At 52.1% G+C, this 284,042-nt stretch overlaps 3 protein-coding genes, 2 long non-coding RNA genes and 1 pseudogene across 17 annotated transcripts in view; 3 read left to right on the plus strand and 3 right to left on the minus strand.

Annotated features, from left to right (window-relative positions):
* Positions 1-16,283, minus strand: part of LOC146891062 (uncharacterized) — a 16,428-nt gene extending 145 nt beyond the window's left edge. The window contains exons 1-3 of the long non-coding RNA XR_014997975.2: positions 16,159-16,283; positions 14,219-14,275; positions 1-706 (exon numbers count right to left, since the gene is read on the minus strand). The exon at positions 1-706 is cut by the window's left edge and continues 145 nt beyond it. This is a non-coding gene — a long non-coding RNA (uncharacterized LOC146891062). The remainder of the gene's footprint in view (positions 707-14,218; positions 14,276-16,158) is intronic.
* Positions 16,284-113,056: 96,773 nt separating this feature from the next.
* On the plus strand, positions 113,057-183,609 carry Adgrb1 (adhesion G protein-coupled receptor B1). 4 transcript variants are annotated; one of them, XM_087898842.1, is made up of 32 exons: positions 113,057-113,386; positions 125,390-126,400; positions 135,056-135,217; positions 135,928-136,038; positions 136,431-136,595; positions 136,689-136,853; positions 137,006-137,170; positions 137,731-137,895; positions 138,001-138,102; positions 139,501-139,607; positions 139,757-139,951; positions 140,523-140,591; positions 141,147-141,255; positions 143,730-143,873; positions 144,393-144,468; positions 144,647-144,749; positions 146,056-146,099; positions 158,318-158,459; positions 164,144-164,247; positions 165,857-165,959; positions 166,583-166,733; positions 167,355-167,424; positions 168,682-168,748; positions 170,426-170,511; positions 171,958-172,056; positions 175,181-175,352; positions 176,884-176,979; positions 178,352-178,406; positions 180,767-181,467; positions 182,159-182,194; positions 182,366-182,473; positions 182,833-183,609. In XM_087898842.1, the coding sequence occupies exons 2-32, from the start codon at positions 125,617-125,619 to the stop codon at positions 183,028-183,030; spliced, it is 4,854 nt and encodes a 1,617-aa protein (XP_087754968.1). In that variant the 5' UTR covers positions 113,057-113,386; positions 125,390-125,616; the 3' UTR covers positions 183,031-183,609. The 4 variants fall into 4 exon arrangements, with proteins under 4 accessions (XP_087754968.1, XP_087754969.1, XP_087754970.1 ...); XM_087898843.1 differs by having other exon boundaries at positions 113,058-113,386; positions 178,352-178,391; XM_087898844.1 differs by lacking the exon at positions 171,958-172,056 and having other exon boundaries at positions 113,058-113,386.
* Positions 183,610-192,882: 9,273 nt separating this feature from the next.
* On the minus strand, positions 192,883-229,522 carry LOC125415197 (maestro heat-like repeat family member 5). Of its 9 annotated transcripts, none has more exons than XM_087898849.1 (31): positions 229,409-229,522; positions 228,697-228,787; positions 227,780-228,053; positions 226,112-226,200; positions 224,876-225,016; positions 222,729-222,877; positions 221,535-221,627; positions 221,212-221,328; positions 220,882-221,001; positions 220,146-220,295; positions 219,596-219,718; positions 219,429-219,505; positions 218,619-218,886; positions 214,726-214,821; positions 213,813-213,917; positions 208,728-208,863; positions 208,487-208,581; positions 207,184-207,330; positions 206,585-206,739; positions 205,523-205,670; positions 204,136-204,320; positions 203,792-203,929; positions 203,505-203,616; positions 203,176-203,319; positions 202,430-202,606; positions 201,153-201,308; positions 199,885-200,007; positions 198,434-198,536; positions 198,159-198,233; positions 197,893-197,977; positions 192,883-195,275 (listed from the first exon to the last, which is right to left on the minus strand). In XM_087898849.1, exons 5-31 carry the CDS (start codon positions 224,976-224,978, stop codon positions 195,179-195,181), a joined length of 3,477 nt encoding a protein of 1,158 aa, XP_087754975.1. In that variant the 5' UTR covers positions 224,979-225,016; positions 226,112-226,200; positions 227,780-228,053; positions 228,697-228,787; positions 229,409-229,522; the 3' UTR covers positions 192,883-195,178. The 9 variants fall into 9 exon arrangements, with proteins under 9 accessions (XP_087754975.1, XP_087754973.1, XP_087754976.1 ...); XM_087898847.1 differs by having other exon boundaries at positions 226,090-226,200; XM_087898850.1 differs by lacking the exon at positions 226,112-226,200 and having other exon boundaries at positions 205,523-205,667.
* A 560-nt stretch (positions 229,523-230,082) lies between these two features.
* LOC148118935 (small ribosomal subunit protein uS14 pseudogene) lies at positions 230,083-231,319 on the plus strand (annotated as a pseudogene).
* Positions 231,320-266,203: 34,884 nt separating this feature from the next.
* On the minus strand, positions 266,204-269,692 carry Arc (activity regulated cytoskeleton associated protein). 2 transcript variants are annotated; one of them, XM_048457230.3, is made up of 3 exons: positions 267,701-269,692; positions 267,321-267,457; positions 266,204-267,135 (listed from the first exon to the last, which is right to left on the minus strand). In XM_048457230.3, the coding sequence occupies exon 1, from the start codon at positions 269,472-269,474 to the stop codon at positions 268,284-268,286; it is 1,191 nt and encodes a 396-aa protein (XP_048313187.2). In that variant the 5' UTR covers positions 269,475-269,692; the 3' UTR covers positions 266,204-267,135; positions 267,321-267,457; positions 267,701-268,283. The 2 variants fall into 2 exon arrangements, with proteins under 2 accessions (XP_048313187.2, XP_048313186.2); XM_048457229.3 differs by having other exon boundaries at positions 267,321-267,460; positions 267,701-269,690.
* A 4,028-nt stretch (positions 269,693-273,720) lies between these two features.
* Positions 273,721-277,779, plus strand: LOC146891059 (uncharacterized). The gene is made up of 2 exons (XR_014997974.2): positions 273,721-273,859; positions 277,004-277,779. It is a non-coding gene; the product is annotated as an uncharacterized LOC146891059 (long non-coding RNA).
* The last annotated feature ends 6,263 nt before the right edge of the window (positions 277,780-284,042 follow it).

Genomic DNA, 284,042 nt, shown 5'->3' on the forward strand with positions numbered 1-284,042 from the left:
CCCCACAGTGCTCCGAACAGCAGCGGGTGGCGGCATACCACCCTCTGCACCACCACCTCCATCTCCTGGGGGCTGAAGTGGGGCTTGTGCGTCTGGGTGTGGAAGTGAGTGCTTGGCAGCAGGACTTGGCAGCAAGGCTGCCTCTGAAGCTCTGCTGGCATGTGGGCTTCTTGTTGCTGAACCTGGAATGGCACTAGAAGCTAAGTGGGGTGTGGGGTCCTCTAGTGCACAGGGGAGCCATACCCATTATGTTGGGGCATGGGCCAGCTGCTCTTTTTCTACCTGCCTGGCCTGCCTAACCCTGCAAACAGGTCAGTCCTGCATAACTCTCTCTCCCAGGACAGTTTCCTGCCCTCAGCTGCTGGTATGGATATCCTTACCACTGTTAGGTGGCTCCTTCCACTACAGGGACTGGGAGGCATCTGGGGCAGACAAGCCATTTGGTACCATGCATCGCCCAGGCCTGATGGCAAACTCAAAGGAGCAATGTCTGAAGCTATCACTTTGGAAATCCACGGGGAACACTGGGAAGAGGTCTTGTCCAGGATCTTCCTCGACAGTCAGGAGAAAGGGGGCACTGAGGACTGGCAAGCAGCTCTCTGGCCGGCAGCTGGCTCAAGTAGAATGAGTAGCCACCAATGGCACCTTGTCCTGGTGTTACTGAGGCCAAATCCTTGATGATCTGCTTCAAATCCAGCATGACACTCTGTAGAAATAGGAAGGAGCCCTGTTAGGAGCAGGGAGGCTACAGGAACCGGGGTTGGTAGTACAAACAAGCCCAGAGCTATCAAGCTGCTAGAGTTCAGGAAAAGGTCCCCCTCCTGTTAGGAGTGCCTGAGGGCCAGAAGGGGTGGATAGGACAGGGTCCACTTGCTCAGACCCGGATCCATAGGTATTCACCCGGAACCACAAACTCCCACTATGCATGCAGAGATCCCAGGACCTACACAGCCCAGCTGCAGTCTAGAACAAAAGAGAACGTCTTTAGCACCTTGGTGGTGGCTTGTCAAGAAAGCCAGAGGCTCTCCATGGCACAGCATGCCCTTGTTACCTCTAGAGCCATCCTCTGTAGCTAGGGGCTCCCTGACAGAAGGTTCTGCCTTCTCCCTGTGTATAAATATGGTCTGCACTGGTGCCACCAAGAAAATCTAAGAGGTGGGGAACAGGAAGGTGTATGAGAGACAGAAGGATGAGCAGCCATCAGGTAGAGGTGCACAGGTAGGCAGGGGTAGGAGCAGGTAAGTCTGTGTGGGTGAGTGGGGGTGTCAGTGGGTGGTGTGAGTGGGTGAAGAGTGGGCAGTGGGTGAGTGAGTTGAGGGTAGTAACCCTACTTCTATTCAGGCACAGAGTGGTTCTATAAAGCTAGAGAACTGTGTATGAAAGAGAAACCTGTGCCAGGAGGACTCTGGGCTCCTCATGCCAACTTGTCATCTGGTCTCTCCCATCCTCCACATTGCCAAACTTTATCTTAACTCTTTGTCCACTGAAGTAGCCAAAATATCCATGAGGGATTCGCTCACACTGCCAAGGACCGCACCAGGGACTGTGCTGATGGTCAGGCACACACCGCCACCTCCACTCCTTAAGGGGTAGGAGGGTTCAAGAGGTCCTGTGCCTCTCCAGCCTTTCAGGCAATGGAATAGTGGGGCTCACCCCTGTGTCCATTGCCTGTCTCCCCATCTCTCCTCAGTGCCACACTGGCCACTGTGAGACCTTGGACAAGGAATTGTGTCTGCTCCCTTATCTGGATCATGGCTAGGTTCAAACCAAGGCAGGCAAGGAGGCGTGCAGGTGGCCCCTGCCCCAGCACACCCGTCCACTCACAGCTCATCATGGAGTGAGGATTGATTTCCACAAGGGTCATTTCACCCCACTGCAAATATTACAGGGAAATTCATTTTCTTTTTAAGAGTGTTCTGGGAAATGAAGCAATTAGCATGATCTTAAACCGGCATGTACTATCAATTGCAATTCAATTACTAGGCTTAAATATGGCACAGGGCGGGTGGCTGCTCTCGAGAAGCCAGCCATGGACAGGAAGGTAGTGAGGAGCTTGTGGTGGGGTCTCAGCTCTGGCCAGCTCTGATTGGTCAGTGGTAGCAGACAGGGGCAGCAATAGATCGAACAAGTGGGTGCTGGCTGGTGGGCTTTCAGGCATGCCCTCCACAGCTGCATGTTCTTGTTGAGGTGCCTGTCTCTACAGCACCCATATCCCACCAGTGACCCCCAGCACCACATGCCACATGTGTTTTCTATAGGTGCTGGGACAACACAAGCCCTGGCCCTGGCCCCAGACCCTATTTGTAGGATGGTCCCTCTGCAGGTCTCACTGACTAATAGAGTGATATCCATTTTGGATAAACAGCTTAAATAAAAGCAACCCCTGACCTGATATTGGAGGAAAAGGTGGTTCACTGCAGGTAGCCATCCTCTCCATAGACCCTAAGCTCCGCACGAGTATGGACAGGGCAAATTCAAGCCCACCACAGACCAGGACCCCTTCCTCTCTTGTGATCAAAGGTCCTCCTGGTGCTGTTCAGGGGAAAGGATTTGCTCCATACCAGTCAGTCAATGTCATAGCCCACAGGCTGGGGACTAAGTAAGTACCATTGCTCTGAAGATTGCCTTGGTGAGCATCAAAAGATGGGCCAGTCTGGCAGGCAGCCCCATAGACTCTGCAGGAGTCACTGTGGAAAGAGTGGTAACATTCGCATCTTTGCCCCCTTCTTCGACAACCATCATTGGTCAGAGGGATGCAGAGCAGGAAGTAGACCCATAGTGGCAGAACTGGGCAGGTACAGCAGGGCTGGGACCTTGTGCTGGGCCTATCACTAACAGTGGAAAGGCAAGCCCTGGCAGTGCTCAGGGGCAGGTAGCTGGCATAGACCAACGTCTCTCCTGTCACTGGCCACTGGGCACACCTCAGCTTCCGGTAGGATCCAACTCCCAGGCACACTGGGATATGTGCCAGAGATCTAGACCTCACTCTCCACCCCTCTGCGGGAGCTGGGCGAGAAGCCAATTCCAGACAGAAGTTGACCCACAGTCCTTTGGTGAAAGTAAAGGCCTAGGGGGGATGGGAGTCTGTCCAGATCCCAGCTACCTAGGATAGAGCAGCCCTAGTCAGTGTGCTGAAGGTACAGACAGCACAGCTGCCTGCCCCCACCATGAGCAACAGAGAACAAAAGCAAGGGACACTGGGAAACACCTCAACTTAGTCAGTGTTTAAGTTGAGCAATTACTCCTTCTGATTGCTTCTAAAGCTAGAACTCATTAGAAGCGCTCACACAACTTCTTCCTCTTCGTTCTCTGACACCATGGAACCACTTCACAGAAGACATAATAAAATCCCTTTATCAAGGTGTGTGTGTGCGTGTGTGTGTGTGTTAACTTTAAGAAAAAGAAGGGAAAAATCCTACTACACTTTTCCCTGTCAAGGAACTCCTCTTCTAATTAGGAGCCTGGATAGCAAGGATGTATTAAAGTGTCTGCCTGCAAAGGCAACTGCCCCAGTTCATGGAATAGCCAACTTCTGTTTGGTTATGTGGGTTTTGTTTTTTTTTTTTTAAAATCTGTTTGTTTGTAGCTAGCCCAGGCAGGATCAGCCTCACCCTGTGCAGGGCTGTCTGTGCCTGCCAAGTACAGGGAAAGGTGGTGGATGCTCTATCTGGGGCCTCCAGTCTTTCTCTTCTCATTCAGTCCTCAGCCCTCCCAGGCCTATCATGTAGCCATGGCAACAGAGCAGCTAGTATGCTCGGAGCCTGCACCCAGGTCAGGTGACAACTGTTGGGGACCTCCATGAGGTGAGAGCTTGGTGTGGGGAGCCTGGCGTACACACAGCAGCTGGCAGTAGACAAAGCAGGCCCCTACTCCAGCTGTCCACTGTGCTCTGCACAGCAGCACGCTGGCAGCAGCTCAGGCGTATGCCCATCTTATCTCTCACAAGATCAGGAAGCACCATCGGGAGATGGGAGTGTATAAGGCATCAAGACTCAGTGACTGGATGGTGTGTGCTTGGCTTTGAGGATAGCTATTCGCATTCTGGCTCTGGAGGGATCCTCCTCTGAGACAGGCTAACCAAGAAGCTCTGAGATCTTCACAGGTGGGACAGTCCTGTCCTAGAGTCGGGCAGCCTGGGTTGGATCCACAGCCTCATCATTCAAGAGTTGCGTGACCTGGATCAGGCAACAGAGCATCTCCCTTTCATCGTGATAATTTCAACACCTTGAGTGCTTTCTCTTGAAGTCCTGGTGTGGGCTGAGGTGCATAGAAACACCGGCTGCAAGGTCCTTTACGACAGCAGCTCTTCCAAGAGTCACACCAAATAAAACCACCTTCCTGCCGCCACTCAAGGTCACTAGATAACCACAGGGCCACAATGGCTAGGACAGACCACAACACCGCCTACAGCTGGATGCTTGACACATTCTAGTGGAGGGAAATGAATAGCAAGGATGTATTAAAGTGGGTGCCAGAGAAGGCAGAGGAGGAGCTGTCTGGAGTGCGAGTCTTCAGGCATGCTGCTCCAGGATAGGGTTGCAAGGCCGCAGGCTGAGGGTCAGGTGGCTGAGCAGGTAAACAGGCTGTTTAAGGCACGTACTCAGGCTTGGAGAGAGGGAGAGAGGGACATCAGGATGGAGGGAGGGAGTCAGCATCTCCCAGAGACCAGGCCAGGCCAGTCCACAGGACACTCTTCCTACAGAGTAACATGGACTGCCTCCTGACAAGAACAACACAGCCCCTCCCTTGGGCCTGCACTGACATAATCTGGAAGCAATGCTGTATGGCCTGCAATGCTCGAGCATAGTCTTACCTAGCTCCCTAGTTAGGACCCAGCCTTGAGATGAACCAGCAATGAAGAAGTCAAGTCACAGCATACCTATGGAGTTCAGGCTGAAAGCCCCCAGTTCTGCCCATCTAATAGCCAGCAGAAGCTCAAGAGGCCAGCAGAAGAGGTCAGGGTTCCATAGCACAGGAGGCCACCTCAGATTGGCCCTGCTATATTTTTGACCAACTCAGTAGGCAGACGGAGAGAGGGCCGATGGCCAGGTGATAAAGGTGGAAAACTTCTAAGATAGCTGGCTTCTTCCTCACCCTCCTGATCTAAGGACAACAGCCTGATAGCTGAAAACAGAGACCTGAAGGGCTTTTTTCCTTCCACCAACAGAACCCCCTGCTGATGGCCCACCAAGGAGTTCAAGGTGGATCAGGACATGTTACACAATAATTATAGACCAATTGACCATCCTAACGCCCTTCAGTAACCCTAACCTAGGGAAGGGAGACCCTTCAAAGGTTAAAAATCCTAGTTCTTGAAAAAAGACTAGAGTTTGGCTTCCAAGCCTGAGTTCCCCTCTGCTTTGGGGGAGGGTCTTTCTCTGTGTCTGCTATGTGTGTGTTCCCTCACCCTAACAAATACCTTTCTTCAACTGCTGGTCTCTCTGCTTCTGTTTGCTGGATTCTCCATTTCTCAATGTCACACTCAAGCTTCTTCCTGTCTTTTTAATTCTTTAACTGGCAGAGAAAACAAGCCCCATGAAGACCCCCAGACAGTCATACACCACTGGAGTTCCAGTAAATGATGATGAAGCCATAGCAGGCCACACAGGCACCACTTCAGCCAAGGTTCCCAGGTGCCTCGGCATGCCCTGGGTTCTTTACAGTCTTGCTGCTGGGCCTAGGGCCCTCCCTATGAATCAGGGAAATTTTGGTTGCTGTACCAACAAAGCAGCAGGAAATAGCACTGCGCGCTTTGGAGCCTTGGAGTTCCAAGCAGCCTGCTTAGAAGTGTGAGCAAGCCTGAGCCTTGGGAAATAGCCAATGGGGAGACAAGCAAAGGGGCAGCCCCAGCTCAGCCCAGCCTGTGAGTCCTCCCAGTCCAGGTACCAGATGCAGAGCAAATAAGTCTCAGCATGGTTCCAGCTTCTAGCTGTCCGCATCACTCTTGGCCACACAAGTCTTCCCACCAGAGACCCCAGAGGCCTCAGAGCAGACAGTAACCATCCCTGCAGAGCTCCATCAAAACACCTGCTGTGGAAATCCATGCCATTGAATTTGGGGGGTAGTACACTATGCATGACAGCTCACAGCCTCCAAAGTCCCAAGAGTTTCTCTCTCACTGTACGGGTTGTTACAGGGAATGCTAAACCCAAGCACAGCATGACTGGTCCCATCTCCAAGAAGCACTCTGGACAGAGGCTAGAACTGAGGACAGGGAAGCAGGTGAATTATATAGAGGAGGCAGCAACAGAGGAGAGGGCAGTGGGGCAGGCAAGGGACACACCGATGGTACCTGCTGGAAGATGGATGTAACTGTAAGAGAGAGGGAGATGGGTGCTCAAGGACCTTGACCTAGAAGCTAAGGTCGGAAGGGAAGCTGCAAGGGCAGTGGGGTCTCAGTTCTGGACCTGAGAAGACAAAAGGTGTGGGCTGTCTGGGGTGCTGGGCACCCACATCTGGAGTTCAGGAGAGCCCTGGTTATTAGTGGGCCCTGAGAAGGCCCCTGCATGCATTCAAGAACATGAGGTTGAGCAGACTATCAGGAGTGAAAGGCTCCTGATGACCCAGCCAAGGAGACTCAGACAGGAAATAGCATTGCCTGAACACAACACAAGAGCCTCTGCAGAGAAAGGATAAGCAGCCTCTCACACCCAACAGGCACAGGAACCAAGCATTCATGGCTGCTTGGGGCAGCTCCCAGAAGAGTATTCACAGGGAAGTAAGGGAACACCAGAAAGAGACACTGAGAAATGCATGTCTGCTCGGGGTGCTGGGGAACTTTGGCAAGGGAATTTTCTAGGATGCAAATGGCTGCAATCTGGCCTGAGGGGCAGAAGTGGGGAAGAGGGAGAAAGTGAGAGAGGACGAGGTGGTTGGAGGGAGCACAGCCTGGGACCAGAGCTGCTGGAAAACAGGAAGGCGTGAACAAGGTAACTGGTGGAAAGGGCTGAGTGCTGGGAAGACTAAAAGGAAGAGAGAGAACAGGGGAGACTTTTCTAGCCCGTCTACCACATGGGGTCCTTAACCACCTTAGACCCCTAACACCTGAGCATGGGGTTCACAACCTCGGGGCATCAGACCCAGCAAAAACCCTGCAGGATCCCGCCCAACCAGGCCCATCATGGCACAGAGCGCATGCCCCCATGTTCTCAGAGAAGGTACAGCCATCCCCTTGGGAACCTGGGCTTCCATGGCCACCCACTCCCATGCCCCGTGGGAACTTTGGAACCTTCATGGTTTTGTGTCTTCAGAAGTCACCCAAGAACCTTTTGTGGTCTGTCTTGTGGGTTAGCCTCCCAGCCCTCCCAGCAAGGAAAACAGACAGAACGACACCAGCCTCTTAGCTGCTGAGATGTTCACTCCCAGCCTGTCTGACCATCACTCAGTAGCCAGTCCTGTCTGACCATCACTCAGTAGCCAGTCCTGTCTGACGCAGAAACCTGCAGAGGTCACCCCTACCCTCAAAGGCATGGATCCCTGGTTCCTCCATCACTGATCCTGGAGGGTTGCTAAGACACCGGAACTTACGTGCTACAGGGGAAGAGAAGAAACCTGATGACAATCTGGGTTTTGTTTGTCCCACTCTCAAAGGCCAGGAGCAGTGAGGGATGTGGGCAAGGTGGCACTCACAGTAGATGCCTTCAAGAACGGCAGCTCCTGCTCCCACTGTCCTTCCACCTGGCACCTGGCGAGTGACAGCATGAGGTTCTGTGTCTTAGGCAGGGCCGCCCTAGATAGGGAGCCCATGATAGAAAAGAGAGGCTGCCCACAGTCCACTCTTGGACCCCACCAAGACACAGAACTGGAAAGGCCTGAGTGGGCTGAGCTCAGACAAGCCCAAGCCCAGTTTTCTGGTCTGCAGCCAGATCTACAAGGCTACAAGGCACATTCTATATCAATACAGAGTCTTACCATCTCTCAGTAGAATACTACAGCAATCTCTAGAAAAACCTCCTAGTCTGCCCATATGCGCCATACAGAACTGGAGTGCATTGCACAGCCCCACGCTGCCCATGAAGTAGGAAGCGCTCATGCCAAGGAAAGCCTGGCAATGCAGGTTGTCCAGACTTCTACCTGTGGGACCCCATCCTCAGACCCTTGCTGCATGTCAGGTACTGCTCATCCCAAGCAGCCCCGACCACACTCTCAGGGCTAAAGGCAATTCCATTGGCAGCATGAGCTTCTGTTCCACCCCACCCACCCTGGGACCAGTCTGCACAGCTCTGCTGGGAATACCTTGTTATACCCAACAGACAGGACAAGCGGTGCTTCCCAGGGCTGTTCTCAGAACTTCTTAGGGGATTCTTGTTTGGGAGCTACGGAATCTGCCGATCTGCCTCTCTAGTCTTCTGGGATCCTGGACCCATGCGTGTTTCTCTGGAAAAATGTTCTCTGCGGGGCCAACAGACAGACAGATGGAGACTCTGCATCACCTGCACAGTGCCTCAGCTTCCTCCTGAGGGCACGACTGGGGTCTGGGTGTCAATTCTCGTGGGACCTTTAGTTGGGGAGAGAGACAGCTCTTAAAGGGGTTCAGAGACCACTGAGTGGACACCCCGAGAAATGAGCATTCCTCTACCACGCTGAAGTCAGAGCCATAGCAGAGGCAAAGCAGAGGTAAGTCTAAAGAAGGGGAGGAGATAGAAGGGCTGGAGCCTGGCCTCCCTGGAAAATGGAGATCCAATCGTCCTCAGCTGGGGCCTTAGTAGGCTTGGGGGTGTCTCTGGCCCTGTTTTCTTCAGTGATCGCTCCTGGCAGCCCTTGGGTGTTCTTTAGCAGGTTCTGGCATTCTTGTAGCAGAGAAGGCCCAGAGAGAGGAAAGTCTCAGAGCTAAGGGGCAACAGAGTCAGGTCTCTACCACACCCAGATACTGTTCTATACTTCCTCATAGGAAGGGCATGCTTACACTCACACACCACCACCAGGTGCCTCTCAGGTCACACACTCGGTAGCTGCACAGATTATCTGTGGGTTCTGCAGACACAGACAGCAGGTACCACACATATATAAGCAACCCTTATGAAATTAGAACATGAAACATCCACTCCCACATCCACAACACAGACAGCTCACCTGCCACCTGCTGGCAGCACCATAAAATTGCAGGGTCAGTTCTGAGCTGATTGAGGACCTCTGAAGACCACCCACGGGGAACTTTGTCAGGCATTGAGTCTCCTCCTAAGAGCCAAGCAACACTTGGGCAGAGAATGAATGCTGAGGTATTACTCTATCAGTGACCCAGATTGACCAGAGCACCTCGTCCTACCACAAATGTCAGGGAATCAGACAGATCCCAAGACTCCCCACCAGGTCAGGAGAGTCCATCAGTACTTAGCTGCAACTCTAGTCACCAGGGAATGGATGAGAGCCTACAATAGGTCAACTCCCCGAACCCTGCAGTTCTTGGTAGCCCCATGGTGGAGAGCTGAGAATCGTCACATGCAGGTCTTACCGCCACCTGCAGGATGGCCTCCTTGCACAGTCGGGTAACCCCCAGGCTCTCTTTGTCATGTCTAGAAGCAGAACAAGCTCCCTGGCCCTTCCACATGCTATTATTTCCAGTAAAGGTTCTTCTGGCTATAAGCCAGGCCTGCAAATGGGGCCTCGGGCTATTACCACCCCACATTCTGGAAGAGTCTTCTTCCCCAGTTCCAGTCAGGCTACCTCTGTCCTGGGGTCCTCGCCATGGGACCTTGCCTGGGAGTTGCTCAACTCTTGACCTAGGAGAGCATGCTTCAGGAAGAAGAGGCCAGAGGTCACTGTAAGGTAGACAGGGGTTAGGGTGGATGGTCCCTAGGCAGGGGTTAGGGTGGATGATCCCTAGTCACCTGTCCTGTGGTGTATACATTTCTCCTTCCCATGCATGAGGAGCGTGCAGCAGACTTGTACACTGTGGCCATGTTTGTATACAAAGCTGCCATGTGCAAGCCTAGTGGTATACCCCTGACCTCCCCCCCCCACTTCCCGGGAGCACATACTCTGTGTCCAGGTTTTAGGAGTCATAGGCCTCTTTGTGAGTCTCCAAGGACATGCCTGTGAAAGCAACCAAAGTCCACCTTCTCACTAAAGGCTGCAAACCCACCACAGACCCAGCTACAGGCAGAAGCTGTGATGTCAGACTCTAAGAGAAACAATTAGCCACCTGACACTGTGAAGTCAAGGCACAAACACTACCCCGGGGAACGCAGCCCTGCTGAGTGGACTGGGGATGGGGGACTTGGGGAATTTTCAATTTAATTCTTCCTTGACTTCTTTAATTCACCAAATGTTTTAATACAATAAATGATATTTCTCCAATTAACCCCATTTGATCTCTGATGGGATAATCTGGGCACATTTCCAGATCCTTCTGTGGCAGTGGCTCTGGAGAGACAGTCATCGGGCATCCATCTGGTCCCCAGGTACTGGTCAGGCTGGGAGGAGTTTAAGAACGGGGATCTCCACTTCAGCCCCAAGTAGCAGCCCAGCCCCAGTGCCAGCTGCCCTATCATCCCCAAGAATCTTGGACTTAGTGTGCTTTATGGGAGACATAGCCAAGGTCCTCTCTCCAGCCCTGGAAGCTCCCTCCTCCTTTAAAGCTCAAGGTCCAGGCAGCTCACACTTCTCCCTGGCACCAGGGTCCTCAGGCAGCAGTACGGCTAGAGCATGGCCAGCTTCTCTGGGACCTGGCTTGAGATACGGCTGGTCCTTATCCCCAGTGCCATTCTGGACCAGGGTCTAAGGAGCAGGGGCACAACAATGAATGGGTATGAGCTTGAATAGATGGTTTCCAGCTGCGTCCAGCTCATTTGGGGTAGAATCTACTCCAGGGAAGCACATGAAGCCAGGACAGCTGTGTGCTCCTCCAGCTCCATCCAGGGACAGGCACTGGGGTCCCCGTGGCTCTGCCTGGCAGGGTTGGTGATCACGCAACTAGAATAGCTCCGTCTGAGGGAGAAGGCAAGAGGCCGGGTGTTTTTTCTCAGGACCCACGAAGTAAGCATACCCAGTGCCACTTAGAGTGACGACGAAGTCACCCTCACCCAGGTCTCCTTCCCAAGTCAACGTCCTTCCCACGCATCATGGGAACACAGGAAGTCGGCAGAGGCCTTTAAATAAACAAATATGTGGATAGATGAATGTAAAAGAAAAGATCTAAAAATCTGTTGACAAGTGCTCTCATCCAAGGCAGTAATTATCGCCTCCCTTTCCTGTGGGTGGGAGGAAGTGAGCAGGGCCTGAGGGTGGGGGAGGCTCTGGCCCGGTGCCAGACCTCACTCTGCCCCACCCCCACCCCCACCTACTGCTCTGCAGTCTCCTGAGCTTCCAGGCTCATAGAAAGAACTCTGGCAAGGGTCCTGTCCCAGCACAGTCTCTGCTGTGAGAGGCAAGCATGGCACCCACCTTCTCTGGGTCTCAGTATACTCATCTGTCAACTGGGAATGATGCTGCAGGGTGACGCCCCAGTCTGATGGGAGCTCAGCAAGCACCTCCACTCTGTGGTCTTACCTACCAGGGGACCTGCCTGCCTAAGAAGAGTCGTTCTACTGTGTGCTCAGAGAGCGTTCTAGCATCTGTGGCTGGAGCTGCTACAACTCCCTGCCTCTTGAAAACAGGAAGTATCATCACGGGCCAGTGCAGAGCAAGAACACAGCACTGAGAAATATCACTATCAGCTCTGAGAGAGGACGCTATAAAGACGGGTCCCCTGTAAGCCATAGGACATCGGTAGACTATCAGGCCCTGAAAACAGAGGCAGGGGCCCATCCCATCTGCCTCTGTGTCCCTGGCCTGCCACATCCCGCCAGCACTTGTGGCGCTTCCCCAAGAACCTGTGCATAACCTGCAGCTGTATTAACAGCTGGCCCAGCCCAGAGGAGAGAGCTGGAGGAAAGTGGGTCCAATCTCAACCCCCGATGCCATCAACCAGTTAACAACGAGTCAGGCATGCTGGGAAAAGAATGCCAGAGGACACTCAGTGAGACATAACCAGGAAGTTGAATCTCAAGAGACAGGTCCCTGTTATTAAAGGCAGAGGGGTCCAGACTACCCATGTATGCTGCAAGGAACCTGTGCCTTTGATTGGCTTCCCACTGAGGGCACAGAGAGGGGACATGGGGCTGAGTTTACAAGGGGGACAGTTCAACCATGCCAGGGAAGACCCTGTAGGGTCCTCCTTCACCTCCATACAGGTCCACGTTCCCTAGTACACATGACAAAGGACAGGACTGAAGAAACAGTTTAGCAGATCACCCATCCTCCGGCAACAGAGACAAAGCCCTTCTTTGTGCTGCCTACAAAGGCTCAATTTGGGTCTTTAGCTCTGATGCCCAGATTAAGGATTTGCTTGCCAGGTGCTAGGGTGCAGAGTGGGGCCTGTGATGGCTTTCCAGCTAGACAGGGACTGACAAAGGCAGCTTTCTCACCCCTAGCCACGGCTAGAACACACACAGACTGAGGAATAAACGAATCCTGCCATGGGATCACTGGAGGAAGGGCTTGTTTTCCCATGAGAAGACACCAAGTTGGGACGGGCATCTCTGGGGACAATGATACTGGCTGACCCTGCCTTCCTCCTGCCGAGGGAGAAGGAGCCGGGAGTTTCAGACAGAGGCAGTGTCTGGGGTTCAGGCTCTGGGAAATGGGCCATTTTCTCATGCACTCCAGTCCCAGCTAAGAGCAGGGATCGGGTGTTGCCACTTCCTCACTTGGGAAAGGCAATGTCTGGTCTGCAACCTCTCCAAACGGCACAGGCCAAGAGACAAGGCAAGGCCTAACTCTGCCCTGTGCCCCAAATATGATAGCATGACAAGGGATGTCAAGCTAACCTGTGGAAAATAATATGTATGGCTCTTGTGATCTAGGGAAGCATGCATATGCACACATACACACACACACACATGTAAATAAATAAATATTTTTTTAAAAAGAAAGAGAAAAGAAAAGCAACCTTTCTGCTATGCCAGCCAATGGTGGTACGAAGGCAGACAGCATGATCCCTGAGGCTTGTCCCCAATACCAAACCATCAGCTCTGCCTGGGGCCAGACTGCCCAGAACAACCATGGGGCAGTCCATCAGAGACTGCATGGGGGCCCCAGCAGCCGTGGCTCATCCTCAGGACTGCTATAAACCTTCCTGCTGTCTGAACCCAGCGTGGATGATGTCTCTGTCTCAGTACATGCTAGAAGCCCCCCGCCACATGTGATATCACCATGATCGTACCATGATTTTCAGTAGCTGCACATATACTTTTCCTCAGGGCAGAACTACCGGGCCCCAGTAAGCAGCCCTCAGCCTCAGCTGACCCTCCCAGTACTCCAGATCAGGGTACAAACTCACACCCTGTTCCCACCACCCCTCTCCACAACACTGTCAGAAAGTTCTGGCATTTCTTATTCAAGTAGTTATTTGGGGTATGCGGTAATGTGAAGTGATCAATACTTGACAATCCTCTCATGTTTTAAAAAAAAAATGAGACAAAGCAGCATCCTATAGCCCAGGATAGCCTAAACTATGTAACCTATGCTGGTCTTTAACTCATGGCAACCATCCTGCCTCAGCCCCCTGGGGATTGCAGGTGCATGCTGTAGTAGCCAGCAACCTTTATTTTTCCGAGTAGCCACTTGGGTTGAGTGCATGTTCACTGCTCATTATTCATTTGAAAACCCTCTTTGGGAGCATCTCCACAATAATTTGCAAGAGATCTTCATGAATAGTGGCAGAGTCATTTTCAGACACATACTGTGCAAAACTCTCTAGCGCGGGGCAGCTTCTACTCCCTTGCTGGTGCGTTAGTTTTGATAAAGTCAGCAGGCTTCATACCCATGGTCAGCGCCCTGCTGCTGCAGACTTGGGAAGTACTTGCTGCTTCTAGAAATGTCTCTGTTTGCCTCTCCCATGGCAGCCAGGGTTTTGGAGGGAAGGGTTCTATGCATAAGGATCTTTGTATCTGGTTCAGATTCAACTAAAGTGAATCAAATCCTGAATAAGCATCAAGTTCTTGTAGGGTTAGGACCATCTGAACACTGTAAGTCCTACATAGCACATAGAGCCACCGACGGCCATCGCTTGGATGCTCCTCTATGCACTGCTGTCCAGAGGAGCTGTGGAAGCTTTCAGTCAAGGCTAACCCCCATGGAGCTCCTCCTCAGCCCTCCCTGCCCTCTCCCACAGCAGAAACAACAGCAGGTTCTGGAATGTCCCCCAAAGCTCCAGATACAGTCAGCACTTGGTACTTACCTGCTTGCCACCCCGCTGTACCCTGAGAAGCAACACGCTGAACGTTTCTGCAATCCTCTGTTGGAAAAAGTACAAAGGGGAAAATATAGAAGGAGAGAAAGATGAGCTGGCACCAGGCAGCAACCAATACACACTTAGGCTATCTGCCCCTGAGAACAGGCTGCCTCTGAAGGGATCTCCTAGATAGCCTCCACTAATCCACATCATCTCCCTGGATCCCAGTTTCCCTGCTGTTTATCCCTGATGATCCCTGCTCTTCTAGAAGGTGCCATGAGGTCACCTTTTAGAAGCCCTTCAGAGAACAATTCCTGCAGAGAACACACCCTGAAGCTGTGCCAATGAGCTCGTGATACCTGTACAACATTCCCAAAGAAGACCTATTCTGCTCCGAGGGCGAGGCTATGTCAAACCAACCCAGAACAAGACAGCTAGTGAGGGGTGTTCAAGGACACAATCTGATTTCTGGAAAATTCTATTCACTGGACCAATAGTTGCCATCTCTGCAGCACCTTCTGTTAGTGTAACTCAATACTGGGAGCCAGGATGCTCTCATCCATTGTGGTTCAGTACTGCACAGATGCACTATGGTTGTTACAGCCCTGCTTATAACACCAGCATAGCCTTGGTGTCCTAGTGCCCCATGCAGCTGGTTCCTGCCCACACCAGCCCCTTCAGCCACCAGTCCATGTTCTGTCTCCACAACCCATACTATCTGGGTGAGATTGAGGGAAGAGCATGGGGTCTTGTCTCCTCCCTTGCTATATCATGGGGCTTTGCAACAGGTATGAAGAGGAGACCAAAGGTGGGGCCCCAGGGTAGCATGGTTGTGGCACTGGCACTAAGTGGCACTGCAGGGACGTTAGAACTGATGACATGTCCCAAACAAGGTCACTTATGCCAGGTCAGCATCTAGGAAGGCAGTGAGCTTGGAAATGGCATGTAGTAAGTGATGTCATTCTGAGCTGATGTGGCAGCACGTGCCTATGGTCCCAGTTACAGGAGGGTCATTTGAGTCTAGAAATTGAGGCCAGGCAGGGCAGCATAGAGACACTCTAACCTGAAAAAGAAAAACTCAATTCTCTCACAAGAGCATGCGCGCTTGTGCAGCCTCCATTACGATTCCACACTTGTGCTGACTTTGCCACTCCCACACAGGCAGGTCTCCTTACTTCACCCCCTGCTGCTGATGACAGTCCCCGCAAGTGTGGGCCACACCATTCATCGCTCAACAGTACAGGGTGGCAGACATTTCCTGTCAAGGGCAGATATTCGGTATTCTAGGTTTCGCAGGCAGACAGTCTGCTGCAGCTTTACAGTAGAAGAGGACAGTGGGACAAACCAGCTAGGGGAGCTGGGGCGTGGTAAGCTTCATGGGGCAGGCAGCAGTCTACTGCTCTGCAGATTGTAGGTTTACAGCACTTACTTGTGTGTCGTGGGCGCTCTCCAGTCAATGGGGGCTCAGAAGGGTGTGGCTAACAGATGGAATGAGTGGATGTGCAAGGGTGGATGGTCCTGGGGGGGGGTAGCAGCAGCTGCAATTGTGTGTGACAGTTGTCTGTGAGGACCATCAGAGCAATGATCGGTGACTGAGAAGGTACATATGGAGGCGGAGGAGAGGACGGCTGCAGGTTGAAGGATGGGGGATGGGAGGCAGGGCAGGGTGAGAGCCATAAGCAGCAGAGGCAAGAACCATGAAACTGATGGCAAGGTGCCCAGGGTGTCCCTCTCCAGGAAGACTAGGCCCTCATGCCCGTTGCACCATGTGTCCCAGAAAAGCAGGGCCTCTCAGTAAGTGTGCTAGACTCACAGACGGAGTCCAGACTGAGTCCAGCTGTCCTGAGTGTCCTTCTGCACGTATCCGTCCAGTGGCCTGCCTCTGCCATGTCTATGTCCCGCCACAGGCACCAGGAAACCCCTCTCCTCCTCCTTCCAGCCCCCACCTTTGCCAAGCCTCAGATCTCTGGGAGAAACATAGCAGGCAGAGGCCCTTCAGCTCTACGCCTGCTTCATGGCGCTGGTGCTGGCAACAGTGGTTTTGTTGGTGTCCTGCTGGACTTCACGCCTGGAATAGAGAAGCCAGGTACAGAGGGGTAAGCAGAAAGCCCAGGGATAGCCCAGAGCAGGAGAGAAGAGCAGAGAGGATGAGAAAGGGAAACGGGGCAGAAATGGGCAGACTGGGTGCAGGGAGATGCGTAGACAAAAGGTATGAGGAATCAGGAACAGTCAGGGACAGAAAGGCAAGGCACAGAAGTGAGGGGTGGGACAGAGAGAGTGCCAAGGACACCACTAAAGGACAGTAAGGTAGACAAAGGCAAGGACAGGGACCCAGATGTGTAGGCAGAGGATGCAGGAAGAGACAAGAGAGGGCAGGGGTGTATGGATAAGGGCAGGCAGATGAGATGGAGAGAAACACATGGTTGGCTGTGGGAGGTAGAAGCCACCAATCCATCAAGGTCCCTACTCCCTTCTAGACAAATGACTAAACTTTCTGGCCCCACTAAGGCCAGTGCCTGTCGCATGGAGGGGCCACCCCACTCTCTCCCTGCCTTGAGATAATCTAAATCTGGGCAGAGAAGGGGCCTCTTCCAGGAACAGGACTCAGGTCCTTCCAACACAACAGACCTACCTCCAATGCCACATGACACACACATCGCACTGCCAAACACCATCAGTCTGCTGCTTAGTGATGATCCTATATGTCACACATGCCCACAATGCCACCCAGGGCATTGTCCCCAACGCTTACACAACCTAACAGAAGAGGAGGTCACTGATCTGACAGCAATCACAGAACCCCTCACAATTCAGATGTTTCTCTAAATCCCCACATTATAGGCATGAAGTCAACAGCTGGCTGACAGTGGCCTCCATACTGCAGTGGTCAGCGTGTGTCCTATGCAGCCCTGGGTCCTCAAAGGCCACCGGCCGTCATCCCTGGTACCCTGATAGAGACTACGGGTCACTACAGAGCCAGCTAAGGGGGCCTTGTGTGGGAAGAGGAAACACCAGCAGGAGAGTGCGGGCAAACACGGGATAAAGACTGTGCCATAAGTTATGATGCGGGGAGGGGTGGGACTGGTGGATAGCAGGGCTCTCCTGTCATATGTCACTGGCCCATATTCCAAAGTCATCCACTTACCAGGTCAACCTTAAAACGTCAGAGCACAGAGTTTCCCAGGACCGGGTCACCAGCCAGTCCCTATGAGAGCCTCCTCATGACCTCTCAAGACTGATATCACCTAAATGCCACCAGTAGGCAAAGCGTGCTGCTCAGAGGTCCCTCCAGACTCAGCCCATATCAGTGATTCCATGTTCCATTCCTAACTATGTCCCAGCAGCACCAAGGACACAGCTCCACAGCCTCTGGACTGCCAGGGAAGGTGGCAGCAGCCCCGCTGTAACCTGATGCTCCATGTTTCAGATACAGAGCAGTGGGCAAAGCCCCAGTGCTAGCTGCAGCAACCACAACAGCCTCCTCCTGTCTGAACCTCTGTACTCCCTCGCAGATTCCAACCCAAACAATGACAGAGGAGCTGCTGGTCTGCCTCTCAGCCTCTGGAACCATCAGCACTAGACTGAAAGCAGTCTATTTCTGTGTCCCTTCTAGGATGGGTCTCCTCTCCATCCCTCACAGACTGTGGTCATCTTATGCCAGGAAGACAAGCCAGCCCCCATACCCAGCCTGGCATCCCTTGGGCATTCGGTCATTCAGCCATGACCTTGGCAGACTGCAGATACATAGCTAGTGAGCCCAAGAAACAGTACACACACACACACACACACACACACACACACACACACACACACACACACACAGAGAGAGAGAGAGAGAGAGAGAGAGAGAGAGAGAGAGAGAGAGAGGCACATACCACAGTATTGATAGGCCCAACCCAGAGACTATGCACATCTGGGCATACGTGGCCAAAACCAGCCTGTCTGCTACCCCCTCTACCCTCAGAAGCAGAGAACGGGGTTATAAGAACACATGGCAGAAAGAATCGCAGTGCAGCTGGGATAGCACAGGCCGGAAGTCACCACTTGGAGCCCTGGTATCAGAAAAGATGAAATGAGTCGCCCCTAGAAGTCCACATCAGGGCTGGGTCTCAGGTCTGCCACCTGCAGAGAGCCCTGAGGAAGCCAACGGAAACCTCCAAGAATAAATGAAGGAGTCTTGAGTGCCAAGGGCAGCAGTGTACAAACACCAGCCATGTTTCTGAACTGTGGCCAACACTGGAAAATGAAGTTTAAACAATACCATTTGTGACAGTATAGGAACCATGAAAACATTCAGATGAATTGAACATATGTTACAACATTAACAAGGCGTGTCACTGATAACTACAAGGCATTGCCTAAAGAAAAATAAAACACAAATGGAAGAAAGAGTGGCTTTATGGAATGTAAGACAATATTGCTGAGATGTTAATTCTTCAAAACAATCGCAATCAAAACTGTAAATGTTTTAAAATAGAAATTAACAAGCCGACTGCTGAGTTCAGCTGAAGCACAAAGGGCCTGGGTGTCCAGGAGAGCTTCAGAAAGGCCAGCAGCTAAGGGCTCACACCTGAATCCGGGTCTCACAGGCCTGGCATGCGCCACAGGCTCAAACACCTTTCCAAACACGCGCCAACACAGTCAATAGCAAAAGATGGGCTTTTTTTTTTCAACAGAATAACAGGACACCAGCATTAAAAAAATAAATGAGCTCAGCCTTACCTCACTGCATACACAAAAATAAATTCTAAGTGTGTCAGACCCAAGTGTGAGAACTGAAAATATGAAAACCATAAGACTGCAGATATATGAGCCATTAATACATTAGCACATTACTGTAATGAAGTGCCCGAGGCAGGTTACCTAATAAAGAGAAGACATCTCAACAGCAGGGCATAGGTCTTCATGAGGGCCTGCTGGGCTCCGCAGCACGTGTAGACTTCTGCCGTCTCCTTCCGTAAACCCACCAGTTCCATCACAGGCCTCCGCCCTAGTGACTATATCTGACCACCTCCCAAAAGCCTCACCATGCACCAAGGCTGTACTGACTACCCACCACCCTAAGGTACCTGAGTGAGGGGTAGGGCACACATCATGTTCACACCACACTCTGGAAGCCTCAACCACGTGAGAAATATGATACTCTTAGAAAAGACAAGCCTGTGATAGAAAGTCCCCCTGTAGCATCTGACAGAGGACTTGTGTTAAGAACAAGAGCCCTAATAACTCTACACTCACAAGACAAGAACCAGTAATGACAAGGGCTTGCAGGTGACTGACGTGCACTCAGAGGAGAGAACACATCACATAGTAGCCACTAAAATGCCCACCGAAGCTGTGGAGCTGCCCACACATGTTACAGACTCTGGAGAGGACACGGGGCCCTGTAAATGGCTCAGCTGCTTTGGGAAGCTCAACGAATTCACCCGGAGTTAACACACACCTAGTTATTGTGCCCTACAATTGAGCTTCAGGTAACTCACTCGGAAGTGGAAACACACAAAAAGCTGTGGAGACAGCTTTAGCACTAACCGGGATCAGCCCTGGGTCCTTAGGAAGGAGCTGGGTAAGGAGAATGTGATAAAGTCACACTAAAGAATACTACTTAGCAATAAAAAGGAAAGGACTCAGCATGACCACATGGGTGAAACGTGGTACTAAGTATCCCGTGACTGAGTATGTATGTAGTTCACAACAGACCAGACACTGGTCAGTGGGTATCAGGTGAGAAGAGACCAGAGGGAGTTTAGGAAGGGAATTAAGCACTGGGCATTCACCTAGAGTGACTGCAGGGCACACCAGTATTGGACTTACTGAATGCATGCTAAATGGTAGCATGCTCATCAAAGGAGCAGACTTACACACACACACACGCACATTCATGCATGCTTGTGCCAGGGGCAGGAGGACAGGCTGACAGAGAGAGCTCTGCCTGTCACTGACACCATCCCAGGACTAAAAAAAGACAGGCAGGGTCAGTTGTGCCCTCTGGCACCTCAGCATGGGTGAGGCCCACTGTGGTAAGGCAGTCTCATCTGGAGAGGCCCTCTGACTCCTGTAAGGAAGTCCTGGTACCGTAAGTGCCTGAGGAGGAATGGTGTGACAAGACCCAGGGTGACCCTCCCACCACACCAAACAAGACCTGATGCCCTAGGCTGGCACACCTCTGAAACAGGCTAAGGCACAGGACTACGATCAGAGGGCATGAGGTGGGGATGGTATTCACAGCAGTGGTGGGTTTGTGCACAAGCCCCAGAAAACACACAGACATCACCCCTGCCATGGAGATGTTCTATTACCGGCTCCATTCTCATTCTGTAGCTCCAGGAAAAATCCTCCCTCTGGGCCTCAGCTTTCCTTTGTGGAGTGAAGAGCCCTGCCTTCATCTGTGAACCTCGAGCCTCCAGAGTGCCTCTAAATGTAAGTCTGCATCTTCCCACAGCCACAGCTAAATCAACCCCAGAGCCTCCCGGCAGCACCTGAGAGGAGTGGCTTGCTCTTGAACCTGAACTGGCAGGGCTCTGTGTACAGGTGTGCTCACTCTCGGCAGGCTGGGATAGGATGCACTCGGGCTCTGTGGTCCTGATGCTGGAGCTCGGATGGCAGCATGCTGAGTGCTAAGATAAGCCTCTGAAAGAGATGCTGTGTACCAGCCTATGGTGCAGGATTACCCTGATCCCTCTGCTGCATTTTCATGTGCCAATCCTGGGCCAATGAAAGCTGTACACATGAAGCCAGGAGGCCCTGTCTGCTGGGTTGTGAACACATCCTTAGAGGTCATTTCTAGCTCCACCCCCTTCAGACTTCTGACTTCCCCCACTCTAGGGCCTTTTTATTCCACAGTCTGGGAACTGAGGAGAAAGCACCACACCTTCCTGAGAAGATTAGAAGTGGCCCATAGAACATTCCAGAAATCACAGTGGGCAGAGGGCAATAAAGTCCATCTAGCACATACCAGGATAGGTCATGGGCCCATCTTACACCCTCCATCCTCTGTGATGGCCTCTGGGATGGAACTACCAGAATCAGCAGTACACAGCTCTTCCCATCTCCTCTGGTACCTACGCACGTACCTACGCACATACCCATTTCCAGCAGTAGTGGGCAGATATGACAGAAAGGGCCCAAGGAGGGCAGCTGGGTACAGGCCAAACTTGACTAGGATAACAGAGACTGTGGAGGGAAGGGAGACAGAATGTGAAGGACAACCACGAGGGGACCACCTCCAGCTATGCAATGGCCCTCTGGAAGGATCCAGAGCATCCCCTGAGATCTGCTGCTACTATCCCTGAAGCAACAGATGTCCCTTAAGAGAAAAGTAGCAAGAGTGATCTCATCAGGAAACAAAGTCCAAAGAAAAACCACAACAGATGAACTGGCCCCTGTTTGCGTCCCACAAGAAGTGGCACCTGTCTTCCACTGGGCATGGGGCAATAGAGTCCCAAGTACCAAGAGAGTACTAGGAGAGACAGTAGGTACTGTCCAGTAGAGGTCACAGACTCTGACCTGCATATGAACTCATTACTTACTCAGAGGAACTAAGACCACTCAGGGTATCAGGGCAGGGTGAAGAGACCTGGTGTACTGGCTCTTTTTATGTCAACTCAACACAAGCTAGAGTTATATGAAAAGAGGGTACCTCAATTGAGAAAATGCTTCCATAAGGCTGTAGGACATTTTCTTAATTAGTGATTATGGGAGAAGATCCAGCCCTTTGTGGGTGGTGCCATCCTTGGGTTGGTAGTCCTGGGTTCTATAAGAAAGTAGGCTAAGCAAGCCACAAGGAACAAGTTAGTAAGCAATACGTGCTCCATGGCCTCTGCATCAGCTCCTGACTCCAGGTTTCTACCGTTTGAGTTCCTCCCCTGACTTCTTTCAGGGGTGATCTATGATGTGAAAGTGTAAGCCACATGAACCCTTTCCTCCCCAACTTGCTTTTAGCCGTGGCCTTTTTGTTTATGTTTTTGATTAATTTATTATTTTTATATCCAAACCAAAGCTTCCCCTCCCTCCCCTTTTCTTAGTTCCCCCATCTTTCCTCTCCCCGCATCCACTCCTCCTCCAGTGTTCCTCTTCAGACACAGGAAGATATCCCATGGGTATCAGTGATACAAGACACTCCCCCTCCACCAGGGCTGAATAAGGCAATCAGGCAGGAGGAATGAGACCCAAAATCAGGCAACAGACACCCCTCCCAGACAGCCAGGAGCAGGCCACACCAGCCAGAGTCAGTGAGTGACCTGCTTCCCAATGGAAATGCACCTCTCTCTAGATTCTGTTCCCTAGATCCCTTCCCCAGGCCCATGAACTATTTTTTAATAACACAAATCTTTGTTGATTCTTTGTGAATTTCACATCATGCACCCCAATCCCACACACTGCCCAGACCCTCCATATCTATTCCTCAACCCTGCAGCATCCCCCTAAAAGACCCCCTCCCAATTAATTAAAAAACAAAAAACTTACCTCACTCCTCTCCAATACATCGTCATCTTCCCTAGTGGCCTCTGGAGCTATGGTGTTCTATGCAGAATACCCTTTTGCCCAATCAGCCCTACCCACAAATGCTCATTACAATGAGTCACTGGTCTGGTTCGAGGCCTCTGTCCTCTGGCACACCAATCACTGGACCCCCACTTGAACTCCTCAGATATGAAGATCCTGTGGTGACCATTCCACAGGATCAGTCCCTTCATGCACTCCAGCAGGTCATACGGGGTAGGTGTTAGGGTGGGCCACCTAAACCCCAGGATTGGGGCCTGGGTGGGACTGCTCCCTCAGGCAAGGGGTAGAGCCAGCTCTCCTACACCCATTGTAAGGGGCCATCTACCTCAAGTGTGGGGTGGGGCAGCTCTACCATGAGGTGTAGGACCAGCCAGGGATATCAACACAGACCACAGCACAGACCCCAGCTGCAGCAGGACCACGGACCCAGACATGGCCCTTGGCAACAGCATGGGTCCAGATGTCGACATGGCCCTGATGGCAGCATAAGCCACTCAGATCAGTATGGCCCTGAAAACAGCATGGCCCCGGGACACCAATATGGTCTCAGGTGGCTGTTGGTCATGGTGTTCTAGCACGGCAATAGAAACCCTAACTAAGCTACCTGGCCACCTGCAAACCTGACATAGAAGAATCTTTCCACTGCCCAGAGAGAGAACCCCACATACAGCTTGACCCAGGCTGACCCAGAGCCCGGTATGGATCCAGTCCAGCCAATGCCAGTCACCTGCAGACAGACAACAGTGCTTGCCTCATGACACCAGGCAAACACTGTAAGATGGGGCCCTAAGATCACACCCCATCCAACCAGCCCAGTACCTAGGACTCTCAACAGCATATTGGGCTAACACTAGGTCACCCACAGCCATACATTGTCCCTGATACCACCAAGCCACGAAGTTACTGATACAACTTTTGTGCTCAAGTTTGGGAGGCCTATGACATGGAGGCCTAGGCCTGATTCTGTAGACCGAGTGGCACTGCCTGGTACAGGACAAGGGTGACAGGCTCAGCATATGAGACCCCGGTCAATCTGACCTTCTCAGTATCGGGAACTGTCATGCTCCTCGGGAGTCACTCCTGACATTGCAGAGCTGAAAGGGCATTTGCCCTGGAAGTACACATGGATGGTGTGCTCACCCAGGATACAAAAGGAAGTAGGCAGCCAGGCGGTGCTGGTGCACACCTTTAAGTCCGTGCTCAGAGGCAGAGGCAGGTGGATTCTGTTCAAAGCCAGCCTGGTCTACAGAGTGAGTTCCAGGACAGCCAGGGCTGTAACACAAAGAAACTTGTCTCAAAATAAAATAAAATAAGTAGGCACTGGCCAGCAAAACTGCGTGATGGGTTAAAGGTGCCTGCTTCACAAGCCTGGGGACCTGAGTTCGATCCCCAGAACCCTGTACAGGTAGAGGGACCAACAAGTTGTCCTCTGACCTCCACAAGTATCCTGTGGCATGCACACATGTGCACACACATTCACACACATACACATTGTACACCTATACACATAATAATAATTTTAAAGTAGGTGGTGCTATCGACATGGGAAAAATAAGGATGTGACAATTCTGTGCTAGTCTCAAAATTTTAAACGCTAATGGCATTTGTATGAATTGCATTCATCAGATGGGATCAGAGAAGACCCCAGAAGGCCATGACAGGCAGATTAGGCCTGACACCTGGCCAAGAGCTAATATATAAAGAGTGTTCAGAATCATGAGACAGGGGTAGGTGCTGCTGTTGAGCCCTCAGTCTCAGACCAGAGCTGTGGCCAATGGGCACTGCAGGCCATACCCTATACTCAGGGGCATCTCCTTAACTCTGCTGGGAATGGTCTCCTCCCCAAGACAAGTGGTCAGGGATCTTTAAATGCCCACCAGTGACTGAGCCCCAAAAGAGGAAATGACACCAAGATAAACAATAGACTGTCACTAAACCACACTTAGAGCTCTAAGACACAGCCTACTCGGCACTACCAAGACCACAGGCAGCCAGTAGCATCCTCAGCTGAGAGCCATCTGAGAGCACGCTGATCAGGGTGCCCAGGCACTCTGACTGGGAAAGCAGGTTCTATAATGCTAGTCACTTCAATCTGCACGGAAGAGTTGAAGTTGTGAAGACAGCCCAGAGATGCCACGTGTAAACATGCAAACAGTAGCTTCCAGAAAGTTTATGTGTCCAGACTCCGTACAGTCAGATGGGTGTGTCAGAGTTTCCTGCTCAGAGTCCCAAACAAGAAACAGAACTGACGAGTGCTTGCAATGTGCTCTCTGTGCCAAGACCAGGAACCTGCCAAGGATGCCAAGAACAGGGCTGTGTGAGAATCAGTGGTATAGACAGCAAGGTAGAACATGAGAACCAGGCACCGCGACACTGACCAGCAAGAAGCCCATGGCCTGGAGCTAATGAGTCCTTAGGTCACCAATGCCAGAAGAAGCTAGTCAGGGAGCGGAGCTATGCCTGTCGTACAGCCTAGTTAAGTGAATAAAAGGCTCTATGTGCCCACATCTGATGCCATGCTGGTTAGAGGCAGACCCAGACTCCCCACATGGATCCCCTTTTCCCTTCCAACCCTTAGGGCCTAGCTTCACAGACAGGACCATGGGCACCTCTTTCTTGGGGCCTAGACCTCAACCCAGTCCAGCTCAGAACAGGCCAGTGGGACCATCAGAGAAGATTGGAGTCCCACGGGGCAGCAGGAAAACCCACAAGCTTTCCCTACTCCAGTCTGTGCCCAGTGAAACATTCTTATCTGTGTGGGTCTATCACTGAGTCTGGGGTACAACAGAGACACGGTTGAGCATGTTGGTGGAACGCAATGTAGGGTGGCATGCACCTGCCCTGAGGGCACTCAAGCATGTGTTTCAGCAGGAGGCCACAGATGTACTTGGGCTCCTAAAGTGGGGGGGGGGGGGTTGCCACAGAGAGGTGAGTCACAGGGCTGCGTTAACCTCAGGATCTGAGCTCAGACTGGCTCACCCACAGGTCTGTATGTGCAATCATGGACAGAACGAGTGTGCAAGTGTGCCTGCACCATGTGCAGGTGCAAAGGTATAGTGCCCACACTCACAGGTGTCCCAAAGCTCCTGTATATCACTCAGCATCCCCAAGGACTGGAAGCTCTGCCCAAGAGGAAAGGGTCAGGATAAACAAAAGGACCCTGCCTCCTGTGGGTTCACTCTCAATGTGGAGTCACTACGGCAGAAATGGGGCAAAGGAGAGTGCAGGTCACCTCTGTACCTGAACACTAGGCTCGGTCCACTCCTGCCCAGCATGGGCCTACCTGGACAGGCCACAAACCAATTTATACCACAAGCCTATGGAAAACTTCCCCCTTTCCCTGAGCAAAGGGGTTTGTCTCTCATTCCTTTCCCTACCATCTCTGTACATCTGAGGAAACCTGGGATATACTCCTTCCATAGCCTCATGTAGTCACGCTGAGGATGACAGGAACCTGGAAGAGAGGAGGAGTCTGGGAAGGGCACCCATGATTAGCAGCTAATTGGGCACAGAGCAGCCAAGGCGCCTGCCTCACACTGGGAAAGGGCACCTGCAAAACTGGGGTTGAACTACATGGTGGTGTCAGCAGAGAAAGGCCACATACCAGCAAGGCCTCCAGTGTCACTTCAGTGGCCAGGGCAGCAGGATGGAGAATGGGTCCAAGCCAGGGATTGGATTCCAAATGAGCCAAAGTGTCCTAGCAGAGCTCCCAGATGTCACGAACATCACCCTGGGTGTCTGGAGGAACAAGTGTGAGAGACAGCTGATGGTGCCATCTGTGGGATCACTATTACAGGATGCTTGGGCTGTTCCTACAGTGGGGCCCCAGGAGAGATCTGTGCCCTACCCCTGCCTTCCAGTTTACCACGCAGAGTCAGGCAGAGAGTCAGGGATGGACACCCACACCTGCCCTCCCGCCACGCAGGACGCAAGGGGAGGAAGGCTCTGTCTTAGTTTGTTTTCTGGCATGATGAAATAATCAGACAAAAGCAGTTTAAGGGAGCAAGGGCTCATCAGGCTCACAGCTCCAGGTCACAGTCACCGGCATTTGAGAGAACTGCCATACTCTATCCAGATGTTTACAGGGCAGAGACCACTGGATGGATGCACACACGCCGGTGCTCTGTTCACTTTCTCCACCCTTAGAAGATCTTGGATACCCTGCCTAGGGAATGGTGCCACACATGGTGGGTAGGTATTCCCACCTCGACTTATTCAAGATAATCCTTCTCAGACATTCATTCCCAGAGGCTAACCTTAACCCAAACAATTCCTCAAAGGAACTCCCAGAGGCCTGCCTCATTGGTATCAACTGACAATACTAACCCCACAAAAGCGAGCACTCAGGTCCTGTGCCCTGCAGTCCCATTACAGTGGGCATGCACAGTTCCCCTCCAAGGCACACATACAAAGAGGGTGAGGATTTCCGTCCACACAAAATCAACAGGACACTCAGGCTAGCTCTGTGTCTCGGGGAGAAGCATAGGCCACCCGCATGCCCAACAAGAGACAAGCTATAGCTCAGCCACATAAAGGAACAGAGGGGACGGGGGCAGGCAGTACTGACTGACACATGCTTCTGTGCCATGTGCCCAGTACCTGTGCTCAGCAACAAGCCACGTGACGACCTGTACTACACTCCTAGAAGAGGCAGGTTTGCAGAGCTGGAGCAGATCAGGCTGCAGGCAGGCTGAAGGTGAGAGCGGTGGGCTGGGGACCTCTCTGAGATGACGCAATATTCATTAGTTAGAAAGCCATGAGAGCTGGCCAACCCGCTCGTGCTGGTTGGTTTAAACTGTCAACACGACACCACCTACCATCACCCGAAAGGAGACATCTCAGTGAGGGACTGTCTGGCTCAGGGTTCTGTGGGAATGTCTGTTGGGAATTTTCTTGACTGCTTGACTTGGTGAGAAGACACAGCCTGGGCGTGGGCAGCACTCCTCCAGGTTTCAGACCCTGGCATTGCCAGCAGCCTGGTCTGAGAAAGAAATACATTGTAAGAGTACCCCAGCCCTTGGCACACTAAGAGCAGAAGGAGATGGTCTTTATGACAGGCATTTCTAGCTCAAGGAGTGGAACGTACTTTTCTGAGACGTAAAGGCTTGTTCTTCTCTGGTATATTTCTTGTCTGCACCTCCTTGTCTTTGCTCTCACTGGTGATCTGTTAAGAGAAACCTTCTATTCCTTGTAAAGATGGTTCAATGATTGTAGAGTGTCTGCACATTCTGTCGCTCCTAGTAAAAGCTCAGAACAAGCACAGTCTGGGACCTTAAAGCTTGCTGTGTGCTCCGTGAACCCAGGCTCCCTACTGAAAATTCACATTCTAGATTCCGCAGCCATAGTGCCTAGGAGTAAGAGTAGAGAAAGCTAGCTGGGCGATAAGTATGCATGCGTCCATTCCTTCTCCGGTTCTGAATGTCGTGTCACTGAGAGCTTTGAGTGTCTGCCACCAGGACTTTCCTGCAGCAATGGACTATAACCTGACACTGTGTGTTAAATAAACCCTTTCACCCCTAAGTTGCTTTCTCTTGGCATATTTTATCACAGTAATACAAATTAAACCAGGATGTGGGTAAATACGCTAAAAGCACTGATACTTCATCAACGAGGCTAAGCTGATGATTTTTGTGCTAGGTAAATTCTATCTCAGTTTAATAAGACCTTAAAGAACACTTTGGAAGCATCAAAAAGTACTCTGCTTTGAGTAAAAAGTGGCAAAGTCCGCTGCAATGAAAATATGCAGGCTGGGTATAGGCCTACCATGCCCTGAGTGGCTCAGAGAAAAGAGACTCCCAGTATAAAGAAAGCTTGTACAAAAATGTCACAGTAGCTTTACCAGAGCTGAGAAAATGCTGGCAACAAAGGAATCAGGAGGGTGGACAGGCACAAGTCAACAGTCAGCACCAGGGGACACAGGAGGGTGGATGGACACAGGTGTCAACAGTCAGCACCAGGGGACACAGGAGGGTGGATGGACACAGGTGTCAACAGTCAGCACCAGGTGACACAGGAGGGTGGACGGACACAGGTGTCAACAGTCAGCACCAGGAGACACAGGAGGGTGGATGGACACAGGTGTCAACAGTCAGCACCAGGTGACACAGGAGGGTGGATGGACACAGGTGTCAACAGTCAGCACCAGGGGACACAGGAGGGTGGACAGGTACAGGTGTCAACAGTCGGCACCTGGTGACACAGGAGAGCAAACGGCCTCCAAGTCCACACTGAGCACGTGAGTGCCACCTAGGCAGGATGCTCTCACAAGGACTCGAGCTGAAGGTGGAGGCATGCCACAGCTGCCACAGATGGGGCCGTCTCCTGGAGAGATCAACCCAGTATTAACCTAGAGGAGGCCCAGTGCTGCAGGGAGCAGGCTCACTGCCGGGAGGCGATGCACACGTCTTCACGGTCACCCCATCTCCGGAGCACTCCAGGCCACCTGTCACACTATTGCCAGCCATCTCCCTGCACAGCAACCTCCAGGCCTCAGGCTGTGCCCGTCTCCCTGGCCCTGCACTGCCTATAGACCCAGTGAGGGTATTGCAGTCAAAGACATGTATTTGCTGCTAGAACAGTGCTCTGAGAAAGGAGCTGAGCTGGAAGGGGGATGGAGTTAGAGTGTGAGGGAGAACCAGGGCCAGGGAGGTGTCCCTACCCACAGCAGCCTGCAATGTCACAGCCTAGCTTCACCTCAGAAGGTAAGAAAGGCCCACAGCCTTCAGTGCTCACACTGAAGAGGCTTAGAGTTTGACTTCCTGCGGAGATACTGACTGTTCACAGACAGCATCCTCTGCCTGGTCTACTCCAGTCCATTCTCTCTATAGGCCAGGCCGAGGCCCACCCCACCCTTCCCTGCCTAGTCTATAAAAGCCCTGTGTTCATGGTCCACCTAGACAAAGTAAGGTTTTCTCTGACAAGGAAAGAGGCCACAGGAACTCAGAGAGGCCCTGCCTTCTGCAAGGAGACTTCTCACCACAATGGCCTGGGTCAAACTAGTTCCTCTGTTCCCAGTCTCCAGAAACTGCCAGGGTTTCCTCTTCCAGAGCCTTGAAAATTCCCAGTCCACCTCACTGCTCTGCTCAGGCACACTGCACCGGTTGTCTCCTAACCAGTTTGTGAGGTCCCTACACAGCCAGCACTGCACCAGCATGGGCAAATGGCAGGCCAACGCTGAACTGAAGGGAGGTAAGAGAGTCCCTGCAAGGCCAGGATGCCCCCTACCTGTGAGGCAACAGAGTGCAGAGAGGGGCACCTGGTGCCCTCTGCCGAACACGGGATGCCAGGAAGGCAGAACTGCAGCTGCTGGCCCTTGCCCTTTGTGGCTGTCAGCTGTGACAATAGCTATGTCTGTAATGCAGCCCCCAGAAGCAGAGAGTTCAAGGCCAGCCTGGGCTACACGGAGACTGTGGCAAAACTAAGTAAAATCCCACTGTTCCCATGCGCAGCCTGGAGCTGCGTCTGCCACAAAGGAGCATGGACCAAAGATCCAGCCTATTGCTGGAAACCCATCAAATGCTGGAAAGGACCCTCTGACCAGCGACAGTATTCAGTGCAGTGCGGCAATCCAGAGAGTGAGAGAAAAAAATGAGCTGCTCACACGAGTCTGCCAAGCAGGGAGCGGCCCTCGGAAGACCCAACTGCTTCAAACGTTTACAAAATCAACCCTAGGAAAGGTGAGACACAGCCACTATAGGTGGACCAGCACAGTGGGGTGAGAGTGGGAAAGACAAGGCACTCTGAAGCTCTGCCCAGGGCACCAGGCTCCAGCCAGACGCAGATTTGTGCCTATACAAGACAAAGCACTATGGAGTCAAGGAAAAAAATAATTTCAAGGGAGCAAGGGTTCCAAGAGCTGTAAGCCTACAGAGGGTGGTGTGTGTGTGTGTGTGTGTGTGTGTGTGTACCCATATATACATATCTATATCTCTATCTATCTATCTATATGCATGTATATATATGGAGGGAATGCAGCTTAGTGGTAAATGGCCTGTTGAACATGGGCAAGGCCACGTTCAACCCTCAGCACCAGAGGAATGGGTGGGGCAGCAGGAATACTGGGAGAAACTGTTCACTGCTAAGACAAGTGAAAGGGGTCTAGGATCCCTGGCCAATCCCGAAGTCTGAGGTACACATGGGAAGAGGTGCACACAAGCAGGCAAGCAACCAACAAGGTTTTGAAAAATAATGACCAAAAGCATCTAAATACTATGAAATTATAAACAGCAACAACTAATTGTCAATAAGTCCCACGCAGAGTATTAGACACACTCACACTCCCAGGGCACAGGAAGTGCTGGATGCCACCAGAAAGCAGTTCCGAGAGCAGAGCAGGGCTCACAGCGTCCACGGGGCAGGGCGGAGGACAGTGCAGTGGGGCACATTGAAGTGTAGAAGGAAAAAAGTTCCAACCAAACTCTATACCCGCTGGAAATATATCTCAAAAATAGAAGTGGAGTAGATATTTATTTTCTACAAATAAAAGCCGAGAGCCCGTTCCAACCAGATGTGCACCGCAGAACGTGTTGAAGTAAGTTATTCAGGTCGGAAGCACCAAGCAAAGGAAATCTTGGTCTAAATAAAGAGCTGAAGAAAGCCAGGATGGTGCGGGGCGGGGAGGTAAGTTTAAACAGGCATTTTCTCACTTCTGTGTATCCAAAGGACAACTGAAGGTTAAAGTAAAATTGGCTACAATGTGCCCTTAACGATGGCTGTTAACATACTGGGGACAACACAAAATAACTATGAAGAGATGGGAAGGGAATGAATGAGGGCAGTAAGAACCATGCAAGCAGAAGGGTGCATGTTTGAAAGCAGGCTTAAGAGTTAAAGATATAAGCTGGGTGGTGGTGGCGCACAACTTTAATCCCAGCACTCAGGAGGCAGAGGCAGGTGGATCTCTGTGAGTTCAAAACTAGTCTGGCCTACACGAGCTAGTGCCAGGACAGGCTCCAAAGCTACTGAGAAACCCTGTCTTGAAAAACAAAAAGAGTTAAAGATACATACTGAGAACTAGAAATCTACCACTAAGGTAACACATAGAAATTATTAGTCGGCCCTAACCATGGTAAAAATGGATATTGGGCAATGCTCAATAGATCAACTTCTCCAAGAAAAAAAGGGGGAGGGGGCAGAAAAAGAAAAAGGACACGAGGGAAATACAAAAGCATTTATGAAGAGGGCAGAGTAGAACAAGCGCCCAGCATTGCCAGCACAGATGAATGGCTGGACAGGAGGTGGCCAGGACAGCAGCCCATAGCCATGGCGGAGTCTGATGTAAACTGTAATGAGTTGAAATCAAATAAAATTATGATTCATCTCCTCAGCTTCACAGTCACATCCCAAGTGTTCCTGTGCTACACAGTGGGGAAGGTAGAGCACGGAGCTCTCCGGTTTCCACAAGCTCTATCCGGCAACCCCGACTCCGTCACCAAGCCGAGGCTGCCAAGTGAGACAATGAGAAGCAAGAATCCACACAGAATATGCGCAACGCTTCTATAGAACATATGGCTGCAACATGGACACCGCAACACGGGTGCACCAACACCAGACGACAGAGTTCAGAACCAGTACAACTAGTGACAAGAGAGGACATTTACACAGCTTGGAAATCTGCGAGGACAAACTGGCAAGGCCGAGAAGAGAAACCGCAAAGCCACAACCAGAGCCAAGTCACGGAAGATGACAGAGCAAGTGGGCAGAAATCAGGAGGAGACAGACCCTGGAGCACAGCGCCAGTCAATGCCAAGCAACAGGGCTGAGCATGCTCCCATCGGCGCATGGGCACACTCACAGGATATGTATGTTTAGAACAGCAGTCACCATACAAAAACATGTGATTCCTTTCTCTGAAAGGAAGAGGACGAGGAATCAGCAGTACGACAGCATCTGTGAATACACGTAACTATCTGAAATTAAGTGCAGACTCTCTTTAAAAGGTAAGCAAAGCAGGAAATTACATGGGAAGTCCAAAAAAACATTAACTGAGTAAACCGCAAATGGTGTGTTTAATTTATACAATAAAACAATACACAGAGGGAAATGGATAACAACCAACAAAAATTAGAAAAGAAAAATGGTCTCAATTGGTGACCTAAAAAGAACAGAAGCAAAATTGACCCAAAGGAAGCAGAAGAAAGAGAGCAATGATGGTGAGAGAAAAAAAAAAAAGTCAACCAACATTAGAGAAAAATCGATGCAATCGGAACCTGCGCCTTTGAAAACTGATAACTTCACATTAGCTGCATTGACTTCAATTCTGTCTTAGATTACCTAAAACAATAAAGTTATACCAGAAAATCCAATCAAAAGAGTAAGCCCGGGAGTAGTGGTACACACCTCTAATCCTGTGATCCTAGCACCTGGGAGGCAGGGGACAAGTGTCACCCCGAGTTCCAGTTCAGCATGCTCTACATAGCAAGCTCCATGTCGCCAGGACTATACAGTCAGACCCTGTCTGTACACACACACACACACACACATACACACACACACACACACACACAGAGCAAATAATACAGACCAGCAACACAAGCCATGGAAGAGGACACACCACTGCAGATCCTACAGCTCGGAAGAGGACACACAGAGATCCCACTGTTGTGAGAGTTTCCTTGAAATGGAGAAGGCCTTTAAAACTCACATCACTTGAGAAACAGCAGACGCCATGGGTGGCATTGCAGACAGAAGGAAAATGGACTGAACATACATCATTCTCAATGCAAACTCCAGGCTCAGAAGGCTTCCCTGGTAAATGCCGCCAAATATTTACAGGAAGGATCACAATGATTCTGCACAAACCCTTCAGAAAACGGGAGGAAGCACTTTGCAACTAATTTCAAGACTCACTTTATAGGCTCTGCAATCAAGACAGTATGGTCCTGGAGGGAGAGTTATTCAGACAAACGCCCACCTCAACTGAGAAAGACAAAAGAGCTGAGTGAGCCATGGAGAGAAGAAGAGTCTCTCAAGCAACAAGACCGGAGCCTCAGCTTCCCGAACACAGACAGCATGTGTCACAGGCATTCATGGTGGAGCTTCAGCATCTGAAATAAAGTGGAAGGCAGACTTTGTAACTTTGTGCTGGCCAAAGTCCTCTCAGGCAGGACACGACCAGAAAAGCCTCTGAAGAAGCTACACAACAGCAAGGTGTGTGACCTTCGAAAGACCATATTAAGAAAAGTAAAACAAACGATTGTCTGCAAAACAACAACAAAAAATTCAACTACAGGCACTGACAAAGTCCTTGTGTCCAGAAGAGGCAAATTCATGACAAGACAACAATGACAATGACAATAGAATTTTGACAGTGAAGCCGAGCAGGCGCGTGTGGAGAGAGAGCAAACAGCCAATACCCACGAGGATGCCATACCAGGAAAGAGCAGATCAAAAGCCATGTGCAATAGCTAACCACAGGCATCCAGCACGGCCCTGGGAGGGTGGAGAGCCAATTAGCACCTTGCTGCTCAGGGGCTTTCATAAGAGGACATTTCTTTAAAAGTCACCCTCACTACCTGACCAGCCACCCTTCTAGGTATCAACACCCCTGAAAAAGTGGGAACCTTTGCCATACAAAGACTTCACAGCGATGCCTGTAAGCCTAAGGTGAATGTCCCAGTGTTGCAAAGGAACCTTGGGTGACTGTCCAGGCAGCCAGATATCTGTCACTTCCATAGGTCTGGAAGTGACTTACACTCCATTTCCTGTTTACTGTGAAGAAATGTCACTTGGATTGGTTTAATAAAACGCTAAACAGCCAATTGCCAGGCAGGATTTGGGGGGCAGAGAGAACACGGGGAAGGCAAAGAGAGGAATCATAAGGAGACGCCAAGGATGTACAGCAAGCAGCATGGATGTTACAAAGTAAAAAGCCATGTAAAAGAAGCTGAGGGAAATAAATGGGTTAAGTCACAGAGCTAGATAGAAACAAGCCTAAATTATCAGCCAAGCTTTCAGAATTAAGAAGAAATCTCCACGTGGTTATTTAGGAGCTGGCAGATGGGACAGAAAAATCCACCTAACTAGAGAGGTAGCATAAGTCAGCTTATGCCATAGGAATGCCAGGGCAAGGCCTAGGCTGTGGCCAGGGTAGGACTAAGCCTATGCCCAGACTCAGGGCACAATGCTCCCTAGGAAAAATGTGGGCACAAAGGTCGTAGTGAGTTACAGGAATAACACTAAGATCAAGCAAACCTTATAATCTAGATAGAATGAAGGGGTCAAGTCAGAATGAGGAAGGCATCACCACACAGCATGTGGCTTAGGAACCATGGATGATCCCTAAGACCACAGTAGACTACCCTCATTCCATAGCAGAGCAAGGCTCCATGTTGCAGAGAACACACATGCACACAGCGGGAAGGTACTGTTTAGAGGAACCAGGAAAAGCAAAGCGAAGGCACACAGACCACAGGCTGTCAAGGGCTAGAGCAGAGGAAGAGGCAATCATCAGCTAAAGATGCAGACTGTCACAGGCATGACTGTGATGCTCTGGAGTTAGGTACGGTGACAGATATACAAAGGAGAGAAAACATTTAAAACCATGAAACTTGTCTTTGAAAAGAGTGAAAGGGTTGAGGTAGAAGAAAAGCGTGGGAGGGAGGAAGGGATGAAATAATAAATCTCAATAGACGAATACTATCTCAATAAAGAAATGCTATAAGGGGCTAGAGAGACAGCTCAGTGGGTAAAGCGCTTACCGGACAAGCACAAGGCTCTGAGCTCCATCCCCAAAACCCATGAAAAAAGCCAGGTATTGAGGGGCTCCTGTGTGATCTCAGCACTGCAGAAACAGTAAGGGAAGGAGGGAAGAATGGAGGGATGGAGGGAAGAAGGCAGGGAAGGGGAGAGAAACAACACTATTTCATCTTAGACTGCTACAGTACCTGCAAAGGAATCCAGGCTCAAGATCCGCCCAGACTGTCTTCCAAATACTTCCAGGTTTGCTGCAACCAAAGGCATGGGCTATCTCAGTCCTCTCTGTGCTCTCACTTGGGCGGGGGTGGGAGGGTAAATTTGAACAGGCACCCCAAGCTGGCCCGGTGCTAACTCCAAGTTCAGAACATATCACGCTCCAGACTGTTCTCTGAATCATAGTTCTTCTGAAAGTTGGCCCCATGTTAGACAAAACCTTTAGCTCAAGACCCTCAGGTGTGGTCCAGGGACAAAGCTTTGGACAGCTGTCACCAGTCTGACAAAGCACACACCTGAGAAGTATATCTAATGGCAACCAGCACCACCACAACACCCAAGCACAGACTCACATTCTACAGAATCATACCCCAAACCCCACTTCTCCAACAGCCAGGGTGATGAGTCCCACTGGCAGCTCCCCCAGCTGCAGTCTCGGGAGGCCCAACACAGGTGTGGACCCCACAGAGAATGTATCTTAATTTTCACGTCCTGGAATGCCATTTGTGGACACAGGCACATTTGTGCTCTTGAGTAAGCCTACATTTACCTCCTCTGGACCAGAGACCTGCCTTTCAGTCCATCACAGCCGACAGGAGCGGTGTGTTCTGGGACAAGGCTACTTAGTGGAGACTACAAGCACCTGTCTGCAGCCTGCTGTCTGGGGGAGCTCGGCATAAGAAGCAGGGGCCCTGTGGAGAGAGGACGCTGAGGTGCCACAGAAGAGACTGCATTGTCAGCAGGGACCTAGTGGACGGTGCCGTTCATTCTCCCTTCCAGGGCCATGTGTTCCAGCTGTCCTGCCTGGAAGGTCTCCCCAGATCTAGGGCCAGCCTCTCAGGAGTCTCCAGGTCACCCAGGACAGAAGGCAACACAAGAAGGCAGCCCCAACAACCCCCCATGGAAATGCCAACTCCTCTGCATGGTAGCCCCTGGCTGAAGGAAATACAGTCATGCTAGTTGCTGTAAAATCATTTTTTTTAAAAGGCAGCTGAGAAGACAAGCACTCTTGGAAATGATGAAACCCACTTCAAAATAATTCCTGGGTCAAAGAAAAAAAATCACAATGAGAGTCAGGAAATATTTATTACTGAACAAAGATGTAAAATGCTACATGTTTTCTTGAATGTGTGGTATTCAACTAAAGCAGTGAGTCTTTGGGAATTTATAACTTTAAATGCTTTTATTAACAAGAAATAAAAGCCAAACATTGAATATGCATAAGGGAAACATCCAATCTAGGAGACAGAAGACAAAAAGGTAACAGGCAGCAGAAGGAAAAGCAAGAAACATAAGCAGAGACCAACAAACCTTTAACTCTAATTCAAGAAGAAAGCTGACTCACACACAGTTCCAGCTGCAGGATGGAAGTGATAGGACCATTTTCCAATAAGAACATAATACCAGCAATGTCACCATTCTCCGCAGCCATGGCTGCTGGCACTTGGAGTAGAGCAATTCACCCAACAGGTCCTCAGGGACAGGGTCTATCTGGTCCCCTCTTTAGCTGAAAGCAAGCTGTGAAGAAGTATGGAAGGGTCCGGGACCAGAGCAAGGTGCATCAAGACTGTGCACTTGATCCCCACAGGGCTGACCTCTTGATACTGGCAGGGAGAGCCAATGTGTACAATTTTATTTCAATAAATCTGGATGTCTGGGTGAAAGACACACATTTTGAAACTGCACCATAAAGGTACAAAAAATACCTGCATGGCTTTCCACACCTTAGAAGACTGACGGAAGTTAAAATGTTTCCACGCACAAAACAGTTAATGCAGCAAAATCTCAGAAAGATTCGAGGAGCACACAGCCATCCCTCCATGAATTCAGAGGAGGAACAGTCCCCAACAGGTGTCTCTGCCACCACAGTGACAAGGTGAACATATCTCATGGTGGCCTGGCTTCACAGTCAAAACGCAGATCCACGGTGGGGCTTTACTCACACACTTGGGATTGTGAGTGGTGACCTCTTCTGGGCTGGTGCTCCTGGTGGCACACGCTGGGTGGCTCCCAGCACGCCTCACCAAGGGAACTGGCAGGGCCAGCAGTGTTCTGCACCGGCCACCTCTTCAGACCCTGTCTGTAACCTGGCGTTCCACCATGTCTACAGCAGCTATGTGTGCCGAGGACAGCCAGTGCTGTGTTACACAGCCGACCGCTATCGACTGTCCGGTGAGGACTCGGAACACCTCCAGCTAGGCTGCGAGACTCCGTGAGAGGCACTAATCACTGTCCACTCACGGGGGTTTATTGGCTTATCGAGGAGCACAAGAGGTCTCATGTCTGTCCGGCATCCTAAAACAAGCCCCAGTCGGCTTAGGGAGAAAGGGAAACATTAGCAAGTGAAAACGCTGGAAGAGAAGAGAAACCTGCACTGTTCACAAACATCGACAGAGCACACTCAAAAGATCCCACAGACAAATTACTGCAATTCTTAAAAGAAGACTTCAGCAAAATGGCTGGGTATGAACTCAATTACACTCCACAGGAAAAGCTGGTTCCTTCAACAAACAGACTTCAAGGGCAAAAGGGGAAAAGATGGAGGTGAGCCTGGCGGTGTAGGACTGGGAAGGCTCAAGATGTGTGATCTGCCAGGCCTGCCTCCCACTGCGATCCCGAGAGCCCAGAGCCTGCCTCAGGAAGTGGCTCTGAGCAGCATTGCCTGCACTGCCCTCACAGAGACATGTGGAGATGCTAGCAGATGAGACGAAGGGGAGAAAAGGGCTCAGATGAGACTGACCAACTAACCAGGAGCAGACTGCAGTGACAAGGGACAACGGGGGAACACTCGGGGGCTGCTACATCACTGTATCTCTTTTGTGTATGTAGAAGCTACCATAACTATAAAGCTAAGAAACAAACATTAAATACATTAAATTAAGGAAGACTTTCAGATTTTGATTTACACACAGACACATGCACACACACACACACAAAGAAACTAAACACATGTGCATACCAGCAACTTGGAAAAAAATTAATGTTCAGAAACCTACCACAGGAAAAAAAAAGCTTTTATGCTGTTTTTTTAAATTAAGATATGATGTATAAGATCTTTATGAAAAACTGCAGGGGGCTTTATTGAAAGACAGAAGACTCCACTAACACAAAGGCTGAAGTCAGAATGATAAGAACATTGTTTTCCCCCATGCTCACCCAGTGGATATACAGTCCCTATCAGACCAGCAATGGCCTGAGAAGGAGACTCCAGGAAGCACCCTTCTCCAGGACAAAGTGGCTCTGTGTACCTTTGTGAGGTTTAGCAACAGAAGCTGTAACGGCAGGAAACACAAAGCCACCTAATGTCCCTGGGGTGTGGAGTGAGCAGAGTGGCCCCAGCAAGCTCACAGTAGAACTGAGGACAGGGACAGCCACAGCATGACAGCTGAGCATCACACTAACCAGCATCAGAACAAGCATGGAAGCAGCAAATCAGACCGATGTGGTAGCCGATCCCATTCCATAAAGCCCCAAAGCATGTCAGACCCAGCAGGATGTCATTATGGAAACAAACACAGGAAAATCAAACGAAGAAAAAAGGCAAGCAGGGAGAAAAGGGATTCAGGACCAGAAATGAAAGAACTGGGCTGGAAAAGGCCAAGTGATGACAGGCTGTGCATGTCACCTGTCTTTAAACCAGGAACACGAACTGTGAGCATCTAAAGAGCACACACGGCATACATGTACCATCTATACACTCAGCATCCCCAAAACACAGTAACCTAACACCCCTGAAATCCAGCTCTCTCTGTATCCTGCTTAAGCCTTCACCTGCTGCCTGGCTTCGTGGAAGTAAGCAGGGGACCTGGTGCTGGCCTTGTGCCTTTCCAACCAAGTATCCCCTGGCTGTCCCCTCCAAGTGTCTGCCCCCTTGCACCCAGTCAGCTCAGCCTTTGTCTCTGGTTCTCGACATGCACTGACACGAGGCCATCTCAGAAAGTCTCCCGACCGCAGAGTCCTTAGGTCCAGGGTTCACCTGTTTCCTCTGTTCAGGCCCCAGCACTAGAGCCCTGCCTGGAATACAGAAGGACCCAGCATCTCTTTTTGATAGTAGCAGTATCATGAAGAGGGAGCATGCAGCAACTGATGTCCTCCCTGACACAATGCACACCCCGGCACAGCCAAGGTAGAGCCCAGCCACCCTTAGACAGGGAGGTACAAAGGAAGCAGACTAACCCAGCTGGGGGTCCTCACCTAGCTGCAGAGAGCCTAGGGAAAGCTGAGGAGAGGTGATCCCTCAATCCAGAAGGGCCCAGAGTTCAGTGAAGCCATACCCAACACAGAGGTAGGACCCCTACTTTGCAGCAGCTATTAGGCTGAGTCCAAACAGACTCCAAATTCAATGTCCTCCCTGCTCCAAGACAGGAAGCCTCCTCTAATCAGAGACTGGGCCAGATGGGGGAACTGCAGCTATAACACAGCCTCATATAGGCCCAGATGGAGCAGGGTACCTTCCAGGCCAGCCTTGTAACAGGGGAAGATGGCAGGAAAGTCAGGGAACTCATGGAAGCTCAAACTCAGATACCTACAGGGGGATCCTAGCTCTGCAGATAACGAGATCCCAGAAAGTGGCTCATCACCCAAGAACCGAGGTGTCACCCCTTTATGCTACGCAAATCACAGCTGCTCCAACCAAGATCATCCACCCCTCAGCCACATTCCCAAACACCTAGAACATTCCAGGAGGGTGGCAATGGACACCTGCTCCATGCCCTATAGGAATGACAACTGTCCAGTCCCCCCATACAGAACAGCCCCCCCCCAATCCATCCTCTCCCAGGGTAGCTACCCTGGCCTTAGCAGTCACAGAAGAGCACACACTGCTACCACCTTCCCATTCTGTGGGAATTACCTAGGGTCTAGTAGCCTTTCCTTGAGAGATCTTTAAAAAGGGTCATGGCTCCCCAAGCCTCTGTTAGTGATGGATTTGTAAGACATCTTCTGGTGGGCAGGACAGGCAGGAAGCCTCCTTGGTGAATTGGAAAAACAAAATCCCAGAGGTTCAGGGAGGCAGAAGAGGCAGGAATGGTGTTCAGGTTCAGGGCTCAGAGCACAAGCCCATCCAAGCCCATTTGACTCTCTGCACCCATTCCTAGGACCACCCCAGGCCTCTCACCAACCCCAGACTGGTGGCCTCCACCAAATGGCCACTGTAGGGGGCTATTTGCTCTGCCTGTGAACAAGTGGGAACAGTGAAACAGGACCAAGAAGAGGGTGCCCCATTTTCTCTCTCAAAACCACGCTGGCCTCCTCCAGAAAGAGCACAGAGACGGAAGGACTGGAGAGATGGTTCGCCTGTGAAGGGGGCTTGCTGCTTTTCCAGTACCCAGCACTCACATCAGACAACTCACAACTGCCTATAACTCCAGCTCCAGAGGATCCAACACCCTCTTCTGTCCTTCATGGGTACTGCACTTGCATGTACAAACACATACACACAATAAAAAAATTAAAAAGACCTAAAAAAAAAAGTTTTTAAAAAAGGACACAGAGGAGCCAGTAAGATGGCTAAACAGGTAAAGTTGTTTGTTATATTGAGTTCAATCACTGGCACACATGTGGTAGGAAAAAAACACCAACTCCTGCAAGCTGACCCCCACATGAACTCTGTGGCTCACTCTCAACCCAACATATATACAAGATAAATAAATGTAAAAATAAAACAAAGTACCCACATTGGGAGCCCTGCTCTCCTTGCTCCTTGCCCCTGAAGGCCCTCCCAGCTCACACAGGCTCCCCCAGGTCCCCCCGGGCTCCCCCATTCCATCCACTACACACATGGGCCTGCGCTGATTGCAGGACAGGAGAAGCTCCAAGAATCTCAGTTTCCGGACCCCAGCACACAGCTGCGAATCAGAAACCCTGGAAGCTCCAATTTGTACAATTCTACCAATGGGATTTACTGTTAGGAACTAAAACAGACTTCTTTTCAATTGCATATTAGTTTATTTTGAAGTCAATAACAATAAGCCCATCACTGTTAACATATACAGCATATTCATATGTAAAATAACATCTTCCCAACAAAGCCACTGTGACAATAGTACGACACTGCCCTCCAGGTAGCTTCCCAGTAGGCTGTGCAGGCACGCACACCTGCTTCCAGGGCAGGCTACACGGTTCACAGCTGCAGCCCAGGAAGAAAGCCAGCCCCACAGTGAAGACAGTTGGCAGAGGAAGGCCTTGCGGGGCTCCTGAACACTCAGGAATCCTCTCACTGTGGGCCCCTTGGGCCTTGTATCCTGGGACCTACATGAAGTTGTCATTAGGTGTCCCTTCATTTTCTAGATGCTTCTGGAGAAGGGACAGAAAATAACCTCAACGGAAGAAGGTGATAGAGATCTGTTAGTAGGAACAAGGGACCAGAGGGCCAAACAGCTCTAAGGGTCAGTCAAGAGTAAGAAGCAAGGTCCATGGAGCAGAGCGGTCCCGGTGGAGGACTGCATCGGGAGAGCCCCTGACATGGGAGACCCAGAAGTGGAGCAGAAAGGACCTCACTAGAGAAAGCAGGAATCATGACAGGTAGCAGTCAGCAGTTAGTGCACTTTGCAAGTGCAGGCAACTGAACTGGCCAGGCACAGGCTGGGCCTCTCAGCTCTGACCGGCAGGTATGGACACAGAAGCTCAAAGGAGGGATGGCCTGTCTGTTGTAGAATATTATTTTAAGGTGTGTTGCTTTTGTTTATGCTGTATTTGTCTAACTCTGTGATGCTGTGCTTCTTTGCCTGTCTAAAACACCTGATGGGCTAATAAAGAGTTGGACAGCCAATAGCGAGGCAGGAGTAGGATAGGTGGAGCTGGCAGGCAGAGAGAATAAATAGAAGGAGAAATCTGGACGAGAAGAAGCAATAAGAGAACGGTGTGTTGGGGGGGGGAATAACATCGGGGCCAACTGGCCAGCCACCCAGCCACCCAGCCACCCAGCCACCCAGCCAGCCTTGGAGCAAGAGTGAAGGTAAGACTTAAAGAAAAAAAGGAAAAAGCCCAGAGGCAAAAGATAGTCGGGATAACCAAAGTTAAGAAAAGCTGACTAGAAACAAGGCAAACTAACGCTGAGCATTTATAAGAAAGAATAAGAGTCCATGACTGATTTATTTGGGAACTGGGTGGTGGGCTCCCCCCAAAACACAAAAGAGTAAAACATCGCACAACACCTGTCCATGGCCACGCTGCTGAAAACCAGAAAGAAAGGGTTTGGGCCCAGGCACTCTGGTTCCTGCACCCAGCCCTATTATGTCACACCAGAGGAAGAGACAGGTCTAAGGGTCTGGCTACTGCACTTAGTCCTACTATGTCAGGCCCCAGAAGAATGCACTAGGGCCCTTTAGCCCCATGAGATTAGTGGCAGGCTCCATCCAATGGCTAATGAAAGGCTGGCTCAGACTGCCAGAATCCACATAGAGGTGAAGGAAAACCAGAGCAAACTGTGACTAGGCAGGGTGAACACTTGCTGAGCAGGCCCTGCAGAAGCTTCTGGAGAGAGATTGCGAAGACGAAAGACAACGGAACTCTTGAAAAACTTAAGACAGAGAGGACTCGGGGAGAGCCTCGAGGTGAGGACCTGAGAAGAACATAAAACCTACACACACAGAGGCCATTACAAACTCTGGGGAGGGCCAAAAGTGAGGCAGAAGACGGAGGAGACAGATGCCTGTGCCTCTGCGTGCTGTGTGTTATGTATGCCTTCACCATGTGCGAACATGCTTGCGAGGGAGCGGCGGTGGGAGTGCGCATGCCTGCGAGAGGCACAAAGCCTGGAGTTCTCATCTCGCAAGTCAATAAATAACGTCTAAGTGATTTTTAAAAAACTCAAGTAGCGATGCAGCACATCATTTGGAGAAAAGATAATATCAAAGAGAAAGGAGCTCCTCTGGGGAGGCAGCAGAGGGGCACTGGGGATTACGCGGCTCTTAATTAATCTTGTAGAACTCGTTTACTCCCTAAATTCTCTGCATGTATAACTTTAAAGTATTAAGCTGCTTGTGTAAGATTCCAACAAAACAGCAGCCAGACAAATGTGTCTGGAAAGAGTGGAGGCTGCAGAGACATAAGGAGCCAGGAGCCAGGTGGGGAGCCAGGTGGGAGACCAAGGCCCCTGGTCCTTGAGAAACGTAGTCTGCTCAGGGTAGCTGTGTGGACCCATCCCACAGACTGGCCCAGCACATCTACTGTGCACAGGAACCATGTTGGTAATGTTCCCTGGCCTCAGAGAGAGCTGGGTTGAGGGTTGGAAGAGTACAGGGAATCCGGGAAACTAGCTGTCAGCGGAAGTGTAGGGGATTGGTCAGACTTTCACGGGTGCTGTTACCTCCTCCACCAGAAAGGAAAGAGTCATGCACACAGGGAGGTCAGCTGACTGGACACGGAGTGGAAACAGTCACAGAAATCACCTAAGGGAGAAGCCACGGAAGAGAGTAATGAGCCAACCCAGGTCCAAACAGGAAAGCCAGGAGGGGCAGAAACGGTCGCCATGTAAGACTGCAGAGCACAGAGCAGTTTGGCAGGTTCCTGGGGAGGCACAGCAAGATGACAAAGTTCCACGAGCAGCAGATTGCCCGTTATAGGAGCAGATGAAAAATGAGAAGGTGGTTGAGCCTCAGATGGGCCCTCTAAGTCAAAGTTAGGGCCTCTGTGGCCTGAACCTAGGTGGGATGGCTGGGAGAAGCAAGAGCTGTCCAGGAGGGTGCAGGCTAAGGCACATGCCTGAGCTATGACAGGAAGAGCCCCAGCTCAGATTCGCTGTTTCATTTTGCTGCGTACTGAACTTGTTTGCTCAGAGGCTGAGAGGAAGGCCGGCAGATGACAGGAACACAGTGAGCTGAGGTGCAGAAACAAAAAGCTGGTCTAAGAACTGAAAATACCAGTGTGTGTCCTCTACCTCCTCGTCAGCCATTCTGGGCTTCGAGTGAATCCTAGGACCCAGCAGATGCATGCTGTCTTACTTTCTTTTGCTGTGACAAAACATCCTGACCAAAAAGCAAGCTGGGGAGGAGAGTGTTTATTTGGCTTATACTTCCACATTGCTGTTCATGACTGAAGGACGTCCGGACAGGGACTCAAGCAGGGCAGGAACCTGAAGGCACAAGCTGATGCAGAGGCCATGGAGGAGTGATGCTTACTGGCTTGCTGTCCCTGGCTTGCTCAGCCTGATGTCTTATAGAGCTCATGACCACCAGCTCAGGGATGGCACCACCCACCGTGGGCTGAGCCCTCCCACATTTATTACTAATGAGAAAATGCCTGACAGCTGGATCTCATGGAGGCCTTTCTTTAACTGAGGCTCCTTCCTGTCTGATGACGCAAGCTTGTGTCACAGAACTAATCAGTACAATGCCCATCTCTGGAAGACAGCAAGATGCAGGGGCACTCTCTTGCACCCAGCAAAATCGCAGGCATGCTATAGCTTCCGTACAAAGCATAAGCCCTCTACCGTCCCAAAGTCAACAACATGGTCCAGGTCTATAGTCTGACCGGCCCAGAGCCTCTCACCGAGGTCTGCAGGCACCAGTGTCCTCAACGGCCTCTGGAAGTGGGACCACTGCATCCTGAGTACCTCCTGTACCCTCATCTGCTTTCTGGGGTCCCACCCATAAGCACCCAGACTCTTCCATCCAGTGCCTCTGCCCTCACTGTATCTTCAGCTTCCTCCCTGTCTCTGATCATTACCCTGCAGCCAGCCTGCCCACAGTCCTGCCATGCCTCGCCTCAGAATCCCACGTGAACCCTCATCTATCAGGCTTCTCTGTATTCTAAAATTTGAGTCCTGCTGCTGGGCAGGACACTGCCCTCCTTGGATAAACTGGGTGCCATCTAGAGTCACCCTTCCTAGAGCCAGCCCCATTCCAGTGCCTCAGCCAACCACCCTGTGCAGTGGTCTCGACTGGGGACCACTTCTGCCACAGTTCAAGGATGCACGCACCAATGGTTATCCATCCCAGAGTCATCCCTGATCCTTTCCTGAGGTAAGTAGCAGCATGGGAACAAGGTAAAAGTCATGATCCTAGGGGCTGGGCGCAGTTCATGTCACAAGGTACCCTCAAACTCTACAAGACCAGTGTTCGCATGAGTCCTATTTACAGAGGAACCAGGAAAGTCAAGAGGCAGAGAAAACATGCCTGGATCCACGCCTTGAAAGAGGGGACTGGAGGTCAAACCCATGGGCCTCACCTGCTTCTGCTCTAATAAGTTACCTCACCCGTATTAGTGATCTTAATTCTCACGGCTTCCTTGTCCACAGTCAGCAGGCCAGCCAGTATAGAGCCTAGAACATGACAAAAGGCCACCAGATTCACTGTAGCATGCAGCCTTTGTTCAAGCACACTGCCCTTCACAGACACAGTGACCATCAGGAGGATACATTTGCACCTCCTGATCTTGCAAGCTCCAGCAGGACTTGAGGCATCAGAGACTCTCGAAGCCAAAGGAAGTGAAGAGAAGCGCTGTGGCATAAACAGCAGAAGGCAGAGGCCAATGGGGGAGCATAGCCACCAGGGTACCAGGCACTCAGCTAGGGTGGGGAGGGATCCAGGCTTTAGGACTGATTCTGGGTCTCACTGAGACCTGTCTCTCTCCCCCAAGTGCCTTGATCCATTTGGTGGCTTAGGGTGCTAAATGTTCAGGAACTTGTTGTGTGCCTAAGGCCTCCAGTGGGTGGCGGGCCAGAACTGAGGACTGCCCACAGGCAAGAGATGTGGCAGGAGCCAAGGGTGGAGGACAAAGGGGCTAAGTACCCAGAGGATGGGCAGGAGGGGATGGGCCAGGCATGTGGGCATCCAGGGGCCCCTGGGAGAGTGGTAAGGTCAGAGTGGGCAATGATGACCTGGAATAAAAGCTCAGCAGAGACTGCAGACCCGTTCACAGCCCAGGCAGGCGGAAGTTGGCAGCAGGGCCTGGAAGGCGGGGAGGGAGGAAGTTGCTAGGCTGCTGTGCCCAAGAATGGTCCAAGCCCTGAGGTTGCCCCAGTGATGCTGAAGAGAAACCACGGAGACAATGTTCACTACTCCCTGGGAGGCCTCCTACCATGCCGCTTCTGTGACTGCCACCAAAGCCAGTTACCAGCCCCTTCAGCCTTGGTCCTCCAGGCTGGCGCCACCTCTTCCCAGGGACACCAAACCCCTGCCAGCCTAAAGAGAGCCATCTGTCCTTGCACTGCCCAGATCCTGTTTACTGGGTGCTAGAGGAAGTGGGGGTGCCAGGGAACGCCTACCTCAGACCTGCTGCTGCCCCAGGAGCTCAGCCCTAATCCAAGACAAAGCGCCCAAGCCCAGGGACAGTGAAACACCAACCAACAGACTGCCACCTGCCAGCACTCCCATCCACAGTACCAGGCCAGGGTCCCAGGGTCTGGACCCTAGGCCAGACTCTGACTTCAGTTTCCATGACCTGGCTTCCAGCCCTTCCAGGACCCATTCCCAAGGAGAACCTCCCAAGTTGGGGCTATTCTTCTCAGCAGCTGACGAGGAACATAATCCCTATGCTGGGGCTCCCCGGAATGGACCCTACCTCTTCACTGAGCTGGGAGGCCCCCTAGTACATGGGGTTTGCCACATCCCCAGAAGGGATGTCATATCTCCAGTTCTAGGTTTTGTCACTTGTCAATGAGTAGTGACTTCCATCCTAGGACTGGAGGAAGAAGTCACCCACATTGCACAGGGGCAGGGGGGTCACAGCAGAAAAGGACAACCTGGTTTACCATCCTCTTGGGGGACTTCATCTTCAGCGACAAGCAGAGAATGGCACTACGGTTGTCACACAGGAGGGGAACAAATGGGTTGTTGCTGACTGAAACATCACATAGGGAAGGGAAGCTGAGGACAGACCCTCCTGAGAACTTAAGCCATGGCTCATTAGGTGACCCCTGGAGGACCCACACTAATTCCATATCGGGCCTCTGTGGATATGACTTCTGACTTTGCAAAGGATCTATGTATGCACCCGCCATGGGTCCTGTGCTTCAACACTGTGTCCCTGGCACAGGCCAAGGGTAGTTCACATCTGCGGTCTTCATGGAGCTTGTCTTCCCCTTAAACTTCAGGCACAAACGGAATTCAGTCTCCTGGAAGCTCAGCTTGGACAGCCTGAAGGGACAATACCTCTACCTTTATCCTAACTGCCTCATAAGGAGTTCCAAAGACATTGCCAAGACAAGAGAAGGAAGTGCAAAGAATGGGACCAGGGTGAGCATCAAGGCCAGAATCAGTAGCTGGGTCTGTGCCACCATTCCTGTGGACGGCCTGTACCCCTGGGTTCTGCTGTACACACAGGGGAGACACACACTGTATCCGAGCCCTGGAAACTCTTTCTTTCAAAGTCGATACCGGCAGAGAAAATTTATTTTCTAGACAAAATGAAACTGAAAAGTTGGAGAAGAAAAACTTAATGAGGTTTGTCAGAGCCGCAGCATCTATAGCTCAAAGGCCAGTTATGCAGGGCACCTCCACAGGCAACCATGCCAAGGCTCACTGGCACAGCTCTCCTCTTGCTACCACAGACCATCCCACGCCCTGCCCACGGTCCTGAAGTTCGCTATAGGAGAGAGCTGACAACCACGCAGTGGGGAACCCCACTAGCTCCTCAAGCAAAACTTGCCATTCCCTGACTTCCTGCGGCCTCCATGGAGCCTGCTGATAACACCATGCATCCTGCACTGCCCAAAATGTTTCCTGCCTCTCTGGACTTCTCTGCACAGTGCCTTCCCGGGGCTCAGCTTAAGAAGGAGGAAAACAGTTTCAGCCTAGAAGTAGAAATTTCAGACAAGGTTCCCACTTGGACAATGTCTCAGTCAATTCTACAGCCCCGGAACCTGTTCCCCTTTTGCAAAATGGTAGTCGGAGGGGCTATCACAGTGTAGCCATACATATCAACAAGATAAAGTATGAGATGAAGTCTGTCCCCATAAAGAAGCTCCAGGCATTGACCACCCCCAACTTCATGTTCCAGCCCTTACCCAGTTCTGATCCTTAGAAAGGCTTATGGTCCTAAGCAGTTCACAGTCCAGGCTAACAGAGCAATCTCCCAGCTGCCACCTTGTGACAGTGTTGCTGCCTCCCCTGGGTCTGCTAGAGGTGAAGAGATGGTTGGGGGGGAGCTCTCCTGCACTCTCTTCCTCCCTGGTATGCTATGGTGCAGGCAGGGAGTCATGAGACCCCCAAGCTGCACTGCTTCCCCAGGGAAAGCAGTGCTGGAAGGCCTGGATGCCTGGCTCCTTCCTCCTAGGATGGTCCACATGGATGATGAACTAACTCTCTAGCGGCCTCCCAAGACAGGCAGATGTCATGACTCAGCCCATGCCAGAGCCTCCAAGCTGTGACTAATGCCATCTGGACCCCCACCTCCCTCCACTAGCCAATGTCTCCTCAATGATTGCATTTCTGGGTACACAAAGAGATCTTATAAAAAGACCACAAACCTCACACAGGACTAGGTGACCTGTCATAGTAAGACCCAACTCAACCACAGGCTATAATTTGAATCCACTCATGCTAACGCCTGAGACTGCGTTGTACTGTGGGGAAATGTCTACTCTAGAGTCAAAGGAGTCTTGGAGGAGGATATGCCGCTGAGACAAGTGCAGGGGCAGAGGCACCCATACTATAGATTCTCCAATGCAATGCAAAGCCCAGTGTCTCAGGTGAGGAAAGGGGATCTAGGGAAGAAAAGTGCAGAGTCACAGAGATGGAAGGGACCTGGGACAAGGCCCCAGTATACCACACAATGATGCGGGATGCAGTGTCTCCTCCACTCCCTGCAGCCACAACAGTGTTTTCTACAACAGACTTGAAGGTCTCCAGCGCACCAAACAGTGACCTCCCATCTAGTCCAGAAGCTACACGGAAAGAGAAAGTTCTCTCCCTTACCACATCTAGCCAAGGCCGTGCTCATATCCAAGTGAGGAACTCAGCATCTAGAGGGACTGGCATGTGCTCACTGTGTCTAATAAGCACAGAGAAACACAGGCACTGGCTGTGAGAGTTACATGTGCTCTCCCCACACACGTGGCTGCACACTCACAGATAAAGCTGTGCCAACAGAGCCACTTCCAAAGCTTTAACCAGCACATCCATCTCAACTCCTAAACGCTGTTCTTCAATAAAAGAATAAGAGGAATGGAAACTCCTGAGAGAAGTGACTGATTTCAGGGTTGCAGTGGGAAAGGAAAAAGGAGAAAAAAATCCTATACTTCCCTCATAGCAGCATAAAGAGGCTGACAAGGTCAGGGCATCTCAGGAGGACATGAGGACTCACTCAGGTAGAATAGACAGTGTGAAAAGAAATAATGGCAAAGTTCTGGCTTTCCACAACTGTGACAAAATGCCTGAGTGAAGCAACCTAAAGGATGGATACGGGATTTCTCTCCACTCATGGTTTCAGAGGTGTCAGTACATGGTCACGTGGTGCCGTTATTTCTGGGGAAGAGAGCATACAGGAACAATTCACGGTGGAAGTAGAGAGAATGGTCATGCAGTATGCACTTCCCATGCACCCAGCAACCCTTCCTCCATCTCCTAGTAATGCCATCCACGTCTGAGTCCACCTACAAACTCTTCTACTGGTATAGTGACAGGGCTCAGGGGCCCAGCTGCTTCCCCAAGTGACTCTCCTCTGAGGGCTGCCACACTAGGGACCAACCCATCAACACATGAACACATATGGAAAACATTAGTCCACCAGTGCCAGCAAGAAGTCTAACTTATGAGGTGGGTATGGGCAGGGGGAAAAGAAGTCTAACTCACTGACCAAGACTCACAAAGAAAGAACCAAGATGACCTAAGGAGGAGATCAGCCCACGGCTATGGTGGAAAGCAGAGCTATCGTGATCATGAAGGGATCGGCCTTGGCAGGAGCGTACCTGAACATCCTAAAGCCAAGGAGAGACAAGCTGTACAAACAGGACACTTGCAAGGTTTCAAAGTGCTTTCACCACGTTATCTTTCCTTTAAAGCATCAGGGAGCTACCTGGACATGCACTTGCACTTGAGAGACAGACAGGAAGACTGCTAGGCCTGGCCTTCAGGTCAAGACTCCATCCCAGTTGGCTTGGGGCTTCGAAGAGCCCACCAACCTTAGAAACAGGAGCAAACTGGCAGCGGCACAAGAGTGCACTCAGGTCTTTACTAAACCAAGAAGCCCCTCCCCATAAAACCATCTATTAAACAGTACTGGGAGAAAATAAAAACTACAGAGGGAAGAGAGGTGACCCCTCTCCACAAGGCACTAAGGTCAAACAGGTGGTCTGAGGGCAAGCGCTGGTCCCTGGCCTGGAGCATGCAGGGTACCCACGGGTGCTAGGAAGGAGCAAAGATGGCCCCCTGAGCCCCTGGGAAGGGGGGCAGGAAGTCTTCGTGGGAGGAGGGGCAGGAGATACCACTCCACAACTCAGAAAGGAAGGAACTGCTAAAAATAATGACAATGAAAACACTGCATTTAGAAATCAGTAAGGCAGATTTAAAGAAGGAATCAGAGGAAATGGCCAGCTCTAAGCAACATATAAATGTTGAGAAAAAGTGAGAACAGATGAACTAATTTTTAGCTCAAAAGGTTAGAAAAAGAACAACGAAATAATTCAAAAATAGCCACAAGGAAAGAAATAATGCAAATAAAAGCAAAAACCAATGAGGCAGAAAATAGAAAACATGGAACCTAATTAATAAATCAAAATGTTGTTTTCTAAAAAAAAAATTAACAGATAGACAACCACCAAACTAACTTAATCATGAAAACAGGCAAGGGCTAGGATACGGCTCAGTTGGTAACATGCTTACTTAGTATCACAGGGTCCAGGGTTTGACCCCAGAACTATGTAAAGTTGGGTTCAAAGACCCACATCCGCAGTCCTGGCACTCAGGAGATGAAGGCAGAAGAAGCAGGAGCTCAAGATCCCTCTTAGTTATGTAGCAAGTTCAAGACCAGCTAGGGCTACAAAAGCCCCTGGCACAAAACAAGAAGAAAACTGAGAGAAACATAAGCATTGCCACGTAGAAGCCAAAAGAGAGCACAACACAGACCGCGGGATTGGGGGCCCTGAACTTGAGCAAACGAGTCACAAGGTCCACAAGAAATGGGAGTGCAGTAGGCAAGGCAAAGATGCTTCCCCTGGGACCCACCGAAGAACAAAGTTTTTGCCGGGGAAAGGATAGGAAAATGATCAAGACTTGCCCTGGTAAGGGCTCTGGGGCGATGTTTCTAGGACGCAGACAGCTCCTTACTGCTCATGGCTTCTCACGGCTCCAGACTGCTAGAAACAAAAAGTTCTGATTATGTGGGATTTTATTAACTATTTTTTTAATTCTTTGAAACATTTGCTTGGTTTATGTGTTTGGAAATGGAGAGAGATGGCATACACACAGCAATACACCAAACCACTAGCAAGACTCAGTTCTGTCCCCAGGGACTGAACTCGGGTCATCAGAGTTGGCAGCAAGTTCCTTAACCCACTCAACCATCTCATTGGCCCTGGTTCTAATTGTTTTATGATATAATTATAAAATAAACATGTGATAAACGATCCAAAAATCAAAAGAAAATCACAAATCAGTATAAACATCAATTGGGAAACCATAAGTTAAATACTAAGAAACAAGATTCAAAGTCTTGTTGATTGAAATTTTTTCTAGGAATGCACAGTTGGTTCAGCACTTGGAAATCCATTCAGGTGACATCATCCCTTATTAATGGGCCTACACGAGAGTGCCCATGGGGTTCTCCATGAATGCTACAAATGTACACACAAAACACTCATTCCTAGTAAAGGAACCAAGAAGCCATCTTAAATGATAAATATCTGTCCCCCTTTAAACAAGCACCCCATTTAACAGCAAGATACCAGGCACAGCTCCCAAAGCTTGGGAAGACAAATGGATTGATTCTATAAGGTCCAAGATCCTCTGGGTGGACCAGCCAGGGCCACAGAGGTGAGGAAGAAAGAAGGCTCACATGGCTAAAAGGAAGCTCAGTCTCGGCAAGGAGCAGCACAGTTTGGGTGAAACCCTAGAGACACAAAGTTAACATCTAAACCCCAAGATGTAAAATTAATATACTGAAACCAACAGCCAGGACGGGAGAGATGACTCAACGGCTAAGAATCTTTAACTGCGGTTAATTCAGTTCACAATCCTCACACTACACGTTTCACAACCACCTGAAATCCAGCTCCATGGAATCAAAAACCCACTTCTGGTCCCCACCAGCACCTATCTAGCCTCACACAGACACACAGGCACGCACATAAATAAAATGACAAAAAAAATCTTAAAGAAAAGGAAAACAGCAGCCTTCACACACAAATTGCCAGCTAGAGGAGGGAATGAAGAGATCCCCACTCCAGCAGGAACCCAGCAGTGGACCCGAGAGGAAGTGCAGCAGGAGACAGGAAAGGGGCCTAAGAGGAAGCCCCAAACATAGCTCCATAGAGACACACTCTAGTCTTTGGACGCAACAGCTCTGTTTCTCAAAGACACCGGTTCTCCCACCACATGGAGGGAGTGCGCCAGCAGCATCTTTCTGGAGCTAGACAAATTGACAGGGAAGTTCGTGTGGGAAAACAAATGCATGAGAACATACAGGAAGACACCAAACAAACAGAAAGGCCTAGAACTGGCAGACTTGAGTAGATCCTAGAGCAGAGTGCTGGCACATGCCACCGCGTGGGTGGATCCTGAATGCATTCCACAGCCAGGCACCAACAGCTCTGCGCTGTGCAGTTCTGCCTGCATGAAATGTCCACCCAATGCAAACCCAAGACATGGAGAGGAGCTGGAGGAAGGCGTGGAGAGGCTGCTAACCAGGATGGAGAATGTTCTAGATTTCAGTCGTAGCAATGGGTGCACCGCTCTATGAACAGGACAAACCCACTAAACTGTACATTTGAAAGGGATGAGCATTAGGTATGTGGATGACATGACAATAGTGCTGTTATTAAAAATGCTAGAAAGCCCCTATAATTAAAATGCTGTGCATGAAAACACAAACAGGCCAGGGAATAGGGAGGGTCTAAAAATAGGTCCCTGCAACAGTGGAACTGCAGTGTGAGATAAACGAAGCACCCAGGATCAAAGACGAGCTTTCCCTAAGCGGTTCTGGGACATCTGGCCAGCCATGTGGAAAAATAAAAATTGATTCACGCCTCACATAATAAAAAGGAGTATCTTCCAAATGGATCGCGGTTGTCACGGTGGAAAGCGAAGCCGCGAAAGTGCAAGCGCGAAAAGAAAGTATTCCTGTGGGAAAGGGGAAGTGTCCCAGGAAGAGGCCCCAAGAGGAGAGATGGGACACAGACAGCCACTTAAGGAGCAAGCACAGGCCAGGCACAGGGAGGAGTGCTATGGGCTATGTAAGCCACAGAGAAATGACAATAACAACCCCAATGTGAGAGCGCACAGAGACTGGGCAAGCAGGACGACAAGGTTGTTGGTCTTTTAAAGAATGCTCACAGGTATTACACAAAACTGAGGCTAAAAGACACGACCAAAAGTCCACATTACTGTGAACTGGAGATGTGCAGTTCAGAACAGAACCAAAGAAGGCTCCACCCTTGCTGGTCACACAGGAAGCTCAAGAGTCACCCTAACCCAACAAGATGTAAAGCCACAAAGCCACGCCACTGTCATTTTCTAAGCATTGTCAGAACCTGTAGTCTGTGGAGCAGCCTGGGGACACAGCCACTCCACCCTCCTTTCCATGAGCAGATGGGGCAAAACTCCTAGGGTACAGGGACAAGTTTGCTGTAGCCCTGTTGAGGTGAGGTTCCCTCTCCCCTACAATGCCAAAACTTGGCTAGTGGTCTGAAGGCATCATCCACTGATCACTGGACAAGGAGGACACCCATAGACACCAGACAATAAGAGCAAGGAATGTCCCCCTGCTCTGGAAAGAAAGCAGGAGGCCTTTGGGGGGACAGGGAGGGAAGATCGCCCCACAACACCAACAATAGCCATAGCACAACTGGACGGCCACAGTGAGGGGTCTGAAAAAGTCACTACCAGACCAGGCCTGCCATGTCCAAAGCTGCAATGGGACCACCAGAATCACGATCACAGACAGCCAGGCAAAGCAGAAAGTAGAGAGAGGAGCAAGAAGGTGGAAAGAGAACACCCACCTCTGAGGCTGAGGCCCCCAGAAGAGCTATCACCAATATGCCTGTCCCAAGCACAAGGTGAATTCAAAAGAATATGAATCTGGGGGAAGCTGAGGAGAGCCACTGCAGCAACAAAGCAAGCCACCCTTCCAGCAGGTCTCAGTCCCATACAACAGCCAAGCAAAAAGGATGTGTTCATCTCTGAGCACGAATCTTGCTCACCTCTGTCACCCAGTACACCGTCAAAGTGAACCGAAGCAATCCAGCACCATGAGACAGTCAAGAGCATGGGGCCAACTAGAGCTCGATCTCAGACTAAGAACCTAACATGACCCGGACACATCACAGGCTCTAAGGGAGCAGGACCATGTACTGGAGCCATGGGAAACTGCACAGAGAAGTGAGAACTCTGAGAACCATGAAGGTCAGAAGTAATAAACACCAGCAGCAGAAAGGAAGGAGGCCTTTTGAGGAGCCAGTCAGCAGGTTGACAAAGCTAGGTGACAAGGTGCTAGATCCCCCACAGAGAAGCACACGGACAGAGAGAAGGTGGCCAGGCAGGCAGACAGATGGCCGTTAGAGCTCCCAGACAACAGGGGCCCCAATAATACTCACATGGGTAAAAGAAGTGAGGAAAGAGTAAGAAATAATAATTAGACAGGTATATAAATAATGAAAACATTCAAAAGTTGTAAAGGCCCAGAAGTGGACAGAGAAGAGGTCTTCATGACCCTGTCAATCAGAAACACAAGTGGAAGTGACATCAGACTTGCCTGTTAGCCAGTGGTGGGGGAAGCTCTCTAAGGAGGTGAGACAAGGATGCCAAGCCAGAACCCTATTCCATCCATCGACAACACTCCAAAGAACCCAAAGGGAGAAAAAGTATTGACTAAGCACTTCCAGAAAAGTTTCCTCATTGCCAGTGTCAGGCACAAGATGGAGCCATGGCAGAATGCTGCTCCTAGTAAGCACATAGGAATGTCACTGTCAGAATCTAGGGGTAGCCAAAGGATGAGGTGACATTGTTCCTAGCAATCACAAGCACTGTGAGTCTACCAACTTAGATAAAGTCAACAACAAACCCTCTCGAAGACACCAGGACAAGCTTACCCAAGAATGAAAGGGCAAACAGCGCCATCCTGCCAGGCTACCACAATCACTGGACACTGGAGCAGTGCTTTTGCTGCCTGTTTCATGCCAGCAGCCTTACCTGGGATGGTACATAGGCACCGTAGTCTCCTCACTGGCAGTGCCACCATCAGGGTGACAAGAGTGGGACTGGGGATATAGTTCACTGGTAGAATGCTAGCCCAGTATAAGGTGCTGGGTTCAGTCATGATGTGGGAGAATTGTCTGTATTCTGTCAATCATATTTTAATAAAATGCTGATTGGCCAGGCAGGCAGTATAGGCGGGAAAACCAGACAGGAAGTAGAGGTGATACAATGAGAACAGGAGTATTTCTTCTGGGAAGAAGGAAGCTCTTCCTCCATTCCTGTGCAGACCACTGAAGAGGCAGCATGTAACCTGCCCCGCTGAGAAAGGTACAGAGCCATGTGCTAACATAGATAAGGATAATGGGGTAACATAAGTTATAAGAGCTAATAAGTATCCTGACCTAATGGGCCAATCAGTTTATAACCTTATGGAGTCCTGTGTATGATTTTCTCTTTGGGATTTGCCAGCTGTGGGGTACCAGGCAGGACGGAAACCCCAACAAGCCAGCCCTCATGCTACATATGGCGCCCAGACGTGGATAACTGAATCCACAGAAAGCTTGAGAAAGCTTGGGAAAGAATAGAGTAAAGCATGTTTTGTTGGTAGCAGCAATTTCTCAGGTCTGCTCTGCTTGCTAGAGGCAAGCAAGCACTCTCATCTAAGGGAGGGTTCCTGACTCAGCTTCAGCTGCAAAACCTTGCAGTTTTTTTAAAAGGTCCTGTTACAAAACACTTAAATGGTGTTGACGAAAAGCTAAACGCATGCTTTTCGATTTTCAGTCATAGCAGGAAAAAAGCTGCACTGTTTTAAAATGCCGGCTTTCTGGGCTGTCCTGCCAGGGCAATCTCTGACTCTTTCAGGCAGGCAGTCCGACTGAGTGTGGTCTGTGAGCAGAATGATCCAGCTTGCTTGCTGGTAGGGACCTTGAAATGCCATAGAGTTGTGGCACTGAACACAGCTCTGGCTGGTACCTCTACCATGAGTCTGGAAAGCTAAGGAATGGACTGGATTTAGCAGTCAAAGCCACGGTTTTAGACTCATGAGGTCAGAAAAAGAGAGATATACAGTAAAGAGAGATTCAAAGATGAAGAAAACCTCTAAATGGTTTACTGTGTGTTAAAAATATATGCAGGATAAAGGTTAAAGTCATTAAAAATAAAAAATAAAGAAAGGGAGAAATAGGGTGTGGTGGTACACACCTTTAATCCCAATGCCTGGGAGGCAGAGACAGATCTCTGTGAATTCAAGGTGTGGTAGCATACACCTTTAATCCCAATGCCTGGGAGGCAAAGGTATATTGACCTTTGTGACTTCAAGGGGCAGAGGTAGATTGACCTCCGTGACTTCAAGGTGTGGTAGTGCACACCTTTAATCCCAATGCCTGGGAGGCAGGGACAGACAGATCTCTGTGAGTTCAAGGTGTGGTAGCATACACCTTTAATCCCAGCACTGGGGAGGCAGAGACAGGAGGATCTCTGTGAGTTCAAGGACAGCCTGGTCTACAGAGTTATTCCAGGACAAAGATATATACAGAGAACCTGTCTCAAAAAGCCAAAAGTTAAAAGTAAAAATAAAAGAAATAGAGGTTGAAATAAAGCTGCATAAAGATGGAAAATACACAGAGAATCTTGATACCGTATGCTATTATTCTCTCTTTGAATTGTTTGAACGCTGAGGAAGGAATAAGAGTTGCTAAAAGATTTTTGTTTATAAATGCTGCTGAACTAACCCAAGATAGGTATTTTGAAAATACCTTGGCTTCAAAACTGAAGTCAAAAGGTGTGTTACTTTCGAGAAGAGATTTTGCTTTTGTTTCCATAGGAAATGAGAGGTTGTGGATTCATTCTGAGTTAAGAAAAATCCAGTATGATCAAGGAAGGCCACCTGAGAAATCTCCGACAGGAACAGATGGCCCAGATGTCTGAGTTCTTCATCCAGAACAGGTTCAAGACTGCTGCCTGAGATGATCAAGACTTACAGGATACTCCAGTCAGGACTTGATGATAATTCTAAATTTTCTTTAGGTCCCCATAAGATTATCAGCGCCCCCAACCAGCAGGAAGTAGCCTGAAATACTATGCCCACATTCACAACAAATGGACTATGGGTATTTTCCTTTGTTTAAAAAAAAAGAGGGAAATGATGTGGGAGAATTGTCTGTATTCTGTCAATCATATTTTAATAAAACGTTGATTGGCCAGGCAGGCAGTATAGGCGGGAAAACCAGACAGGAAGTAGAGGTGATGCAATGAGAACAGGAGAATTCTGGGAAGCAGGGGTTCCTCTGCCACTCCTGCGCAGATCACCGAAGAGGCAACATGTAAGCTGTCACACTGAGAAAGGTACTGAGCCCGTGTGGCTAACATAGATCAGAATAATGGGTTAAGATAAGTCATAAGAACTAATACGTAGCCTGACCTAATGGGCCAATCAGCTTTATAACTTATAGAGTTCTCTGTGTGGTTGATTTACTTTGGGGCATGCCGGATGTGGGGTACCAGGCAGGACAGATACCCCAACAAGCCGGCCCTCATACCACACAGTCACAGTGCTGAAGGGGGAAGGGAGTGGGCAGGAGGAAGGGACACGTTCAGGACTGGGCAGCTGTGAGTGCCGAGAATCCACCTCAGTGGAAATGCAGAACTGGAGCCCAGGGATAGGTCCACACTGATGGACACTCAGGAGGATAGGTGTCAGCAGGGCCTCTGGAGCCCTCTAGAGCAGATGCTGGGCAGGCAGGGCAGCAGTGGCCAGGGAGGGAGCTCGGCAGTGGCTCACTGCAGCCTTAGCTGCCGGCACTGGGCACCTGGCTCCAGAGCTGGGGGTTCCTCTGTGACTGTCTTTAGAGTGGATAGAAAAAACAGAAGTGAGTGAGTATCAGGAGGGAGAAGAGGAAAACTGGGAGGGCAGTGGGACACCTCCAACTGGCAGGAGGTGAGCCACTCCACGGGCTCCATTCTGGTCCTGTCTGTATCTCGCTTTCCTTCTGAACCCTCTCTCCACTCTTCCCCCCTCCCCGCCACACCCCATCAGGCAGCCTCTGCATCCTGCTCCCAAATCCCTCTTGGACTTGGAAAAACAGGGCAGTGGGACAGTTCCCAGGACTGGCCAATGAGCACATGACCCTAGTCCAGTGCTGAGCCCAAATCCCTTGGGAAGCAAACCAGCTGGTCTTTGAAGACGCCATAGGGCACAGACCTGGCCTGAGGCCATGGGAGCTGGCTCGGGCCTGGCCACCTTCAAAGGACAGCTGGGATGGTCTTAAAGGCGCATGAGGTCACAACCTATGCCAGCTGGGACACATCCACGAGGGCGGAAGTGGTGGAATAGACTCCATCTACCTCCACCTGGCTCAGGAAACCAGGACCCAGGCTCTAAAACAAAGGTTCTCAGGTGTCACATACCACACACTTACATTACAATTCCTAACAGTAGAAAAATTACAGAAGCAATGATAGTAATTTTATTGTTGGGGACCACACAACATGAGGAACTGTATTAAAGGGTCACAGCATAGGAAGGCTGAGAACCACTGATCTAAAAACTACTGGGCAGAACACTGGGAGGGGCTAGCTGCTCTCTTCCAGGGACTCCTGCGTACTACTCCACAGCCCTCCCTGGTCTCCTGAATGAAGTCCCCCACATATACCCAGACACAGCACTAATACAGTCTGAATTGGTGGGCACCCGGAGAACCCTCCAAACAGTGGCCTATCGTATGGGGTCCAAGACTACCACACATTGTCCCAACAGCAAAGGAACCCTAGCCCTGCTCTCTAGAGTGACCATCCCACCAGACCCCACCATAGCCCCAGATGGATGAAGACTGGGCAGGAGGCAATAGTAAGTCCAACAAGGAACTTGGCACCAAAACCTGGCCCAGAATCACCCAGGCATCTGTGAATCCAGGGGCTGGAAGATAAAAACCTGGGAGAAGGTAGGAGTTGGCTCAGCACACAGTACCTGAAGTGGAGCAATGACAGACCTTACCATCCAACGTTAGGAAAGGAAAAAGGGGGTACACCCACAAGATCAAAACAGAGACGAGGTGCCTGGTCTGCAGTCAGTGCTGCAGCACTGGGGAGGCTGGTCTCCAGCAGTTCCTGCTTTCCCTCAGAGGAAGCCCAGGACCTGAGAGCAACTCCAGCACTCAAAGACTGTCCCCAAAGTCACATGCTGAAACTCTTGTTAAAGTCAGGGGTGAATCCAAAGACTAAAGACTCACAGAAGTCCTGACTTACAGATAAACTGCTTCAGAAGTGGGGGGATCCATGAACCAGAGATTCCTGCAGAGTTCTCTTGCATGTGAACAGATTGTGATGGGAACAGAGGGACCTAAGAAGTCAGGAACTGGAAGGTGGCAGGGCCAGGACAGAAGGAATCCCTGGGCACGAAGGCCTAAGGATGTGTCCTGTGACCTCTATATTTATATGCACATGTGCGTGCACATGCCGCGCACGCACGCATACACACACACACATACACACACACCAATGCTACTGCTGGGCTAATCTATATTTGGCAAAATACAGTGGACCTCGGGCAAGGTTACTGAACCTTGTACTGAACCAATAGTTCCTGTACTTTTTCCTCTGATGGGGCTGTAAGCTGGTTGGAGAGAGGAAGCCCATATTTAGAGAGCCACACCTCACAGTTACAGCAGAGGGGTAGCTCTAGCCCACCAAAGGTGGCTTGTGAACATCTGAACATTCATATCCTCACAGATAAGGACAGGAGAGTATCCAAGAGCAGGAGAGCAAATGGGGACACCGCGGCAGCCTGTGGGTGACAGAAAGGGGCGTGCCCCTAACCTTACACAGGCAAAAGTGAGACTGGCAGAGGACAAGACAGGTCCAGGGCACACAGGGTTCAGCCCACTGAGCCATCTTCAAGGCACTGCCCGGTTAAGTTACAGTGTGCGTGGACCGTTCTCTCAAGCCTTTGACTGTAAATTGGCAAATCAAGTCACTCAACAGAAACACAGAGCTTACAATCCAACCAGCACCCACTAGCACCCACCAGCACCCACCTCACATACAGAGACACCCAGGCAAAGCAGCCAAAGTCCCACAGAAGCCTGCTTCCTGCCCATGCCACTGGTTCCTCATCCAGTCCTAGCCGGCATCCCAGAGCCGGCTGCAATGCTGAAGAGCTGTGGAGGCAGAAACGGAAGCAGGGAAGAGGAAATGAATGGCTGGGATAGAGAATCTAATATTAAGAGGTGGGCAACAACAGGAGGGCGGGTCTGCCATGGTTTACCCCACCCCGGGTCACAGTCTTCTCTGAATAACCTACCTATCCATTGTGACCCATGTGGAAATCGCTGGTCCCAATGGAGGTGGCAGAAGTTGAGGCTGCAGAGGCAAGCAGGTCTGAACCCACAGTCTGTCTTGACTAACAGTCAACCTGAAGAAGTTCCCTCGCCTCTCCTAGTCACCCCATCCCACCAACCCACACCCTATGGAGTTCTTGGAAGAAGGCAGGACATGCCTCCCACAGAGGGACATAGGCACCTTGTCTCCTTGTCTTCTATTCCTCTCAAGGGGAACCAGAACCCAGAGGGCAACATAGTGCCCAGTAGCTCTGGCCCCAGACTGACAGTGAAATCAACTCCCAGGACAATGGTCTAAGGAGCGGGAGCCCTGAGAAGTGACTAGATCTAGAAAATGGTGTCAGGATGGGATTAGTTCTCTCTGGGACACAGCTGTCACTGCAGCCATGGGTGGAGCACCCGATCCTGAAGGCGCCTGACTTAGACACCAACCTGGCCACACTTCTGGCAGATTTCCACACAGCCTCAAGCAAACGGCAACAGTGACCCAGGGTGCTGAGGGAAACACACGGACACCAGACAACCGTTACTGCTGGCAGAGCATAGGGCCCTACACACCGGCAGCAATGCACAGGCCTGCCCTCCCCACTCTTCTGCTGCCTTCCCACCCCAGCTCCGCTCCTGGCCAAAGGAGAAAAAGCAGCCCAACCTCCAAGTCCACATCTCCACTGCATCTCCATCCACCCCTCATCACTCCTCATTCAGATTCAAAGCCCGGAGACTCCAGTGAGTAGACTGGAGAAATGGCAGCCCATTCTCCATCTCATAATTTACATCCAGGTGAGTTCCAGATGGATGAAATGGTGAAATACTTGAAAGGTAATTGTAAAATAAATCATTAAGAACCCAAAGAAACTACTCAAGTGTGAAAATAATGTTGTGTGTGTGCGCGCGTGCACATACACACAGAGGGGGAGAGGAGGGAGGGAGATATTTGATTTAATTCTGTAAATCAAAATACAATCTATAAAAAGGCAAAAGATGCAGTAAAAGTATTTGCAATGATATGATGATTACACACACTGGAGCAAGGAAGAGAGCAGGCATGGCCAGGGGGTCCACAGGCCAGCAGGAAGGGACAAGTCACAGCCATCTCTGCCCATCTGACCAGGGCAGTGGACGGCCCCAGCAGACCATCAGCTGAGGGACTCACTCCTCTTGCTGCCCTCCTACCTCACTCAAGACCTTTGCACCGAGAAATCCTAGAGGGCATCAACAGAAGCCAGAGCACTGAAAAAAGTGAGGAGCAGTCAGGCAGGGTGGTGTGCACCTGCAATCCCAGCACGTGGACTGAGGAGGGGGATCAAGACTTTAGGACCAGCCTTGCATGACATAGAGTTCCATGTCAGCCTAGGCAACATAGTTAACAGGAGAAAGTGAAAAGCTGGTAATAACCCACAGAAATCCACATTAAGCCACATACCCGCATTAAACTCGGGAACCTCACATAGTGAGAGATTCACTTAGTGAGGGGAGATCTGCTCAGAGGACATCAGAGTGAGATCATGGCCAGAGGAACATCAGTCACCCCAAAAGAAACCCAAGGAACTTGTGTCTGGCCTGCGGGTACATGATGGGGTCAGTATGCCACAGAATCATCTAGTAGCCTCTAATAAAGATCACCTGCACTGCCAGGCACAGTGGCAATCACCAAGAGAGTTGGAAACATGCTTCTTATGTTGAGAACAGCCTTGACATGACCACTCAGCCCAAACATCTATGGGAGAAGAGACAGATTGGAGAAGGAGTGCGTTGGCCCCAGAGCCACAGGCAGGTCTCATGAGTGTCCTGAAGCAACAGCGCAGAACCAAAAACACTTACCATGCTAGACAGAGAAAGAAACTGATGGACTCTGTGATGTGAATTGCAGGAAAAGGTCAAAGCAGGTCAGCTCCACATGGGGAAAGGCCAGGAGGGGCACAGAGGTGCTCTAGGCATCAGCTCATGTTCGCAGGTGCACCAAGACCACACAGTTGCCGCAACTCAGCACGGTGAGCACCAGAAAGCACAGTGTCTTCTCGATGCACTGGCACTGCCAAAACTGCCCTGTCCAAGACAACCAGAAGGAAATGGGTTCCAGTGCCAACAAGGAGCTGACAGACACCATCATGGGGCAAGCCTTACATCTCCCAGTTCTGTTTATAAATGTTCAGTTAGAATGGTCAAGTCCACAGAGCTGACCGGCTGCCAGGCTGATTAGGGAGTATGATTAGAGTGCATGCCTGTGGACAAAAGGCTTCACTCTGGGATGCTGGGACTGTTCCGGAGTTAGAAGGTACTGACAGCCACCATCTTAGAGTACTAAAAACACAGAAGCAGGTGCCCTAAGAGGGATATCATGAGTGTGTAAATCAGATCTCAGAGCTCTGACACGCCATCCAGAGTGGCTGTGATGTAGGACAGGCAGGGGAAGGGCACAGACTACAGGAGGATGCTTCATTGGAACACTGCCTCTCATTCAGGACCCTGACTTCAAGAGGTACCCAGATGTTGCTCCAGAGATGCTCCAAACTCTCTACAGCTGCAGGTATCACTGTCTACAATCAGGAATGGGGTGAGGAAAACAGGCTAGGCTGTTACTGTGTGTGCCCAGGGCCTGCAATAACAACACACAGCACTTGGCAGTGCCCATGTACTGGTAGATGGTCCCAAGTCATCCTGATTCTGCAAACAGGCTACTAGGTTTCCAAACCTGGGAGGGCAGCTACTAAGAACAACTGTCTCACGCGTGCGCGCGCGCACACACACACACACACACACACACACACACACACACACACCGTGCTCTTTCTACCTTCCTCCTCCATCCTTGCCTCAGCAGACACACTCGGAGCTCACCAGTTGACTATTCATTTCTACTACCCAGAGCATGGGCTGTCAGGGCTCACGCATGCAGGTGAGGCTTCATCTGAAGGAAAGTTTCCACCTATCCCTAGACAGCTGGCAAAGCCCTGTAGCCACAGGCCCTGGTATCAAGTCACAACTGAGTCAGTCAGGAGGCAGCCTGAGGCACTGGAAAACCCTGACTCCTTGACTCCTAGACTCCAAGACCCTTGGCCTTGCCCCTTCCTTCATCCGGAACAAGCAAAGAGTAGTCTCTGATTCCAGGGTGGCTACGGAGTCGATCACTTCATCTTACACCTCATTTTCTATAGCTCTGTGGAAGTGTTAGTGTGTCTCATTTTCTCATCTGCAGACCTGTGAGAGTATGTTGGTGTGGGCAAGTGTGTTCGTGCTTCTGAGTACTAGGAAGAACACTTTGCATCAGGTAAGTGTGCCACCAAGGCTAGAAAGTGGAGTATCCTCTTTTGTCATCTTCAGCGTGTTCTGCATCATTGTCCCTGTGATCTAGAAGCTCCCAGTGAGAGTGGGTAGGAGTAGGTGCATGGAGCACTGAGTTTCCTCCCTACTAGGCAGTGGTACAGGAGTCGCCCAAACCTGGGAGGGCAGGAGTGAGCAGCCCGTCCTCCCCCAGGGACCACAGGAATCTGCTTGGGCCTCATGCACCTACAGAGGCTCTTTTCTAGTAGATCTTGTTGGGTCAAAGTAGCTATCACCAGAGGCTGACTGCAGCCATCAACCTGCAGCTGGGACCATCCTACCATGGGAAGCAGGTAGCTGGATGTGGTCCATGGGGATTGTGGCACTGGGGATCTGCTGCCAGTCTCTGTCCACTCTTCTCTCTGGCCAGGGATAGCTGCAGGCATGTCCCTCCTGCTGGAGAAAGGGGCTTTCAAGGGTTTGGAGGTACCTGACTCATGCTGGGCACAGAGTGCAAGTTTGAGTGGGCCTCCCTGCCTTGGAAATTCTGGAGGGGGTTATGCGGATGCATTCATTTAGGAGCTATGAGCCATTTTTCTTTTGCTTGTCTTCCTGACCCACACGCTCCATGGCAAGCTATCCCCTTGACACCTGTCTCCCTAGACAGTAGCTTCAAACACGAATTAGTCACATCTGGATTGTGTTCCTAGCTTTAAAAAGCAGGGTGGGACCTTCAAGGCTGGGAGGAGAGGTTGAAGACAACGGAATCGACCTGTCATAGCCATGGAGACACTTACTCTATAGCACGATGCTTTCTCTGAGCTTGATGTGCCCTTAAGTCCATTGCACAGATAGCAGGAAGTTCTTGGGATGAAGTCCTGCCTCTGCCCATGTCTAAGGCCACATTCTGGGGCAGGAGGACCTTGTTCCTCTCTGAGGCTCTACCCCTGCAATTGAAAAGCTACACAGACCACTGCAAAGCTAATGTTGGCACTTTGCTGGCAGCTCAGGGATAACACCACGGTGGACCAGGCTAGGTATTGATGTAGAGAGGCTGTGACCACCTTGGGCTGTGAACAGCTCAGGCTTGGACACTGTCAGGGGATGGACCTGAGGAGACAGCACCAGCTGAACAATAGGCCCAAGGCCTCAGGGTATCAGCAGTGTGGTCCAGCCTGGCTCTTAGACAGACTAACCAGAAAGGGGAAACTGAAGCCACAGATGTCACACCATGGAGTGTGAGGGTAGAGGTGAAACTCTGGGGAATGCTTATGTGTCTGGGCTTCATATGATGAATCATAGAGACTCTGCTGCCAGGAAATGTTCCAGAAGCTGTTAAGAAGACAATCCTAAGGGTAGAAGGATAGGGGGGAGGAAGGGAGGAGAGCAGAGAAAAATATATAGCTCAATAAAAACAATAAAAAAGAAGACAACCCTAGGCCATGTGTTCCCTCCCTTCATCAATACAAACCACAAGTCCAGACCCTGCTCTATATGCCTACAGCCTAACCCCTTCCAGCTCCCCAACCTGGGCTAGCTCCACTTCAGAAAGTAGTCACCAGGTGACGGCCCCTGCTCAGGGCCGTCTCTGCAAGCCACCCACACATGGGAAGGTCCTGCCTATCTTGCACATAAATAGCGATGCGGCAACAAGCTGCATGGCAAATACCCACAGGAGGGGGAAGAAAAGAAAGACTGGGAAGAAAGTTCTAGAAGAAAGTGTGAATGATTGCCTCCAGGAGATAAGGACATGGACTTCCTTCATTCACTAATGAGCATTCTATAAGGAAAAGTTCTACTTTGAAGGAATTGAGATGAAATCCTCCCTTTTTAGTATATGGGGTTTGCACAAATGCATGTGGGTACAATCCGTACGTGGGTGAGCACGCATGCATGTGTGCATGCACTTAGAGTCCAGATGTTCCTCAGAATTCATCATCTATCTTGTGTTGTTTGTTGTTGTTGTTGTTGTTGTTGTTGTTGTTGTTGTTGTTGTTGTTGTTGTTGAGGCAGGGTCTTTCTGGTCTGGAGCTCATCAGGAAGACTACAATGCTAACTAGAAAACCCCAAGGTTCCTCCCATCTCTACCTCCCCAGCACTTGAATTACAGACACCTACTGCATTCCCCAGTATGTTTTAAATGGATTCTGGGGACCCAATTCAGGCCCTCATGTTTGCATAGCAAGCACTTTACCAATTTAGCTCTCTTTCCAGCCTCCTCATTTAAAAATAAAGGGTAAAAATGTGTCAACCCTTTCCAGTGTGCTTCCTTCCCACATTCACACCCATACACATGTGTACGTACACACACCAGCCCAGCCAGCACCTAGGACCTGGCTCTGCCTCACATCCAAGCATTGCAATCTTGAAAGCCCTAATGCACCCAGGCTCAGCCTGTTCGGGCTCAGGCTGAGCATCTGCCAACACCCCAGTGCCTATTGCTCATGTTGCACACGGGAGACGCTGAGTCAGAGCACAGCTCACTCTAGCCCCAAATCTTGGATGTGGAGTCCTCCAGTTGGGGAGCAGACCATTTCCCACTCCTCTGGTACCCGATACTCCTCAAACAAAGGTCTCATGCCCTGAGGTGCAGTGCCATGGTAGAACAGGAGGCATACCCACACCCAGCTCCTGGCCCTCTGCAGTCTCCTGATCATGTTCATGCACAAGCATGTGTGCCTGTATGTGCAACGGAGAGCCAGAGAAGGGCCCTGATGGGGGAGCTACAATTACATGAATCAGTGTTGTTATAGCAACTTCAACCCTGCGTCAAACAGAATGCAGCCAGGCACCCAGGCACCTTGCAATGATGCCTCGAATCAGAGGCAGAGAAGCTGGATCACCACCATTGTGAAAGGGTGGTAAAAATGCCAGCAGTGTGCACCCCTTTCCCTCCACCTCCACCTGCCAAGACTGTCGTCATCACAGCTCCCTCCCTCCTACCCTGAGGAGTACCACAAGAGACCAAGCATCTATCTGTTCCAGCTCTGCCCACAGCCCAGCTGCCTGCCACAGCTACCCAGTCCCTTCTCACTAGGATGGCAGCTGCAGAGAAGTGACAGTGCCTACATCACAAACGCACAGGCGGAGAGCCCCACTAACACCGCTGGCAAGCAAGAGGGTCGGGATGGGGTGAAAGGACCATGGAGGAAGAGGGGAGTGTGTCCCTCATTCCATTGGGCACATACCACTCATGGGGACAACCTATTCCTTCAACCAGGCAGCCCAGCCTGCCAGGAGAGAACTCAGTCAGTGGGCTATAAGCCTATAGCCACCATGTAAACCTCAGCCCTGAGCAGATGGAGAAACCATGTCACCATATCCCAGCCTACAAGCCTGACCTAGGCCATCTAGCTGGAAAAGAGGCCAAGATGGAAACCAGATCCGGGCCCCTCTCCCGCCAAGCTGCACTGGCACTGCACAGGCTTTGGCTAAGTCTAGGAGCAGCCTCTGCCATGGAGCTTGAAGCCTGCAAGGCTAGAACAAGTGTCTGAGTGTGCCAGATCCAGATTCCCATGAGGTCAGCAAAGCTGGGCACAAGACCAGCTTGGTAAGCTATGGCCTGATGGGAAGGCTGCTGTGCACCTGCCATGCCCAAAACCACTCTCAAGGTCTAGAGTGGGACTCCTGAGAGAGGCAGTGTGCCATCTGCATGAGGCTCAGAGGAGGTTCCAACCAACTGCCCATAGCGACATTGGCTCAGGACCAGAACCTTCTCGGTAGACTTGGCCATCTCCTGAAGCTTCACAAGGAAAATGCTAGGACAGGGAGACACTGGGATAGGAGGCCAGCCTGAGAGTCCACGGGAGGCTCACAGAGGGTACCAGAGCATTGGTGCCACACTCCACCAGGAGTTCAGAGAAATCCAGACAAAAGACGTGAAAAATAAGGACAATTTGGAGAATTTTAGAGACTCTCAACTTGAGGAGACACTGGTTGAAGGACACACTCCTAGGAAGACAGGACAGCTCATGCACTAGGCAAGCATTTGGAGAAAGGTGCTAGGGGCAGGCTCGGTACCAACAGCATGCCACAGAAGCACACACACCAGCAGCACGTCAGCAGCACGTCAAGTCATGCACCTTCTGCCCGAGAGAAAAGCTCCCTTAACTTCCAGAGCCTATGTCCCCTTCCATAAAAGGCAAACAGCAGAACTGCTCTGTTCCCTCCAGATGAGGCAACAATACTGGAGAGCCTGCTACATCATCATCCATATGACAGCCGCCCCTCACACAGCCCGACTCTCTCCTCTCTTCTTCTCTCCTCTCCCATCTTCTACAACCTATCAATAATTCCCGAGACTTTCCAGATCCCGAAAGCATGCCTCAGCCAGCAAATACCAAACAGTAGGACAGAGCAGGGGAAGAGACATCAGGACAGCTCTGTCCCTACATCATTCACCCAATGGCCTTAAGGAAGGAGGCCTCAGACCAGTGGCAGCCAACTGCAGGCACCCTCGCCAGCCGCTATCCAAGGTTCTGAAAACATCAGGCCTTGAACAGCATGCTGGCCTGTCCCACAACGGCCTTGTGGCTCTAGCAGCCTGACTGGTACCACCTCCACCTCAGGTTCAAGCTCAACTACTTCCCTCCCCACAACCATCACATGGGGACAAGAGTGTCGGTGAGCCTTTGCTAAGCACTTCCAGGGCAGCCTTCAGGACAAGTATGTGAATTCTAAAAGTCAGTAATTCAGATCATTACAGAGACACTGATGAGAAGTATAAGACCCTCTGTACAGTGGCACGTCTTGCCCCAGGTCCCTCTCGGAAACCAAGTGAAAACAATGAGAAAGCCCATGAACTAATAAAGAAAAACTTTATAAATCCAAACGTGTTTATAGGAAACAGGAAGGAAAATCTGCAGGCCCCAAGTCAGATGAGAACTCCTACCAGAATGTGGAGAGGGTAAAGTCCTAACGTTGTGTAGAGAGGAGCATGCCCGTGGGGCTTCCAGGGTGGAGTTTGGGGGTGACCCGGAGGCAGCAGGACCACAGAGGCATGGAGCAGCTAGAGAACCTCAGGGCTGAAACAAGGTAGAGGAACATGGCAGGGTCACAGAGACACAGTGGGAAGCTTTGGGGCTAGAGGAGGGGGCATCAGGACTGCAGGAGCAACCCTGGTAGGAGTACAGCTTGACCCTCCACCCCTCACCCTGCATCACCCCTCACTCTGCACCCCTGCGCCATCTCTAAGACACCGGCCGAACAGCAACTGGGCAGCTATGTAGCAGCAAAGCCTCCTGAGAAGTTGTTGGGCCTGAGCAGCGCCCAGAAGGGCCCTGTCAGAGCTTCCTGCCATGTCCCCACTGCTCTGGAAGGAGGCTTACAAAGAACTGACCCAGAACAGAAACGATTCTTTCCAAAATAAATGGAAAATCAAACAGAGTGACTAACAAGACTTTGGATTTCTGGATTTTAAAACTTTCCCAAAGCTTTGGTCATCAAAACAGTGTGGCACTGACCTAAAAGCTGACACACAGACCCAGAAAACTTAAAACAGGGAGCCCAAGAGTGAACTCCCACGTGGATGGCTGTGTGATCCTCAGCAAGCATGTCAAAGGCATCCCACAGGAAGGGACAGATGGTGCTGGAAAAGCACACATCCACACACAGAACGCCACTGGGCTCTTACACCTTAAACCACTGCACAAGCTAGCCCAAAATGTGTCATGGAACTAAATGTACACGCTAAAATTATAAGACAACACTGGGGGGGACTTCATGACATTGGATTTGGCAATGGTTTCCTAACGATGACACCAAAAGCACAGAAAACAAAAGGAAAACATAGACAGATGGAACTCTATCAAAACTAAGAATGTGTGCTTCAAAGCGCATCACCAACAGGGAAGAGGCAACTCCCCACGCAGGAGGAAACGTCGGCAAAGATGTACCCTTGAGGGCTGACTACACAGAATACACTGTTTTAAACTCAACCAAAAAATAAGCCCTATTTTTAAAAGTATTACAAATATAATGACTAGAAAAGTGAAGAAAATGAGGTGAAAAGGAGGAAATCAAACCATTTCTATAGGGAAGAGAATGAGGCGGACATCTCAGAGTAACCTCTAAAGTCAGGCAGCAGCGAGCGACACCCCCACAACAAGCAGTAACTGGGGACTCCAACCCAGCTACACTGTCCCTCTGCTGCCACTGGAACCTGCAGTATTTGGGGACCCTGGTTCCCATGAGCCTTCTTAAGAAATGCTCTTAAAAAGATGTCCCCATTACTCATCTGTCTAGTGGCAACATGAGCAGAAGAGACACACCCCGCAACTGTCACCATTTATTAATGTCTGAGGCAGATGGGAGAGCTGTCCCCGTGACTTATCTGTCCCTCCCACCTCAGAGGTGGGAGAGCTGGCCTTGAGGTCACAAGAAAAGGTCCCTGCCCCCATCAGCTACAGCACTCAGGAGAGTGTCCCCTACACCTCAACTGGGCAACACAGTAGTGCTGGCCCTGAAGGCATAGGTGTGGGAGAACTGCCCCTGCCCCTTGCTCATCTCTACAAGGGTGAACTAGCTAGGGCAATGCTGGAGAGCTTACCCTAGGGTGAAGACAGGGGAGAGCTGGTGGGCTGACCAACCCTGCAATTAACCAGGCTCAGAACCAGGGTCATATGTTAGCTCACCCCATCTATAATCGGCTAGAGAAGAGGTGGTCAGGGTGGCGGCAGGCTGGGTCGAGGGGGTTGGTGAACCTGCGGACCCAAAGTTACAGGATCTCCATGACACAGGGCAGCAACAGGATGTCCAGAAGAGTCCCAGGGAGGGCCCAGTGTTGATAGTGTAGCAGAGACCGGGGGCTTCAAAGCAAAACTTAAATTTTATTTTGTTTTATTTAAGGGGAGAGGGGAGGTTGCAGAGGCAGAGGGCAGATGTGAGGGGATAGCGGATAGGAGATGGGTAGGATCGAGATGTATGATATGAAATACACAAAGAATAAATTAAAAAGAAAGTTAAAATGCTCTAAAGGGATAGGGGATAATCGAGGAGTGCTAGGCTCGGTCACCTGGAGATGTGAGCATAGCATGCAGGCTGGGTTACAGTGACAGAGCAGGACACACACAAGGCAGTGCCTCGTTTAGGAGTAGCTAGGGATAAAAGCCAAGAGGACATGAGCAAAGAAGAGAGGAAGAGCCATTAGCTCACTGGCTCATCACCAAGGACGGAGTCAAAGGATGTATTTAAAGCTGACAGTTCACTAGCAGAAATACAAGGCGATTTCACAGTACAAAGGCAGACAGACAAAATACTACTGTTGACTAGAACCAAGTGCTGGGAGGAAAAGGAGAAAGCAGGCTAATGTGATAATCACCCACGGAAGGTGTGCTGGCTCCCCGCTGCTGCCTTCCCACAATTATCACAAACTCAGCTGCTTAAAACACCAAATCAGCTAGGTCACTGGGCTACACTCCTCCCGAAAGTTCTGGGAAAGGAGCCAGAGCTTCTCCAGCCCTGCGGCTGGGGGATAGCCGGCAGGGGCCAGAGTGTTCCCACCACACTTCACCCAGGCAATGACAGTCGTGGCCTCTCAGCCAGACATACAGACAGACAGAGGCTGTGAGGACCTGCCCAGCCTTAAACAGCTGCTCACAGTTAACACTGAAGGCCTCTCTCAGAGATCAGAAAGCAAGACAGACAGTGCAGACAGACAACCCCTCTTCTTCAGGAACAGAGGCAGAAGGGCACACACAGCTTACAGATAAGGGAGGGAACTAAGTGGCTGTGCACATCCAGCCTCTGTAAGCTGGAATCTAACCTTTCTTCCACGCCCTGGCAGGATCTCAAAGAAACAGACACTACAATGTGCCACAAGGGAACCTCCTGAGAACCAAACATGAAGTGAACAGCCAACAGGCTCAGCTGTGTGCTATTAAATCCAGAACAAGGGTGCAAGCTGGAAACCAAACCCTGGACTCAGGCACCTCCACAACCCATGGACCAAAAGGGGAAAAACTCAAAACGCAGAGTGCTAGGCAGTTGCTGAGAGAAACCACGCCTACGGGAACTCCTTATAATAAGAAATCAGGCTAAATACAGAATGTTTCCAACCACTTAGAAAAGGGGACTGTGACAAGCTGGGCACTGTGGTGTGAGTGTGAAATGTCCCCCATTGTTCTGAACACTCGGCATCCAGCTGGTGGCACAGTCTGGGAGGCTGTGGAACCTTTCAGAGGTATAGCCTTGAAGGGTGGAGACAGGACTTCAAGATCATCCTCAGTTACATAGCAAATTTGACACCAGTCTAGGCTGCAGGAGACCCTGACCCAGAAAAAAAAAAGTAACAAAAAGGCAAAGATTTTTGACTTTTTCTTTAATAAAAAGAAACATACACACATAAAGCAAAAATTATGAACTCTATCTTAATATACCTACCTCAATTTAAAGCCATGATTTACTTAGTGGGGCAATAGCAGTGGCATTACCAAAGGATACTAACACAGTGTTGCAGGTCCCTGTTGAAGGTCTCTGACCATAAGAACTGCAGTTAGAGAGGGATTCAAACACCACTCTCTGCCACTGGTAGGACTCCATGCCAAGAAAACAGACGAGACAAGACTAGTATCTAGAAACCAAGCATAATCACACTAATAAATACAAAAGAAAATGCAACAAAAAATCCTCCTAACAACCATAAAATAACAAAACCTTGAGACTAAAGAAAATGTGATTCAAAAAGCTAGAGAAACTACTGCATCCAAAACAGGTCAGTGCCTGCAGAAAAATACACAGACCAGGGAAGAGAATACAGACCAGAACTAAATGTGTTTCCAGTATCATGACTTCAGACAGATTGTTATGATCCCTGATGGGAAGGGACAGTCTCTCCAAAAGTACTGCTGGGGATACTAACCATTCAAAAGAGACTGAGCCCTGATTTCATGCCACATTCAAAAATCAGCACAGACGCAGGAAAGGCTAGAAAAACAGAAGTGAAACTGTAAAACCACTGGAAGAAAACACAGTGGAAGACGACGGAAGCAAGGTCCTGTCAAAATAAAATGGCATGCACAGTGAAGTAGACAAGGCATAGAGTGAGGGAGAATAGGAAGAAAACCCTATATACCACATAAGTTTAAAACACACACACACACACACACATCCATAGGAAACTCGACCACTCAATAGCAGAAACATTATTGTAACATGAGCAAAGAACTCAGGCATTTCTCAAAACCAATGCTAATGGCCAGCACATGAGCATGCCCAACCTCCCTGTCACCAGGAAAATACAAATACAAGTCACAATGAGCTATCCCCCACGACTTCAAGATCAGCTACCACCAAGATGAAGAGAGAAAACCAGGGCTGGCAAGGGAATAAACTAAAGGAATTTTTGTACAAATGAAGACATGTTGTGAAATATTTGTGAAGATTTATTGTTGTTATTGATGTAATAAGAAGCTGAATGGCCAATAGCTAGGCAGGAGGTATAGGTGGGACTTCCGGGCAGAGAGAAGAAGTAGATGAGTAGAGATGCTTAGGTGTACAAGAGATGCCAGCAAACATGGAAGAAGCAGGGTGATCTATACATGACAGAACACAGATTAACAGAAATTCCCATTTATATTTATATAATTTTATATAAATTTATATTTAAATTTAAATACATTTAAATTATAAGAACTAGCTAAAAACAAGCCTAGGATACAGACAATCTTCCATAAGTCTCTGTGTCATTTGGGAAGTGGCTGGTGGAAGAGAAAGACTCATTATAAGGACATGGAAATCTTGTATAGCCATTTTTGGGAAATAGTATAGTGATTCCCCCACAATTAAACACAGGACACCATCACCATAAGATCAGCAATCCCCAGTGCTGAGCATACAGCCAAGGAAAGCTAAAGGAATGTAGAGACATCGATTTTCCATGTTCAGAGCTGCACTGATCCCAGCATCCCAGAAAAAGATGGACAAGCTGTGCCCATCTAGAGTTGAACAAATAAAGAAAAGGTGGCATAGAAACACCACTCAGATTTCAAAAACAAAGGACTCTTGTCATGTGTGACAACACGGATGACCCCAGAAGGCATTAAGTGCAATGAGGCAGGCACACACAGAAAGGCAAACACGGCATGACCTCACTATATGGAATTCTAAGTCACAGAAGCAGAGTGGAACTACAGCGTGGTGAGCTGGGAGTGGAGGGCAAATGCCAGTCCCGAGAGGAGGTAAGGGAGGGGCTCAAGGCATCCGTGTGACTGCAGCTCATGTGTAATCAGTAAGAGCTAGGCTTGCAATGCTCTCCCCATAAAAACATGTCAGTCTGTAAGGTATCCCCACTGTATAGCTCTTTCCAGCCAGCCCCCAACACACGATGCATGCCATCAGGTTCCGCAACTTGTCAGCTCAAACAGAGTTAAGGAAATGAGGCACAGTTCAGTGACGTGTGTTTGCCTAGCATGGGCAAGGTCCTAGTACCCAGTACCCGAAAAAGAGGAAATGTAAATCTGGCAAGGTGACATGACTGTAATCCCGACATCCAAAGAACAGGAGGATGGTAAGCTCTGGGGAACAACTCAAGTCCACTTTCTACCTAAAGTAACTTCTTTTTTAACTTTTATTGATTTTTATTGAGCTCTACATTTTTCTCTGCTCCCCTTCCTGCCTCTCCCCTCCCCTTCAACCCTCCCACAACGTCCCTATGCTCCCAATTTACTCAGATCTGGTCTTTTTCTACTTTCCATGTATACTAGATCCATGTATGTCTCTCTTAGGGTCCTCATTGTTGTCTAGGTTCTCTGGGATTGTGATATGTAGGCTGGTTTTCTTTGCTTTTAAAAACCACTTATGTTTAAAAACCACTTATGAGTGAGTACATGTGATAATTGTCTTTCTGGGTCTGGGTTACCTCACTCAAAATGATGTTTTCTAGTTCCATCCATTTGCCTGCAAAATTCAATATATCATTACTCAATGGAGTACTACACAGCAGAAAAATAACAACATCTAAAAGTAACTTCTAATCTAGGGCTCTAACTCGGCGGGGGGTGGGGGCAGTTCGGAAAAACAGACCGTTGATATGATGGCTGGACCGAACCGGATTCCACCCCCAGCTCTGTACTTCACCCGTTCTGGAGACTTAGAACACACAGCCTCTTGCTTCTTAAAGAAAACAACCCCCAGTGCCATGCTTTCCTCTGGCACCATCTTGAGCCATGTCATTCTCCCCTGGACACTACATCACTGCCCACACCTCACCTACTAGTATGGCCTGTCTGCATCTCCTGCCCAGTGGCCATGGTGTCCAAGCTGTGTTCTTAGCTTCTTAAAGAGCATCAGTCAGGAGCCTGAAAATGAGCCTCCTCACTCAGATATTCCTGCAGGTCCCTGCTCTCAGCAAGTCACAGCCTCTCTTCTGGAAGGTGTGGATAAGCGATAGTTTTGGCCTGCTTTGCCCAGTTCCTGTCTTTGGTGTGTCTGCTGTCACTGTCCCCCCCCCACTACCTCCTGCCACACAGAGGGGTGGGTGTCCTGGGGGGGCATCAGAAGCTGAACAGCAAAGGTACATCCTCCCACTAATGGTCAACTCTTGTCACAAACCAGTGCCACCGGGTGCCTAACTGTGCTTTATTAGGCCAAGACCACGAAAACCCTGCAAAGTCCTAGAGGAGGGCAACACAGAACAACACAAAAACAAATAACAGAAACCAATGAGGAAGCAAACTGACATCTTATTGGACTTTGGGAATAGCTATCTATATCTATATCGCCGCCCCCCCCCCCCAGCCTCAACACACACACTCAGAGTCAAGTGGCAGAAGCGAGCTGAGGGATCTGCTCACAGCAGCACTGTGCCATGCTTAGGAAGGCAAGGAGGGGTCTCCAGATGGGGACACTGAAAACGAAGGGGTATCCTGAGGAAAGACACCTGGGAACAGGTCGGGACAGTCATCAGAAGTGGGTCCAGGCTGGAAGGACATAAAGAAGCTGCAATGTCAAGTGAAAACCCATCTTTCTGTCGCGAGGACAAGGGACCTACAGTGGCTCCCAGCTACAACCAACATACCAGAGCCACACTGGCCAGATAAGCCAGGTGAGGCCAAGCTGGAGATCACAGACCGGCTAGAAGAGGCTGGCGCCAGTCTAGACCCCAGACCAGAAAAACCAGAATCACCATCCTCTGCAGCCACCACCCCACCTCAGTCCCAGACTCTCTCATTAGCACCCTGGCTGTGGCAGGAGGGGAGGCAGCCCAGGGAAGGGAGCCAGACTCAGAAATGAACTGAACTCCTCATTAGTTGGTGCCTCTAACAGTCCGTGCTAAAAGGATAGCCAAGCCAGGAAGGGGCTGCTGGGCTGTGTGTTTATTAATGTTGGGAGACAAATTCTGGACTTCCGACTTAAAAAATGTGTCCCTTTTCAAAGAATAGCTTAGAATGGACGATGAAGCAGAGCACAGTCAAAGCAAGCTGGGGCAGGCGAGGCACCGCACCCTTCACCTGCTCACCAGTTTTCCAGCACGATTCCCTGTAGCCCTCGATGCCAGCAAGTCCCTAAGCATAGCCCTGAAACCCCCAACTCTCCCAGGATACCTTCATACTATACCCCGTCAACATCCCATATTCCACTGGTACAGGCTCTCCTGAACCCCTCCGACTGTGCCCAGGATCTTGCACAGGTACAGGATAAACACACAGGCACACACAGACAGACCATATGCCCTAAGCATGGCATTAGTCCCACGACCTCTGTGATGAATGACCCTGAAACCACACCTCCTCAGCACTAGTTACCATGCCAGAAGGCTTATTCATGGAAACAAGAATCCTGAGATGGGCCCTAGCCTCCCCTCTCCATCAGATATGCAGCACACATACCTCCTTGTGGCCCCTAAACTTTTACTACACTCATTCTGAGAATGTCCTCACAGGGCAGAAGGCCAGCACAAAGTCACTATATATATACATACACATACAGTCACTATATATAACCATTGCCATTATCAACACCATCTCTAGTTCATGGGCCTCTTCCAGCCTTCCAGTATGTCGTTTCTTCCTATTTGGACTCCCCAAAATACAGAGGCGAGTACTAGGGTACATGCAGAGGGGCAGAACAATTAGCAGACTTGTCCTCAGAGTCAGAACGCTGAGGCTCAGGAAGAGCCAGGAGTGTGGTAACTTACTCAAACACAGGAAGTGTGCAGACCTGCAGTGTTTAAGGGAGCTAACAGATCCAGGCAGATGCCCAGTAGTCAACAGACAAGAGACAACAGACCATGTAGGGACAAAAGACAGTGATGATGACCACTTAATGACCACAGTGATGATGTAATCCACTTAAAGGCAGGCCATGCCTCTAACTAGCTGGACAGAAGACAGAGCAGGTTGTCTGAAGCCGGAACTGGAAAATGGGGCAACACAGCAGATGGATCGGAAGAGGGCTGCCCCACTGCCTGAGGACTGCAGTCCTCTGCTGCCAACGTCCCTTTTTCACCCTTCAGAACTGTCCTCTGACCCTCGAGTGTTGTCTCAAAAGGCTAGATGTTCTCCATCTCTGGGATGGGCATGTTGAACCTCTGGAAGCTGTGATCAGGTCAACAGTACGAGAGGGCAAGGTTGGGAGCTCTGGAAAGTGACATGGTTAACATCTCACAGCAAAGGAGCCGCAATGTTGGGCTCACACCAAGATGTGGAATAAATGAGGCCTGGGGTCCATCCTTGTCTCAGGGGAAATCAGAGGCAGAAAACAAGACAATCTGCCATCGATCCAGTGGAAGAAAATCATAAAGGTTTATTGGGCCAGAGCACTTGGCCAGGGTCTCTCAGGGCCAGCGTGACTGCTTGGCCCTGCTTGCTCATTTCCAGTCAGGAAGTACCGCTGTTTCCAGGAGCCAGCGCACAGCCCAGGGTTGCCAGGATAATGAGCAGCCCCTGCCACGAGTCCAGGAAGGACCCAGCTGCCCCAGATCCACTAAAGGATGCACAGGGCTTCTGCACCAAGTGGAGTCTGGCCACACAGCATGGAGCCCTGGAACAGACCAACCTGGATCTTTCAGCTCCAGCCACGAGACCCTGTGCTCAGTCCCCTCCAGCAAATCTCAGCAAGATGCAACAGGGCCTTTCTTGATAAGCACTGACAGCGACTGCCAAGTCCAGGCCTCCCTTCCTGCCCAAGCTTCCCGGGTCACTCCCCATGTACTCTGTGAGGAACACAGACTGCAAGCAGCCCCTCTCTCTTGAACACCAGGTCTGGGCCTCCCGCAAGGGCCTGACCATTGCATAGCTGCACATAAAACTATTCTTCTGTGGCATGGCCCCTGTAGTTGAGGTTCTGTTGGACCCCTGTCCAGGTGGGCAGTCTGTGCCAGGAAACCATCTACCTGCCTACCTGCAGCAGCCACCAACTCGACTCAAGTCTTAACAGGTTGCTCCCATGCCCCCGAGGTGTGCTCTGGGGATGAAACCAAGCGAAGCATTATCTCCACCCACCCTGAACTCAGAATGCCTGGGGCTGATGGGAAAATCTGAGAGCTGGGACAAAGTAAGGCAGTCTGAAGTGACAGGCACCAGAGGGCAGCCCTATCTGACAGGGCACCTTGAGCGATGGCCTCAGCTACTCAGGTGAGGTACTCTAGACATGGAAAGTCTCTGGAAAACTCAAGATGCCTGACTTGTTATCAGGTACCACCTGCTATGCCAGAGGACCTGGTCAAGGCAATTCTGCAGAAGGGAGTTCGGCATGGCACTCACAGAAAGCATGGAGAAGTAAGAACAGTTCAAGTTCATGGTCACCTCTGTTACAACCTCTGTTTCTTCAGCAAACACTGCCCAGGAACCCATAGATTCCCTGCCCAAAGGCCACAGCTGGCTGCAGGGGGGCGGGGGTGGCAAGCAGGGAGACACAGAAATGACTGCAGTTGGATGTTGGCGACTTGAGTTAGGACGCGAGTGTTCCTCTCCTAAGAATGTAAACAATATCTCCTCCCTGCCTGCCTTGGCACCCCGAAGGAGGCAGGAGCAGAATATTCCATGTAGAGAGTGCAAACCCAAGAGAGTAAACAGCGAACGAGTGAAGGCGGTGTGTCCTGGAGAAGACAGCAGTGGCCACGCCTCCAGCCCTTCTGTTCTCCAGTCTTTCTGCCACCCAGTCCCCCATTCACAGATCCTGCGACCGCCTAGGCGCCAAGCAGTGCTGAGCATGTCCACACACAGATGAATCTGGTGTCTACCTTCAGACTAAGAAGCTGTTACTGGTGGGCACAAAGTCAGAACTTGAGGGGCATAAGGAACCACAGCTGGACTGAGCCACAGGCGCTAATTAACTCACAAGACCAAAATAGACCCCCTAGCCCCAAGCCCACCCAACACATGTGCCCTGGAAAGAGAAGCAACAGACGCCTACACATAACACAGCAATGCCCTCTTCCCCAACAATGCAGAAGGACAAACTCCCCCAACAACCTCAGGACTCTGTGCGTCTGGGGTCCAGTGGGAGGCACCTCAGAACTTCACAATAGGAGACTAACCCAGTTCCTCTTTCTGGGACCCAGGCTCTTCACTTCTGAGATGAAATCACAACAGACCCTCTCCCCAGAATACCCTTATTTAGCAGCACTTGGTCCCCAGCTACTGGGTAAGTGTGGCTGGTATGACCAGTGTTGCTCCTGCAGGATGCTCTCATCCCTATAATAACCAGATTGTGCCCTATACCTTGACCTAACTCAAATCCCACAGTGTGGGAAGGTCCCTCTTGAGGGCTCCCAACACATTCCCTGTGAATGGCTGGCTACACCTGAAATCATAGGTCAGTTCTCAACTCCCTGCTTGGATATATGTATGCTTCAACATCTATACTTCCCCTCCACGCCTTCTCCTCCTACGGCCTACTCCTTTATCCAAACTTGCCATTTGCCCACTCCACTTTAGGTGCTGCACTGGGTGCTGAAGGACAAGTAAGGCAAGGGTGCCTACACCATAGACTCTCAAGAGCATGAGGTAGTGAAGGACATTGCAAACGAGAGGCATAATACATACATATAGCTGAGCAAAGACACAGGGTGTGCAGGAAACAAGGACCTATGCACATGAAACAAAAACCAAAATTACCCTTGCTTCAAGCCAGATGTAGAGCTTTAACTACAGGGATCTATGGAAGGGGCATAGTGGCATCTGTCTGCCCCCAGACACAGAGAGAGGGTCTAGACTGTTGTCCCAGCATCTGCATGTAGCCACACAGGAAATACCCAAGGAAACTCGACTGGGCAAAGTCAGAGGAGCCACAGGCTGTTGTATGTGAATGCCAACTAGCATTAGTCAGGGACACAAGTGACCCAGCTAAAACTCAACCTCCTGCAGGAAATCTCCTGACCTTTAATGGGCCTCCCCCAGTCACCTGGAGTCACAACATGCTCCTGACCTCCCAGATCCTGAGTCCCAGTACCTGGTGCATGAGATTCCCACCACAAGCTTACAGTGGATGAAGCTGTATGACTGGAAAGTACAATGTTGCCCCTGGACCTTCACCACTAACAGTTTTTTACCTCCACCTCCACCCTGTGAGTGCAGCCACCATGCAGGTACATGCCATGCAGCAGTCCCAATCCCTGCCTCACAGACACAAAAGGTAACACAGAAAGCAAGCAATGGCAGCATGCAAATATCAGGTGCCGGGAAGAAAAGGGGGGGCAGGAAATTCCCAGAGAGGGGTCAGTAAGTGACTGTGAGCCACTTGGCATCAGGCCAGGGCCTAAAAGAAAGGCAGGCACGCACGCAGGGGTAGAAAGAAGGGGTGCCAGGGTGTGAGTGGAACAGTGTATGGCAGGATGATGGATAGGGGAGCTGGGGCCCAGGGATCTTCCTAGGAAGACTGCAAAGGTCCCCCTACCTGTACTGTCCAACCCACCTGTGTGGCTCCGAGGCTATTTTAGTTACAGGTGACTAGTGACCGCCACCCTGGACATCTAAGACAAAGCTTCCCGGTGGAGAGAAAGGTGGAACAGGAGTCTACAAACAACAGGTGGCCCCGGGCGGGGGATTCCGCGGGGATACTGCGGATCCAGACCACCTGGAAGCCCCAGAAGGATACCGCTGAGGTACCGTATTCAATTTGAAGAACGGAATAAAGAGAGGCACACAGGATCGAGCTCTCCAGCAAAAGCTCAAGAGCTGATCTCAGAATCTCAGGGAACACCTCTTGCAGCTAACAAGTGAGTTCGCGGACGCTCCAGAAGCAGTGTAGTCCTCTAGTGTGGGTAGCGAGGACTTCAGCCAGACTTGGAGAGACTCTGCCGCCAGGACCGCCTTCGCCCACGCGGTGCCCAAGGCAAGCACCCTAGCCCTGCATCCGGAATGCAGAGTCTCCCATCTCGTGCCGAGCACCAGGGTTCCAAAGTCGGGCACTCTGGTCCTGCACCCGGCCCCGCCCACTCGGGAACTCCAGGCTCCGCCCCGCCCTCTCCCAAGGCCTCCGCCTCACCTGAGTCACCTGCCACCACCTCTGGGGCGCACTCCCTTTCGCGGCAGGAGGGAGGCGAACCTCAGGCTGGCACCCAAACATCACGTGACAAAGAAACCGGCCAATGGTGCGCGGTCCTCTGCACGCCGATTTGGCGGACTGCGAGTCCCAGTGTGCCCTGCGCGGGGGTTGGAGGGGCGGGGGGACGGTGCGACGGCGACTGGTCTGGCCAAAAGATGCCGGCGGGGAATTTATTATGCCTCAGAGCCAACAAAATTGAGGGTGAAGCGAGAGAAGGAAGCTGGACCCAGCCTCAGGCGCGCCTAGTCGGGAAGACCCGGTTACCGGGTGCCTGGGCGTGAACTTCCCGCGGGGATACAGACCAGGAATTGGAGGATGAGTGCAGTTGAAGAACCTCTGGCAAGGACTGTGCATGGGAGCTGCGGATTGACTCGGAATGGCCCTTTGGGGACCCTACCTGGATGTTCAGTTTCGGCCTGGCACTGGGCTTCCTGAAGGTTCCCCTCTATTCTCCAGTGGATACACAGGAGGGTACACATAGACCTGGGAAGAGCGTGGGCCAGGGTGTGTCACCAGCTGATCACCTCTGATGAGTCCCACACATGAGCCCAGATCATGTGGAGGCAACAGAAGAGCATGATTTGCCCTGGCCCTTGCTAATCACGTGGTCCTACCTAGTGGCTGCTTCTTTGAGCCCCTTTCCCAGCAAGGTCAAATGCCTGCCGGCACCACCTGCATAGACTGCTGAGCTCCCAGGCACTGAGCACGCCCCCTGCAACTTCAGATGACAGGGGAGATCCCTGGACAAGTAGAATCGGGATTATTCCACACACCAAAATTTCTTGTGAAGGGTCTGTGTGTAGCTGGGCACCAGTCTGCAAATCTCAGCGTCTGCTGACATTTCTAGCTAAAGTTAGTAATGTGTGTGCAGGGGGTTAAGCATGTGAACATGGCATGCTTGTGAACACCAGGTTGTTTGTGAAACCCAACTGTGTACCTGTGAAGTGTGTGAGCCAGTGTTTCATGTAGGAACCCAAACACCAGCGTGTGTTCCGAACACTGAAGTTCTAGTGTGTATGTACACCACGATCAGGTGTGCAAGCAAACAGTGCATATGTGAGGTAGCACGAATCTGCTCACCAGAAATGGGTGTTCCTGCTGTGATGGGGGTGAGCATGGATTCTAAATTACACCGGGATAAGTTTGTGTCAAGGTGCATGTGTGGAAAGGGTTGTTCATGGTACTGTCATGCATGCAGAGGGCAGAGGAGACCGGGTGGGCCAGAGTGTGCACATGCCCAGCTTTGCCTGGGCTACACTAAGGCACTTGGGAGGAAGGGTCACCAAGGGTCAAGACCTGTGTAAGGGCTGGCTGGCCACCCTAGTCCTGCCTCTCTTGTCTCTTTCGGAATGGGGAAGAGGAAGGAGAGGGTTGGTTGTGTGGTTCAGTGGTTCAAGCCTGGGTTCCATCCCCAATAACACAGAAAAGGAGGAAAATGAAGTATGCTTTTCACAGGGTGACCCCTCCAGAATGGCTTCCTCCCTTACACCATAGGCTATGTAGTTTCTGAAGGCTGTGGAAGAGTCCCCCTTGGCCAGGCACTACCAGAAGAAGGACTCAATGCTTCCTCTCAAGTCTGGGATAAGGCTATCTTGCCTCCTACAGGGAGGCAGGGTGCTAACTCCTATAGACTGAGCATAGCAGAGAAGGGAACAGGAGGGAGGGAAGCAGCCTGGGGAGTAGGCTCAGGATCAGAGCTTGCTTGGACAGAGTTTGCACATGGTCTCCAGAAGGTCTGGATTTCATTCTCCTAAACACAGACACTACGGAGTGAGTGGCTGAGACTGGACTCTACTACTTGGGAGTCAAGGGTGACTTCTGGCACCCCATATTTAGGATGACAGGTTGGGATAGATCCAAGACCTGTGGAGGAACCCCGGGCTCAGCAATTTCAGTTGCCTGAGAAGCTCGTGAAGACTCCACCAAACACCTAGAAGCCACATGGATGGCCCTGGTCTAGACCGCATTTCCAAACCCAGCAGAATTGGCTGCCCAGTAAGGGTCTCATCTCCTGTTGTCCCTTCAGTGTGCACCCCCCCCCCAACAACACAAGGTGTCTGAGCCTTTGACTCTGTCCCCTCAACAGCCTCCATTCTCTTATTAAATCATCTCAGACCCCCCCCCTTAGCCTCCTACCAATAGAACCCCAATTTTTCTCAGATCAGAGAGGTGCCCAGCTCAGCTGGCCGTGTGACACAGTCATGGCTAGGAGTGACAGCAGAGCAGAGAGTCTCCAAGCCCTTCTAAAGGCCAGGTGGCTGGCTAGCCCACCTCCCTGCCTCTTTCTCTCCTCCAACCTGCAATGTGGGCATAGCAATCATGCTGCCAAGCACTGAACAGTCACAGGTTAGGGCCGTAGAGTAAGGCCATCACCTTGTCAGACTCAGCCACCACCTTTGTCCCAACTCCTAACCTGAACCTGACAGTGCCTCCCACCCAACATTCTGTCTCCACGCCCACTTGGGCACCAGCCCAGGCAGCCTTTATTGTGTCCCACCAAGTTGTATAAGTGCGCCTTACCCTCCTCTAGCATATAACTGACCCTATGGCCTCCCGACCCCGAAGTGAAGCTCCTAGGTGGTGACCCCTAACATGTGAGTATCTTTTTCGTAATGTGTTTGCTGAATGAATATATAATAGATCAAAGTAACTGAGCAAGAAGGTTGGAGATTATCTAGAATAGTCTCGAGAAAACAGACCAGAAACAGGGAAAGGGCTGCAAGACCCCAGAACTCCACCCCACCCCACCCGCAGCAGAAGTAGAAGACCCCCAGGACTGAATGTCTCCTGGATGGCCAGCCACTTCCCTGCCCCAGGGTCCCTCTGCCCTCAGCAGCTGCACTGTTTGTCTGAACAGGAGCCCAGCTACTCTTCTGTGTTTCTGAATGAAGAGCAGATAGGCAAGGGCTGAGAGCACTGGGGGCATGGCCCTGGGACCCAAACGCCCTCATCCTGCCAGTTCCATGACTCCTGTGCAGGGACCAGGATGTATACAAAAACAGAACCATCAAGTATCTTGGGCTCCTCGAGTGCTGTAGGAAGAATATAACCCAGGCTAGACCTCAATTAGATGTGCCCCTGTACCCTTTATGGGAAGCTCCCGGGATCTCAAAGGCCCATAGTAGCAGGTATTCTAGGAGAGACTGTCCTGGTGTCAGTGGCACCACTGATCATGGAACTCTGCTCTCTGTCCACCAAGAAAACACGGGAATTACACAGAAAAGAAGTCACTGGTTGGCACAGGGTGGACCCAGGACAGATAGGACAGTAATGGGCAGATAGATCCTAGACTGGGCCTCACAGTCACTCTGTGACTCTTCTGTTCCCTACCCTAGACAGTCAGGCCCGGCTGATGTTTGGTAACAAGTCAGAAGGTCGGAAGCTTAGCCTAGAGCACCAAGCAGTCCAGAGTCTTAGGCAAGGACACTCCTCGCATCCTTATCCTTGAAGGAGGTCTTTATTCTGCTCCTCAGTGGGAAAGGTAGAGGAGGCTATCCTGACTGGGCCCTGGTCCCCTTGCTGAGTGTCCCACATAGCCTTGAGACGTAGAGTCATTGCTCATCCCTGCAGAACCAACTCCAGGTTCCCAAGACAAGTCCGTACATTGTACTTCTAGGGTCTGGTGGCTTCTGCCATCTGTGATCCTGTCTCTGTGAAGGCAGAACGCCCCTGAATAAGCCCACACTCATAATATCTGTGCTGTAGGCAAAATAGGCAGAATCTTCAGGCAAAAGGCCATGAACGAGGGTAGTGTTAAGGAGCTCCCAGCACCAACCTGGCAAGGCTGTAGGGATTCTCAGCCTGTCTCTGTTCAGTGAGCCCATGCAGGAGGACTGAGTTTTCACTTCCCTCAGACCACAATGCTGGGGCCCAGCCTTGACATCTCCACCTTACCCTCCGCTGCCTCTCCTTGACCCAGAGCATCTCTTCGGTGTTTGCAAAAATCTAATGTATCATTGAACCTTGCTGGCATTCCCTGACCGATCCTCGCACAGATGCATGGCCACAGTAGGATCACACATTTGCAGAGAAGAGGGAAGTTGCTTGCATGGTCCTTCATTGGAATCGAAGAAGAACCTGCTACTGCTGGCTTTTTCCTAGAGGTCAGAACTCAGATCTTGGGTGTGCTGCAGAGTGGCTACCCTGCTAGAACTTCAGGAGACTGGTAGCCTTCTGAACAAGAGTAGTTAGAAACCTTAGAAGCCCTCCCTTTGGCATTGAAGTCCTCCAATTAGAGCCCTGTATCTCCAGCTCCCCACCCAACAGTGTGAAGAAAGCCTGGGGTGGCAGGAAGGAGGCTGAGAAGCCTCGTGGATAGAGGCTTGAAGTGGACTCCAGTCACAGCATCGTCATGACAAATAAGTGGCCTAGTAAGTCTTAGCTCTGATGTGACCAGTTGGTCCCACTGCCCAGCCCAGCCTGGCCTGAGGAGAGCAGTGGCCACTCTGGTTTTGCCCTGCTGTGCAGCTGTGGGCACTTCTCGCTTGTGGGTTCCTCTCGCTTGGCCTCAGCTCCATGTAGGAGAAGCACATACTTGAGAGCAGCATGGACAGATGCATCCAAGGAGCCTGGGACAGTGGGGAGTGCCACATAGGGTTGGCTCTTAGCTTTCGTGACTCCTGTCTCATCCCACACCCCCCAACAGGCCTTTGGGTTTGCCCGAGGGACCATTTTCTATCCATGACATGGTGGCAGTGTAGGGTCTTTCCATCTACAAGGTAGGCTAAGGTCCTTTTCCAGGTAGCCTGATGGTGTCACCTCCTCATTCCTTTGCATTTTGACTGTGACTTCAGATTCCAGTCTAGCTGCCCATTCACTTACTTGGCAGGTGTCTGTCTGCAAGCTGCAAGCCATCATCAAAGCCCTAACCTGACCTCAAGCAGGCACTGCAATGAGGGCTGTGCTGCATACACCCAGACATGTACCTTCCATGTCTCAGTCAGAAGAGCCAGGACCCTGAATCTCCAGCACAGAAAAGCGGGCTCCTGTGTGTTTTGCTCCATAATAGATGGCAAGGAAGAGGTGGAGACTGCCCGCCAGGGAAAGCACAAGAATCAGGGCTGAGGACCTAACACCCCCATGATGTCTGCTTCAGGTCTGCTCAGCAGCCTCCCCCGACACCACCCCCACAACAGTGGGCCAGCACCAGGGCGGGAGGCGTTGGGAGTATTGACGGTATCGGGCGATCGTCGCTGTATTTATAGGGTTTGGAGGAGATAAAAATAAAGTGAGGAGGAGCCCGCTGAGTCACAGCAGCCTGTGCAGTGTGGTCTCTGCTTCTCGCCTGATGCTGAGCCTTGGCCAGGATGTGCGAGAGCACAGGAAAATGAGACCGGCTGGTGCCTCTCGGTAGTGACGGGTTCCGTGGGTGCCTGTAGCGAGCACCCCACCAAGCCCAGAGCCAGGTCTCCGCAACCACTTCTACTTCTTAGTTTTAGGGTCCGGGTCAGTGGGAAGCCCTATGAGGCAGTGTTTTAGTAAGTGAGCAGTCGGTGTTCAGTGTGATCAGGGGTAGGGCTCAGGGTCTGGCTAGGATAGAGCTCAATGAGTGGCCAAAGATAAGACTTCACTTGGCCCACGAGTAGGAGACACGGCTACAGCACTGAGCCCCATGTGGGGGTCACGCTTCAGGTTCTGTTCCTGTAGCCTGTCTAGCCTTGAAGTGTCCCCCTAAACACTCGCACAGTGTGCATGGGTTTGTCACCCGTGCCACCAGGTCGACAGGAGGGCTTGGTGCACTGCCAGGGAGCTGTGCCATCATGAGATGTGTCTTAACCTGCCAGGCCTACCCTGCTGTGTTCCCCATGGGGCCTAGCTCTCTTCCTGTGCCTGGAACCCTGCTGCCCAGTGGCTTCAGCTATAAGGTGATCGGAGTCTCTACTGGAGCTGCCTCGTGGATGTGCTCAGAAGCCCCTGCTTCTGGTTCCCATCCTGTCCCCTCCTTGGCCTCAGAATTCAAGTTGTCTTCACAGGGATTGCTGATCCCCATCAGGCTGAGGCACCTTCCCAAAACGCAAGTGTTGTCAGCTCTCAGCCTCAGTGGGTCCCTTGATGGACAAGATCTGTGACAAAGGGAATCTCCTTGCTAGCCATAGGACAGCCCCACCCCAGAAGAGTTAGTGTCCTGAACCTGCCCAAAGGGATCCCAGACTACAGGGCTGTCCCAGGTTCCCAGGATCCTCTCAGGTTTGGAGAGACCTCAGGATCCCAGCACTAACCTTTGAGGGTCTCCTCTGCCTTTCAGCATCCCCAACGAGCCACCAGTAAACTATGCCCTCAGCACTTGCTTTCATAATTAAGAAAAAGTCTCCGTGTCATTATTTGGGAGCTGGCTGGTAGACATAAAAAGACAATTGCCTCTGGATAGGAGCCCCGTTTCTGTGCTAGCCCCTTTAGTGGGCTCTTTCCTAGCCTATTCAGGCTACCAAGAGATCTCACTGCTAAAGCAAGCAAGATGATACCAAGATAAAGATGCTTGCTGCTTAGCAATCTGAGTTCAATCCTTGGGACCAATGTAAAGATGGACAGAGGGAAATGACTTCACATAGTTGCCCTTTGGCCTCCACACATACACCTGTAGGCATACTACTCCCCCCACCCCAAAATAAGAGAAAAATGAAAACGAAGACAGACAGAGAGAGAGAGAGAGAGAGAGAGAGAGAGAGAGAGAGAGAGAAAGAGAGAGAGCGCTACTGTTTTGCATTTTTCTGTAAGACATTCATCACTTTGAAATAAGAAGAAAGGAGAGAAGGAAGGCAAAATTCATAGACAGATGCTTCACCAAAGGGGATATTGGTGAAGTGTTCAGCAACATCAGTCATTGAGACTTGTAGCTACCAGCCACAATCAGAAACCATCTCACACATTTAGAAAGGCTGAAATGAAAACAACTGAGCTGTCGGCACCCACGTTTGCCATGGAAAGGCAAAATGGCCCAGTCACTCTGGATGGTTTGGTGGTTTCTCGCCACACAGTTAGATTGCAGTGCCCAGGAATCCCACTTGAGGCACTTCCCTGCACAAAATGACATCTGTGTTCGCAGAAACGCACACAGGGGCCTTCACAGTGCCTTCGTCTGCAGTAGCTTGAGCCTAGGACTGCCAGCAACTCTCTGCAGGTGGGTGGCTGAGCAGACGGCAGCGCATCTGCGCAGGGCACCGGTGTAGAAGTGCACCAGTGACAGAGAAGCTGACCTCCATGCATGAACAAGGTGGTGGCTTTTAGTGGACTTGGAAGTCGTCTCAGAAGGTGGCCCTCTGCATCATTTTGGTTGGCAGTCTCAGAGAGACAAACCTAGCCCAGGAGAACAAAGGAGTAGCTGCCAGGCAGGGCTGGGAGGGTTGGATGTGACAGAGGTCTTTGTTGTCCTGACTAGGCTTGCATTATATATAAAAGTACAAGGAAGCCCATCAAACCCCATGTTAAAGTTTGCATATGAGGTATCCCTTAGAAAAGCTCATGTATTAAAGATTTGGTCCCCAGTTGGTGGTGCTGTTGAGAGCTGGCTGGATCAAAAGGGTACTAACCTAGCAACAGTTTAACCCATCAGAGAATTTGTAATCCAACATGAGGATAGGTTTGCCTCCTGTGACCCAAGTCAGGTCCAGCCACCTGTGCTCAGTAGCAAATTTAAAAAAAAAAAAGCCAAATTCAAAGTGGAAGGCGGGAAAGGGGATATTTATTGAGTGTGGCCATATCAGGAAGGGAGACAAAGAAACCCAGGGAACACTCCAAGTCCATCTTCTGGGTCCTGAAGTGAGATCAAAGTTTAAACAGAGAACTATGGATATGCACACGTAAGCAGTCTTGGTTATGGTGTGGTCCTGCTCACCATTGACCCATCCTTGCCTGGGCTTCCATCTCATCCTGTTAGGTGATCTGAGAAGCTTTTAGAACTTTTAGAACTTTCTCCAGGGAACAAGTTCCCATCCAGCTGCCACTCTTCCCTTCCCATCCGAGATTCCTGGAGAAAGTTCCACTTCTTGGGGACCCTTCTTTCATTAGCCTAGTAGTCAGATTGAGAGACACAAGCATCTCTTCCAAACATCTTCATTTCTAACAAGCTGGCCATGGTGGCACACACTAATCCCAGCACTTAGGAGATAGCAGAGGCAGGTGGATCTCTATGAGTTCCAGGTTAGCCATAGCTATATAGATAAACCTTGTCTCAAAACAAGCAAAACCAGAATATCTTCATTTCTGCTATACCAGTGACAAACTCAGAGCTGAATGAACCATTAGGAGGACCATTAGGAGGCCATGCCTTTGAAGGCTATATTTTGTCCTTGACCCCTTCCTACCTGTCTCTGTCTGCCTTGCCTGTCCTAGTCATCACCACCACCACACACCCCACACAACCATGATGCTCTGCCATGGAAGCAGTGCTCACCGAAGCCTCTGTAAGCAGAATCCTTCTTCCCTCAAGTTGTTTTCTAAGGCATTTGGTTACAGTCATAAAAAAATTGTATAACAAGGTCCACAGGGAAATCAAATAGTTTCAACTGCCAGAATCGCTATCCTCGGACGAGGGAAGCCCCCAGAGACTCTGGAGCATTCCTAGGGGTGCTAAGGGAGTCTTAGGGTTCTAATTGTTATGGCCCCATGGATGCTGACACCACCTGTTCCCTACCATGTTGCTCTCAGCCTCCACCTCTGCACCCTCCCCAGGTTACCCTGACTCCTCTATGGCTACGAGATTGGATTTCTTCCCAAGGATTCTGACCTACACGTACCTTAAGATGGGTGTTGCCAGGCCTCATGGATGAACCTGGGAACCGGCCAGAGGGTGGGGTTGTAGGACAGCACCTGACTGGAGTTTGAGCCTGGTATTGGCCCCATCTATCATGATATGTCTCCCCTCTCCTAGGCCAGTCCTCCACCCACCATCTACTCTGACCACATCAGGGCACTGTAGATGCTCAGGGTCACTGAGAAAGCATGGGGTCACTTAGGATTGAATTTGGGGTCACTGTAGGAGGTCGCAGAGGGCTGAGGAAGGGCCAGTGAGAATGGTAGGAGCTGGAAACCAAGGCAGGAGTCCCTCGGTCATTGGTCACTGGAGGTGGCTTTTTGTTCACGAGCAGCTCCTGTCTGCCAGGGGCCATGTGTAGAAGGCTAACTAGGTTGTGCTAAAATCCCTCAGGTGCTACAGTTGAAGACTTGCTAATTAGTTAGATGACACTTCAGCGCCACCATTTGTGGCCAGTGAGTGTGAATGGCCCTGCTACTTCCAGGGATCTGGGACAGCACCCAGGGATCTAGGGCGAGACAGAGGGCAGGAGTGTGCAGTGTGGGTGACCACAGACTTCGGGTGGGAGGAGCTGTTCCTGTCCCTTCCTGTCAGCTTCATGGTCACTTGGCAGGCAGCTGGGCCATCCTGCATGGTTTGTGCACCCTGCCTGCTGTAGGCCACTGTCCCTTCCTCTAAACAATCTGCCTTGTACCACAATTGAAGGACAGCCACTGACAGATCTGCTAGTCACAGCCTGGGCCAAATGCATGGTGTTTTTTTTCCATCCAGACTCTCCCTGCCTGCTGCTCCCACACAGAGCAGTTGCCCTGACCATGAATGTCCACAGAAACCCTGAGACTCCACAGTGACATCTATTGTGACCTCCTACAATGACCTCAACCTCAAGTGTCTGCAGTGACCCCAAGCATCCTTGGCAACCCCAAATGTCTGTAGCAACCCAAACATCCACGGTGACCTTAAGCTCCTTCAGTGCTCCTAAGTGTCCATCTTCAGTGACCCCCAAGCATCCATAGTGACTATTAGCATCCTCAGCATTAGTCCCACATCCTCATGTCCCTGGGACTCTCACTGCCCTCTGCCCTGGATCTAGTTTTATTTCTACCTCAACAGACTGGGTTGACGGAGATAGAAGGTGTTCTGGTCATCCCAGAATCTGCCCCTCTTAACAGATACTAGTAAGGGTGCCAAGACCCAACGGCAAACTGAAGCCCTACACTAAGGCCTCCCGGTGTGCAGCAAGAACTGTTCCAACTTACTAGCTGAAGGCCCTCCTTGTCAGAGACAGAACTTGGGTAAGAAACTTCTAGAATGAATACATTGCCTCCCAGCCTGCCTTATGGCTGACCAGCGAAAATGGGAGGTAAATTTCAAAAGCAGTATGAGGCTTTTCTTGTTTCTGCTGCTTCCTGATGGTCAAAGGAGACATGGGACAGCTGGAGCTCCAGAAGCCTTGGTGAGCCGTGAGGCACAAGACACAGGATAAGTGAAGGCCATGGGGAGCTTGAGAAAGCCAAGGTCACTGAAGTCAGTCTGCTCTAGGAAGGGCGCCATCATGAAAACAAGTCAAATCGTGAGGATGATGAGGAACTGGGAGAGCCACCAAGCGACAGTCAGAGATCCAGCACTCGTGGCCTGAAGTCTCCAGCAACCTGGTCATTCTGTTTTCACTGCCAGTCTGCTCCCTTGCTGGTGAGCCCCCTAGAGCTAGGTTTCCCATCACAGGCCAAAGACGCATGTGCCTTGCTCAGTGGTCCTGCCATCATGGAGGGACCTGAGGAGGGAAAGGAGCCTTGACACACAGGGTTGGCTTTCTACAGAAGAGAAATGCCAGGTGGATGGCAGCGGGGGCCTCCATGCAGTGGGCAGGGCTTGGCCAGGCAGATCCTGGGCATGTCCCCAGTCCCAGTGGGACCTAGTGTGACTGTACAGTCTGGAACAGAGCTGAGCACCTGGAAGCCCCAGGGCCCCAAGCCAGGGCACCTTGCTCATCCCATTTGACTCAATTTAATATCCTTGGGTAGCAGCTGGCTTGCTCCTGCCCTGGAGCTGTGAGTGACACAGTACGGCCCTTTTTAAGTCTGAGGACTGCTACATATGCCTCCAGCCTCTCTGGATATACACATGCTAAGCTCACACAAAAAGGGTACACAGAACCATGGCACATAATACATATCAATGTGTATGTATATGACCTATGTGTACACTATATGCATGCCATGTATTTATACATGTGTGATGTGCACAGACACACACATTGATGTGCACATATGCAATAGGGTAGCATGAGTAGCACTTCACGGATTTGTACATAGTTGTGGGTTTGCATGCATTGAGCCCACATTTAAATGTGGTGCACATACACAGGGTACATATGAAGCCACATGGCAACACACGCTTCTTCTTCTCCAAGTTCATCAGGAACTGAAGCCCTGGGGCATGAGATGGAGACAGACTAACTGACATGGAAGCTAAGGCCAGCAGCTAAGATTGCGGATCCTGTCTTGTGCTCCAGCCACCATACCATCTCAGCTTTGCTCCTGCCTCCCTCTTAGGAAGACCAGGGATCACTTGGGGTAGATGAGCATAAGTGGGTGTGTGTCCTCGGTTCACAGTGCTGCCCAGCCCTTACCCCATCCACTCCTGAGGAGTGGCCCTACTCGTGTGTCTGAGTCTGACCTAAGACATCCAGAGCCCATGAGTGGATGTGTATAGAGTGGGCTGAACCACAGGCATTCCTGAGATTTTGTATTAGCCTAACTCTCTTGTCAACGTCCTAGAGACTCAGGTAGCCCGTCCAGATCTTGAATATCTCTATCTGGCTCTAAAAGAGATCAGATGGGTCCTTCCAGAGCCCAAGCAGAACTCAGGCCCAGTGTGGGTCCTTGTAAAAAGACCTCTTCAACGAAACTCAGACCATCTTGGACAGGTCATTTCCCAGTAGCCCTACTACTCAGGTCACCTGACACTGAAGGGGCAACAGTGCGGGGTCAGGGACGAAGGTTAAATCAAGCAGCCTCAAATCAGCCTAAGAGAACAGAATGCTCAGGTTCCCATGGTTGCCCTTCCTCCAGAACCAAGAACAGGTGAAGGGGATGGGTGGATTCACCTCTTGTCCTGTTCCTTTCTTTAGGGACAGTGGCCTCCCCCACCTTCTAAGGATTGGGGAGATGCTGTTCTTCACGCCATCTAAATCTGGGACCCACAGGTCTCCACCACCACAGGCACTAAAGAGGTCAGCCCAGGGGGGCTGAGTTATACAAGCTGAGCCCCAGTTCCTGACCCACATCTCCTGCCTGTCCCTTCTGGCTTCATATAGGGTATGATGCTGGGTTGCAGGGCATGTGTGGGCGTGTGAGACAGTGCCTTTATCCCCAGGGGCATGCATGCCCTGGCATGCTGTCCTTACAGATTTTATCCTTCATACCAGGCCCTTGGTGCCCTGGGAACAACACAGTTGTTTTCCCCCAACATCTTCCTTTGCTTGCCCCCCAAGCAAGGTCCTATACACCTCACCACGCCACCTCCCAAATGAGTCAGCCCGCCACATTCCCACCATCCACAGATCCTTGAATTCATCCCTAAATGTGACTTATTGACTGAGAGTGAGACCTTGTGGGAAGAGATCCTCAGAGAATTGCATGAGCTCAACCTGACCTCTGACCTTGAAAGGTTACCACTGGAACTGGCTGGACAGCACAGCATAGTGGCTCTTTCCATGGCTGTGTGCCTTAGATACGTGTCTGTGCCTGTCACGGTAGGTCCCTCCCTGTGGCTGGGCACTTCCCAACACCCCAGCCACCTTTCCTTTTCTAATTGTCTAGTTCTACTACCAGCTGAAATCAGGGAACACCAGCGCCGAAGAAGTCTTTCTGTTTTCCTCCAGCACCACAGCAGACCACTGGCCGTAGCGTGGTCTTCCCTCCTCCGTGTCTCCCTCTTGGCCTCCAGTGAGCATCATCAGCCACCATATCCATCCTTGGCCTTGTCCCTGCATGAGCTTGAGCTAACCTGCCTGCAGCTAGCCTTGAAGTTTCTGGGGCCTGTGATGACCCTATCTAGGTGGGACTTGGCCTCCCAGCTCCAGGGCTGCAGGTGGCGATGCACAGGTTGGCTCAACAGCAGCTAGCTCCCCCTTGCTAATTCGCTAAATAAACAGTAATAGGAGATGCACAGGCTGGCTGGATTGGGTTTTGTGGACTGTTTATATTTTTTTCCTCTTTGCTTTGGATTTCTTTTTTTTTTTCCTCCCTCTAAATTGCGTGGTGCGGGGAATTTATAATTCGCCCCCCTCGCTCCCATTTCGACTCTCTTCTGCTGCTTAATTATCTAATTTGTAATATTCCATCTATCCTCCCTTTCATCTCCCTCCAAACACCCCGACCTGTTCAAATAAATATGTATTTTTAATTTCAAGGCGCCTAATTCAATCTGGCAGACAGCAAACCTCACTCTCCAATGGGCCCCTCTACGTATAAGTTGCAGCCCCCGTCTCCAGGCCCACTCTCCTTCTGCTGTTCTGCCAATGGAGACAAGCAGAAAAAAGTCTGAGTTCATGGGCCTGAAGCAGATGGTTTCTGGCCTGAGCCCTGGGCCCCAGCTGGTCTGTTCTTTCCTTCCTTCTTGTATCCAGGTCCCGGTTTGGGGAGGCAAGAAGCACCTTCTGTGAACGTACCAAAGCACTGTAATAGAGTAGACCAGACTCAGACTATTCAGATAATAGAATTCCTCCTAACTGCCTCCCCACCACTCCCGGTTTCCTCTGCAGGGTGGACCCAGGGGACTGTTCCTCATACTATCCCAGAGCTCACTGCTGACAGTCACACCCTCCCTAGAGACCAGGCCCTTCCTGACACACACACACACACACACACACACACACACACACACACACAGAGAGAGAGAGAGAGAGAGAGAGAGAGAGAGAGAGAGAGAGAGAGAGAGAGAGAGAGAGAACCTTGGACATGATGTGAGCTCCAATACACAGGCTGGAGAATTGAATTGCCACCCATCCTACTTAGTGACAGGGATACCTGTAGGGACAGGGAAGCTGAAGCTCCCATCCTGTGTCACCTGATCAAGTATGGCTTACAGTAACCTGAGAGAGCTTCTCTAGGGGAGACCTCAGACTCTGCCTGCCACACACCTGAAGTCACCTTACCTCATGAATGACATGAACCCCCAACTAGGTAAGGGCTTACCTTGAGGTGAAGCCTCTGATGACTGGCCTTTGCATTCTTGAGCTCTTCATTTGGCCAGTTCATTTTCCTCCTCTGGGTATGTCTGACCAAGTGAGAGCTACTCTGGAAGTTCAGAAATGTGGCATGGAAGATGGCAGTCATCCAATATCTCCAAGTTCCAAGGGCTTGGTCTGGGGAGCATGGGAGCATCCTTCTCTCTGAATGAACAGGGCTACTGTCTCGATTAATGTACATAGGTACATCTTACATCAGGCTACACCTATGCCAGGCCCCGACATCCACTTTTTCCTTCACAGCATGGACATTAGGGTCTGCTTACCTGACCCTGCTTCCCTCTCAGCTTCTGAGACCAGTAAGAATATCAAATGGGCATAAACAGACAAAAGGGCAGCAAGGTGCATGTCCACACCCTCTGGCAGGATTGTCTAAAATAGAATACAGCAGTTGCCAGACGTGAAGTGCTACTCACATGCCCTCCTGATGGAGTGTCAGCAATCTCTACAAATTCAAGGGGCACAAACCCTTATATCCAGCACTTTTGCATGCCGGAGAACCCCCGCGTGGATGAGGGGTGGGTAAGGATGTGGTACTGTGAGCTCTAGGAAGAGAAGCAGATGTGGAACTTGGCGACAGAGATTCATCCATCCTTAACGCACCACATATGATAGTTGACTGTGTTTGGGGGGGGCGGGGAATTGGTGAGGTTGAATGTGCAAGAGTGGCATTCAGGGACTGAGCTGGGTGAACGGATTGGCATGCTTTCTCACAGTGGAGTACAATTCGGCCACAAGAATGAATAAGCATAGAACCATGACTTTGCTGGGAATATATCTTCCTATAAAGCAGATACCACAAAAGGGCCAGGTGAAAAAATGTGATCTTGATGCCTATGGCCGTGATTCTTAGGAACCTGAGGACTCCTCCTTGTGCTATACATACCGAGATGCAGCTAAAGGAAGATGCAAAGAAGGAGACAAGGAATGTTCCGGCGCCTTAGTCAAGGTGGCAGGAAGAGAGACTTGAATGCTGTAAACCCTTACACTGGAATGAAAGTGGGAGGTTGGTTGTGCAACTCACTTGCTTTTCCATGGAGTTGAAATGCTATGTGAGCTTCAAAAGATAGTTTGTACTCAGTGATCCAGAATTGTGAAAATTTCCTACCTGGGAAAGACACAAATGTCTACTCCCTCCTTATAAGGCTCCAACAACAAACTGAAGTACAGTTCCATCCAAATTTACCCTTGAGTTTATTGGGTTTTTTTACAGAGTGGGGGTGAGAGGATGCTTGCAGATGCCTGGGTGATACTAGAGCAGGCACACTGTAAAGTCTTCACCCAGCATGGATGATGGGTTCCCATAGCCACATAGATGGAACCCCTTCTCAAGTCCCTGGCCTATAGACTCAAAAATCTCTGCAGATTCAGGCCACCAGCAGTTAGGGAAGAATTGTATGCAACTAGCTCTTAACGACTGGAATTTGAGGAGAGGGTCCAATGAGCCTGCCTTCTTCTGTGAGGGAATGTTAACGGTCAGTAAGCCGGATGGGAATAGACCCTTGGCAAGCAGGCACATCTTTACAAACGGGTGAAGATGGTGGCTGTTTCGACTAAAGGACTGCATTCTGCAGCACTCAACACACTCCTGAGCCTTGGCAGGTGGGTATATGCCCTGAAGAGGAAGATGTTCCTGGGATCCTAAGGTGTCTTACCAACTAACAATGGGAAACCTAGAAGCACATCTTCCTGGGCTTGGTGTGAAGGACTCATGCAGATGGTACATAGGGACATCCTATTTCTGCATCTCAGCCCCTTGAAAGGACAACAATTTTAACAACTTTGTCTCCCTCCACGTGCTGTCTGCTTACAGAAGAATTTGGGTACCTCAATTTCAACAAGACCCTGCTGCATCCAGAGCCACGGCTCTTTCTCTCTCTCTCTCTCTCTCTCTCTCTCTCTCTCTCTCTCTCTCTCTCTCTCTCTCTCTCTCTCTCTCTCTCTGAGTCATAGGCTAAAGCAGCACCCATCTGGGTCCTTCAGAGATGCAAAACATTCAAGACATGTAAGATACTATGGGTGGCCGGGACCCTGAAGGGCAGGGATTCAGGAGACATGTATGATCCAGGCCATCCTTTCACCTGCATGCCTGTTCACGTGCATACATGAATGTATGTGTGAGCTGCTGTTTTGTGCACCTTTGCATGCTCATATACATGTGCATCCCTTTCTCTAGGCTGTGGACTTTCAGTTCAGAGTGGGCCAAGTACAGGCGGATGTCCAGAGGCTCTGAGGACCTACAGAACCCAGCTCAGCTGCTTGGGCTCAGTTTTAGTTAAGAACAAAGAGGAAAAGAAAGGACCCAGCCCTGTGTCATAGCTGAAGAGTGGTGGGAGATGGCTGCAGAACAATGGAGGACCATGAGGGCTTGGGTTGGCATGACTAACCCCTGCCTGATTATATCTGTTCTCCTCCACGTGCCAACTGCTCTATGGTTGTTGACTCAGATGACCTTGAACCCAGATCTGTGCCAAGGGCTGTGATAAATGCAGAAGTAAGGGCATTCCTGTCCAGCTAGGGGTCTGCCAAGGGTCATGTGAGATTAGCACTGAGCAGGGGCCATCAGACTGGGGAAGAATATGCTGAGATGGCCACAAGAAGAATGACAAAGGCATATAGGAGAGCATCAGACTCCTGTCTGAGCTCCCTGGGTCACGCAAAATAGGGAGGGCCATTGTTTTTAACACTTTCAAAACCAATGCCATCACCCCCACTACTCTCACCAGCACCACTATTACTATGACTAGCACTACCATCCATCACCACCATCATCACCACTACCACCAGAACCACACTATCATTGTGATCGCCACACTGTCACCATGACTACCACTATTATCACTACCATCATCACCACGACCACCATCACCACTACCATCAGAACCACACTATCACCATGATCACCACACTGTCACCATGACTACCACTATCACCACCACCATCACCACCACTACCATTATTCTTACCATCATTACCATCACTAACATCATCACCTCTACCACCACCACCACCACCACTGTGTTCCCCAGAAAACTATGAACAGAGAACTATATAGACCTTCTGGGGTTCTGTATGGCCTACTTGGTGGCTTGGTCTAGAAGGACACGAGAGGGTTGTCAGGCTAGCTGATTCTCGTGTGACCTTGAGCACTGCTTTGCTCCTTCTGAACCTCAATTTTCCCACTTTTAATAGGAAATTCTTCTTCCTGACCTCGCTACTCCCCATGTTGTTCTGAGAGTGAAATAACTAGAATTGTCTGAATGTGTTCTGTGAGCTCCAACATGGCACACAAATGCTTTGGATTTTCACCCTCCTAGGGAGGGCCTTTCCCAGGCACACCCTTCCCCAGCCCCTTCTAACAGCCACTCGCTTGTCTGTCTTAGGAGGCTGTGGTTCCAGGAATCAAATTCAGAAGCAGAAAGATTGATTCTGCCTTTGACTGGAATGCAAACAGTATGCAAATGAACGTGCAAACTCTCTGCAGTCCTTTGGGAGACCAGCGTGGTCTTCTGGCATTGGCTGTACTGCCTCTGGTAGAATGTCTGTGAGGAACTGAGTTGGAGAAGTTGTAGGAGGAAGTAAAGGGCTTTGAAACCTTGGTACTTGGCTCATCAGCTGTCTTCACAGATGTCCAAGCTGCTCTTCATTGTCTCCAGTGCCCTCCTCCTCCTCCTCTTCTTTCTTCCCACCCCTCTCCTCACCTAACCCTGTCCGTTTTCTGCCCTCTTCCATCTCCAACCCTTGCCAATATCCCGAAAGGTCTTGCATTATCTATGCCAATGGAAGCTCTCACTTGGGGGAAACTAAGGTGATGCCACCCCCTTATTCCACTCACAGTCCCACCCCACAATCCCGCCTCCAACTTTAAACTCATGTAGAGATATAGAGGCCAAGAGCACATTCCTCAGAGGGAAAAGGAGCTTTCCTCCCAAGGGTGCCATGCCAGGACATGGGGCACAGGGAGAGGGTGACTTGCCCTGAAGGATCGCATAGTGGGGAAGACACTTTAGCTGGCTGGGCCTGGTGTATGGTGCCTTTCTGGACCCTGCACTTTCTCACAGCATGCATAGCTTAGGACAGGATACCTTTCAGATTTATTTCTTCTTTTCGTTTTAAATACAAGATCTCTATGTAGCCAGGACTTGATCTTATGATCCTCCTGCCTCAACCTCACAAACACTGGGTTTACTGGTCTGTGCCAGCATACCTAGATCCTCTGTGTGTGTGTGTGTGTGTGTGTGTATAGTGTGTGTGAGTGTGTGTGCATGGGTGTGTAGTGTGTGTGTATAGTGTGTGTGAGTGTGTGTGTATGTGTGTGTAGTGTGTGTGTATACATATATAGTGTGTGTGTGTGTGTGTGTGTGCGTGTGTGTGTGCGCGTGTGTGCACAGAGCCTGTGAAGGCTAGAAGAGAACCTTGAGTCCAATGGGACTAGAATTGCAAGTAGTTGTGAGCTTCTTTACATGGACTCTACAAAAGCAAGAAGCACTCTTAACTGCTGAGCTATTTCTTTAGTCCCTTGTGTTTTGTTTTGTTTTGTTTTGTTTTTAATAGATCTTTTTCTAGTATAATTGTAACTTCCCAAAATTTTGGTCTGGCAGGACAGGGTCCCACCTGCTCCCTTTGTCCCTTGTCCTTTAACTTTCCCTACTTTTTAAAAGTACGCTCTCTCATTTTAAACTATTTATTATTTAATTTTATGTGTTATGTGTGTGTGTGTGTGTGTGTGTGTGTGTGTGTACCTGGGTGCACTATGTGTGTGCAATACCCACAGAGCCCAGAAGAGGACCTCGCATCCCCCTGGAACTAGAGTTCAAAGTGATTGTAAGTTGCTCTGTAGATGCTGGGAGTCGAACCTGGGTTTTCTGTAATAGCCGTGCCTTAGCTGCTGAGCCACCTCTCCAGCCCCAGATTCCCCTATTATTTACATCTTGTATTTGCGCAATTCATCCAATATGTGAACCAGCCAAGAATACACGAATCAGGGTTCACAGTGCATGCTGGGCCTCCTCGGTCTGGACACATGGACAAGGACTTCTTGTCCCTTATAGTGTCACATGGAACAGTCTCAGTAGCCTGTTGTGATCCCTAGTCATCCTGTCCTGCCCCAGCCCCTGGCAGCAACTGATCTTGGCACTGTCTTCATAGTTTTTCCTTTTCCTTAACACTGAAGGGTTAAGATGGCACAGTCTGCAACCTTTCCACCGGCTTTTTTCACTTGGCCTTGTGCATGTAAGGTTCCTCCAGGTCTTTTCGTGGCTTCACAAGCACTTCTCAGAGCTGAATACTATCCCATTATCCCCATCAGCAGCGTCTGCTCACTTCCCTACCATAGGACATCTTGGTAGCTTCTGAGTTTGAGCCATTATGGTTAAAGCTGCTATAATCGTCCGTGTCCAGATCAGTGTGAATGTAAGTTTCCAAGTCCTGCGGTGTGTATACCACCACAAGGTATATATACAAGGTATATATACCAAGGAGCACGGTCGCTGGGTAGTAAGGAGGTTCAGCTCTGTAGCAAACTGCCAGGTCTTCCTAGCAATTTTTCCCCTCTGCCATCATCACATCCTGGGCAACACTTGGCAGCAGTGTTCCCGAAGGTGGACCTTCTCCCAGGTTCACGGTCTTTCCTTCAGTCCTTTAGTTTGTATTTCCCAAGGGCACTGACTTGACACAGACATTCCCCACCCCATTTTACGGCCAGGTCTGCTAAGTACCTTCCATTGCTTTGTAACTTGCCAGGTAGACCAGGCTGCTCTTAGAACTCATGGTGATCCTCCTGCCCCTACCTTCCTAGTGTTGGGCTGCATTACATCCAGCTGATATCTGTTTCTGTTGTTGTTGCTTTAGTGGTTTTTCCTTGTTCTTTTTTGGATGTGTGTTGCTATTTTGACTGTTTTTTGTTGGGTTTTTTTTTTTTGCTTATTTTTCAGCTGTATGTTTTATCTTTTCAATCTCTGAGATCTTGCTCATTTTTAAATTATTTTCTTATGTTTGAGTTTAAGAGGTGGCTATGTCATCCTTGTGTCCCAGCAGATCTTATCGAAGATGTCTTTTCCCCCTGAGTCTGTGACTTTCTTCATTCTCTCTTAACCCTGTGGCTTTGGCAAAACAGTTTAAATTTTTTTTAATTTATTTTATTTGATTATTCTGGGTTACATAAGACCATTTTCATGCAACCATATAATGAACTCTGAGCTTATTCCCCCGCTAGCCTGGTACCCTCCCCTGTGTACACCTCCTCCTTCCCTTTAGGACTCTTTGTTCCCAAGACGATTTTGCTTCTACCTCCCTGCGCCATCTATACATATACGACTTTTTTGAATTTATAAAGTCTAAGACCCACGGATGAGAGAAGCACAGTTGCCTGAAACCGACTTCCTTCATTTGTTATTGCTGGCTCCAGCGGCTTCTAGTTTCCTACGAACAGCATAGCTTCCTTCTCTGTGGCTGAAACGAAGTTCCTCGTGTGTGTGGATCACATTTTCACTCCACTCCTCTGCTGACGGACAGCGAGGCTGGTTCTGTCACTTGGCTGTTGTGGCTATTGCTGCAATCAACACTGACATGCAAGTGTCTCTCTGACATGCTGCCTTGGAGCCCTTTGGGCAGATGCCCAGGAGTGGTGTCCCTGAGTCACACAGTGGATCTACTTTTAGTTCTTTTAGGAAGCTCCACGCTAATCCCCATAGTGGCTCGGCTATATTTGCCTCCCTGCCAGCCATATATAGGGGTTTCCTTTTGCTCAAATCTGTGCCAACATTTGTTGTTATTTGTTTTCTTGGTCCCTGCCATTCTGACTTGGGTGAGAGTGATTCTCAATGTAGGACTTTTGTTGTTGCTTTTTGGCGTGGTTTTTGTTTGTTTGTTTGTTTTCAAGACAGGGTTTCTTCTCTGTATAACACTGGCTGTCCTGGAACTCATTCTGCAGACCAAGATGACCTCAAACTCACAGAGATCCACCTGCCTCTGCTTCCCAAGTGCTGGGATTAAAGGCGTGTACCACCACTGCCCGACTGTATTTCATCTTTTGAGAACAATCTCATCTCATTAAAATGTCTATTGTTTGGATTTTCGGTGCCTGGGATTTTTTAGTTCTTTATCTATTCTAGATATTAATCCTCAGGCGAATGCATAACTAGCAAAGGTTTTCTCTCACCTTGTAGGCTATTTCCTTACTTCTTTTGCTGTGCAGCACGTTTTTAATGTCAGTTGATGGCACTGTCTGACTAGCTGGACTCCTGTTTAGAAAGTGTTGTTTCCATATGGGAGCTCACCTGGCTGCTCCAAGGGCTCTGTTTCTGTTTGCTCGTTTTTTATTTCATTTTGTTTTTGAGACAGGGTCTTTCTTTGTAGCCCTGGCGGTCCTGGAACTCAGTCTGTAGACCAGCTTAGCCTCGAACTCACAGTGATCCACCTGCCTCCTGAATCCTAGGATTAAAGGTGTGCACCACCATGCCTGCTTCGTGCTAGGGGCCCTGAACGTGAGTGCTTCAGCACCTGAGCGTGCCCAGACCATTATTACATGTTTGGCCCCCAAGTGACCCCCATGGACATATGTGTTGAAGGTGATGTTCAGAGGTGGGGCTTCAGAGACATGACTGGATAGCGAGGATTCTGACCTCATCCATGGGTTAATCACTGATGGTACCTTGGATGCTTTGTCACTGTGCCAAGATACCCGACACTATTTAAGAGAGAAGCAACTTTATTCTGGCTCGCAGCTCATGCCATCGTGGTGGGGAGGCCCTGGTGGAGCTGAGTGGCCTGCAGCACACTGGCCAGGAAGCACCAACAGAATCACCAATATCCTGCGTGCACTCAGGTAATCTCCAAGGCACCTCTCATTCCAAACAAGCCGAAGACTGCTGTTCACCATCACAGCTTGGTTGCCAATCGAATGGGCTCCCGGGAAGTGGTAGAAGCTGCAGGTGGTGGGGCCTAGGTAGACCCGTGTCCCTGAATTAAACACACATGTCCTTGGCATGGTTCTTGGATTTTTCTGCTTTCTGTTGCCGCCAGAGGAGCAGCTTCCCTACAGTGCCTGGTGCTCTGCCTCATCCTGCGTCACAGCTCTGGGACTGGCCGGCCAGGGACTGGAATATCTGAAACCGTAAGCTACACACACTCTTGCTTCAAGTTGGGTTCTCTCGGGCACTCAGACATGGAAACACCAAGTTGGCAAACATTGGTCACCTCTGCCTACGGGGGCAGTGTCAGCATCATTTTTGAAAGACTCAGTCTTCTAAATTTTTAGACACCCAAACTTCTGGCAGCCCAGTCTTACTGTCTATCACCTTCTTGCCTACAGTGGGGAGGTGTTTCTGGGCCCTCTGGCCTCCTGAGAAGAGGGGTATCTCATACCTGGTTGATATTTCCACCCCAATGCTCACCTAGGGATGAACTATGCTTGGTCCAGCCAAAAGAGCAACTCTCTCAGGAGATGGGCCGCCTCTGGTCATGTGTCCACTTCTGACCAATGAGATCCTTAGGTAGAAGCCCTATGTCCATCACTGGGGGTAACATACCCACACTGTGGGATCTCAAACCACAGAATCTCATGGCTTCACAGTTCTGGAGGTTGGAAGTCCAGGGTGAGGGCGCCAAGACGACTGGTAGGGAAGAATCTTGTTTATGCGCTTCTTCCTTCTGCTGGTCTTTTGTGGGGCTCAGCTTGCAGGCACTCCAGTCCAGCATCTGCTCACCCCCCTACCAGAGTCTGTCTTGTTTGTTTCCTTGCTTCGATGCAAACTCATCTTACTACTTCATCCTGAGGTAAGGTCATGCCCTTGGGAACCTCGGCATGTGAAGTTCAGCCCAACACCTCTCGACCCCAGCCTGTCCTTCCAGGCTCTACACTCCTCTGTTTCTAGCTCTGACTTTGGCTCTGACTCACCCTCCATCCCCCATTTCTGCCCTAGAGGTGGGGGTGGAAAGGTCAGATGCCACCACCACACAATGACCCAGACAAAAGTGCAATGCTGTGGAAAAGAAGGGGTCTGGGGATGGAGAGACCCCATAGGTAGGCACTAGGTTTCCCTGGTTCTTTGGGTTTCACTTAGAAAAGTCAGTTCTTTGAGTCTTAGCCCCCACCCGCCCTGCATCTAATAAATGTAAGAGGACAGAGGATTGCCAGCAAGGGAAAGGCTATGAGTCTGTGGGTTGGGCTCTGGCCCTCATAGTGGACCTCACCCAAGCCGTGGCTTTGCAGGGAGGTGTCCCAGTTGTGCCAGACCTCTAATGGGTGTCCCTGCAGGTATGGTCATACACACTACTATAAGGCCAATTCGAGGAGAGGTCTCCCTGGCAAATGTGGGGAGGAGAAAGAAGAATGTGTAGGGCAGTCAGAGGTTCATGGTTCAACCCAGTACTTAAAGCTATTCCCCCAACCTACCCTCAATTTCCTATCTCTAACAGAAACAAATGAGAGACCTTATGTGGGTGCTCTCTATTTATGGTGGGGTCTCAGTGTCAGGATCGTTAGTACATGAAGGACCCAGGCTGCCTCTACCCAGGCCAGTAAGAGGAGGGTAGATGGGAACAGATAACCGCAGGTCTGCTGAAGAAAAGGACTTCCTGTGAGTGCTGAGGTCAAGGGGCACTTATCTGACCCAGGCATTGCAGATGGATATAGATGCACTAAACCCATCCTCTGACAGATGACTCTGGAGCCCCACCCTGACAACTGTCACACCCACAAGCCTCATGTTTAAGCCCTCTCTTTGAAAAACCCTAGGGTGGAGACTGTGCCCACCTCTGTCTGTCTGTTTAGCTGCCACCCAGGCTGTGTTATGATCTGGGATACCCAGAACCAGCTCCCATCTAGGACAGTCGAAGACAGCACAGTCACTTGGTGAACTGCAGGGCTAGGGCTCAGCCTAGACTGTGGGAGACAATGTGGCTTCCCCAGTGGTGTGGACAGTCTTCTATGACAACCTTGGTCACTGGGTAGATGAGGATTACACAGCTGTGCCAATGCGGATGAAAGGAGGCCTGTGCCCACGGGAGGCTGACTGACGGTGCACACGTCGGCAACCCATGCAATGCCAAGGCTGAGCAGGTGAGCACACAGAATCAGCCAGGCCCACCTCTAGCCTGCTTCTGTTGGCTCCCAGATCTCTCTTCCTGCCTGTATTGATTTTTCACGGTGCTGTTTATTAAATGCCTAAACTCCCTCCAACAAGAGCTGGCTTGGCATTCCATATTCCTGGGGGTTCACCAAGCCCAGATATGGGGCCTGAGGGGGCAGCTAGGGCAACTGTTTGTAGAGGCCTTGAAGCTCATAGTCTCAGCTTTAGGAACCAGGGTGGAAGGTGGTCTAGTGTGGGCAAGATGCCAGACCCAAAAGAGAGGCTTGATAAGCTGTATGACCGCAGTGGGTGCAAATCTTCAGGCTGTGACAGCAGTGAGGACAAGGGATCCTGAGACAATGAATAACCTAGATTTGGAGCTCAATTAATAATTCGAAATATGTGCCCAGACTGAGAAATTGAGGGTGACTATACAACCAGAGATTTGGGATCAGTACATACTCTGCACCATCTTAATCAGTAACAAGAATTTAGGGATTAGTAGGAGAGTAAGGATCAGCATGCATCCAAGAGTCAAGGCTCAGTTAATGGACATGAAGCAGAGTTTGGTCTATAGACAGGGATCGGTAAATAACCAGGGATAAGTATGTGACCAGTGCCCAGACTCAGACAGTCACAAGGTCAGAGTTCACTCTTGGAATCTGGAGATGTGGCTCAGTGGTAGAGTACCCGCCCAGCATGCACAAAGCCCTGGGTTCCATCCTTAGCACCACACACACACACAAAGCTAATTTCTAGGAAGAGGGTCAGTGTTCTGAACGGCTGCTGCACAGACTGGGAACCGCTCTCTGAAGTGCCTCCTGCTCTGCCTGTAACATTTATTTCTCCTCCTTCCCATTCTGCCCCAGCCGTCCTGAAGACCTCCTTCAAAGGACAAATACATGACTCAGAGTGCAAGCTCTGGAGTCTCTCCTCGACCCTGGCTGTGTGACCTTGGGCAGTCATCACACCCCCTCCCTGACTGCAGTTCTACCCATGTTGGAAGGGGGCCCTTCCCTGCCACCTCTCTTAGCTGTGTGAGGACAGAAGGAGGTGGAAAACAAGACAGACAGACTACAGAAGTTGCTGAGGAACTTTCCAGAGCATATGTCTAGGACTCATCATTTGCAGAGGCCTTTATGGTCCCAGGCACCACCCCCAGCACACTCCAGGAGACCTAGGCGTTTGCCACCCCCACAGCCTAGCTGGTGCCACCTTGCCTCTCCCTGACCTGCATTAAATGTGCCTGGGCCCTGAGGGGTGTTGGGAAAACCCGCTGATCACACCTGGTTTGCACTCTGAGAGCTGTGACAGGGACTGGCTGGAAATAGCTCGAGCTCCTCGGGGCAGGTGGAACAGGTCCTGAAGCGTGGACAGGGGTCACTCGGGTTATACACATACTGAGGCCCTCCGGGGAGGGCACAGTTACACCTGGTAGCCCTGACCCCTTGGAGAGGGTGTATGTCCTAGGGACCCCTAGTCTGGGTAAGGCCTGTTGAAAAGGCAGTTGGCCTCTTAGACCCTGCCAGTGGCCAAGGGAGAAATGACTCAAAGCACTGTCCCCATCCCTCCAACAAGTGTCCATATAATTTCTCTTCCTCCTTGCCAGAGTCCTGGTCAATAAGAACTCATTGTTGGTCCCACCCAGGATCTTCCCTTCCCTGACTTTTTCCCAATGTGCAAAAATATGTCACCTCTTCAGCTTGAAAAGGACAGCGGACCAGCGAACAGACGTGGACTGGGTGGAGTCATGGTCAGGACTAGCCATGCTCTCTAGTAGCCCAAACACAACCGTGTGGGCATTGAGTGCCCCAGCCAAGGCACCCTGGGAAGCACATATCCCGTCTGAATCTTTCCAGGCCTGGTACTCTGTAGGAACCCTGAATACTCTACCCACAAGGTCAGGAAGTTGTCTCAGGACTTGAGGCAGACAGCCCTGGCTTCTCTTGAGTCTTACATAAAGAAGGTAAGACCCATGAGGGTGTTATTCATGCAAGGCTAAAGTAGGGTACTTGGGCCATGCAGGGCAAATTCATGAGGACCAGGGTCCCCCAAAACATAAATATGTAGATAGATAGATAGATAGATAGATAGATAGAAAGATAGATAGATAGATAGATAGATAGATAGATAGATAGATAGATAGATAGATAGATAGATGCTGGAGCCCTGGGGAATTCTTTGCTCACTCGCTTCTTTTTTCCAGGATGTTCAGACAGCTGACCTAGTCTACCAAGGGGGTGGTCTATGGGGTTGGGCGTTAACCAGGAGGGGAGTCACAGTTCTGAGGTCTGGAGGTGAGTGGAGGCAGGGAGTCTGGGTTAGGCTGGAAGAGTGAGTAGACTAAGGTCATTTGTTGCAGTTACGTTTGCTACTCAGAGGACCTGTCTGAGTTGGGCAGATAGGAGGGCTTTGTGTAATAATCAGAGACCTGCTGTTATCTGGAACAGTCCCTCTCCTGGACTCACACACTTGGGCCAGAGAACCCATGTGCTCACTTGGTCCTGTCAAAGATCACACACGGATGCATGCATCACTACTATCCTTGTTTGCAGATGGAGCCGATCAAGCACAGAGAAAGTGAAAAACTTTCCTGAACTCATAGGACTGGGAAACAGAGGAGCCAGGACACAGCCCAGCTGACTGTGAGACTCATGAAAATGTCATATCCTTGCCTGGTGGTCCTGATGCAAGAGGAAAAAGACCTAGGGGCTGCTCCTGCTCAGCCACCTGAAGCCGTAGGATAGAGAGAGGATAAATGCCAGGTCTCTGTCCTGCAGCCCTGGGAGAAGGGGGTCCGGTAGGGTCAGTCCCAGCCAGAACAGTAGCACCAGCGATGTGACACATGTGGCTGTTTAAATTTAAATGAACTGAAAGTCAGGAAAATGAATTTCTAGCCTCAGGCCACCGGCGACATTTCCAGTTTGTAGCCTCTGTGGCACGTGGGGCATGCCAGACAGGGTGGACACCAGGAGCTGTCCCCATCACAGTGGGACCATGTCCATCTAGAGGCAGATGCTTCCCTTGATGCTGGGACCCACAAAACAGGTCTTCTTTGCCCGTTGTCAGTCTGGGATCTGAGGTTGGGAACTTGGGAGTGAGGCAGTGGAGCTGGGAGGATGGGGCCACAAAGGCCAGACTCCTGCCACCCCACTTACTGCCCAGAACCTTGAGATGGTGGTTGCAAGGTGACCAGCTCCTGGGAATTGTTTTTACCTGAGTAGGAATGACCCCAGCAAGCACCCCTGTGGCCCCAGTCTGCCTCTGCCCTGGGCTGGTAGTACCAGAGATGAAGAAAGAATTCGAAGATGTATCATAGAAACAGAGAAGTTGGACAATTGTTCCTGGAGGCCCTTGGTGTGTCTTAGCTGCCATTAGCTGTAGCTGGTTTCAGGGTTCAGAGCCTTTTTGGATGGTCTGTCACCATCTTTCTCTGAGCCCAGGCATAATCCGAGGCCTTTGGGCAGAGGGACCCAGAAGGTTGTAGAATCTAAGTTGACTGGTGGCTGGACAGAGACAAAGGTACTATGAAATGCCTGGGGCACACAAGGAAGTCAGGGAGGCTTCCTGGAAGGAGAATCTCAGAGCTCAGAACCTTGTTGATGAGGGAGCTAGGAAAACCCTGCTCTTCGCATTGGTCCCTTTGACATTTTCACATTGTGGAGGTTTTAAGGTAGCTCAGTGTGTGTGGAGGGGGGCAGGGCATAAGGGGGCAGAGCTGGCAGAGGGTAGGGGTTTATACCTGCTGAGTTGTTGAATGACAGACAGCATCTTGTGACTTGACTGGAAAGGCGTTATCATTGTTAGGTGCATAATAAGATCAACACTTGGTATGTTGCAGGATCATGACTCAGGCTGACTAGGGTCAGGGTTCAGTTTATGAACAGGGTAAAGGCTCTATGCAGCCCTTACCCTGTTCAGGACTCAAGTCTGTGAATAGGGCAAGGGTTTGGTGTGTGACCAGGGTCAGAGTTCAGGCTGTGAGGAGAATTTCGGGTCAGTGAGGGTAATGTCATGGTTGAGTCTAACTGTGGCTCAGAGTCTGTTTCCTGCCACGGATGTTGCTTAGAAGTACCAAGAGTCTCATTCTCTCTGGCTTTATGAGGAGACTCCTGGTTGGGGTCCAGCTACATAGCGATTGCTTGGTAGGAGACCATCAGTTCTAAGTATTTAGGGCTTTTCAGCAAGGGCCTCACCCTAGGAAGAAAATAGATTTGGGCATGGACCAGTGCCTGGTGAGTCTAGGTACTAGTGTAGGTTGTAAACTGGTCGCAAATCCCCTGGTATAGAGTTGTAGGACCCTGAAGTAGTTTGGTTGAAGGAATTATTTAAAGTCTCTTGTGTTTGGGGGAGGGGGAAGGATGTGACAGGGGAATGGATGACCACTGAGACTGAAGCTGGGTTGGTTCACGGATGCTTCAGGGTGGCATTCCCTGCCTCTGATATTCCTCTCGTTTGCAGAGATGGAGGGGTGGCCAGTTGAGGTCTTACCTTGTACCATCTGGATTCTGGATCGGAAGCTTGGGTGAGGGGGAATTGCTGAAAGCAGTAGGTCAATGTGGCGAGAATGGATTCCCAGGGAAGGTTAGACAGACCCCTTGCCCTCTACCCGCCCCACCCCAAAGCCCCAATTTGGGAGCAAAAATCACTTTACCCTGATGTTCAAGGGAGTCCCAGCCTGGCCCGAGGAGCCTCCAGGGCAGATCCCAAATCCCTGCCGGGGAGTTCTGCTGCCCTCCCCCCATCAGCAAGAAACAAGTGTAGAAAGCGCTTAGATCCTGTCTCACAGCCTCTCTGCTGCTTAGCTGCCTCTTGGCCTGATATCAGAGGCCCCCTGGTGACGACGAGCTGCTACTGCAGCGAGAAGACCAAAGCAGGACTAACCTACAGAGACTGTTAAGTTAAGAGGCATGAACAGATGATGGCTGTCAGAGGACACCCGGGACAGCACCTCCTCTTTGTGATTTCAAAGGCCTTGGGAAGAAAGCCCTTTCCCAAGAAGGCTAAATGGATATGGTCCTGATGAACAGGATGAACTGGAAAGGACCTGTTAGACTTTGATGTGGCCCTGCTATCAGTCCCTCAGGACACCTTTACAAGTTGAGGCCTTGCAGGAGTAACTGGTGTGTACAGAGTGACACGTGCAGTGTGCTTGGGAACCTAATTGGCTTGAGGTGCCCCCTCCCACGCGCACACGCACACAGTGATGTAGGAAGAATGATGACTGGGACATTGATGGAGGACACTGATCAGAGGTTTTGGTGGGGGCTACGGGACAGCATTGTGAGTGCAGACACCCAGGGGTTGTGATTTTGTGTTGTTGTTGACAGTGGCTCTGGGGGAGAGATTCGAACAGCTGGACCAGACATGTTCTTGAGTAGCAATGGTACCAGTGGTCTGCTCTAATGGAGAGTATGGAAAGTAGTGGATCCTGTACTTGTGGTTCAGGATGGACCACAAGATGTGAAATAGGAGCAAGGGGCTCGATATAGAAGCATCCTGGTAGAGATGGACACAAGGTAACTTCCCTGAGATCAGGGCTCTGGGACTCTTGCTGTCAGTTTAGACTCAAGGGTGTCCAACCTTTTGACAACCTTCTCTGTTTGTTTGTTTGTTTTTCGAGACAAGGTTACTCAGTAGCCTTGGAGTCTGTTCTGGGACTAGCTCTTGTAGACCAGGCTGGACTTGAACTCACAGAGATCCACCTGCCTCTGCTTCCGAGTGCTGGTATTAAAGGCATGTGTCACCACTGCCCAGCTTCAACAGTCTTTTGAGTGGAATGTGACATTGTAGTCTACAAATGTGTTGGGTCACACTCATCGCTATCCTGGAATGCATGGAGCTGGTGGGCTGCAGGTTGAACATGTCTGCTAGAGGGACCCCTTTGGGCACCTAACAGAGGAAGAACCAGGGATCTTAAGATGGAAGACACGACAGCTGAAGGGGCCCATCTCCACCCATGGATGGAAACTGGCATGCAGGGTCAATTTTAAACCCACCTCCTTTTGGCTAGCTCCCCTCTCCTCAGCATCACAGGACACAAGGTCCTCCCCTAGGTAAGTCTAGACCCATTAGACCCAACTGAAGCAGTTCAGCGCCCCACCCCTGTTCTTGGAAGGGCCCCAGTCCCTGCCTCTGACTCCATCCTTTGCCCATCACTCATCCAACCCACCCACCCACTCATCCACCTATGCATGCATCATCCTTCCATCTGCATGACCCACCCATCTATGTAAGCCTCCCCCTAGTGCCACCAACCAAATCCACTTTTCCTACTCACCCTAACCCACCTCCACTATTCCACTGACCCTGACCCTGACCATTACCTGTCAATTCTTTCACCCTCCCACCGGCCTCTACTTACACTTACCCTCCTCCACCCACACACCTATAGGTCTGTGCACAGCCCCTAACTCCTCCATCCATCCGTTTGTTGGACCATCACCTGTCATCCAGATGGATGCAGTCACTCCCCTGCTGGAAGAGAGCACAGTCCCAACTCTTGGCTTTCCTGCTGCGTGGGGCAGGAGCCGGCTGTCCTAGGTGCGCGCGCCTGTGCGTCGCACCCCTTCTCCGCGATCCCGCTCCCCTCCCCCAACCCGCCCCCCGCTCGCGCTCCCCCTCTAATGTGTGATCTGGAAGCTCTATAAAGCCTGATGTAATCCGTAATGCAGTCTCTGGCTCCCGATTCGGGATCCAGTTTCAGAGAGCGAGAGATTGGGGAGCGCCGGCAGCCGGGCGGGGGAGCAGCTTGCCTCTCTCCTCCTCCTTCCCCGCGTCCTCGGCCTCCTCCTCCTTCTGCCCGCGCCGCCCCGCCCCCGGCTCCGTTCGGCTCCCCCCCCCCCCCAGGAAGGGGAAAAAAGGCGAGAAGAGCCGGGCAGTCGAGAGGACCGGAGCGGCGGCGCGGCCGGAGAGGGAGCGGCGGGCGCAGGCGGCGGCGGCGGCGGCGGCGGCGGCAGGCGCGGCGTTGGCGGTGGCTCCGGCAGAGGGAGCGGAGCGGGCGAGCCAACGGCACAGGCGTCCGCGCCGCGTCCTAACCCGGCTCCGGGCCCGCGCGCCCCGCATAGCCTGCAGCCCGGGCATCCAGACCCTCCCGGCGCCCGGGGGGCTCCACCAAGCAGGGGGTGGGGAGGAGCCTGCGAGCGCCCGCGGGTGCGCTCTTGGGAACGTCTCGGCGGAGCCCGGAGCGGGTCGGGGGCGGCAGCGACAGTAGCCTCGGGTCGGGCGCGCTGCTCGGCCGCTGGCGACGCGGTGCGCTCCGGGGGCTTTGCAAGTCGCTGGATCAAGTCCTTGCCCGCGGGGCCTCTACTGCTGAGGGAAGGTAAGAAAGGCTTCGGCGGGGGTGGGGGCGCGGCGAGAGGGGGCGTCTTGCGCTGGAAGGTGGTCGGGGGAGGGGTGGCCTTCCGGACTTCCCAACTTCGCCGTTTGGGGCTTCGCAGCACCCAGGTTTGGGCTTGGAGCTTGGGAGTTTGAACAACCCCCCCCCAGCCCCCTTCCTCCTCCAGCGGCGGCAACGGAATCTGGCAGGTCCCTGCGCGCCCGCATTGGGCAGGCTGAGGAGGGGGCGCCCTGGACGTGGGAGAGGCTTCTTGGTGCTCCTCAGCTCCCCCTCATCCTCACCAGGCAGAGCCGGGCCAATCTGGCAGGCTGGGCCGAGAAAGGGAAAGGACCCCTTGCTCTAACACCAGCATAGACCCAGGGCGCGCTGGGGAAGGCGTTCCCGTGGCGCCCCGACACAGATGCTGACATGGGTCTAAGGGAGCCCCGCCTGGCTCTCTATGATGGCCCAAGGAGGCTTGCGAGAGAAAACCCGATGTGTCCCCCATTCCCTGGTCTTGCCCAGAGCCCGTTATATTATTATAGGGCCCCGCTGCATCTCCCCCACCCCACGCACAGAGCTGGAGGCGGGCAGAGAAGCCCCCAGACTCCCCCTCACAGTTCTCACCTACAGCCCCGACAATGGCTGAGAGAGGAGACCCCCCGGAGGCCTATCTCCAAATTAGGAAAAAGGGCTATCCTCGTGCCCCCACCATCACAACTGACACACGCAAACGCCCCAGCTCGTTCCTTCCCGGTGTTCTTTTCTGTTCGGTTGGATAGACGAAGCAGATAGGCTCCTTGAACTTTAAGTCGGCCCGCTGCCCTCACCAACCGAAGCAGCGAGGCTGGGCTCCGAGCACTCCCGGTTGCGTTTCTCCAGTGGGCAGAGGCCACCAGCCTCCGCTGCCGCTGCGCTCTTTCGGAGCTGCGTGCTGCCTCGAGGAATGAGCACGGCCCCCGCCCCCTCCTGAGAGGCTGAGGGCTGTGGATCCTGCCGGGAGCCCTTTCCCCTGGTCCTCTGTACAGCTTAAGCAGGATAAAAAGCATCCCAGACCTCGGGAGAGGGGCGGCGTAGCGGATAATCGCCGCGAAGCTAGGTGGCTCGAGGGCTGGTCCGAGGCTGCGGCTCTGCTCCGGTCCCTCCGCCTGGCTGCGGTGGCTCCTGCTTGGTCACTCCCAGGCAACCCAGAGAGCTGCACCAGCCTGGCACCCTCTCGGGCCTGTTGGGCACCCTTACCCTTTCCACTTTTATTTTGGGTTTCCAAGTTTCTCGGAGCGCGCGAACCGGGCTAGGACTAGACCAACCTTAATACACTCCTTCAGCGCCCCTTCCCTCCCCGAAGTCCCCATCACGTTCCTCTCCCCTGGGTCTGGGGTGCAGATTCCTTAGCGGCAACTCCGAGGGAGTTGAAAGGCATGAAGGCGCGTGGGTGGGCACGGGGCGCGCACTCCCGCCCCAGAGGAGCCACTTGGAATACGTGTTGGGGAGGGGGTTGGGAGGTCTGCGTGTCTCCTCCACTCTGGGGACCCAAGGAGACCCTCTGCGCCCTGCTCTGTAGCCACACACACCCCTCCTCGTGAGAGCTACTGCAGGGGCACAAACAGCAGGCGGAGGCGTGGGGAGAAAGGTTGGGGTCGTTTTCATTATCTGAGAGGCGGTATCCCGAATTGGGGATCCGAGAAAGCAAATGTAACATCTCCCAGAACCTTCAAGCCTTCCATTTCTCTGAGACCCTTCCAGCAGCCGCAGCAGCAAGGGAGGTCGAGAAGGTAGCTGTTCCCTTCCAGACCGCGGGTGGCCTCAAAACTCTGCGCTCGGATGCCGCCGGGGTGCCGTAGGGTCTGGCTTTGAGTACCCAAGCAAGGTCAAGCAGGCAAAGGAGGGGGCAGAAGCTCCTGGGCGCGTCCCCGAGCGCGCAGATTTGGGGCCTTGAAAGGGGGAGTGGGTAGCCGCCGAGTCAGTCCCGCGAGCCCGCCGCCACCTCCCGGTCCCGAGAGGTGGACATAGCGCGAGTTCGGGGATCCCGGAGCGCCGAATGCCCGGCGCGGGGCCCTGCACCCTCCCTCTCCCCTTGCTCGCAGCTGTTCAGCACTGCCTTCAGACTTGTTGCGCCTCGATCTGGGGACTGAAGACCGGCAGGGTAGCTCCGGAGCCCGGGAGGCCGGGGCAGAGCCCCAAGGCCAAGGGATGCGCCAGGGAGACGCGCGGAAGCGCGACGCGCTGGGAGAGCGAGCAGGGAGTTTGCTGCCTCGGAACCGAGAAAAGGACGCTTGTCCCCGCCTCGATCCCGAGCGGGGGCGGAGAGGAGGCGATTTCGTCGCCTTCGGCTTCATATCGCACTCCTATGGACCTTGAGCCGCGGCGGGGCCGCCGCCAAGTTGCAAAGCCCTCCAAGACCCTTCTTTTGCTCAGAGGCTCTTGGGCCTCGGTAGCTGAGACCGCGAAATGGGAACGCGCATTATTTTCTTAGAACGCCCCGACCCCTCGCACCCATCCAGAGATCCGACGTTCCGGGTCCGCAGTGTGCTGGGTCTGCAGCGTCCAGACCAGCCGGATTCCGAGGCGGCTCTGCGCCTGCGGACACAGCAGTTAGGCCAGGGAGCAGCGGGCCCCAAGCAGGGCCCGGCGAGCGACAGGGGCCTGGGCAGCCTCCTATGGAGTCCTAATCTCCTGGCTTCCCGCCTGGCCCAGTTCTGCCTCCCCAGAGCGGGTCTGGGGACGCGGAGTCAGTCCTCAGGGGATGCCGCGGGCTCCAGGCCCAGGCGACCGGCGCCGGGCTGCGGTGGTGGAGGGCGGGAGGGCCCGGGCGCTGTCGCGAACGACCAAGAGAGGGCGCCCGCGCTGCGCTGCGCCGCGCCGCGCCGGCCCTGCCCGCCCCTTCCGTCTCCTCCGCCGCGGACCCAAGCTCCAGGCCCCATCTTGGGCAACCCCCAGCCGCCCTCTCTTGTCCCTTGGCTCCCGCAGCCAGAGCCAATGACGCATCTGGTGTTTCAGACTGAACCTGCATCACCCTCTCCCAAACTCGCCTGGCCTGTGTGTGCAGTGCACAGGCGTGACTGTGTTTGTGGGCACGTGTACATATGTGCCAACGGATGCACGTGCGTGTGGGACAGTCTGCAGGTTGCATGCTATGTATGTTTGCATGCAGCTTTCCACGTGTGTGCATGTACTCCCTCTACATGAAAGGGGCTCTAGCACCCTCCCTCCCCAAGCAAGTCTGGACCCGAAGAATTCTGTGAACCCCATTATGCCCGAATGTCCACCCTTATGACCCTTGTGCCACTTGGGGTACAGCTGCACCAAGGCTTAAACTGTGAATTCTGGGTAAAGACTGGGCCTCTGGGGCCTTATGCACAGCCCACAAACACACAGAGGAAATGCTGCACACCAAACACCAGGGTGCCCATCGTACAAAGATGCTGGAAGTACATGTGAGAGCGAAACCAGCCCCCCTCAACACACACAACACAAGTGCTTGGCGTAGTGGGAATATAGGACAGGGGCCTGACAAAGACCTAGGGCCTGAGATAACCCAGAGGTGTATCTCCCTGAGGAGATTCCTAGGAGTGCCAAAACTAAAAGGCCTCAGAACAGGAGAAAGGCAAAGATAAGATCAGAAAGATTTGAGAGGACCCTGGGAATATGAGTGCGGGTGTGAGGGCTAGACAGAAACTGAGGGGAAAAGTAAAGGACAGAACCCAAAAACCCTACGGGCTTTGCCCTGTATGCTGGAAGCTAGGAGGCATCTGAGGGCCATCCATAGACACTTGGTCACTTGGATTGATAGACATGCCAAAGAAATGGTGGCTGTGCCTTTGGACATTGGGTCTCAGGGACACCAATCAAGAGACAAAGTGCACACTCCTGGTTGCCTTGGCATAGGAGGTATAGGTAAGTTTGTCACACAGGAGAGTGCCCAGGCTGATGTGACCCAAAGTAGTCCACGTGCCAGTGTGCAACAGACACAAATATTCCACAAAGAGACATGTGGGGAGAGGGATTCACACATTGCTGCCCAAACCATGTGTCCACTGTGGGATCACTGGGACTCGTGTTGGCATAAGCAATACAGCTAGTGGAACTTGCTTCACATGTGTCTGTGTGTAAAGGGGAATTGCCACGAGGTTCCAGAGATACACTGATGGTTGGGAAGATCCATGTTACTCTTTCCCAGAATATCCAGGCTGGGGAAGAGCATGCCTCTGGCTTCCTGCACCCTCTGTCAGATAGACTGACTGTTAGCATTACACAGCCCATACGTACACTCACTCCTTTGTCCCCTTCCCTCCCTCCTCACCTCTGGTCATCATCAGATGGCATCATATCAGTCTCTGGAGTTCTTCATCTCACCTCACGCAGTGCCCCTACCATCTCATGCCTTCACACAAGTGCCCACCCCTGTCCCACACCATCGCCCCTCAACCCCTCGGTTCCCAACTTGCCTACCACCTAACTTCTCACTCCCAGGAGGCCTGTGGGTCTATGCTAGGTCAAGATTGCTGAGGGACGCCTCAGCCTTGCTACTATGGGGCCTGAAGTTGCTGTCCTTTTCTTGAACAGCAACCTGCAGCTGCTGATCTTCCGAGCCCATTGGTCCTTTCCAGGGACAAGTAACATTCTGACTCAGCCAGGCCGGGTTTAGGGAACTTAGAGGCAGCGTTAGACCTTAAGAAGAGCCCAGGCAAAGGATGGCAAAGCCCTCATGCGTGTCTGACCTGGCTGCCAACCACTGTGGGGGATTGACTTTCAGCTGGGACATTGGATTGAAGGATATGGGCGTGACAGAAAGTTAGAGGAAGGGTTCCAAGGTATGGCCCTTGGGCTTCCTCAGGCCGTGTGAGGGCAGCCTGCACCCTCACGGCTGACCTTGACAAGCTTGAATGTGGGGATACTGATAGAAGAACCCCAAATCCCAGGCCTACCCACTGACATCCATGCCCTGACTTTTCCATGCCCCTGTACCCATCCATAGTAGGCCAAAAGTCACATAATGGGAATCTCACCAGGCTTGCTGGCACTGAAACTTTAAACCAGCCACTGTCCTGGCATGGTGGGTTGACGAGGGGTCGGGCAAAGTGAGATTGGCAGAACATGGGCTTACAAGGTGCCCAAAGTGAAGGGGGAAGGGCCTCTGGGAGCTCATTTAAGTGTTTAAGAATCTGAAAGAATATGGCTTCAGTACTGGGGAGATGGCCCCCTGAGTCTGTGCCCTGCCTGTCTTCCACATGCTCGTGCTACCCAGCCTGAAATCCAGCCCTCATGCAGCCCAGCTTACCATGCTGGTGGCTTGGCAGCATCCTTCTATGACCATAGCACACTGACCCCCATGATCACAAACCTTGCCCCTACAAGCCATGGACTTGTGCACACCTGTGCTCCTGGCACCCACACACTTGGCCACTCATATGAACTGTTCGGCATACTGTGTTTGCCCACTTGAACTTACACACAATACCATGTTGCGTACCACACTGCACCCTCACAAAGCCACATGCACACCACATATGCAATATTCTCACATGAGCAGGCTCACAGATTTATAACTCAGGGAGCAAGCCCTCAATGTCCACACATATGTACAGACACACATCCTCGTATACGTAGGTGCACCCATATGCTGTGTGACTCATGACCTACCTGCACACGCGTACTAATGTACACACGCCAGGCACACATATCTTCATTCCTCGGTACTTAACTGCCTGTCTGGAGAACATTTCTTCTCTTCCTCTGCCTTGTCCTCCCAAGAAAGCTGCTCCTAGTTGCCCTTGGAGGCGGCTGGGGTGGGTGGGGCCTACTCTCCAGGACATAGCTTCCTCTTTCATTCCCCTCTGAGCACTAGCTTAAGAAGGCGATGTATAGCTCAATAAAATTTTTAAAAAAGTATCAAAAATACAGCTGGCTTTCAAAAGAAATGATGAAAAAAGAGACAGCATAGAACAAAAACAGTGACTCCGGATGCAGCTGGAGAGGAGTGGCCACTTAGGAAATTTGCCAAAGGTCCTGACATAAGACTCTCATCCCCTGTTTCCTCTACCTAGCACCTGAGCTCTGCCAGCCGGAGCCCTGCTTGTCTGCCATAGCCTCAGACCTGTCCTGGATTTCTTGGGCCTGAGCAGCAGGTCCAAGGCATGGTATGGGCACAGGCCAAGGGAGTTTGGCATATGGAGTGCTTTCAGTGCCAGGTGGGTTGAGGTGATGGGTACTGGACAAGAAGGGGTGCAGTAAGGCAAGGGTCAAGGTGCAGTGAACAGTGGGGCAGTGTGCAGTAAGATATGACAGTCTCTTTCTTCCCAAGGGACCTAGGGCTACTCGTCTTCCCTATGGTGGAGGTGACTGTTGTATTGCTCTCTCAAGGTGGATTGTGCACTGGCTTGGAGAAGGGCTGGGCCCGGGCAGAGCCCCTCCAGACACTGTCAGAGTGGCCCCATGTTCTGTCTGATCTTTCCTGCTGGCAGTTCAGCCTGGTTTCCAGCCACATCCCCTGAATTACTCCTGTGTCACGGAGAGGAGTGGCTTACTGGGGCTGATGAATTGGGTGACTCCTGCATCTGTTTCGGGGTCTTCTGTCCCTTGTCCCTTGTGGGACTGATGCATGGGCCACCCCACTTCTCTGCTGTGGGTGGAGTTTTAATAGGCCTTACTGGCCTAGGCTGTTCCAGGCAAATGGGCCTGAGGCCATGGCTGGGGAGCAAGCCATACAGATACCCCCCTCTTTATGCTTGTACCTCCGGGAAGGGGGAGGGTTTCACAGATGCTTGGCCCTCTCTGGCCCTGAGTCCTGAGGACTTCACACAGGTTGCCTTGACCCCACATTAGAGGCTCTGCCAGGGCCATGTGGCAAGGCCACCTCTGCAACTGGTGACTGAGGTCTGGGAGGCCCATGGGAATGGGGATATAGGGAACATCATGAACAAGGAGGACTCCCTCCCACCCCCCGTCTCCTGGACAGTCCTCAGTGCCCAGGGTGCCTGCCCCTCCCCCATTGCAGCCTCGTCTAGTACACAGGAGGGCACTGTTTAGAGGCCTCAGGACTACAGAGTGGCTTTTGTAGCTGGTGTCTAGGATGCCATTGGTAGCCTGGGGTGGGGAGGGGACACAAGGCGCAGGCCCCTGGTTGATCTGTTGATATGGGACTAGGGCAGTACCTTGAGAAAAGATGGACACACGGAGGCTGGAGAAGGGTCTCTGACAGCATCCTATCTATACCCCCGGAGCATGGTGTGGAGACCAAGTTACTGGGCCTGATTGCTATGAGTGATGTGTGTGTGTGTGTGTGTGTGTGTGTGCGCGCGCGCGCGCGTGCGTTTTGATTGAGTTTACACTGGAGTGGTAAACTCAGGTGGAGTTTTCACTGGAATTTACACTAGGCTGAACTGGATCTAGGTGGGAATCTCTGGTCTTCGGGTATGGCTTGGATCAGTTAACTCCGCCCCCAGTGCTCCAAAGACTTGAATGGTCATGAGGGGCCATGTTTATTCTTGCCTGCAGGTGGCACTCAAGGGGCCAAGTCATGGGTTCCCCTTTCTCCTCTTCTGATTGCTGCTCTCCCCCCACACACACACACACTTGCTAAGGCATCATTAATTCCATCAATGGGACCTCCCCACTGACACGTTGCTACTACTTTCTCCCCTCTGAGACTTCTTTGGGGGCTCTAGAAGATGCTGTGTCATATCGAGGCCAGCCAGTTTTCTCTGCAGAAGCTAGTATCTAGACATTAGGAAGCAAACAACCAGGCCTTGAGAAGGGCATTGGGAGAAAAGAGCCTGTGGAGGATTTGGTACAAATAGGGCACTGTCTTTGAGAACCAGAGTGGGTATAAGGGTATATATACTTCCCAGTGTTACTCAAACCTGGAGATGGGGACTCTACCAGAGAGAGGGGCTGTGGTTTGGCAGGGGCAGATGCAAGACAGTCACTCCCTTTTCTGGAGAGAGGGCCAGTGACAGCCTTATATTAAGTAGGGAACATTTAGCCTGAGGATCCCTCAACACTTGGGATGGGAAGTATGAACCATCTCTAGCCGATCTTGAAGTTGTAGGCTCTAAAATTCTGTGGGCTGCCCATAACAGGTCAGGTTGCCTTCCTGGGTCCTGATGGTTGCTTGGACCATCTCTGGAGGATGAGGCTGGCAGGCACCTGCAAGGTGTGCCAGGCATTCACTAGGGAAGGACAGAGCATGGCCAGAGCATACTTGGGAAGTATGGAACTCAGAGTGCCTGGTCCAGCCCTGAGCAACCCAGGCACCCTCTCAAGGAGCAGCGTATGGACTGTGGCAGAAGAGAGGGACACAGGCTAGGTAGAGCGAGGACCTCTGTGCACGCTACAGTGGCTGCAGGGCCACTTCCTGTGGGAGAGCATCTGGCTCGGCTGTCCTCCTTCCCTAGCTCCTGGCCATCATGGTTTTCTGAAACTTGCTACCTAGGTGAGTCCATCTTGCCCAGCCTGACTGGTTCATCTCCCTCTGGACAGTCGAGTGGGTGTACCTCTGAGGCTGGGCTGTCCAGCACATTATATAAATACTCCTTTCCTGTGCTCGTATAAATGAACATATCTGTGTAGACAGGGGTTACACAGACAGTGTGAGTGCAGTCACACAAGGGACACATGACCTCTCCACCTTCCCATCTCAGTGACGGCCACTGAGATGCCCCCACTTGTCCACCAGTCATTGCTGTGGCCTTCTGTCCCCACTGATAAGGGTCTCCTCCCTCTCTCCTTGCTATTGTGTCCCCTGACATCGCAGATGCCTCTGATGAAGATTAGATGAGGCCTGAAGCACAACTCTCAGCAATCCACTTGGGCTTGTTGGGGCTGAGAAGGAGGAGAGGGACGTTATGGGTGGAGCCAGGCAGGGGGCTGCAGGCCTCTGCTGAAGGGCTATGGAGGCAGGCTCAAGTGTAGGCAGGGGACCAGTGCATTCACACCCAGGATTCTTCCTAGACCCTCCTGTGACAGAGGACAGCCAGGCCCTGCTATGGCTCTCTCTTATATTGGTTGTGATGCTTCTGGGCCAGGTGTGCTTTTTCCCAAGCAGAGATGAGGCAAGCTCAAATCCAAGGCTCTCAACCTGTGGGTCGCAACCCCCATGGAGGGGATGAGGGAGTCCTGCATATCCTGTATTTACATTGCGATTCATAACAGCAGTAAAATTACAGTTATGAAGTTGTCGCAAAATAATTTTATGGTTGTGGGAGTCACAACATGATCTGTGTTAAAGGGTTGCAGCATTAGGGAGGTTGAGAACCACAGGTCTAAAGAAGTCCAGAATATCTGGAAGAGACCTGAGCCTTACCACCTCCCTCCCTTGGTGTCCCTGTGTCCCTCTACAGGAGTTTTCAGAACCTGTTTGAGGAGTCCATAGGTGGTGTTTGTTGAAGACCTTGGGGGTTTCCAGGACTATGGTTGCCTGACAAGACACTGGACAGTGCCCTCATCTGCCCCTTCTTGTGCCTCTCACTGGAATCTCCTCTGTTCTTAATAACTAGTCCAGAAATGTCCCCCTCTCGGTCCCCTATTAGTTGGCTCTGGCTCTAGGCCCTTCTTCTTGCTTCCTCCTTGGCCTCTTTTGCCCCCTACCCCAGTCCGTAAGTGAACCCCTGGCTGTCTGGTGGGCTCCTTTAAGGGACAGTTCTGTGGCTATACTGCCACTGGCCTCCCTGGCTACCTTCTGCCCCTTGGTTAGACATTTAGAACCTATTTCCATGTCCAATATTCAAGGAATAGTTGGCCATCCTGCAGGAGTTGACCAGTGACAAGAGTCTGGCCAGCAGGGACACTGGCAGGCCTGCACCCAACTAGTGCCCTGAGTTCCTGGGATGGTGGCAAGCGAGGGCAAGGCAGGGATCCTCTGAGGACCTTGACCATTTGTGAAGTAGATCCAAAACAAGAGTCCTTAGGCTATTCACTGCAATGACAGACAGAGTTCAGGTACAGGGCCATGTGTACCATGTTTGGTCCTTCCAAGAACTGATATGGGCTTGCCTGTGTTTGTCACCAAATTGACCCTTGGAGGCCAGTGCCACAGCCCATATGTCTCTAGGGAGACACCACTGATACTGCTACACTGCCTGGCTAGGTTTCCAAAGGATGCCGGAGGCCTGAAGGTGCTTGTATTTGTCCTCAGATCCGGAAGTGGGGCTTCAGAACCAGCATTATGGGGAGTGGGCCCAAGGAGCCAGTGGTCCTTCCAAGCTATGCAGGCCCCTTGGTAAAAGGCAGTGGATTAGTGGGGTGATCACAGCTGTGAGTTGTGGTTCCCAAGATGACCTGGGTTTCCCAAGTGCCACTCGGGCTGGGCAGAGTGAGGTCAGCTGGCCTGGGTTTGTGTAGTGACAGCCTGGGTGGCTGTCCCAGGCCTAGGTGAGTGTTTCCTCCGGACCTTACCAACATTACCCTGGGCCTGGTGCTGATCCCTGCTTTTCATGGGGTGAGAGTATGCTCTGCTGAGGGACTGGTATCGGGAACAACAGAATGAGGGGCCGACTGAGACCCTGGCCATAGCTTCTCTGGTTCTGTAATGGGGAGGATGGTCAGGGAGGCAGTGGGAGGCCATAGCAGAGGTCATTCCTAAGGTGTTTACCTTGGAGCTGGTAGAGGTAGGAGAGCTGGGAAGTGCTTTCCAGGGTGCCTGGAGGCACCAGGGTTAGAAGTTAGCAGAGCAGGTTTGGACTTTTTAAAGACCACGAAGGGACTGGAATGTGTTGCTTTGACCCTCCTTCTGGGAGCAGTTGGGGTCCTGCCCATTCTATAGATGCATAAACAGAGACTTTGTGAGGACCGGCCAGCTTCAGCCATCCCGGCTTCCATCAGCTCAGAACCTCCACCCAGGCTGGGGCTGGGCCTGGAGGCTGCTGTCCAGGAGGCAGTCCAGGAAGGACGCCAGGACGAGATGCAGCGCTGTGACTGACCTTGAATCGCTGGACAGTTTGGGCCCAGGCTGCATAGAGAGTCCCCGGGGTGGGGCCAGGCTGCTACACAAGCAGGGTCAGCAGAGCCAATGAGTCTGCTCCCAGAGGCTGAGAGGGCAAGAAAGGAGGGGCTTGGCTATAACCTCCCTTCTTCCCTTACTGGCTCAGCTGTGGAGGGACAATGCGGAAACTGATACCTTCAGCAGAGCAGATCTAGGCTGGATGGCACATAGCAAGCATGCTGAGCCAGACTAGGTTTCCAGTCCTTGCCCTCAGGAGTGCACAGTGAAACACCCACTGGTGCCCCTTTTTGAAGATGGGAGTGTTTCCCAGAGGCGCTCATCATCAGTCCAGGGTTTGGGTTGTAGTCTATTACCCACTCCCTGTGACCTTAAGGAAGCCCAATATCCTCTATGCCTCAGCTTCCTCATCCTGAATTGTGGGGTGACTGTGTGGCCATTCAGAGCTGCGGGTAAGGGGAGAGTCAATGAGGCAGGTAGTAGAGAAAGGGAGGACATTCCCAGCACGGCATTCCCAGCCTGGCGTGCACGGTGCAGGGACTGCCATGGATGGGAAGCAGACAGTGGGTGCTGTCATAACAGCACCGTGTCAGAAGCCCTTCATCTCCAGGCCTGCTTTGTACCCTGTTAAAGCAGCCCATACTCGTTCCATGTCTGTGGAAAGCTCTGGAGTCTTTGGGGAGCCCTGGAGATGCCATGGTGACCTCTCTTCTCTTCCTTCCTACCTGTCTGATTGTCAGATTCTCAGGAAGGAGGAAGACCCCTGAGAAGGGAGTGGAGGTCAAGAGAGGTTGGGAGGGAGAGGCCATGATAAACCAGGCATGGCAGAGAGGCCTGAGGAGAACGGCATGTCTTTTCTCAGGAAGGGAGAGGACGAGGTACAGTGTCTCATGAGTTGGACCACTGGTGGAGACCGAGATGCAGGTGGACAGAGCACGTGTCTGGGAGGACACCAGGGCCATATACCACCCAAAGCCTCATGCCTGGCTAGACTTACTGAGCTCCTGCTTCTTCAAGTCCTGAGCCCATGCCCCCAGAGGCTTACACTATCCCTCTGCTTTTTCTTCCAGCTACCATTGGAGGCCACAGGCAAACACCAGGAGCCTGGACTTTAGGAATCATCGCTGCTCTCACTGTCTCCTGAGACCCTGCCCTGTCCCCACCTTGCCTTCACCCAGACCCTGCCTCCGGCCCACTGCTCTGGACGGCCCTGTTTGCTGCCGGACCCTGGCATGTCAAGGCCTGGCCTGCACTTGCCTGCCCAGCCCGCGGAACCCCAGCGGCCCCGCGAGCTAGGATGAGGGGCCAGGCTGCCGCCCCGGGCCCCATCTGGATCCTTGCTCCACTCCTGCTGCTACTACTGCTACTGGGGCGCAGGGCACGTGCTGCTTCTGGGGCAGACATAGGGCCTGGGGCGGAGCAGTGCACCACGCTGGTGCAGGGCAAGTTCTTCGGCTACTTCTCGGCAGCTGCTGTGTTCCCAGCCAACGCCTCACGCTGCTCTTGGACCCTTCGCAACCCGGACCCTCGTCGCTACACGCTCTACATGAAGGTGGCCAAGGCACCTGCACCCTGCAGCGGTCCTGGCCGCGTCCGTACCTACCAGTTCGACTCCTTCTTGGAGTCCACGCGGACCTACCTGGGTGTAGAGAGCTTTGACGAAGTTCTGCGGCTCTGCGATCCTTCTGCACCCCTTGCCTTCCTACAGGCCAGCAAGCAGTTTCTACAGATGCAGCGCCAACAGCCACCCCAAGATGGTGACCTTGGTCCCCGGGGAGGGTTCCCAAACTCTGGTGACGACTTCTCTGTGGAGTACCTGGTCGTGGGCAATCGCAACCCCAGCCATGCTGCCTGTCAGATGCTCTGCCGCTGGCTGGATGCCTGTCTGGCTGGCAGCCGCAGCTCACACCCCTGTGGCATCATGCAGACTCCCTGTGCCTGCCTGGGTGGAGATGCTGGAGACCCTGCTTCCAGCCCTTTGGTCCCCCGTGGGGATGTCTGCTTGAGGGACGGCGTAGCAGGTGGCCCCGAGAACTGCCTCACCAGCCTGACCCAGGATCGGGGTGGGCACGGCTCAACAGGTGAGTGCTGGAAAGGGGACCCTGTACAATATGGCAGCAGAGGGAGTGAGGGCATGGGGGGAAAGTGGGGTCCTCAGGGCCGGAGTCTAGCCAGCATTACTTTTGTCATCCAGGTTGAGAGTTCAAGTTCATGGATGACTCCCTGTTCCCAGGGTAGGAAGCCTAGCTAGCCCACATAGGGTGGCATGTGAATGAAGGAAGGAAGAAATGATCAGTAACCAGTTACTTCCTTGGTATAAATCCTCCCGCTGCAGGAGAACACTACTCAGCCTCAACGACATTTCCAACCATCCCAAGGCTGTGGTATGGTGCCTGGGGGCTGAAGTGGAGGTTGTTGCTCCCCCAGGGTAGAGCATGGGAGCATGTATAGACAGTATTCATAGGGCTGTCTCCAGGAGGTAAGGTTTTGGGGTTCAGTGTAGCATGTCCACGGCAGCTGCCACTGAGGGGTGGTAATGAAAGCAAGGGCAAAAGTGCCATCCTGGTCTTGTGGCTACAGGAAGGAGGATGCCATCCCACCCAACAGTATATAACCATCTCAGGCAGAATCAGGGTGTCAAGGACACCCAGAAGCCATTGCTAAAGGAGCCACTATCCTAATTCAAAGCTAGAGATGTCCCAAGGGCTGGAGATCTGAGGACGGTAGCCCTATGGGAAGAATGACAGGACCCGGCCTGATGCGGATGGGTGGGGTTGACAAGTAGTAATGGAGCTGTCGTGTCTTTGTGAGTGTCCTGTCCACTACATACTGTACATACTGCCTGCTGTGTTATGGGGGAAAGAGAGGTAGGGGCCTCCAAGATTTGAGCTCGAGACCTGAACCGAGTCAACATCAAGGGGAGTTTGAGGTATGAGAAGTCAAGACTGTTCCCCACCTAGTGTGCAGGGTCAAGGCAAGGCCTAGCTGAGAGGACTTGATGCCAGGAGGGCCAGAGTGGGGTGGTGATGCCCTTGGAGTATTTCTGAGACCATGAGGTCATGCAGGCTGCAAAGGAATTTTCCAACCCTGAGCACATTCTGGTCAAAGCCCTGTGGCAAGCCTCGGGTCAGGACCTCTGTGAAACTGAGGCCGAGCTAACCTCTCCAGGGTCCACAGAGGGCATTCTGCACACATCATTGTTGTGGGAAGGGGGGGTGAAGGACCAGCCTTCCTGCTGGGTAAGCTGGAGGTCATTGTGACCTTGACAAGGGCAGGTTTCCTTGTGTGGCTGGAATGGGAGTGGGCTCAAGGGGAACTCTGGAAGAATGGAGTGCTCCCTGGAGGACTAGAGAAACTGGGTGGGAGGACAGGGCCAGCTGTCACGAGCGGAACTGGCCATGTACCCTGCTCTACCACACCCCATCATTTAACTGCCCTGGGCCTTGGTTCCTTCATCTGCAAAACGCTTCTCGGGGTTGTACCATCTTCTTGGTTCTATCTGTCTCTGCCTGGGGCCACAATCATACACCTTGGGCAGGGGCCTGTCCTCTGTGGCATGTTAGGGTAGCTGCTATGCCAGGGAGCTTCTGAATGCTGCTCCAAGCACCTTGGCACAGCCGCCAGGAGCCAAGACCTTTGGAACTGGTGTGGTAGATGCTGGGGGCTTTGTGTGCTGTGATGCTGAAGGAAGTGTTGACCTGCATTTATTTCCATTTCCTGAGGACCTATTATGTGAGGGCCTTGTGGAGTGGCCGGGCCTCTCTGGGGAGTGTCTGTATGACCTTGAGAACAGAAGGGCTTTGGGGCTTAGTGCAAAAGAGTGATACACCTGGGTTCCTCACGGGAGCCAGGATAGGGAGGTGACTGACATCGGCCTAGTCAGGGCACAGTGCGAACAGGGAGGGAAGGGGAGGGCCTTTGGTGCTGCGGGTGGACTGTGGATAGAAGGGTGCGGGTGTGGAAGCAGGAAGAGCAAGTGTGGCCTCCAGGATCCTGTCAGGAATGAGGACATCCATGTGGGATGGAGGGAGCTAGACTGCAAGATGCAGTTTGAGGGCGATTCTGGGGTCAGAGTAGGACTGGATGCTAAGATGCTTGTGACATAGGCCTTGGAGTATGTGAGCACAGCTTGGTTAAAAAGGACAGACCCAGACGGGAGCAATGGCCTTGGAACCCCACTTTGGAGCCTTGGGCCTGACCCGGGCCCACCTGTGTTGCTAGGCCAGCCTCTCAGATCTCCCCATGGAGGCCTGAGAATGCCTTCTTCTGTCTCTGCAAGGATAAGAAGTGGATGGAGCCGCCAATGATAAGGAATCAGTGTCCTTGTTTATAGCTCAGTAAACTCTGGGGCCTAGGAGTAGAGGCAGACAGACAGGGGTGTATGCAAGTTGAGCTTGGGCAGTTTGGGCTATGAATATGGATTCCAACAATGTTGGCAAGTGGTACTCAGAGGCAAGCAAGAGGTACGTGTGCATGAGTGTACATGTTTGTATTATACATGTGTGTATACAGGTACAGTATACTATGTACACACATGAACATGTATGCATATGTGTGTGGTAGCTGCACCCACGTATGTATACATATGTGGAGTGTGTTTCACACATGAACTCAAATGTGGACATGTATGACACATGGAAACCTATTGGATATACTGATTATTGTGTTTGCAATTTTTGCATATGTGTGTGCACTCTCATGTATGTATGTGTCAGCATTGTGTGAGCCCACACATGCCCTACCTTATTGCAAGGCAGACCTCTATGTATGAAAGGGTGCATGTAAACTTGTAGCACATAGTGGTCATGCTTCAACCCATACAAAAAAATTGTATGTGTACACATATGAACACGAATGTTCATGCAGCACATTGTGGCTATGTGGCTGCGGGTGTATGTATGTGTACACAGTATTTGTGTATCGTGCATTGAGCATATATGTTCATGTGTGTGGGGTGAATGTGTGTTTGTGTATCCAGGGTAACCTCTATCTGTTTTATTTGCATAGGCTACTCGTCTGTTTGGAGAGCACAGAGACCAGGACCCAGCATATGAGGCAGGGAGCATTCTTGTGTAGGGTAGACCATGGCAACCCATGATCAGATCAGGGGACTGTGCCCTGTGCCTGGAAGAATCTGCCACTTCCTGTCTGTGGGAGGGAAAGGAAGCCAGTAGTGAAAGCAGTGGCTGGTTGGTCACTGAGTTCCGGGTGTTCTGGAAGGGTCGCATATAGATGAGTCCCCCTTCACATGGCCATGAGTCAGGCCCCAGCCGAGGCTGTCCCTGCCTTGCTCATACGTTCACAGCATCTGTGCTTCCCCGGACGCCCTCCCTAGACCCTCCTAAACAAGGATCTTTCCTGGAGCCCTGCTTATGTGTGTCCAGCAAGGCACTTAACCCTTTCTTCCCTCTCAGACAAGTATCACTTCCAAACATGCCATGTAACTCCCTCAGTGGGTCTCTTGCTCACCATCTGTCTGTGTTAAGATGTGAGCCCAATAGATGATGGACATGTGCCCCATTCGCTGACACTTCCTTAGTGAGGAGGGCAGAACCAGGCCCCAAATAGGCACTCAGTACATGTTTGTGAAATCAGGTCCAGCGATATCAGGGTGGGTCAGGTCGCATAGCAAGGATGGACTAAGAGCTGGCAAGTGGGTGGCGTCATGTGCACTGAGCTCTGCTTTGGGTGGTGGCAGTGGCTAAGGACTCAAGTTGATTAACCCTTCAGCAGAGAGGAAGCTGTGCCAGGATGTGCAGCAGATGCCCTGTTCTTACCTACTCTGTGCACCAGGCCTTTGCCCTTCTTGTCTTTGGGAGCAGGCAAGCCTGGACACCCATCCTTTCCTAAGACAGGCAGTGTGTAGCTGGACCAGGGAGCCAGCAGGCAGCCCACTAAGCATGTGGCCCATTTTCAGTCTTGCCCTTCCACCAGGGCTGTCCAAACGCCACATGGCCATGTCACACATTGGATTCCGTAAGCACTCCTCGGGCTAGGGCAACTGTCCCTGCTGCCTAGTCTCTCTGAGGCTGCCAGACTCTGACACACACCCTTATCTTGCACAATCTTCAGCTCCCCGTCTCTCTGTTTCCTCCTTCATCTCTCTCCCATCTCTGCCTCTGGTGAGATGGACCGTTTCTCTCAAGGGTTGCTTTAAATATTCATGTTTTAATTAAAGAATATTACAGAAGTGACGTGTAAGATAATGAAAAAAGCAACATTCTGGGTGTGGGGGCCTGCGCGTTCCTGTGAGTATGTGTACCTGTGTATCTCTGTGTGTCGTTGTGTGTGGTTGTGTGTGGTTCCTATATCCTGTGAACACCTCTCAGTATGACTCATAAACCCTTGTAAGTCCCTGTGAGTGTCCTGTGTGTGAGTCCCTGTGGGTGTATCTCCATGACTCCCTGTGAGTGTGCCCTATGAGCCCCTGTGAGAACAACCCTATGAGTGTGTCCCCATGAGCATGAGCCCCTGTCTCTGTGTGTGCCTGTGTGAGGCCCTGTGATTCTCTGTGAGGGTGTTCTCATGAGTCCCTGTGAATATGTCCTGGGTGTGTTTCCTGTGTGTCCCTGTGTGTCTTCAATCATCTTTGTATGTTTCTGTGTGAATGTACCCATGAGTTTCCCATGTGTTTTTATAAGTGTGCCCCCGTGTTTCCCTGTGAGTGTCCTTGAGCATGTCTCTATGAGTGTGTACCTGTGAGTGTATCTCTATGTCCCTGTGTGTATTGCTATGTGTATTTAAGCATACATGTGTGTCCCACTTTAAATGGTTAAATGGATTGAATAGTGTTAAATAGTGTTAAATGGATTGAATCTGTGTATCAGGGTGTGTACACATGCTACACTTGTCTGGGAGGCCTGGAGTGCTTGGGGACTCATGACTTTCCCATAGACGAGAGCTGGTCCCCTCATTGTGTGTGCATCCCTGATCCTACTTGGCCAGTGATTCTCCCAATCTCTGTGAGGCTCAATACCCCCAAGACACTCAAGAGGAGGGGAGGCAGCATATAGAAGTAGGGGCTGGGCTTGGGGAGAACCCCTAGTTGTGGTTTGGGATGCAGTGGAGTTGTAGGGCTGATAGAGAGACACCAGGGTCCACCATGGAGATTCTGGTGCCATCTTGGCAGTGTAAGTGACTCTGTGTGTGTGTGTGTGTGTGTGTGTGTGTGTGTGTGTGTGTGTGTTTATGTATACATTTTAGAGAAATCCAGAAAACTGGCTTCAGTGCGGATCACAGACAAGGATCTAGAAGTAAAGAACAAGACAAGGCCCTGTGGAAATGCTGGGTGTGTCACCGTCATCCACAGGGAAATTCCCATGTGCCTTAGCTCTTACTGTGTCACCTGCCCCAGCTCAGTGCCAGGTCTGCAAGAAGTCCTTGTGACCTAAATTGGGTCATGCTTCCCACGCTGAAGGGAGGGTCAGCAGCCTCTCTGATAACTGAGGACAGAAGCCACTTGTCTAAAGTCTCCAGCATGGACTAAACATTTTGGGCCTTTATATAAGATACCTTCTCAGAACAGGAAACATCCAGCAGCAAGAATTCCCTACAGATGTGGCTTGCTTGATCTTCAAGTGCCTTGGTTTCCCTGCTGAGAACTGGGGTTAGGACAATGCTCATTTGTAGAGCCGGCCTGAGGCCTAAAGGAGGCTGTGTGCAGCGATGGATCAGGGAGGTCAGTGCTCCACAGAGGGCAGTGAACTTGGCCCACTCGGTCTGTCTTGGGATCCGACTGCCCTTCTGTGGCCCTGATGGTTGCTGGCAGCCTGCAGATGGTGGCTGAGTCAGGACCTGCCGGGTGAAGGAAGGGCTGTGGAGGAACTGTGTGGACAGGTTCCTCAGCATCTCCTGCTCTGCTCTTGGTGTCTCCCTTGTTCTGGTCCAGGAGGTCTAGACCCAGCTGTTGGTAGCAGTGCCTAAGAATTTCATGATAATCTTGCTCCAGCTGGGTCCCCTGGAGAGGCAGGGGTCTTGCTAGCTGCCTGGGCAGAGACTGTCCCTGGACCTGCCATGAGAATCTGGAAAGCTGAATGGCACTGTAGATGAACCAGTCTGCTGTTCAACCTGCTGGAGTAGGGGTCCATCTGCTGGAAGAAGATGGAAGTGCATGCTTCCCTTCCTCCAAAGGAGATTCCTGGGACTCCGGAGAGACTGGCTGGGGGAAGGGATCACCTTCCTCCTCCCATTTCAGACCACTTGGGGTGCAGGATCAGGGGAACCCATCACCCTCAAACCAGGACATTAGGGTGGGAAGGCTACCGGAGCCCCCTCACTGCATACCCTCCCTCCTGGGTGGCCAGCCTGCCTGGCCAATAATTGGCTCTATTCATGCCTGTAATGAGATGGAAATGAGGCCGCCAGACAGAGGGAGCATTGAACAGGGGAGAATGACAGCTTCTTTCCGGGTCTGGAGGGGCAACCCACCCCGGAGCCCTGCCTGCTCCTTCGCTGCCCCCTTGTACCCACAAAGCCCCGACACACCTCTGTGTCCCCTGGTGCCCCTCACTTTGGCCCCAGGACTTCTTTCTTCATAATGCCCCCTCTGGCATGAATGCTTTCAGTCTGGGCAAACATTTATCGTGTCAGCTGTGTGTGAGGACACACATTAAAAATGAAAATGATAATAAAAACAGCAGTTACCATTTTCTGAACATTCATTAGTGGAAGGAGTGTGGCCAGCATTGGGGCTTCAGTCTGTGGCTGAGATCAGGGCCCAGTTTGTGATGGAGGATCTGGGATCCGATGCCTAGGATCCTAGGTCTGTGAGAACAATCAGGGATCAGTGTTCCCAAGGTCAGATATTGGCCTGTGACCAGGGCGAGGAATCAGTATATGTCTAGGATCAGGGATTAGTATACTACCAGAATGAGGACTCAATGTATGAATAGGGTTGGGAATCCGCATGTGGCCTGGATCAGGGTTCGGTGGGACCAGAGTCAGGGCTGGGCCAGAGGAGGGCATCCATCCTCTCCCCCAGCTTCTGATATGCCCCACCTCTTCCCTCCCCTCCCCCTCCCACATCTTCACCACCTGGGTCACCAAGGTAACCAGCCCCGAAATAGTGGGTGTTTTGGCAGCTGAGGCCTAACCTGGGTCTATCCTGAAAGGCTGTGTGCTGCAGCAGTTGCCATGGGAACTGAGTGGCATCCTCCGATTAGCCCAGCTTGGACACCCTCTCTCCCACCCACTGCCAGTTTTCACATCACTCAGGCTTCCTTGTGGGGGCTGGGCTGGAGCAGTGAGGGGGGGCACAGGAAGGATCCAGAACCCTGACCCCACCCTGGGCCTGAATCAAAGACTCCTGGCTCCTTTGTCTGGAATCCTGAGACAGGAATGGCTGAGACAGGTGAGATTCCTGAGGCCAGAAAGCTGGGCCCTGGTTGGTCCTGGCAGGTGGCCTTCCTGGGGCTGGTGGGTGGGGCAGAGATCTGGAATCCTATTTGGTTCAAGACCTGGAGTCTGACCTGGTTGAGCGCTGCTCCTGCTTGTCCTGAGTTAGAGCTTGTGACCGGCAGCCTCAGAGCGGCCACCTGGGCCCAGCCTGTGGACAGCTGCTGTCCTGCCCTACCTATGATGCACATGAGGCTGTGCTGGAGACGCTCTGCCCTCTTGCTCTCAACTTTGTCTTGGTGGGGGTGTCACCGCTTACCTTTTCCCGTACCCTTGCTATGCCCTTGCCCCCACCCTTGGGGCTCTGCTGGTGAATCGAAGATGTCTTTGAGACAGGATCCTCCGTGCTTATAACCATTACTCAGAACTTGAAACCCTGACTCCCTAGCTCGACACCTTGGCAGAGGCGGGGTTTTGGGTCTCTACAACAGGCACAGCCGCATGGAAGATGGTCCTTCCCAACCTACCCATTTCAGAAGGGTGAGCCCCCTCTAAAGTGCTGCTTACTTCCTGGGAACCCAGCGCCCCCTGCTGGTGCAGCCAAGCAGAGGCAAGGGGAGAGGCAGGCCCTGGCTGTGGTTCTTTCCGAACCCTGGAAGTTGACTGTCCTTGAGACGATCAGGCCAAGGTTCAAGCTATCAAGTGGGACTGCTCACCCTCTGAGACCCTTCACCTCTGAGTTCTCACCTCAAGAGATGGGGCCTCCTCCCATCACCACTTAAGCCAGGTGTAGCTGTGAGTGTCCTGGACTTATTTATCCTTGCCTTGCTTAGTAGGTGGGCAGATCTGTCTAAGGAAGGAGTGTCCTGGACTTATTTATCCTTGCCTTGCTTAGTAGGTGGGCAGATCTGTCTAAGGAAGGTTTCTGGGCTACCAGTTATGGGAGTGGCTACTCTCTACCTCATGCTCTGGAGTGGAAATGTGGAGGACTTCACAGGTTCTCACATAGACAGGAATGTGAGGAAATAATCTCAGGGGTTTGAGGGCCCTGGGGAGGCTGGATCTATGTGTTTCTGAATGGTGGCCCACACTGGTCTCCAGGCCTCACACTGTGGGGAGCATGGGGTTGGCAGGAGCTGACTGTCTACTCAGCAAGGCAGCCCGGAACAGCAGTGTGTCTTTGTCCCAGATCTACCAAGGACCCTCTGGCTCAGAGCTGACGCAAGCTCTCTAGAAGGAGCCTGGACCTAGGGGCAGAGTTCCCCATGGCCTCACCCTGCCTTGCTGTCTTCCCCATCCAGACCTGACCTCTGCTTACTCTTTCAAAGCCCACAACCACCTCTTCTGGGCTCCGCTGGGCCCCAAAGATGGCAGGACCCCGAGTCTCACTCTTGTTCCCCCAGGTGGCTGGAAACTGTGGTCCTTGTGGGGTGAATGTACGCGGGACTGTGGTGGAGGTCTGCAAACTCGAACCCGTACCTGCTTGCCTACCCCTGGCGTGGAGGGCGGAGGCTGTGAGGGCGTTCTGGAAGAAGGACGCCTGTGCAACCGCAAGGCCTGTGGCCGTGAGTGGGCAGGGCAAGGGTGGGGCTGACGTGGTGGGCGTGACCAAGGAGGGAAGAAGCCTAGGGACTCTAAGCTAGGGCTTCAATGGGAAGAAGGTGGGCGGGGCTTTGAAGAGCTGACAGTGGTTGGGGGCAGGGGAGCTTAGAGGCGGAGATTTGACCCAGGAGGAAGCAGGGTTTCTGGAGCTAGGTGGGACTAAATAAGGTTTCCTTATCAGATGGGGGTTGGGATTCTTGAGGCTGCCCCTGCAAGCAAGCTGCAGCCAAGCCAGTCAGCTCCAGCAGGATAAGCCTCCGGGATGTATTTCTCTAATAAGGCTTTCTAATGACCTCATGCATTTTTTAGCTTCTTCCATAAAGTTAAATCAAGTTCTAATGAGACTGTCACTCTTCAGGTTTTGTTTTGGTTCGTTGGATGCACTTTCCTGAGGAGACAGCTCTTCTCAGGAGCCTGGGGAGGCCCCTGCCTATCTCACAGGGAGGAAGGGGTGGGATGTTGGGTAGGAGGAAGCAGGAGACACTCTAAGGGGTTGTCCTGCAGTTCTGGAGGGACATCACAGAGGGGCCCGTAGTGAGCCGAAGAGAGTTGGTGCCATGGTTCGGGTCTCCCGCTTGTCTGTTGGGGTTAAATTGCTCTGGTGACAGTAGCTGGCCACCTGTGGCCAAGGGAGAGAATCACACAGGGGTGCTGACCTGAACCCATCCCACAGCCACTGGGCGCACCAGCTCACGGAGTCAGTCTCTACGGTCCACGGATGCCCGGCGACGTGAGGAGTTGGGAGATGAATTGCAGCAGTTTGGGTTCCCGTCCCCCCAGACTGGTGAGCTGGCAGGATGGGTAGGACTGGCCTACACACAGCCCTAGGCGGGGAGAGGGAGAGATTGCTAGCTTCTGGGGCCGGTTAGTAATGGCTACTAGTTGCCAATAATAATTCTAATAGCTTATTGCTCATCTCATCTAGCTGGTGCCAAACTCCTGCTCCAGGCAGACTGGCTTAGGGGAGCTGATAGGAGAATAGAAGCCTGCCCCAGCCAGACCCAGACCCTGGGGCTTCCAGCCATTAGGAAAATAGACTATCTTGAGACACGGGCCCCAGTCCGTGGCCTGTTACCCCACAGCAAGGTCCTGCCTCCCCAGTGGGCCTCCAAATCTGGCGCTGCCTTATGGGAGGGGGCGTGGCAGGCCCATGATGCTGCAGGGCTGGACCCACAGGTGACCCAGCAGCCGAGGAGTGGTCCCCATGGAGCGTGTGCTCCAGCACCTGCGGCGAGGGCTGGCAGACCCGCACCCGCTTCTGCGTGTCATCCTCCTACAGCACTCAGTGCAGTGGGCCTCTGAGGGAGCAGCGGCTCTGCAACAACTCGGCCGTGTGTCCAGGTGGGTGGAGCCGAGCACGGGACGGGGCTTGGGGTGGCAGGGTGGGGCTTCTGGGCTGGGGAACAGCCCGTGGCTTCCCTTCTCTCTCCACAGTGCACGGGGCCTGGGATGAGTGGTCACCGTGGAGCCTCTGCTCCAGTACCTGTGGCCGTGGCTTCCGTGACCGCACACGCACCTGCAGGCCCCCGCAGTTTGGAGGCAACCCCTGTGAGGGTCCCGAGAAGCAAACGAAGTTCTGCAACATTGCCTTGTGCCCTGGTAGGTGAGAGGGAGTGCGTGGCTGGGGGTTGGGGATGGGTCCAGCAGGCACTGGCCAGTCCAGGGACCCAGCTTGACCCACCTCAGGTTCACCTCAGGGTGCTGGATATTCACACTAGCTTCCTGTTCCCTTCTTCCCCCGGGCCGGGCAGTGGATGGAAATTGGAATGAATGGTCTAGCTGGAGCACCTGCTCCGCCAGTTGCTCCCAAGGCCGCCAGCAGCGGACCCGAGAGTGCAATGGTCCTTCCTATGGAGGCGCTGAGTGCCAGGGCCACTGGGTGGAAACTCGAGACTGCTTCCTGCAGCAGTGCCCAGGTCAGGATGCCCTCACAGGGCTCAGGGAAAGGGCGGGGCCCACTGGGGAGGTATGGCTGTGGAGGTGGGTATAGGGTGGAAATGGTGACATTAGGATGTAGGTTAGGGTATTAGGAGAGAAGTACAGGGTGGTGGAGGTGGGCTTGGGGCACAGGGTAGTGTGGTGCTTAGGTCAGAGTGCTGGCTAGGGTGTTGGAGTCGAAGTACAGGATGGAAATGGTAGGGTTGAGTGCAGTTCAGAGTGGTGGGGTTGGCTGAAGGGTTAGTCAGGTTCAGGACGGGGCAGTGGAGTGGTGGTCACGTGACAGGGTTCAGCTGCACGTGCCACCTGACTTCTTTTTGAGTCAAGCTGGTTTCAGACCTCTCCTCCACTGATCTCAATTTTCTGCCTCCTTATGGAGGTCCTGCCCCAACACTCCTGGGTCTTTTTTCCTTGTTTCATCTAAATACTGTTTCTTTATGTCCCCCCCGCCCCCGGCCTCTGGCCCCACTTCCCTACTGATCCTGGGTCCCACCTCTGCTTTCTGTCACCTGTGTCCTATGTTTGGCCACCCTTGCAGTGGACGGCAAGTGGCAGGCCTGGGCGTCATGGGGCAGCTGCAGTGTCACGTGTGGAGGTGGCAGCCAGCGACGGGAGCGTATCTGCTCTGGGCCTTTCTTCGGGGGAGCCGCCTGCCAGGGCCCCCAGGATGAGTACCGGCAGTGTGGTACCCAACGATGTCCTGGTGAGAGCCTTCCCACAGCATATTAGCTCAGAGGGACCGGGAACAACTGACTCTCACAGCCCCTCATCCCAAACCCTGTTCACCTCACTGTCTGGCCCCTCGCAGAGCCCCATGAAATTTGTGATGAAGACAACTTTGGGGCCGTGGTCTGGAAGGAGACCCCAGCTGGAGAGGTGGCTGCAGTTCGGTGTCCCCGCAATGCCACAGGTAAAAATGGTGGTCCGAGAGGCCCTGCTCTGTCTCTGTACAGCTGCCCTCACAGACTTGGTCTGAGACCTACAGCTCATGCAGCCCTTGGATGTGCTCATGCCAGATGGCACCAGATAGGACAGCATGGCAGCCACTGTGTCTTGAGTTCACAAGGATCAGGGCACATGCCACGGTCTCTGCTTGAGAGGTCCATTTGAGCATAGACAGCTCTGTGAACCTGATGCCATTGCCCCTGTACTGGTGGGAAGCAGGCATAGGGCTATCAGCATACCTACCGTATGGGTTTGCATTCTATAGGAGAGAGGTTGCCTTTGAACACCGGTAGTTATAGTCCCCTGTCGTCCCTGGGGACTGATGGGGTACTTTCAGAGGGTATGAAAAGCAGGGTGGACTCCATGGGGAAGGGACCTGCCCACCCACAGGCATTGGTTTTCTTCATTTGGTTTGAAAAAGTGTGAGTAGTTTTCATATATGGGAGGCCGCAGGGAAGGAGGTTGGGAACCCAGTTCAAACCCCAGCTGTGCCCTTGTTTGCCATGTTGCTTTTGGGAAATGAGTTCGTTTTCTCTGAGCTTCAGTTTTCTCTTCCATAAAATGAGGAAGGACTTCAGGTGATCCTTTGCATTGGGCTGCTGTGGGCAGTGGGTGAAGTGACCAAATACGCGCAAAGGAGGTGATAGGTGCTGAATATTGCAAGTCATGCCTGCTCTCCCTATCCTTGGCTACACTGTCTTGCTGGCATATTGCAAATCCCAAGAAACAGCGAAAGACAGTGCCCATCCCTCACGGTGTCCTTCCCTGGCCTTTCTCCACCTTCGTAGTCACACTGCTTTTCCCTCATTGTTGCTGCCACCTAAGTTCAGACTTGAGCATCAGGCCACTGTGGTTCCTGTCTGATGATAGGGCTGGAACCATTCCATGTAGTTGTCACCATGCATTTATTTACTCTGCTGTCCCTGCTCAGAAATCATTCTGGGGGTCCTCTGAGAGCAAGCCTGTGTTTCAGGCTGTTGATTTTTGATACCAAGTGACCCCAGGGGGCTGCACCCGTGTCCAGGGGCCAGCAAGGTCCCTGAAGCCCTGTGAATGTGCCAGGGCATGGCAAAGGGCTAGAGAACAGCTGTCCCTAAGTCTCTAGATTGCAAGACTCCAAGAGAGGCTCTGGCTGAACCCAGAAACCACTGCTTAGCTGAAGAAGCAAAGTTTCTGAAGTTCTGGTGCCTGCTGCTCTCCAGGTCTCCAGGTCTCCAGGACCTAGAGTAGGACTGAAGTATGTGGCACATAGGCATGCCTCGAGGTCCCTAGGGTCCCAAACAGAGCGCTCCTGCCTGAGAGTTGTGGGTGGGACCCCAGAGCTCCTTGGTGAGCAGTCATATGAGGAGCAGAGTTTCCCCAGGCCTCATCCTGCGCCGCTGTGAGCTGGACGAGGAAGGCATCGCCTACTGGGAGCCTCCCACCTACATCCGCTGTGTCTCTATCGACTACCGGAACATCCAAATGATGGTGAGGCCGGTCCCAGAGGCTCCGGGAAACGTCCCCACTCTTTGAACGTGAGGTTGGGATTGTGGGGGCCTCCAGGCATCAAAGCCTCCTGCCCCCACCTGCCTGTGACCTGCAGCAGTGACAGCATCCAGCCCTCTCCATCTCCCTAGACCCGAGAGCACCTGGCCAAGGCTCAGCGTGGGCTGCCAGGGGAGGGCGTCTCGGAGGTCATCCAGACCCTGCTGGAGATCTCGCAGGACGGCACCAGCTACAGTGGTGACCTGCTCTCCACCATCGATGTCCTGAGGAACATGACAGAGATATTCCGCCGGGCCTACTACAGCCCTACACCCGGGGATGTGCAGGTGACTCCCAAGGGCAGTCCCAGGGGAGGAACTTGAGGAAATATCAGAGTAACCAACCTAGATCCCAGTCAGCTAAGTCCCAGTGTTGAGTGTGGGCGGGGCTCTGACCCCACCATGATATTGAGCTTTAAACATGGTTGGTTACATGCTGAATCCTGACTTGGACATAGGATAATATCTGATCCAGATCATATACTGAGTCCCAGTCCAGCTTGCATACTGAGTGAGTCCTGATCCTGGTCACAATGACCTCTGACCCTGATGATAGACTGAACCCTGTCCTTGGTAAAGACTGAACCTTGACCCAGACCATACTAGTCATGAATTAAGTCATCATCCTGGATCCTGCTCACACCCTGAGCGAGCCTTGATCTGATTCTGGCTACGCTCTGTGCTCTGATCCTGGTCCCACACAGCTTGGATCCTGGTCACTGACTGAGTCCTGATGTTGGTCATTCACTGAGCCCTGGTTCTAGTCTAAACTGAGCTCTGATCTTAGGCCTAGACTGAGCTGTGATCTTCATCACACACTGATGCCTTGTTCTCTTTCCCTGGCCCTTCCTATTTCCAGAACTTTGTCCAGATCATCAGCAACCTGCTGGCGGAGGAGAACCGGGACAAGTGGGAGGAGGCGCAGTTGGTATGTGTGGAGGTCTGGAGCCCCTATGTTAGCCACAGGATCAAGATAAGGGCAGGTAGCTCTAGGCCTCCTACACCCCAGGCTGGTCATGGTAGGGCCTGGCTTTGGTAGGCTTTGTTTCTCCACCATGAAAGGACAGTGGCTCTTCCCTAGGGCTGATTGAGGCGAGCAGAAACTTTTGTTAAGATCACTGAGCATGTCCAGCAGAGGGGGTGTGGTGACTCTCCCCATCTGCTCTCCTCCTTACAGCTGACCTCAAACCTCTTATTACACTAACCCCAGGGCAGTAACCCTCATGGTGGATATTTGGACACTTTTCCTTCCTACAGCGTAGGAACAACTATGGCTGTGCCCAGCAGCAGCTCTGGGCCTCTGAGCTTGTGGGTAAAATGCAAATGGGCACTCAGAGGTCAGCAGCCTGCTACCCTGCTTTGCAAGGGAATGACCCATAGGGCCTAGAAAAAAGAGACAGCAGAGGAGGGAAGGAGGCAGGAGGACAAGGGAGGGCACAGGCACCTCCCCCAACTTCAGCTCCTCCACCTTTCCCCACCCCAGATGGGTCCCAACGCCAAGGAGCTCTTTCGACTGGTGGAGGACTTTGTGGATGTCATCGGCTTCCGCATGAAGGATTTGAGGGATGCCTACCAGGTGACCGACAATCTGGGTAAGCCCCTCCACGGCTTGGTCCTGTGCTTCGGCCTGGGTTCCTGCCTTGTTTTTCTCATCTATAATGAACTAATGACCCCACCCTTCTGCAGCCTCTGATTGGCATTACTTACTAGCCTGGGGCTTCGGTCAAGTTCAGAGGGTTCCTATCAGGAGCCTTTTGGGACCCGAGATCCAGGCAGGGGCCTGGAGATTCCATGCCAGGGACCCATGCAGAAATCCTGCCACCCCTGGGATTGAGGCTTGCTTCATCCTGCCACCCCAGAGTTACCTCTGCAGCTGCTGTTTTACTGCCCTCCAGTCTATAGAACCTATGTGCAGTGGGGCAGGGGACTGGTGTTTGCCTGGTGCAGTTTCCTCCTTCCTGTATTGTTAGAGTGAAGCTGTAGACTGGTCAGTGGGCCTGAGAGTAACTGGTAGCTGTCCTCACAAATACACACCAATGCTTGAGATGGCCCCTATCTAGGCACCAGCTCTGCATCCCCCTGAGGATGTGATCCAGCCTCCCACTCTGAGTCTTCATCTGGTTTTACTCTTTCACCAGCCCTGTCCCCAACTCGTTCACTAGTGCCCACTCTTCCAGCATGAAGCTGCTGTGCTCTGGCCTTGGAGTCCTCACTCTGCCCTAGACCGACACCTGTCTCTGCTCTAATTCCCTCCCCTCCATCCACTAGGTCAGACTGGCCCTTTGCACTTCAGGCTGACTTTACCCTTCTTCGTCACGGGGCCTCTTGCTTACCTGACCCTCCAGCCTAGGCCCGAGGCTCCATTGGCCTTCAGCGCCATGCCTTCCCCAAAGCTCCCCAAAGCCCCAGTATCCGTGTGAGCCTGCCATCCCAGGTCTCTAAAAGCCCAGCCTGATTCTGCTTCCCCTCACAGGACCTAGGAGTCACATACTTCTCCCTGCCTTCCGCCCACAGGGCCATCTTTCAGAGGGCTGCTGTCACACTCATCTCTCCCCTTGCTTTCTGCCATTTCTAGATTCTTCCCTCCCTGCCCTCTCCTCTCCTTGGGATATGTCCCTCTTTTTCTTGTCCTCTGCAGGAGGCTTTCTGGCTACTCTGTATGGTAACATCACCCCACTTTATTGCCACTACTGACAGGCCATGTCCCCATTCCGTGAGCAACCCAGAGGGCTCTGCTGCCCACACAGTCTTCTCAGCACCTGTAATGGTGCAGTTGGGACCCAAAATATGTGCCAAATGAAGTGGTGTGCTCATTCCCTGGGAAACTCTGGGTGCTGGCATTCAGAGGGAGGCTTGTCTCTGTTCCCATGGCCTCTGGTAAGGCAGATACTTATGGAACACTGTGGGAGAACCCTCATGCTCACAGGGAGCATGCCGTCATGGTTTCAGGAGGGCAGGGCCAGGTAGGGAGGCTGATGAACCTGGCCAGGCAGAGTCGGTGGGACAGAACAAAGGTAGAAAGAAAACACAGGGGCCGTGCCTGGGGTGCATGGCCTGGAGCTCAGCAGCTCCCTTTCTCCCTCATCATTACAAGTAACCCCAGGCTGTGGCACTAGTTGATAGGTGGAGTGTGTGCCCAGAGGGCATGGATGGAGCTGGAAAAGCTACCTCACTTACTGAGGCCCTCCCTTTGTCTCTCAGCCCTGTCCCCCAGGCCTTGGATCATGCGCTGGAGGAAAGTGGGGTGGCAGGCAGGGAAGCCCTCTAGGATGTTCCCTGAGGTGGAGAAGGGACTGTCCTGCTGAGGTTGGCGCTAGACTGGAGCCTGGTCTGGAGTGAGCTGGGAGAGCCCCAGGGACTGGTCTGCCGCCTGCTAGTGGCTTGCCAGGCTGGGGTACAGGACAGTGGCATCCTACCTGACTACACTACCCAGAATTCTCCCTCCGCACCTGTTGCTCCTCCCTCACCAAGGCCTCCCACCCAAATAGAGAGATCTTAAGCCTGAAGCTCAGTCACCCACCCCCCCCCCCTTTATAGAAGAGAGTGGATCTCAGAGCTGACTCATGACCCCAGTGAGGTAGGGGGATGGTAGGAACCAAGATGGGTGCCTAGCTCCTGTAGAGCCTTCTGTGCCCACACTTTTTCCTGACCACAGTGGCTGAGTCTGAGCCTCGGTACTAACCAGGCTGGACAGGGCCTGGTTGGATCTGAATCACCAAGAATAAGACTTCCTATAGGGATTCTGGCCTGCGGTCTCATACAGTCCCCACCAGCCAGCCCTGGGCTCTGGGGTTTTTGCTCATCTGGGAATAGAGGCCTGTGGAGGATCTAGTGACTGTGGGGGCTAGGGTCTACAGGCTTGGAGCTCATGTGTAACAGCAGCCTGGCCGTGTGGACCTTGCCCACCCCTTGCCTCAGGAGACTTGTGTGAACCCTGCCCCTGCCCACACCTAGCCCCAGGAAACTTATACCATCCTCTTGCACCAAGGCCTGCTGCCTGGGTCCCAGCTGACTGCCATTCCAGGCGAGTGATGCTCTGTTTGTGTTGCCCTCCCCCCCTCCTTAGTGCTCAGCATCCACAAGCTTCCGGCCAGTGGGGCCACCGACATCAGCTTCCCTATGAAGGGCTGGCGTGCCACAGGAGATTGGGCCAAGGTGCCAGAGGACAGAGTCACCGTGTCCAAAAGTGTGTTTTCCACAGGGTTGGCAGGTGAGGCTTCCGAGTGGGATGGGCCTGCTAAGAGCCAGGGTCCCAGAATCTGAGGATCGTCATCCTTGGATGTCTTGTAGGGTTTTGTGCATTGTCTCCAGTGACAGGGAGCATCCCTGGTACACCTTGTTATTCCTGAGGCCATCTCCATGCAGGAGCCTCTTCCTTTCCTCCATAGGAGAGTGCCTGGGGACCACACTAAGCCAGAAGTATAAACAGACTGGAAGGGACTGGGTGGATCACACAGCAACAAGGACATTGGTTCCCAGGGAAAAAAATGTATCTTGCTTCCCCATATCTCTTGTGGGGTTCCTTGAGGAGATGGTCTAGTTCTCTCTACCCATGTAGATCCAGACTGGTACCCCAGATCCAAACTGCACCTCAACATCTGTGGTGGGATAGACTTTCTCTTGTCAGTACCTTGGATGTGACCCAATAGATGGGACAGTGGAGGCCATTGGGGTGGGGTCCAGGCTAGGGGGCAGTAGCAGAGTTGGGGTAACACATGCTTCCTTCCAGAGGCTGATGATTCATCTGTGTTCGTGGTTGGTACTGTGCTCTACCGAAATTTGGGCAGCTTCCTGGCTCTGCAAAGGTGGGTGTCATGAATAGCCTGGGTCCCTATGGGAGGTCAGGAAGAAGCTGGTGGGTTGGACATGGTGGTGACTGGTGGTGTGGGACAAAGCACCCCACTGGGACTGGGGGCTGGGTTACAAGGCTGGCTCAGTGCCATTCCATGCCTCTGACAGCCTTTGATGCTTTGATGTCCCCAGGAACACCACAGTCCTCAACTCTAAGGTCATCTCCGTGACTGTGAAGCCCCCACCTCGATCTCTGCTCACGCCCCTGGAAATTGAGTTCGCCCACATGTACAACGTGAGTGTTGCCCATGTGCACGGGGACACGGGCACTTTCATCGGTTCTGAGTGCACCCCTACGCATCCTTCTCGGGCACAGTTGAAGTGGTTTTCATCTAAATTCCAAGTGGAGAAACTGAGTCTTAGAGTTAGGGACTCACCCAGGGCTACACGGCGGGTTCATGTAGATAGTAAAATTCAGCCCCTTTCCGACCTGCCCCCTGACTCTAGCCCACTCCAGACCCTGATCCCTGAAAGGAATCCACTCGCTATTCCCAGTGCCCACAGCCCAGGATCCTCAGGAGCTGTGTGACAGGCCATCTACCCCAAACTAAGTCTCCAGACTCCCTTCCCAGTCCACACTGCTGGGAGCGTGTGAGAGTCACCCTCTGCCAGAGTCAGGGCTGACCACCAGGCCATGTCATTCAGGACATCTGGGATGGCTGTGCCAGGAGCATCCTTCCCAGATTCCCAGGACTCCAGCCCACTACTGCTGTGCAACCTGACAGGTCCCCAGCTCCAGGAATTCTTTGATGGGCACAAGGAAACCGGGGGAGGGGAGGAGAGTCAGTCCTCTCATACGGCTTTTCAGAGACTAGAGCTGAAGCTCCTACAACCCTCTGTCTCTGCTTCCGGGTGGGTTGAGTAAGAACCCCAGAGGAGCAAGGCAACTGCATCACTCAGCCAGGACATGGCAGTGCCAGGCCCCAGGCCTCAGATCAGGGGTGTGGGAAGCCTCAGGAAGAAACCAAACCTGTCCTTTCCTTCTGTGTGGCCTTAGGGGAGCTGCTTACCTTCTTTATGTCTTGGCTTCCTTCCCTTATCAAATGAGAACAAGTAACTCTCATGAATGCTCAGGGCGTGTAGCTACTGTGAGCATAGACATGCTCCACTGTGGTTGCTCCCATCTCTCCAGTGCTGAACCCTGTCAGTAGCCCTCTCAGGGATGGTGCCCTGTGATGCTCTCACGGTCCTGCTTCCAGGACCAAGGACAGCAACAGTGCCGTTTCCCCTTAGGAGCATCTAGCCCCTTCCCCTTCAGACAGGACTTTGTCCTTCAGCCCAGCCCAATCATGGGGTCTGAACCAGAGAAGGCATTGGAGCTGTTTGAAGCCTTGTGTTGGGCGTTGGTGGCGACGGGGGGTGGGGGGGAATCAAGCCAGATCTAACTAACCTTGATCCAGTTTTTTACGTCACACGATGTAGTCTCTTGGGGAATGGCGTCAGCAGCATAGGTAGTGCCCCCATGAGTGTATTCAGTGACCCAGGCTATGGCTAGAGGTGGCAGTGGCCCTGACTCCTCTCTTTCTCTCTCTTTCTCTTAGGGAACCACCAACCAGACATGTATCCTGTGGGACGAGACAGATGGGTAAGTTCTTTGGGGCTTGGTAGCCCCAGGGCCCCCAGGGTAGTGGGAGAACTTACAGTGTAGTCGGTTTTAGGTAGTGGTGCCACTGTTCCCTGGTCCCTTGTCCTCAGGTACGCCTGCATGGCTCTCCCCTTCTTTCTGTCCAGGTCTGTGGCCGGCCATCCTTATTATTCTAGGAAAGTCCATGGCACGGGGGAGGAGGGCCAGAGAGGGTATGTCCTAGCCAGATGCTGAAGTGGGGCATCCAAGCTGTCCTGTCCTGATGTTGGGTTCAGAGCAGGTATCAAGCACTAAAAATCGGCAATGTGACTGTGTGGACTAAGACAGCATCGGGGTTGAGGATCCAGAGACTCCAAATAATCAGTCGGGGCAGGGACCCCAGGTGTTTCTAGCAATATTGTGTGACTCTGGACCCTGAATTCAGACTTTTTTCAAGTGCATAGTGGGCATAAGCCTGCTCCAGGGTACTTTCATGGAGCGGAGCCTCATGACTGGAATCAGATCCCCGTGAAGTGACAGGGAAGTGAGGAGGGGCCTCCTGAAGGGGAAGGAAGTATGTGGACGGCTGGAATAGTGTTCACGGAAGCCAGGAAGGTCACTGTGCTTGCATTGAAGGTTTACAAACTGGAGGCCTGGTGGTGGGCTATGCCCGTGGGCCTTGGTGTGTGCTTAAGATGCTTTGGTTGGAAGAAGGTACAGAGACCTTGTTGCCTTCCCCGGGCAGAGTGGCATGGGAGCTCAAGTGGGCCCAGGCACTGTCAGGTGTGTGTACCAAGCCCCAGTGCTGCGGGCTGTGCAGTGATGGACATGTCCTAGGCAATAGGGAAGGTCCCCTGAGTGACTGGCCTGGGAAAGGAAGAAGGTTCCCAGAGAGGTGCAGTCAGGGCACCAGCAGGAAGGCTTGGAGGGCTCAAGGAGGCTGGGAAAGCATGGACCGAAGGCATTATGGAGAGACAATAGTAGAAAGCAGTGAACTGTTGTGTGGGAATAGTTATCGACCATCCATTAAGTGACTGTGACCACTGATGACTGTCCTGTGAGGTTCCAACCCTCATTTCCTCCATCCCAGGGTAGAGGAACAGTGCATAGTTAAAAAAAATAATAGTTGGTCCAAACCAATGTCAGGTCCTGTCCTACATCAACAGGGGTTCAGAAGGCTCTGCAGTAGGTTGTGAGGTACCTTTCTGAACAGGGGCATGGTGGTCTCTGTGTATATGTTGTGATTTCAACACCAGAGTTCCGGCGAGCTCTGTGTGGCGGGTAACAATACTTGTGGTGACAAGTACCTCAGCAGAAGTAATAGCCATTGCCAAGGTAATGTCATGTGTGCAGAGCCAGGCCATGCTGCCTCACCTGCAGGACATGGGCCTGTGTGCTGCAGATGTGACACCAGGCTGAGATTCCTGCAGTCTGGAAGACCAGCCTTAGGGTGTGTACATTCTTGCTGTCTGTGGATTGCTGCAGTTGTTGTGAGTGACGTGTGCTCTTTGGATACAAGATCAGAGATGGACGCAAAAGTGAAAAGTGAGAAGGGTTCTAAGTTCTTGGCTTGCAGCTTCACCCTGGGACTGCCATGGGCACGTTGGGGCTTTGCACTTCACAGCTGGTAGTGACCCCTTTGTGGGGACAGCCAACCTGTTCACCCTCTTTTATTTCATATTGGTGCCCTGCAGAGCCCTCTCTCTTGCTAGTAATAAAGATCATCCTCCCAGTGGGGACAGCCATGTTTCTGACTTCTCTGGTGAGTCAAGGATACTGTCCCCTGCCAGGCCATAACCTATCAGGCACCCCTTGAGTTGAGGCTCCCATTCTTGGAGCTGGCAGCTGCCTGATATTGGATAGGATCAGGGCTGTTAAAAGTACCACGGCAAGCCCTCAGATGTTACAAGTTAGAGTGACCTCCACCTGTCCTGTCTCTGTGGGCAGTGACCTTGACCTCAGTCACCCTAAGCATGCTATACCCCAGCCCTAGAGAAGTGGACCATGGAAGGTCAGGCCCCAGGACAGGAGAATAATACCTATTCAGTTGAGTGGCCCGTGCCTAAGTGGAAACACAAGTCCATCCTGGGGTACGCCCCCCATTGCTGATTTACAGGTTGCAAGGCCTCCAAAGGCTATAGCCAGCTAAAAACCCAGTGGTGGCTGAGGAGACTGCTCAGAACAGGCAGTTAGAACCCTTAAACTGGGGCTGGAGGGAGACTGGATGATGGACAGGCTGGCTTCTGTAACTTCCCCAGGCCCTGGTCACTCCTCTGCTCTCCATTGAGTGGCTCTTCAACTGGTGGCCGTTGCGTTGGCTGTGACTGTGGCTTGTGAATGTGAGTGCTCCCCTGTTGTCTAAAGTGGGATGAATGACAGAGCGCCCGCCCACTTCCACCAGTGCCTATCGGCCAGTGTGCCTGACCTGCCTGCTGTGCAGCCTGCGCTTGCCTGTGCTTGGCCAGGAGAGGGCTAGGGACCAAGGAATGGCCTGGCCACTAGGGGGAGAGGAGCACCTCCGGTGACTGTCACCTGATAAAGGGTAACCTTTTTTGTACTTTGTGACGCATAACCAAATCATCCTAATCTAGGATAGAAGCCAGATCCCTAACCGGAAGTGGACTGAGACCAGACACTAGTTATACCCCTGAGTCTTGACTCTAACTGCGACATTGAGCTATAATTCTGGTCAAATGCTGCTCATGGTCACAGGTTAAGCTTGCTGGGACCCTGGTCACACACTGAACCCCAGTCCTGCTCTGACACTAAATGCTGACTCTCATCACAAGCTGAGCCCTGACCCTGGTCACATGCTTAGCACTCGTTCTGCACATGAACTGAGCCTTGATCCTGGCTATACACTGAGCATTGATCTGGCTCACACACTGAGTACTGATCCTGATCACTCGCCGAGACCTCACCCTGGGCGCACACTGAGCCCTGATCCTTGTCACACACTGAGCTCTGACCACGGCCACCTATTGGATGCTGACCCTCATATCACACACTGAACTCTGATCTTGGTCCTAGGCTGAGCCGTGTTCCTTGTCTCTGTTGGAACCACTGTATTTGTTCGTATTCCATTCCGTGTATGGCGCATGCTTAGAGGACCACCCTCTAGTTTACATGTGATAGTTGGCAGCGTGACATGTTCATGTAGAGAACAAGCCAGAGGCCTCCACCTACAGTGTAGCCTCTTTTCCTGCCTTCCCTCCAGAAGGGAAGACGTCCACATTGGAGACGTCTGTCTAGGCTCCTTAAACATTTGTTCAGAGCCTCTGACGTGACCCTAGTCCTTCATGCAGTATCTGTCACCCATGCCCCTGAATCTGGATCTTGAACTCTAAGTTGGCAATAGGGTTCAAGAGTTCTGTCTCTTACCCCGCTATGGAAGCCTGGCCCATGGCTGTGAGAGCCTGGGGTAAGAAGTGGGGAGGAAGGGGGCGATCCTTGCTGCAATTTACTACTCATGCCGCATCCCCACAAGGCCCTAGTTTTGTGTGTCTCCACTGAGGGGTCAGTGACAGTCACCTGTGTATTTCCAGAGTCTCCTGCCACCTGTTAGGGTGAGGAATTATTCACGAGCGGGAGTGGGCAGCAGGAAGCAGGGCTGGGCGGGTGAGCAGGCCATGGTAGGCTGTGCTAGGCAGAGTGAGCAAGCAAGGTAAGCTGCTCAGGAGTTGGGCGGAGCGAGGTGTGGATTGTGGGGGTGCAGGGTGAATGACTGAATGGGATGAGATTCAGAGGACAAGCAGGTGCCTGAGGAAGAGGACAATGTCATGGGAAGCAGGCAGAAAGAGCACAAGGGCCGGCTTCTTCTGGCTACTCTGTCAGGTGGGCAGAGCACCGCAGTTATGGAGGGTCATAGCAACTGAACTCTGTCTCTCCCCGTGCAGAAAGGCCAGAGCTCCAACCTCAGGCATTGGCAGGGCTGTCCCTGTCCACAGAGTGCTCCTTTCCAGATTCTAGATTCTTTCCTGGGTGGACTGCCAAGTCCCACTAGGTTCACCCATGTCCCTCAAAGAGCTTCCTACTGCTCTGTCCTTTGTCAACCAGGTTCACAGCCAAAGAGCCTGACCGAAGGCTCGGAGGCGCCCAGTGAGCCCAGTACCACCTTCAGGGACCCTTTCTGTACACTGCCAAAAGCATATCTTTTAAAAAGTCTGCCCCCTATTTTTGTTTGTTTATTTGGTTGGTTGGTGTTTTTTTTTAATTTTTTTTTGAGACATGATCTTCCCGTGTAACCCTGGCTCACAGAGGAAACCTACAGTTGCTACCCTTAAAATATGGCTGAGCAGGGGCTTCAGAGTGGGTGGAGGGTTTGAGTTGGGGCAGAACAGAGGGGCTTTCCCACCTTCCTTTGCTGCTCCAAGGAGCCATTTACTCTGCCAATCCCACCTTGCTCCAAGATTCTGGACTCTTATCTATAATGCCCTCTCAAGACTGACCAGTAGGGCACGTGGGCTCATAATGTCCACTTCTAGCAAACCTGGCCTATACCTGCACAGAGGCCTTTGTCTGACCACCTGGTTACACGGGCAAGCTTCCATCATGTTGAGCCTTGGTTTCCACATCTGTGAAATGAACTGTTGCCGTGGTTGACAATGTGACGGATGTCAGGATGGTCCCAGAGGACAACAGTAAGCCACGTCGACACAGTACCACCTCACAGCCCTCCGCACTGACTGGAATGCACCTTGGAAACCCAAGGCCACAGCGCAGGGCGTGTGGAGACCCAGCAGGGTGCAACTGGGGTTGCAGCGAGTGGTCCAAGGAGAGGGAGGGAGGGAGTAAGACAGAGAACCTGTAGGGCGGGGTGGTGGCCGTCCAGGCCATATGGTCCCTTTCTGTGATCCCAATACCTCTTTTTAGTTGTGGAGACTAGGCTCTCTGACCTCAGAATTGTCCTAGCACAGGTAGAATTGGCGGGTATGGGTCCTATTTTTAGATCACAGGGCGTATGGAAAGGCAGGCAGGGGGAAGGAGGCTTGAGTGATGTGGGAACCTACAAATGGCCCTCGCCTAAAAGTGATGAAATGATGGAGTGACCAGGTCTGCTGGTTCAGGTGAGCAGTGTGGTGAGCGAGGAGGGTCATAGGGACAAAGGCAATAGTGCAGGTTAACTGGCTCTCTGCTCTTACTGCCCCAGCCTGTCAGGGAGCACATTGAGGCTCCTGAGAAAGGGTCCACCAGTGTGCCGAGCTGAAGAAGACTGCTGAATTCTGGGGATAGTGTCTGTCCTGCAGACAGGCTGATATTGCCGGCAAGGCAGTAGCATGCCCGTGGCAAGCAGGTGCTCACTGATCCCTATGAAGGAGGACACGTTGGGTAAGGCGGTGCTGCCATGCTATGGAGCTTCGGCTGGGGCAGATGGTCTCAGCATCAGCGATATACACTGCTGACTGCATTGGTAGGCATGGTGATGATGTTGGTGCTGGTGTGGGTGATGCTGGCGCTGGCCTGGGGATGTGGCGGGGAGAGAGGAGGATTGTGTAATGTCTATGGTAATGGGGACTGGATAGGGCTGCTGGAGTCAGTGCACTGAGTGGGAACAGTGGGGGATGGGGCGGCGAGAGGGGCGCTGATGACAGGATGGTGGTGGTCATGGCTTTGTGGTCCGTGATGCTGCTAGTGGTGAAACTGAGTGTTGCACCATCCTTCCTGATAGCATTGTAGATGGAAATGAGGGCGGCATGGCAGGGTGTGTTGATAGCATAATGAGAGGTAATGGTGGCGGCAGTGCTCCTGTTGGTGACGTTGGGGTGGTAGTGGCCATGGTCATGGTGTTGATAATGTCAGACGCATGGTGGAAGTCACAGAAGTGATGTTGGCAATGTGGGACTGGCCATGCAGGTGGTGGTTGCTACATGATGGCCACAGAGAGGGTGTCAGCAACCTGGTAGTGGCCATGGAAGTAGTATTGGTGATGCCGCAGTGGCTGTGGATAAAGTGGCATGACCTGACTGGTTATGAAGGTGGTGGTGTGGTGGTGGGTATGGATGTGGTATCAGAGATGTGGTATCAGAGATGTGGTATCAGACCATGCAGAGGGTATCAGTGGTGCAGTGGTGGTTGTGGAGGTGGCGGTGATGAAATGGTGGTTGTGGTGGCCGTGAGGGCCGTGGTGACGATGATACCTGTACAGGTGGCAGGAATGGTGGCAGTAGCCGTGGAGGTAGTGACGGTGACATGGCAGGGGTAACACAGTGGTAGCTGTGGAGCTGTTTTGGTAACATGGAAGCAGTGGCGGAGGTAGTGGGAGAACGCTGGGGTAGGGATGGTAGCTGGTGGTAAAAACTTACTGACTGCAGATGCTATGGGCCTGGATTTGTTCACTGTATGATGGTGGTTCTGAGGGTGAAGGTTGTGGGCATACACATTGTGGGAAGAGGCTGAATCTGGAAAGATTGGCAGACTCCCTGTGGGTACCATCTCCCTTCCCCTGTGGCACAGGTCATGAGTCAGGCCACAGTAACCATATGCGTGTATGTGTCATACCATAGGTATGATAGGACAAGTAGGAGAGGAAGGCTTACACATGGAAGTCTGAGATGTCTTGGAGATGAGGCTAGACCAGCTAGGGTGGGTGTGAGGTGTGCATCATCTTGAACTGGGGGAATACCATGAGTGCCCAGAGCTCGGCAAGGGTCTAGTTCATCAGGCATCAGAATGCTAGCGCATGAGAGCTGTGGAGTCTTGGCGGTGCCCTCGTGACTGGCGGTGGGGTGTGACAGGCCAGGTGGATGTGTCTGTCAGAGCCATAGACAGGAATCTAAGAGAGAGACAGGGGTTTAGGGCAGGTATCAAGTACCTTCCTGAGCCAGGCAGAGTCAGCTGGACCCTGTTCAACAGGCCAGGTCACTTTAGCCATGGAGCCAGTGCCCACTGTCCTCAGGTTCCTCACTCTGTCCCACAAACAGCCATGACCTATGTGCCCTGCCTGAGTAACCCGAGAGGAGCCCCTAGGTAGGTATAGAGGGGGACAGTCTGAGACCAGAAACCCCAGTGCAGAGTGTCTGGCGCCAGATGGGAGAGAAGAAGAGATTGGTGTCTGGGTGGTGGGAACAGGAGAAGTCTCAAAGGCCCTGCACAGACTTGAGGTGCAAAGAGGGGCTCAGGTGGCGCCAGCTTCATAGTTAAGGGCACCAGAGCATAGGTCTTTGGATCTTGGAAACCTAGGCCAGGACTAGAGTCTCAGAAACAGGCCAAAAGGTGCCAACCAAGCAGCAGGATGGAGTGGCCAGACAGAGGTCGGACACAGTAGCCCGGCCCTCACAGGAGGAGCAGACTGAGAGCTTGGGCGTTCGAGCAGGCCTTCCAGAGGCAGCAGCATCTGTCTCGATGCAGAGTGAGAAGTCGGTAGGTGGGGCAGGGAAATGGGCACTCCTGATGGAGGAAGTGTGACTGAACAGGCAGGATCTGGGGTGGCGATGGATCAGGGAGTTGATTTCTGGGGTGCAGGTTGACATTGGCTCATGAAGGATCTCCAAGGCACAGCTGAGAACGCCTCAGCTGCAGAGGCTTCAGCCCCACCCCTGCCCAGAACCTAAGATCCCCCACTGGGGTGCGCTGTGCCCACTCCTGGCTGTTTTATACTGTGTGGGTGGATACCCTATGAGTCATTCATACTGGGGTGTGAATTAGCCCATCAGATCCAAGGGGACCCCGACAGGCGCAGTCCTATAATAGCACCCGCTCGTGGGTTGGCAGGAGGCATCACGATCCAGTGAGGGCCCTTGCTCGGTATGTGGGAGGTGGGCTCCTTGCTCTCTCTGCATACTGTCCCATCATGTTCCTCGAACACACAGGCCCTGCAGGCTTCTTCAGTCTTCGAACAAGTACAGGTGAATGCATACCAGGAGAGCAGGGCCAGAAGCTGAATGTGTGGCCAGCTGCAGGGTGCAGGGCTATCTTCTTGGGGCCTTCCAAACTTCTTGGGTCCACCTCTTTTGGGCACTGCTAGAGGTGCCTGTCAGGGGTTGCTGGGCAGTCAACTAGTTATGGCTTTCTTGGACCACCATCCCTGAGACCTATGACCCTGCTCTTGGAGCTGAGGGTAAAATGAAGCGTGGTGGGGGGCTGCACTAAGGATTGTGACTGCTTCCAGGTTTAGGGAGAACTAGACAGCCAAAGTTTGGCTGAGATTGGTGCCGGTCTCCAATGGTCCTGTGTGACGGTGGGAAGCAGTATGGCCTTGGATTTGAGTGAGGGCCGAGCCTGGGAAAAGTTCTTTGGGCAGAGGATGAATGGTGTGGGGTGGCAGGGGGAGCACGGAGCTGAGGCTGAGCTGGGATCCAGGAGCCAGGTAGTGGTGGCTCCCAGCAGGTTCCCATGGGGCCCAGGCCAACAGGAGGCTGCTGGGGCAGGTGAATTACATAGGTGCAGGCAGGGATGGGGACGTGGACACAGTTCCCGCAGATGGAGTAAGTGAGTGGTAGCCACAGAGCCTTCATCCTTCCTGCCTGCCTTACTTGCCTAGGGTCTGTACTGGGTACCCTACCTTACAGATATGCCTGCAAGGCAGGGGATGATCATGACCCGTCAGGACCTGTGCTTGGGGTAGAGGAAGTTGAATCCGGCCAGGGGGATCATCAGAAGTGGAGTGATGGGACAGAGACAGTCTCCACATGTGTGCTGGCATGTGTATCATTGGGCATCTGGGCAGGAGCTAAATATAATTTCCATGATAGGGAAAGGTCATTAGTAGCATGTAGAGAGATGGCCAGTGTCCAGACCCATCCTGGGGTGCTGGGACTGGAGGCCCTTCCCTCAGCCCTGTCTGAGGGTTGCAGGCCTCTACTTCCAGGAAGGGGTTCCTTGTTAGTACCCCAGACCCTTGCTACTCTGTGTTCAGGAAGGTGCTATTAACCCAGCCCCTTCTCTAGGCTTGGACCTGTTGCCAGGACATGGGGGCAGGTGTATAACTAACCCAGATTCTTTAGTTCTGGTCCAGGATAGGGACCTGGCTGGATGGCCCAGATTACATTTCTGAAGCTCAGAGGAGAGGTGGCAGTTGCCACTGTGGGAGCAGTAAGCAAGTAAGCAAGGAATGTCTGTGTGTGCTGCCGTTGATAATAGACAGCCTTTCAGCAGTATGCCCTGCAGTCAGACTTGGGGAGGAACTTCCAAATCTTAAGAATCGGGAACTGGGTACAAGAAGATGATTGCTCACATTTTATGAAAGGGAGGCTGAAGGTTCCTCCCCCCCCCACCCCCATGCCTTCAACATGTGGGATGTCAAAGTACACGTGAGTGTCCACCCAGTTGGGCAGACACACTTGAGCTGAAATGGTCCAGGGCTTCAAGGATGGCTCCATGGCTTCTCGGACTTAGCTCTCCTCCTGGTTTGGGTCCAGTTAGGATTCCGGCTTGCTGAAAGAACCTGATCAGATCTGCATTCAGCCAGGGTTCAGATGGGGACGGCTGGGGGCAGCAGTAGAGAAGAACTGGAATCTAGGCCCCGCTGCCATCTTGCTGTGTGGTCAGCTGTACCCACAGCTTCTTTTTAGTGTCTACAAAGCTGACCTGAGGCTGTGGCAGAGAATGGAAGATGAAACACACAGGCGCCTCAGAGCAGAGCGGAAGCTGGGGAGGGAGGTGAGGAGAGGACCTGTCCCTGGGCTGCACGTGGGGTGCCCACGATACTCCTAACACACGTGGCTCTTGACTGGAGGGGTGGGCAGGCAGAGGCGGGCCCGCATGGCAGTGTGGGCAGCTTACAGAGGCTAGCTCTGCCCTGGCTGGCTGGCTGACTGGCTGACTCTCTGGGCCTTCTCTGCTCTCCACAGCCTGGGACTGGAGAGTCTGGTCCTGGTGACCCTCAGCTGGGTAAGGCGGCAGCCGTTCCTTCCCTGCCCCTGGGAGGCTAAGCTAATTGATGCCACAGCAGAGGTCCTGGGCAACATTGACTCTCAGGCTGGCGGTCTTCCAGGTGGTGACCAGCAGCTGTCAGCCTGGCGCCCTGTGGACCTAACTTGGGCTTCTGGGATACTGCCAGGCTGCTAGCCCAACTCTCTCCACCCTGTGTCAGGGTGCTGTCCCCTGAAGCCTTCCCAGCAATCATCAGGCAGGTAGGATAGCTGAGAGCTCTATGTCCTGCTTTAGAGAGCAGTCACATGGCCAACAACACGGACAGGCCAGTGGTGGCATGCAGGCCCAGCACACAGGGCTTTCCTGGAATGTGTGTGCACTAATGACATTTTTGGTCTGTGATTGATCTGTTGTTTGTGGCATGGGACTGCCCCTATTCTACCCCCTAGCCTTGAGGGAGGGTACAATCAACCAGGACTCCATGGCTCCTGACTAGGAGTGGGCATGGAGGGAGTTGGGTAGCGGCTTGTCTGGATCTTAGAAACCTCTGGGGATAGCGCAGAACCTGGGTACTGTTCAGAGAAGGGGTCTTTCTGAGAAACCCGCATTCCCTTCCCTGTCCCCTTTGTACCTTAGCTCCTTTCCTGTAGTCTTCCTCAGTGGGGAAAATGTGGTTTTGCCCTGGGCTATAATCAGGGATGTATAGTGTGAGGTAGGCCAGGTGGCAGGCTGGAGACAAGCTATCAAAACAATAGGTTCTTGGAGTTGGTACTGTGGCTGCCCTTTGGGGAACCACAAAGTTCTGATGGAACAGAGTTCCAGGGCCCAAAGGCTTTCCTGAGAGTGAAGATCGTGCAAGAGTGGGACCTTTCCATGGCCGATATGTACTTTGTATTCTTCTCTTCCTGTGGGAAAAGAGGACACTTGGGTAGAATCTGGGCCTCAAATCCTGGCATTCATGGGCCAGGGACCTGGTAGCTCTGATGACCTACACCTCAGAGTGAGCTAACAAGCGTAGGGGATGGAGGCGGGGGTGGGGGGTGTCACACAGCTCAGAGCAACGCTGATGCTCCGGAGCTAGCCCCTGACCTAAGGCAGACTTCTCTGGAGTAATTCTTTCTGAGGGACAGAGGGACCCTGAGGGACATGCAGATGCTGAGGGTCTTGTGTCCGTGGACCTGACTCACTGGGTTGCTGAGGAGAAGGGAAAGGAAGTAAGGCATCACCAGGAATTAAAGGAGGGCTTGGGTTCCTGACATGCTGTGATTGCCAGCATGCATTTCAGCCAGGCACTGAGTTGTGCAGAGACAAGGAAACTGAGGCGAGGGGATAAAAGCAACCGTGCTCCGGCAAGTAGGAGACAGCTGATTCGGACCCAGGTATCTGGCTAGTCTTTCGGTTCTTAGCACGCATGTGCATGGGTCAGGGCTATGTGTTGGTCGGTAAAGCCTCCACTGACACTGTGGAAGTGGCCTGGAAGAGGCATGTCCTGGCTGGGAATGGAAATTACAGCCTGAAGGCTTCCTGGGTGCAGAGAGGACCTCTGGCTCGCTTTCCAAAGCTTTGGACTGGGAAGGGTTCAAGAGACCACTCCCACCTGGCACTTTAGTAAGCTTGAATCCTGGGGTGCTTCTGGGACAGGAACAGAACTGAGTCACAGAAAGGTGCCTCCTGGCACTTCCTCCAGGGCAAGCTTAGCCCCAGGGCGACAGGGTGAAGGATGGAAGCTGGCAACTTTCTGAACAGGGAGTGTCTAGCTGGTAGGCCCCAGGGGAATGTGGCTCAGTGGCGGCAGAAATGGGAGGAGGGGTATTTGCCCGAACCCTTCAGATCCTGGCGTGCCCAGAACATTTGCTTTACTTTACTTTGCTTTACTGAAATGGGGCCAGTGGAGGCCTGGAGGCAGCAGGAGGGGCCAGGGTCAGCGCACAGAGGGAAGTTTCCAGCGGCGGGCCGGCTCCCTGCAGGGAGAGCTGCGCTAGTCCGGACTGGAGCGGCAGACACCCTGGCGGCCAGGCCTGGAGGAGGCTGCCGCGCGGGATGGAGCCGTCCCAAGGTCACCAGCTCCGAAGAGCCCTGGGCTTTGGGGCTGGGGTGCTCCGGGGCGGCCCCTCGCGCGCCCCCGCGCAAGAGCCTCGGGCTCGAGCGGTCTCTGCCGGGCAGGCTGGCGGGCGGGGCGGGCGGGGCAGCCGGGCCCCGGGCCAGCTCCCGCCTCCCTCCCGCCGCTCCCGCGGCCCGCGCTCCCGCGGGCCGCGCTCCGCGTCTCCAGCGCGCGGCAGGCGGTGCAGAGCGCGGCCATGGGCGCCGGGGTGGCGGGTCCCGGCGGCGGGGCGGGTGCGCGGCGGGCGCAGGTGCGGGCCGGGCCGGGCCGGGCGGGCGCGGGGCCCGCGCGCCGCCGCTGACGCTGTCTCCCGTCCCGCCGCCCGCAGACCCTCCTCCTCCGCCCCCCCGCAGCTCGGGCCCTGGTCTTGGCGCGGCTGCCGCACGGTGCCCCTCGACGCCCTCCGGACGCGCTGCCTCTGTGACCGGCTCTCCACCTTCGCCATCTTAGCCCAGCTCAGCGCCGACGCGGTGAGACCCGGGCGGTGGGGGGCAAGGGGTGCGGGCGGGGACGTGCGTGCGGGCGGGCGGGCGGGCGGAAGGCGCTGGGCCCGGCCCCCTCAGGGGTCCCAGCGTAAGGCAGCCACGGTGGCCTGTTGAAGTCTTGGAAAGGGTGAGTGGGAGCCTGGTGGGCGGCAGTGTGGAGTTAGAGACCCCCAGGAAGTGACTGCCAAGTGGGTCCTGTCTCCACTCTCCTTGGAGGCCCGGGGCCTTGGATACCTCAGAACTGGGGCTGGGAGGCGGGCCTGTGGACCCCTTCGCTTGGCTTGCCAGAGAACAAGGGGAAGAAGAGCTCCTCATACAGCGCTCCTGCCTGCCCCCGCCCCAGCGGAGCTTGGGCTGCGGAGGTGGCTGTGTCCCCAGGCAGGGTTCTGGGGGTGGCTGAGGCTGCTGGGCCTGGCCCAAGTCCCTAGACAGGCCCCATGGTCTCAGGGGCCTCCTTTTTTGTTCCTGTGATTCTTGTGGGGGCTGCTGGTTTCTATGGTGACAGCATCTCAGGCCAGCTTGCTGTTTCAGGCTCTGGGTGCTGGCCGAGCCCTCTAAACTGGTGGGCTTTCCTGTCTTAGAGCCCCAAGAAGGCCAGGGGAGTGGGGGTAGGGGCTGGAGCTTTGGAGTTCCTGAGCCAGACTGGTCCAAGAAAGGAAAGAGCCAGGGTCTGAGCTCTGGCCCCCAGCCCAGCCCTGTTGTGCAAGGGGCCTGGGGCTAGAATGGAGGACTCTCCTGGACGTGGGCAGACAGATCTTGGCCCTCTCAGAGTCCAGACTCCATGTAGATGAAGCTCAGGACCTCAGAATGCTTGTCCCTCTCCCTTATTCTCTGGAAAGTAAGGAAGGCACACTGTGTCAGCTGGGGTCACAATGGGAAAAGGGGTCAGAACCAGAGGGAGGGACCTCAGTTGCTTACTACCAAACTCCTTGGCAGTCATGGAATCTGAGGTCAAGAGGGGCCAGCTCCAGGTCCTAGGGTGTGTTTGGGATCTTAGTACTGGCCCTTTGTGCCTTCCAACTGGGCAGCTCCTTCTGTGGGACTGCCTGTGTTGGCAAGTCTGTGGGCAAGGTGAGGACAGTGGCTGGGGCCACCCTAGAAACTCCCTGCAAGAGGTGACTTCTGTGTAGATGGCCAGTGCATGACCATTCCAGGGTTCCTAGAGGCTGGCCTGGGCAGCATAGGTCCAGCCTAGTTTCCTATGCTGCGCACCTTAGGACATGGAGGCAGAACCAGAACAGGAGGAATGGCAGAGGCTGTGTCCCCACTTCCTTTCTCCTAGTCCAGGTTTAGGCTGTCAGTAGACTGGAGAAAGGGGCTTGCTCCTTCCACACAACACAGCATGATCCTGGATTGGCCTTCTGTCTGTCCATCTCCTTTTCCCTTAAAAGGGAGGGGGCCCTTTGCCCTCAGGGAAGAGCGCAGTTGTTGGAAGCTGAAACCCAGGAGCATCCATAACCGGGCATGTTTGGGTGTGGGGGCCTCACGGGTCAAACTGACCATGACAGGTGACTGGGATAGGGAGAATGAGGCCACCCCGAGGGGGAGGGGCAGGTGGACTGCCCCAGCTCTGCTTTGTGTGGCAGGCATCCACGGATGCTCTGGGGCTTCTAGTATCAGGTTTGTGGTCACAGAACAGTGTCTCCGCAGGGTGTTGTTTCAGAGCTGTCTCTGTAGTCCAGATAAGGCAGTAGACGCTGAGTTCAGAGCCAGGCGGTACCTCCTGGGGCCTTTTCCCTCTCTAGTGTGTTGGGATAGGATCTGACCTGCCCGACTGCAGGGCTCCACCAAAGGCAGCCTGTGTTGGTTCAGTGTGGGGCTTGAGGAGGGGACTGGGAGGTGAGAGGAAGCACTATAGGTGTGGCTTCTCCTTACCTCCTCCCCAAACCCCTCTTGGTCTTTCTCTCCTTCCCACCTGACCTCTACTGGCTGTCCTAGGGTTGAGACCCCACTTAAGATGCCAAGGGAAAAGGGGCCAGAACTTCAGAGAGTACTCCTGTCAGGGTGCTCTTGATTTCTAGCTGGCTTGCTTGGCCTCTGCTGACAATTGAGTGCCCAGGGCTGGGGACTCAGGCAGACCTTGGTGGTGCCCTGCAATGCGGGGTCCTTGCTCACATGGCAAAGTAAGCAAACAGGAGGCGAGGAGGCTGTGGAGGGGGGCAGAAGCAGCCAGCAGCCTCCTTCCTGAAGGCAGCGTCTAGAAGGAATATGTAAAGAGGGGGTTTAGAGTGAGGTCTGAGGGGTCCACAGGAGTTCACTAGCCTAGCCTGGGGTAGGAGGTGACAGCCATCCCATTTAGGTGAGAAAGGCATAGAGATGCCAGGGATATGGGGATGTGAGAGAGGCATGGGGCATAGGGCCCAGGACAGGAGAGATAAGGTAGGCAAGAGGAGCGTGGGGAGTGGTGCTCAGCTTCGTACCAACAGAGGGAAACACAGGAAGGACAGGGAAGAGACTAGCAGTGGAGTCTGTGAGACCCTGGAAGGGACAGCAAAGGACAAACCTGTCCAGCTTCATAAAGGTGGCCAGGGCTGAGTTAGGTGGCTGCAGAGAGAGTCAGGTGGTCCTCTCCCTGGCCGACAGGGCTGGACCAGCTAGTTGGAAGCATAGGTAGAGACAACGTACCTGAGACATGGTGGCTCAGGGGACTCTTGTCTAAAGGACCCGAAGCGGAGGTAGAGTGTGTGGCACCCAAAAAAAGTTGGGGTCGCAAACTGGTCAAGGCATGATATGAGCGAGACAGACCTGAGAGCCAGGAGCTGGCCAGGAGCCAGGGTGTGGGCGCAGATGCTGCTGGGATGCGGCTGTGGGAGGTGAGTAACTGCTCTGAGTCACACCTGTGAGTGGGATGCACCACCTGCCTGAGCTTTGTGGATGGACTAGGCGGTGTGTTTATGGTGCCCGATACAGCCTGGCCGTAGTAAACAGAATGTGAGGCCAGTCGCTGGTTGTCGTTGCTTCTGGGACATGCCTCGGTCTTAGCTGGTAGTGGACCAGGCCATAGTCCTGTGTGTAAGTAACCAGTATTGGTATCAGTGAGACCCTAGCTCAGGACTCAGGAAATCACCAGGATCAGGGCTTCGTGTGTGACCAGGATGAGTAGGGTTAGGACCCAGGTATTGTGGGGTCAGATATCAGAGTGTAACCAGGATTACACTCAGAGTATGAGCAGGGACAGGGTGCAGAGCCTGACCAGGGTCAGGGCTCAGAGTAACCAGGATCAGGGTTCATTGTGAGTAGGGTCAGAGTTTAAAGTGTAGCCAGGATCAGGGCTCAGTGTGTGTCTAGAATTGTGGCTCAGCCTGTGACCAGAATCAGGGCTTAGTGTATGCATGGTCAGAGCTCAACTTGTGACCAGGGTCCAGACTCAATATGTAACCATGGCCCAAGCTCAGTCTACGACAAGGATCAAGGCTCAGCGTTTAGCTGATTGCTATACTCAGAGCTTGCCCTAGATCAAGATGCAGAGAGGGACTATGGCTGGGACCAAGACTTAGTGTGTGTTAGTGGTGAGGTGTGATTAAATTTAGTCTCCCAGGTGGGGTTAGTTTGTGGGTACTCGGGAGCTGTAGACAACAGCGAACAGAACAGGAGGAAGCCAGCATTGCAGGACAGAAGCGACTCTTGAGGAGGTGTGTAGACCACATGGAGACTCGGAGTACATGGGGTACAAATTGGCAGCAACTGTGGAAAGTGCAACCAACGTAGGCCCTTGGTGAGGTGGGCAACCATTATCCAGAGTGCCCAAGGGAAAGTGATAGGCAGAGAACCAGAGGCCAGTTCAGATGGAATGTTCTGAGGGTTTCTAGATAGTGATTAGCTAAAAGAAAAGCCAGTTGTGTGAAGGTCAGAGGGACAGTGCTGGGTGATGGGAACAACCTGTGCAAAGGCCCTGAGGCATGCTGAGCTTGGCCTTGGAGCTGGTCTCCCGCAGTGAGTCACCTTGCTCCTGCCTCTTCTCTAGGATCTGGGGCCTGTTTCTTGTCCTGGGGTCTCCAGTCGGACCCGCCTAATAAGACCTGGCATTCTCTTGACACGTCTGCTCCAGAGATTGCTGCTGCGCCCCCCCCCCCCAATGTGCAGAGCTGAGGCTCTCATGAGTGACCCTGAGGAGCAAGCAGTCTAAGGGTGTCTGACAGCTGCCAGACCTAATGAGGGCAGACAAGGCAGATGGCCATAGAGGTCGAGAGTGGAGTCAGTCATGGCATGGGTGTGAGCCACTTGCTCAGTTAGCTGTGACCTTCCCAGAGCTCTGAAATATTTGTTAGATACTCCCCCGACCTGTCCTCCTCTCATTTTGGGCCCAGGTTCTCCATTGGTAAAGTCAAATGCAAAAGGACTGTGATCCTAGAGGGCTCACGCCTGGAGGCTGGTGCCCAGCAGTTCACTATAGGGGATACAGTGCTGTCCACAATTGCTCTTCACCATTATAGCTAGAAACTTTTGAGTTTGCATACACACATGGCTGGTCACCCAGGTCTCCTGCAAGGCCCAGAGGCCCAGGATAATTAGAGGTGCCTGCTCCTTCATACAATAGGAGTTCAGCCTCTCTCCAGAGTAGGCTTGGCTGGAGCATAGGTGCCTAGCATATACAAAGAGTGGGCTTGGTGTTAGGGCCAGGGCAAGTCATGGTAGGCAGCACAAGTCTGCCTGCTTGTGCCAGGGGTATGTGGGTCTGTATATATATTGGGTAGGTGGGTGTCTGTGGATGTGCCAAGCATGTGGCCTATGTCACCCTGTGGGTAGAGCCTAGTTAGGCCACCTCAGACCTCTTTTCATTCTGGAAGAGGGAAAAGAAGGTGGCAGGAGGAGCTGGGGGTGGTACAGAGATTCTGCTAATGCCCTATGACCTGTGACCTGGGGCACTGCCTGGCTAATGGTGTGAGCCATGAACTGTGTCATCATTTGCCGTGAGCATTCCCTTGTGTGAGCAGGGCGAACCTGCTGCCTCTGGGTTGTGCTGGGCCTGTGATAGAGAATGGTGGTGTCTATGGGCCCTGCCCTGTACTGGGATGAGCAAGATCAGATTAACCAAGGCCCCAGTCTTGTGGATGTGGGAAGTGAGTTTGGGGAGGAGGGAATCCTGGGTGCAAAGACTCTGAGGTAGAAAATAGGCATCTCAGTGACCTTTGCAACAGACTGGGGGTACTGAGCCAAGCAGGGAGGGGGTAACCAAAATATGGAGGTGAATCAGGGTACTTGCAAGAGCCGGGGCTGGGGAGAAAAAAAGAGCTTTGGTGGAGCGATGGGAAGTGGAGCTGTGGGAGGAATAATGGGGTGTATGGCCATGGAGTTGGGGTGTTGGCTGGCTGCCCAGTTAGATATAGTGGGAGCTGTGGGTGGCACCATCCTGGGACCCTGGGAGTATAGAGCCACAGCCTGAGGTCTGACTATGGGGACAGGGCTGAGTCTGTGCCTCCCTCGTCCTACCTGTGATGTGGTGTGAACCCTTCTGGAATTAAGGGACTGTTACATGAAGGAGGGAGGTGAGGGCTACTGTCAGGCATGGCCTATGACTGTCATTACATTGGGGAGGGTTTGTCCTCAGCGAGGAAGTCAGAGAACCAGGGTGGGAGGTCACAAGACCCTGGGGTTACAGGGGGCCGTGGACAGACCTCTGTTCACCGGCCATGGGTCCCGTCTCACTCCTTGTCTTCCCTGCTCCCCAGAACATGGATAAGGCGACCGTGCCATCCGTGACGCTCATCGTGGGCTGTGGCGTGTCCTCCCTCACCCTGCTCATGCTGGTCATCATCTACGTGTCTGTATGGAGGTGGGTGCCTGCTCCAGAGCCTGAAGATCCAGCCCTCACTTGCTCCCTTGTACCATCTACTCTTGACCATGCTGCCCGCTATGTTCCCAGTCCAGGTTCCTGATTGCTGTGTCACTCAGGGGCCACAGAGAAGGGATGGGGTGGGGAGCATGTTGAACATACAGGTCCTTTTTCCTACTGTCACCTGACTACGCCTTTTGCTAACCCTGAGCCCAGGCCCCAGCTGGACACACAGAACAGTTTTTCTTTGGTTACTTGGAGTCCTCTGGCTACCCACTATCCCTGTGTACCCTCATACCTAGACCTGCAAACTCCCTGGGGTCAGAAATAACTTCCTGCACCAGGCTACCAAGGCTGCAAAGATCAGCAAGGACCCCCTGTGTCCACCTCAGGCCCTGTCAGACCACTTGCAAGCTATGGGGTGGCACAACCTGTTTAAATCTCAGGCAAATATGGGTATAAGAGGATTGCATAGTGTGAATTCTCTTAATGGCTGAGCCATTAGTAGCCCACTCAGGTCACAGATGTGTCTAGGCAATACCCCCACCAGTAGGTATATGTAGCCATGGGTATGTGCCAGTGGGGTGGCCCTCTCCCTGCTTACCAGCATCTAGCCCCTCCCAGCAGCTTACAGTGAGGTTTATTCAAGGTCATTGTACACAGAGTCGTTCTAGGGCTCCCCATGTGATGGCTGGCCCCTGCGACTGGCTATTCCAATTCTCTACCCTGTGTGCTGTGCCAGTCTCTGCCTGCAGTCAGGCAGCAAGAGATCGATGTGACCAGTGGGAGAGGGGCCGTCTGTGCAGCCTCCAGCATCAGCTGCCCTCTTCTCTCTTCCCAAAGACAGAGCATCCAGAATCCTTCCTGTCAGACTCCCTCTTAGCAGGCCTTCAGGATCTGACAGCATCTAGAGCTTGGAGCTCAGAGGCTGAACTCAGCTCTGACCTGGAGAGGAGGCTCCTTGGTGTTTAAAACCCCTCCCTCAGTGAGCACTGATGGCATCACTGTGCCCTGTGAGCTGCAGACAGGGACTGTTCTGATGGCTGGTTAGGGAGCAGGGGCCAGATGAAATAAGGGCTGTGCCTACATCAAGCATGTCAGGCCCCAAGACTAGCTGAGGGCCCTCTGATCTCTACCTGGTTGGGTCTCCTTTCCCAGTGACTGATGACTAATCATCATGGTGCTGATGATTAATGGTGATGATGGCAGTGATGGAGGCCGTGGTTGTGGTTGTGATGGCCACAGCGACGGTGTTACCATTGATGACAGTAGTGGGGATGGTTGTGATGGTAGTGGTAGTGCTGTTGATGTTGATGGTGGTGGTGGTAATGGTGATCGTGGTAGTGATGGTGATGAAGGTTATGTTGCCAGTGGCTGGTGGTTGTCATAGCGGCGGTACTGGTGGTGATGGTGGTGGTAGTGGTGATGGTGGTGGTAGTGGTGGTGGTGGTGGTAGCGATAGGGATAGTGATGGTAATGATGGTGATGGCGGCAATGGTGAGGATAGAGGCAGTGATTTCAGGGAGGAAATGGAACACTGTTTCTTGGCCAGGTCACATGACCTTGATCCCTGCTAGGTGCTAACCTCAGGCCCTGACCCCTCTCACAGGTACATTCGCTCAGAGCGGTCCGTCATCCTCATCAACTTCTGCCTGTCCATCATCTCTTCTAACGCTCTCATCCTCATTGGGCAGACCCAGACCCGCAACAAGGTAGGCAACCTCTTGTCCAGCCCTGCATAGCCCTGTGCTTTTGGGTATGATGAAGATGCCCCCCACCCTGGCCAGCTGTGAGCTGGGCAGCTCTGTATGAGAGCCCTCTGTTGGCCCTTCCTAGGGCCCCTGTCTCGCTCCCACCCTGTGATCTCCATACCTTGTCCTGCAAACGGAACCCAGAATCTAGGCTTTGGGAGGGATCTCCATGGGCTACCCTAATGTATTGGAGATGGAAAGAAGGCCTGGCCCAGACACTGCTGTGTGCCATGGTAGAAACTCATAATCACAGCAGGCTCGCCTATGATTTGATGTGGGTCTGAGGGTGTGACCCCCCCTGACGACCCTCAGGCTTCAGTTTCTTCCCTGCTGAGGGATAGGCCTGACTGGAGTTTCTCAGTGGCCCCTGACCCCAGTTTGCTGGCAGCTGGGGGGGGGGGAAGATGAGCATCTAGTCCAGGCTCTAAGTTTCAGTGGTCCATCTCGGGGGGGACCAGTTTGCTTCCTGCCCAGGAACTTGACTGGTCTCAAAGTCACTTCTCCCAGCTGTTGTCACATGCTCATAGGGGATGGGTGAGAGCCAGCGAGCACCTGCCCAGTCCCCTTGGCTCCTGCCTGCCCAGGTTGTATGCACGCTGGTGGCTGCCTTCCTGCACTTCTTCTTCCTGTCCTCCTTCTGCTGGGTGCTCACCGAGGCCTGGCAGTCATACATGGCCGTGACTGGCCGCCTACGGAGCCGGCTCGTCCGCAAGCGCTTTCTCTGCCTGGGCTGGGGTGAGCAGGGCAGCTGGGGTCGGGAGGTGAGGGTGGACTGTGGCTAGGATTGTTGGGGTATAGATCAGCAGCTTGGAATGAGGGCGGGCAGTGAGCTGGGCTTAGTGGCCAGGAGTGAGGGCAGGCAGCTGGAGAGAGGGCGGGCAGTGGGCTGGGGTGAGCAAAGCGTCAGGGGATGGGCAGATTGAGTAGGATGATGGGCTATCTCTGTTCTCAGCATTCTTGTACTGGCCTTCTGCTTATTCCTACCATTCCTAGAGTCTCCATTTGCCACACTGGCTTCTCCGTTTGAGCCTCCAATCCTTTATAAGATTGCCAGAAAATGCAGCCCAGCCATGCCCATTAACATTCAGATGACAAATCACAGTACACTGTAGCTTGTACTCGGGCATATGCTCTGAAAATGGTACCCTCTTTCTATGAGACTGAGCGGTAGCAGGCCGTGTCTCGCCCTCTGATCTGCACCCCTACAGCATTCTCCTAGCCCTCACCATCCGACCCTGTCCACCTCTTTCCTGTAGTGATGCCCTCATTTGGAGCTTTCCTCTTGCTGCTTTTCCCTCGGCATATGTGGGTAAGGGATGGCAGTACTGACCACCCCTTCTTCTGATCTTCTTCTAGGGCTCCCTGCACTGGTGGTGGCCATTTCTGTAGGATTCACCAAGGCCAAGGGGTACAGCACCATGAACTAGTGAGTTGGGCAGGCGGGCATGGCATAGCCTTCTGCAGACCGGGGAGATGTCCCACCTTGCTTTCCTAGGAGGGTGGGTCCTTAGGCAGCTCCCTCACTCCTAGGCAGTTAGGTCCTGTGGGCAGGGAGATGAAAAGAATGCCTGGGGCCTCCTGCTTCCTCGTTGGGTGATCTTGATGGCCATGAACTTCTGGAGTCCTCATCCCCGTGTGTGCAAGTGTTGAGAAGAACCCCAGAGGACAGCAGATGCACCCTTGCTGTGGGTGTTATAGGGATGAATGAGTCAGTTTCATAGATGAAGCCCTGGGGCAACTGACCTAAAGCAGTGTGAGCTCCATGGGTACAGATAGGACCCTAGGCTCAGGATGGGGCTAGAAAGAGGGAAAACAAACCCTGAGGGGTTGACTAGCTCACACTAGTCAGTCTCTGGATGGGGATGGTGGCTAAAACTAGCAGAGTGTGGGTAAGAGAAAACCTAAATTATTCTGGAGCCCCAGGGAGGTAGTGGTAGGGCTCTGGAACCCCTGTATCTGAGCCGTGTTGGAGTCACTGATGCGGGATTCTAAAGAACGGAGAGGAATGCTTTGAACAGCATTGGCTAGAATGCCCAGGCCAGAGCTGGAGGCAAGCCTGCAGCATGCTGAGTATCCTCTATAATAGTGATTCTCAACCTGTGGATCATAACCTGCACAGGGTTGCATACAGATATCCTGCATATCAGGTATTTACATTTAATTCATAACAGTAGCAAAATTAGTTACAAAGTAGCAAGGAAAATCATTGTTTTATGGCTGGAGTCACCATAACATAAGGAACTGTATTAAAGGGCATTAGGAGGGTTGAAAATCACTGCTCTATGTGTTTGATCTCATGTGGGTACCATGGCTGGTGCCCAGGGGCTGATGAAGAGCTAGGCAAGTGAGCATAGGACTTTTGACCTAGGCCAGGAACCTAATGTCAAGGAGGGCCTGCTAGAGACTCTGAGAAAGAATCAGAAAGGACCCCACTCACATAAGGGCAGAGGGGAGCCCCAGGGCTTCTAAGAAGGTGTGCCCTATTCCCTGACCTGGGTTATGCTTCCATTTGTAAGTGGAGGTAAGTTGGCTGCATGGGGACTCCTGGGGATCCAAACCAAAAAAAAAATTGTGCAAGTTTCCTTATTTCTTTTATAGTCACCCTGTTCATATACTTCTTCCTGACACACTGGTTGCCTGGTGGGCATGGGGCTGGGTACTGACAGCTTGTCTTCTTCCCCAGCTGCTGGCTTTCCCTGGAGGGAGGACTTCTGTATGCCTTCGTGGGACCAGCCGCTGCAGTTGTGCTGGTACTGACACAGCCCCTCCCCTCCCCTATCTCCCAAGCTGGACCCCTGGGTCTTTATCTGCCCCGTGGCTGGCCTACGGGAGATGCTCGCCAGCTCCATTCACCCCGCTCCCGTTGCTCAGTGTGCTACACTGTCGTCCTCTTCCCTCCATGAGCATGACTTGTCTGGATGTTGGGCATTGATTATGTACCTGCTGGGAGACCCTTGCAGGTTTGGTGAGTAACAGGGAGGTGGGGGACAGATGGACGGATGGACAGCTGTAGCTGCAAGGATTGAGCAGACATGGCCCAGGTCATGCATGTCCACCACAGCTGGCAGCACCCCGAGTGCCAAGAGCTAGGGCTGCTTGTTTCCTGGTGTCAGAGGGACCTTGCCTTTCCCTGGCCCTTCAGTTGACATGCCCATTTGGAGAAGAGTCCAAAACTACAGCTGGGGACTGGCCCAGGGCCAGGAATGGCTTGGCTCAGCATGGGAGTAGATGCTCTCTCTAGTCCTTGTCTCCCCGTCTCACCCTCTGTCGGGGAAGAGTGGTCAGGGAGCTTGGAGCAAGTCAGTCTAGCAGACAGGTGGCCCAGGAGCAACTGACCCTGCAGAGTGCGAGTAGTGGGTCTGAGGAGAGCATGTAGGTGGTAGAGAGTTGGATGACTGCCGGAATCCTTGTTCCTTACTCCTCAAAGGCACCCAAATGGAAGCCCATATGGGTATCACTGGTCAGTGCCTCGGAGGGTGGCTGCCAACCAGTTGGACTTAGATGTGGTTTCAGAGTGGGCTCCCGGGTCTGCATGAGGGACGGTTGAGAAAAAAGGCTCCTACCCCTACTTGTCCTCATGTATCAAGGATCCTCTGCCCTGGCCACTCTTCCTGTGACAGCCAATCAGAGCCTGTTGCAGAAGGGTAGCCTGGCCTAGAAGGATACCTGCAACCCAGCTGTGTGGTCAGCAAGCTAGGAGGCAGGACTACACCAGGAGACAGGGCCGTGTGTGTGGAATCCATAGAAACTGTCAGCCCCTGGGCCTCTGGGCATGATCCCTGGCACAAGAGTTTAGAGTGTCTCCCCACCTTGACCTTTGCCCCTTAGGGCCAGGCCAAAGCCTTGGGGTCCTGGCAGCCTTTCTATAAAAAAAAGAATTACCTAGGGGCCCTCAAGGATTCTCTTGAAGTGGGGATAAGAAGTAAGATTTGAGCAAGGCCTTGTCCCTTGTCCCTTGTCCCTTGTCCCACATCCTGGCAGAGATAGCCAAAGAGAGGCAAGGTGACAGGGTCCCCAGGGCACGGAGACTGACTGTGGACTTAGGAATGATTCTTACCTTGTATAGTAATTTGGTTAGCAGCTTAGAGACGCACCTGAAGCCCTAAGAAGCCCTCAGGAGGAACCCAGTGGAAATTGTTAGTGGGGTTGAGGGTTAGTGAGATTGGAGGAGATAAGGAACAAGGGGTGACCAAGATCAGCTGGTGAAACCATCCTTGACCCTGGGCTAGGAGCTTACCCTGGGGTGGAGTGTTGGTGGTGTAGAGTACATTGAAGACAGGGCTCTGTATGAATCCGACCGGCCAGCACTGGGGTCTGAATTGTGGGGGCACATGAGTCACCCTTGGAGCTCTGTGGACATTCTGGGCATGGCCGTTGCTGATCTGGGCACCCTTGGGCTCTGGCCCACTCCTGCCTCTGCCCGGCAGGTGAACATGGTGATCGGAATCCTGGTGTTCAACAAGCTCGTGTCCAAGGACGGCATCACGGACAAGAAGCTGAAGGAGCGGGCAGGGTAGGCCCTGTGGCCCTGGCACCTTGCCCTTCTTGGCTGGAAAGACCCAGAGCCCACCCACCATTAAGTCCCAAATCCAGTCTGACAGTTCAGGTGTCCTGGAACAGATTGGGAAACTGGGGTACAGAATCTAAAGGCTTTTTCTAGCCGGTCAGTCTCTGTCTTGCTCTGTGCCTCAGTTTCTTTATCAGACCTGTAACAAGATGGGACCCTTTAGCGTCTCCAGAAACATTTCCAAGCTCATTGCTCAAAGAGAGCCCCCTCTGCTGGGCTCAGGCTGGTGGGAGGGCACCCCAGGCCCAAGTCTGGGAGTGCTCTCCCTGTCCCCTGAATCCCATAAGAGGCCTTGCCTGTCTGGTGCCTTCTTCACTGGAGGACAGCTAGGGACAGGTGGGACAATGCTCCTCCCACACGACTCAGGCACCTACTCTGTGAGTTGTCCTGGGAGTGAGGATGACATGAGCGCCACTGCTGCCTCAGCTTAGGGACATTGAGGGTCACAGGAAACTGGGGTGGTAGCTTTGCCCTGCCCAGAGTTCTCCCTGTCCCACCTTCTACATCCTGCAGCTGGTGTACTGGTGTCTTTGTGGGGGTCCTACCCTGCCCCTCCCCTCTGTGCCTGTCTTGCTTGGTGTCTTTCTCTGTCTCTCACTGTCTCTCTTTTTCTGGTTCCTCCTTCTCTGCCCAGTGACTTCTCTGGGTGCATGATGGGCTCTGGCCCTGGTTAGAGCCCTTAAGTGGGCTGAGGTGACTCTGGTCACTGTGCTGGGTGCTCTTCTGCCTCAGTCTTGCTGTCCACCCCAGAACAGTGGGCCCGCATCAGAGTCCAAGCCCCATGTATGTGGGCTAAGCTGTGTCTGGAGTTGTAGCTGTGAAGGTTTCCTTGAACTTTGCAGCATTGGCCTGCTTGATTTGCTCTTAGAATAGCCGCAAGGAAGCTGCCAAGACCATATCCCCTCTTATCAGAGTAAACAGAAGTATAGGAAATGGGGAAAACTGGGAGAGCTGGAATCAGACCCCAGTTACGGGTGTCGTGAACCAATGCATAGATGGGAAAGTGTACATAGATGCTGTGTGTACATGCACACATATCGCTCCCCCCACACACACACACACGTGCATGCACACACACACAGGGCTGCCATACAGCTCAGCCTATTTCTGCTGTCCTTGTGAGGCCTGCAGGTGGATCCTCCTTCCGTGACCCAGCACAGTGGGAGGAAGAAGGATATCAAGGCCTCCATCGGATCTTGCTGCTCTCTATAGTTAGTGACAAAGGCATACCATCAGTCAGCAGATGCTAGCAGTCTGCTGCCCATCTCGTTCCCTGCCCTAGGCTTGGGTCCCTTAGATGACTGAGTGCCTCAGGCTACCATTTCTGCTCCTCACCTCGCGGTTTCGAGGGAACCTGTTTGCTTTTGTTTCAGCCTTTGATTTCACTTGCAGTCAGCTGCCCGTGCCCCCCCTCGGGCGTACCCTCACGTGTGCCGAGTGCGGAGTCCTCTCTGCTGCCGAAGCCACCTCCGACGCCACCAGTAACGCCATGTTAGTGCCTTGCTGCCACCTTGGAGCAGCCCTGCATGGGCTCTGCTCTCTCCCGAGTCACATTTGTTTGTTTTATGTTTTTCTTTCATTTCTTTCATTTCTGCCGTCCCCTCTGGATTTCCAAGGCAGCCATGCCCTCTGCCTGCCCTCTGCCTGCAAGCTTGTCTCGCCTAACTCAAGGCCTGGTTGCTATGCAGCATATAAGATGCTTGGGAGTCAAGGAGTGGGTCAGCTAAGGTATAGAATGGGACTGAGTCCAAGGAGAGGTGGAGTGGGCCTGCACTGCTTCCTGCTGCTCCCCGAGTCCCCCAGCAATGCTGGCCCAGAGCCTGGCCTCAGCCCCCACCTCCACAAGACAAGTTGATAGGTGATAGAATCATGTGAGTGTGTATATATGCGTGTTTGACAGGTTATGAACCTGTGCACATTGCTCACATATAAGAGTAGCTGGATATGTATGCAGTATGTGTGTGCCACTGTGCATAGGGAGTAGGTATGCTTATAGGTGTGCATAGAGGTTCCCATATGTGAGAGTCGCTGGGTATGTGGACAGTGTGCTGCTATGCATGGAGGTGCCCAAGTGTAAGAGTGACTGGTATGTGTGCAGACAGGGGGAAGAAAGTGTGCAAGTATGAACAGGAGAGTGGTGAGTAGCTGTGAGTATGTGTGTGTGTGGGGGGGGTGATTGTTGTACCTGTAAGCGTACAACTTTAAGAATGTACCTGGGCATAGATGAAGGTGTATGGATGCATGTATAACTGAGATATGTTATCCCCAATGGGTGTGTATGTTGTGTGTCTGTGTGGGCACTCAGGGAGATATGACCATGGGGACAACATACAAAGAACAAGGGATATTGATCCCTGACTTGGCTATGACAACATAGCTGTGTTCAGCATCGAAGGTCATTTTATCCAGACTCCTGCCTCCTTCAGGTCATAGCTGTAGCAGAGACCCCAAACACTAACCCTCTCAGGTCCTCGTGCTCATTCTCTGAGCAGGCACTGGAGCCCAGGACTCTTGGTGCCTCAGGCAGTTATGAGGGCCAGGTTACTCTGAGTGGATAAGAGGATGTACATGGTATAGGACCCAACCAAGGAGAGCAGCCTGTTTCCATGCTGGGCCCACACTGCTGTGAGCCCCAATGACCACCTTTTGGATCAGCAGTCTTTCTGGGTGGAGTGCAGAGAAACTCGGGTCCAGCCTGAGCTAAACAACTGAGTCCTGGGGTCCTAAAGGTCAGGCAGCAGCTGGAGGTGGGGACACCAAGGTCTCCGGAACTCTTTTGGTGCTCTGGGGTATCTGAGTCTCTAGGGAGCTTGTGACTCCTCTTCCTCTAGGTTCCTGGGGAAGTGATTTGGAAACTGGTGGACTGGAGGAGACACAGAAATGGCAGGGCTGACCTTGTGGGAAAACAAGGGATCTCTGCTGATGGGGAGCCCTGTTCCTGTACCAGACACAGGTGACATGAGGTGTCAGGGGTCCCTGCTCAAAGAACGTCTGCTTTGAAGGGAAAGGAAGGGGTTACTGGGCTCATTGATGTGGTGGAAACAAGGCTAGAGCTGAGAATGGCCCTGCCAGTGACAGGAAGTCATTTACTAGAGGGCCAGCCTGCCATTGTTCTGTTCTAGCTTCAGGGACTGGACGGACTGGGGTTGGGGGGGAGATACTTCTGGCTTCTGCAGCCATGAGGGAGGGAGGTGGAGTAGCTGGCACAGTGCAGGGAGACTCCACACTGTCCTCAGCTCCAAAAGTATGGGTGGGGTTAGCAGGGAACCATTAGTTGGGGCTTTGTGCCTCCGGTGGGATTCCCTCTAAGAAGGGGGTGATAGGTTGTATAGTTGACTGGAAATGGAGACTTATGAGGTACAGTTTAGGAGCCCACACTTTGGGGCATTGAGGGAAAGGTGAAATCAAGGTGATTCCTGGTTTGGGCCTGAGCTGGGGAAGGTGAGCTGACAGAGATCTGGGCAGGGCTGAGAAAGCCAGTCCTGAGTACCCTGGCTACAGGTGGCTGCTATGTTCACCAAGTGGCTGGGGGCAGGAAGCTCCCTGGAGTCAGCATAGCATGGCTTCACAAGGGCACAAAGGTAGGCCTGGCAGAGGCCATGGTAAAGGGCTACTGTGGCCTGCTGTGTGATCTCAGAGGCCAGAGAGGTGAGGGTGGCTGTGCCCTTACAAGGCCAGATCCCAAATAGGACCCCTGCCAGGACTATACTCTGGTTTGGTAGGAGTTTGGGGGATCCTCTGTTCTACTGGGTTCTCCCATAAGCCCTGCTTCCCTAGATCCCACTCTGTCCAGTCCCCTTCTCCCATCTGCTCCTTTGTGGGGGACAGTATGACCCCAAGAGAGAAGGAACAAGTGATCCCGATGTCCACCTGACTCCTGGAAATGCTGCGATATAGACAGGCCATAGCGGCTCCTGGGAGACAAGCTGAGACTGGGGACAAGGCACAATTCTCAAGCAGTCACATGCCCCATGTCCTCAAAGCAGCACCATGTCCCCACCTGAGCATGGGGAAAGCTCAGTGGTTGCAGGCCAGGTACTGATGGAGGACATGGAAGGCTCAGGCCGCTAGGCTCCCTGTGCCAGCCAGGTGCTCGAAGAGACAGGGCTGAAGGTAGGGGTGGCTCAAGTTGGGGCCATAGGAGAGCACTGAGACTCAGGAGGTGAGCTGCAGCCCCGGAAGAGGAAGAACACCCTTTGTGTCTGTTCTGTCTGTCTTGGTCTCTTCTCTGACCCTCTGGACTTGTCCAACTGTCCACTGTCTGTCCTGTCTCTCCCTCACAGTTTCTCTCTCTCCTTCTCTTAGTACTTCCCAAGACTCCTGTCTCCCACAGCCATCTTGTATTGTAGTTGGGGCCCTGGGTCTTAGGGTCCAGGGCTCAGGGCCTGGAAGATGAAATCAGGGGCTACCTTGCTCTGAGCATCTCTCCCGTCCCTCTGCCCTTCCTGTCTGTCACCCTTCTGTCACCTCCTGGATAGGGTCCAAGTTCTCTCCCGAAAAGCTCCTCTACTTTGCTGGGTCCCTTGCAAGCCCTCAGGCCTGGGGATGGGGGAAAGGGGTGTCCTCAGGAGAGGTGGAGCGCCCACGGGGCCGCCCTGACGCCCTCCATCCCCAGGGCCTCCCTGTGGAGCTCCTGCGTGGTGCTGCCGCTGCTGGCGCTGACCTGGATGTCTGCCGTGCTTGCTGTCACCGACCGCCGCTCCGCCCTCTTCCAGATCCTCTTTGCTGTCTTTGACTCACTGGAGGGTTTCGTCATCGTGATGGTCCACTGTATTCTGCGCAGAGAGGTGGGCGCCCTGGGCCTGGGATCTACCTGTGTCCTCTCGAGGTGAACCTGTGCCCAGCATGTAGCCAGGGTTGCTGGAAATGGCTCCCTTTAGGGGATAGTTTATTTTTAAGGATAGCTCATCAGCTATGGGAGGTCTGTGGCTGACAGGGCAGAGGAGGAGAGCCAGTACTCAATGTTTGTAGCATTTTCTGAACCTTTCAGAAGGTGAGAACATGAGGTTCCTATCCAGCTATATCCGGATGGCCACCAGCAAGAGACAGTAATGAGATGAGTGGCTGTCCTGATCTCAGAGAGGCTGCACAGTGGACGGAAGTGCGTCTTACCTCAACAGACCAACTTCTGATCCAGATAGAGTCAGGATGTGGCTGGGGGCTAGAAATAGCCTGCTGCCTCCATTCTCCTCGGAACGTTCTAGACTGCTGCCAAGGGATCTGGACTGCGGCAGGTACAAGAGGACAAGAGCCCACTGTAGCCGCAGGAACCAGCGACCTCAGTGGACAGAAGAGCCTGGACTGGCAGGGCAGTGGTGAGGTCAGATGCCACTGATCCTCTAGGGAGGCTCCAGAGGAGCCCCCTGAGAAAGAGGGCTGCCTGAATTTGCAAAGGTATTTGTGAGGATATCACAAGGCCTGTGCCCGCCTTCCTCCTTCCAGTGCTAGCCATGTGTCACTCAGTTGTGGGAAGCTACCTTGCAGCCCCACAGCAGCGCACAGGGAAGAGTGGCTTCTGAGTCCTGGCCCTGGCCCTGGCTTCCTGAGCACTGCATCCACACTCTCGGTCGCCCTGCCCTCCAGGTGCCATGACTTGTAGCGCACAGGCAGGTGAAGTCTAGTCTCCTATTGTAAGGCCACTGATCCACACTAAGGTCACACTTTTGCCCTCTGCTCCTCCCTCAGTGTTCTGGCTTCTTCAGGGCCAGCTGACACTCCAGGAAGTTAACAGGACAGATGTCAGCAGCATAGCAGAGCATCCCACTAAGGTGTGGCCCTAGGACTGGCATCCTCACAAAGCCTTGTCAGGAAGCTGAGATATGACCAATAGCCAGAGGACTTACAACTCCATGTTGGGTAGGGTGAGCACATGAAGCCCCCTTCAACCCTTGTGTATGGTTCCTGCTGCAGGTCTCAGCACCTCACTGCTGTCTCCAGAGCCTGGATTTCAGGATAGTGTTTGATCCTGCGTCCTTCCTCATGCTGATCCTATTATCCTGGGTGATGAGCCACTTTCTTTGACTTTTCTTGCCGAAATGTATGCTGGCCTTGTGGCTGGGCTTAGCCTTGTCCATCCAGCCTGCAGTCAGGATGGGTTCTGGGGGTACTGACTGGCCCTGAAGCCAGGTACCTGCTTTAGGCTAATGTTCTTACAGTGACCTCCAGCCAGTGGAGTCTGCAGCTCCTTCTCAGCATCAGAAACTCCAAATGTCTTCATCTTACATCCTCTCTCTGCACTGCCGTGCTAACAAGGAGGCTTCTTGCAGAGGGTGCTGTGTGGGGTCTTGACACTCTGCTGACACACTTTCCCTCCTCCAGGTTCAGGATGCTGTGAAGTGCCGTGTGGTAGACCGCCAAGAGGAAGGCAACGGAGACTCAGGAGGCTCCTTCCAGAATGGCCACGCACAGCTCATGGTAGGACTGGTTGCCTGGGAATGTAAGCCTCTAGGTTCTCCCTGTGCCCAGAGTTCTTCTGGGCCCTCATAGCCCTATTAGGTGAACTCTGAGCCCAAGTTGAAATCCTTAATCCAGGGTTTTGAGCTGGGAAAGGCTGTTGGTGAGTTGGGTGGGGGCTGGTGTGCATCCTTGCCTTCTTCAAAGCTGGCCCATCCAGAACTGCGCACAAGCTATCTGTGAGTTTACCCATACTGATTGCTTCAACTATGGGATCTAGGCATAGTAACTTCTGAGCAGAGCCCTGGGCTCTGCAGGCCAGCTTCTCACCCCTCTGGCATCACCCGTGTGTTGTCCCAGATGCCCTGTACCCCAGGGGTGAGGCACTGGGGAGCATCTCCAAGTGGTGTCTACACAGGGCCAACCCTCTGGGTCTCAGTGCCACCATCTAAAGGGAACAGGTGTCAGCTGGAAAGGTACTTTGTCATTCAGGGACACGGTTTTCCCTCCTCTTGATGTTTCTCCTGGCCTGACCTCTGACCTCAGGGGAAGACTGCCACCTTCCCAGCATCCTGGCTCCTGCATTTCAGGGAAAGACCTCCAGTTTGAGATTAAAGGCCAGACTGACCCCCCTGGAGCCCTGTGACCTCTGGATGGGTCTTCTAGACCCAAGCTCCTAAGGTGGTCCTGGGTCACCACTATGGCCTCCCCAGCTGCTGTCCTCAGAGATGCAGTGGGGACCATGTTTCTGCTCTAGGGGAGGCTGGTGCTGGCCCAGGTCTGTGTCTGTCCCATGCTGTCTGTCTTGGATGGAATGGCAGAGGCTCTGGAAGCCCTGGCAGCTGCATGGCTTTGGGGGAGCATGGCCCGAGGGGCAGAGGCCGGCTGCTCCGTGATGTCTTGGAGGGAGAGGACGCATGGTTGATTGCACGCACACACAGGCAGACACAAACACATGCATGGAGAAACGTGCATATGCTCCTTCACATAAATGCATAGAAGTGCATAGAGAACTCTGACTCATGTGTGAGTCATACACACAATACTCCTCTCACTCCTCTCAACATACATGTTCACGCTCACACAGTACAGTCCTCTGCCCTCACAAAGGCACATGTACCACGAGCACACAGAAACAGAAACACGGCCACACATGCATGTGAATGCTGACAGACACATCCATGCTTGCATAGACAAGCATACAGATGCATGGCCACTCCATGTGGCCCTTGGACTAATAATGTGGGCTGGGGTTCTTGGTGACAATATTAGCATATTTGTGACCTCTGAGGTGTGGTATGGCTTTGGTGGCCCCCTTCCTACTACCCTGCAGGTTGCAACCCCACCTGCTACCAGCCTTACCCTCATCTTGCCCTTGGTCTCTGTCTTGCAGACTGACTTTGAGAAGGATGTGGATCTGGCCTGTAGATCAGGTGAGCGCCTGACAGGTGAGAGCCATGGTGGCCAGTCGGCCCCTCTGCTTCTTTCTTTATTCCCAGCATCCGTTTGCCCTACCTGTCCCCATCCCACACCCGCTGCCACATGGCCCAGCCTGGGCTCCATCCCCCGCCCCCCACCAAGACTTCAGGAATCCTGTGGGCATGAGCCCCAGAAAGCTGTCGTGGAGCCCACGCTGGGCTGGGACCATCTTTGGTACCTTTTCACTCGTCTGTCTGTCCCTTTTCCCCTCATAGGGCAGAGCAGGTAGGCCACTTCTGTGTGAAACCCAGCCCTGCTCCTGCCTGTGCCCAAACACTCCATTGTCACCTGCCCCTACCTGCCCTCCCTCAAGCACCTGTGTTCTGTGTTGTCTTCATTTCTTCATTGTTAACGGGGTGGAGGAGGGGCAGGTTGCACTTTGAGAATGGGAGACCTCAGTAGTGGGAGGAAAGAAAGGGAAAGGACCTGCTACTGGGACCCTAGGCTAGTGCTGAGCTTCCAAAGTCAAGAAGGGACTCAGTGTCTCCCCATGTTGCCAATGTCAGGTCATAGCATCTGAGGACCAGGGGCCAGGGCAATAGCAGACAGTCTCTGGCTATGGAGGTGCCATCTGACTTTACTCTCTCTGGTTGCCAACTGGGCATTGTCGGCTGCTGCCTGGGTGGTATTCTTGGAGGAGATAACCTTGGGATGGGGTGGAAAAGTCCTTCCCTGGGCTTCAGTGATCCAAATCCACAGCCTAACCGAGATACAACTCCAGCACTAGGGGAGATACAACCCCAGCACTAGGGGTTGGGTGCTGGCCCACCCTGGTGGTATGTTCTGGGCTTCCTGTACCCAGCTGTGCCTTGTAGAGCACAAGGTGCTGTGGGCTGAATGTATCTGATGGTACATGATAGTGTAGCATGCATCATTACATGATAGGTGTCGAGGATAGGTGTCCACGATAGGCAGAGTCCCTGTTGGGAGAGGCTGGGATGAGCTGTGTGCAGGCTGAGGAGGTCCTTGAGATGGTGTTGACCTCTGGAGATGGGCATACAGATTGGTAGAAAAGATGGCTAGTCTACTGCTGGGGTATTGGGGAAGGGCTGGAAGAGGACAGTGCTGGGTGTCTCAGTCACTGTTCTATTGCTGTGAAGAGACACCTTGGCCAAGGCAGTTCTTACGAAAGAAAGCTAGTTGGGGAGCTTACCTACAGTTTCAGAGTTTTACTCCATTATCATGGTGGGGAGCATGGTGACATGCAAGCAGGCGCTGGAGCAGTAGCTGAGAGCTACAACAGGATCCATCAGCCAAGAGACTCTGGGCATGGGATGACTTCTGGAACATCAGAGTTCACCCCCAGTGACACACTTCCTCCAACAAGGCCACACCTCCTGATCCTTTTCAAACAGTACCACCCCCTGGTGTCTAAGCATTCAGATATGACCTATGGGGGCTGTTCTTATTTAAACTCCCACACTGGCTGATAGTCTGGAAGAGCCAAAGGTTGTCATTGAAGGTGAGTTAGGAGCGAGGCACCTTAGGCCCGAGAAACTAGGATGTTGTGAATGACCATACTTGATGGTAAGAGATGGTAAGAGCTGCTGGTGGGTCCCAAGGCTGGGCTAGATGTGACCAGAACAGTAAGCTTCCTAAGAAGTGGGTGTGACCTTCCTTGCTCTAGAGAGAGTGCCCAGGAGGGGCCAGCATGCACGGCTGCCTTGGCTCAGAGCTAGTCTGGTGCTCTACTGGCCAGTGGGGCTAAGTTGATGCATGAGTGACAGGTGCGGTGTATGGTGAGCTGGAACCCACACCAGATGTTCGACATTTGGGATAACTAACCCAAGAGAGGTGAAGGGGTGGGGACTTCAGGAAGGACTTTTTCAAGGAGGAGGGACAACCAAGGGCAGGAGAACCCTTCATAGGGGTTGAGCTCATGTGTCAGGTCTCTTGGTCCTTGGGGTTGATGTGCCTATGGCAAGCACAACCTCCCAGTAAGGACTTTTGTGGGGCTGAGTACTACAGGGGAGCCTGGACTCAATAAAGGAAGCTGTTCTGCCCACCTGGAGGTAGCTTGTTCCTGTGCTTTCCAGCAGAGGGCACCCTTGCTTGCCTTTCAGAATTGCCATGGTGGGCTGTGTATGAGTGACTGTCTTTGTCTTGGGAGACAGGCGGACATTCGCATGGGCCAGTCTCATTGGAAAAGGCAAAGGAACTTTGTGGCTGTCCAAGTGCCAGCATAGGTGGGGTGGGTGTCAGGGCTGATGTGGGTCGAGATCAGGGTGGCAGCAGTATTGGCCAGGCTGAGCCCCCTACTGCTGCAGACCAACCTCACTGCTCTGACGCCCACTTCCTATCTGCTGTCTTTTCCGATGCTCCCCATTAGTGCTGAATAAAGACATCGCAGCCTGCCGCACAGCCACCATCACAGGCACCTTCAAGCGGCCATCACTGCCTGAAGAGGAGAAGCTCAAGCTGGCCAAGGGCCCACCCCCCACCTTCAACAGCCTGCCAGCTAATGTGTCCAAACTGCACCTGCACGGTTCACCCCGCTACCCCGGTGGGCCACTGCCCGACTTCCCCAACCACTCCCTCACCCTCAAAAAGGACAAGGCCCCTAAGTCTTCCTTTATCGGAGATGGGGACATCTTCAAGAAACTGGACTCAGAGCTGAGCCGGGCTCAGGAGAAGGCTCTGGACACGAGCTACGTGATCCTGCCCACGGCCACGGCCACACTCCGGCCCAAACCCAAGGAGGAACCCAAGTACAGCATCAACATTGACCAGATGCCCCAAACCCGCCTCATCCACCTTAGCATGGCGCCTGACGCCAGCTTCCCCACCCGTAGCCCACCTGCCCGTGAGCCCCCAGGTGGTGCGCCCCCTGAGGTGCCCCCTGCCCAGCCCCCACCACCTCCACCTCCACCACCCCCTCCACCCCAACAGCCCCTACCCCCACCACCCACCCTGGAGCCTGCACCCCCCAGCCTGGGGGATACAGGGGAGCCTGCGGCCCACCCAGGACCTAGTTCAGGTGCTGGGACCAAGAATGAGAATGTGGCCACCCTGTCAGTGAGCTCCCTGGAGGTGAGGGTGGTTTGGAGTCTGCAAAGCAGAGATGGGTGAACCCCCAGACAAGGGCTGAGGGCATGTCAGAGGTGGGTAGGGCTAGCCCAGGGACAGAATCTTTGTGTACTCAAGCCCCTTTCACAGAGCAACAGTCTCTGTGGTTAGCCTAGTGCTTGGCCCCAGAGCCTTGTTCAGCCCTTAGGACATGGGATTGAGGTCAAGATGGGACCCTCCGGGAGCCCCTGCACCCCCAGGATGTGCCACCATCTAACTTTCAACCTCTTAGGGGCAGCTAGCACCCTGAGTTCACTTTTAGGGGTTCAGCCTTGTAGCCCCAAGATCAGCTCTCCTTAACCTGTGTAGCCTGGCTAAGCTGGACATTTCAGAGGGAGGACAAGGCCTGGAGCAGGGAGGGGAGACCTCACCGCACACAGAAAACTTGGGGTAGTGTTGGAGTAAGGTCTCTGAGACCCCACCCATGTTTCATGATTATCAGGGGGTTTCCCTTTGGTCTCAGCACACCCTCTGGACCCAGAGCTGGACCTGTATCCCAAGGGAACAGGCAACCTTGGGTACCTGATAGATCCTCAGCATGAACCCTGAAGGCAGGCTGGTGTTTCCCCAAATGTCAGACAGGAGGGCCTGGACATGTGGTCTAGGCAATTTTAGGGAAGTTAATGCTCATGCACACAATCCCTTTCTCCTGCAGCGGCGGAAATCACGGTATGCAGAACTGGACTTCGAGGTAAGTGCAGGTGCCTCTCTCTGGACAGACAGGCTGGGTACTAGGGCCTTTTCAGGAAGTGGGAGCTGGGGAAGAGCTCAAGGTCAGAGCCCAGGGACCAACAGCAGGTGGGACAAGGGGGTGGCTGTGGATGTCCATCCTGGCTCAGGACTCCTGGCCCCCAACCCACAGAAGATCATGCACACACGGAAGCGACACCAGGACATGTTCCAGGACCTGAACCGGAAGCTGCAGCATGCGGCTGAGAAGGAGAAGGAAGTACCAGGCGTAGACAGCAAGGTCAGGAGGGTGGGCTCTGCCCCAACCACCACCAATCTCACTTCCTTCATACCCTCACTCCCTGGATTCTTGATTGGTCGTTCCCTGTGCTGGCTGTCCCCTCTCAGATGTGCACAGGGCAGGGCAGGAGGATCCTGAGCCTGGCCCTGCCCTGCAGGTTCCAGACTGTCCATTCCCACAGCACTGACCCTGACCCCATCATGGGAGCTGCAGTTCTCACCAAAACTGGGGCAGTGGGATGCAGGGGTTGCTGCTCTTTGGGAATCCCTCCCTCAGAGCCCTCCTCTCTCTCCTCCCTTCTCTCCCATGGAATCACTCCCATTCGCCCCTGCCCTGCCTACACTGCTGGCATCGAGTAGCCAGAGAAACAGCAGACTCCCAACAAGAGGGCCTGGGAGAGCCTCCGCAAGCCCCATGGGACGCCCGCCTGGGTGAAGAAGGAGCTGGAGCCACTGCCCCCTTCTCCACTGGAGCTTCGGAGTGTGGAGTGGGAGAAGGCGGGTGCCACTATCCCACTCGTTGGCCAGGACATCATTGACCTCCAGACCGAGGTCTGAGCGGGCGGGCGGTGGCCCCGCACCGGGCCAGCAGGTGGGATGCTGCTCTGCCCGCTCCACCATAGGACGGGCATAGATGCGCTCGCGGTGGCGGGCCGGGTCCAGCCCCGGCCTCAGGGCGCTCGGAGGCGGCCAGGCAGAGGGCCCGCGGTGCTGGGACCAGAGCCAGACACAGGACAGGAGGTGGCATGGCCCGCGGGCACAGGGCTCATGAGGCCAGATGGTGCCTCAGACTCTGCCCTCCTTGGGCAAGCCCGGACAGGCAGGCGGGCGGCTGTGGACATGGACAGGCCTGGTGTGGCCAGCGTCCCCAGGATGCCCACCTCAGCCACCACTGCAGAGGACTGCCTGTGGCCCGCCAGCCTGGCTCCGTTTTTTAGACACCCCTACCCCTTGGGAAGCAGCCAAACCCCCCCCACTCCCTTCCAGGACCCTGGGCCCCTCCAAGACCCAGGCAGAGAGCATGGTCCTGACCCAGAGACCCAGGGCCAGGACTGAGACCACTCTGGAAAGAAGTGGTGTGGGGAATCTATTTTTTCTCTCCTTTTCTTTTCTTCAATAAAAAGAATTAAAAACCCAGTGTTTTGTGGTCTATTCCTCTCTGCAGCAGCCTGGGCCCATTCAGCGGCAGTTGGGCTGCTCCTGCCCTGCATGCCTACCATGACCCTCCTTACCTCACCCTGCCCTGCCTTGGGTGCCTGCCATCTAAGGGGTCCCTTGAGGCTGACTTGCCTCAGTTCTCCACCCCAGAAACATTGGACTCCCTGACTCCTGAGTCACCTGGAAAGACAGGGTTAACAGGTAGCAATTTAAAAAACAACCTGAATGGTGAAAGGAGACACAATGTGTGGAGTTGGAGCCTAGGGACCTCCTCCTACCTGCAGCCTGCCTGAGCCCGTCTAGGACAGGCCTGCCCAACTGTTCTGTACAGCCCAGTACTGATATCACTAAGTATTCCTGTCTCCAGGCCATGGTGGTGCTCTCCATCCACAGAGGGAATATGTGAGAGAAATGTGTCATGGTCAGATCTCCAGAGACCTAAACACCAGTGAGCCACCTTCCCTGATGGTATCCCTTCAGCATTCATGCAATTTCCAGAACTTCCAGCAGGGGGCAACCTAAGCCACTCAAACCCAACCCTGGAACTGCACAAACGCAAACCTTTGCCTTCAGATGGCAGTTTGAGCTGGAATTGAGATACAGACCACTGGCCCTGAGTGGTATGTGGAGCCCCTAAGACCCCAAAAATGTCAAGAGTAGGAAATGGAGTACAACCCACTATGGATTGTTTTCATAACCTCACCTGCACCTTCATTGCTATGACTCTCACTGTGGTCATGTCTTTGACACACACCCCACACGAGCATCATCATCCTTTTCAGCAGGCAGAGACAGGGTAGGGATTGGCACTGTTGCCAACAGTGACCACAGTGAGCTCAGGTAATTGTGATGGCCATGCACACCTCTGGGTGCACAAACATGGGTGGGTGAATGGCAAGTGAGAAGTGACGTCCAAGGATGCTCAGAACAGGGCGTGCAGAGTCCAGCACAAACCCTAGCTACAGACCACAAACAACAACAAAACAAAACAACACCAATGGTTTGGTGAGATTTGGCAACAAAATATGAGCTAGCCTTGACCCAGGCCGTGGCTAACGTGAACTGTGTGCATCTTTGCAAAAGTTCTACAATGGAAGGCTTCTGAGCCATGTCACAGCATCTCCAGCAAGTTGCATGGAATATCACCATCACTACACTGCACAGTCTGCAGTGGCCTGTCTTCCACACCCAAAAGGCTTCCTGTGAGTTGACTGGCCGTGGTCTCCTCCTCTCCCCTGGCTATTAAAAAATAAACTTGGAGGGCCTATGGGTGCAAGTAGAGAAGGCCCTGAGGTTCCAGCACCTTGCCTACGCAGGCAGCATGTTCATGTAGCTCAGGTCTGGGATCCCGGAGGGCTCATCTATGCTCAGACTTAGCACTGTCCTCATGGAGTGATCAAGCATCCTTAGCCAGCTCCCTAATGTCCCTGTCCCTGCCCACTCAGCAAAAGCCACAAGGAGTACCCCAGCCTCTCACACCCTCTGCATGAAGGGAGAGACTCAGAATTCTGAGTGGAGACTGCCGGAGTCAACGTTCTGTCAAGATGCAGCGTGTGTCCAAGGGCAGCTCTCTCCTCTGCAGGCCCTCCCTCTGGAGAGCTATTTGTGCTAATAGATACCCAGAACTCATGACTGTCCAGAATTCTATCACCTCCCGCTGGAGTGACTCATCACAGAAATTGCTGTCTACTTCCGGCTATGGCATTGGAAGCTGGCCAGGGAAGGCTCTACTCCATCAGCACCCTGGGTCTTGCTCCAGCAGGCCCCTCTTCAGCAGGATCCATGTTCATTTCAATCATTTCAAGGGGAGTCCTGTACTGAGTGCTGCCTTGGCCCGGAACTCTTGTGGGGACAGGGACCTTTCCATGGGCCTCTTTCGGTTCCCTTTGTTCTTCCTCCAGCTCCAGTGTCCCTGACACCGGGCAAGCAGGGTCCGATCTTATATACAAGGAGGAACAAGACTCATGGTGATTAGAGGATGCTGCTGGTATCTTACAGGTCCGGAGGGGTTGTGCCTGGAACTTGGCTCTCCTGGCACCATTGGCTCCCCCAATGGTTGTCGTTCCCGAGGGCACCAACACCATCCTCAGTTGCTGATACCACAAGGCTCCTGCGGTTGTGGCTGAGACCACCACAAGCTGGCTGGGCCTCTAGAAAGATCTTCCTGGGCCCTTCTTGTGTGACTTGGCTGATCTAGCCTCTCAGTACCAGTGCCATCCATTTTAGCGACCTGTCACAGGTGAACCTGAGACATTGGGAGTAACGGTTACTGGGCTCTTTGGGTGACCCATCAACTGCCTCACAACCTCATGGACATTCAGAAAGCCACGAGGAGCTGGCTCTGTCATCCTCCCCCTGCCACCATTAGTACTCCCTGGCCTTAGGGGAATATGTGGGACTTGAGGTGATGGTGGTCACTGTGATGGCTGGAACACCTTGGGGGCAAAGATAGTGGTGTAAGTTTGATCTATAGACATAGAACTGGAGATTTTCCTGGGGATGAGGGTGGTGGGGATGAGGATGCTGCTGCTGCTGGTGATAGTAAGGTTAACAATAATAGTAATGGTGATGGTGATGTCACGAAGATAGTGGCAATGATGTTGGCGAGGTGATAGCTGTAGTTATGGTGAGGATGGTGATGGTATTGATGAGGATAGTGATAGAAATGATGATGGTGAAGCTGGTGATCGTGGTGCTGCTGCTGGTGGTGGTGATGAAAATGGTGGAGAGAGAATGACGGTGGTGATGAAGATGATGATAACAGCAAGACTAATAGCAATGGTCATGAAACATCAACTGATCGCCATGATGGTAGCAGCAACGATGCCAGTGAGATAGGGGTAGCGGCGACGCTGGTTGCGGTGATGGTCACGGTTGTGGCTGTGGTGTTCGTCCCGGTGGTGCTGAAGACAGTCGCTCCTGTAATCTCTGCGGAGGACAATTGTGCTGATGAGATCAGGACCCGGGATCTTACAGTTCATTGTTCCTAGCTCCTACGGACTGGAGAATGTGAAGGAGGGGTGTGTGAAAGGAAGGACACACGAGGACAGCAAGTCTCTGCGTCAGCTGGGTGTGCAGCCAGTAGGAGCAGCTGCCAGCAGGTACTGAGCTCCTATCAACACCCACGCCCCCTCCATCCAGAGGAGGCCCCTCCTTCCCTGTCTGTGACGGAAGTGAGCCCTGCTGGAAGGGGCCTGGGTGGTGCTTATTGCTTTGCCTCTGCAACGACCTCTCTTCCGCTTCCTGGGCCCATTTTGGCAGAGACTTCACATCTAACCTACTTCCCTTGTGCTCTGTCGTGTGAGCGTCCCTGTTACCTTGGAAAACTCTTTGGTGCCCAACCATCCCCCATTCTCCTCCCCAGGCTGGCCCCAGGTGGGAACAAATGTACAAGGTGATACTACTGGTTCTAGGACTTGTTCCAGAATCTTCTACTACATAGAATGTCCCTTCTTTACTCTACCCTAGGACTTGTTCCAGAATCTTCTACTATATAGAATCTCCCTCCTTTACTCTCCCCTCAGCTCCCTGTTACAGCCCTGGGAAGTGGAAGGCTGTGCTAGGAGGTGAAGGATGAAGAGCCGCCAGCTCCTCACAACTTCCTGAATGCCCATGACTTATGAGGCAGCTGATTGGGTCACCAGAAGAGCCCAGTAACTATCACTCCCATCCAGGCTCAACCACCCCTTGGCTTTCTTCATGGATAGAGGTGTCCAGATAGTACTCTTAGATAGATATAAAGTCCTGTGGTCCTGATTGGCTCTGCCCTCAGATACTTACTAGTGCTTTGGTCCCAAGAAATCAACTCCCTGAGGAGGACTCTAGGACCCTGGAGGCATCTCAGAACTGACCTCTAAGTACCTGCCCATTAAGGGTCCTAGCTGGGGGCTGTGGAGGGCAGCCCTGCTAAGGGTGGCTTCTGCAGCCTCACTGTCTACTCAGGGCTGATCAGGGAAAGGGGTCAAGTCTGCTCTTCACCACGTCGCCCACCCTGCTCTAAGGTTCCCTACTGGGGCCATTAGTCCCTAGGGACTCCCAGGGCCCCAGATTTTTAACTCAAAAGCTTCTTGAGCAGTCGAGAAGCTTCGGGCTCCCCTTTGTCAGGCCCTAAAAATAACCAGGCAGGAGGAACTCTGAGCAGCAAGCAAATGTGCCAGCCAGCACCCCACGCAGCGGAAGCACCTCCAAATAAGGCCTAGGCAGGGAGGAAGCCAGCCTCCAAGCTCATCACCACTGACGTGGATTCCAGAACCTTCCCCTCCCTGCACCTCAGAGTCTCCCCCCAGAGCCTGTGTGACTCAGGGGCCTGGGAGTCTGACTTGTTCGGGGTGTCCAGAGCTCACTAGACAATTCATTACAGTAGTCTGTTCTTGGGTCCCGGAACTTCTATGGTCAGTTTGGGGATCTTAGAAGCTGCTAGCTGGGGTTGTGAACTTAGAGGTATGGATTCTTAGGACAGTCAGTCACGCCTTCCCAATCTCAGTGGTCATTGTGTGGCCTCACTCAAGTACCATGGGGGCCCAGGAGCTTCCCTTCCCCGCTCCTTTGGCCTCACTGGGAAATGAGACCAGATGGGTATAAGGAGGCCGACATGGGATGGGACAGTGACACACAGCTGTCCTCGCGCAGAGGAGGTGTTGCTGGCTTCCTTATGGCTTCCTGGGAACACCATATGGACCTCACTCAAGAATGGGGGAGGCTAGAGGCAGCATCCCCATTAACTTCTTCCTGTCCTCTCTACCCGGGGATCCTGGCAGGAGTGTGGGGCTACAAGCCAGGATTTCTGGGTTCTGAATGACTTCCTTGGCTGAACCTCACTGAGTTCACAGTGAACGTGGGGCTGGGGCCACTCCTCACTGGCTAGCACCAGCATGTACCCCCTCCTGTCCTCCATATCTGTTGGAGCAACCCAGGTCCTGCTGAAGTTCAAGGATTCTCTCAGAATCTCCTCTGCGAGTCCCTCCATAGGGCAAACTCAGCCCCTAGGCCAGAATGGGAGAAAGGGAGGATGGACATGGGCTAGGGTGAGTAGTGGTGAGTGATCCGACCAAAGGGACATGACCCTTTCTTCATATACCAGGCTTTTCCCAATCTGCCTGCATCTGCAACAAGCACCGAGCCCTAGACTTTGCTAAGACCTCCCTCTGGGTGGCCTGGCGTGGCCTGGCCCCACCCCTGGTTCACCCCTGGTCTCTCTAAACTCATCATTTGCCTTATATCATCCTGGTTCTGCTCAGGACATGGGCCTTGAAGCAAGCACACAGGAAGATATGCTCAGAGGAGGTTCCTGACAGCCCAGCAGCTGAAAGTGGCTCCCAGTGGAGAATCTTCCTGTCTGTCCCCTGTGCTGAACCGAATGGAGGGATGGTGAGGGCAGATATTTGTTACAGCTTCCAGCATCCCGAGGGGCAGGACCACTACCATTGTTCCACTTTATTGAAGTGGGCTGCTACTCCTCCCCCTCCCCGTTCCCCAGCGGGTCTCCTGTGCATATGCAAGGGAGCTGGGAAAGCTCACTGGTTTCCTTTCTAGACTGACACCAAAGCAAGAGCTCAGATCTAGTGCTGACGGGGGCGCTGGTCTGGGCCTTTCATGGACTGGCAAATGTGAAGTGTGTCTCTGCCAAGGGGGCTTGACACGGGGTCAGGTAGGAGAACTCAGAGTCACACGCATCCCAGCACTCGGGCTGCCACGCTTCCGGCTTCCGCTGGGTTCAGACCCTTCCCCACCACTCATCCTAGAGTCCCCTCTGGATTGTACACCCAAAGCTGTCCCCACCCCACCCTTCTCCATGCTCCCCTCAACTAAATCCTTCTCGGTGATTAATTATAGCTCTGCGCAGGCTTTGGGGCTTTTTTAAACAGGCGCTTTTAGTGCATTTGATTTCTTTGGGAATCGACCTCAGACACATCACTTTGCAATGCTCATAATAACCTCTGGCTACTCAGAAATGCTGGCATGTCGGGTCCCCCTTGCCATCCCCAACATGGGAATTGTGTTTGCTCTGGGTCACCTTGCTTAGGAAGCTGCTGTGTGCCCCTGCAGGGCCCCTTTGCTAATTCCTGCTTGTGCTTGTCACTTCCTTCTTTGTCTGAGTGCTGCCGTGAAAACCAACCACCGCTCAAGCTGGATTCCTCCCACGTTAATTGTTAGCCTTTCTTAGTGTCTGATGTAAGCATTTTTAGGCCATCAGCTTTTCCCAGCATGCCACTTGCATCCCATCCTACAGGTTCCCATGGCATTATTTGTATCATTCAGTTCTAATTATTTTTCTAATTTTATCAGGATTACTTCCTTGGCTCGGCAAGTTAGCTTGTGCATGTTTTAAGGGCTCTACACTGTAAGATTTTGAAAAACAAACCTAGCAATTTATGACAGGGTCTTTCTTCTTAGGTAGCCCAGGCTAGTCTGGACGTCTCCGTCACCCCGTCTCCCCTCACAAGTGCGAGGATCAGAGGCGTACACCCCTGCTTCTGATCCCTAGTTTAACTACCGTGCTGGTAGACTGTAGCCAGTATGGCAAATGCTATGTTGCATAAGATGTGAGCATTCTCATAAATATTCCATACGCATTTTCTCAGCCTAGAGCAGAGTCACACGCTCATTAAGGCAAGACAATCAGTTGTATGGCTCAAATCTGTGATCTTATAAAATCTGCTTCCTGTCTTTGTTTACACACACATACACACACGCACGCACGCACGCACGCACGCACGCACTCACTTGACTCCTGGGACTTTCTCGGAGATGACAAGTCTTTGGTAAGCTAAAGAGACAGCTGCTAGCTGGGAGCCCTCCACAGCTTGAGAAAGGGGCTGGTCACAGGGAAGCTGAAGGCAGGACTAGCGGGTGGAGATGGCCAGTCCCCCGAAATATCCAGGAAAGGAAAAAGGACTAAAGGCAAAGGTTAAACTGGTCACCAGGGGTCAACCAATTATTTGGAATGGGTGTGTTCTCAGAGTTTTGGAGGTTGTAGTTCAAGACCAAGGTATGGGCGGTTGGCTTTTCCTGAGGCCTCTCTCCTCGGCTTATGGATGACTGTCTTATTCCTGTGACTTTGTGATCTTCCCTCTGCCTCAGTCGGTGATCTATTAACCATGCCTACATAATGACACCTCCATGAAAACCCCAAAGGACAGAGTTAAGGAAGCCACCAAATGGCCAGTCACAGAGTCCCCTAAGTGCTGCACCTAAGGACCTGAGAGCCTGAGATGGGGCATGGGAGCCAAGCACTCAGAAGTCCAAGACTTTCTACAGCCCCGGGGGGCGGGGGGCTGACACTTTGCCCAAGTATGGGATGGAATTGAAATGAAGGGCATCCAGCTATTAAGGACACAGCCTCGCTCCTCTGGTGGCGGAAGTGACTAGTCAGCCAGGAACTCTTTCCTGCTGTTTTTCTCATAACCTTTCGGTATTTTGTTTCTGCTCAACCATTCAGTAACTGCAAAAGACATATGGAAAATTCCCACTGTCATAATGGAAAATTCCCCACAGTCCTGTCAAGTGCTGCTTTGTGTGTTTGGAAGGATGCAGGGTAAGAAGAGCTGGGTCTTCCTGGAACACAGCGGTTCCGGGTCATCCCTCAAGCCTACCCTGTCTGAGACTAACTTGAAGCCCCTCTGTCCTTTGTTGTTTCTCCGGGGTATTCCTCAGGACAGCACACAACCGCACTTAGAATCCATTCGCACAGCTTTGAAATCTTTCCCTACATTTACTGTGCTTACTGGCGTCTTTTGGTTGTCTCCTCCACCTCAGATCCCCAGGTCTTTCCACCTTTTGTGGTAGCTTTTAGAAGTCCCTCTTCTTGATTTTCTGCAATAATTGCATCTCGTACACACTCTCATCTTGTACTGGTGTGGGAAGCACACAGGCTCTTTCTGCTCCGTCTTGGCATCTTCTGTGCCCTATTGGCCAGAAAATCTAAGATGTGTCAAGGGGGTGCCACATCCGATAGCACAAGGATCTCAGAACTTTGCTCTGGTCCCTGTCCTCACCCAGGGGCTCTAACTGCTGTTTCAGTCCTGTGTTTGAGAATTCTGTAAGTGGGGCGCTCTTGTCCTGCTTTTCCAGATGGTGTAAGGTGCTACCTATGTGTGGGCTTCACCTGGGTGCACTGACTGAGGTCCCAGGCTGGTTCGTTTTCTCTCTCTCTCTCTCTCTCTCTCTCTCTCTCTCTCTCTCTCCCTCTCTCCTTCCTCCCTCCCTCCCTCCCTCTCTCCTTGAGTCTGTCTCTCTGCTGTTAATGACTGATTTAACTACATCTACCCAATGGTACCTTCTGCCACTGGCCACTGAGAAGCCCCAGGCTTTTCAGGCTTTGTGTCCCCACGCCTGCAAGGAGCTGCTCAAATTTAGCTGATGTGTGGTTCCTGTTTAAAGGCTTCTTTGAGATTTTGTGACCATCCCTGGCACAGAAAGAGGTGCAAAGAGTGTGGGGAGCTTCGTGGCCTGTTCCCCAGCTTCCCCCCAGCTTTCCCTCCCACTAGCACCTTGCATAACTAGGGCCCAGTGAGCAGAGCACCGCTCATTTCAATACTGCTCTATAGCTTAATCCATATCTTAAATTTTTCCACTAAGCACATTTTAAAAACCACCCATCTGGTTGTGACGTGTGCATCCGATCTGTTACTTTTTCCTCTTTCCTTTCTCAACATGGGTTATTTTAATTAAAAAAAATCTATAGCCAAGCATATAGCTCAAATTACACAAAACTATACTCAACAGCTTTCTCGGCACATGGAGACCAACATGGCCTTGGGTTCTTGGATTTCACTATTTCATTCAAGTTTAGCAAGGCCGTTTATATATGCACAGAAAAGTGAATGAGCTTTGTCAAGTGTGTACGCATTGGCTCCACTGCTCTGTGAGTTGGGCTTAGGGCAGTGCTCAAGGGGCAGGATGCAGAATAGTATTCCAGACCTCCAATCCTGTTTCTTGTCAAGCCCTCTCCTGACAGCCAGGCCTGGGGTTTTTCTTAATTCAACACTGTGGTTGAAACCAGGCCTCACACATTGTAGGTGAACACCCTAGTACTGAGCCGTACCCCTCTTGCTCTTTCAGCCTTGACTCAGGCTCTCAGAAAGCCCAGGCTGGTCTGGAACAAAAGGTCCTCTGGCCTCAGCCTTCTAGTCTGTGGACTTGTGCGGTTGGCAGCCTTTTCAAGCAGGTGTGTGTACACATGTGCATGTGGGTACACGCACCTCTGCATGTGCGTGTAGAAGCCAGAGGAGAACACTGAGTATCTCTGTTATCATCATCATCATCATCATTTATTTTGTTGATACCTTCAGGATTTAAACTCAACTCCCCCTTGCTCTTACCCACTGCACCATCTCTAGGCTGGTGTTTTTTCACTTAGGAATCTGCATGTAAAGCTCCTGCCATGGCTTAGCTTGCTGCTTGTTTTAGCAAACAATGGCTCATTGTTTGAACACACTATAGTTAATCCAGTCTATGAGTGAAGTCGCTGTTAGTTTCCAGCTCCTTTCAGTAAATGCCTTGGACTGCAATGTCAGGACCAGAAGGTCAAAGCTGTATCTTGTCTTCCTCTGTGGCCATTTCACCTGCCTGCCCTCATCAGCACTGGCAGATGTCATGCTCTGCCTTGTGTTTTAGTGGTTTTCAGCCATCTTACTACACACGTGGTGCCCATTGCCGCCGTGACTTGCTGTTTCCTCCACTGTTTATGAGCCCAGGGCCAACCTCTTCATTCTAAAAGCAATTGTCTTTTGTAGAGCAGACCATCTGTGAAGAGCTTGAACATTTGGGGCAGTGGGTACTGAATGTACTGACCTAAGGACTCATTGCTAAATTCAAGGTCATTCTGCTTTTGGTGTGTGTGTGTGTGTGTGTGTGTGTTTCCTACTGTTTTCTAGGAGGTTTCAGTTTTGTACACTCCAATGTCCATTCTGGTGGTTTTGGTTTTAAAACAGCATCTAATTATTTAGTCTAGGTTGGCCTGGAACACAGCATGTAGCCCAGGCTGGCCTTAGGCTCAAGGCACGCCTCCCAGCTCAGTTGCCCTATTGCTAGAATTGCAAGTGTTAGCCACAACCCCTACACAGCCAATCTGATAACTTTATTTTTAAATTAAAAAAATGAAACTTTGCTATTAGTTTATGGTATGGATGCTTTGTTTGCACGTATGTGTATGTACTGAGTGTGTGCAGGGCTTGCAAAGTTCAGAAGGGGGTGTTGGATCCCCTAGAACTAAAGTTACAGATGATCCTGAGACACCGTGTGGGTGTTTGATCATTTTCGTGTGAGAAGGGAGATGAGAGCATCCTAGCCACACTGTTTTGCCTTTGCCGCTTTGTCCAGGCTCAGGCGACTATGCACAAGGCTCCTCCAGGGCTCCAGTTGGCTCTGTCCATTCGTTTGTCTCCTATCAACTCTGCTGCCTTCAGCTTTGCTTATTTCTGTTCTGTTTCTTTGATCCTTCTGTTTCCTCTCTGCTTTGTCTATTTGATTCTTTTCTCTCTCTCCTGTTTGATTCCCAGCCCCCCCCCCCTTTCTGTCTTGTTTCTCTGTTTGGTTCTTGTTTTCTGTCTTGTTTTCCTGCTTCATTCTTGTCCTCTGTCCCTCTTGCTGCTGATTCTCCCATCTTCTGCTGCTCTGTTGTGACGTTGCCACTGTCCGCTCACTGCATTGCTTCTCAGAGCATGGCAACAGTGGTCGCTCAAAGTCTTTGGAAAGTCACCCTCAGGACCCCGTCCTGCCTGTGTCCGTTGTGTGTTCTTTCTTCTGCAGCCATTGAGGTTTTTCAGATTCTTTACAGAGCATTTAATTTTGGATCCCAAAACTGGCTTTTCAAATGGGGGCTTTAGATTCTTGGTTCTATGAGGCATCTGTGCGCCTGGCCCTCTCCAAGGTCAGGCACCAAGGGAACAAGGAGAAAACAGAAAAGCAAGAGCATCCTGTGCCCTCTCAGTCCCCGCTCCTGCCTCTGAGGTCTGTCTCTTCGGTGCTCACTTAAGATTTCCCAAGACTGGAGCCTCAGACAGAAGCACACAGAAGGCAGAGCTGTTCTCCAACTGTCCCCTGAAGTGTACCACCACCTCGCCCACACCAGGCGTCAGCTGACTGTCTGCCTTGCCAAAGAAGCCTGGAAGGATCTGGAACCTTGCTCCAGGCACATCTCCCCTCGTTCTTCCCAAACTTCTGCTTCTTTGCCTGTATTCATAGGCCCCGAGTCTTCCATCCCAGACTGAGAACTGCACGCTGTGCTCTTCACCCATTTCTCTGTGGAGCTGCTGCTTGTCCTGACGTGTCCGTATGGTCTGCAGCCCGCCTGTATTAGTGACTTCTCTCCTTGCCGTGACAGAAACATGACAGAAGTAGCTTGAGGAAGGAAGGGATTAGTGTGTCTCACAGTCCAAGGGACACAGTTCACCGTGGCTGGAAAGGCAGGGTGGCGGGAGTGTGATGCAGCTAGCCAATCACATTGTAGCCACAGCCAGCAAGCAGAGCGACAAATCCTGGCACTCCGTGTGCAGTCTCCTTTCTACTCGGTCTGGAACTCCAGGCCACACGACGGTGCCACCGCTGATCAGGGTGGGGCTTCCCTCCTCCATTGAACTTTTCTGGATTCATCCTCATAGACACACCCAGATGTGTGTTTCCATGGTGATTCCAAGTCAAGTCGGCTATAGAAAACCATCGAAGCATCACAGTTATTGCTAATGTCTCTTCACTTCATCCATGTATGTCAGTAAACACATGCCTAGTTGTGGTGATGCTTCCCAGGATGTTGAGTTGCTATGAGCTGCCTTTTTTTTGTCTGTTTTGCCATAGCTTTTCATTTTGATTTAATTTTAATGAAGTCTGTTGAATATATACCCAAAAGGCAATCATACCACAAGAACATGTGCTCCTATGTTCATAGCAACATTATTTGTAAAAGGCCAGAACCTGGAAACAACCTAGATGCCCCTCAACTGAAGAATGGATAAAGAAAATGTAGCACATTTACATGGTGGAGTATTACATAGCGGTAAAAAAAATTAATGACATCTTGAAATTTGCAGGCAAATGGATGGATCTAGAAAAAAAAATTGAGGTAACCCAGATCCAAAAACACAAATATAATATGCATTATAAAAGCCACTCATAAGTGGCTTTTAGACATAAAGCAAAGAAAAACCAGCCTACAGGCCTCAGTCCCAGAGAAACTAGAGAATCACGAGGACCCTAAGAGAGACGTATGTGGACCTACATGGGAAATAGAAAAAGACAAGATCTCCTATGTAAATTGGGAGCGTGGGAATCACAGGAGAGGGTAGAAGGGGAGAGAGGAGAAAGGGAGAGGAATTTTAATTCAATAATTAAAAGAGATTATGGATTCGTGTGTTTCTTCTGTTTTGGAGAATTTCTCAGAATTTCATCTCATTCTCTTTAGCCCTTCCTTCTGTGCTAATTTTTGTCCTATTCTAGTACTCCATGCATGGGAGTTTTGTCTGCTATCCTATTCAGTGTGGTATCTAAAGTTCCTGGTGCTAAAATCTGTGGAAACCTCTCTTTTGTCGTCCATAGCGAGACTTCTGACCTCTTGTCTCTAAGCATCCAACAGGGGTCCATTTGTGGTTTAACACAGTTGTCTGTGTGAAGAGGGCTTATGGTGGGAGCACCTCACCGGAGTGAGGCTCTGATCCTGCTCTTGGCATGGGTGGACACTATTGTCCTGTGAACCCTTTGGAGTCCTGCCCTAGTGTGGCCTGGGTTCAGCTCCCTTCCCTGTAGGAGCCAGGGCCTGTCTTCTAACCCCATGCCCATGTTCTCATCAGTCCCCAGTGCTTTCCCTCATCACTTTTATGTGAGCTCACTGTTTGGAGGTCTTAACTGTTTTTAAGCCTTTAGAATTGTCTGGTGACACACAAAACTAATTATTTTAATGTGCCCAAGATGGAGGCATATTGGTTTTAGTGGGAGCATCTATCACACACACTGTAAGAGCTGGGGACCCTCCATCACACACCCCTAGTACTCTGGAGGGACATGCCCTCCCACTTCCTCAGCCCAGCCTCTCCTGGGCATCCCGGACAGTGGACCACCTTTCTCATGCTGTCTCTGCTCTCAGCTCTCATGACCCACCCAGCCTCCAGCTTATTTTTCTTGCTCTGGCTACTTATTCTGAGTGTTGTCTGTGGGGCCATGCTGCTCCAGCCACACCGAGATCTGTACTTTTGATGTCCCTGTTGTGGATAGAGCTGTGACCCTGGACTTTACCTGCTAACAAGTTTAGGGGCTGGCTGGACTTTCTCTGAGTTTAGGACTGACTTGGAAGTTCTGGTCCTAGAGGGCATCCAGAACCTCTTCAGCTCCTTCCTGCTTCTGATTCCTCCTCAATCCTGCTGCTTCCCCTTTGGGGATATGGCTGGCAGGTGGGAGTGTTCAGTAATTTCTGGGTATCTGATGTGACCCAGCACCTCCACCCTGAACAGGCACAGTACATCTGAGCATCTCTTAGGAGTCTATGTGCCTCCTATGCAGCCACATCTGAGGCACTGGCCGTATTTACGTTTGTTTTCCAATCATGGTCTGGTGGCTATGATCCAAGGACACCCTGAGTCTACCCCGGTAGCCTCCATGGTATCCTAATGCCACTGTGGTAGGCAAAGGTACTGTGCATGACTGAAGGGGCTGAATGGGCTTGGGGAAGGTGTCTTTGCTGGAGAGAATGGGTAGCTGCCGGAGAACCACGCAACAGCAGAGAAGCTGCCCAGCTGATTGTGAGAATGGTGTCCCCAGAAAGCTGGAAGTCCCACCAAGTCCTGGGTGTCAGCTAAGCAAAGGTTCTGGGCAAGTAGGAGAGGTTCTGTGGCCACAGGAGAGAGGCGGGCGATTAAGCAGGTTCGTGGAAACCTGAGGAGGGATGTGGACAGGCAGATGAATTGGGTAGGCAATGGGCCAAGTGGGCATGTGGGACAGCCTGGGCCTGGCTGAGGACAAACTAGGAGAAGAAACCTGGAGAAGAGGCTGCTGAGGAGGCTCCTGGGGTCTCCGGGTCTTGCTTGAATATGGCAACACCTATTCTGAAGATTCCAGCTCTTGCTTCCTAGGGGAGCACTGTGGGAACTTCTGGAGTTCTGAGTCATGCACCCTTCCCACCCCCACAGTCTATGGAGTTGAGATTAAAAGGGAGAGTTGGCCTGACCTGTTGCACACATGTCTGGGAGGAAGCCAGAGATACTCTGTGGCATTTAATAAAGATAGGACTCAACAGAGACAAAAATAAGGACAAAGCAGCCTCAGCTTCTCACGTACTGGGACAGCTCTATGACATCATCCCAATAGTTCAGGTAGAACTTTCTGGTCCTGGAGTCTGTGTCATGGCTGAGGGCCTCCAAATCTGCAGGAGAGACCACAGGTCCAATCAGGAGCTTGCTGTGGAACTGAGCAGCCCAGTGGACCCACAGTCTGAATGGGGAAAGTGAGATCCCCCCAGGGGCATCTCCCACCAGAAAGTTCCCTCAGGTGTCGGGGAAGGCAGGCCTCAGCCACCCAAGGATGCAAAGGCTCCACTTGCTCACAGTGTTTCAGGATGATCACATCGTCCTTTGTCAAGTAGAAGCAGAGTTCATTGAAGTAGTCCTGAAGTAATGCCCCTGGGACAGTCAAGGTAGTGGTTAGCAATGGCCGCCCTTGCCCACTGACAGCGCTGGCCAACAGGAACGTCCCACCCCTTCACTGTCATAGAGCTACTGCTCCTGCGGTTGACCCAGGACGTGTGAACCTGACCACCGACTGTGGTAGTGCAGGCCATGGGACACGAGGCAGGGTTTGCGGCTGCTGAGTCCGCACGTACCGATGAACTTCATGGCTGCTAGCTTCAGGTTTTTGTGGGGGCTGTCCAGATACATCAAGGCCTGTCTGAGAAACTGCTGGTAGCTGCCAAAATTGCTTTCTATCTGAAGAGAGAAGAGAGGGCCTGTGACCAGATTGAGGGTCTGTGTGGTACCTCACTTCAGGGACATGGCTTTCCTGAGGTACCCCCAAGCACTGAACTCCACTTCCAATGCTTAGGGCCTGGAAGAGAGGAGGTGGGCACCAGAGACTCCCATGGGGGATCTAGAGGGGTGGTGGTTAGTGATGGCCCAGTTCCTTCATTTGGTCCAATGAGGGGAGCCCATGCCGAGTTTGGGAGCTCCCATATTTGCGACCGTTGCCAGCATCACTCTGGAGACCACTCAGCTTGCCTCTGCCTATCCCTGACTAGTTGTCGTCTCCTCAGCCACAAGCCACCACGGTCCCCTGCAAGGCCCATGTCATGAAGAGGGGGAGGCAGGCTCATCCTTGGCAGCTTCGGTCCCCCTGCTACTTCTCTGCTTTCCTGGGTTTTCTCTGGGCACTTACCTTGCAGCGTGGCCATCAAGCCTTGCAGACATGACACAAGTGTCCGCATTATACACAGGCTCTGCCGCTTCGTGTCCTTCAAAGGCCTCTCCTTTTCTAAGTGCCCAGTTCCCTGTCCTCTCTGCCGTGCTTTTACTCTTTAAACTTTGGGTCCTGGTGGCACCTGGTACTTAAAGTCAGGACCACGGTGAAAGAGCTGGAGGCAGCAGTCCGGGCTCTCCCTCCAGGGCCATGCTTCTATTGTCACTGCTATCAAGGGGCATGTGGTGCCATTGCATGCGATGGGTAGGCAGGCCAGGAGCTCAGTGGCCCCACCCTGTCCAAAGGCCACTTTGAGATCTTTGCAGCCATACTTCTAGGCCTTTCCTTTGTGGCTGAACCAGATCCAGTGAGGCCTGTAGATTGAAGACAAGCCTGTCCTGTCTTGTGCGTGTGACTTCGGTCCTGTTTAAGAGGCTGGGATTGTGGCCTTGACAGCCCAGACCCAGGAAGGCAGAAGAACCTGGGGCCAGAGATTAAAGTGGTTGCTAGGTGGCAGGAGGTGGCATTTACTACTGGGGTCTCACATATGGGGCCTGCAATGTCCGGACTTTGAGGCTCAGCTGCGTCTACCTTAAACCTGTACTGGAACATCATGGGGCACTCTGTCCTCAGAGGCCCCCCTATGAAGGCCTTGGGCATACTCTAGATGCATCATGGAGACTCTGCCAACCTTCCTGAACAGCTCACTTCAGAGAACCCAAGCTCCATTATAAAGGGGAAATGCTCCCCCACAGAACCTCAGTACTTAAACACCGTTAGGACTGCCTCTCCCATCCCCATATTCAGAGTAGTCTGGGGGTGACTAAAGAGCCATCATTCTACGACTCCAAGCTCTCCCCTGGAAAGGGGTTCACACCTTACCATGTAGACAAAAATGTCATTCTCAGCACCCGGCCCTTGGCCCCATGCCAGCTTGCCAAACAGCTCCTTCTGGAACTCCCATTTTAACAAGATGGCGCAGCGCAGGAAGGTGTACTTGGCCTTCTGTAAGTGGAGAATAGACTGCCTCTGCTTCCACCCATCATCATCCCCTTCATCCCAGACAGACCCCGAGACGAGGTTTCTATAGCAGCACCATCACTGAGCTCCTAGGGTCCTGGGCACTAGTCAGTCCTGGCACAGTGGGTGGCAGCACTAGAAGGGAGTGCATCACCACAGGATGGGATTACCCACTCCCAAAGCCCAGGGTGCCCTGCTCTGACTCTCACAGAGCTTCCAGAAAGGCTGCCCAGGCTTCCTTCTGAAGAACCAGCTTGGAATACCAGTCTCAGAGGGGTGGGGGCTTATTCTAAGTTTAGGAAGGGACTTGACTTCCCACAGTGAATACTGGCCTGGGCCAGGTTTGTTAAACATGAGGCCTTACTCTCAGAAGCATGGGGCAGCAAAGGCCAAGCTTGATCTGTGAATGTAGATACAAAACTAGGCAAACTCCTTAGCGAAGCAAAGCTAGACCTACAACACCCAAGGCCCTCATGGCATGGCTAAGTGTTTCAGGGTCACCCCCAGGGAGATGGGGTGGCCCTGAAACACAAGGTTCCTCTGGAGGGGGGGTCATGGCATTAGGCAGGCAGGGTACAAGTAGGCGCACCAGTGCAAACATGGGCACAGCATGGGCTGGAAAGAAGGTAGAAGTTGCAAGATCCCGAATGCCAGATTCTTGCAGCTGATTTTAGATGGTAGAGTGGAGGTCTACAGCCAAAAGAGGTTGCACAAGGGCCTGGAGTGATGGATGGATGGATGGATGGATGGATGATGGATGGATGGATGGGTGGATAGATGAATGGGTGGATGGATGGATGGATGGATGGATGGACAGACAGACGGATGGATGGGTAGATAGATGGATGGATGAATGGATGATGGATGGATGGATGGATGGATGGATGGATGGATGGGAGTGAGGAATCTGAAGCAGGTGGCTGAGGAAATACTGCCAGGATAGAGCCCACTCCTTTTCTCTGGCTGCCGGGTTGCCCTACAAACTCAAACCCAACCCGCTCTGTTGCCCAGGTTGACTCTCCAAAACACTAGCCTCACTCTGGTCTCCACTCAGAGAGCTGAGTCCACCATCTGGGTCCTCCTTTGGCCTTGCTCTCCTGACTGCCTCTGCTGAGCTAGATCACACTCACCACAGCCACTTCTGGGCAGGGGTCAGCCATATGGAAGAGCAGGGGCACTACAGCCTGGAAAGCCAGGATCTTGAGGCTCTGTCGAAACTTCTTGCCACCATAGTGGATGACATCTCCGAACAGGAAGATGGCATATTCTCGTACCTTTGCTCTTTCCTGGGGGAGATGGAACTCTCAGGCATATGACAAGTCAGTCTTCTCTCATGACTTCTAGTTGTCTCACTTTGGCCCTGATTAGCTCAAGGACAGCCTACATTGTCCCTAACCCCACAGGCCAGTGTCCCCTTCGTCCCTGACTCCTGTCAACTTCTCTCCCTTGGTGTGGTGGTTTGAAAGAAAATGTCTCCCAAAGGAAGTAGCACTATTAGGAGGAATGGCATTGTTGGAGGAAGTGTGTCTTTGTGGAGGCAGGATTTGCGGCCTCAAGGTTCTCTCAGTGTGACAGTCATATGGCCTTCTCATGTCCCCCATTTCCTCAGGTCCACTCACGATCCCCTCCCAGCCTTCTCTGATTTACTCCTTCTTCCTGATTTCTCACCTCTGGGTTTCTCTGCATGTCCCTGGGGTGACAGCGATCATACCTCCACTTCTAGGCAGACCTGACTATGGAATCTGTGACATTCTAGCTCCGTGACCCTGGGCAAGGTTCCTTCACTGCACTGTTTCACCTTTGGTAAACAGTAACTGGCAACAGTGCCATTGTCCTTGGGTTGAGGTGGATGCAGAACCCAACACCTAAGGGAATGTCTGCCAATGCCAGCATTGCTCCTTCTACAAACCCCATCATGACTCAGCCTCTTGTCCATGAAAGGCAGAGACATCTTCAGCCCCAAACTGCCTCCACTGCCACCTCCTTGATTTCAGATGTACAGTAGTCACTGCCTGTCTACCCTACCCCAACTGGGGCTTATCCTAGCTCTCATCTTCCTGGTTCTAATCTATCACAGGGCACATCGTGGTGGTCTTCCTGGGACTGACCATGCCAAGTGCAAGCCTTCCTCATTCCCAATCTCAACCCCCTGAAGTCACTTGACCCTATTCTACAATATGAGGAACTCGTGCTGTTTTCAAATGGAATCACTGATTCTGATGGCCTGAGAACAAGACTCAGCGCTGACACAAACTTCAACCAGCCCCAGTCTACAGAATCTGTATTCTTAGGTGGGCTCTGGGGATGGTGCAGAAACTGGATGCTGAGTGGTACTGGTTTCTGATTGCTGTCTGCAGCCCTGCGCTGCCCTGTTCTGCCACCCCACTCCCCCCACTTCCCAGCTCACATCTGTGAACAGTCTGAGAAGGTGCTGAGCAATCTTGAAGCTGGCAATTCCGATGCCATGGACACCCAGAAGGTATAGGAGGTGGCCCATGATCTCCATCATGCCCAAAATGTCCTTGAACTCAGGCTGCAGGAAGCTGTCCAAAAGCTCCGTCAACTTACTTCTTAGCAGAGTTACCTGCAGGGAGACCACCACCCTCCAGTGGGACCTTTGACCAGTTTCTGCCAGATGCCCCATTGAGGCAGCCAGTCATAGCTCTGGGCAGGAATTGGGGCTCCTGGCCTTCCCACGAGGTTAGGTATCTGTCCATCTCTGAGTCAGTACAGATGTAGAGGAGGTCTGAGCGCTGAAGCTGGCTGTTCCCAGGTCCACTCCCTATTTCCCCTCAGTTTGGACAGAAAAACAGACAAAACCGCACCATTTAACTGGCATAGGCCAGCTCTGCAGCCGCATCCCAGCCTTGTCATGAGAGACATGTCAGAACAGCCCTGCTCTGGGAGGCTCACAAGGGTAGAGTGTTGGGCACCTGACAGGAGGTTATCATACGAGGGACTCCTAGCTAGCAGGAGATAAAGAGCCAGTTAGGAGCCCCATCTGAAACAATTTAGCAGGGCCAACCAAGCTTGATCAGCTCTCTCTATCACCCCTTGCAAAGAAGATAACTATCAACACTTCCTCTGTCCCCAGTCCTCTCTATAATCTTCTGGAATGACGGAGGGCACCTCTGTCAAACTCCTGCCCCTCACCTTGTAAGGATGCATCAGAGTGCTGCCTAGCCCCTTCAGGCTCAGAGCTCGCACTGTTTGGTTGCGACTGGAAAGGCCCAGGTTCAGGGAGTGGTCCATGACCTTCCGAGACACGTTCTGACAGACATCTGGGCTGTTGAGAAACTGGGCAGGGGTCGGCACCATCAGCCCACCTGTTAACCACAACTGCCAAGGAATCAGTCAACCCCACACCATGATAAAGAGTTAGACCCCCAACAGCAAGCACACCTGAATCATGAGACAGATGCATACATTTGTATCAGAGATCTGGAAGGGGCATTCACTGAGGTGGCTGGGGAAAGGCTGACCTCGGTGATGATGCAGATGGCCACGATGTTGTCACGCTCCTCAGTGCTCTTCAGGGAGATGAGAGCCTGCCCCAAGACAGCCTTGACCTCGCAGTTATAGTGAGCCATGGCCCTGTCACACGCAAGAGGAACACACACAGTCCCAGAGGGTTCCATTCTCCAGTCAGACCTCAGAGCTGGCCGAACTGCTGAGTCTGGAGTACAGGGTCCAGAGGAGGGAGGATGGGCTGCGCTGGTGACCACTCTAGCCGCTCCCAGGAAAAGGGTGCCCAAGTTGGTGGGCTCACCTGGCCAAAAGGGTCACTCCCTTTGGGAAGGTTTCCAACTGCCCAAAAAGCTCCCAGCCCTGGATCAGCTTGACATCGGCAAACACTTCCCAGTACTTGTTGGTCCAAAAGAGGCCCTTGAGGGCTTCCAGGCAGGTCCTGGGCAGGGAGGAACAAGACAGTGCCTGAACCCTGTCAGCTACATCTACCTGGCTCCCTTTGCTCAGGAGTCTCCCTCCTGGCCAGGTTGGGTACTCTGCCCCACCCCTACCCTACCTCCACCCAAAATCCTTTCCTGCTTGGGTTCCCCAGAATCAGCATAGCTCAGTGGGTTCAAGGAGGGGACAACAGCCATCTTGGCTTACCTGCCGGGCCCGAGGGGCTTAGAGGCTAGATTGTCTTCCTGGTAGTCAAAGACACCCTCCACCAGGCCCACCTCCAGCAGGTAGTAGAGTTCTGTGAGGAGGCCCAGAAGGATCCCTGCGAAAGCCCAGCGGATCGTATCCCTGTACTCCGGGGTGTAGAGAAGCTCATAAATGGTGCCCAGTGCCTGCAGTGGGTGACAGCAAAGCCCGGAGGGGGACCCCTGAGTGGAAGAGTGGGGACAGCAGCTACAAAGTCACTCTAGTCCAGGCCTCACTGCCTTCATCTGGCCCCCTGGGGCTCACCATGGAGCTCCTGTGGATAAATCCCTGAAGGTCCTTGTGGTAGTCCTGAGACTGAACCAGGCCCCATTTCAGTCTCTGTGACTGGGCCTTGACCTCCTGGCTGTGCTGAGACCCCAAGAATGTCTGACTTCCACACTGCTGACTATGCTTTTCTTGACTTGGCTCCACTTTCTAGTGAGCCAGATCTCTCCCAGTGCCCATCCTGCTGGGAGATCCTTCTCAGACCCTCCTTACTCTTGGACTCTCCTATCCTGTTGTCTTTTTGTCCCTAACCCTGAGTTTCTGGTGGCTGACCCCTTCCAACCCTATTTCTTTGGGGTTAGGCTGTGGTGTTTGTGTGTGTGTGGGGGGGGCTTTGGGGTTGGACATAGAGTTCCCGGACTCTTTCCCTAAACCATCTCTTAGCCAGTCCTATGGTAGCATGTCCACTACCCCACTTGGTCTTCCCCTGAACTGAAAGATCTCTTCAGGGGCCAGAGATGAAGTGGGTCACTCACAAAGCCTGGGGGGAGTTCAGGTGCTAGCCTCAGCTCCCAATCAGTGCCGGCAATCTTCACCTCCCACCCTGGTCATGCTCTCTGCTCAGGGATCCCTCTGCCTTCCCTGGATCCTCCTCTTCCATCTCGCTACTCTATTCTTGTTCTCACGGCCAACCATGGCCCAGTGCATGGTCACTGTGTCTCTGGGTCTTGCTAAGATAACCAAGACTTTCTCTCTTGCTTCCCAACGTGTCTAGGAACCACTTGCTGAGAGCTCATGGGATTTTTAGTTCTGTTATGGTCTATGACGGGGCATCCCCATGGAGAAACAAGTACTGATAGTAGCAGGGGTCTGTAGCCAGACGGCTGGTCCATCAGTGGGTACCCCAGACATTTAGCAGGGCCATGCGTGCAGGGTGGGAGGTTCATGAGCAGGTGCAATGCATTGCCTACCTTCACAAATGACCACAAACCATGATAAAGGCTCAAGGGTGGGGCTCTTGAAGGAAGTCCAGTGTCCTTGTGGGATCCCACTGAGACCCTGGATATCACTACTGTCCCTGAGGTGGTGATATGCTGGTGGCAAAGCAAAGGGTTCTGCTCACCATCAGGGAGACCAGACGGGCCTGATATGTGGAGTGGAGGAGCCTCCTGGGTGGTCGCAGTTTCAACTTTACATAGAGCAGGGTTATAACATCACGAGCTAAGCGGTAGTTGGTAGCCAGAGCCTTCCACAGCAGTAGGATCCACCTGCTGAGACAGAGTCTAGGCCACCACTGGGAACAGCACCGCAGAGAGGCCTCCCACAAGTGCTGACCATTAGCAGGATGTGAGAAAGCGAGCCCCTTAGGAGCAGCAGGTGAGGGACCCCGAGATCCGCATTCTGTGATGCTTCGTTAGACATCTGCATGAGCCCCAGTCTTGCAGCCCCTCTCTCTGGGACCCCGGAGCAAATGGCTGCTCTCCAGTCTGTCTCTTCTCTTGGGAAGTAGGGACAAGCCCCTCAGAAGGTTTGAAGAGACGAGGGGAGCAGCAGAGCCAGGAAATCACTTCAGGCATAGCTCATGAGTCCCCAGTTGCACTTGGCTCCGTCAAGGGCTGTGTGCTCTGAGATTGATCGGCCACTGTACCTGCCACCTCCCACATTGCCAACTATATACATATATTCATGAGGTGCTTAGTACATGGCTGGCCACCTAAAGACTGATGAGCTTACAAGTCCTGACAGGCTTATGGCTATGCTGCTGCCGCTAGCCCACAGCCATGTTCCGAATTAGTAAGGCTTTGTTATCAACAGACTGCCACTTGGAAGACCCAGTGGTATCCGGTGTGGGTCACTGGGCACCCGTGGATGAGTGGAGTGGTGTAACTGTATTTTCACAGCCTCTGACTGGTCTGTGGCTCTGCTTCTAGATTGACCTCTGGTGACTGTGAATCTGAAATGGTGTCTATGCCGATGGCCCTCCTGGGATAGCTGGAGCCCTGTTTAATCCCCAGACACTTTCAGAACCCCTGTGGCCAGAGTCCAGAGTCAGGAAGAAGACAGAACTGTTGAGAGCCTTTCTCTGCCTAGTGTGTTCAGTAAATAATTGTGAACTGGGCTGTAGGGCCACCACAGGCCTGGGTGATGTCCACATTGGGGTGCCCTGGGCCAAGGAAAGACCTACCTATCTGAGGGTTGACACAGGGACAAGACCACCTCCACCACCTCCTGAATATGCTGGGTCCCCAGAGTCATGGTGACCTTACTTATGGTCTCCTGAATACTTTGAGAGTGGATGTTTGGCAGTTCCTGGAACAGGCCTTGCAAGATCTCAGCCACCTGCAGAGCAGAACGCAGCTTCAGACAAGGCAAGGCCCTCTGAGTTCCCAAGAGGACTTGGCTTTATGGCTCCCAGGCTGCGTTTCTTTCTTAAGGGAGGTAGGGTGAACAAGCCAAGAGGAACACTGCTGTTGACCTGTAAGAGCTCCCAAGTGGACGGAGCCTGGCAGTCCCCAAGGGCAAATCTACAATTTAGTTGGCCAAGCCAAACTGGAGGGCAGTTAAATGTGCCCTCTCCCACAGGCCACCTATGTGGCAGCAGAAGGTGGGCTAGGACTCTTCTGGACAAAGGTAACTGGCCAGGAGTACACTGGGATCCCACTCATAGGCTGCTAGGCTGATAGCTCATTGTCTCTGTGACTACATGTGGATGAATGTATATGGCACATGCTCACATGGGCAGGTACACCCAGTCTCAAGGGAGCCACGCTCACCCTGCCTCACCTGTCCCTTCTTTAAACCGGCTTCCTCACAGATCATCAGTAGAAGCTGGGCAGCAAGGTCGCAGCGGAGGTAGTTCGAGCCGCCCAGGCTGTGCACCAGGGTAAGGATCAGCTGTGTGTGCTGCGCCACTGTCAAGTTCTTGAAGGCCTGTGTGGAGCCAAGGTCAGGAGTGGGGGTGTGGACTCTGGCCAGCACTGGCTCAGGTCAGGCAGTGAGCTAGGCTTTTACGAGAGAGGGAATGAAGGCTGTGTGCACAGTCATGTGAGTGCCATGGACACAGGCTTGCAGGGTCCCAAAGTGTCCATTCAGCCCCTGCCCCAGGCTGCTATGACCTGTACTTCCCCCAAATTGGGATCAAGGCTGGGTGACTGCAAGTGTCGCAGCCATAATACCCAGCTGCCTCTTCTCTGAAGACTTTCCCCAAGGTAGCACACAGCCTTGCAAAGAGTCACTGTACCAAGGTCCTGCTGGGTCTTTTTTTTGTAAAAATCTTTTTTTTAAAGATTTATTTATTACATATGTAGTGTTCTGCCTCTATGTCTGCCTGCAGGCCAGAAGAGGGGGCCAGATCTCATGACAGATGGTGTAAGTCACCGTGTGGCTGCTGGAAATCAAATTCAGGACCTTTGGAACAAGAGCCAGTGCCCTTAACAACTGAGCCATCACTCCAGCCCCTCTAATCCCTGCCTTATTTTCTTCTCCTACTTCCCCTGAATGGTGGGACCTGAATTGCCATCTTTTAGGAGGGGCCACTAGGACGATACACTTGGCCTAATCCATGGCCCAGGAGACACAAGATGCTTCTGACCTAGCCTGCCTCAGAAGCTGGACCCTTACTTGGAAGGTAAGAAAACTGAGGCTCGGGAAGATGGGGTGACCTAACCAGGGCCTCCCAACCAGTTCTGGAGCTTGAAAACAAACCCTGCCTCCTCTTTCCCATCCGATGTAACAGGCAGGCCAAGCTTGAGAAGAATACAGAAAGGGTTAGAGGGAGGGGGTGTCCCTCAAGCTTACCTAGGATGAAGGAGTAGTACTAAGAACAGAGCAGGATTGCTAGCTGCCCTTGTCCCCAGAGGGAGGTACACAAGTGAGAACCTCTGGCCCGTGGGTTCAAAGGCCCTATTCGAGCTGTGGCTGTAAGGTGAGGTACAAAGACAGACAATTTCCTGGAAAGAACAGAAGTTCATCCCATTCTGGTTCTGCCCAACCTGCATGCTTGGCTGCTCAGGTCCCTGGGACCCTTTGGCCCCATCTGCTCAGGACCAGGAATGGAGAGGCCCAGGCCCAGTCTGAGCGACCTCACCTTCACCACGTGGTAGAGCTTCACCTCCCACTCTCTAGTCTCGTTGGTTTCAAAGTGCTTCATCTTGTTCCACTGTGAGAACTCCGCCAGATTCCCTGTGTATGGTTCGGTTCAGGAGGGCTGCTGGGCCCGGAGGCAGACTCTTTTCTCCTCCACCGCTTTCCCAGCTTACAATGAGGCCAAAGGAAAGCCTCCCCAGAGCCACTCAGAGTCTCCCCTTCCCCAACCCTGCTCAGCTCACCTTTCTGCTGGAACACAAGCTGCATGAGGAGGAAGACACAGTGGTGGGAATGCTGTTGTGTGATCTTGTCTTTATCCCGCCACAGCAGAGTCAGGAGGGCTAGCTGGTGGCCCAGCGTGGACGGCACAGCCTCTTTCTGGGGAGAGTGGGACAGTGAGCAAAGCCAGGCCCAACTTCCTTATGTCACTCTGTCCTTCCTTTCCTGCTCTCAGCATCTGTGGGAGACGCACGGGCTGGGCTTTGAGAGGGACTCCTTTCCCACCCATGAGAACCTCTCTGACCTGTCTGTTCACTGGAAAACGGAATTTCTGTTTTTTAACAATAAGAGACTGGGCATGCCTATCACTTCCTTCAGGCATGTTTGTACAGGTGTGCCTGTTGATAGGAATATGTGACTGCATGCTGTGTGCATGCGTGTGTGCTAGTGTGTACGTATGCATGTAGGCATGCCAGTGGGTGTTCATATGTACCTGCATGATGGTATGGTCATGTGTGTGTGTGCCTGTGTATACACGCACACATAACTGTTTAAATGTGTGTATGCCTGTGTGTGCACACTTGCTTGTGTGTGTGTATGTGTGCATGTGTGTGTCCATGTGTACCCACATAGGCTGGTTTGTGTGTATCATCTCTCTTGGCTGTTTTATGAGTTTCTTGTCTTTCCCTGGTCTTCAATAATTTGGACTGTGGTGTGTTATCGTGTGTTTTCCTTTGTGCAAGTCCTGCTTGGGATTCCTTAGTTTTCTTATCTGAAGGGACGTATTTTTTTCATCCAGTTTGAGCAGTTTCCAGGGTGGTAATACCACCCACTCCGCCCTGATCATCTCACTTCTCCTGGGATTCTACTTCCACTCTACATTGTTCTACACCCACTGGCCTTCCCTCTTTTTTCCTCGGGGCTTTCTTTTCCCTTTGGTCTCGGCAGGTTCCTTTGTCCTGGTTCCGATTTTTATTTCTTCTGTTGTGGCTGAACTGCTGGTTAATGGACCCAGTGCCTTTTCATTTCAGATCTGTTTTGCTTGCAGTTCTAAAATGTTCTTCCAACTCTTTCTTGTGGCTACCACGTATCTCTTAGTATCATATTTTCCCCTTTAGCGGTTGTTCCTTTAAATTCCTGAACACAGGCGCACACTGTGTATCATCTCCTCAGTTCCTTTTACCAGATGCAAAGTGGTACAAAAGAGAAGTGGCAGACGCCTCCTGAAATCCTCGGGGAGATGAGATGACAGGGTGTGTGTTTGCAGGCTCCTCTGAATTTCTGGCCTTAGCGATCTGGAGGGTCACGCAGTTGGAGCTTGACTTTAGTGAGTCTCCTGTGCCCAAGTAGGCTGGACCTGAACAAAAGCCACGCCAAGCTGAGCCATTCTACAGTGAGTCTGTGGGGTTGGAAGGTCACCTGAGGAGGAGTGCAAGGATGGGGACAGGGGCTGGGGTGGGGACAGCCCTGATCTGCAGAGGCTCTTTCTTCCTGTGTGGGCCACACTGCTGCCCTCTCAAGAGTGAAACAGCCCGGAGCACCCACCCTGCTCACTCACTGTGAGCAGGACATTTTGCATCATTCATGACTCCGTTGCTCTGTGAAGCCCATGGTAGATGCTGTTTCTGAAGTCTCCAGGCTGAGCCTCTTAGCTCCCTGCCAGATCCCGACACACAGACCAGCACAGTGGCCCGAGTGTGCAACGGCCATCACACATCTGGCCAGCCCACCCTACCTGGAAGCACACATTCCATCACAAACTCAGCAGCCACTTCAGTTGGTGGTAGGTGTCACCTCACTGCCCCTCTAGCCCCAGCCTGGATCCCCAAAGTCAGCTTTGCAAGGCCCAACTCACACAGTTTCTGGTGAAGCCCTTACCCGTGTTAAACCTTGGTTGCATCTTACTGCTCTGTGAGGACCTTCACGGCCCTTTCATGTTCAGCACTGTAACGTTAACATTGATTTCACTTCAAACATAGGAAGAACAGCTCAGAAGTCCTGTGTCCTCTAGCCACTGCCTCCCCTTAGCTACACCCTGCTCTGCTCAGTTCCTTCCGGTCTCCTCCCTTCTTCTGACAGGAAACACTGGTATTTGACCTCAAACACTCCTTTGTCTGTTTCATAAGGAGAACAAATGTGACAAATGCACAGTGAGACAGCCACAGTCACAAAAATCCTATCCAACGTCAGTGTCATTGTCTCCTCCATAGCCAGACTTCATCAGTTGTCCCAATACAGTCATACTTAACACATGACACTCCTCGTCCACACGACACTCTCCACACAGAACACTCTTCCCATATCTATAACATACATAGAGCACTCCTCACAGAGAGAGCACTCCTCACTCACACACACACACATACACACACACACACACACACAGAGTTCTCCTCACACACACACACAGAGCTTACACACACACACACACACACACACACACAGAGAGAGCTCTCCTCACACACACACACACACACACACACACACACAGAGTGCTCTCCTCACATACACACACACACATAGAGCGCTCCTCACACACACACCCAGAGCTCTCCTCACATACACACAGACACACAGAGCTCTCCACACATACACATACACACACACACACACACACACACACATACACACAGAGCTCAGAGCTCTCCTCACACATCCAACACTCCTCACGTTCAACATTCTTCACACACACATTTTTTGCATACATAACCCTACTCACACACACACCACTCACACATCTAACATACATCACACTTATATGTGCACACCTCTCTTGCATACACCCCGATACACACACCTTGCATACACACCACACAGAGCTGGAGGAATGCTGAAATAGATACATTTCTAAATCCATGTGGATTCAGAGAATCAAGTGTCCAACGCTCCAGCTCTAGAACAGGGTCGCCTGCTGTTACTCTCCAATGGAGGTCCTCGTCCCTTTGCAGGAGACCCCTAGCTTCCAGGCCCTCCATACCTTCTGGCATTTGTAAGTTTCTGAAAAAATTTCAGGATACTTTGAATACCACACAGAATAAAATTTCAAACAAATATTACTGCAAAAACCAAACTACAGAATTCTTACCAGTTTTGTGGTCATTTTTATTTAAGATTACAGTTACAGAGAGGTTACAAACATTAAGTGCAAAATGCAATAGCTTCGGAAATTTTAATCGATTGTTGTATCTGCATCCTCTTTCGGCTGCTGTGCCTGAGGCTCGGCGACTGAGAAAGAAGTTTATTTAGCTTGCAGTTCTGGATGCCAGGAAGTCCAGCATCAGGCAGTAGCTTCTGGCGAGGGCCTCTCATTGCATCACTGTGTGTGGATGACACACAATAGGTGTGCATGAATGACAAAGGAGACATCCAGTTTCTCAAGCGCTGACTGATTTCGGAGAGAATGCAGTATTAAGATAAAAACATAATTCCCTTCGGCAGGCCTCACATGCCAACATCTCTGTTGATTTCCACATTCCAACACACCACCCAGCACCCTCCCCAGTCCCTGTGCATCTGTGAGAAACTCCTCATCCTGTTTCCTGGAGCAGCCTCACAGCCGGTCCTGCCTGCCAATTCTCACTCTTCTCATGGGTCCTCTTCTCTGCTGAATCCTGGTGGCCCACCCCTGTGGTCGATATCACCTCATGTTGCTTGCCTGTTCTTATTGCTGGGCATCTGCAGGACTTCCAGCTTGGCTCCAGTATGAACAAAAGCATATAAGTATTCTTGCATAAATCTTTTTTTAATATATATAAATGCTCACTCCTCTTGGGTAAATTTCTAGAATCAGGCCTGTGTGCTTAGGGGATAAATATGTGTTTAACTTTCAAAGAAACTACCGTAAGTTCTGCCAGGCAGTTTTAACATCCTACGCTCCCATTCGACTCTGTGAGACATTTCCGGGGCTCCACACCTTGGTCAACACTTGCTGTTCCCAGCCTTTAATTTTGTGCTTCCAGTGGTGGGTGGTGGCACCTTGCCGTGGTTTATTTGCACATCCTTTATGACCAGTTATGTGGGGACACATTCATTCTCATGGCTCCTGCAATGTCTCTTTCTTCTGTTGCCCATTTTAAGGGTCAGTTGCCTTTCCACAGAGTTACAGTTGATCACATTTTCTGGACTCATTTCTTGCCCATCTGTGTCCTGTGTCAGTGTGCACAAAAGTTCCTCATTTTGATGAGGTCTGTTTTGTCAATTTTTGTTTTTCAGGTGGGGTCTCACATGGCCCAGGATGGCCTCAAGCTCATTATGTAGCTAAGGATGGCCTTGAGCCTCTGATCTTCCTGCCTCCACCATTGCAGCACGCACCGTCACACCTGTTTGATGTAGTGCTGGGGATCCAACCTAGGACTTGGCACACGCTAGGCAAGCGTTCTATATACAGCCCCAGCCCGTGATATCCATGTTTTATTTGTAGCTACTGCCTTCTGAATGCTGTCCAGGCCATCTGCCTACCCTTCCTTTAGGGAGAGGGTATGTCTTCTTCTAGAGACCAGGAAGTTCTCAGCTTGCATTTTACCCCCTCCTCTCCTCTTCCTCTCCCATTTCCTTCCTGACAGGGTCTCACAATGTAGCTCATGCTGGCCTCATATAATCCTCCTACCTCTTTTCTGAGGGTTAGGGTGATCACACCTGGCCCATGGGAAGCCTGCCTACAATGTTTCTGAGCTGTGGGGTGGTGGCCCAGGCTCACTGCCCTAAGGAATTTGGTTTATCTCAGTCCTTCCCATCCAAGCCTGAGGCCTCCATGTGAAGTAGCTGGAGCTGGAGAACACAGCTTTCTCTCAGCTGCTCCATTCCCAGCCCTCAGATCAGCTGATTCTAGACTTGTCTGAGGCCTGGGTTCTTCACACTGCAGCTTCCCTGTCCAGATCCAGTCTATTTCCTCAGGGCCTCTCTCCCCTTTGCGCTCCCCACTCCTTCAGTCTCTGCCCTCTGTTGGTTGTGGTCTTGGCTTGGGGATTTCCTAGGGCCAGCCTGCTAAATTGTACCACAGTGCCCAGCCTGAGGGCGCAGAGAGTGCCTATGGCAAGACTCCACCTGGAAGCTAACCTCCATTCCCATCATCAGGAGCTCCCCAAGGCTTTGGGGTGTAGGGAACTCACAGCGAGCTTCAAAGAGTCTACCACGTACTGCAGAAGCAGGAAAATGGACTGGAGAGCCCGGCTGCGCTCATGGCTTTTGTCAGATTTCAACCACTGCTCTGTGTGCTGGGAAGAATAGGGGAGAATGTGAGAACCCGCACCCACAAAGCCCATCACACCCAGCTCAACATCAGCCCAAAGTAGGGCCGCTGAGAAGGGCGACAGCCACCCAGCCAGGCCATTAGCCTCATTGCCTGTCCATCAGTCGACTCCTTCAGTCCTGGGGTGCCTTACAGGTTTGGAGCATCTGAGACATATGGAAAACCCAAACGACAGTCTTATTCTTACACAGCCAGGACGATTGTTCTAAGACCAGCCCAACAATCCGACAGTAGACACCAGCAGGGCATCCTTCAACTCAGCCCAACTCCAATGCTGTCTTGGTTAAGGGCTCTGTCTTTGAGTTTCCTGATTCTGGAGCCCTAACAGTGGCTCATGTTTCAGTCCAGCCCACTGTAAATTACGTTCACCCACCTTTCATTCTATAAAAAAGCACCCAAAGCAGACTACTTTACAAATAGGTCTACAGTGGTGCATGACTCTGGAGGTCTAGAGTGCTGATGGCCTCTTGGTGACAGTCCTAGGATGGTGAGGGGCACCACATTGTAGAGACAGGAAACACATACATGCCCGTTTTGTTTCAATTCCCCTCCACTTCTCATAAAGCCTGTCACAGGGTTGGGGGTACGGCTCAGTGTAAAACACTTATCTAGAATGTTGAATGTCTGTGTATAAATAAGGGTCTGGGTTCAATCCTTATCTAGCATTACATGTGTGCACATGAGCGTGCACACACACACATCCACCCCTAGCAGCTCAGGCTGGAGCTAGGGCTGGGGCTGGAATCCCTACTTTGCTGGTCTACAGGCCTCACCTGCAGGAGGAAGCAGACCTCATCCATGCTCGGGTTCTCAGAGATGAAGTTCTGGAGGAGCAGGTCCAGGGCACGCATTGTCTTCTTGTACAGCACCTAGCAAGGGCAAGGGACAAAGACAGCTGGCATCACATAGCCAGGTCACCTCATGGTCTTCCCAGCTCCTCCATGAGGGCTGAGAGGTATCTGCTTCCTTGGGCCCAACTCTGGCAGGTGAAGCTGATCACACCATTGGCGGCAGCTGGGATAGTGAGGCCTGCCTCCAGACTTTCCCCAGAGGAGCGGTGGTGTGAGCATACGGGCCCCTCTAGCTGCTCGAGCATGTCTCCTCCAGCTCTGCCCACCTCTCTCCTGCAGTCACTGATGTAGTCTGCCACTCTGACGTCTTTCCTCCTGACTTGCTGTTTCCCCAAGAAAGACTTTTGACTAATGTCTCAGCCAGTGATAACTTAGCAGTTACAAATGAAACGTTTGTTGGTTGGTTGGTTGGTTAGTTGGTTGGTTGGTTGGTTGGTTAGTTGGTTGGTTGGTTGGTTGGCTGACTGGTTGGTTGGTTGGTTGGTTAGTTGGTTGGTTGGTTGGTTGGCTGGCTGACTGGTTGGTTGGTTGGTTGGTTGGTTGGCTGACTGGTTGGTTGGTTGGTTGGTTGGTTGGTTGGTTGGTTGGTTGGTTTTTCAAGATAGGGTTTTTCTGTGTATCCCTGGAACTTGTTTTGTAGACCAGGCTGGCCTCAAACTCAGAGATCTGCCTGCCTCTGCCTCCTGAGTGCTGGGATTAAGGAAGTGAGACATCACTACCTGACTTTTTTCCCCACATATTTATAAAGACTAAAAGAGAGAGGAAATGGTTGTAGATGAAAAGAATCTTGAGCTGATAATCTTGTCTCCAAGTGAAGGATGGTTTCAAATGGAAGTAAGACCAGAAAGTGTAAGCGCAAACACACCAGAAGGCCCAAGCATGTCACTGCAAGGAGTCAAGAATTCCTCCCAGTGAACACCATCCGCTGAGAGAGCTTCTGACGAGGAGGCAATACTCTTATGTGGAGATATTTCAAATAAGAATGCTAAAATAGCAATGAACACTTATGGCTGAGCTGACCTGAGGATGGCCTTCCTCCTTTCTCAGATACAAACTTACACTTATCTAGGAATCTCAGAGCAAGAAAGGAGACTCCATTTCCAGTGAAGGATACAGTTTGGTCACCTTATGTGACCCTAGAGCCTATGATCTCACCCTATCAGACTGCTGTCCTAACCACTTCAGGAAGCACCTTAGAATCTCATTTACTAAACAGAGGGCGTGGAGGAAGTGCTCTTAGCAACCCTTTAGGTGGAGCTTGTGTGCCTGGGTCTAAGATATTTAAGCCTGACTTCTTCACACTTGGGTGTGTCTTATCCTTTCTTTGGGTGCCTCTACTTCTATCAACCCCATGCTAAGTCTATGTTAAACTGTCTTCCTAATAAAATGCAACACTGCTCCAAACCGGACCATCCTGAAATTCTTTTGTGTACAAAGCCTTGAATCTTGGCTTTACCTGAGTACGTGTCCCTGCAAGGAGTTCTTCAGGTCTCTGAGGGCAGCAGCATAGAGCTGGGTCTCTCCCAGGCCCCACTCCCACTGATGAATCCCAGCATCATTCACTGTGTCGTGGTACCCAAACCCTCAACACAAGCAACTTCAAGGTTTGTTTTGGCTCACAGCTCAGCCCATCCAGTGCATCACAGTGGCAAGGCATCTTGGGAGGGCATGGTGACCCTGGCTGCTTAGGCTGTGGCGGCAGGAGCTTGCTGCACACCTTCTCATATGACTCAGAGCAAAGAGAACACTCAGGCTAGAAGCAGGACCAGGCTCACCACAGTGACCCACTTTCTCCATCTAGGCCCCAGACTCCAATATCACCAGCTGGAGAACAAGTATTCAGACACATGGGTTTGTGGGGGACGTCTGACATTTAAACCTTGTTCTTGCAGCCTCCAGAGATGTGGGTAGCAGCATACTGTTCCTTACAGCTATGTACTTCTTTTCAACTGCCCCCACAAAATACAAAGCTGAACCCTCAAAATGCAAAACTTCCAACAGAAAACTCAGGCTTTCTTTGTGGCCCCTGGTCAAGCAAACATCTTAGACATCATACCCATAGCACAGGCCATAAAAAAAAAAAACAGCCGGTGGCGCACGCCTTTAATCCCAGCACTCAGGAGACAGAGGCAGGAGGATCTCTGTGAGTTCAAGGCCACCCTGCACTACAAGAGATAGTCCAAGACATACTCCAAAGCTACAGAGAAACCCTGTCTTGAAAAAACATAAAATAAAATAAATTTAAAAAAAAACAGTAGGATTTTTCTAACCAGTAACAACTGTTTTCAGAGTCACAACTCAGAGATTTTGAGAAAGTCCCAACTGAGAGAACAGATTCTCAAATGCAGACTATAAACTCACATCCAAAGCATAAGAGGAGCTATAAAAGCTGTCTAGTAAGGCTGGCAAGATAGCTCAGGGGCCTAGAGGCCCTTGCTGTCAAACCTGGGCATCTGAGTTAGATTCCTAGGACCCACATGGTGGAAGGAGATAAACAATTTCCACAAGTTCCCCTCTGATCTCCACACATGCACCACAGCACACAGACAGACACACATACACACACAGGCTCACATACACACACATATAGACACATACATACATGTACTCATATAGATGCACATACATAGACACACATACACAAACAGGATCACACAGACACACACACACAGAGACACAGACACAGACAGACATATAGACACAAACGCACACACACAGGCACACACACATAGAGAGACACACACTGAAACACAGACATAGACAGACACATACACAAATAAAAAGTAGTTTTAAAAACCTACATAGTGGCCCATTTCAAAGTTGGTTGTGAGAGCTGAACAGATATTTCACCAAAGTTAAGCACATGACAAAGTACTCATCCTGGTGGACACATAAAGGTGACAATGGATCAAAGCTATGGCCGACTGCTAGAAATCAGTTGGTGCAGTGGCAGATGGTCCCAGGTTAACCCCACAGAGGAATGGCTGCTGCCTCCCTTGTGAATATGTGAAGGTCAGTTTCCCTTGGGACTCATCATCTTTCCCAGCTCCCTGGGCTCTCCTGGCATGGTTCTGACAATCCACAAGGCACTGTCTCATGTGTGCCCTGGGAGCCTAGCACAAGACCACAGGTCAGCTCCCTGTGCCTTTCTGGTCTTGCTGGCTAACCTGGTTCCAGGGCCGGGAAACAAAGCATGAAAGGCTTTGTTTCTTGCTTTGCTTTTTCTGCTGAACAGAATGAAGCCACCCTCAGAGTCATGCCAGCCAGATGACCTCTTCCCAGAGCAGGCAACCCCAGCAACACTGTATCCTCCCTTCACTTCCGGTGGATGGAACTGGCCTCGCCCACTTTGGATATGGCCTTGGTACTCACATAGGCCCTGTAATGGGGCATGGCCTAGTTGTGTATTGAGTGCCAGCAAGAATGATCAGAAGCATGTGAGTGACAGCCAGCCTTGTCCCCGCCTCAACTCCCCTGCAGCCTGGGTCTGGGGCAAGATAGTCTGAGATAGCCTGGTAGCTGCACAGCTGAGGATCAGGATGTGTCCAGCGCCTTGAGGCATCTGTCAGCTTACTCAAATCAATGAGTACAACGTACAGGAAGGCTCACGTCAGAGAATGCCGCCAGAGCATCCCTGAGACCAGGGTCTCGTCTGCGCAGAAAACCTTCAAGGTCTGGGCCATTCTAAGGTTGAAGTGAGCCTGTGCTCCAGACAGAGATCCTCTTTCTGCCAGTTACCGGACAAAGATAACCCCTGGCCTAGCACCAGGAACCCACACCCCTGGGAGAGAGACACGCCAAGCCTAGGGCATCACCATGACATCTGGAACTTGTTTGGATGAAGGCAAATCACTCTTCATGGGCTCAGTAGCGGGAAGCCTGTTGACATCTGGAGCTTGTTTCGATGAAGACAAATCACTTTTCAGGGGCTCAGTAGCAGGAAGCCTGTTGACATCTGGAGCTTGTGTCAATGAAGACGAATCACTCTTCAGGGACTCCGTAGCAGGAAGCCTGTACACACTGTGCAGGCAAGTCTGCAGGATCTGGGACTTGAGCAGGGGTTTGAGTCCGGGTCGTAGGTTACTGCAAGAAAACAAAGTGTTGGGTTGGGGCACGAGACTGGCCCAAGGGACTCCCAGCAGGAGCGTACCAGAATAACTAGAATCTGAAAGTAGTCAATGTCTTGGCTCAGTGGAATAAGAAGGATCAACACAACAGGGGCTGTGGTGAGCTGTTCTAACTCACTGGCATTTGCCTGGGGGAAACCTAGGCATTTTCAGGGTTAGAGCCAAAGCTATGAATAGGTCAGGTCAGATCATAGCGTAAGATCCAGGTCCAAGGGAGAAAAGCTAGGCTTCATGTATGACCTGGGCTAGGGCCCAGTCTGTGCTCAGGACTGTGGTTCAGTGTGTGGCTGTGGGCAGGGCTTAGTTTTTGCCAGTATTAGCAATCTATCCTGGTCATGAAAGAAAGCAAACTTAGAACAGGCAGAGCCTTCTAGGCAGAACAGGAAGAGCTTCAGCACAGCCAACATTCTGGTGGACCCTTGGGCCCCAGCCCCACACGCTCTCATGCCACCACAGTCTCAGGACCTTGCCTGTCTTCCCGTGCCCTAGGAGAGCTACCTCAGGCCCACGACAACCAGGATGACCTTCTGCCTGAAGAAGGTGCACAGGAAGTTGGGCTCCTCCTTGAGGATGTCCTGGAGGGCAGAGGAGGGGCATGCGGCAGCAGCCTCTAGCTGGTCTCCCTGGTCCTTAGGAGTTCCCACGGTGACCCCAGTGTCGCTTACCAGGAGGCACAGGATGAGCTCTGGAATCTGAGTGAACTTGTACCTCTGGGAGCCATACTCTTCCCGGAGTGATCTCGTGAGCAGGATGGCCGCAGACAGGAAGCTTGACTTCAAGATCTCATCCTGTCCCCCACAGATGGGCCAAAGGTCAAATCAGGGGACACTTTCCTAGAATCCTGTCACATAACTCAAGCAGCCACCTGGATCAGGGGACCAGGAGTGTGTGCCTCACACACACAACACACGAAGCACACTTCATGCACACAGGACACAGCAACCGTACTCACAAAGACGACCTCTCTGCCAATCAAGGAAGCTGAATAGAGGGTTCCCTTCTCTCTAGGCCAGCCTCACTACCCTGGAAGGACACAGCCTTATCCCAGCCACCTGGACCAGAGCCCTGGACCCAGGAGTGCAGAGAGAAGACCCTGAGTGGGCTCTGTTCCCAAGACCCCAGGGCTGTCCTGTGAGTACTGCCTCAGTGACTGGCAAGTTAACCCAGGTGGATTTGTCCAGCCTGCCCTTCAATGGAGGGTGGGGAGGGCCTCACGCAAGGGCCACAGGAGAAGTAGTACACCATCCTCGAGGCGATGTTGTCCACCCAGGGCAGGATCTGCTCCTTGATATGTTTGGCTATCTGCCCATAGCACAGCAGGGAGGTGCTGCTGACCCATTTCCATCGAAGGTTGGTGTCTGATGGCTGTGGGCGTGGAGAGCTAGGCTGAGGGGATCCAGGCTCTCAGCCCTCCCAGCCCCCACCGCCCTCCTGCCAACGAGAAAGCTGTAGCCTCTATACTGACTTTGGGTAGAGGCCGGCAGTATGCCTCCTCCACAGGACCGGGCCTAGGGTTGCCACTAGCCCTCCTGTCTAGGAAGCCCCACTAGCTGGTTCCCCGGGCAAGCCTTCTCCTTTGAGGTTCTTGTGTAGCACAGCTACTGGGGTTGGAATTGGCCAGGAAAGTAGAGCTGCTTAGTGTATTTTCTGGGCCCAGGGCAAGCAAGAAGTTGAGGCCCAGGCCTGGTATAGCTCTCAAAGTACTGGAGGATCCCTGGCCCAAAATCTTTAGCTCAATTGTCTCCATACTGAGGCCCCGAGGAAGGGACTCCTATGAAGCATGGGCACAGAGTAGGTGCTTCATCCATCCTGTGTCCCCAACACCAGCTCCTAAGGCAAATGGGTCAGGCAGGAATCCTGGTGTAGTGTTATCAATGGGCACGTGGAGGCTGGCACCTCTCTGTCCAATGCTATCGTCTTCAACATGCTGTAGCACTCAGGGCCTCCCTACCTGGCTGTCCGGGGACACAGCAGCTGAACGCAGGAACTTGGTGCGGCCCAGGTGCTCCAGCAGAGCCCATACCTCCTGCAAGTGTTTGGTGGAGGCCAGGCCCACAGCCAGTGCAATTCCCTGTGTACCAGAGGACCCTGTGAGGGAGCTCACAAGTGACAGGGCAGGTCCTTGTGAAGCTCTCTGGGGCCTGTCCTTCTATCAAGGCTGCCTCCCGCGGGCTGGACTGGTGGCAAGCTGGCAAGTGTGCCATGCACTGAGAGCCACAAGACCCTAGGGATGATGAATGGGGCACGAGGGAAGCATAATAACCTGAGGACTCTGACCCACCTCTCGGTAGCTGGAGTGCTGGTGGGACAGCTCCAGGAGGCTGGCCAGGTGGCACTGAACCTGCTCCATGCTGGAGCACTCACACAGGATGAGCCCATAGAGATGGAAGAGCAAGGCCTGGAGTAGGAAAGGGTGTTGAGTAGGCTAAAGCTGCTAAGAAATCCGCCCATTTGAGCATGGCAGGGCTGTGTGGTCAGACCTACTCCTTCCCTAAGACGGAGCCCTTTCTCCTCCCACTGTGTGAGACAAAGCAGGAGAGGAGCACCCTCCTGAAGCATTTCCAGGTGGCTAAAAGAGCCTAGGGCTTCTCATGGGGCACTGACCTTATCAGCAGCTTGCTTGGGGTCCAGGCTGAGGAATTCTAGGAGCTTCGGCATAGAGGAATCCCTGGGTGGCATCTTCTGCTTTTCCCAGTGCTGTGGGCCAACTGTCACTCAGGCCCTTCCCAACCACCAGGAAAGACAGATTCTAGAGCCCACAGGACAGTTGGAGCCTCCCAGGACCCTGAGTCGGGGGAGGGCAGCTTGCTTTCAGATGGGTGAGAAAAAAGGAAACGGGAAAATCCCTCCAGGAACGAAAGCCTTAATCCGGAGTGAATCTGCCCATGACCATGTCTGCAGTAGTGCGCTGAGACCCTTAGGATAGAGGCTGACATTTCTAGCAGACACAGACAGTCCCATGGGCATCTGGGCATGCTCCCTGCTAACTATGCCTCTATATTGAGTCCCTGGGTCTTTGCCTATCCTCATCTGACCAAATGGTTTTCCCTCCCCACCTAAGTTTAGGTTCCCAGTCATGACCAGCTGTGAGTGCTCAGGTAGCCTCCCCCTGTAAACATACAGGCCTTCTGCATCCCTCAGAGTTTGTGTCATATTGATTGGCCCAGGAGAGTAGACAACAGCTGTGGGAAGCTGGACATAAGATTAAAGTACTATTTTTAGGGTGGTTGTGGCCGTTTTGAGATAAGATTTCTCTGTGTAGCCCTGACTATCCTCTGTAGAGCAGCCTGGCCTCAGACTCTGCCTGCCTCTGCCTCCTGGGTGCTAGGATTACCCAGGCATGCATCACCATTACCTGGCTAAAGTACAGTTTGATGGTTAGGAACCAGGAATAGCCCCACATATCCCAAGACCTCAGCCACTCCTGGTGTCATCTCTGGCCTTCAAAGACGACAGGGGACTTTCAGGTAGACAGTCCTGAAGCACCGTCATGAAGGTGTTCAGAGCAGTCGTGGGCCTGGGAATGCATTGGCCATCCCTGGTAGGAGGAGGCCCTGGGGGGACTCTGCCTTCGCACCAGTGTGTGAGAAGTAAAACATCCACTCTGACTCTCTGAAATCCTCCAGCACTTTCCCATAGAGTGTTAGGAGCATCAGGGATGGCCAAGATTGTGGGAGTTCTAAGGTGATTGATGAGTTCAATGTGATGGCTGGGGAAAGATCCTGGAGGGAGCCTTGACTTCCTCCCAGCCCCATGAGTCTCCCGCCCAGTGGGAAGCATCAGTCTCTCTGGTCCTACCTGGCTGTGCTCCTCTAGGAAATGGCAGATGGTGTCCAGTGCCAGGCCCTGCTCTGTGACCATCATGTTCTTGATCTTACTGACTGCCACATTCTCCCAGGATGGGTGGATATTTGAGTACTCTCCCAAGATCCCCAAATCCAAATAATCTGTGGAGATCCCAGAAGCAGGGAGGGGGTCAGTACAAGCCCTAACCCCTTAGTTCCCCAACACCTAAGACCCAATAATGTTCCTAAGCTGGATGAGGAGAAGGACTCTGGTAAAGAGCCCAGGCCCACCCAGCACCTGCCCTGCCAGGTTCCTGCTTGGCACACTGGAAGGACAGTCCGTGGAGGCAGACCTGCCTTCACCGACACAGACACATCTAGGAAGCCTGGTGGCCAGCTCAGAGCAGCATCAATGTTCAGCCAGTTGACTCGGTAACAGAGACCATACCAGGGTCAGGACTATGACCACAACTGCTGATCATTTGAAGCAACATATTGGCATGGCTCCTGCCTAGTCCCAGTATCACAACAGCTGGTACTCCTCTTATTTAAACCACAAGGCTGGACTTAAGCACCCAGAGGCCAATATGGTGTTTGTCATCTACAAGCCTAAGCAGAATTCCAAAGAGCAGACACTTCCATGGTGAGCAGGCATAGACTTCCTGGGGCCTGGCCATCCACCACACTGAGAAGAGCTGGAAAGGAGTTGGCTGAATGTGGCAGGGGCCATGTGGACACTAGGAAGCTTCTTCCTAGCCAGTCATCAGAGCCCCCACCGCCGTAAACACATCCAAAAGAGCCACACTCACTTTCAGTGGAGAGGAAAGGCGTTCCCAGGGACTGGACTTGGCTGTCTTCTCATGAGACAAAGACAAGAATATATGAAGGAAGGAAGACAGCACATCCTATAGACATGTGACTGGGGAGTGAGTTTTTCTCTGAAAAATCAAGAGCAAATAAGAAGGCCTGTCTAGAGCCACATTGTTATGGTTTCTATGTATCCCCCCAAAAAGGCTCTTGGTCCACAGAGAGCTTTGACCCACTCAGTGGTTTCATCTACCACTGATGGGGTCATAAGTTAAAAATGTTATTGGGACTTGAGGCCTATATGGAGCATGTAGGTCATTCGAAAGCCCCTGGAGGGGGTCTTCTTGGTCCCTACCTCTTTCCCTGCCTCCAACTCATGCCATCTGGTAAGAAGCTCAGCCTGTCTGTCCCTTCCCCCATGCTGTTAGGCCGTAGAAACATCCCACTATGCACCAGATACTCTCAGTCAGCCAAAAAGCATCTTTCCTCCTTGTCTTGTGCCAGGTATTCTTCCATCGCCATGAGAAACTAGCATACACATGTGCTAAGGGTCCCTTCCTCACCATCAGGGAAACCCCAGAGGTTTTATGATGAGTTATGTGACTTTTACATTGTCTAATGCTTTTACAACCATGGTATACAGGCAAGTTCTAAATGGCTGCAAAGCCAGATAAAGTCCAACTGAGTCACATACATGGGCTGCCTCATCACAGGGTTCTTGTCACTCAATCTTTCCAAACCATGCCTTATAGGATCTGGTACCAGGAGTGGTATACAGGGTCCTCACATGAGCCTCGGCCTTAGCCAAGAACAGAAAGGAGCCTGCTGTTGGTGTCTGAGGGCATCACTCACCCAATCCTGAGCTGATAACCAAGACACTGCACAACCCTCTGAAAGCCACCATTCATGCTTGCACACATTTGGTCATGCAGTAAAAGCTATCTACCTGCTAGGCACTGACTCCTAGTAAGCACAGACATTTCTTAGTCTTTGGATGATCCAGGCTACCCCTCATGTCCTCAGAGCACAAGGATGACACAAGAGAAGCTGTGCGGTCCCTGCTCAGCTGGGTGGCAATGGTACATAGTCCACCCGACCTGACTTCTTGGATATAGGAATAGTGGTTACATTTCAGCTGTCCTTCCCGGGGGGATGGAGATGTAGGGATGAGTGGGCTCTGTCCAAGGTCCTGTCTGCTCAGCGCCCTACTTCAGGAAGTCAGAGTCTGAGTGAACCCCAGCCCATACACTGTATGGATGTGAGCTCCTGGTCTTTGTCCCCCTGGTCGGGCTCTTGGCAACTCTCAGCAGTGTGTCCACTCTGTAAACCCCACTTGCTGTGCACCCCACTTACTAAGCTCCAGCTCTTGCTCCTGCCTGGGCAATGAGCGGTTGGCCTTTCTGTAGGCTGAAGGGGTGGATCTTTGTCGGGACTGAAAGGAGCCATCACTAACCATAGCCAGAATTGGTCCAGGGATTCTTTGGAGGACAGCACCTGGCAAGGACAAGATATAGATTTTTTTACCTACCTGGTGACAGAGTACGGCCACAGGGGCTCTCAACCAGCCCAAGCCTTCTCATCCCCTCCCTTAAGCCTCTCCTGCCCCCAACCCTTTCACTCCAGAGACACCACAGCTGGTCCTGTAGGCAGTGTGACATCCAAAGGGCCTTGGCCCAGTCTTTCCTGCTCAGCTGTGGTGACAGTTTAAATAAAAATGTTCCCCACATTTGAGTCATCAGAGAGGCACACTATTTGAAAAGGATTTGGAGATGTGGTCTTGTTGGAGGAAGTGTGACGCTGGGAGTGGGCTTTAAGTTTTCAAAAGCTCACTCCAGGCCCAGTGCCTCCCTCTCTTTCAGCCTACAGATCAGGATGAAGCTCTTAGTCTCTGCTCCAGAGTGAGCCTGCCTGGTGGCACCATGCTTGCCCACCATACTTCTTGCCATGACGATGTGAAACTGTAAGCTAGTCCCCAACCAAATGCTTGCTTTTATAAGAATTGCCTTGGTTGTGGTGTCTCTTCACACCAATAGAACAGTGACTAAGACAGCTACTTAGCATGGGGTGTGGTGGTGACTCCAAGGCTACCCTGCCACCTTCACCCTGACAATCCTTTCTTCTGGCATCCTCTGAACTTGGTTTCAGCCTCTTGTCCATGGATGAGCCATGCTACCCACACATAGGTTTCAGAGGTTCTCCTTGGACATATAAAAATGGTGCAGGGGACCCTATGTATCACCAAGGCCACCTGGAGGCCCTCAGTTCAGAGCACCTGATCTTGGGTGTTGACTACAGATTCACCTATACTTGGTATATCTCCTAAGAACCCTGAGCAAATGTCCCATCTGCTCAGTCTTGCCAAGTTGGGGCATACACCAGACTCCCCAGTGACAGACTAGCCAGTTTCCCAATTAGTACATCTCTAACCCTGCCAGGTATGGGACCCTCACAAGTGTCCTGAGATCCACTCTCCATCACTTTCCCCTGTCTTGCAACTCTAATAGAAAACTTTCGCCTCAGGCTGCCTACCCTACCTTCATTGTCAGCTTAAATGGATTTAGAAGTACCTAGGAGGTTATCCAATCACACCTCTGGGAAAATCTGTGAGGATACTTTCAGAAGGGATCACTGGAGAGGAGAAGACCTGGCCCAGATGTTGGATGGCACCATTCCATAGGCTGGAGCCCCAGATGGAACAAGAGGAGGAAAGGAGACCGTGAGTGGAGCGGAGTGGCCAGCATTCTGCAGTGTCCTGGCCTGCCATGACCTGAGCTGTTCCTCGCTGCCATGAAGACGTGAGTCATTAAATAACTTTCCTTCTTTGTTTCTTTCAGTATTTGCCGTGCAATTAATACACAGCCTGTTCCCTCCCACCCTGAGGCTCCTTGTTCTGGATGCTCTGATCAGCCCTACCTGCCTAGCTGTAACCCTTTGCCTGTGACTTCTTTATCCCTCTGTCCTAAGTTTTCACATGGCCTCACCCATCAACTCTATGGCACAGGGGACCTCTGAGCATCTGCCTTTTCTGAAAAGAAAGCTCTGTTTGCCTTCAGACCTATGCTCAACAACCTGGCAGTGAGGGTGCTCACTGTACCAGGGAAGAATGGATGCTATGATGCTATGGGATAAGCAATGGGTGACTATCAGTGAGGAAGAGAGAGAGAGAGAGAGAGAGAGAGCGCAAATGAGGAGTAAGAGATTGAGTGAATGGCTGGGCATGCTAGGCCGTGAGTGGGGAGAGCATGAGCGGGAGGGGTCCGCCTCCTAGTCGAGGGGAGCATCTCTACTGGGGCTCTGGCATATGTGCCATTGTTGTGCCCTGTCCTACCCAGTGCCGGGGGCTGAGTCAAGCCTAGGCAGTGTGGGTGGCCTTAAGAGTGCACCATTTTGAGAAGTCTATTGCCCACCTGGGTCCTCAAGGTCCTATCTGGTCACCTAGTGCCCGGCCCTGCCACGACCCATCTGCTTTTCGCTATTGCCAGCCCCAGCTAGAGGCTCTGAGTTTCCAAGCCACAAAGGCCATGCCGCTGCCTGGCGATCACAGCTGGCCTGCTTCCTTCAGGCTGTCGCGTCCCGAACTCTTCCCACCACTTTGCGCTCTTAGTAGCCCTGCTCACCAAGCTAGAGTGAGGTTTTCACAAGCCTCAAAAGGACTCTAGAAAAGCTGGACCTCTCCCTTGCAAATTGGCCCCCTTACAATCTTTTCATGGAAGCCACAAAAGTCATTCTCAAGTGACTGTCTCCAAGTCTAGGGTAGAAGTGAAGGGGAAACAGAGTCTGGAAGGTTGCATGGAGGACCAGACAAGGAAACCAGAGGAAGACTCTAGATGAGGGTGGGTCACTGAGTCCAGAGGGGGTCAGTGTGACTATGGATGGCAGATAAGGTCTGAACCAGAGACTTGCCAAGAACAGAGGCGATAACACTGTCTGTTCCACCCACTCTTCCCCTCCTATCCCTTGCTTGCTGGCCTCTCCCATGCAAACTGTCCTTCCTCTTTGACCTAATCCAGCCAGCTTGAACCATGTCTGACTACCCAAGAAATCAGCTTTCCCACTCTCCTCATCCCCCTCATTCTCTCGATCTCGCAAGTGCCGGAGGTGCCTGTACAGCTCCAGCAGCCTGGTTCTCCCAGCTACAGTTCCCTGCCACGTCTCTTGCGGTCAGCCCCAGCCTGTCTCCATGAAGCCACAGTCCTCTTCAGCTTCAGGGGAGGCACAAGGGACCCACCACCAGCTCTGTGTAAACTGTCATATTACCTGAACCGGTCTTGACTGCCTTCTCGTCCCTCACTCCTTCGTTGTGTCACCTGCCCATCCCTCGGCTGCGGTCTCCCCCACCTGAGCTCTCCAGCTGTATCCTTATCCTCTGGTTGGTGTTCCTGGACCCCTATAGACGGTGAGCTTCTGAGGGTCACTAGAAGGTCAGCGGTCAGCCTGTGCACACGGAGGCTGCATCAGTAAACACTGACTGCTGTAGATGAAGAGCGCTCCTTCCACACGCTGTAAGGCAGCTCGAGAGATGGCCTCCAGGCTAATCAAAGAAACACATGAAAAAGGCCTGTTACCCACGCATGCACATGGCTTGGGTGATCATACAGAGGTCAGCCAACAGCAAGAGCTCCTAAGAACCCTGCTGGTCACCTGCATCTGTACCTGTACGGGTCATTTACTGTCAAGGACTCCCTTATCCAGGGGCATGGCTTGCTTGTCCCTGAATCCCACTTTCAGGAATTTAATCCATGGGGTAAAATTAGAAATGCATGAAAATTCACTATTTAAGGACTTTTCCCAAGGCTTAAATAGCCACGGGAGTCAAAAGGAGATGCCCAGTGGGCAGTTCTGGAAACCTGATCTTAATGCTGACTGACCGACCACTTGGATATTGTCTGGCTCAGGGACAAAGTCCCAGAATTCTAATTTAAGATCCATTTTTCCCAGACATTGTGATTCTAGATTTTGTTTTCTGAATCCTCTTTTAAAATTTCCAGAAGGGGGAAGAAGGGGTTGCAAAGGAGGATGCTTTACTGTTATCAATTCAACAAAACAAAACGACAACCAAAATGCTACTTAAAATACAAAAAGCTATGGGTTTTTTTTTCTTTTAGTTTTCTGTTTGGTTGGTTTTGGTTTGTTTGTTTTGAAAGGTAAGCAGAAGACACTCTGTAAAATCATACCTCTGGCTTTGGGGAGGGAAACTGTGCAGCAAGAACTGACCCAGGGCTCTGCCGACTCCTGGAAGTCCTGAACTTGGTGGCCTTGGGCAGCCTGAAGAGAAGAAGGGACACTGTGTGATCGTGGACTGCTTGCAGCTAGCCAGAGGTAAACTCGCTGAATACTTTTGGATCTGCCTGTGCCAAGGTTCAAGGAAGAATGAAACGAGGTCAAGCTAAGCCAAGGGTAGAGGAACCGTCTGGGACTCCCAACAGCTTCCCGAAGGGAGGGAGCTTTACAGAGGACGGCGACCAGCTGCTACCAGGTATGCTGCCCACCCCCATGTCTGAGGAGACATTTGCTGAGTTTCTCTGATGTCACCTGACTATCCAGACAGGACTGTGGGCTAGGGAGAGGTGGCAGAAGAATGTAAACTAGGGAAGGTGTGCAGAACTTGATAACAGCAGGGAGGAGCAAGGATGAAGAGGGAGAGGGTCTTCCTCATAGTTCAGGATGTGGGTATCTGCACCCAAGAGGCCCTCTGCCATAGCCTATTGAAACTTCTAAAGGAAGTCCCGAGGCCCCCATTGTGGGATTTGGTCCTCATGGACAGGGAACAGACTTCGAAGGTACTGAGATGACAGAACTGGACGAGGCCCCAGTTGGGTCAACCATGGGGCTTAATTAAGGCGGAAATTGCCTCCCCAAAGGCAGACCTGTCTTTGGGTTACTAACCCCCAAGCCTCAGTAGGGACTGTGTTCTGAGAAATCCAACCAGAAGCCCTGGGGCTGGGTGGGGGTGGGGGCTTGAGAGGCAACATCCCAACAGCCCTCCTGGAGGTCAGGAGGGACCCTCACCCCTGAGGATTCCATCCTAACTGACACTGAGGTCAGTTGAGAGGCACTGGGCGGGGAGCCACCTACAGAGGTGTCAGTCATTCATTACTCAAGCCATGGAAGTCAGGCTCCCTATCATTTGAAAAGCCAGAAGGACTGCTGGGAAGAGTCCCACCAAGGCCCTAAGGAGCCCATCTGACAGTTCCAGGAAGAGACTTAGCCTCCTAGCAGGCTTAAACACCATGTACATAGTCTGATTCACGGTCTGAACAGGCCAGACCAACTGCTTGGAATCCTCCCTAGAGCCCTGCACTTTGGCTTCTAGCCTGGGAAGCCCCCACCAAGTTCCAAGTCTGACTAATGACCTGACGGTCAGAGAATGAGCGTTGTCCAGATGACCTCAGGACATAGTCAGTTCTGTGGACTAACCTAGGCTATCCCCAGGGCATTTGGACTATTTTGCTCTTAGATTTGCAATGCCCCTCAGACTGACAGTTGGAGGGGGTGTGGCTAAGTCAACTGTCTCCTACCACTCTGAAAGATCACCAGTAACCCCCAACCCAGGGTAACAGACTAGGCAACAGCTGTGCAGGCTGAAGATAGAAAGGTTAGCAAGAGAAAAACAGCCCCATGAGTCCCTTACACTGCCCTCCCTTGGCCTCAGGAACGACCCCTGGTCTAGAATTCAGCTGACTTCAGTACAGGGCTCATACCCTAAAGCCTTGTTTAAACAGGTGTGGTGACCCACCAGTGACAAGATGGGTTCTAGTCCTCATTTTTAGTTTCTTTCCCTCAATGAGGGATACTGAGTCCCTGGGTGAGGTTCTGGAAATCAGAGCCTGTTGAGGGAGTTCTGATACAGTAGGAGTTGAAGGAAAATAAAGTCAACAGGTGACAGTTTTGTGGGCAGAAAGGGTCTCCCCGCTGCAAAGCTACTCCTGGAAGGACCAAAGCCAGGCCTTGCTCAATTAAGTTGGGTCAGGCTGGCGCAGAGAGGGGGGTGCTAAGAAAAGCTACCACCATGAATGGCTGAGAGACATTCAGATATTGTCCAGACAAAAATATTTGAGCAGACCTCAGAGAAGAACTGAGGTCTAGGGCTTGGGGTCAATCTCGTGTCCCCAGAAAATTTCCGAATGAGAAACCCCAGGGCAGCTGCTGTGTCTGCCTAGGCCCTCCTGAGAGGCCTCCTTCCTCTTCAGAAAAATCTCCTGAAGTTGTCACCGCACTGCTTACTGCCCCCTCCCTGTGACATTTTGGCCTCTCATTCCTGAGGAACATTCCTTTGGGGTGTAGACCTGCTTCCGAGCCCACTTCCTGTGAAATAAGGGAATTGTTCAAGGGTCACTATTAAACATGTTAAGCAGTTAGCTTGAGATGAGTTTGGAGATCCTTAGCAGATATGTCTGTCTGTCTGTACCCTGAGAAATGATAGTTTGGGGCTTTATGGGTTCTCATCTACAACTACAAAAGGCGTTAGGCTGTCAAGAACACAAGATCTGCCTTTTGGCTCGTCGACCGTCAGTGAGGCAACATGGGTCACCAGCAGCTCTACTGGAGTCACCCGCGGAAGTTCGGCCAGGGATCCCACTCCTGCCGCGTCTGCTCAAACTGCCACGGTCTGATCCGGAAATACGGGCTGAACATGTGCCGCCAGTGTTTCCGGCAGTATGCGAAAGATATCGGCTTCATTAAGTTGGACTAAGCGACCTTGATTGGATTCTTCAAGACTCTACCCAGTGAAACAGATCAACGCCAGTCTTTGTACATAAGAATTAAAAAAAGTGAAGACCGTCAAAAAAAAAAAAAAAAAAAAAAAAGAACACAAGATCTCTAGTAGAAGTATTGTGATGACCACTGTAGCCCTGGTAGAATTTTGGGGAGATTTTTTTTTAACTGTCCCAAACCTGTGTGAGAGACTGGAGTCTTCTATATCATCAATCCAAGTGGCCTCCTATAGCCTTTAGATGGTTCAAGTCGGGATTCGACCTGACATGCCAGCACAAAAAATGTCACGTATTTTCTGGCACACCACCCTCTGGTACTCTGCCAAAGACAGCGGGGCAAGCCAGGGACCCTGACCTCGGCTGGGTCGACCCAGGATGTGGGGAACAGTTTGAAACAGAATCTCATTTTATCTGTGAGACAGTGACAGCAGATGCGACCTTTTGAGTAGTGGCTGTGTTTAGATTACTCCTGTCGGGACAAAGGTCTCACCAGGCCCCACTACTAGTTCAGCCACCTTCCTTGTTCTGCTTTTGAAAACTTAACATTGATTAGAACCATGGTAGCATTGGGCAGTCATGTGACTTGGGGGTCTGGATGGATTCCTCCCAACACACTCACAACCTACAGATTCCTTTGAACTTAAACCCTTAGTTGTCTACCACAGAGGGTCCCCCATACTGTTCTAAGGGTCTCCTAAGAACATGGAGACTCACCTAGGCTCAGGCCTGTGGAGGTTCTGTTTGAGGTCAGGGCCCCAGACGTCCATTTTTTTATTTAGCCTTTTCTTTCTGTGCCTTCTCAAACTGGGGCCCATGTCAGCCTATTGCTGTCTAACCTTTGACAGGATGTGCTGACTACCTGGGACAGCTATGATTCTGCATGGAAAATTACTGAGGCTGTTAAAGCATCCACTACCAACCCTGAGCCCACAGACCACCATGGAAATAGGAACACATCTGTTTGTTCTCCAGAGGCCGGGAACCAACAGAGCCAGCTGAGCCAAACTTCCTAGTAGAGCTTTGGCCAGGGGTGGGGGAGTGGATTTCACCATACCCTGTGTATATGCCCCAAGGTTGTGCAGGAGAACTCACTGGGGGGGGACAAAACCAAGGGGACCCTCTATTTTTTAACCCCTAGGCCCCAACACTGTGACTTCGCAATCCTAGAACATGTCTTTTTTTTTTTTCTCTTTCAAAACTGAAGTAAAAGATTAGCTTTGAATCTGACCAATCAGATGCTCATGTAGGTCATACGGGAAAAGGAAGCAGGCTTGTGAGCTGGGAGAAAAAGGGTTCCAGGTAATAGAAACAGGCTGCCTCTAATTGGGTGCTCCCAACAGACAAATAATTTGAACCAGACAGTTGCTGTCCAGGTTACAGCCATTTTCATTTGGCCAAACCAGGAAACATTGCCCAGCTTCTGCAGCAGAGTCCTGTAACTCCCCGCACTGTGCCCTACAAGCACCAGACTCCACGTGGCAAATAGAATCTATACCCAAACTCTTTTCAGGGACTTGGCACCACTTCTTGCCTCATGGGGAATCCCCGAGCAAAGCTCAGTCTGGTCTCTGTCCTTCTCTGACAACAGCTCCCAGCCAGGGAAGGGCCTATGAGCTCAGACAGAAGGTCCCATCTGGGCCACCATTGCTTTGTAACAGGGATTCACAGGGATTCGCTGTTTCCTGACGGGGAGTAAGAACAGAACAATGAGGGCAGATGCCATGCAAAGATTATTGACAGAAAATGAGAACTCTAAACTCGGCTCCGAAATCAGGGTGAGCTGCAGAGGGGAAGGGAGAAGGGCCAGCACCTCCAAGGGTGGGATGGTCCATCACGGGTGCCACCTAACCACCGGATCCTCTGTACTTGCCGTGTTCCGGAAGCGAGGACCCAGCCCCTCTGTGACTGGAAGTTTCACTGCTAGACTGAGGTTGGCCCTTGGGTGGCCGGAGTGTGCACCTTAGGGTGGCTCATGGATCATCACTGCTGACAGCTCAAAAAAAAAATAATGTGATAGAAAAATGAGCCCCCTGGATTTCACACTAAAGAGGACATAGTCTGCACCATGCCACAGACTGCCCCTCTGCTACGAGGCCAGGGTGGGGGCTTCTCAGAAGGTCTTGTGCTGGCTGCCATTTCCCTCTTTGTCACCCCTTTGGGTGGAGTTTCAAGAATCTATTAGTAGTGCACTGGTGCAATGTGGTAGGTGTTCAGTCTCTGCGACAAGGAAAGATTATTTTGGCTTGGAGTTTCAACTATTTTATCCCATGGGTGACTGAATCCATTGCTTAGCTGTGGGACAGAGTAAATTACTTACTCCCTAAGGACCAGGATGCAGAGCACCAGACAATGTCCTTCAGTAAAAGTCTCCTAATGAACCACTTTGAGCAAGACCCCACCTCCTAAATGCCACCATTTATGACTCCAGCAATGGATTAATCCATTGATGAGAACAGAGTCCAGTCACCTCTCAATGACTGGATCCACCAGTTGAGCACAAAGACTTCAACACTTCAGCTATGTTGGGATAATTCACATTCAAACCACACGGGGTCACCCTCACCCTAGCGGGGACCTGAAGGAAAGGAATCTTGTCCCAAAGAAGGCCTGGACTGTTTAAGCTGTGGGACACTTGAGGCTGCTTCTTTAAGGGCACAGAACCCCAGGACAGGGCTAACTTTGCCAGGGGCTTTAGATTGCACTATGTTTTGCTGACTTGCATCTGTCTCCATTACCTATGGGTGGGGGGAAGGAATTGGGGCACCAGCATACAGGACAGGGCAGTGTGGGCCAGTGTTGGTAGGTGGTTCCCATATTTGCAGAGAAAGATGCAGGGTTGTGGGGCTCTTCTTGGCTTCCAGTTCATGGTGGCCATGGCTGCCCACCAGGCTACCTCTACAGCTTCTTTCATTAGTCTGCATAGAGCACCCAGGATATCCTGTCCTGTCACGTGGGAAAGGGAGGAGGCAAAGCCTAGAAGCCGGCAGGGAAGACAGACTTTGACAGCACAGTCATGCAAGAGGGCGAGTGAGCAGAGGGGACATCTCTGCTTGGAGAATGGGTACAGGCTTCACCAAGGAATGGGGATGATGGCTGAGGCTTGAAGCACACAGAGATATGTGCTGGGTGGTTGGGAGGGAGGAGGCCTCACAGCAGCAGGAAGCGATCACAGAGACCCACAGCAAGGAGGATGTGGCATGTTGGAGGCTGAAGATACTGGGTGGAGGTTTGTTCTCGTGATGGCCAGCCTGGCCAACATAGCAGAAGGAGTAAGTGGGCTGGGTATCCACTGCAAAGCCATTTGAAGGTGCATGGTGTCTTATGAGATTTTTGAAGGGTATGAAGTGGAGGCAGCTGACAACTCTGGGCCCTTTCAAGAGGAAAGGCCCATTGAGGAGGAGGCAAAAGAGGTGGCCACCCTACTTCTCTCTACTCAACTGAGCTGTCACTCAGCGGGAATCGGTCAACATCAAGCGGCCCAGGGTAGGTGCCAAGTGACTCAGGCTCAGGAAGACAGTCTGACTTGTCAGGGTTTTTCTTCCATTTCTGGACTATAGCAGATACATTTCCTTAATTGCCACCTCAGTTGTCCCAAGAGAGTGTTCTTCACCTTTGAATCTGAGTCCCAGATGGGAACTAGAGTTCCCGGAGGAATCCTAGGTTTGGGAGTCCTCAGGGTGGTCTGAGGGTGAGGTGAGAATTCAGAAGGACCCTGATCAGACTCTCTGGGACACAAGGCAGCCTTCACACCCACAGCAATCCTCTCTCCTACTCCCATAGAGCCAGGCCAGAGGCAGCTGCCTGCTCTGTGCTCCTGTGGAAGCCCTGCACCTCCACTACTGCTGTGTGGTCTTGTTACCGAACCTGCAGGTCCTCTTTTCCCTTTGTACCTATTGGCAGATCCTCCAGCAGTCCTGAGAACCCTCAGGAAACTACATCAGTGGCCAGTGAATGAAAGGGAAGGGACACCTTTAGAAGCAGCTTCTCTGGCAGGCCTGAAGCCTTAAGGTGTTTTTCTAGGAGAGAGTTGTGGGGGTGTGGTGTGCACTCTGTTTGACATTGTCAAAGCTTTTCTGGGAAAGCGAGCCTTTAGGGACCAGGCCTGCCTCCTCCTTCCTACCCTAATTTGGCTGGCTCTGCTATGGAGATGGTGGGTATCTTTTAGAATGAGATGGTAGTGAACCCAAGAGAGTCTGGAGGGTTAGTGGCCTGGGGATACCTAGGTGGATTTGAGGGTCAGCCCTGGAAAAATCCCTAAGCTATTTTGCCTCTGCAACGCCTACTGCATGAGGCTGTGATGAAGGCTGATCAAGTACTTATCAGGCTTGGGCAGAGCCGGTCCCCACGATGGTGCTACCCACGATGGTGCGCTGTAGGCACTGTGCTCTTGGGAGACATTGCGTCATGAGGGTTGGATTATGACTGGGTGGGAGGGGCTGTGAGGGTGGTAGGCACATCCCTCAGGGAACGGGGGAAATAGAAGTGGCCTAGAGAATGGGGCAGAGGCCTGGGAGGGTAGCATCTGTGTCTAAGGAAGAGCCAGGAGTGCTGAGGGGTGGAGAACACAGGTGATTTAAGGCCACTCTGTATAAGGTTTCTACCCCTCACTTCTGCCTTCTGTCCATCTGACATATGGCAGGCTGGACACTGGGGTGGAAAAGTACAGTGGACAACAAAGTAAGTGAAACACAAACCTACTATAAGCCTCAAGGAGCAGAGAGTTGGTTAAGATAAAGGCCGTGTCGTACACGGTGCTGCAGCTAGATGGGCCGATGAGGTAGCCTGGCCTCTTAAGATCTTTTTCAGCAGAGGATGCTTTCCCATACTCCAAGAAGAGAAGCTGGAGAGGAGTTTTGAGTCCTGAGGTGCCAAGACCCCACTCATCCCAGAAATATGTCCTCACATTAGCTGTCATCCTCCAAGGGTCAAGTCGGACGCTAAGAAGAATAGAGTGTGCAATGAGTCTGGCTCATTGTCGGTTACTGCTGTATCCTCAAGTTTTCCCCTCTCAGAGGCTCTCCCTGCTCACACAAATTCAGTCTTCCTAACCAACGGCAGCAGAAGAGGTGAGCGCTGGGCCCTACAGGCCCTCAGCTCGTGTCTGTTGAAGGAATAATGTTGTGGACAGAAAGTACCTGGGGAGCCTGGTCACAGCAAGGTTTCCGGAACCAGAGAATGAGCGAAAGGCAGATGGTTTGGCTGCCTTTCCCTGACATCTCTTGCGGAAGCACAGGAAAGGAGACCTCTGCTTTTTCCGCTCAGGAACTGCAGGCCCTTGTCTGGCATCAGCCTGTGACCCAAGAAGTCTTAGACCCCTGAGTTAAAATGATCCTATCTAATTTCTCTGGCCTGCTGCTCTATGCTGAATGAGTGAATGAAGGGAGGTGATATGGGCAGACGAGGCACAGGGCTCATTGGAGCCAAGGACACCAGCTGACAAACATCCCTCGGACTGACGCTTCAACTTCAGTGTATTTAGCTGGGGGCAGACAGGTGGAGAAGGGAGGCTTCCCCAGTCATTCCCTGAGAGGAGCTGGGGTAGGCCCTGGCAGCCTCATGAGTCTCAGGGAAGAAGGGACCTGAGTGTGCAGAGGAGGCCAAGATGGCCAGTGTTATTCAGGCTTAGCTGTAGAGGGTGGGACTGTTCAGAGCGGAGAGCAACAGCAAGGAGTATTGCCACAGCGTCATCACCTCTGGCCATTCAGGGGCCCTCATGAATGGGCTGTCTACCCTTGCCATCCTCCAGGGCACATAGCCTAGGTCATGAGGGCTGCAATGGAGTCCCGGGGCAGCCCTCACTCAGCAAGTGTCCTTGGCTATGTGGGCAGAACTGGGCGTGAATTTCTGTTTTTTCTGTTTCATTCTCTGTGTGCCTCTAAGCCCTGCATCAAGCCAACCAGACTCTTGTCACTGCAGCTGTCCAGCAGACCCTGAACATGGGTCATCAAATCCCTTCCCAGGCAAGTTTTAGGGGGACCTTGTCTTTCACGCTGTCTCTGATTGGAGTGTTAGGTAAAACCCACTTCACAAAGGGAGTGCGGTATTATATCCTGCTTCTGGAGCAGAAGACAGAGCTGGTGTCATCCACTAGACATCGGGGAGGGGTATCTCTAGCAAAGAGAGTTCTTTCTGGGGGGTGGGATCTTTAACATTGAGAAGCAGTTTCATCTCATTGCCCCCCTCCTTCATTCATGAATGAAATAAAAGCCCTGATCACATTCACGGGATCTTGAATGAATCAATTCTAATTTTGAAACCTTTTTTCTTCAATTATCTCCTCAGCCAGTGAGGCCAGAGATGAATGATTCTGGTCTGGATGATTTGAAAGACTCTAGGAGGGTAGGAATGTCGGTCTGAGGGTCTGAGGCCATGGAGTAGACATGAGGGCTTATGGGGCTGGGCTAGATGCTTTCCCTTCCCAGGTCAGAGGGGCTTCTCCACTTTGACCAGCACCCTCATCTGCTGTCTCTGGTGCCCAGTACACACTGTACCTGGATGGAAATCCACTCCTCCTCCCAGCTGCAGAAGCCACAGGGCATCCTGGGTGGCTGGAGTGTTGGGAGCTGTGACAGATTACATCCAAAACTGCAAAGCAGAAGTTTTGGAAAGTGGGCCAGTCTGTCTAGGTAGGGGGACAGGAGTGAGATCTTGTTTCCCCTTCCCCCTCCAGGGATCCTTGACTTAGGATCCCACGTACAGAGCCCTGTGGGTCTGGGATCTACTTCCTGGAAAATTCTCCCCCAATGCCTTCCTAAGGCCTGTGGATGAGAGCTAGGCGGAGGGATAGCAGCCGGGGCCCTTTTCCCTACTGAGGGCACCTCATTGTGTACCTCCCTGGTCTGGAAACTGGGAAGCTGCTCTGGAATAGTGGCTACTGATGCCCCTCAGAGAGGAAGGTATGAGATACTGCTGCACCTCTGGGGTCAAGAGGCCACCAAGCCATCTGTCTTCCTCATGTGACTTTCCAGGCAGGTACCAAAAGAGAGCAGAGAATTAAATGGTTCTGGCCTTGTGTTACTATAGGGTATTGGCATGTCCTTTCCAGAGCAGTCACTGTCCTGTGGGCCCAGAGATGCCTGGGATCTGGGGTTTGGGTTGTTGGGCTTTAGCCATGCATCATTTGTTATCTCTTAAAGGGACAGGGTACCCAGGTGACAGACCAAGCCCACAGATTATAACAGTTCCATCATTTTCTTATAATAAAAAGGTGGGAAGATAGTCCTGGCAGGTTGAGGGAACTGGGACGGTGGACTGTCAAGACAGTTTCAAGCTTATTTGTGGACCTCATCTGGGGGGTGGCTGAGAAAGCTGGGTGCTGGTCACATCTTGGGGTAGCTGGTCACTTTACTCCTGTCCAGGGTTTGTGGTATGGAACTGTCTGGTATCTCTTGGACCTGGCAGGGTGTTGGCAGAGCAGAGGACAAAGTTAAGTCTAAGGAAGAAAAAAAAATTATGGACCAGTGAATTGAGAGCGATGTATCTGGCCTGTGAAAGGTGGACCTTCATTTCGGCTCCCTGGAACTCACAAAACATAAGTTTAAACGGCAGCATATTTATGTCAGAATGACTGCGACATGTTTTGGCACAATGAAAAGTATTTGTAAGACTATGAAAGGCAGCGTGAAAGATAAATTTGATAACTTATATTTGTCCTCACACCTTTGTAACTTACAGGTACACGTTTTTGTAACTTGCATTTGTATATTTTAAAATATCTTTTATTTAGAACATGTTAAAAGTCATACTGAAATTTGTTTATAAAGATGTTGTCCTTTTAAATTGACAAAACTTCTCAGTTGTCAAACTGCATAAGAGATATTTGAGAAGGATAAAATTTTACTTGAAGAGTTATTGATTTAAAAAAATGACAAGAGAACTTACTCGGTTGTCTACCTAGAGTCTCTCCTCAGGCTCCTCCATGGTCACTGGGGGTCATATTTGCCTTTTGTTAAAAGCAGGGCTTACCAGACTCCAAAAGATCCTGTGTCTTAGAAAATCTGTAGGAAGACAAGCCTTCCTTGACCTGAGCAGCTAGGCTGTCAATTCCAGTGAATCTGTCCACTGTCTGGAGATACTTAGTTTAGAGGAAAGGCAGTTTTGCCCATTAGTGCTTTCACTTGAAGTGGATTGCGGGTGGATGTTGTTCTGTACCCATTTGTCTTCTGTCTTCTTTGGAGAAAATAGGGTGCTGCTGCTAGGAGCCAACCTGTCTCTCTGTTATGAAAAGTCTTTTAGTAATTAAACATTTAAATGGGGAGAAGGGGGGAGAGAGGGGGGAGAAGAGAGATAGGCAGAGAAAGAAAAGAGGGAGGGAGGGAGGGAGAGAGAGAGAGAGAGAAACAGTAGCTACTTCTTCAGGAGAGGGGTGGAAAGAGAGAAATCAGGCTGGAGAGGAGGCTGGAGATCTGCTTGCCTCGGTGGAAGGAGGGGTTGGTAGGGGCTTGTCTTTGTGTGTGTGTGTGTGTGTGTGTGTTTGTATTGGTTGTTTTTATTGAATATGCACAATAAAAAAGCATGAAAAAAATCATTGATTTACAAAGGGACTCTCTCTAAAATTCAGTTAATTTTGTTAATAATGCTTTCTCCTTATGACAGCATAATTTGAAATTATCTCCTTATACTAGTATAGTATCAGGAGGCAAGGAACCTGACTGTAAAGTAGTTTTGAGTCGTCTGCGTAGTGCATCAATTCGGGTGATGTAATCAAATTTCTGCCAGGGTTATACTGCTGTAGCTGAGGATTGCACAATCCAGGGTTGGAATCAACTGGAGTTCCTGGGTACCTATCGAATGGTATGGGGAGACCTCTGATCCTGAGCTATCATATATGCTTTGTCTTAGATTTGGATATAGTTCCAGTCCGAGCTCTCATACATGTGAAAGACCTGGATAAATCCAGATCCCCCTAGCAAGAAAACATAGAGCCAAAAATCTAAGCAGGGAGGGAAGAATCAGAAATCTAAGATTAGCTGGTTCAGTTTTTCAGAAACTAGCTGAAGATAAAGTTAGATTGTAATCTTGAGAATAATCTTGAGAAACAGGGAGTTTCCCCCTAGTAATTATCGTTGGTATTTTTTGGAATACTGTGTTTCAGGAACTAGCTGATTATGACCTTGAGAGGCAGGGAGTTGCCCCTTGTGATCATCACTGGTATTTTCGGAATTTCCTGTGACACCCTCCCTGCCCCTTTCAGATTACTGGGCTGTGGTTTCTTCCCTTAAAAAACCCTTCTCCCAGCTACTCGGGGTCGAACTCTTCCCCTGCGTGGGTTATGAGTCTCGGCTCCAGTGCACTGGTTCCTATTGTTGTTTTTTAAAAATAATATGATGGGATGTGTCCCGGGCAGCTCGCGGAGCAGCTGCTAGTGGCTGTGGGTCCCCGCAAGATCTCCACGGTGGCAGCGCCATGCGGCCGGGGGAGTCAGGGTCCCCGGGCAAGCGGCAGAGTCAGGCGGCTGGATGCGGTGGATGGCAGAGTAAATGGACATAAGACTATACATAAAGCTAGACATTTATTACTTAAAAAAAGGGAAACATAGACAAACATAGAAGACACACACACACACACACACACACACACACGAGAGAGAAAATGGCGGTGGGCAGAGGTGGGGTCAGAAGTGGCTGGGGTGGGCGTGGTTGGTTCTTAAAGTGTCCCAATGGAATAACATTACCGGATCCTTTTTATAATAAAAAGTAGAAGGTTAGACATTACAGGTTGAAGGAATTGGGGCGGCGAATTCTCAAGACTGCTTCCGGCTGATTTGTGGGCGTCGTCTTTGGGGGGGGGTGAGGGAGATCCGAGAGAAGCTGGGTGTTGGTCACATCTTGGCATAGTTGGTCTCTGTTCCCGACAGGACAGGTGTCTGTGGCATGGAAATGTCTGGTGTCCCTTGGACCTGGTTAGGGTATTGGCAGAACAGAGGACAAAGTTAAATTGAGAAAAAAAAATTTTAGGACCAGGGAATTGAGAGGTTTGTACCTGACCTGTTTATGATGGGTTCTTTAATTTGGCTCCCTGGAACTTATAAGAAAAACAGAAGTTTTAGACACATACATTGTATTAAGAACTCCTTGGGTTTGTAAAAACAGAAATTATAATGAAAAGTATTTTTATTTGGTGAGACAACCTGGCAAAACCTCTCAGCTATCAGACTGTCAGAGATCTTTGAGAAGGATAAGATTTTACTTGAGTTACTGATTAAAAAATGACAGAGAACTTACTTGGTTGGCACCTAGAGCTACTCTTTGGTCCTCCCTGGTCGCTGAAGGTTGCATTTCTTTGTTGTTTAATGTAGAGCTGCCAGGCTTTTGAAGACCCTGTGGACTAAGAAATCTTTAGGAAGACAGGTCTACCTTACCTGCGCAGCTAGACTGTCGATTCCAGTGATTTTGTCCACGTTTGGAGGTCTCCAGTTTAGGTGATAGGCAGTTTTTGCCCAATGGTCAGTGCTTGGCAGTTGAAGCAAACTGCAGATGGACATTGGTCGTCTGTCTTCTCGGAGGAAACAGAGTGCTTGCTAGGAGCCAACCTGTCTCTTTTTGTTATGAAAAGTTTTTTAAATAATTAAACATTTAAATATTCTTAAAGTGTCCCAATTGAATAACAGTTCCCGTCTTCCCGTCGATTAAACCTCATGTGATTGCAGCAAGGACGTTCTCTCGTGAGTTACTGGGGGGGGGGGGGGTCATGTCATCCCGAGGCTTGAGTGAGAGTCTCCCCGATATCGGGGGTCTTTCATATGTTTTGTCTTAGATTTGGATATAGTTCCAGTCCCCTGGTGGAATGACAAGAGTGGATCTGTTCTTTCAACACCTGGACTCATTCCAAAGCCATCCTTATTAACATTGTTGGGGCCAGAAGCTTTGACTCAGTGCCACAGACGAACCGAACCAAGTATTTCATTCTTGTAATGGAGATAGACGCTCTGATGGCTTTATGGAACCTGGCCAACCCCTTTGGGCAGCTGGGGCCTGTTTCAGGATTGTTGAAGCCTGGGAATTCTGTAGGCTGCCCCACAGTCGCATCTTGCACTCCTGGAATCTCCTCAGGTGCAGCAGCATGTATTTCTTTTGAAATACAAGGTCTTTTCGAAAACACTCAGCTTGCAAGTATTCACCATAAATTCTTTCTAAATTTCCATCAGTGCTTTTCTGTTTATAAAACTTTATCTTTTCTTCCAATTGCATGACAATGTTCCTTAAGATATTATTTTCTTCTGTTAGTTGATTAGCAAGTCCTGTTATTTCAGAGTTTTGTCTTAAGATGATCTCTGTACAAGAGGTATGGGAGAACACTAAGCTGTGCTCATTAATATTCTGGTCATTGAGTGGTTTGTCTTTGTTTTATCTCCCATTCTAGCTCCTGATTTTGGTATTCCTGTGGAATTGCTTGTAGTTTTCCCTGAGTTGTAGTGTCTGGTGTCTTTTGTCTTGTAGCTAGAGCTGAAGCTCCTTCACTTTGCCCAGCAGCTCCTCCTTTTTTCCTCTGGGTCAGGGAATGATGCTTGTCTCTTAAAGGTACAGGGTACGCAGGTGACAGACCAGGGCAGCAGATTATAACACCATCCCTACTTCTATCCTTGGCATCTTGTCTAGGCCTTGGCTGTTATGCCAGGGAGGGGTAATGCTGTCCTGAGCTATCTTTCCAGTAAAGGGAAGACCACATTTGTCCTTGTGTAGAAGTGGATTCAGAGAGCTGAAGGCAAGCTCTGTGAATCAAGCAGTACCATGCTCTTCTAGGATGGAGCCACTAATTCAGACCACAACTGCTAAGAATTGTGGAGCTAATAGCAGCAGCATCTCCTCTGCCATCTTGGATATCTCAGGTCTCAGGAGGCTGTGTCCTTCTCTAAGTCACTTCACGTTGTGTGAACAGTGCCTTCTGGGCTGAGCTTTGCCCTGGAGCCCTTTTGCAGCATAGAAGGACTCTACAACACCTGCCCAGAACCACCTATGTGATGCAGACTGACAAATAACTTAATTCCAAAATAAAAAGTTACAAGATGTAGACACACCAAAGAATATGGGAACATGGGTATAATACAAGGGCATATTGAAACTGAAGCAGAAAAATAGGACCCGAGACTGTACTTGTTATGGGAGTCTGGGGTGAGAGGTGGTTGTCAAGGGATGCTGCCAAGTGTATTCTGTGAGATAGACCAAGAGCTGTACATTCTGGAAGGGAAGCCTGCATAGTGAAAGTGACTGTGGGTGCCAACTGTGCTCACTCTAATCAGAGGCCCACTCTGTCATGATTTCTAGTCAGCCACAATGATATTTGGTGCAGGTCTTCAAATCCTTGGGGTTGAGGGGTTGTCTTTAAATCCTGGACAAATCCTTACTACAACTGTTCCAGGGATCTGAGTGTGAGACCAACATGTAGGGGTACCACCAAGTTCATTCTCTAGGACAGACAAAAGAACTCTGAACCCTGGAAAGAAGACAAATGGAGAGACAGCGTAAGTGACAGCTCCAGCAGATGTGACAATTGAAGAGAAGGCAATCTCAGGAACAAGAAGCCGCCCCTCTTAAAGGGACCCATCAGCTGCCCTGGCTCTACCTCATTCTCCTCTCTCGGAAACTGGTGCTGATTGCCATCAGGAGTGGGGGCAATGACTGTTCTGACTAGTTCCTGCTGAGGGAGGTGGTATCTTTGTGGTGCTGAACAAAGGAAGAAGTCACTTGGGATGCATCTGAGGTCTTCAACAGAAGTAGTTAGCCACATAGATTCAGAGTGAAGGACGATCGTGTCTGTCCTTACATTGTGCAAGTGAGACAAGGAGATTAAACTGGTAAAATAACTCTAACCACTATTGGAAACGTGATTTTAGACAGTTGGATCAACTTTGCCCTTTGTAGGGGAGGAGAACAGGCAAGAAACCATCTCAAAAGCTCTCTTCAAGCTTTGCCATGAACATCAACGAGGCTCATGGTTTCTTGATGCTCATTGTGAGGTGTGCACCAAGGAGAAGGCCACTGGCTTGACATGAGCTCCAGAAGCTTCTCATCAGCTGCCTCAAGTTCAGAAGTCAGCGGCGGTATCTCTCCTGTCAGCATCTCATGAGGAACACAGGGAGGCAAGGCTAATGAAAAGGACTCTTCTATATCATAGTTAATATGTCTTGTTCAATGAGATGGACTGCAACCATGCTACAGGCTGGACCACACACCAGAGCCCTGACCAGAGAACGTCAGAGGAATAATCCTCTAGTTTTCACAGATCTAAGTGTAGCTGTGCAATCCGCTTGTACGTCAGATCCCTGCATGGTGAAGTAAAACTCCTGGGAACTTACAGATGTAGTCAGTAAAAGTAACTGTCTCCATTGCCAGTGTCCTCCCAACACCTGAGACCCTGATTCATGTACCAGATGTAATAACATCTGGCAAGGGTTGATGCCAGGAGCCTAACCTGAATGAAATCTGGATTCTATCCTGGTTGACAGCACAATCAGACATCTAATTGATAATCTAAGAGAGAAATATAAACCTACTGGATCTTGTAAGATTGCCTTGTGCTGCACCATTCTGGTATCCTGAACAATTTACCCCAAATCTGTGAGGTTGTCACCAAGGTATCTGATGGTCTCCTTTAACCAGGGAACGTGGGTACTTAGGGCACAGGAAGACATGTTACAACCATGAGAGTTTGTTGTCTCTCAGAGTGTCCTGTAGTTGGTAAATATATTCTTAACTCATCATTTACTCATCATTTGAGAAGATGGCCATGGGCCTGTTTTTCTCAGCTTCAGGTAGACACAGAAGGATTGAATTGAGCCAAGGTAATGAGGTCCCATGTTTGGGAATCATTTTCCTTACCATGAAGAAAATCATCCGTGCGAAATAGGTATCTAAATAACATCTCATATGGTTAAGCCTACTGTCCAGGGGCTTTAACAGTCCCTTTGATTATTAAAAAAAGATGCAGCACCTTTCATTTGGTTATACTTTGCAATTGGGTGTTAAAGAACCTGTCGTTGGTAGAGCTGTCTCCTTGACTCTTCCTTTTGTCAATTTTTCCTTCTATGTGAGAAAAAGTCAAAAGCCTTGCTCAACCATGGCTTTAAATATGTGGAGGGAATTTTCCATCTGTTTCAATCCTCTTCTTTGTAGATGGGGCACTGATTAGAAGTCTTCCTACAAGTGGAGTCTCTGTAGCCTCCCTAAACAGGAGAACAGGTGACTCCCTACACTTACAGAACATTTTGAGAGATGTTCTATGGTCCCCTTAGACCTAGTTGACCTTGGAGAGGAGAGGGCAAACTCCTGTCCCTTTTAACCCTCTGTCTACATTAGTGGAGCCTCCGGGTATGTTATTGAAAACCCAGAAGGCCAAGTACGCCAGTCTGGTACTTTTAACTATCATGTAATATTCGGAAAGGGTTATTTAAAAACAAGCAAGCAAACACTTAAACTTTGATCAAACATTCATGTATTAAGTCAGTTCCTACAATGGTTAAGTGGAGCAGACCAATAACTCCATTGATGTATGCATAAGTTTGCCATTAAAATATGGAACTTTCTCAACAATGAGACATGTTTGCTTCTGGCAGCACCAGTTACTTCAGAGGGGTTGATGGACATTGAGAAAACTCGTTATGGAATTTACCTTCAATGTTACAGGGTTAGCCATTTGGGCAAGAAACTGCTCTTGTCTGGACTGCTTAACTGAACATGCAGGGCCCGCAGAGAAATGACTGCTGAACTTGCCTAAAGGTGAGATGATCCTTCGGAGTTCCTGCTTCATGAAAAAGTCTTCCAGACATTCTGCAGGATGCAGAAGAAAGTGACTGACAAACAGCCAATATAGGCGGACCTGTCTTTGAAATTTTCTGCTTTGTGGAAAAGTCTGCTGGATACTATGGGCCTGTAGGCTGAATATGGATATCCCAATGGTACAGAAGAACTTTGGGTGACTATTCAGGCAGCGAGACATTTCTGTCGATTCTAGAGTTTTGGAAGTTCTTACAATGTACTTCCTGTTTACTTAGGTAATATTATATCCTTCTGGAGTCTTTGATGAAGTTGAAGAATTTATATAGTTTTCTTCAGTTTTGATAAAAGATAAGGTAGATATATATATTGTAACTGTAACTCTTGCTTGATAACTGTTTTGTTATATGTAATTTTACTATGTTAAAGTTAAAGCCTCCTTTTATTTAAATAGAAAAGGGGACATGGTGTGGGAGGTCCTTCTGTCTATGTGTTCCTTTTATTGGTTAATGAATAAAGAACTGCTTTGAGCCTATGGCAGGGAAGACCAGAACTAGGCGGGGAAAACTAGGCTGTATGCTGGGAGGAAGAAGGGCAGAGTCAGGGAGAAGCCATGGAGCCACTTGAACTAGATGCTGGGAACTTTACTTGGTAAGCTACAGCCATGTGGTGATACACAAATTAAGAGAAATATGTTAAATTAATATGTAAGGTTAGCCAATAAGAAGCTAGAGCTAATAGGTCAAGCAGTGATTTAATTTATACAGTCTCTGTGTGATTTTTGTGGAGCTGAGCAAGCGGCCCTACTCCAATAGCAGTTCTCTTTGGGAGACCGTTCACAGGTCTGGCATCTCCACCCCCTTGGAGTCTCTAAAGCAATTCATGCTTCAATTTCTGCTCTCCAGGCCTCCATGTGTGGCCTCCCCTGTCACATGCCCTGTGTCAGTGACTTTTTTTTAACCATAGAAGAAGATTTCACAACTCATGTATCCTTCTTGACTCTAAAGGCACAACCACTCGGCTAAAGGTCTATGTTGGCTGCCTGATTGGATTGAAACCTGGCCTCCTCTGTTGTGGGATGTTAGTTGAAGATGTGCTACATTTGTTTATGCTGTGGAACACTTGCTAATGATGCAAAGATGTACTGCATTCTTTTATGTTGCATCTCTGTGAAGCTATGTTACTTTGCCTGTTTAAAATATCTGATTGGTCTATAAAGAGATGAATGGCCAATAGCAAGGCAGAATAGAGGATGGGAAGGACTGGCAGGCAGAGAGACTAAATAGAAGGAGAAAAGGAGAGATCAGAAAGCAAGAGAAGAACAAGAATCCAGAAAAGAAAGGGCCAGCCACATAACCAGACACCGGATAAGAAGGAAAGAAAGATATACAGAAATAGAGACAAAAGCCCAGAGACAAAAGGTAAATGGGATAATTTAAGAAAAGCTGACTTAAAACTTAAGTCTCTGAGCCAGCAGTGGTGGTGGCACACACCTTTAATCCCAGCACTCGGGAGGCAGAGGCAGGTGGATCTCTGTGAGTTTGAGACCAGGCTCTAGGAGCTTGTTCCAGGACAGGTTCCAAAACTACAAAGAAACCCTGTCTCAGAAAACACAAACACAAACAAAACCAAAACCAAAACAAACAAAAAAATAAGTCTCTGCATACATGGATCTGCTTCTGAAGGAAAAAAAGACAAGATCTCCTGAGTAAATTGGGAGCGGGAGTGTGGGGGCAGGAGGAGGGTGAAAGGGGAGAGGGAAGGAAGGAAGAAGAGTAGGAAAGATGCTCAATAAAAACAAATTTAAAAAGAAAAAGAATTAAGTCTCTGTGTGTGATCAATTAGCTGGGGGGAGGTGGAGGCAAAGACCCAAAAGAGTGAATGAGCATGCCATCAAACCAGACTCTCTGAATGTGGCTGACAATGGGGGCTGACTGAGAAGTCATTGATAAAGGCACTGGGACTTGTTTTACTGCATGTACTGGCTCTTTGGGACCCTAGTCTATTTGGATGCAAAGCTTCCTAGGCCTGGATGTAGTGGGGAGGGCCTTGGACTTCCCACAGGGCAGGGTTCCCTGCCCTCTCTTAAGGAGGGAGGGGGGAGGGGGGAGCAGGAGGGGAATGGGAGGAGGGAAGGAAGTGTAAATTTTTTAATGGAAAAATTAAATAAAAAGAGTGAACAGAACATAAATAACAGCACCAACTCTCCTCCTTGAATTAAATCTGCATATGCCTTGCTGCTTTTGAGGAATAGAAAATGAGTCCTTAGGCCTTCCCCTTTCACAGATTGTGGGGGGGGTTGTCTGGATGGGACCTTGTCTAGAGGGTGCAGCCCCCTTTTTCTCTTATCTCAGCACAAGCCTAGGCTTCAACAGTGCATTTCCTGGTGCTTTTCTTCTCCTCAAACTGTGCGTTTTGAATTTCTTTTGGCCCTGCTTTCTCTTTTTTGTTGTAATCCTGCACGTGAGTGATTACCTATAGCCATGCACAGAGCTGTCTTAAAATCTCCTCTGTAAATGAAATTACTCCAAAGCTTTTCAGTTCAGCCTCAGGCAGATTCTTAAGACAAGGGCAAAGAGTAGCCACATTCTTTGCCAAAATATCACAAAAATGGTTTCTAGTCCGGTTACTAATATTATTCCCCTCTGAAGCCTCTTGAACTAGGTCTCCATAATCCATGTTGCTCCCAGAACTATTATCTTCCAAGCTCCTACTAAGATGACCCATTAAGCTCCACTTAGCGCACTTTCCTCAGGCAAAGTCCCCAAGTCTTCCACATTCCTCCACAGAGCAACATGGTCATGTCTGTCACAGCGATGACTCACATCTTGGTACCAATTTCTGTCTTAGTTAGGGTTTTATTGCTGTACAGAGACACCATGACCACAGTAACTCTTAGAAAGGAAAACATCTCATTGGGGCTGGCTGGCTTACAATTCAGAGGTTTAGTCCATTACTGTCATGGCAGGAAGCGTGGCGGCAGGCAAGGAGACATGGTGCTGGAAAAGAGCTGAGAGTTTACATCTGAATCCACAGGCAACAGGAAGTGACAGTGACACACTGGCCAGACTTGAACTATCTGAGACCTCAAAGCCCTAAGGACGTGCTTCCTCCAACAAAGCCACACTTCCTAATGGTGCCACTCCCTGTGAGCCTGTGGAGGCCATTGTTATTAAAACCACCACGGCTACTTTTCAATTACTGTAACAAAACATAACGACGAACAACTTATAAAAAGAACATTTAATTTGTTAAATTACATGTTGGAAAACATTTCCAGAAGGTTAGAGTCCCTGATCATCATGGCAGAGAACTGTCAACAAGCAAGCAAGCCATGGGGATGGAGCAGTAGCTGAAAACTTCCACTTGTTTTGCAGGCACAAGGCAGAGAGAGCTAACTGGGAATGACAAGGGCCATTAAAACCACCAATGGCACATCTCCTCCAGCAAGGCCAGACCTTCTAATTCCTCCCAAATAGTTCTACCAATAGGGGGGCAAGTATTTGAATATATAAGTCTATATAGGGGACTTTCTCTTCAAACCACCCCAGATCCCTTCTGAAGTCACCAAATAGGGGAGCTTTAGGGGCTGGGATATTCTCTCAAGAATCTCTGCCTGACAAGAACTGGGGTAATGGGCTGTAGTTCCCTTCTTGTCTCTGCCTTGATTAAGTACACTTTTGACTGAGAAAATGTATCAGGACTTAGTTTCCCAACCCACCCATCTTTATTCCCTATCAGAAGTAAATGTGAGTTTAGCCTTTATGGGAAGCACTAACTATACCTGGGCTATACATGCACAGTAGAAAGAGCAGTCTCAGATGCTCAGGTATAGGGAAAGGGTGTTGGAAAAGGAGGTCCCATTCCCATCCCATTTCAGGCAAGAGATTGTGTAAAATAGCATTTTTGGAGTTAGCCAGATACTCCCCCAAAAGGTTAGGATGAGGCTAGAACTTGAGCCAGGGGAGAAAGATAATATGGAGTATCAGGCTCCCATATCTACAAAGAAGTTGACTATGTACTGTCCTGCGTGTAGGGTCTCCTGGGACCCCACAAGCTGCTCTGATACAGAGAGGCTGGAGAGGATTACCTTGGTACCTGCCAGTGTTCAAATGAGAGGTGTGCTCTTGGGCTTTTGAGGTTCTTGGGACAAATGGCTTCCCAGTGATTGTCTCCGCAATTAAAACAAGTTCTGGGCAAGGTCAAGAACATTTCCCTTAGGGCCCACCCCTTTTGGGGGTATTTCTCCCAGAAGTACGCCAGCTATCCACAGAGAAAACATTCCCCAGCAGAGCCTTCTGTGAGGACCCTTTCCTCCCTGGGCGAGTCTCATGATCACCAATAGGTCTGCCTTCCTTTCGCTTTGTTTCCGGGTCTAATTTGAAATAATGTGGCAGTTTGAAATGATCAGTGGAATTTTGGGTCACTTGGCTCAAGCTCCTGCCTGACTCAGCCACCAGTCTCTTCTGTTTTCTGCAGCTTTTTGAGGAAGATTGGGTCAGGAATTTGTCTCTTAGGAGAACCTCCTCCTTCAAAGGCCCTGGGACCATGCTCGTGTGTCTCCTGGTTATCTCCTTACATCTCTGAAGATGGGGGGACGGACAACAGCATTAGCTGAAGGATTTTTCTCCTTTTGTCATCTCAGCATCTCCATCATGCAATAGATAATCACTTCCTACACCGGGCTTCCCCCGAGCTAAAGAAGTCTAAGAGTACTATGTGCACCAGTGGGGTCATTGCCCTGGGACACATGGAAGGCACTGCCATGTCAGTTACCTTCTCTGTTACCCTCCGTTTCTCCTCCAAGGTCAGACCGTGGCCTGGAATCAGCATGACATCCTTCAAGTCATGAAGAGTGTTTAGTGGCTGGAAGGCTGTAAATACTAGTCTGGACAGTCAACGAAGCACCTGCTCTCCTTCCGACAGTCTTTATTTCTGAAAGCACTAAGACAAACTTGGGGCCTTCCACTCCCACTCCCGGTCTAACACATAAAGGGAGTATCCTTGGCACCTCAGGATGGGGTCCAGAAGGCTCTGGATGAGCCTCTGATGGCCCCAAAGATGTGAAGGACAAATCTGTGAAGGAGGTGAGACGGGATATGGGGGTTCAGGAGCATTTAGAAGAGGAAGGGATGGAGGTAGGAGCCAGGGGTGATATAGGGAAAGTCCCTTGGCCTTTAAAGAGGAAAGACTCATCCTGTGGGTCACGGTCAGCATAACATGTCTGATTGAAATCCCCCAGCAATTCAGGGTACTTTGAGGTCAAAGGTCAATCATATAAAGCACAATTTTCTTTCCCTTTCATACTGAGAGAGTGGCGCTGAAACCAGGGTTCCCCTGGAGTAGTGTGCTAGCAGGTTTTTGTCAACTTGATACCACCTGGAGTCCTTTGGGAAAAGGGAGCCTCCGTTGAGGGTTCTCCCCACTAGACTGGCCTGAAGACAATTCTACGGTGCATTTTTTATTTATGATTGATGGATATGGGGGGCACCTTGTTCACTGTACACAGTCCATCATGGGCTGTTGGTCGTGGGTACTATAAGAAAGCAGTCTAAACAAGCCAAGAGGTGTAAACTGATAAGCAGCCCTCTTCCACAGCCTCTGCTTCAGCTCCTGCGTCCAGGTTCCTGTCCTGTCTGAGTTCCTGTCCTGACTCCCTCAGCACCTTGGTGTGATCTGGAAGTTGTAAATTGAAATAAATCCTTTCCTCCCCAGGTTGTATATGGTCATGATGCCTTATCACAGCACTAAAAATCCTAATAAAACAGATAGCTACTTCTCATTATTCCCTGGGGAGCCTTGAAACCAGGCTCCTTAGGGAAAAAAAAAAACAAAAAAACAACAACAACAAAACAAAACAAAACAAAACAAAAAAACTCCTTTGCTTGAGGTTTGGGGGATGCAGTGCTGCCCAGGGAACGGCTATGGCAGTCTAGTCTGCCCCAGAAAATGACCAAGCTAGACAGTAGGGCTTCCACAGCTGCCTATGCATGGCTCTGCTACCCTTGCCTAACTGGCTCCTTTTGCTAGCCGTGAGATTCCTGCCTGCAGGGCCCTGGTCCCTGGTCTGTTATAGTTTCTCAAATGTCTCTAATAGTACCATCCCTCAAAACAAAAGATTTGCCATCTGATTTTTGGAGGGAGGGCTCCGTGAGGCAACAGAAGCCCATCACCCCTAAGTTTGTAAGAGTTTGACTGGAACAAAAAAATGTCAGTTTGGAAAAAGAAACACTATGCTAGCTAGTTTCTTTCAGCTGTCAGGCTAAAGTCATCTGAGAAGAGGGAGTCTGAACTGAGAAAATGCCTCCATTATATTGGCCTATAGGCAGATTTGTGGGGTATGGTTAATGACTGATGTGGCAGGACCCAGCCTACTGTGGGCAGTGACAACTCTGGGCAAGTGGTCCTGAGTTGTATGGAAAACTGAACTGAGCAAGCCACAGGAGCAAGCTGGTAAGCAGCGCTTCTCCAGGCCCCTGCATTTCTGCCTTGATTTTCCTCAGTGATGGACTGTTAAGCTGTAAAGACGAAATAAACCCCTTCCTCCTAAGTTGTCTTTGGTCTTGGTGTTTATTATAGCAATGGAAAGCAGACTAGGCCGGGTATGGTAGCACACACCCAGCGCTCGAGGCAGAGGCAGGAGAGTCTCTGAGTCTGGGGCCAGCCTGGTCTACATTAGTTCCAGGACAGCCAGGGCTACACAGAAAGACTTGTCTCGAAAGAAAGAAAGAAAGAAAGAAAGAAAGAGAGGGGGGGGAGGGAGGGAGGGAGGGAGGGAAAGGGAAGGAGGAAGAGGAGGATGGAAGAGAAAAGAAGAAGAAAGAAGAAGAGAAAAAGAAAGCAAACTAGACAAAAGTTCTTATTCCTAGGGACCATCAGTCAAAATAGGGTCCCTGGCAAATCTAGTCAATATTTGTCAGAACACAATTGGCTACACTAGCAACAATATCCTCTTCAAGCCTTAATTTCTTTAGTCGTATGAAAAGGAGTAAGGCTGGTAAAGCGGGTGATGGCTGAGTAAACACAGCAATAGAAAGGAGGACAGCAGAACAGGGTGGTCAGGGGGTCTGGACAGGGTACCAGGAGATGCTCAGCTCTCATGGATCTTGCCCAGGATATGCTCAGCTGAGGAGTGTGCATATGTCACGGATCTTGCCCAGGCTCCCATAAACAACTCACCTGAATGTTTCTGAGACAGCTCAGCTGGACAATTTGGGGTTAGGATAAAAAGCTCTCCTGGGGGTGGGTGGCAAACAAAGACTCTTGGCTTAGGAGTGGCGGTATGACACTTGCCCTGGTTTAGATCTCTGTTTAGTTGTATGAGGTTAGAGCCTTTGTTCTCTGAAGACTACTTTTTTACTCTTCCTAGTCCCCAAAGAAAATGAGGAGGGAGGGCAGATGGGGAAGTCAGCTGTATTAACTGACCAGAGGGTCCTGTCACTTTGTGAGGTTGCTTGGGGCACAGATAATCACAGCCATCCCTAAATCTTGTTGCAATTTTCAGTCACGTATATCAAACTTAAAGTCTTCAAATCCAAGTAAGGGGCGGGTGGAGGGGGTGATCTTTGAATCCTGGACAAGCCTCCACAACTGCTACAAGGGGCCTGGGGTGAGGGGTGACCATCTAGGGATTCTGATGAGTTCGTCCTTTGAGATAAAGAGTTAGCAAAAGCCACAGACTGGTACCTGATAGTGGCCACCGCCTGGGTATCTAGCAGTCAGGAGGAGCCAAGAAATACCACAAAGCCACACGATGCAACAAACCTCACACAGAGATTTATTGGGGAGAAGTACGGTATGATGGCTACCTCTGAGAGGGAACAGAGGCAAGAGCAGGCTGGAGGGGCTGGACTTTATAGGGGGTTTGGAGGGTGCACAGTGAGTTAGTAGAAAGAGACAGGCCAGGGGGAGGGTGATTTTCTGCTGGCCTGTTATCCTAAACTGAGGAAGAGGAGAGTGGCACCAGGAGGGACCAGACCAGCAGGGCTGCAGATGAGGAGCCTATGAAAGCTGCAGCTATGGAGAGAGAAGTGCCAGAGCTGGGAGTCCACCAGGCGAGGCTACAGAATGCTAAGTCCCCCTCCCCTTCCCGACGTCCCCCCCCCCCACCTTTCCTGACTCTTTCTCCCCTTCTTCCTCATTGGTCTCTCCCAGGCTCGTTTCTTTCCATCGGGGGCTTTTTTTTTCTTCCCGATGGCAAAGTCCTTGTGGGGAAAAATGAACAGTTGGAGCAGGAAATCGTCATTCCTGGAAGGGACCAAGTCCCTGCTGTCCCCTGCTCCTCCTTTAACCTGACAGATGAGACTGGCGGAGGGTGCAGCAGCCTCACCTGGACTCCAGAAGCAGGAAACACCTAGCACTGTGAAGCAATGGCCTCTGCACAGCTATCACCTGACCCTCCAGTGTGTGTCTCAAGAGATCGACAGACAGAGAACTCTGGACTGTCCCCAGGACTTCAGCTCAACTTGCTGTCTATCTGCTGTCCATCCAGGCCTGGCCCTATGCCTGCTCCTCATTTCTATGGCCCTGAACCTCTGCAGCTCTGCAGAGCCTGCTCCTGCCCCCTTGGCTCGGAGTTCTCAGTAGCTCCACCTGGGTCCCTAACATCTTCCCTAACCCACCAGAGAGACTGTGAAGAACCAGCCTGTCTCCATCTCAGGCTTAAAGGCCACCATAGTAAAGACAAACTAGATTCAATCCTGTTTATGATTAAACCTTTGTTTCTCAAGGGTTGGGCTATGCCCCACCTGTAACCTTAACTACAAATGTTTCTTTTTTAAAAAGATTTATTTATTTATTATGTATATAGCATTCTGCCTGCATATCTGCCTGCACACCAGAAGAAGGCACCAGATTTCATCATAGATGGTTGTGAGCCACCATGTGGTTGCTGGGAATTGAACTCAAGACCTCTGGAAGAGCAACCAGTGCTCTTAACCTCTGAGCCATCTCTCCAGCCCCAACCACAAATGTTTCTATACTGCCTGTTCCTGGAAAGGAAATCATGTCTTTGTTTCAGAAAGTTAATAACCATCCTGCAGCCCTACCTTTGTTTTAAAAGGGTTGTTACAGTTACCTTGTTATGACCACCTGTTGTTACAATCGCCTTGCCCTTAGGTCTCTGCTTCAGGAAGTTCTTATGACTAGCTTGTCATATGTATGCTCTGCTCCTGTAATACCACCTATTTTGCCCGCCAAATCTCCCAATTGGAAACTCCCTACTCTTGAACTATAAAAACCTTGTCTTCCATATCCAAGGCTGACCTCTCAAACCAGTAGTACATGAATAAACATGCTTGCTTTACTTAATTGCTTGCTTTAACTCATTTGGCCATGATGATTATTTGGGTTGGTGATCTTTTTCTTTCTATCTTTGAGACTTACAACTGCCCCTCTATCAGCTGTCTTCCTCTGCTTCCAGTAAGACCTCTCTAAACTCCTTAAGTCTTGCTGTTGGCTTTTAAAAGCTTTGCTGGCATTTGTTGTCAAGAATGTGTCATGTATGTGTGTATGTGTGTATGTGTGTGTGTGTGTGTGTGTGATGTGTTACTTGAGTATTAATATTAATAATCGATAGGAATAAAGAACCTATTTTTCTCCACCAGCCGTCAAAGAAAATCAGGACCACTTGGCAAATTGCAGCCAGCGAAACAGAGGCTGCAAATTAGTGTTAGTCAATACCTTCTGCTTTGTGGACTGATATAAATGCATCCGTGTATGTTTCTGTGAATACAGATTTCTGACAGAGAATGTGGGGCACTCATTCTGCCTGGAGCTCCTTAGTACACATGACCTCCAGGGAGCCTAGGAGAGCAGCAGCCTGGGCTCCATCTCGTGAGTTAGTCCACTTGTGTTAGTCCCAACCCTTGTATTGGGCAGGAAAGCCAGTCTTCATAGCCCCTGCCCTTACCCCTGTTTCCTGTTTGCATCGGGTGGAGGATGTGGGTACTGCCCTGGTCAGCACCGTGGACAGAGGCTGCACTGTGAGTCACCACCATGACTTAGCGGTTTTCTGTTAGCCCTGTGTGTGTGTGTGTGTGTGTGTGTGTGTGTGTGTGTGTGACGGAGGGAATGAGATGGGTGAAGTTCACTTTTCTTGTGTATTTTATCTTACCTAGTATGTCCAAAACATCTCATCATGTATGAAGCATTTGAGACAATGACCAGATGAGTCTGTGGCCAGTGAGAGCTGAAAAGAGAGTCTCTCTGGGATGCCTGCTGATCCTCTTGACTTAACTGCCCTGGGGCTCTGTCTGAGGGGGAGATTGGGTTTGGCTCTTGTGAGATTCAGGACCCCAAATAGAAGGAACCTTCCTCCACCCTGTAACTCCTAGAGCCTTTCACTGGCTAAGTTGGGGGAGGGGAGGAGGCTCTCCTCCCGCCCACGCAGCTCTTTGGGACTCCAGGCACGGAGCTCCCCAGTTTCCCGTGGGCGGAAGCAGTGACAGGCGTAGGCTGCTGTTAGCGGGAGAATCGCTCCTGGCTATACACAGAGCCACACCACTGCCACCTACAAAGCTGGTGCTGGCTGTCAAGGTCCCTTACACTCACCTGCAGGTGACCACAGACTGCAGAGGGGTAGAGAAGAGGGGACGAGAGCAAACACATTGTGAAATGGGGAACACAAGTCAGGAGAAAGGGAACATCATTTTGCAGATTCACAGGATCCACCCTCATGTCCCCAAGTGAGGTCATGTACACCGCCTGCAGTTCTGCTGGTCCATTGCTGGGAAGCCAAGTATGGTAGAGTAAGGAGGAGAGGGATCAGGAAAACTTCAAGGAAGGTCTAAGGGCGAGCAGTGTGAAGGAAGCAGAGGTTTTTGTGACCAGGACCCATGATGGTGAGAAGGATGGACCAAGAAGAAAGGTGAGGGGTTGTATCCTGGTCAGGGCATTGCGTGTATGGCAAGAGATGGTTTCTAGCCCCCTCCTTCCCCTCCACCCCACGACATGATTCTAATCTCCCAGGCACCTTTATTCAACCCACAGCCCCCAATCTATGTATAAATGCCCACACAGGCACATGCCTGCTGGGTCTGAGACCTATCCATCAGGGATGCTGTGGTTACCTTAGCTTGGTTCCCATAGCAATGCCTAGAGGGTGGGGGAGGGGCAGAGGTGGAAACACAGAGAAGGTAAATAAAGAGCAACAGCTTCAAAACTGAGCAGCTGGGAGCAACCAAGAGATCAGCTCCCTTCGCTAAGGCTGGAGTCCAGTGAGCAACTCTGTCCTCGCTGTTTCCAGCGTATGGCAGGCTCGCACGCTTCTCTTGCAGACCCAGGCTCAGGTCCAGGGCACATGACCAGTCTCTGACATCCTAGCCTGCCCTTGGGCTCACTCTGAATCATGATGCTCTTGCCATTCAGTGTGTGAAGATCAGTCACAGCCAGCACTTGCAAACACCTCCCTATGGCAGTCCCCAGAGCGCTGTTCTTATGCCTGATGCCACCTGTATGTCAGCCCAGCGGCAGCCACAGGAACTGACACCATCATGGCTTTATTGACAGGTAAGGGGACACAGAGAGGCACTGTGGCAACAGTGAGGAGGGGGAAGGGCTGCTTTACTCTACTGAGGCTGAGGCAGAAGTAATACTGGTCTCACAGTTCTATGGGCCATAGCTTATGCATGGGGTGTCACAGCTGCTCCTCAGAATGTGCAGCAGAGAGCCTTGGGCAGGCTCTGTGACTACCACATCTCAGAGCTCTTGACATATCCCTGGTCTTTGAAGCCAGCCACAGCAAGGAGTCCTTGCTGAATAGTTCTGACATTCTTCTGCCATCCTCTCAGCTCTCCCTCTGTCTTCCTCTGGCACTCCCTGACATCTCGTGATGACACTAGACCCACCTTCATCTCAAGCCCAACCATAAAGCTGCTGTCTTCTGATCCATGCTGGATAATCTAACATGAAGGGCCCAGTCTGCTCAGCATAAGGTGAAAGTGGAGAAAGAGCAGGAGTCACGGTGGCAAGGTCATGTATAGCAGGTAACCGTGGCCACAGGTTTGATTATGGATCTGGTCCTCAGTAGGGAGGCAGGTTACCGTCAGAGCCTCGCTGCCTCATGGTTGTGACAATGAGGGCTTGCCTGGGCCACAGCAAGGCCTCCTAAGGAAGGAGACACTCCAGTCCTTGCAGTGGACAGAGGGTTGGAGAGCAGACTGGGGAGAGGTCAGTAAAGCATTTCTGAAAAAAGCTTCTGAGGTCCCTATCCAAGATTTGAGATACCAAAGGAAGAACCATTCCAACTGCCACCCAGAGGGGATCAATCAGCAATAGGTTCCAGAGCGAGGGGGGGTGTCTATGGCCCAACAACCTCACCAGGCAGACTTGAGGGGTGGTCTCATGTCCCAGAGCAGGAACTACAGCCATGGGTGGAACCTGGCCTCAGGGGAATTGCTTCCCTTCTCTGGCTGAGATGCTGACTTCACCCCAGGTCCTCTTCCCGCACATGCCCACTGGCAGCCCGAGAGAAGCCACACAATTCCCAGTCCACACCCCATCTGCTCTTACAGGGAAGCCCTACGCAGCAAGGGGTTCACCTGAGGGGTCTGGAGAGAGTAGATGCCCACGAGAGTGCATCCCAGATTCTGGGTACAGTGGGAGCCACAGACTCCTTACAGTGAGTGTGACTTCAAGACATGCAAAAGTCTGCATGACCACCAGCCTCTTATTTCATCCCAGAATCAGCGTTTGGCTCCCAGAGGCCAAGTCTATTTCCAGGGCTCTGGAGAGAAAATGGAACCACCTTCCAAAGCCTCTAACCTCCCTTGCCAAGAAGTGTCAGGGCCTTTTGAGAGGTTCTGCTGGCCTATGTCAAGTACAGACAATGTGGAGTGGACAGAACCGAGCCTCTGGGAGGAGGGAGAAGATAAAAATGGAAGAGGCTTTTGGCCACTGTCACTGTCCCCGACTCCGGCTCACAAGGGCACCATCCCCTCGTCCCCAGTCGCCCTGAGCATTAAGAGACAACTGCCATCTTGCAGAGGGACTGGACCAGGTGCCAGGGCCAAGCAGACGAGATAATTACGGGGGCTAACAGAGACTAAAAATAGCCTCCTTCACAGCCGTGCTCCTGGCAGGGAAGACGCCAGATTGTCAACAGCCTGAGCCTGGGCTCTGAGTTCTGGAGGGAGGGTCACCTGTACACAGGGCCCAGTCCACTGGGAGTTGTTGGCCAGGGAAGGGGGCCATCTTGGGGCTGGTGCACAGGGGATCTGTCCTCATGGAACAGTAGACAAGTGCCGAGGATAGAGGGGGTACCCACAGCACAGCCCAGAGACCTGGTGAGACAGCATCTGCCCATGGAGAGGTGTAAGGGCATGGCTCCCGAAGGTGTGCAGGAGTCTACATACAGAGATCTCCCCAAATCCCTACCTGGCTCTGCCTCCATGCTGAAGAAGTTTCTGAGTCGTACTAGCAGGGACATACACCTTTGAGGAAGAAGGTCACATCCTCCTCAGGTGACTGCTATCCTTGGGCGATAGTTGCCAGGCAAGATTTTGCCTCTCTTGGTATTCTCTCAGTCCACCAGTGTCCTATCACATTTTGCACAGGGCTAGGCTCCAGTGTGGGCTTGGAGAGAGACACAGAACCAGTTTCATCTGCCACTTGCCCCGCCTTCCCAGGGTTGGGTCTCTGGAAAGGCAATAGGTCAGAGAAAGAACACGCTGTTGGTGAGACACTGGGTGGACAGAGATATTCATCCTAAAGCCACTGGTGAGAGCCAGGCAGGATCGGGGAGTGGGTGAGCCCTCGGGGAATGAGGGCTGGAGAGGCTCTAGCCAGCCTGAGCATGGCAAACACGGTTCTGGCAGGACTTGCCCTTCTTTCCCATTCCCTCTAACTTCCCCCAAACTGTTAGGTTACATTCCCAAAGCTAACCACCAAGGTCTATTGCTTTATTTGGCCGCTTCCTCCTTCTGAAACTGACTACCAAGGTTCATTATCAAAATATTGAAGTCCAACAATCAAAAGACCCCTTTGGCTCACCTAATTAATATGCCTAATTAAGATTAAGCACCTCATCCTAACACAGGGTTTCCCCCTTTATATATGTAATTGACCTATCTACCATGCTTGTCTCCTCTCTATCCAGAGTCACCCCCAAACCCCTGAGATTAATACACCTTCCCCCTTTTCCATATTCCCTTTCTCTTCTCCCTTGCCCTCTGAATCTTGTCTTTGTCTCTTATTTCCCGCTCTTTGTCCCTCTGGGGCAAGTAGATCTTTTTTTGTGCTGAGAACTTGGTCTTGGGATTCCTGAGCTGATGCCATTCCTTACAGGGGTGACATTTACTCAACCTGTGAGAGGGCACAGGGCCTGGGAGGATGGGGAGAGACTAAGAAAAGAAGGTGGGGAGGTGGAAAGAACAGGAGAGAAATAGGGAGTGACAGAGCCAGGAAAAGAAACACAAAGAGAGGGAGAAAGGCAGGAGTAGAGGCAGAGACAAGTGAGACAGAATGAGATAAAGAGAGAGACAGAGGGCGACAGACACAAGACAGCAATGGGAGACAGATAAGGAATCAGAAATGGAGACGGATGCAGGCGACCGAGATGGGAGATAAGAGATGGAGATGCACAGGGAGACAGGAGAGAGAAGAGGAATAGAAGGGGCACTGGAGATGTGTTACAGTGGGAACCAGACTGGTCCCTGATCGTCTGTCCAGGTTTCTCTACTGGCTGGATGTTAAGGTAGGGGAGGCTATTTAGAGACATGGTGGGCAGAATGAGGAAAGACAGACACAAGGAGACTGTGTGGTTCACCTGATGACTCCTGTCTGCCTTGGACCTCAGAGGCTGATTAACTGACATACATACTGAGAGGTCTTTTTCTGCCTAGAGGACAGTGTTGTGTCTGAGTATCCCATAGAGCTCTGCCTCTGGTGCGATTCAGCACTGTCGACTGAGTTTTCTGTCCTGCCCAATTCCCTCAGTCATTAAGTCCCAAAGAAATCACACAGAGGTCTGTCTATTAACTATAAACTGATTAACTATAAACATTAACTATAAACTGATTGGTCCATTAGCTCACGCTTATTAACTCTTATAACTTATATTAGCCCATTATTTTTATCTATGTTAGCCACATGGCTTGGTACCTTACTCAGCGAGGCAGTCACCTCTTGTTTGCTCTGTGGCCAGGTCAGGACTGCAGACAAAGCTTTCCTCTTTCCAGAATTCTCCTGTTCTCATTTCCTGCCTCTACTTCCTGTCTGGTTGTCCCACCTATACTACCTGCATGGCTACTGACCAATCAGCGCTTTATTTAAACTATAATTGACAGAATAAAGACCCTTGTCCCACAGCACAGCACAGACAGGAGTGTGGGCATGGAGGAGTGCCTGAGAAGTGCCTGGGGAGAGGTCAGGGTGACTGCCAGGTCCTTTATAACCCAAGGTGAGGGGTTCCATCGTCTGGGATTGCTGAGCTCGAGAACTGCGTTTCAGATAAGATCCTGTATCACCTGCACAGGTACAATTCTTTGGGGGGCATAAAGAGTTGATTAGTTTGTATTTCCTAACATGCGAGCAGATGGGGGCTGTTTACTGTTCAGCAAGATGTGATACCGCAAGCCCTTAAAATGGAGGAACTCAAGTCTAAACCTTGCTTCATGAAGACAGTATTCTGAGCAAGGAACAGTCTGAAGCCACTGTTCTTAACCGAATGAGTAACCCAAGCCGGTGGCAGAGACAGAAATACTAGATCTGTGACTATGGATCATCAGGCAGAGTGGGGAGGCCTAGGAACCAGCTATGGAGCTCTCTCAAGAGTTAGCGTTTGGAGAAAGCAAGCCCCACTCTGCAGACTGGGTGCCCATGATGGTGTAGTCCAGCCAGCTTCTAGAATAGCCATGATACATCTGTAAAACCCAGGCCAGGCTCTCCCTATTAAGGTGTCATTAGGGTGAGCATTAGGATTTTCTGTGGTGATCTAGGCAGGGGACATTCTGGAGCAGGCCCAGAAGGTTTGAACTTTATGGGACAAGAACTTTGAGGGAGGAGCTGAGGAAGGACAGACAGGAGGATTCTCTGCGGTTTACCTGTTGACTCTTTACCTCTCTTCGGCCTCAATTTCTCCACACACATAAGGAGTGGATATTTCAGCTCTGGAGTCACTCCAGACAGAAATGGGGCTTCTGTACAGAGGACTGTGTCCTGTGCCTGCTTTTCTTGTATGGGAGCCCCCATACCCAAGTGGGTGTTGGCCTCCTTCCCGGAGGAAACAGGCTAATGTATGCCACCCAGTGCCTTCAAAACTAGGGCACAAGCTGGGAGCGCTGGCAGGCGTGGGAGAACCCCTCCAGAGGAGGCAGAGGAAAACCGGAAGAGAGGAGGCACCTGAAATCCTCTTCTCCTCCTGTGGGAATGAGAGGTCAGTATATGATCTGTCAGAGGTAGAAGGACGGTGGCTAGAAGCAGGGGTCATGAGTGGCCCGTGGATGGGCTCCATAAGTGGCTGGAGTCAGTCAAGGGTCAGTGGGAGCAGGAGGCAGGTTATCTTCGGTCCATCTGAACAGTTCTCTGACCCTCAGCAGAACCATCGCAAACTTAGCCCTGCCTCTCGTCTGGCCTCCACACAGCAAGGAAGTCAAGTTTAGAAGAACACAACACAGGAGAGATGCTGAGCTTGGCAGAGGGGACCAGATCATGAGGTTTCCGTAGCAGGGACCCAACAAGCTTGTCATTCCGATGTGTCTTAGACTTGACATCACAAGCAGGACTGCAGCTGGCTACACTGCTGTTTGAGTAAGACCTGTCCCCGGCCACATGTGGACAAAATGTCTGTGACACCTCCCAAGACACTGTCTGCCGTACCCCTAATGGTGGCAGGCAGAAGCAATTGGTTTTTAACAGGTCCTCCCAGGCAGGCCCTAAAAGCCTGGGGCCTGTGGTCCTGCTCTGGGTTCCAGTCACAGGACAGGACAGGAACACAGTACAGCGGGCAGAGAGCCCCTTCTATTCTTTGACTCTGCTATTCTCATCCTGTGTCAGGGGATCCAGCTTTAGCCCCCATGGAAGGGGAAAAAAAGAAAGTCATTTGGACAGACAACCCCAGGTGTGGCTAGTTCTGGCCATCTGTTTTCTCAGCAAATCTTTTCCATTCACCTTCCAATTCCAGGCAAATGGAACTTGCCCATCCCGGGAAACAAGTATGCCTGTCAAAACTCAGAGGAAGAAAGTGTGTGTGTGTGTGTGTGTGTGTGTGTGTGTGTGTGTGTGTGTGTGTGTCTGTCTGTCTGTCTGTCTGTCTGTCTGTCTGTGTGTCTATGTGTCTGTGTGTCTGTGTGGCGGGGTGACAAAGGACCCTACTGTCTGTTGGCTCTGTGCCCAGGTAACTAGTGATGGAGCCTCTTCCTCCATGGTGACCAGTGGGTTTCCCGAAGCCTGTGGGTGTCTGGTCACAGTAGCACAGCTGCTAATCCTCCTCCACTGGCTGGTGGTGGTCTGTCATGAGCAGCCAGGGCTGGTCTCCGAGTATCCCTTGGCTCAGTGTGAAGGGCACTCAGTCAGTTCAAGGTGGGGTTGTCGATGCCCTTCTCCTTCTGTTCCCTGTCCCTGCCATCCAGGCACCATCAATGCCCTGGGTTCCCTGAACGTTGTGGAATGAACCACACTGATGAGTCCTTCCCATTGGCACCTCACTGCACTTTCTGCCCTGGGCTCAGAGAGTAGGAACGCACGCTGTGCCCTGGCAGGGTAGGCTGAGAGGCCCCAGCGGAGGAGGGACTAGAGACAGAAGGAAAGGATGCTCCAGACAAATCCCTCAGCCTGGAGGCCGAGCCCTCCCCACTTTTACCTCTCCCTCTCCCATTCTCGGGCTACTTGGCCCTCCCTTCTTCCCTCTCCTCCCCACCTCATCTCCAGGGCACCCACTCACATACCTAGGGCCACCCATCTTGAACTAATTCCCCAGATCACCCATACCCACTGAGAGATACCCCAAGACTTGGTGTGCCCTTGAAAAAGTCATGGGGACTGAGCCAAGCCACTGGAACTGATCCTCAAATGTGGTCTGTACCTCAAGGACAGGATGAAGGGCCTCTGGACTCTAGATTCCTTTCTCCGTTGGAGAGAAACACAGCAGGGCAAGGAGCCAGGACGAGGTTGTAAGGGGTCTGCTGTATCTTGCCCCTCTTGGAATGTCCTTCTGACTCCTTACCTGGGATTCAGCCGAGTCCTGGGAGGCTGGGCTCATTCTACCCATGCCTGAAGGAGGTCTCTTTAACCCTCCATGTCCATGTGAAAAGGTGTCCATTTCTCCCACACTCCTCATTGTCTACAGAAGGCAGAGACCCCGTACCTGTACCTCTGCTCTGCTGTGAGTTCATCTTGTCACAGCCCTGCCCAGCTCACTAAAGCCAGCTTCTGGCTTCTCTCAATATCAGAGAAAGGCCATGACCTTGGGATATGTTCAGAGTCCAGCCAAACTGGTTGTTCAGGATGGGCCCAAAGGATGTCCTGGAGTCCCATGGCAGATCCAGCTCAGCTCCAAACCTGAGGCAAGCACAGCTCTCTCTGCCTCAGTTTCCTTGCTCTACTGTGAGAAGACTAAGCCCTCCATGATACCCAGTGGGTTGGTATAGCCAGGGCTGGTGAAGCACCACAGTGAGGAGACAACAGGAAGGGAGAATGGGCACAGGTCCCTCCACCCCTTGCCACATCCCATGTGGGGCCTTTTGCCTGTTTCCTTGGGTACAGAAACATAGAACCATGTTGTTTTTGGAAAGTCTGTCAATCACAGTGGCAACTTATTAAAAGGAAAACTGTGTCTGGTCCCAGGTTCTCGAGAGCAGCAGTGTGGGAGCAAGAGAAAGCGGCCTTTCTCTGTGGTGGCACCCGCCTCTGCCTCTGCCACTTTCCCTGCCTCTTGTCAGCTCTTTCAGTATTTAAAAAAATTAGGGGGAGAGAAGGGCAGAGGCGTCTTTTCATCTTCCCTGGCACTCGTGGCTCCTGCTGGCCCTGCCGAGGGTGACGACACTTCCTGGCAGCAGGTGGCTTCCTCCTTTCCGTCTGTAACCTGCCTCCCAGGCCTCTGCTCTGAGTCTGGCAGGCTCGCTCCTCTCCTGGGCAGGTGCCATGCTCCTTCCAGGCACCAGCAGGTGCAGCTCTTCCCAGGCTGGGCTGAGCTGGGCTGAGCTAGGCTCATGCCATTCCTGGCTAGCCTGGTTGGCCTGCCTGGGACTCCAAGAAGCAGAACTCCCAGTAGAGGGGGCAGTGGACATCTGCAGGTGACCATGGCAGTTGTCATGATCTGTTGGGCCACTGGATCACTCAAACACACCCGAATTCTGCGATGCTCCAAAGGTGTCTCACAGGTATAGTGAAAGTTCAGAATTGGGCTCAAGTTGTGTGTGTGTGTGTGTGTGTGTGTGCGTGGTGTGTGGTGTGGTGTGTGTGTGTGTGTGTGTGTGTGTGTGTGTGTGTGTGTGTGTGTAGGGGGAGTCATCGAAAGCCTGAAGCTAAGGCCTCCAGGTGAGTGCTCTTCCGTGGACACTAGTTTGCATAGCAGCTGCCCATGGACTTAGACTAGGGTGGCATAGCCTAACAATCAGACAGTTCTTGCACCATTCTCTCGTCTCCTGCTGGAATGGGTTTGTACCCCTTACAGTTCACCTCCCCTCCCTCTCAGCAACCTGGCAGTGTCAGCTGAAGTGACACAGAAGCTTCACAGAAGTGAGGCCTTTGTGGACCTCGAACAGGTTATTTCCAAGGTCTTGAGTCCAAGCCTAGACAGAGTTAAAGATGGTTTCCCATTTTGCAGATAAGAAAACTAAAGGTCAGAGAGCTGGAACTTGCCATCCTCGTAGACAGGACACTGGCTACCTGGCCATCCTCGTAGACAGGACACTGGCCCTGGCCATCCTAGTAGACAGGACACTGGCCCTGGCCATCCTTGTAGACAGGACACTGGCCCTGGCCATCCTCGTAGACAGGACACTGGCCCTGGCCATAGATTCCAGGCTGAGTCAGAACGAGCTCGACTCTGCAGAAAAGATCCCTTGCAACACTCTGCTGGTCAGGGGCCAGGAATGAACCAGGTCTAGAGGCCATGGGGTTAGCCTCTGGGGGCCCTGAGGGCCTTCCAGGCCAAGGACTCCAGAAATTTCTCTGGGGTCCATAAACATTGTTCCTGGTCCCTGTGCCCCCCTCCTTGCACTTCCCTGAGCAGTCAACCTCAGGGGAGCGGCCTCCTCCTCTGAGGTCCTGCTTCCACCCAGCCCACACCCCAGAGAAACAGCACAGACTAGACTCCAGGAAGTTCCATCGTTTTATTAACAAAATCTTGTGTGCGTGTATATATATATATCTGTATCTCTATATCTATATAAAAATCTGTCTTCGAGGTAAGATGGTATGGACAGATGGCCTGACTGCATTTTCAAGGCTTGATGGGAATAGGGGATAGCCACACTCTCTTGAGATCTTCAGGGTCTCCCTAGTCCCAAGGGCCTCCCTACACCCTGTGCCAGCCAAATGAATGTGGGTCGTAGCTTATGTGCCAAAAACAAAGCTGTGGGAACTGGCAGGGGCAAGGGGCATAGGATCTGTCAGAACGTCAGTGGAACTGGTCCCAGGACACCAGTGGACCAGTCAGATGGAGGAAACTCAACAAAGCCTACTCAGACTGCAGACACAGCAGTGACCAGCTGGCACGAGGCAGTGGTGCTGCAGCAGGGATGCGCTTCAGCTGAGCCACTGCACGGCAGGGCAGGGAATGCCTGGAACAGCCCAGGAGCCAAGGCCTGGGGTCTCCTGGGACTGGGCTGGGCTTGGACCGGCAGGCAGGGCACAGCAGGAAGGGGCGGGTTGGGCTGGGGCCCAAGCCTTAAGGCTCCTGCCAGGTTCTGGCGGGGGTGGGGGGCAGTGGCCACACAGCGAGCTGGGTTCTGTGCAAAGAGGGCGAGGAGCACAGACCCTACTCAAGCTGCAGTGGCTACGGCGGGCAGCTAGTAGCCAGCGGGGTGGGCATCATGGCAGACCCTGGCTTCACGCTGGCCTATCTTCACCTCCAGCTCAGGCTGAGTTGGGGTGCTGCCCTCTGCCAGGCGCCTCCTCTCTGTAATCATGTTTGCTCTGCTCTGGAAGTGTCTTGGGACTTCTGTGCAGAGAGGAGAGGGTCGGTGCCGGTGCTGTGGTGCTGCCCATTCCAGGCATGGCGAGGAAGACTTCTCAGCAGCCTTGAGACCTGAGGGAGACAGAAAGCGGCGAGATGGTTAGAGAACTGTTCACCCTGAGATCTGGGAGGGGCAGTAGGCTACCCTGCCCCCAACAGGTGCCCCGGGGCCTGTCAGGACTTCTCAGAAAACCCAGAGATCTGGAGAGTGGCTGGGATCTGGGGCCTGGGCAGGGCAGGAGGCAAGACTCTCTTACCTGATATCATTCTCCTGGCTCTGAAGGTGCCAGCTGCCGCCTCAGCTGGGTGTGAGGACTCAGCCCCTCTGGGACCCTCCGCCTGCCACAGCTGAGTCATGGAGCTGAGTTCTGCTTTTCTTCGCTGGTATGAATCACTGCTGGGGTGAGAAAGCATAGGGTCCCTGTGAGCTGGCTCAGCAAACTCCCCAGCACTGCCCCCTTCTCAGCCCCCTCCTCGATCCCTGCAGTTCCAATGCCCACTATGTTGGCACCCACCCTGATTCCACTCCATCCCATCCCTGCAGTTAATTTGCTAGAGAAGCTTTGAAGGCTTCCTGGAAAAATGAACTTGGTTCTGCCTCCCACCCCAACTCTAAGATACATGGGGCAGGGCTCACCTAGAGGCCAGGAGGTGCCATGATGTCAGGTCTGCTGCTTCAGCTGCACTGTGGCTTTAGCTCACCCCTAGGAGGGGAGCTATGCTGACCAAGGTTGGTCAGTTGCCCTGGGAGGCAGCTAGGGTACCAGCTGGATCTGCTGTGTCTGTAGGAGCGGGCTGCATCCCCGGAAGTTGAGGTTCTCTCGGCACTGATTCTGCTCTAGCTTCTGCTGTGGGATGCTCTGTGGCTGTGGTGCCTACTGCCCCAAAGGGCCCAGGCACTGGAGCAGAATGAGGAAACCAAAGGTGTTGTGTGATGGTCTGAAAATGTAGAGGGTGAGGCCAGCGGAACTTGGGCCAGGGCCAGGGCCAGGGCAGGTGACGGGTGGGTGGCAGGTGGGAGCCCTGTCAGAGAGGGACTTCTTCATGTTCAGTCCATGTAGCACGGTTGTGTGGCAGTTGTCTGTGAGTCAGGCCAGGGGGTGAGTAGATGCCTGGCTGAACAGGGCACCGCTTTGGGAGTCAGCCCCAGCTCAAGTCCTAGTTGGCAAAGGCCACAGGCTGGTTGTGGCAGGCAGGCTGGGGACCCTGGTCTGATCCATCTATTCAGGCTGGGTCCTGTCACTGGCTACTGACTCGCTGGTAAGGGCAGGTGTGAGGGCCTCGGTCTCATCTTCTGTGGGCAGTGGGGTTCCAGAAGGCTCAGCTGCCTGCTCTAGGCCGTCCTGCACTTCCATGCCCCTCTGGATGAGCTGCTCCAGAGTCTTAGGCAGTGGGTGGCGCAGAAAGCGCTTGAGCTTGGGCTGCAGGGTGCCCACCACATACTGGATGATCTCCTCCTCCTCAGCGTCCACATACAGGGTTTGGTACAGGTCCCGCTTGCGCCAGAGGAACTGGTCCAGTGGCTCACCCTGCTTCTGCGGCAGGTCCAGCTCCCGCTGGATGGCTTCACGGGAGAGCGTGCCCTCACTGTACTGCAGAAACTCCTTCTTGAACTCCACCCAGTTCTTCACCGAGCCCTGCTTGAACTCCCACCACTTCTTGGCTGGCCCGTTCATGTGGTTCTGGATCTGAGACAGCCAATATTCTTCGGAGCCACCCACCTGCCGCAGGTACTCTTCCAGGTGGCTCAGGAACTCCCGTGGGTCCTCGAAGATCTGGGTATCCACACCAGGGCTTGGCTGCCCATCCTCACCTGACCCCCAAGACTGGTATTGCTGGGCCTCCACTGACTCCTGATCAGGCAGCTCTCCGGCAGCAGGTGGTGGAGTGATGGCATAGGGGCTGACAGTGTAATCATAGCCATCAGCTTCCTGGCAGTAGGGCTCTGGACCCCCCACACCGACAGAGACAGTATGGCGAGCCGGCTCGCTGCCCACCGGGTACTTGCCGCCCATGGACTCCAGGCGGTCGGCCCACCTCTCCAGGCGATAGAAGACCTCCCGCCACACGTGCATCTCACGCTTGACCCAGCGCTCCAGGTTGGCGATGGTCTCCTGGCAGCGGCAGAGACAGGCCTTGATGGACTTCTTCCAGCGCTGTGAGTCACCGGTGGGCACATAGCCGTCCAAGTTGTTCTCTAGCTTGCCCACCGACCTGTGCAACCCTTTCAGCTCTCGCTCCACCTGCTTGGACACTTCGGTCAGCAGGTGCCGGTGGGTCCTCCGCACATGCTCCAGCATCTCGGCTCGGCACTTACCGATCTGCAAGATCACATTGGGCTTGGCTGCCGGCCCGCCCCGTTGGGCAGGGTAGGCGTGGAGGCCACCGGTCGTCCTATGGTCCAGCTCCATCTTCTCGCAGGTGCTGCGGCTCCAGACAGACTGCGAACTCCTCTGGGGCGGAAGCGGGAAGGCAGCCGAGGCGGCGGCGGCAGGCGCGGAGTGGCAGTGGCAGGTGCGCGGTGATGCGCGGAACTCGGCAAGAGTGGCAGGCGCGCCGGTGCTGAAGCTGGTGAGGCCCAGAGGCTGCAGTTGCAGGAGGACCGGTCTCCTCAGCACTGCACTGGAGCCGCCGGCGGCGGCTCTTTATGCTGCGCGGGGCCCGTGGGCGGCTTCTCGCCGAGCCCCGGCTCCCATTGGCGGTGCCCAGGCTGCGCGCCAGCGCCCGCCCGCGCCCTCTCCTGCCGCAGGCCCCGCCTCCCCCGCGCCTACTCGCTCCTCTCCCGCGGGTGCCCGCAAGGACCCGCCCCTTCACAGCCGGCTCACCCGGAGTGACTAATCTGCACTGCTGCGCACCTCCCACCGGGGGTTCTGGGACAGGAAGGACCATGGGAGACCAGAGACACCTCTTCTACCTAATCCTGGGCAGCAAGGATGGGGGTGAGGCAAGTTATTACCTGCTGTTTGCCTTCGGGGTCTCATATCTTTTTTCTTAGGGGGCAGCAGGACACTACCTGGATCATTGATATCCCCAACCTGACCCTTGACCAACCTGACTACATTGTATACGACCTCAGAAGAGCCTGCCTCTGAGGACCCCTTCACTCCAGACCCATACATCCTCAGCTGCCTGTGTTAATAGGTACACACACACACACACACACACACACACACACACACACACGCACGCACGCACGCGCGCACGCGCGCACACACACAGTGCTCCTGACCAACCTCATCGTAAGGGTTGTAAGCCTAGGTTCTAGTCTGGTCCAACTCTGTGAGGGACTCCACTCAGGCAAGGCTTTTTCTGTGCCCCTGCATTGGTGCATTTGTGAAGGTCGAGTGACCTGTGTCTGTCTGTCAGTGGCTGAACGGGACTGCAGTGCCCGGAAGCTGATGGATGCATCACCTGAACCCACACAGACATCGGGCTAAGGTATAGGGGTAGTGAGAGATGCAGGCGACATTGCTGAGCCCCGAAGCCCCAGGGCACAGCCAGAGGTGGACTAGAAGCTTCGAGACCAAGACTTCTAAGAGATTAGACTGGAGGAAGGAGGGTGAAGGAGGAGGAAGGGGAGAGAAGGAGCTGGCAGAGGAAAGCAAGCTACCATATAAGGAATGGGGCTCCGGAAGCTGAGATTCCCTCTAGAGGGAGGCCCCTTCCGATTCCCTGGCAACAGCGCTGTGGTGCAGTGGGGGAGGGCATCCTTCTTGACTTACTCCAAGCTAGATATATGGGCCGGGGTCTCCTATCCTCTGATGTTACTTAGGGACATATCACTGCCCACAATAGAAGCCTGAAGGGGCCCACCAACACATGGTGCCTGCAAGAACATCTTTCTCTCTCTGCCAGCTCCCCCGTCTCTCTCACTCATACATACACCCTGAACACTCATAGCCCCTCAACACTTAGCCTACTCACAGTCTTCCATATACACTCATGCCCCCCACTCACAGCCCTCTATGTAGATTTATGCCCCCCACTCACAGCTCTCTATGAACACTAACGCCCCCACTCACAGTCCTTCGTACAGACTCATGACCCCTACACACCGCCTTCCATACATGCGAATGTGCCCCCCACAGCCTTCCATGCACACTAATGTCCCCCCACAGCCTTCCATACACACGAATGTCCCCCCACAGCCTTCCACGCACACTTATGGCCCCTACTTGCAATCCACATATACTCATATCTAAGCCTCCCCCACCCCACTCTTGTTCACGCATCTACAGAATCCCCTCACCTGGCACCCCTCAGAGCCCCTCCCTTGCTCTCTGAAAATCTTGGGGAGCCCTGCCTCACATAGAGCCAACCTGTCTCCTTCCTTCCCCCACGGGCCTTCCATTCCTAAGGGGAATATCTTTCTGGGGGATCCTCCCCGCAAATGGCTCTCCTGGCGTTTCTAATTAGAGGTGAGTAGGCGGACACAGAAGGCAGGCAGAGGGGCACCACCACCGGGAGGGGAAGCAGGCAGAGAAATTACTAGAATAGGAACCAGCTAGATTCTTCCTCTGGAGGAAGTCCTGGGAGCTGGAGGCTGCAGGCCTGAGTCTGGAACTGAAGGTTGACCAAGGTCCTATGCCATGGGGTCAGGCTGATGAGCCAGCTGGACTCTGTTCTGTTTGCACACACGTGTGGCAGCAGCCACCCTTCAGCGGCCAGAGTCAGCCTGTATGTACCCACAACGGAAGCCGGTGGACAGCCTCCTGGAATGAGAAGGGACAAGTAGGGACAAGCAAGCTGGCCGGAGGTGACAAGAGTGACCGCATGAGCCACACTGTCGCCTAGGGGCCATTTTCCTCCACATCCATTCGTAGGGGAATTGTGCCCAAATGGTGGAGAAGTTCCCAATGCTGAGGTGCTGCAGCCCTCCGGCCACCTCATCTGTCCCCATAGAGAACAGTCCATTCGGGCCACCATTCCTGAGACACTCTGCTCTGAGCCCCACTGGGGTGACCGGTCACATGGAATCCTGCCTCCTCCTTCAGGGTCTTTAGAAGCTGTGAACACAGGAGCCCAGTGACAGGTGACAGGCACCGCCAACAGCCACTGCTGCTCTGGGAACAGTTAATCGCTGCCCAATTACCGCTCCAGAAGTCCTCAGCAAACCCCCCCCCCCCCCCCGCACTGCAGCCTGGGGCTACATTCTGCCACTGGAAAAGAGGCCAGGCTGGCTCCCTGCCTCAGGGCAAGAGGACTTTAACCCACACTCCTTCAGCATTCCCCTCCCCACGCACACTCCAATCCTGCCCCATGAGAGAGCTAATAGTGCTACCCTCAGCCCCGTTGGTTGAAGGTTGGGGAAGGCTCTAGGGAGGGTGGGGGTGGGCCTATGCAGCGAAAGAACCTGGGGGAATCAGAGCCAAGCTACCTCAGAGATTCTAAATGTCTGGCCTGCTGAAAAGCAGAAGTCCTCAGGGATGGGGCAGGCCTAGGTGACCTCAATGAGTCCTTAGAGTGTTAAGATCATCCAAGTGACCAGGTAGTCCCCTTGGTCCTGCCCTTTGCTCCCAGGACTCGAGACACCCTGGGCTCTGACCTCCCAGCCTTTACTTTGGGATACTACAATGCTAAGCTGCCTTTTTCAAGATGGGTCCCCCTTCCAATACGTCAGTCAGAGAGCTCTCAGCCCTCAGTATCCCTCAACCTCCTGTCCTGCCCCTGTCTCTGGAGCTTCTAGCTCTCCTGCTTCTCTCCCCCACCTGAGATTTCCTGTGAGTACCAGCTTCCTAGCAGGAATCACATATGTCAGGGGCCCCACCACCTAGACTCCCAGAGGCGTGAGGGCTTTAGGGTCCCTCAAGTTTCCTCCCTGTTCCTATAGGATAGCTTGAAGACCCTTCATGGCCGCTATGAGGCACAACTGTCCCTGCCTGGCTAGAGGGTCTTCCCAGCAGAACCCCCCCCCCCAGGCTGGACAGTTAGCATCTAGTAGTAACAAGGGAAAGGGTAGCTCCTTCAAGGACAGGTCTCATGGCCATCCCTGTACCTGAACACAAAGTATACTGTGAACACACGGGTGTGTGTCTGTACCCATGAACAAGCACATACACACACAAACACCCTGATCATCCCTCCCCCGTGATATGGGTTGTGGGACCCCATTCCTTGTGGAGCCAGAAGCCAGGGCAGCAGAGGTGGGCACGGCAGGGACCTGGTGGGCTTCTGCTCCCATTTGCTCACACACCCACCATCTGTGTGGGTACAGGAGAAGAGGTATCGGCTTTTGCCTCTTGATTGGCTGACCTGCAGAACCTCCTGCCCAGCCTCTGGCCCACTCCTGGCCAGGGACAGCCTCCTGCCACTCACTTTGCACAAATGTCATTTGCTGTCTGGACCAGAGGTCCCAGCTCCTGGCCCTGCTCCTCAGCTCCAGAGATGACATCCTGGTACCCTGGCTAACTCCAGGTCTGTACTCGGAGTTGAAACCAGGGACCCAGAGCAGTCATTTGGCGTGGGTCTGAGGAAGAGAAAGGATGAGCTGCTCCACAACCGTTCTAGTCACTTGGCCTCGCTTTTCCCTCTGTGGCAGTGGGGGAACAAAGCCCCACCAAGTTGAAGGCTGCTAGAGTCCTTCCTGTGTGTCAGCGTGGGCAGGAGAGGAAGGGAGGAGGGCCCCACCTCTAGTCCTTCATAAAACCACTGCCTACTGACTCTTAAGGCCTCCTAAGCTCAGGCTGAGCTGACATGTGAATGAGCCACCCGTGGGAGAGAGGACACCTGGCCCTCCCACCAGCCTTCTGCTGGCTGAATGACTTCCGGTCACCCCCACTGCCAGTCTCTGGACACGGTAGGGCTGGGCAATGATGGTCTCAGGAGCTGAGGGTTGAGAGTGCCAGTCTCCCCCAGGGCACAGGGATACACAGCGGTTCAGGGACGAGACTGAAGGAGACCATCAAGGCGGGGACAAGCCTGAAGGAGATGACAGGGAAGCAAAAAAAGATGGAGACTCTAAGCCAGGGCTGCTGTTTCTCACAGAGGTTTCCACAGGGGCCCTGTCAGGTGGGAGATCTGCCTCAGACCTCCGAGCTAGCCAGTAACAGAGGCAGGATAGGGCATGGGGGCAGGACTGGAGCTGGGCCTGTGGAACCATGTGAGTCTGAGGTGCTCTCCCTAGGGCTCAGAGTTCTCCTCCCTTGCCGGCAGCCTTCCTTCCTGAGCCACGGGAACATGTTCTCCCTGCCTCCCTCCCCCCCCCCTTCCTTCCTTCCTCTTCCGTCTGGCAGGCTGTGTGCTACATCCTTGTCCCTGGAACAGTCAAGGCAGCCTGTTCGTTCAGAGCCCCCACACACCAGACCCTCCTCCCTCTTCTCTCCTCCCTCCTCCTTCCTGCCTCCTGCCTCCTGCCTCAGCACCTCCAGTCCAGCCTCTAAGAAAGCCTGGTATTTTTCCATGGAATCTGTACAACCTCGATGCTCCATGTGCCCCAGGCATTTCCCACTGACCGCCTGGCAGTGGACAAGGACACAGGTTTGTGGGAGTCTGTCCTCAAGAGACCTATGTTCCTCACTCAACCCAGCCATTATTCATAAGGGAGACTGGGGTCCAGAGAGAGAAAGAACCTGCCCAGGCCACGCAACAATGGAGACCAGAAGCAGGATAGGAATTGGGGTAGAGGTCTGAGGGAGACCACTAGGCTCCTGGAGTCATTATGTAGAACACTTTCTCGTGTTATGTGAACATGGGTAAGGCTCCCTAAGGCCCCACCCCTTCTCTGGCCTCAGTTTCCCCACTGGTGGTCCTCCGCTGTGCTTCTAGCTTGACTACAGCCCTCTGCAACTTGCCTTACTCAGAACCTCATAACGTGGCAAAGAGCACCCAGCACTTCCTTCCTGGGGATTCTTAGTGCAGGGGGCAGGTTGGCCCCTCTAGTGGTCGTCACTCAAGCTAGGACAGCTTAGAACAAGGTAGGAGAGGCCACGTGTGCATTGTGGGTACAGATCTCGAGATTCCCATGCTAGGAGGCAAGTTTAAGGATAGAAAGAAGAGACATAGCATAGACGTGGGGAAGCCCTTTGGGTCCTTGTTGGACAGCCTGCCTGAGCCTGGCCTGAGAGCCGTGGACAGGAACACTTCTCTTGCCACTCTCTGCAGCCACATGTGACTCCATGCCACTCATTCGGCCCCTTGGTCTCAACCACACAACAGGCAGACTGCACTAAGCAGCTACTAGGGCTCCTCTTCAAGGTGAAGGGTGACCTGTGGCTATGAGGCTCCTCTGTCCACCCAGCTGGCCGCTCAATTGTTCAGTTGACAGAAGCCAACCCCAGTGTTAACACGAGAAAGACTTGGTGCCCTGTGCATCTAGGAAAGGGGTCCCTAGGCCCAGCAGATGCTGAGCCTCTATGTATCCCCATAGAGCCTCTAAGATGAGTGGCCAGTGGTGCCCACGCAGGTCTGGGAGTGTGCTTTGCAGGCCACCATATATGTCACAGTCACAGCACCCTTTTGTTTTTCCTTACATAACTACTGCCACCCAGCACTGGGTAGCTCTAGGTTCTGTCTGGGCAAAGGTTCTGGCGGCAAGGGGGGGGGCAAGAATGCAGAGGCCAATAGCCAGAGATAAGGAGGGACTGCCAGGTGACTGGGGTGGTACTTTGGGTGAAGGGCAGCAACATAACCAAGTAGGTTTGTCCACTGGGGGCAGAACGTGGAGGGTAGCAGAGACCAGATATCAGGGCAGGGCAGGTCTCCCTCATGCTGGCCAAGATACCAGGGTTAAGGTGGCCAGGACCTCTTCAACCTAGGGAGGACAAGGAGGGAGAGGGTGGAAAGGGGCCAGATGTGGGGAAATTATTTGGGGTTGGTGTTCTTGTTGTGTGAGCTGTCCCTGATGTAGAGAGATCTAGGAACTATAGCTGCCAAGTGGGGGCAGGAATAAAGACTACCAGGGTTCCCCAAATCCAGGTAGCCAGGGTTGAGCTGGGGAGCAGGGGCAGACTTATGGTCCAGGAATCAGCCAGGGGAGGCTGGGCTGAGGTGGGAGTCTGGCAACCGCTCTCAATCTCTGCTCCACTGGGGCCCTAGCCAGGCTGAGTGTCCACCCACTGCTTCTTTGTGTGCCCACTGGGCTGGATCATGCAGGAGCAGCTCTCCATCAGGTTGAGGGGTGCTGCCAGCTGCCCCATGCCGACACCCCCAGAGCTGAGAGTTCAGAAGCCCATGCCAGTTAGAGGGCGGCGTCCAAGGCTGCCACCCCCACCCTGACGGCTGTGTTTTCCTGCTGTTCTCTGCAATTTCATTTAAATACCTCCCCAGAGCCAGCCCAGCAGCATCCGCTTGCTTCCCTTCCGGTACCATAAAAGGAGAGAGACTGAGAATAGCTGAGCCGTGACGTAGTGAGGAGCTTCCCCACGCAGGAAGGCTCTGCACACTGAGCCTGCTGCCACCCAGCGCCCGCCCTGCCCTGCACCTGCTCTGCCTCTGCCCTGGGGGAGAGGCAGGGACCTGGCAGGAACCTGGCAAAGGGGCCGGACACTGGTCACATTGCCCCTGCCGCTGGCGGCTTTGTGATTCTAACAAACCTAGACCTGGTATCAGGTATCTGTTTACCCGTACCCTAGCGTTCCGGGCCCCAGGAAAAGCAAGTGGCCCTGGCCCTGAGTACAGGCTGAAGTGTCTAAGGTCTGGTCTGAGCATGGCGTAGTGCTAAGATGAGAACATCTGAGGATACCTGGAGTTACAAGTGCCTGACAGACGCTTCTCATTCTGTCACGTAGGGAAGGGAGGTACCAACAGGGGCAGAGCACAGTGCTCGGGAGGAGTCCAAATTGATAGAGAATTTCAAGAACCAGAAGGACTTCCTGGAGGAGGAGTTTGGGGGTGGCCTGCAGAAAACGGCAAGGGAAGCCAGCTCTGTGGCTTTGTGTCCCCTCCTGGCCTCCAATTATGGTTACCCTCTTCTGACTGGTGACCCCTCCATTTTTCTTCTCAGGAGTGCTGGACCTGGACCCTTATCCTCTTCTGTTTCCTTCTGACTGGGACAGCTCATCTGCTGCCACAAGCCAACTGAACTGAGTTCTCAAGCCTCTGTCCTGGACTTTGAAACTGGTGGGCCATGACAGCCAGCTCCCGGCGAGTGACCTGTGCAGCTGCAGACATCTGGAAGCCCAGTGTGTCTCTCTCCACTTCCTGTGATTTCCTGGCCAGGCAAGCATGTTTCTACTACTAGTAGGTATCACAGGCATCAGGCATGGTACTTGATCCTTGGACTCACGAAAGTCAGCTTTGGGGTCTGCCCCAAACTGGCCAGCTGAGAAGTAGCCCACCCTGCCTAGCAGAGGGAGGAGCCCACTGTTGTGTGGACTTTCTAGAAAGCAGGTAGGTACTGCAGGGGTCAGATGACCATCACAACCGCTTCTCAGCTGTGACCTTCATTGACGGTGTGACCATCACAATTGACACCACATCCCAGTGACCTGCTCACCATCATTGTCCCCACCAGTACCACATCTCCGTGCACCACTCCATCAGTCCATGACCACCGCAGCACCCCACTGTGACCCCCCACACTGGCATCTCCGGTTTCACCCGCATCTTGACCTCCATACTGCCAACCCCAACACTGTCACCTGCCGTTGCTCCCACAGCCGGTATCTGCATTGCCATTGCCACCCACCACCCCTTCTGTGTCATGACCCTCCATTCCCGGAGGCTTCCCCACTGTTAGCATTTCAGAGTCAGAGTGAAGTGTGTGTGATTTTGCTTGTGTCCTTGGAGAGACTTTATTCTGACTCCCTGGTTGGTGAGAAAGATGGATCCTCAATCCAGACTTTTTGGTTCCTGGGGCATGACACCTTGGAAAGTGAGGCAGGTTGGGTTCTCTGTCCAGAAGGGCCCATCTCCTCCCTCCAAACACAGAGCGGGCATCAGTGGGGTGCAAGATCCCAGATGGTTTCGGCTAGTCCAGTAGTCAGAAGGAAACCCTGTCCCAGTCTTTGGAGGACATCACTTGGCATTAAGTTAGATAAAACCTTGCTCCATCCCCAGAGCCGGGCAGAGAACAGTTCTACGCTGTTCGAAACAGTAGTTTTGAAAGGCTTTCAAGCTTGCCCTTAAAGGCACACGGCTACTGATGCGGTTTTGTTGATGACCCGAGAAGACATTTCAGAAACTAAAGAAGGTGTGCTCTTGCTAAGAACATCTGAGCTCAGGGCCTGATGAATTTTGAACCTTTTCTCAAGTACCATTCCGTGTTCTTCCGTCCGGCTTCAGTCCTCACCTGTGAAGTAGCACGGTGACCAATGAAAGCCTGTAACCCTGTGGTGATTGGCCACGGTGGCAGTGGGTGCCAAGGAGGGCAGGGAGGATGGGCACATGTGTCACCTCAGCTGTTACAGAACTTAGGATCTCAGTGCCAGGGGGCATGTTCAGCAAGTATGGGTAGCCCTGTGTCTTCCTCCAGAATGGGTGTAGGGGTTACTGTAGCTTCCTGCACCCCTCAGAGGCTGTAGCACAGTGACCTCTGTGGCCAGCACAGCATGCAAGGCCTCCTGATCTGACCTAGTGTTGTCCTGGTCTCTTGGCTGAGCTTCCAGGATGGTGCAGGAGCAGGGATGCCAGGACAGTGGGTGGGCACAGCAGCTCAGCCTCATGAAACCCACATTGTCAAGCCTCCAAGGATGAAGCCTTTTTGTCTCCTTGTTTCTAATTAAAAAGAATTAGTCAGTGGAGTGACATGTTTACGAGGAGAGCCAAGTGACACTGCTGCCCCGGTTTATTAATAAAACGGGAGGGGGAGCAGATTCCCACGCTGCGGGAGCCTGGCGTGGCTCATTCTCACAGCACAACGGCTTGGAAGCCCAAGCTGCTTCCCAAGTTACCCAGGCCCTCTTTAGGCTTCTCTCCTACCTCCCTCCTCTTCCTCCCTCCCTCACAGCCTCCTTGTCTACCTTTCACGGACTGGGGAAAAAAAAGAAATGTGTGTGGGTGGGCTCCCCGCAGGGCCCTCCACATCTCTGCCATGCCAGGGAGCCTAAAGAGAAGAGGACCACGGGGATTGGGGAGTGTGGCCAGAACCGGTCCCAGGCCCCAGGAATTGATACTCAGCCAGGGAACATCCACCATACAGGAGGGCTTACTGCCACCCCAAGGCAGGGTCTCACCTTTGGGTTTGGCCTGCCACAGCTCCTTTTCTGGCCTCATTTCCTCACTGGGCAGTGGGAGTGCTAAGCTATAGCATCTCGGTCCCCCATCATCATCTGTTCAGGTGAAGTCTGAGGACACTTGGGACAGGCAGAGCCTGAGAAGGAAGACTGCAGCAGCCAGGGACACATAGGCCCTCCACCTTGGGCAGAAGGGGAGTGACCAGGCCATACCATAGCCGCCATCAGAGACAACTCTGACCACACCCAAACCAGTTTCTCCTGCCAACTCATACATGGCACCGGAGCTAGGAGAAGCAGACATTTGAGATGGTCCTGGGAAATGCCCCACTCTACTTAGGACCCCTGGGCCTGGGAATCTCCAGTGATGGATTCTTGCCGTCACTGGCAATTCGTGCCCATTAAATATGTTATTCCAAAACAAAATGTCACCATAGTCAATCTGATATTGATGCTAACCCCATCCCCAACAGTACCATGCCAAACCCATCACCTGTGGCATTTACATTCTATTGCTGTCATTATCCTCACCACTATCACCAGCACCACCATGACCATTGCCAATATCATCACCACTGCTGCCTTCGACATCATCATTACCACTGACACCCTGGTCACCACCATAACCATCTACTTTCACCACCATCCTCATCACCAACACCCTGATTACCACCATGACCATCTTCTTCCACCACCATCACCATCACCAATACCCTGATTACCACCATGACTATCTTCCTCCACCACCATCTTCATCACCAACACCCTGGTTACCACCATGACCATTGCCATCTCACCGTCACCATCAGTGACATCATCACTATCACTGATTATGACATCTGCCGTCATCACATCAACACTATCGCCATTGCCACCCCTGTAATTATCATCAGCTTCACCACCATTATCATCAGCATTGCTACCATCACCGACCTTGTTATCTCCATGCCCACCATCCTCAGCGTTACCATCCCGACCCTTCCAGCCACATCATCCTTGCTGCCATCTTCCTCAGCACTGCCATGACTGTTGTAACTATCAGAACCACCATCCTCAACTCCCTCAGCAACACTGTCCCAATTATCACCATTACCATCGTTGTCGCCTATGACTTTCATCACCACTGATGGTGCCTTTACAGTGTCAGAATTGTCTAGGTCATTCTTCCCATCATAGTCACCTTTCCCACTACCATCTTCATTAATGCCAACCTGCTGCCATCATGGACATTTTTTTTACCATAGCTACATAGTTACTCTCATCACCTCATCTGTCTGGTGTCGGCTCTACCTTCAAAATAGCCATTCCCCATCCACCTGTCTCCTCTACTCTGGCTTTCCGTCAGTCAGCCCTCACACAGTCTCGGCCCCTCACTTCCTCCCCCGTGGAACCCAGGACAGTTAGGGCAACGCTCAGACCCCACTAGCCTCAGTATGTGTGGATCTCTGGGATACAGCTCTAAGGTGGCTTCCAGAGTATGCCCAGAGCTTAGCCCAGAAGGTGAGGCTGTGCACGACTGGGTTTTAGGGACTAGGCCTGCACAGTTAATGAGACTAGGCAAGCAGTGAGTGTCACCAAATGAGGACACCCAAATGATCCTGGGCAACCTGACCATGGCACTCTCCCTGAGTAGGTGGGGATGCCAGGAAAGAGACAGCCCTGGGAACAAGACAGAGGGACCTCAGAGGCCACACGCTCCAGCCATACCTCACTCCAGCTGTGCTGGCGACTTGTCTAAGTCCTCCCTCTGAGTTACAGTTTTGATTCAGCTGGTGTCTGTCAGTGACTTCCCTCGGTGCCAGCATATTGGGGAAGCCCAGAAGTGACTCATCATATCTCTGTCCACAGGTGACTCTTCCCCTAGTCAGGAAATGCTGAGAGCTACAGAAGCCTAGGGAATGGGAATGGCAGTTGCCCTGAGACGGGCACCAGAGAAAGCTAGCAGTCAGGAACCAGCTGAATACTTCAGGGTAAAGAAGTGGGGGGCTGAGTAAGTGCCCTGATGGAGAAGTGGGTCCCCCAGACTGGGCCTCCCCCAATCCAGCCAGGCCTGCCTCAGTACTGCCCTGCTATCCTAGACCAGCACCGGCACCCAGAACCACAGAGAGCATGGACTGGACCATTGCATGGACTCTGTGCCCTTCTTCCTGCTGCAATCCAGATAGGGCACCACACGCCTCTCCCCAGCCCTCTGAACCACTCTCTGAGGTCCCCTTTGGTGAGCTTCACCTTTAGGCCCAGTCGAAAGAGCTGATGGGCTTCAGACCTGAATTACATTGCCCAAGTGCCCAGAGCTGGCTGGGGCCCTAGTCTGTTGCTTGTTGGCTGGGCTGCTCTGCTCATGGTGAGGAGAGGGGGTAAGGATGAGGGAGCAAGGTGGAGTCAGAGGACAGATAGGAAACCGCCGTGCGTTTTAGGACCCAGTCCCCAAAGGACATTTTCCATCTGCCTTTTCATTAGCCAGGCTGTGCTCCGTGCAGCAGGTGGGAGATGGGCTTCTTTCTTCTCTCCAGTGGGAGAATGTCTTAAAATCCAGATGCTCTGAGATCAGCACAAGCAGCATCCATGGGAGGTGTGAAGAGTGCCCTACCCCCAATCTCTTCTCAGCAGTGTGTGTGTGTGTGTGTGTGTGTGTGTGTGCATGTGCGCGCTGGGGAATCAAACTGAACTTCCTAAATGTGAGACAAATGCTGTCCCACAGACCCACACTCTATTCTTCACAGGGAAAAGGAAGGGAATCGCTGGGGAGTGTCATGAATGTGAATCTGGCTTCTGGCCCGGGTGCTACTAGTAGGGCTACTGAGTTAACAGTAGTGGTCTGGCACTGTCCCCACCCCCCAATATGCCTGATCAGAAGCAAAAGGGCTCCTGCAAATTGAGATATACTCTGGAGGCGAATACATGCTTGAGGCTAAGGGGAGAGGAGCGGAGGGAGGAGGCAGATTGTCCTGTGAAGCCTCTTTGAAAGGCACAGACTAGCACATTGCCACCAGGCTGCGGTCAGAGAGACAGAGGAAAGACAGAAAGCCACAAAACCTGCTGTTCTAATGTGGGGTGGATGCTCAGGCCACAGGGCCTCTATGTGCCAGTTCCAGCAGGTTCTATGAAATCAGCCAATAAACCCCGCCCCCTCACTGTGCACCCCTACTCTCCAAGCCGGGACAGGACAGGCTGTACTGGTCAGCCTTAGTCAGGCTCAGCAAGGTGTATTGGGAGGAATCCAGAGAGAAGTCCCCGAAGGGAGAGATGGACTGTCTGTAGGCTTCCAGAGCCTGGGAAGTACTGCACAGTATGCAGGGAGGACTTGGCTTTGCCTCTGCCACATATATATGCATGTACTGTAATGCAGCAGACAGTTGTGTGTGTGTGTGGTCAGAAGCAAAAGGGCTTCTGCAAATCGAGATATACTCTGGAGGCGAATACATACTTGAGGCTAAGGGGAGAGGAGCGGAGGGAGGAGGCAGATTGTCCTGTGCAGCCTCTTTGAAAGGCATAGACTAGCACATCAGCCTCAAAGCTGGGCTTAGACACTCCTTCAGATCCCCCCCCACCCCCCTCCCCCGCACCAATGCCTACCTCTTTCCAGAACTCACCCAAGAGCCTTTTTCAGCACCTTGAACAGAGCATCAGCTCTGGCCAACCTAGGAGGAACTAGGTCCTGTCTGCCTCTCCCCATATCCTGTATCTGGAGAAAGTCAGGGCCCTGGCTGCTTTCTGATCAGTGAACAAGGACCAGGTGACAGAGACCATGCCAACAGTCATTTCTGGGCTGTCTGAAGACAGCTCCTCTCTCTCTCCTGGGGGCCCTAGAGACAATGCTTCACAGAAACCTGAATAAAAGCGAGAGCAGGGCCCCCTCCATTCCCTGCTACCATGGAGTTCTCATCTGAAGGCATGGAAGACAGTGGAATCCATGGAGCTTGCTAGGTATTCCATGGGTGGATCTGCCAGCGTAGCCTTCCTCCCACAACTGGCCCCACTGCCTGGCTCCACTCTGCATAGCCCAGGGCCCATTTACCCTCAATGTGGGGAGACCCCATCACCCTGTCTGGAGACAGTGGAAGTGTGAGAAGTCTGGAACTCACTGGCCAGAATTGCAGTAGTCCTGGGTAAGTGTGGGCTCTTCCTCCTCATCTCCCTTGTCCCCAGAAACCACCCAAGATCAAGACTGCCGATCAAGACCAATTAATTCTACAAGCGTGACCGTGCAGAGGAAGCCCCAGAGGTCCCCAGCTCTCTTGGATTTTGTCCCTGTCCCATCTGACCATGGCACTACCCTCCTCAGGAAACTTGCCCTTTGCCTCCAAGGTCTCCTGCCCTTTTCTTCCCCTAACTCCCATGGCCTTCTTCAAAGGTCTCCAACTCGCCTCTATAGATGCCATCGCAGCTTCTGGGCTCAGGTAGGTGGGGACCGTGTCCAGTGAAGCACAGAGCCCCTGAAGGGTCACCTCCAGCAAAGCTCTCTGAAGTTAACTCCCAGGACCACCATGAGTCCTGTCCCCCTTCACCATGCCTCAGGACTACCCCCTGATCCCTGAAGCAGCTCACTTCTACCTGGTGAAGTCAAAACTCGACATCTCATGGTTGGTTGCTGACAACAGAGCCCAGAGTGGAGAGAACCTTGGCTCAGATCTCTGGGTGCACTGTAGACCCAGAGGAAGGCCCAAGGTCTGAGTGTGGGGGAGCCCAGCTATGGCATTCAAACTCTCCACCCCAGCAGTGAGTCATCCCCACAGTCACCGACCACCCCCAGGACACTGTCACCAGGGGGACCTGGCATCTTAGTGTGAAGCTCTGGTGGGTGCGAGTAAAGGAGTGTGGCCAAGGACAGCAGTGAGTCACCTGTGGGGGAGAGGCAGAGGAACATCT

Source organism: Myodes glareolus, chromosome 19 (assembly GCF_982192425.1).
Source record: "Myodes glareolus chromosome 19, mMyoGla1.1, whole genome shotgun sequence".
In the NCBI taxonomy this organism is placed as follows: Eukaryota; Metazoa; Chordata; class Mammalia; order Rodentia; family Cricetidae; genus Myodes; species Myodes glareolus.

Bases quoted from the DNA above. Each gene is read 5' to 3' on its own strand.
- Adgrb1 (XM_087898842.1), top strand. From the start codon at position 125,617: ATGAGGGGCCAGGCTGCCGCCCCGGGCCCCATCTGGATCCTTGCTCCA. The intron at 137,896-138,000 runs GTGAGAGCCTTC...GGCCCCTCGCAG, and splicing joins TGGTACCCAACGATGTCCTG to AGCCCCATGAAATTTGTGAT. The intron at 167,425-168,681 runs GTGAGTTGGGCA...CTTCTTCCCCAG, and splicing joins GGGTACAGCACCATGAACTA to CTGCTGGCTTTCCCTGGAGG.
- Arc (XM_048457230.3), bottom strand. From the start codon at position 269,474: ATGGAGCTGGACCATAGGACGACCGGTGGCCTCCACGCCTACCCTGCC.
- LOC125415197 (XM_087898846.1), bottom strand. From the start codon at position 224,978: ATGGTTAGTGATGGCTCCTTTCAGTCCCGACAAAGATCCACCCCTTCA. The intron at 208,582-208,727 runs GTGAGCTGAGCA...AACCATACACAG, and splicing joins GCTTGTGTTCCAGCAGAAAG to GGAATCTGGCGGAGTTCTCA. The intron at 197,978-198,158 runs GTGAGCAAGTGG...TCTCTCCTGCAG, and splicing joins TGTGATCATCCTGAAACACT to ATTTGGAGGCCCTCAGCCAT.